General features: G+C 45.2%; 21 protein-coding genes, 4 long non-coding RNA genes and 3 other non-coding genes across 55 annotated transcripts, besides 1 other annotated feature; 15 read left to right on the top strand and 13 right to left on the bottom strand.

Annotated features, from left to right (window-relative positions):
* The first annotated feature begins 9,366 nt into the window (after positions 1-9,366).
* Positions 9,367-88,514, top strand: pros (prospero). Of its 6 annotated transcripts, none has more exons than NM_001260117.2 (8): positions 13,765-14,440; positions 20,545-20,593; positions 51,135-51,179; positions 52,200-56,725; positions 57,209-58,163; positions 58,894-59,076; positions 72,416-72,560; positions 72,805-88,514. In NM_001260117.2, exons 4-8 carry the CDS (start codon positions 53,077-53,079, stop codon positions 72,982-72,984), a joined length of 5,112 nt encoding a protein of 1,703 aa, NP_001247046.1. In that variant the 5' UTR covers positions 13,765-14,440; positions 20,545-20,593; positions 51,135-51,179; positions 52,200-53,076; the 3' UTR covers positions 72,985-88,514. The 6 variants fall into 6 exon arrangements, with proteins under 6 accessions (NP_001247045.1, NP_001247046.1, NP_001247044.1 ...); NM_001260115.2 differs by lacking the exon at positions 13,765-14,440 and adding an exon at positions 15,867-16,509 and having other exon boundaries at positions 57,209-58,104; positions 58,922-59,076; NM_001260116.2 differs by lacking the exon at positions 13,765-14,440 and adding an exon at positions 9,367-10,843 and having other exon boundaries at positions 52,200-58,104; positions 58,922-59,076.
* On the bottom strand, positions 16,438-17,194 carry lncRNA:CR46008 (long non-coding RNA:CR46008). Its single transcript, NR_133375.1, has one exon. It is a non-coding gene; the product is annotated as a long non-coding RNA:CR46008 (long non-coding RNA).
* KP78a lies at positions 27,181-34,018 on the bottom strand. The gene is made up of 2 exons (NM_141809.3): positions 33,900-34,018; positions 27,181-32,049 (listed from the first exon to the last, which is right to left on the bottom strand). The coding sequence occupies exon 2, from the start codon at positions 31,530-31,532 to the stop codon at positions 29,415-29,417; it is 2,118 nt and encodes a 705-aa protein (NP_650066.1). The 5' UTR covers positions 31,533-32,049; positions 33,900-34,018; the 3' UTR covers positions 27,181-29,414.
* Positions 27,181-34,018, bottom strand: KP78b. Of its 2 annotated transcripts, NM_001170116.2 has the most exons (2): positions 33,900-34,018; positions 27,181-32,049 (listed from the first exon to the last, which is right to left on the bottom strand). In NM_001170116.2, the coding sequence occupies exon 2, from the start codon at positions 29,223-29,225 to the stop codon at positions 27,411-27,413; it is 1,815 nt and encodes a 604-aa protein (NP_001163587.1). In that variant the 5' UTR covers positions 29,226-32,049; positions 33,900-34,018; the 3' UTR covers positions 27,181-27,410. The 2 variants fall into 2 exon arrangements, with proteins under 2 accessions (NP_001163587.1, NP_650065.1); NM_141808.4 differs by lacking the exon at positions 33,900-34,018 and having other exon boundaries at positions 27,245-29,310.
* lncRNA:CR46009 (long non-coding RNA:CR46009) lies at positions 35,235-36,010 on the top strand. The gene has a single exon (NR_133376.1). It is a non-coding gene; the product is annotated as a long non-coding RNA:CR46009 (long non-coding RNA).
* lncRNA:CR46010 (long non-coding RNA:CR46010) lies at positions 36,993-37,488 on the bottom strand. Its single transcript, NR_133377.1, has one exon. It is a non-coding gene; the product is annotated as a long non-coding RNA:CR46010 (long non-coding RNA).
* Positions 60,178-69,274: a mobile genetic element.
* Positions 88,515-88,804: 290 nt separating the features above from the next.
* mRpL40 (mitochondrial ribosomal protein L40) lies at positions 88,805-89,643 on the top strand. Its single transcript, NM_079594.5, has 3 exons — positions 88,805-88,903; positions 88,968-89,213; positions 89,273-89,643. Exons 1-3 carry the CDS (start codon positions 88,878-88,880, stop codon positions 89,589-89,591), a joined length of 591 nt encoding a protein of 196 aa, NP_524318.1. The 5' UTR covers positions 88,805-88,877; the 3' UTR covers positions 89,592-89,643.
* Positions 89,644-89,678: 35 nt separating this feature from the next.
* mgr (merry-go-round) lies at positions 89,679-90,762 on the bottom strand. Its single transcript, NM_141810.4, has 3 exons — positions 90,569-90,762; positions 90,097-90,491; positions 89,679-90,035 (listed from the first exon to the last, which is right to left on the bottom strand). The coding sequence occupies exons 1-3, from the start codon at positions 90,653-90,655 to the stop codon at positions 89,933-89,935; spliced, it is 585 nt and encodes a 194-aa protein (NP_650067.1). The 5' UTR covers positions 90,656-90,762; the 3' UTR covers positions 89,679-89,932.
* A 171-nt stretch (positions 90,763-90,933) lies between these two features.
* On the top strand, positions 90,934-93,327 carry Irbp (Inverted repeat-binding protein). Of its 2 annotated transcripts, NM_001275545.1 has the most exons (3): positions 90,934-91,697; positions 91,943-92,005; positions 92,107-93,327. In NM_001275545.1, exons 1-3 carry the CDS (start codon positions 91,025-91,027, stop codon positions 92,166-92,168), a joined length of 798 nt encoding a protein of 265 aa, NP_001262474.1. In that variant the 5' UTR covers positions 90,934-91,024; the 3' UTR covers positions 92,169-93,327. The 2 variants fall into 2 exon arrangements, with proteins under 2 accessions (NP_001262474.1, NP_536773.1); NM_080512.5 differs by having other exon boundaries at positions 91,943-93,327.
* On the top strand, positions 91,735-91,884 carry snoRNA:Irbp-a. The gene has a single exon (NR_048374.1). It is a non-coding gene; the product is annotated as a snoRNA:Irbp-a (small nucleolar RNA).
* An 81-nt stretch (positions 93,328-93,408) lies between the features above and the next one.
* Positions 93,409-97,029, top strand: Ipo9 (Importin 9). Of its 2 annotated transcripts, none has more exons than NM_141811.2 (6): positions 93,409-93,719; positions 93,802-94,446; positions 94,501-94,919; positions 94,978-95,529; positions 95,589-96,377; positions 96,435-97,029. In NM_141811.2, the coding sequence occupies exons 1-6, from the start codon at positions 93,581-93,583 to the stop codon at positions 96,945-96,947; spliced, it is 3,057 nt and encodes a 1,018-aa protein (NP_650068.1). In that variant the 5' UTR covers positions 93,409-93,580; the 3' UTR covers positions 96,948-97,029. The 2 variants fall into 2 exon arrangements, with proteins under 2 accessions (NP_650068.1, NP_001287284.1); NM_001300355.1 differs by having other exon boundaries at positions 93,477-93,719.
* A 75-nt stretch (positions 97,030-97,104) lies between these two features.
* bumpel (brother of rumpel) lies at positions 97,105-99,555 on the bottom strand. Its single transcript, NM_141812.3, has 8 exons — positions 99,110-99,555; positions 98,987-99,052; positions 98,597-98,871; positions 98,291-98,540; positions 97,854-98,234; positions 97,607-97,791; positions 97,367-97,550; positions 97,105-97,307 (listed from the first exon to the last, which is right to left on the bottom strand). The coding sequence occupies exons 1-8, from the start codon at positions 99,467-99,469 to the stop codon at positions 97,245-97,247; spliced, it is 1,764 nt and encodes a 587-aa protein (NP_650069.2). The 5' UTR covers positions 99,470-99,555; the 3' UTR covers positions 97,105-97,244.
* Positions 99,556-99,771: 216 nt separating this feature from the next.
* Positions 99,772-100,182, top strand: CG45676 (uncharacterized protein). Its single transcript, NM_001300356.1, has one exon. The coding sequence runs from the start codon at positions 99,976-99,978 to the stop codon at positions 100,177-100,179; it is 204 nt and encodes a 67-aa protein (NP_001287285.1). The 5' UTR covers positions 99,772-99,975; the 3' UTR covers positions 100,180-100,182.
* Positions 100,183-100,262: 80 nt separating this feature from the next.
* ninaG lies at positions 100,263-102,580 on the bottom strand. Of its 2 annotated transcripts, NM_001260118.1 has the most exons (7): positions 102,529-102,580; positions 102,342-102,476; positions 101,586-102,262; positions 100,986-101,537; positions 100,722-100,933; positions 100,626-100,666; positions 100,263-100,482 (listed from the first exon to the last, which is right to left on the bottom strand). In NM_001260118.1, the coding sequence occupies exons 1-7, from the start codon at positions 102,545-102,547 to the stop codon at positions 100,373-100,375; spliced, it is 1,746 nt and encodes a 581-aa protein (NP_001247047.1). In that variant the 5' UTR covers positions 102,548-102,580; the 3' UTR covers positions 100,263-100,372. The 2 variants fall into 2 exon arrangements, with proteins under 2 accessions (NP_001247047.1, NP_650070.1); NM_141813.2 differs by having other exon boundaries at positions 100,986-102,262.
* A 398-nt stretch (positions 102,581-102,978) lies between these two features.
* Positions 102,979-110,856, top strand: Sptz (Spastizin). Its single transcript, NM_169389.3, has 8 exons — positions 102,979-103,356; positions 103,411-105,198; positions 105,268-106,546; positions 106,604-108,306; positions 108,367-108,625; positions 108,681-109,750; positions 109,812-109,939; positions 109,997-110,856. The coding sequence occupies exons 1-8, from the start codon at positions 103,282-103,284 to the stop codon at positions 110,424-110,426; spliced, it is 6,732 nt and encodes a 2,243-aa protein (NP_731570.2). The 5' UTR covers positions 102,979-103,281; the 3' UTR covers positions 110,427-110,856.
* Positions 110,857-110,947: 91 nt separating this feature from the next.
* On the top strand, positions 110,948-111,649 carry Dtd (D-aminoacyl-tRNA deacylase). Of its 2 annotated transcripts, none has more exons than NM_001300357.1 (4): positions 110,948-111,011; positions 111,067-111,161; positions 111,226-111,458; positions 111,514-111,649. In NM_001300357.1, the coding sequence occupies exons 1-2, from the start codon at positions 110,969-110,971 to the stop codon at positions 111,159-111,161; spliced, it is 138 nt and encodes a 45-aa protein (NP_001287286.1). In that variant the 5' UTR covers positions 110,948-110,968; the 3' UTR covers positions 111,226-111,458; positions 111,514-111,649. The 2 variants fall into 2 exon arrangements, with proteins under 2 accessions (NP_001287286.1, NP_650072.2); NM_141815.2 differs by having other exon boundaries at positions 111,067-111,157.
* RpL24-like (Ribosomal protein L24-like) lies at positions 111,627-112,469 on the bottom strand. The gene is made up of 2 exons (NM_141816.4): positions 112,296-112,469; positions 111,627-112,225 (listed from the first exon to the last, which is right to left on the bottom strand). The coding sequence occupies exons 1-2, from the start codon at positions 112,374-112,376 to the stop codon at positions 111,731-111,733; spliced, it is 576 nt and encodes a 191-aa protein (NP_650073.1). The 5' UTR covers positions 112,377-112,469; the 3' UTR covers positions 111,627-111,730.
* A 155-nt stretch (positions 112,470-112,624) lies between these two features.
* Positions 112,625-114,430, top strand: CG5276 (uncharacterized protein). Of its 2 annotated transcripts, none has more exons than NM_141817.3 (2): positions 112,625-113,827; positions 113,882-114,430. In NM_141817.3, the coding sequence occupies exons 1-2, from the start codon at positions 112,866-112,868 to the stop codon at positions 114,177-114,179; spliced, it is 1,260 nt and encodes a 419-aa protein (NP_650074.1). In that variant the 5' UTR covers positions 112,625-112,865; the 3' UTR covers positions 114,180-114,430. The 2 variants fall into 2 exon arrangements, with proteins under 2 accessions (NP_650074.1, NP_001287287.1); NM_001300358.1 differs by having other exon boundaries at positions 112,769-113,827.
* Positions 114,375-116,590, bottom strand: Exd2 (Exonuclease 3'-5' domain-containing 2). Of its 2 annotated transcripts, none has more exons than NM_141818.2 (3): positions 116,249-116,590; positions 115,059-116,186; positions 114,375-114,851 (listed from the first exon to the last, which is right to left on the bottom strand). In NM_141818.2, exons 1-3 carry the CDS (start codon positions 116,461-116,463, stop codon positions 114,443-114,445), a joined length of 1,752 nt encoding a protein of 583 aa, NP_650075.1. In that variant the 5' UTR covers positions 116,464-116,590; the 3' UTR covers positions 114,375-114,442. The 2 variants fall into 2 exon arrangements, with proteins under 2 accessions (NP_650075.1, NP_001247048.1); NM_001260119.2 differs by having other exon boundaries at positions 116,249-116,494.
* A 146-nt stretch (positions 116,591-116,736) lies between these two features.
* Positions 116,737-118,410, top strand: CG5281 (uncharacterized protein). The gene is made up of 2 exons (NM_141819.2): positions 116,737-116,953; positions 117,015-118,410. The coding sequence occupies exon 2, from the start codon at positions 117,067-117,069 to the stop codon at positions 118,108-118,110; it is 1,044 nt and encodes a 347-aa protein (NP_650076.1). The 5' UTR covers positions 116,737-116,953; positions 117,015-117,066; the 3' UTR covers positions 118,111-118,410.
* Positions 118,411-118,433: 23 nt separating this feature from the next.
* sals (sarcomere length short) lies at positions 118,434-132,678 on the bottom strand. 8 transcript variants are annotated; one of them, NM_176460.1, is made up of 9 exons: positions 131,976-132,037; positions 128,006-129,249; positions 122,010-122,133; positions 121,783-121,872; positions 120,772-121,522; positions 119,667-119,774; positions 119,311-119,573; positions 119,030-119,252; positions 118,434-118,968 (listed from the first exon to the last, which is right to left on the bottom strand). In NM_176460.1, the coding sequence occupies exons 2-9, from the start codon at positions 129,051-129,053 to the stop codon at positions 118,768-118,770; spliced, it is 2,808 nt and encodes a 935-aa protein (NP_788637.1). In that variant the 5' UTR covers positions 129,054-129,249; positions 131,976-132,037; the 3' UTR covers positions 118,434-118,767. The 8 variants fall into 8 exon arrangements, with proteins under 8 accessions (NP_788637.1, NP_731573.1, NP_001287288.1 ...); NM_169390.2 differs by having other exon boundaries at positions 128,006-129,246; positions 131,954-132,037; NM_001300359.1 differs by lacking the exons at positions 128,006-129,249; positions 131,976-132,037 and adding an exon at positions 132,519-132,678.
* CG17230 (uncharacterized protein) lies at positions 118,672-148,259 on the top strand. 3 transcript variants are annotated; one of them, NM_141820.2, is made up of 2 exons: positions 118,672-118,986; positions 144,914-146,525. In NM_141820.2, exon 2 carries the CDS (start codon positions 144,949-144,951, stop codon positions 146,452-146,454), a length of 1,506 nt encoding a protein of 501 aa, NP_650077.1. In that variant the 5' UTR covers positions 118,672-118,986; positions 144,914-144,948; the 3' UTR covers positions 146,455-146,525. The 3 variants fall into 3 exon arrangements, with proteins under 3 accessions (NP_650077.1, NP_001287289.1, NP_731578.1); NM_001300360.1 differs by lacking the exon at positions 118,672-118,986 and adding an exon at positions 144,523-144,646 and having other exon boundaries at positions 144,914-148,259; NM_169394.2 differs by lacking the exon at positions 118,672-118,986 and adding an exon at positions 144,523-144,646.
* mir-4945 (mir-4945 stem loop) lies at positions 123,079-123,193 on the bottom strand. Its single transcript, NR_048375.1, has one exon. It is a non-coding gene; the product is annotated as a mir-4945 precursor RNA (primary transcript).
* On the bottom strand, positions 133,736-141,439 carry PGRP-LB (Peptidoglycan recognition protein LB; the record flags this gene model as incomplete). 6 transcript variants are annotated; one of them, NM_001260123.1, is made up of 3 exons in its annotated part: positions 133,736-134,186; positions 134,339-134,707; positions 141,334-141,439. In NM_001260123.1, 3 exons carry the CDS (start codon positions 141,437-141,439, stop codon positions 133,894-133,896), a joined length of 768 nt encoding a protein of 255 aa, NP_001247052.1. In that variant the 3' UTR covers positions 133,736-133,893. The 6 variants fall into 6 exon arrangements, with proteins under 6 accessions (NP_001247052.1, NP_731575.1, NP_001247053.1 ...); NM_169392.2 differs by lacking the exon at positions 141,334-141,439 and adding an exon at positions 138,473-138,907; NM_001260124.2 differs by lacking the exon at positions 141,334-141,439 and adding an exon at positions 135,112-135,216.
* A 19,415-nt stretch (positions 148,260-167,674) lies between the features above and the next one.
* lncRNA:CR45581 (long non-coding RNA:CR45581) lies at positions 167,675-168,114 on the top strand. Its single transcript, NR_125143.1, has one exon. It is a non-coding gene; the product is annotated as a long non-coding RNA:CR45581 (long non-coding RNA).
* A 12,756-nt stretch (positions 168,115-180,870) lies between these two features.
* On the top strand, positions 180,871-186,838 carry dpr5 (defective proboscis extension response 5). Of its 2 annotated transcripts, NM_141823.3 has the most exons (6): positions 180,871-181,315; positions 182,004-182,132; positions 184,299-184,667; positions 185,182-185,439; positions 186,161-186,413; positions 186,476-186,838. In NM_141823.3, exons 1-5 carry the CDS (start codon positions 181,240-181,242, stop codon positions 186,337-186,339), a joined length of 1,011 nt encoding a protein of 336 aa, NP_650080.3. In that variant the 5' UTR covers positions 180,871-181,239; the 3' UTR covers positions 186,340-186,413; positions 186,476-186,838. The 2 variants fall into 2 exon arrangements, with proteins under 2 accessions (NP_650080.3, NP_731580.1); NM_169395.2 differs by lacking the exon at positions 180,871-181,315 and having other exon boundaries at positions 181,957-182,132.
* Positions 186,839-214,369: 27,531 nt separating this feature from the next.
* On the bottom strand, positions 214,370-223,836 carry dpr4 (defective proboscis extension response 4). Its single transcript, NM_001014616.2, has 6 exons — positions 222,954-223,836; positions 220,794-220,988; positions 219,988-220,142; positions 216,856-217,066; positions 216,470-216,727; positions 214,370-215,661 (listed from the first exon to the last, which is right to left on the bottom strand). The coding sequence occupies exons 2-6, from the start codon at positions 220,864-220,866 to the stop codon at positions 215,387-215,389; spliced, it is 972 nt and encodes a 323-aa protein (NP_001014616.2). The 5' UTR covers positions 220,867-220,988; positions 222,954-223,836; the 3' UTR covers positions 214,370-215,386.
* Positions 216,382-217,160, top strand: asRNA:CR45056 (antisense RNA:CR45056). The gene has a single exon (NR_125144.1).
* Positions 223,837-228,859: the final 5,023 nt, after the last annotated feature.

Consider the following 228,859-nt stretch of genomic DNA (forward strand, 5'->3'; position numbering starts at 1 on the left):
CTTACGGCTCGCAAGTGGGTCGAAGAACTGGGGCTTGGCCAACTCTCTGTAGCTCACGTTTGCCTACTCACATGCTGGCTACATGTTGTCCTTTTCAGTTTATGGCCACAAAGTTTCGATAACTCAAAGGGATACCAGCGACCTTCATAAAGATCTCAATCTTAACGATGACAATGCGAAAGTTTTCGGGCACTACCCCCACAAGATCCCCCGGAAACTATTCCCGCTTTTCATACTTTTGCATACTCCGCCATTGTCTTCGCGTTAAGTGAGACAAAAGTTGACTTAAAATCCCAAAAACCGAAGGGAATAACTACATGCTGGCAGGCAGAGGCACACCTTTCAAAACCGGTTGCCTTATCGAAGCCCTTTGAATGCCTTTTGGGGGTTGTGAGATGCAGGAGCTGAGATAAGCCTAATATGCGTTCTCCTCGGCTGCTCATTACCAAAAGGACATTCGACTACAGTGAGGCTTCTAAACAGTTAAGTGCTTAAATTCTTATACTAATAAGAAGCGGCGATTCTTATTATAATTTTTATTATAAAAGGGGTTTAAATAATGATAGAGTAGTAATTGGGGTCCATCACTTTTAAGTTTTATGATCTACTGCTATCATATCTTTAGCTATGGCCGTGCGTTAGTTAACTTCATGATGTTTCACTGTATCACGACACTAAATTCATAAACACTTTGGATAGTTGTAATGACCTACCCTGCAAATAGGGAGGTCCACGGAACAACAGGACGCAGGCCGTTCATCCTTCTCGGCCGTTTCTTAATTTGCGCTACGTGTCGGAAAATAGAGAAACTAGTGGTTAAGGGGTTTCCCATTTGGGGGCCCTTTGTTTCCGAGACTCATTGTGTCTTCAAGATTAACATCGCATCGTTTTCTTGCTGAGTTATGGCGAAAGTTGCACTGGTTACTCGACACTTTCAGCCAGTCAATGAAATGACCTTACAACGATTTTCCGTTAATGGGGAAATCATGAATGAAATTGCGTAAAAGCGGTTGCCGAAAAAAAAAAAAACGAAAGAGCCGTGCCCCCATTGAAAGTGAAAACGTGTGGAAAAATAATAACAATAACGGAAAACGGCGAAAAAAAGCGCTGTGGAAAAATGAATTATTTTCGCATATTGGGTAATCAATTAAAATTAACCGAAAACAAAGTAAAATAAAATAAAATACGCAAACTACTCATACGGACGCACAATCGCCAGTACGTGTGTATGTGCGGAGTTTGAGGCAGGACATTGTTGCCAAAGGGGCCGCGGGGTGGTCACAGTGGGCGGTGGGCGGTGGGCGGTGGTCGATGTTGGCAGACAACCTCTGCCCGTGACCCCATTCCAATGGGGTGCGTGTTCATTAACCGGCATTCGCATACACTCACACACGTGCGTTTACGCATATAAGTATGTCCTTTGGCCCCACCGACCACCCACCACCCCCTCGCCATCCCTGCAGGTCATCGGACTGCGACAAGGACCTGTGCCGGCGTTTTTATTTCGTTTTTCCGCTCGCTCACACCATTACAACTTACCACTGCAGCATGTCATAATAACAACCAGCGGGCCAACGCAGGACCAACAAACAGCTGTAACCCAAGGCCGCTCAAGGTCAAACCATAATCGTTGATAATGAAAATTATTTGTTTCACATTTCGTTTTTTACCGATTCCGTTTGCGCCACTCTTTTTCGGTTTTTTACTGCGCTCTTTTTCGGTTTTTCATATATTTTTTTTTTGGCCAACCGCGTCCTTGCCGGGCATGCATTTTTGTCACTTGTTTTCTTTAATTTCCATTTAATGCAATTCACCCCTTCTGCCGTTGCATGCGCCCATTCATTGTGTAAATTATTGCCGAAAAAAATAAAAAGCCAAAAACGAGGAGGGAAAAAATCGCGTACGCCCGAAAGTATGCAACATAATTAAAAATCAATGGCATACAAACAGATAAAGGCCAGCGCCTGCATTTTGGTGGCAGTGGCGGCGTGGGGCGTGGCAAACAGCCTGATTTCCACATTAACAACCCACCCAACGAGGCTGACTGCAATTTATTTTTGATCGCTTTTTAATTTATTTTTTATTCGCATAAAAAGCGCAACAAAAAAATTATGAAAAAGCGCGCGAACGTGCAGCGAACAGCAGAAATCAACGAGGACGAAATGTGGGCAATAAACAAAAAAAAAAAAGAAATCAACAACAAAAAATGAAGGCAGCCGAAAAAAAGAGAGCACAACAAAAAGCAGGCCAAACAACGCCGGTCAGCGGCAGGACGAACAGGACGAGCCCACACGGATGTCCTGGCCGGCTCCCTGTGCACATTTTTGGCGGTGTGGCGGCCAATGAACAGTAAAACTGTTGCTGCGGTGTTGCAACGTCAGCAGAGAGCGCCCCAAATGGCCAAAAAAAAAAAAGAAAGGATAACCAAATGGCAAAGTGTCGAAAATATAAAAAGGCCAATGCGGAAGTGGAAATCGTAGCTGGGGCTTCCAAAATTGTGAAGGTGACTAGATCCTAACACTAAAGCACCATGGAAATCCCTTCAATGTTCCGAATAAATGCGTTTTGAAATTCCAGAGATGTGTGCGAATATAACCCATTCATATGTTATATGTTTTTGGGACCCCCACTCTGCTCACTTTTATATTTAATTCCCGTTGAGCTGCTGCTGTCCTTGCCACCTGTTCCGTGTACTGTGAGTTCAGGTGTAAGGCGACTTTTCTCGGGAAATCAGCTTAAACACCTCGTGGGACAGAGCGCATGCAACCATGTGTTGCATGCTCGCAACGAAAGGATGCGGCCTTTATCTTTCGTCCTCCAACTCAACATCTCATTCAGTTCGGTTCACGTATCCTTTTTCCATTTTTTTTTTGCTGCTCGGGTCCTGCAAGAGCGAGAATCCGCTCAACTCCCATTTGGTTGTAACTTGTAAAAATCACGAAAATATATTTATATTTATATTATATATTTTCCATAATTTTACTGACTTTTTTTATTGGAAATAAAAACAAACCAAGATACAGCATTCATTATCATACAAATATGATTTATATGATTGTACAACTACAATTTTATATCAGACAATTGGTAAACAAGCAATAAAAAAATTTTATAATAAATCACTTGAATTTGTTGATTTAAGTTTGGAAACATATTTACAATTTCTATTGAGATTTAAAGTTTGCGGTTAGTATCATAAGAACGCTTAGGATTCAAACTTGCAGTCTACTGCAAATTGCAGCAGTCAAATTGTCTATCGGGTATTTGGCTTAGTCCCCCATTGGACACTCCCCCACTTGGTAAATCAGGAAAATTACCACCAAGAATCACCGGGCTTTGTTTGTTTGCCATCAATGGAAGTTTTTAATTTGCTGCACAACCCTTGCCGACGACTTCGACCACCTTTGCCTTCGATTGAGCTCCCTTTTTGGGCGGCGAAACTGCAGTTTCGGCCTGCATAATATGCACTTTGCACCGTTTTTGGCCCAAGGGGTTGTTAGCCGACCTGCAACTTGTCTATTATCCACGTATCCTGCCACGTGAAACGCAATTACCCAAACAAAACACCATCAGTGCACCGGTTTCTTCAGCCGACATGTGTGCAAATTCATGCAACTTTGTTTTCGGCCTGCGTTATTTTGGCCAAAAGTTTTCTCGTAAATTGCATTCCGAAATTGCCTTTAAGATTAAAGTAATGCGAAAGAGTTGGAAATTAGTTTGCGATGTGAGGAGGGGGCGCCAGGTGGGCGAATCGTTCAGTCAGTCATGACGCCACTTCTTGACCCCGAATGTAAGTCATACCACGAGGGGTGCGCCCGGATGACTTAGGAGATACGAGTTACGAGCTGTGTATCTGTGTGTCCTGGCTGGCGACACTTGTAACCAAATTGACACTAAAACCGGGACTCACCAGCCACTTCCTCCTCGCCATCTCGCTCCCCGATGGGCCAGTCCCAAAGGCTTCGAAGACGGCGACGACAACTTTGGCCGCACCTTTGCTTACCCACATGTGGCCAGTCGGGTAAATAGTGCTTGACTCCATGTGTGTGTGTGTGTGTCCATGCAAAGTAAACAGTTTCAGTCGCAAGGATTTCATTATCCTTATCACATGACAAGCGGAATTTTTTCGCACCACACAAAAGCGCAATAGCGGCAAAAGATGTTACTGCTTCGTTGGCGACCCGAAGGCGATGAATGAATGAGCGTATGTAGCTTGGGACGCCAGGACGTCGCCGTCGTTGCTAGCGTGTAATGTCCTTTAAGTCCTGTTGGGTACAACTTTAATTACAGAGCACCACCTTTGGTGCTGGGTATTCGCTGGGCGTGCTGAAACTATGATGGGTTTGACTACGTTCAAACATTGGAATATTGAACTGAAAGTGAGCCAATAAATGATCCAACAATTTAGCCCGTTGATTTCGGAGGCATATAATTTTAAATATATATTTAAATAAACCTACTTTACAGGATATGAGACCTACAATTCCTGGCTTTAATTATAGAGTTGTTTATGCTAGCACTGTTGTTGCCTCGGTGGTTCCATTGTCTCTTGAGATACTCCCTTATGCGTGTGTGCGCCTGTGTGCTTGTGTGAGTGGCACTCCTGTGTGCTTATCCTTAACGGCGGTTGAGCAACTTAACTATTTGCATGTTTGTCCTTCGTTGTCGTCGCTGTGGTCTGTGCCTAGTTTCGAACCCGCGAAGATGACGTCGTCACGCTTGTCCTTCCAGGACCTGGTTGTTAATTAAGCCAGGACAAGAGCGCCTCCCGCGCTTAATTGATATTAAGTTCTGTTCCGCTAATGCCATTATAAAGTCTCCTTGAATGAAATCGGCAAAGAAAAGAAGAGAGCACTCGCCTTAAAACAGTTAAGTAGAGCAGAGTCAATACCAATTATTCGTCAATCAGCGTGCGGTAGTTCCAGTGGCCGGAGTGGGTGGCTTGGAGTGGTATGCAACGGAAACGAAGTTCGCTTGCAAATTGCGGCTAAAAGCAACTGCCTCCGTCACATAGACAACAACAGCAGCAACAACAATGGCAGAGGACAACAAATTGATATATATGGACAAGTCCGCGGATTGACAAAGCAGCTGCAGCGTAAAAACCCAGCCATGTTGCCTGTCCGTTAAAATCGCCCATTTCCACCAACCCTTCCACTCAGCTCCCCTCTTAACCACCCACCATTTCCTACGAAATGTAGCATTTGAGGCCGATGCTGCTGTTGTCGCGAAAAGTGCATTTTGCTGAACGTTGAACGGGGCGTATGAGCAACGCACCAAAGGAAAAATAGAAGGGGTGGTAAACGGTGGAACGCAGGGGGGGAAAGGGGGGTAAGAGAGAGTGGACACGGGGTCGTAAAGGAAGCACAGCGGCTTCGGCGACTGTCGCAGTTGCATTGAATTTTTGCCATTGCAACGCGATAGCTGACAGACGCCAACCGTCAGTCTCTCCACTCCCCCCATTCATCAGTACACACCACCCCACGGCCGCCCCCTTTGGTAGGCGGGGCATTTTTGTATTTTTTGCCCTTTGTTTTTCAAACGCAAGCGCGTATTTTTAATACAACAACAGCAGCAACAACGCAAAAAATGCAGGCCAGAGCGAGAGGGCAGAGAGCGAGCGAGAGGGCGATGCAAAATGCGAGTGAATCAGTTTTATCCGGGCTTAGTATTTTGTTTTTACCCCAAAACACCCATACCGATGATGCATTTCCATTTCTGCCAGTGGGATTGCAGTTAAAAATATTACACATCGAAAGTTCAAAGTTCGGTTGTAGGGCATCCGTTTGCATGTCCTTTGAGCTGGCCCTCAGTTCCGCTTGATTAATTAAAAGCAAAATATGTTTATGGCCAGCAACAGATCCTTGGGGGATAATAGGGATGCTGGCCGGGCGAAAAAAAAGTGTGCGTGTGTGCCCTGAATTATGCAGATCCTTTGCTTCGATTCTCGTTATTCACACTTCGCGCGGACAGAAGGCAACTGTACCGCTTGACACTTGGCAGGACCTTCGGCAGACAAAGGACTAAGCGGCAGACCCTTTCCGCTGCCAGCCTCTTCCTTTCACCGACATCGCTGATTGCATTTGCTGCAACATTTTTCGTTTGGTTTTGTTTGCCTTGCATCCCATTTGATGGGTGGGGGGGGAGGGGGTGTCCAGGGAAAGGATGCAACTGCTGCACTGGTGCAATCTCCTGGCATTCGAATGGACTTTTGTTGTCGTCGTCCAAAATGCAGCTGTCGCGATGCATGACCTCCCTGCCATCCTGCTACCCCTTCCCCTACCACCTCTGCCTCATGCTGCTGCTGCTGCTGCTCCTGTTGCGCCCGCTTGTTTAGTTTTTCGCGCAATTTTCCGCGCTGCTTTTGTCATTTTCGGGGGTTTTTTCCATCCTGCCAGCCCGCCAGCCTTTTAGGCGATATTTTCGTTATATAAAGAGCCCTGGACACGGACCCATGCTTTTAGCCAAAGGCCAGCGCATGCAAATGCAACTGCAACTGCAGCAGCATCAGCAGCAGCAGCATCACCATCGCTTTGGGGAATATGCAAATCAGCCATCAGCAGCAACTGCAGCTGCAGCAACAAAAGGCTCAAACTAGAAATGCTTTATGTGGGCATTCTGGTTGGGGGATTGCATCTCCCTCGCAGCCCCCACACTCTGCAATGGAAGGCGAGCGCATAATTGATGCTTTTCGGGCCGCGACCAGCTTTGCACGTCCATTAATTTGCTATCGAATTGCTCTCAACTAATTGAACGGCAGCATAATGCGAATTTAATGAAGATCGCAGTTGGTTTAGAAGTGGAAAGGGGGGATGGGGGGTAAGCTGATGACTGATTAGAAACCAGATAGTAACAATTTGATACAACAATTGTTTATGTTGGCAGGCTTATGTAATCATTCAAAAATGGGATGTGAATATTGTATGTTTAAATAAACCAATGTTGATGCATTCGATATGCTCATATGAACCTCAAAAAAGTATATATGCTTAATTAAAACCCATGCTGAGCGAAATACTTTTTCAGATCATATATATATCTGGTTATATGGATATGTTCTTTGCTGCATTAAAAGCGTAATTTTAAGTAGCAAGCCAAGCGAGCAATGCCTTAAGGGAATGCATATAATTTGATGTAACTTGCATATGTAGATCAGTTATTTAAATCGGTTGAAATCGAAATGCCCTAGGAATTCCAGGTCTATTCGACTTTTAATATGATTTCTGCGCATAGTCATCAGCTGCCTGCTGCGGTCCGCGAGCTCATTAATTAATGATGACAGGATGGACAGGACTGATGGCTCGTTGGGCAGGGAGTTGGAAACCGCAGCTGGTGGCAGTGGGCCTACTGCACGCCACCACCTTTGTATTTGTGCATAACAACTTATGAATCCATAAGCTATCTGGCAATCTCTTTATGAGCAGCATTCCCAATTTCTCTCTGATATCCTGCGAAGGCCAACCAAACCATACCGAACCATAGCAAACCAAACCAAAACCATATCGAGCCCGAAGCAAAAGCAGAACGGGCACAGTGGCAAAGTCAATAGCCAATGCCATCGATAAAGCCATAAACTTCATGTACTGGGTGGAGATTGTGGGTGCTGCTGTTCCTATCCGGCCTAAACTGCGCCATCCCAGACCTGTGCCCGCGTTCTATCCATTTCCGGGAATACGCGGCGTATGAGTAACGAGCGCGATGCGTAGGATTAAATGCAGGCGCTGCCTAGTTCCGATCTGTGCCTCCTCGTCTATATATCACTGATATACATATATATAATATATATATACATATATATATGTACATATATATGGACACATATATCTCTGAGCACGTACATAGAGAATTGCAGTGGCTGTCGCTGCACTCGCCCACCAATTTTTCTCCGCTTTTTTGATGCGCTTTCCCAGAACCCCCATGTGCATGAGTTAGTAGGAATTTATGCTGGCTCTATTATTGTTGCTCTTGTTGTCGCGGATCCTTTTTGGCGGGGTATGAGTGCGGACGACGCTCTACATTTTTTTCAGCTGCAGTTTTCTTTGCTGGATATTTTAATGCCAACTCTGACGATATACCAATACCAGTGCCAATAACCAACACCCATAAATGGCGGCAAAATAAAATAGGAAAAAAATGTGTGTTGCATTCGCGCAGGGGCAACATAGAAAACTTTTACGTTTCGCTTAGGGTTTTGCTTTATTTTTTGCTTTCAGGTTTCCCTCTTCTTTTTTTGCGATTTTCATTTTGTTGCTTTGGCATTGCAAATGAAAACGAAAAAATTGCATTTTCCCCGCATATGGATGTGTGTGAGAAGCACGAAATCAAAACAAAACATGGCCACATGGCGGGTCCTGTCGGCTGGTGGGTGTGCGGATGGGATGTATGGATGCATGGACGGATGGGGCACATGAACAGTGCACAGCCAGGAGCAACAGCTCCCACAGCTGCCACACTACCTCCCTGCAGATGTATCTGTATCTGCGAAATGGTATGGTCCATCTGGCGGGAAAAGGGGCTGGGTTTTAGGTACACTTAGGCTCGATAGCTGCAGTTTTTCGCCACCCAGTCAGCGAAACAGACCACCACGCAGTTGCCCAGTCCAAAAACCACCTCATCAGTCGTTTGGGGGTTTGGGTGTTCCATACTTTTTGGCGTTGTTTGATTTTTAGGCGCAGCAAAATGCGTTTTGCTCTTGATTGAAAGTGTGAAGAGTGTGGGGCAGCATGCCAGCGTGTGTGTGTGCGATATGTGCATTGTCCGTGTCCTTCTCGCAGTGTGCATGTATTGGCGAGGACGCCGCTGCCGCTGTCGTCGCGCTTTGTTTTGATTTTTCGCGACTGAGCGCGCGTTGCTGTCTGTTTCTCTCTGTGTTTTTGGATTTGTCCAGCAATGCATATGTGCGCCCACTGTTCTAGTGGGTGTGTGTGTGTGTTTGTGGTTGTGTGCGAGGTTTGCATGTATATGTACACTAGCAGCTAGGAGCGGCGCTGACGTCGCAGTCGCAGCAATTTTTTGCGCCAAAGCCAAACCAAAAAGGACGAGGACAATTCGGTTGGCGCTGCAGCTGCGACGTAGCCGCGGAATTTTTTTGCGCGTTTCGCGCCCGGCCAGCGGCCACTTTCATCCGTATCCACGTATCCAAGTATCCACATCCGCATCATCCTACTCCATCAGCGTTAGCATCAGCGGCCGAGGGGCTGGCGTCCCTCATAATCAACGCGCTGCAGCGACGACGCCATCGACATCGACAGCGGCTCTGGCTTTGGCTTTGGCTCTGTGACTCTGGGGCCCGTCATCGTTAGCAATTTTTGCCAGGACATTGCAACAGAAAACTGCTAAACGCGAAACAAGTTGCGGCGCTTTTTTCTGCTCCTCGGGTTCTCGCTGTCTCCCTGTCCTGGCCTGTCCTGAATCGAACTGAGCCGTGCTGCCAGGATCAGGCAGCAGCAGGCAGCAGACAGCAGGCAAGGCACATCAGTAGGCAGTGCAAGGCAGGCAGGCAGGCAGTCGGCAGGCAGGTCGCCACTTCTCGCAGACTTCTTCGCATCTGCATAAATCAAACCCAGAGGCAGTAGCAGAAGCAGTTAGCCACCCCAAGAAAAAACTCTACAACAGAAAAATACCGAAAAACAAAAGAAAAACAAACAAACAAATAGAAATAGAAAAGAGAGACATCGAAGCAGAGAAACGATAGGAGAACGAAAAAAAGTGCCAAGTGAATGTGAAAGTGAAAGTGTGTGCAAAATGACTTGAAGTGCAAGACTAGACACCTATGTACGTACCACCTACACCACCCAGCCTGGAACACACTACGTATACGCAATGCGGCCCAGGCGCTCATACGCCCCGTTGGCCCGCCAGCCCTTCGAACTAAGACTCGGGCTGGGGCTCGAACAGCCATCGCTCGCCATGCCGTCTTGAGTGCAAAAAATTACCCGCCAAAAACCCAAAAACACACACGGCCGGCTTGCGCCAAAGACAATGTAAGCGCCGGCACTAGAATGTAGAGCAGTTTTTTCTTCATTTCCCAAAACTAACTAACAAAACCAGCCAGCCAACAACAAATAACAAAATAGACAAAGTTACATTTTTACCAATATCGATAATATTAATCACTTGATAATCAGCGCCAGTCAAACGCAACATTTCGTTCGTAAACAACAACTACAACTAGCCACAACAAAGCAAGTCAAAGCCAAGAAGCAACCAAATAAGCAGGCAATACCAGTCAGTCCGTAACGTCAGCAGCAGAAACCAACGAAAAACCAAAATAATAAAGTAAAACGATTGAGTAACTCCAGTTTCAGTACCGCACCGATTCCGATTTGAGCAAAAATTCAAGCGTCTGAATTTGATTTCGATATCGTCTGGCCCGTTCCGTCTTCAAGTCTCGGCCAAAGGTTCGTCATCGTCCCGACACACTCTCAGTTTCTACAAATTCAGACGTAGATCCTTAGTTAATTCACCTTTTGTATTGTGCATTTCGGCAAGCAAATATTTTGGAAAGGATCCCCAGAGAACAAAAAAAAAAAAAGGCGAAGAAGAGCAGAAGTCAACACTCGAAATCGAAAACTACGAAATTACCTGAAAATTTTTAAACAACCAAAAAGTCTATGAATGCAACAAAAATTACACGCTAAATTTTACAAGTGCAAAATTTTCTTATAATAATTTATCAAAAAAATAAAAATAAATTTACAAAAAAAAAAAAAATTAAAAAAGAAGCATAAAAAAACGGAACTTAGTGAGAAAATTAATCAAAGTTTAGAGAGAACATTAAATGCAAACGGAATATCAAAAATTGTTGTGATGTGATATTTTTTCGATGTACTTTTATTTGAGGGTAAGTAAAGATCACTATCAAAAATTCATTTTTCAACCATTACTCCATTCTTTTCATCAATCATTGACTCATTGGGGTTTATTTATCTTTTCAGAATTATAGAATTTAGATAGAGAAATAAGGGAAATAAATACATTCGAAGCGTATATTTTAAGATCTAGGTAATTTAAAGATGTTCTGATTAAGAAAAGTATCTATTATGGGATGCTTGATCATAAGAAAATGATTAACAGTGAGCATTTAACTACTGATCATTTTTGGAAGAGAACGAGAAGAGAACGACATTTAAGACAAATAGTAAATGGATAATATGAGTGTGAAACATTGAGCAGTATTGATTTTCATTAGAAAAATTAGGAAAAGGTTCATTCTTTAATTATAATGTTATCATCTAAGTTAAAATCAATTCAAAGATATACTCTTTTTAAGGCACAAAATCTATTTCACCAACGAAAGAAAGCAGGGCAGTCAAATTTTAGTAACTTAGCTAAACAGCATGTTTATTTCAAAGCGCCAAAATAATAACCATATTAATTGCTACAAGTAAATATTTAAGAGGAAATGTCTCCTTTGGAGTTCCTTAGTTCAGTGGGTCTGAAGATCGCAGAAGTCTTTCTCCGCGATTGAGCTCGGCACTTCCTCCCAAAGTTCTTCGTGTCCTGTCGTCGGGTGACGGCGTTCAGCTGCAGCAGCAACATGCAACAGCATCGTGTTGCTGGTGTGCACGCGGCTCTCCCCAGCAGCAGCAGGTTTAGTTGTAGTTGTAGACTTTTTGCTTTTCTACATCCTCACACACATACAGGCACACAAACGCACACAGCAACAAACACGAGTGCAAGACGCGAAGTTTTGGAGGCATGCACATAATGTAAACAAGGACATGCGCAATGCACCGCGCTGGCTTTCCCCGCTTCCACAACAGGAGAAGTGCATTGCAGGCAATGCAATTGCCAACTAGAAGATAGCAGCAGCCAAAGGGGCAGTGGGTGGCTGGGCAGGATTTTGGTCGCTTTTGGGGGGGGGGGGGGTGTGGTATTGGCGATGGGGTGTTGCTGGGTGGCTGCTTCATTTACCAACGGCTGCACTAGTAAATAGCAGATGGCAGCGAAGTCGGCGTCGGCATCGCTGTCGACGCCAACTTGCCACAGTTTAGATGGGAAAAAAGGAAAACTCCAAAGAGCCAGAGAGAAAGACAGAGTGAGGGAGAGAGAGCGAGCGAGAGTGGGTGAGAAAGAGAGAGCGAGGGCTGCGCAACGAGAGTGGCGAGTGCAGCCGAAAGGATGCAATGCTGCAAGGCAATTGCACTCCAGGACTCTCACACACACACTTACGCACACAAACGCATCCGCAAGCAGCTAGACTGAGGCGGTTGCTTCTTTTTTGGTTGTGTTGTCTCTTTTCGGCTTATTTTTAGAAGTCCTTTGCCCCCTCGCCGGCGCACATCCCACCCCAGCCCCCTTGGCTGCATTTTATTTACTTGACCAGGCCTCGGAAATTTACATGGCCAGCCGTGGGAGGGGGTTGCAGTATCCACAGCAGTAGCAGCAGCTGTTCCTGGAGCCCCAGCACGTGCAGCAAGCAACTGCCCTTCAGCCGCCCAGCCGCCCAGCCACCCAGCCACCCAGCTGCCTGCGTGATTTGTGCGTTGCCAGGATGCTGATGCTGATGATGATGGCGATGGCGATGATGAGGCATCTCGTAATGATCTGGGGCCGGGAAAAAAGGGAGCAGGAGGCGGTGGTGCAGCTGCATTTCCTTGCCAGCAACGCCGTGCGTGGTTGGTCGGCTCGAAAAAGGGTCGGCGGCACTGATGGGGGTTGGGCTGTGATGGGCTGGCTGGATGGATCGAAGTGTGGGCGCGTAGACATTGCGTAGAGTTGGAGCCAATTTTTTTCTATTTCTTGATGGGCAACCTGGTCCGACCGCCTACATCACCCATTCCACCGCCCCCTTTTTGGACCGCGCTTCATTCGCACATCGAGTGGTCAAAGTACATAGATACCCCATGCCCATGTGTCATGTGTGTGTGTGTGTGCTTTTTGCGCGCGCGAACTTTGGCCAAAGGAAAAAAACTTAAACAGAGATGCTTTTACATACGGAGGGGGGGTTTTTTCGGATGGCTCGCTGCATTTTGCGCGTCTGTAGCTTTTTTTGGCGGCCGTCGATGATGGGGTGCGAAGGGTTGGGGCGCGTGGTGTGTTCCCCGGCCTGGTGGAGGCCATGTACGCGTCGTCGTTTGCTAAAGTCCGTGTCCGTGTCGCGATGACGGAACGCCGAACGAACTGAACGCAACGCAACGCAACGCATCGCATCGCATCTATCGGCATCGGAAGGCATCGGCCGGGCACCGCAGTTGGCATACGGCTTTTGGACGTCTTTTGAGTAGAACATTGCTTTTTTATATTCTCGGCTCGACGCACCGCACCGAGCAAAAGAAGTAACGCCAACGCCGCGTAACGATAGCTGCCGCTCCAGCGAGGAGCCGCAGAGTTGGTCCAAGTCGTCGACGGTTCGGTTCAGTTTCGGACTTGCTTATTTTCTAAAAAATCCAGCAACCAGCAACTAGCACACACACACGCCGTCGAGTGGAGTGGCGTGGAGTGAGGCCGCATTATTATATATAAAATATATATATTGCATATATATATACGGTATAGAATATAGATATATATATATAAATGGGTGCAAAGTGCGCGCGCGTTTGCCGCCCCCAAGTCAACCGCCCATGCCTCTCAATCCGCTGAGGGGCTGAGGTTCAGTTGCAGTTCGAGTGCCGTCAAATACTATTTATATACAATAAATGAAATAAAATATATACAAATATATATAAATATATATATATATATGTCTAAAAATATATGTATCCGGTCGCGAGTATCCTTTCGTGTGCGTTCGTGTGTGTGCGTGTGTGTGTGTGCGTCAGCGGGTGTGTGTTACAATAACAGCTTCGATTGAAAGCAAACAACGAAATTCTAATGCAATCATCTGATTTTTTTGACATATCCAATTGATTATTAAACACTCCGCCGCTGCCCCCATAAAGACCAAAATTTAAAACGCTCCATTAAACCAAAACGTTTTGCTGACATCTTGAACCCAAAGATCCAGCCTCGATTGAAACAGTCCAGTCAACGGCGTCCACTCGTCTGCGTCGTCGTCTGCTGGCATCTAACTTCAGAAAACCAAAATTCATAAGATGCTAGTCCCAAGAGAACTGAATCATCCCATGATCGAGATGCTATTTAACTATTAATATTTGCAACGGGAAACCCGCAAAAAGTCCACTGACTGACCTCTCATGTTTGCACACACTCTGATCCTGGTGCAATCCGACCGATACTGCAAGGCACTGCAACCGTTCGAAAAGCCGCCAGATTTTCATAGCGATCCTCTGGAGCGGCTGTCTCAGCTTTTCCGGCTGGACTTGTCGCACCGTTACGCGTTCCCGGCGACGGCGACGCAGACAACGATGCTAGAGTGGCCAACGAACTGCCCTACAGGACTCACCAGGATCCTTGGGATCAGCCAGGTCATAGCCGTGGACACGAGAGAAAATCTGAACACCGTCATGGATAAATAACATCAGTAAATTGTCCTGTACGTGATCGAAAATCGCACATGTCCCATGCTAAAAACCCCCAATGCACTTGACCATCATAATATCATATATCATTCATATGTAGTTAGTTCATAGTGTGATATTCATTTATATTTTCAATTAGACGCTGAGTATAACCAACATTTGAGATTATGTTATGAATTTGAATCCCCTCAAAACATAACAAACTTGTTGTGTATAAAAACGTTTTATTCTGAAGGACATTAAATTTAGTGTTATAAAATGTCAAAATTAAGGACATTCTTTTAAGCTCAAAATTATTTTATATTGGGTGTGGAAAATTTAAAAATGAAAATATTCTTCCATATTTTCTTAATAGATAGATTCAAGTTAGATATTCATATTCATTTCATAGCTTTAACTATTATTTTCATTTTCTCTCCCGTTCTCAACCGCTTTGTTCCCATAAGCTGAACTACTTGTTAGCTTCATTTGAGTATCTCTCTAGCTTTAGCACGTGTTAGCTCGCTTAAACATAAAAAGACTATATTAAAATGGGGGCAAATGTGTAGCAAGTCGAGTTATTAAATGACACAAGCTTAGAGTCCTTTCCCCAGCGAAAGTACCGACGGCAACTCTGAGTGGTTTCTTGTCAGCAATCTGAAAGTAGGGTTCAGATTTTCGAGTATCTTGTGGAATGCATTTTGAACATTGGGGAATCTTCAGTAGAGGAGAATGTTCTGAGAAAGTCATTTTAGACGTGTGGGAGGGATGCTCTTTTTGCCATTCTCCCCTCACTAACACCGGCCTAACCAGGCTCACACACACATTCACACAACACACCCCCTGCCCATTCTCCATTTTGTTAAGCTGCCCCAACTGGCAGCGACGTCGACGTTGGCAGCGCTGCTTGCCCCTCCATGAACGAGTATTTGAAATGCGCACTAGCTCTAGCTCAAATGGCTTATGTGTCTGTGTGGGCTCCCCTCCGTTGTGGCGTTGTGTGCGTGTGTGGGAGAGTATCCGGCTTCGGGTGGGTGGGCAATTCAGGAAGTCCTGGCAGCGCTGCCGCTGATTTTATTTGCAAAGCCCCACTGTGTGTGTTTTTGCCGTTGCCTTTGGCTTTGCAATGCCTCCCTGGGATATATCCTCCTCCCCCCGGACATTCGCGTATTTTTTCGCGGCTGCGGCGGGCAAACATTTTTTGCTGCCAATACACATACTAGCGCACTCACACCCATACACACACACACACACACACACACTGGCTGGGGCAGAGAGCCGCGGCAACGACAACGCAACGACAACGACACCGTCAGCGGTCGTCCTCGGCCTATTCGCGGCGAAATAATTTTTCGCATTTTTAGTACAAAGCTTCACATCAACGTCGTCGTACAAACAAATTTTTATTTTCGGATTTTTCAATTACGTTTTCATTTATTTTTAAGTATTAAGTTTGCGTGCACTCAAAAAAAAAAAAAAAAACCAAAAACAAAAAGCAACTAAATCAGCAACTAAAACTCGAACAAAATCATAAGGAAATTCATATCCAGAAAACAGTTGATAGATCGTGTGTCCAAACATCGAAATCAAAAGCAAAAAAGCAAAAAGGAAACTCATTCAGACCAAAAAGAATCGAACCACATTTACCGGCTTCCAAAAAACGATTCTCAAGTGTTTTTTCGCCGTATCTCCAAAAGTCTCGACTAAACTCTCAACCGGCAGGAACTCTCGACGATTCTCAGTTTGTTATATGTTTCAACTTGTTTGCCCTCCCACAACACAATATCATCAGTCCATTTTAGTTCTTTAAAATATCAAAAAACGAATAGCGAATGATATTTGAAAAGCAAAGATTACGAACAAAGTCGCGAACAAATTGAAAACAAAAAACAAAAAAACACTAGACGAACAAGGACACAAGTTACAAAATTCAAATGTAAAATCAAAAGTACAAAGCAAAAAGATTGTTGGCAACATTTTTATAAGTATATATACGTATTATTATGATTTGTATATATTTTTTATACGAACTCAAAACTACAGAGTCCAAAACTCAATTTTGATACGCAGAATTGCTCATGTGATGCTCCGAATCCTCCGACGGGTAAGCAAATAGTGTGCGTTATCTTCTCCCGATTAGAAGACGCTGGCGGCAGAGCGAAAGAGTAGGGGCGACAGAAAGAGAGGGAGAGAGAGTGAGAGAGAAGTGAAGAGAAAGGGGCTCTATTCTCGGACTTCTCCTTTCGAAAGTGTCTGAACCGGCAATACGAAGACTGCCAGCCGCAGGCTTCGGGTCTTCGTGCCTTCGTGTCTGATTTTCGGCTGCTTCGTGTCCTGCTGCTTTCTAATTGCGTTCTCTCTCTGCCGGCGTCTGTGTGCGTATGTCTGAGTGTGCCAGTGTGAGTGTGTGCGACTGTGAGTGCATTACATTATCCTGAGGCAGCGGCTACACCTACACCTACGCAGCAGCTTCGGCATCCGACTTCCGATTCCGAATCCGCTCCGATTGCGACTCGGCAAGGACCTCAGCTTGCTGCGGCCGCTGCCTGCCTGCTTCTTCTCTTCTAGTCCTTCTTAAGCTACGCGCGCGTACGGTCGTACCACCCGCCCGCCCGCCGCTCATCCCGCTCATCGTCCCGTTCGTGGCCGCTCGTTTTGGCCATCGGCTCCTCCTTGGAGCGCTTCTTCGTGCAGGTATGCGTGCGATTGTGTGTGTGAGCAGGCGCACACTTACTTGCACTTACTGCGTGTAGGAAATTATCTGCTCCCTCTGTCGCTGCCGGCGTCGCCTAATACATATATAAATAATATATATTATTATACGGGATATACATATATTTAAAAGCGACGACGCTCGTGTATATAGAAAAGGCAGCTCGTTATCGCAGATGCCTGGATAAGGGATGCCAGGGAGTAGGGAGAAGGACCGCCTGCTTGCAAGAAAGTGTAGCACACTTATGTGGGCAGGCGTTGACTGAAGCAGCAGCAATAGCAGCAATAGCAGCGGCGGCAGCTGAGACGGAAACGGAAACGGAGTCCGAATCCTCGACTTCGACTTCGACTGAGGCAGCGCCTTGGTCTTCTGCCACTTTACTTTCGCAGTCTAGAATACAAAATTCAGTACGTTTCCAGTCACGCGCGCTGGCAGAAGTTTTGCTTGCGTATGTCTTCTATCGACGACGTCGACGAACGCCGCCTCGAATTGTGTAAAAATTCCAATCGCTCCACATAAATTATTAAAATAAAATAATAATAAAATATTAACAAAACAAAAAAAAAACCAAAAAAAAAAAAAAGTGTAGCGTGCATTAGCTGTGTGTCTGAGTTGAAGCATCAATTCAAATCAGTTTCAAATCAATCAAATCTAATAAAATATATTTATTTTAAATAAAATAAATAATAAATTTAAATTAAATAAATAAATAAATTGCATTATCACATAAACTAGAAATAACTATTTAAAGCCTAGTTCAGCCAGCTCAATCGTCTCGCCCATCGAACCCAGTCACAGATCCTCCTCAATTAGCTCAGGTGTCGCTGTCTTGTGGTACGTGCAACTTGCGGCGCGTTTATTCGCTGCCTTCTTTCGCGATTAGCCAACCAAAGGGCCACACACACTCTCCACAGAATGTGTAAAAAAAAATCGAAAAAATACTAAACAAAAAAACCATCGAACACACCAACACACACGCAATGGGGCGCCACTTGCTGCTGTTGCTGCGGCATTGGTGGCCACATTGCGCATACGACATGTTAGCCCGCAATTATCCTGCCTGCGCATTGGCAGGCGTCGCGTCTTGGCTTTGATGGGGAAAAACTTGGCAGGAAATTATCTAAAGCTCCCAAGGCAGCCAGAGACTCAGATTCGCCGCAGCCCCGCTCAACTTAGTCAGCAACTCTTCACAGACACTCGCACTCACACACACATACCAACAAGCAGGAGGCTATACTTATACTTATATAGTTGAGATACAGCGAGTCGTGTCTAATTTTATATAAATACTCTCACACAGACGCTGGCACACTCGGAGCCGAATATAAAAGCATTGGGGCTTCGTTTCTTGAAAGACATTTGATCGTCTTGGCTGGCAGCGACTGCAGCGCAGCAAAAGCGGTCAGTTAGGAGGTGGTTTGTCCTTAGTCAGTTGGTCACTCAGCTGGGGAACAAGAACAGCGCAATCAGCATTAGTCAGTAATCAGTTATCAGTTACCAGTTACCAGTTCAAGTCCACACTTTGATGATGGTACGTGCCAGGTTGGGGGATGATGAGAGCCTCTCAGAAGGATGTTTTAAATAAATAACTCGCTAAAACCGTGACAAAGTGAGACGAAATTTTACGACTGTGAAAAAAAAAACACAAATATATCAACTCGGAAAATAAATGTTGTGAATTCAAACAGTGCTACAAATAATACCAATAAATGACTAAATATGAAATAAATCAATTAAACATGTTTTAAAATTAAATAGATATTTGTATTATCTTTATATTTAATTTTAAGTTGTTACTTTCAGTAATGATCTTTACTGTCTCTTAAATTGTTTTATGTCTGTATTATTTTATGATGTTATTTACTGTGTAAAGATTTCTATATGTACTTCTTTAATACCATTTAAAGAAAAAGAAAATTTCTGAGAATAATGGATTTTTATTCTATTATTTTTGTAATCTTCGAACTTAAATTTTAATAAATATATTATATTTCTTCATGAACAGAATATCGAAATTTAGCTAAAAATAAAAACAAAGCCATAAAACAAAACACAAAAAAAGTCTTACAAAATAAATAAGAAAGCAAAAATGATCGAAATTCTAAATTAAACTTGTAAAATCGAAAGCGCTGCGGCAACAAACCTTTGGAAAACCCTTTCGAAAGAAACGAATAAAATAACTAATATATGCGAAATAACTACAACCAAATAACCGGAAATGCTCTGAAACAGTGAAAAGTGTGGCATAGTTTTCGGTGTGCCGCGAAATGAAGTGACAACAAAAGTAGCCAGCCGTGTGGCGGTGCCTTAAAAATAAAATGATAAATGATTCCGTTAGCGACTAAAGAAAAGTTACAAAAATTAGTGACCCCCGATGACCCCACTCCCCACGGCCCCCGTTGACCGCAGCGCTAGAGTGAATTGTGTTCGCCTCTCCCCAAGTCCCAAACGAAATTTACCCCCTGAAAGCAAAAAGTCTGTGCACAGCGACTCGGCCAGAGATATGAGTCGTCCTCATCCGAATTCCGAAATGCATCACCAGCGACCGGAGCGGTCAGCGGCCAACTCCCGCCCGCTCCTGCTCCTGCTCCTGGCAGCGGTACAGTTCCGCTCATCGGGAGCGACTGGCGCTGCCGCCGCTCCTGCCGCCAGCTGCCAACGCTGAACACACGGCCGCCATGAAGCGGTGCGATCCTCTGAAGCGGCTCGATTCGCACTTGCCACTCGCCACTGGCCACTGGCATTGTAACTTAAATTAAGGGTAAAATATCGCAAATGGTATTGGTGCAAAAAAAAAAAAAAAACAAAACAAACCAAACAAACAATGAAAACAAACCAAAAATCTATGAACATTTCATCCCAACTCGAACCGAACATTCAAGAAAAGCTTATAGGTTGCGTTTATACAAATTAGTATAGTAAATTTAGGTAATTGAGGGCGCAGATAAAATATAGAGAAGCTGCAAGTTTTTACATATTTTAAATTCATTATTTATTTATAATTTAAGATAGAAATGGAATGGATTGTGATATATTTTTATAACAAATACTGACATATATGTTTAATGATGTGAATTATTTGTAATAATTCTGAAGCTAAAAGTAAAATATAGATTTTATTTTTTAATATTTGTTATTGTAGCTTTTATTATTTATTTTGTTTTCGCTTGCAGCTTGTGACTTGCAAACCCATTCAATTACTGATAAATAATATGATAAATATATAAAAAAAAAACGCCAAATAGCTCGCACTCCAGTTGAGTTAGCTTTTCGACAGAAAAAGAATTCTTAAGACATAGGGCTTGTGAATACCCCCATTGAAAATTCTTCACAACATTTTCAGCCTACCATCTGAATCAATTGACCAGATTACTAATCTCACATTTACGTTGCGCCCTGTGCCATCGTCTGCTTTTTTACTTGCAGGTTACACCATATCGAGAAGTTATCCAATGAGAAAGCCGCTTAAATTTTGGTAAGTCAACTCCAGTTCATCCTCTTACTTTAAGTCTGGGTCCAGTCTTCGTCTAATGAAACGCCTTTGTGCTCGAGTGGACTTCATTTTTTAATTAGAAAGTCAACACACACACACACACACACACTCGCACGGGGGTGGGGCGAAGTATCCTTAATCGAAAAGTGCTGCCATATGGAGAGGCGCCTTTGTGAGCTGCAGGACTCTGCAACCCCCGCCCGCTTGTTTGCCTTTGTTTATTTGTGTGCTACTTAAGATGAAATGGCAAAGAAAACTGACAGAGATGGTTGTTGGGCTACTAGAACTACAAGGATGAGGGTCGGGGCATCTGAATCCTGCATCTGCCCTGTGTCCGTTTCAATTTCTCCTACCAAGTCAGCTCTTCACGCAGACATTTTCTTTGACTTTCCACCCGCCAGAGCTGCTGGGAGAAAATAAAAAAGGAAAACAAACAGAGGCGTCTGGGCTAGAAGAAGAAGGAGAAGGCGAGTGTAGGGAGCGGTGTGCAGTGCAACAGCGGAAACGGAAATTGCTGAAGTTGCATGTGTGTGCCGTGTCCTTACCCTCCGCTCTCTCTCTCTCTCTCTCTCTCTCTCTCTCCCGTGTATATCGGTGGCTGTGTGCGTGTGTGTGTGTAATGAGGCACCGTGTTATCCTTTTGCTGACAGCAGACGCCGCTAGTTGCTGCGTTGTTGGATTTACAAGCAGGCTGCAATTATTTTCAGCTTAAGCGACAAAATAGAAGGAAGCAAGTCTTAAGCATTTACCATTTCCCAGTCTCGTTATTATCCAGCTCGATGCCGTGTAAATGAGTTTGCTGCAGTTTTTACTTGTTATTGCCAACTTCAGTGCTGCCTGTTCTGCTCTTATTTTTCTCGTTTTAAATCCACTCGGAGTCGGAAGTTTGGCCCTAAGGCTCGAGTTGCTCATGTGCAGCCATCGCAACCCCATCTGCCTGCCTGCCTGCCCGCCCGTCTTCTTTCTTGCGAGTGCATAAGTAAGTGCACCCAAGGCTACTTATGAAAAATGCTAAATTAAAGTTGACTTTTAGGCGCACAATGCCGTGGCATGCCACCAACTCATGCCCCTTATGTTTAGCTATCCAAGACCCTGCCAAGTTGCTTGTTTCACTTGTTTTATTCGCTGAGAAGAAAATGAAGTACATTGTACGAAACTCGGTAACTTTGGCCAGCATCCAGGTGGAAATGTCATGTAGAAAGTTTCGGGACTTCGAAACTTCGAAACCTTTCGCCATGCACGGCCAACTCCTCTGATGGTCGACCGGAAATCGTTTTAAGAACGGAAGTGAAAATTTCTACCATGCAGCTGAGCGCAACCATCTAAATATACATCTATACATGGCCCTCGAATAATCTCTTATTGAGACCGAACAATAAAAAAAAAGAGTGTATGTGCGGCGGGAATAGAAGGTGGCGCGGGGCAGGGGTTGGTCCGAAACGCAAATTCATTCAATTGCGAAAAGAAAATTACCCTAAAACGCGCCACAGAAGCCGAAAGAGACAGAGACAGAGAGTCGCAACAAGTCGCGATGATTATCTGGAATTAAATAAAGCACACACTCGCCGCATATAGTATAGATCCCTAGTCCGAGCAAAGTATCCAACTTGCGCCGGCCAATGGCAGCGCTCACTTGAGCGGCGACCAAGTTGCACGCCTCGCTGAGCAAATGTCGCGGCCCTCGCCGAAATGACCCCACAACCCGCTCCTCAACCAAACAACCAACCGCCCATCCACCCACTGACCACCTCCCGCCCAGTGGAAACTACAACTACATCAGTAGTGTACCGTCGGTTCCGTTCTATTCCGTTTCAAGCGCTGGAAATTAAGTCAGCAAATGACTTGTAGAATATCAACACATGTCCATGGTCCGTCCGTCCGGCTTTCTGTTAGTCTGCGATACTCTACGAAGGGGTATGTTGAATTGGGGTGTAACAAAAAATCATAGAAAAATCTACACAACTGCAGCACCCTGTAAAATGTAGTAGACCATAAATAACAACATATACATTAATTAATCATAACTGAACAGTAGATAAGATTGGGTGATAAAAGCAATTAGTGTATTTCTTATTTGTACTCGATGGTTGATGTTGATATAGATAACATATTGAAATTCAAGAATAATAATGAAAATACTATTTCATTTGCCAATGTAATATTTGTAATGAATCAGAATGAAAATCCATTTGCGTACGTACTACAAGTGTATCCAAATATCGCAGGGTTGTATTGAATAGATCTTTCTTGTTTTTTGTTCGCCTATTTCGGACATGGACAAACTATTGCAACAGATCAGCGGCCGAGCAGCAGCCAGGCGAGCAACAAGATAATCAAGTGTAATTTATTTCGTATTTGGTGCGCGCCATGCATGAGTTCGAGCACCACGACAAGTGCGAGTATGAGCATCTGTGCGATGCCATCTAGTTCGAGTATCTAGTATTTAGTATCTAGAGAGAAGCACCCACACACATACACACGAGACAGCCATTTAGTATAGACTTATATAAACTAGCAGGCGAATCAAGCCTCAGCCCAACCCCCAAAACTAGACCGGATGCACGAGCACTTGGCGTGAGGCGATCTGAGTCGATTTGGACTGGTGTCACGTCTCATATGGCGAAATCATTCAAGCATCCCATCCATTGCACTATGCTCTGGTCGGATCTAGCTTTATTCGGATTCGTAGCTATCTCGATCGCTCGACTGCAGTGCACTGGTCATGCCAAGGCTCTAAGCTACACTTGAAATATTGGGTTAATAGAAAACAATGCAATTAAAGTGTCATTATCATTTACATTCAGTTCATATATAGGCTTCAGTTCATATATTAAAATTCGCCAACAGCTTCCATTTCATATCCCATTTTATGTTTACTCTAGTATATTTGCGTTAGTTTAAGTCAACTTGACTACTTTTAATTATTTATTTGTTGTATAAGACAACAAGACTCGCATTGCCCGAAATTATTAACGATATTGTCAAGTGTAAGTCCAGGCGGAAGCTCAACGCTTTCCACTTTCCCACGTGCTCCGGTCCACAACAAGTGGTCGAGACACACCCTCTGTCCACTAACCCATCCCCTTTTCCCAACCACACCGCTCCATTTCCATTTCCACTGCCACATCCACTGCCCATTTCCCCTTGCCATGCAGCACGCACCAAAGTGGCCGAAAGCAGGGGAGAGCCAGCACAAATACGTATTAAAACGTTAATAATATGCGAGGGCCTGAAACTCATGACAGCTTCAGCTTCAGCTTCAGCTACAGCTACAGAGCCTCAGCCCGCGAAAGTTGCCGGTTGCGATGAAAAGCCGCAGACAGCGGAGCAACAGCCGGCCAGGTGAAGGTGCCTACCTGCCTGCCTGCCTGTCCGACGCAAATCTTTCAAGAGTAGTTCCGCTTTTTTGTTGTGTCCACAGTCACGGCGACACTTCCGCTGGTGGGTCATTTTAAAGGTGGTAGTGGTGGTGGTGTGTGGGTGTGGGTATGGAGTCGGTGGTGCCGGGGCATGTGTCACCAAGAACTGGCCACCTGAGCTGCAGTCTCTCCCCATCCACGCACTGATTTCGGCTCTCTGATTATCTTCATATTGTTTACAATTAAAACAATGACGGCTTTTCCAAGGGGCGGAGGCGTGAAATGTGCGGCACATACCAAGTTGAAGCCTCACTGGGCTCCCAACTTTCAACTACCGACCGACTGCCGACTTTTGGTAATTACTTTCGGGCCGGGCGGAAGTGCTCACCATTTTGATTGCTGTTTCCTCGACTTTATTTCTTACTGCGTATTGGCCAGTAATAATAATGCCCAAAGTTTCCGTGGGCTGGGTCCAAAGTTTCGTTCTGCCAGTTGAGCAGACTGAATGTTAGTTTGGATTGGTATAGCATGGTAGGCTACGATTGTTTCCTAAAGTGGTCGGGGTAGTGGGTGTATTTCTTTGCGCTTCCGTAAGCAGCAAAACGGTATTTTTCTATACTCTCTAGCCGGAGGGAGGCGGAGAATTGATTTCGCCGCGCTTCGCATTTGTTGACTTGACTCAGACTGCTTGATTTAGGTAGGGGAAGGGAAGAAGGCACCTCTATTATATCTTATGAAAAAAGCAGATAGACGAACGCCTATTGGTTGTCTTTTTGGGGAGAGAAAGACTGAAGAGGAACCTCCTCCAGCTAAAGGAAAATCGGAAAGTTGAGCGGGACGTCTGCGACCACAAAAAGTTTGACCAGGCCGAGCTCTAATCAATAAATCACTTCAAGGTTTTCTTAATTAAAACTTTTCCCTTGCACCCGACCACAAAAAGACTTGTCGAAACATACTTGTAGAGCAAAACTTTTTACACAATCCATGGGAAAAAAGGACATAAAAATTGATTAACTACCGGGCGACCACAAAAAACAAGGACGAGCGCGCAAGCAAAGTTTCCAACCCGTTCCAATAAGAAAAAGTTTCGACTTGAGCAAGAAAAGTGCAAGCCAAAGAAGACACACCAATAAGGATCGGACCAGGGATACGAAACTATGGCACATAAAAACTGAAAACTATTAAGCGCTTAAGTCAGCCGGAAAATGAGACAAAATAGTTGGCCAACTAAGCTCCGGCTGAGCCACCAAGTTGAGAAATAAGCGAGACATTAATTAAGGGTTGCGGCATAAGAAAGGAAATCATTATGGAATGGGTCGAAACGAAAAGAACACTCGAAATCGCATAGGACTAATTGGCAAGCGCGAAAAGAACAATGGTAAAGAAAAAACCGAGCAAAAAGTGAAAGATGAAAAGCCTGGAAAATGTTTCTTAAGCGACCGCAAAAGGGCCGGTGAAAGGAAAAATGTGAAAAATCAAAGGAAGCGACGGCCCCACTTGACATTTCAGCAGGTTAAGCTCGGCTACAGTTTCTTGTGGCACTTCTTGGGCCGTAAAATATTTACCCAGGGTAAACAATACAAACCGCTCTGGGGGCGGATGGCTATGGAAATGGGCGAACCTTTTGTCACTACCAAATCTCGGCTGGCCGGGAAAACTTGGCTATTGACATAATTGTGGGTGGCAGTGGCCCAGGACCAAGAACTCAGTACTCCGTACCCAAGTCACACTCAAGGCGTTGCCGGCAGACACTTGAAGGCGGTGCTGCGCTTCCCCCCGAAGAAACGAAGACGAATCCACCCTCAATTAGACGTGAAGAGCCTTGGCTTACACTTGGCCAATTTGGCACCCAGTCCACTGGATAAATGGGTTTAACTTGCAGTTACAGTTAAACTTCCATTTACACGCTCGTTACGAGTTGTTGCCGCAAATTAGCCCAGGCTCTTTGTTCTGCGAGACGTTGCTGATTAGTCCTAGATGGCTTTCTTATTGGCATTTCCGGGCGAAACTTTTACTGCATACTTTGAGGGCATTCCAATTGGAGTTGCGGCGTAAGGATGAGGATGGAGTGCTTGCATAGTCTGTGGAGTGGCTATCTTATCGGATTCAGTCCTTGATAAACCTCAACTGTCGCCGTCTATATCTAATCAATGACGCGCGCTTTTAGTTAAATTATTGACTCGACCTGTTTGCATAGGCACTTTTATATGCTTCAAGTACTATTTCGATTTATCAGCACCATCTATATGCATATATCTCTATCCATATCTATAAATGCGAGTGCGGTTTACCCTTAAAGCAAACAATCGAAGCTCTGCTCCGTTCTAGTCCCATGCAAATAGACCGCGAGTAGTTTTGTTTGCATTTCGGTTTCGAGCCCAATCTTATCAGTCGGAAGGATGGCGATTGGGATTGGAAGGGGGCGGCTAATTGTGGGATTGGTTTTCCAGGAGTGGGCATGCACATTAATGCACTAGCTGGCTGTCTAATTTATGTGCGACCTGTTACTTGCTTACAGTCACCTTCTTCCGCCAGTTAACAAATTAAACGCTCTGCTTCCGCTCTCAATGGGTCCAATCAGTCCAAAACCACCCTTTTAGCCAGGTAACCCACTCCTACCGCCATCCCTTTTCCAACTCGGTTCCCACCAAAAAATACATACATAGTCGTCGGCCCTCCTGCGGAATTTCCCGTTTATTGGTTTCTTTCCGGATATTGTTATGTTCGGCTGTGAACGCCTTTTCCTTCCGCCGCTCGACGCCTTCAAATTACCACCCCCAAACCCCGTTGACTAACCTGTAGTAGCGGGTCCTACGTAGTTCCTGTTGTTGCCTCGAAAAGTGCAAAATGATTGCGGTTTCGTGTTGCTCAGGGGTGCCCCTCCACCCTCGGCTATTTCCACTTGCAACCCCCACCCTAAGCTCTCTCGCCGCTCCATTTAATGTCGAAGCAACACGCAAGCTGAAATTGTTGCTGCTGCTTTGTGTGTGACCCTTTTAATGTTCCACACAATTGGTTAATGTTTCTTTCTTTTAGTGATCATAATAGAACAATTAAAAATCATGAGTAAACCGTTTTTATTTTTACGCTGTTCTTATGTTAACTAGCTAATGAGAAACAGTACCAAACTTTATACATATAAACGAATTTAAAATTTATTTATTTTATACTTCTATCGTAAAATGTAAAAATTATGAAGATAAAGCAATTGTTAAAATATTATTTTATTTGTTTTGACAGTCAAGTTTCAAGATCAGTTCAGAACGATCACCTTACATATGCCATCAACATTTATTTGTTATACTAAATTTAAGTCGTTTTAATTAAAATACCATTTAGACATAAGGTGGATCGATCGTCCATTCGGGAGGGCTGCTATATCACTTTCGATTATCTGTGCAGGAAAGAATCCTTTTGGGATGCGCTAAACTAACACCTTGCTATTTGGTAAGATTCCTGCCCTGTTCGCTGATGTCCTTTTCGCCCTTGTGGAGTGATCTTCTAACAAAGCGTGCGGACAGCTTAGAGAAGAAGCCAACTCGCGTGGGACGATTTGTGTTTTCGGTGGATGGTGGAGTCTGGCTGTTGGATGCCACCAATTTAAGAACCTTTAGGGGAGTGCTGGTCGAGTCCAGCATTTCGAAATGAGTCGGTGGTGTTCTGGTGCATTCTGAAGCTTGACTTGGCGACTGAGTAATGGGACTCCGAATTTGGTGTGATGCGCTTGTCAGCTTTTGGTTTACAGCCAACTTTCGTTGGGCACTCAGTAGAGTTGTCTTCACATCCACTGGTGAACCGACTCCTTTCTTGGGCATCGCAGATTGTGGAATGCTGGACGGCTCGGAACGTCTGGGATTGGCGGCTTTGCTAGCAGAGCAGCAGATGTATTTTTTGGGCGGTGGTGTCAATGGTAGCGGAGTGAGGGCATTTGCCAAGCGCGGAGCCATGGGACGTATGGAAGTGGCGGCAGGCCTATTCGGTGTACTCTTGTCCAGTGCAAAGGTCACCTGGCTTATAGTAACATTGGGAGCAGCTATAGGGACAGGAATCCGACTGCTGCCTGGCATAGCCGTAGGAGTTTCCCTAAACGAAGATCCCGATTTCTCGCTGCAGGCTGTTGAGCGCGGTTTAGCAACGTCCAGGAGCATATAGGTGCAATAGATGTCGTCGAACTTCTGGTTCTTCAGCGACTGCTCTACATCACGAGGTTTGTGACCCATGTTCGACAGCAAACTCAATCGATTTACATCATGCAGATCCATAGGTTTCTCTTGAAACGGTCTCAAACCGTTACCTTGTTCGTAGCCCATGTTGATCCAGCGATCCGCCATGACAGCCGATAAACTAGTACGTTGCGTTGGATTCAGAACGAGGAACTTCCTAATAAGACTCTCGCATTCAATGGAGACGTAATACGGAACACGATACTTGCCACGTAGAACACGGTCGCGGAGCTCCTTCAGATTGGTTCCATCAAAGGGTAAGGAACCACTCACCAAGGTGTACAGCACCACACCCAGTGACCATGAGTCCACCTCCGGTCCAGAGTACTTCTTTCCTCTGAACAGTTCTGGGGCGGCATACGGTGGACTTCCGCAGAACGTCTCCAGTGGCGCTTTTGGTTCAAACGTGGTGCTGAAACCAAAATCAGCGATCTTCAATTTCATTTGCTGGTCCAACAACAAGTTCTCTGCCTTTAGATCCCGATGCACAATGGACTTGCTGTGACAGTATTCAATAGCAGACACCAACTGGCGGAAGAGCACCCTGGCATCTCGCTCCCGCATCCTTCCGTTTTTGACCAGATAATTGAAGAGTTCTCCCCCGCTGACATACTCCATTACCAAGTAGAGAGTCCTTTCCGACTCGATAACTTGCAAGAGGCGCACAATATTCGGGTGGTTGAGCTTTTTCATTATATTTACCTCTCGGTACAACTTCTGCCGGGCAATCGTATTTAGCGCAGTTTTATCGATCAGCTTAATGGCCACTTCCCGACCGGTGGGCAGATGAATCGCCAACTTGACTTTCGCAAAGTTGCCCTTCCCAAGGGTCTTGATGATCTTGTACACTCCGTAGCCGTTGCCATTTACATAGGACTGAAACTTAGGGCTCGATCTGCCTCCACTGCTCCCAAAACATCCCCCCACATTCTGGGCAGCTGCAGAAGGGGGCGTGGCGGTAGTGGATATCGATGTATTGGGACCGGGATCGTTCTCCTTGTCGGTCGTTTTGTTTGTGTTTGCTGCCGTCATTTCTGGTAGGATTAATTTATCTAAATCCCAGCAAAGCGTTCGCCGCACACTTGTAAGACAAACTGATTTGCTGAGTTTTGACTTAATTTCGTTAGAATGCTCGGTCAGGGCCGACTGTATCACTTTCTTTATCACTCTATCATTCTATCTCTATCACCTTGACATTGCCCCAAACAACCCGACTTCTGGCTATTTGGTGAGGTTCTTGCGCTGCTCGGTGACATCCTTTTCGTTCAAGTGGATTACCCTTCGACCGAAACGTGCGGTCAGCTTGGAGAAGAAACCTACCCGCGAGGCGGGCTTGGTGTCGTCCGCGGATAAGGGTGGCGTCTGATAGCTGTCCTCCTCTCCGCCTGCGCCATTTCCTGATCCACCGCCCCGTTTGCCACTGCGCGCTTGGCCGAAATGAAAAGTGGCCCGTGCCACATTTTGTCGGGTGAAGGGCTTGTCGGAGGTCTTTTCCACTGCTCCACCTCCGGGAATCCGTTCTAGCAGTCGAGCACCCATGGCCGGCGACTTGGGCACCAGAAGTGGAGTGACTGCAGGTTCCGCTTTCTCGTACAGGGTCGTGGGCCGCCTGGAGGATCCCTGAGCTTGATTCGGAGTTTGGGCAACGGGGTACTGGAAGCGCGGAGGAGTGTTGGCCAGCTTTTGGGTCTGGGCCAATTGTCGCTGGGCACTCAGCAGCGTGGGCTTCACATCCATGTTGGCACTGGCTCTCTTTGACTGCGGAGTGTGCGGAAGACTCGAAGGCTCCGGACGTCCTTGGCCGCTCGTATGGTTGGTGGCCTTCCGGGCTGGTGTCCTGGCTGGAGTGCGTCTTGTGGGCTTGGCAGGCGGTCCCGTTGGTGGCGTTGAAGTCGGTGTATTGGGTGCATTTGCCAAACGTGGCGCAATGGGTCTACCCGATGCTGAGGAGGAGTGGATGGGCGGATTCTTGTCCAGCGCAAGCGTGACATGAGCTATGGTAACAGTGGGTGTGGTGATATTAGGAAGCGGGCTACTGACAGCTGGAGTAGTTAAATCCACTGTTGGTATAGCCTCCGGTTTCGTACTGCGGTTCGAGGAGCGCGGCTTGGCCACGCCCAGGAGCATGTATGTGCAATAGATGTCGTCGAACAGTTGCCCCTTTACAGACTGCTCCACATCACGGCGCTTGTGGCCCATGCTCATCAGTAAATCGAACCGGGCTGCATCCTGCAGCTCCATGGGCTTCTCGCGAAACGGACGCAATCGGTCGGATTCATCGTGGCCCAGATTTATCCACTTATCCGACATCACAGCAGAAAGCGAAGTGCGCTTGGCGGGATTCAGGACCAGGAACTTTCTCATTAGGTTTTCGCAGTCCATTGAGATGTAGTAGGGCACACGGTACTTGCCCCGCAGGACTCTTTCCCGCAACTCCTTTAGGGTGCCTCCATCAAAGGGCAGCGAACCGCTGACGAGAGTGTACAGCACCACTCCCAGCGACCAGGCGTCCACCTCCGGGCCGGCGTACTTCCTGCCCATGAAAAGTTCAGGGGCAGCATATGGTGGACTCCCGCAGAACGTTTCAAGCTGGGCGTTGGGATCGAAGGTATTGCCGAAGCCAAAGTCCGCTATTTTAATGTTCATGTGCTGGTCCAGCAACAGGTTCTCCGCCTTCAGATCCCGATGAACCACAAACTTGCTGTGGCAGTACTGAATGGCGGACACCAACTGTCGGAAGATCACCCTGGCATCCCGCTCCCGCATCCTCCCGTTCTTCACCAGGTGGTCGAATAGCTCGCCACGACTCGCGTACTCCATCACCAGGTAGAGTGTCCTCTCAGACTCGATGACTTGGAAGAGGCGCACGATGTTCGGGTGGTTCAGCAGTTTCATGATCTTCACCTCGCGGTACAGCTTCTGACGTGCACTCGTATTGAGCTGCGTCTTATCGATCACCTTGATGGCCACTTCACGACCGGTGGGCACATGAATCGCCAACTTGACCTTGGCAAAGTTTCCCTTACCGAGTGTCTTGATGATCTTGTACACACCATTGCCATTGCCATTTACGTACGATTGAAACTTGGAATCCGTATTTTTACTACTACATGCACCGTCACCCAAATCCTGGCCAGCTGCCACAGTAGGCGTGGCTGGTAGGGCGGTGGCATTTGAGGTAGTGGGCGTGGCTGGCTGAGCAGTGGCGCCTGTTGTGACGATAGTACCCGTGAAATGGGAATCCGGATCGTTCTCCTTGTTTGCTGCTGTCATTGCTGTTTTCTCACTCTCCTTACCCGAAGATAAGTCTAGAATTCCCAAGCTGTTGTCCACGGACATTATAATACTGGGAATTTTGGAGCTCCTAGTCTGAGGTCGATTCTGATTGCCCAGGCGAACGTTGCTCCTATTCAGTGGATCTGCAAGTGTGCCGAGCACGCGTCGTTGGATGGTAACTATCGCCTCCCCTCAAGCTGTAATTGCTGGGTTTCGTCGGTCATCCGTCATCGGGGCCGTTGTTTGCACATCTGCTCTATTTCGTCACCCTCCCGACAGTCTGAGCTTTAAGATAAGAACGCGTGTTTGCAACCCTCAGCCACCCCGAATCCCGTGCATGGCTGATAAGCGGCTCGTCCTGCTCCTTGCGGCAGGATCACTTTGTCTCGACGCACGACCGCATGAGTCGTTAGTTCTTTCAGGAGGCGCTATCAACAACCCCCTGCTTCATGTGGCACGAGCCCTTTGTGATCCTCCGGTGCGATCGTGTGCCCCTGTTGTTCTTGTTTGCGACTGGCGAGGATATATCCCAGCTGGTGGTATTCGGTTTCCTTCGTCAGCGAGGAGTAACAGCTGCCTTCTGGTGAATGGAGAGAAGAATGATTCGATTAGATGTTGGAAGTAATCGGAATCGGGAATTCAATGGTTGCTCTTTATAGAAACTCGGTATTAGGGTAATTTCGTTTCAAATGAATAAAACTAATAGTTAAATGTACATTTACAACCGAATTAGCAACCTTTTTTTTTTCAGTGAAAATTTGTTTATTTGACTAGTCCCAAATTATAAATTGTAAGGGAATGCCAAAAAAAAAACTATCAAAAATATGACTTATTTATTATACATACGAATTTTTGTTTGCGAGAGTATATATTTTTATCCGTATTTTTCTAATCACTAAGAAAGTTCACAGAAACATTTGAATATTGCATTACAGTTCGTATTTGCTCTTATCGACAAATTTTAAAACTTGACTTGTATTCATAATATAGTGACGATCTATCAAATTATTTCTATAGACCTTGCACCACTGTGCACTAAGTGATTTGCTCTCTCCCCTAACAACAGAATTTCAATCGACCTGAAAAACTAATCTCTTCCCTTGTGACAAAGTATTTTCTTCGCCTCTCTGTTCTTTCAATTTTATTTTTTGCATGTCCTGCCGATCCCTAGCTACACTCACACACGCACACACACACATGCACGTCATTACCTATGATGAAACTACCCTAATGGGTTTTACCTACCTATGGATGTATTGTAAAAAATAAAGTACTACAAAGGAACGGGTCCTTAATCTGCCTTTTCTTTTGGCCTACTCGTTCGCTTGCATTTCTCTCTTTTGCTTTGCGTTTGTGTAACGATTTCAGGTTTTCTCTGCCTGCTCCTTTGTGTGCGTGTGTGTGTGTGTGTGTGTAAGGGCCTGCGTGTCCTTGATCCTGCTGACTTGTTTTGCTTGCAACCTTTTCTCGTCATCCCTGCTTTGCCTTTTGTCTGGTCTCCTTTTCCTCCGGCTCTTCGCTTCCTTTTTCAGCTCCTTTGCGTATCCCTCTCTCACTTACGGTATTTGCGTATGTGTGTGTTTTTGAGTTTTTGTGAAATGTTGAAATTTTGAAAATGCAGCTGCTACTTTTGGGTCTTTGTATTTATTATTTTTGCCTGCTCTTCTTGTTTTGCTTCCCCTATCATCTTCTTTTCTCTTTTTCGCAATAACAACATCGCAGATCTGTGGAAATTTGCAATAACAACAACAGTAACAACAAGTACTTGGCTTGGCTTGGTTTTAATTCTGGGAACTGTGATCTCTTGTTGGGCTAGTGATCGCTCCCCTTTTGCCGCCAAGTTCAATGCACCCCACCTAGAGTTACCCCCACTTTTCCCACCCCACACCAGACCCCCCTCTCTCTCTCACACATTCTCTCGATTTTCCCAAGATACCAACACATGTCAACATGAACATGTGCGGGTCTCGGTCTCCCATCTCGTTTCCCCCTTTTTCGCCTTTGTTTTTCTGCCTGTCCATGGGATCTTTGGCTTGTTTTTTCCGAATGCGCCTCTCCTCTCCTTCCTTCTGGCTTCTTCTATTTTGATTCTGGTTCTCTGGCCGTTCTTCTTTGTTTTTTCCTTAACCACTGAGTCATCGGCGACTTTGGGGATCTTCAGGCGCCTCATTCTGTCTGGCACTCATTCGTTAACACACTTACTTCGCACAAAGCGATACAGATACATACAGTTGATCCATTAGCTGACCTTAATAAAACGCCTCTTGTATTGAGATCCAAAGAACGCCCCCCTTAAAGACACGCACAACGGACGCAAGATAAGGCATTCTGGTACCCAAGGGATACGATCGGACTTATCTGACAATGGATGCGAAACTCTGGAACTCACAGTGACCACCGCGTGCTTGCTTAATTACGCTCTTTACTTACGCATCGGTCCATTGGCGATCCCCCCTGGCGGCAATCAAAAACGAATTAGCGTTAATCCACTCCACAAGTGTACCATATCGTTTCGTATCCGTATCGTTGAGCGAGACCGAACTTTCAGATACAAGGCGCGCCGTAGTACTGAAACGCATTGAGCGGAATATCTGAAGACAGGTCTTGAACTGGAACTGAAACGTCTGAGACGGGCTGAGCAAAGAGAGAGCGAAGAGCGTCTTTGTGCTCTTCTTACGCTCAAAAAAATGGCCAACTGATTGCGATCGTGTGCTCGTGCAGCGGATTTGAAAAGAAACGCATTATTAAGATTTACGCCTGCTTCAACTTTTCTCTTTCGTCGTCTTTAAACATAAAATTTAAAAAGAGAAAATTAAAATTTTAAGCAGTTTGATTTTCTCTCTTTCTTTTCACTCAATTTTTGAATTATGTTGCTCTTCCTTCTCTCAATATCGTTTCCTTGAGCGTTTCTTGAGGTGTGACGTCACGGATGCGAAGGGGAGGCACTTCGGGTGTTTCGTGCTTCGTCTTTGTTCGTCTTTGCGGCGAATTTGGCCTTTGTCGTGGTCTTCGTCTTCGTTTGAGTTTCTTCATTGGTATGGGTTATCTTGCGGTGGTGGTGCTGGCGACTGCGATGGTGTATGTGTGCCATCAAGACTTCCCCATTCGTCGTCAACAGCTGTGTCGTCATCGTGTCATCGGTGTGGGAGTAGCCGATGGCCATATCTGTCTGAGCTGTCCGAGTGGTATTGGTGCACCAATAAGAATCGGCCAGTGGTTCCAGTGCTTCTTGAATAACAGCCCCATCCCCCGCGACCATCTCAACGCAATCCGTTGGAGCGCTCTGTTTTGGTAGGGAATGATTAAAAAGTCACCACAACAAATAACAATAATAATAATAAAATGCATTTCTTTTGGCCCGCAAAAATTTCTTTCATTTGGGCATCGCTTTGGCCGGCTGAAAGGAAAAATTATAATGACAAAGTAGGCGACAAGAAGGATTGGATGGGTGGGTGTTGGTTGGTCCGATTGTAGACGTAGACGATGATTATAATAACAGTTTTCTGTGATTTCTCCTCGATTCCCGATTCGTAGTCCCCTCCTTGAAGGCAGGGCTTAATTAAAAAGCTTTTGGCCATTCACTTGGAACAAAAATTAACCCTAACTTCAAGAACATTTCCATTCAAAGTGCATATCGTTTGAAGGCAAGAAAATGAGAACTTTTAATTCATCGCCATATTCAAGCACTTTCATTTCAAGAATTAAAAGTCAACTTAAAAAAGTGAACTTATTTGAAAGAAATTTTTGCTTGCCAGTTGGAAACTAACAATATTCTCTTGGCTTTGAGATTCGAAATTGAAGGTGTTTTGGGAATTTTGGTGGGGGAGAATTTGCATTTAGATGAACCGAAGAAGCCAAGACAAGTAGGCCACAGTGAAATGCTAATGAGAAAGCGGGTAATTCAGCATGCAGTCGATAAGGCGGCTGCCTTTGGCAAAAGTATCCGCCAGATACACGTGGCACGCACACCAGCTGACGCCCCAAAAAATAGGTGAACATAATGCGATCCGACCGACGAAATCACAGTTGGCCACCAGAGGACACGCGCCACCTGATCAGGATGCGATATCTTTCTTCGGCAATATTTGATCGTGCTGAATGCGGAAAAAGCAGATTGCAACTGCAGCTGACTTCGAATGTGGACAAAGGGATCTTCGGCAAACAAAGCAGCCACAGGATATGCGATACAGCCACTTTTGCACATTGCCCCGATGAGTTATGGACTCCAGATTGCGGACCCGAAAAGGGCAGCTTCTTGACAGACAAATGCGGGTGCATATCGATTTCGACTTCGGATCGGCCGGAACGATGACTCCTTGGGCCGTGATCTGCATTTTTGCGTCCTTCTTGCCGCATCGCGAAAGGTGCAAAACGAAGGACGAACGTGCCGCAAAATCTGTGCGGCGACTTAGGTATTTAATTGGGTTTTGCGTTTCACTGTCGATATTCAATAACAGCTGGCTCTCGGCTAAATACACAAATTAACCCATTCAAACAATGCCTTCTTGGAAAGTGTCAAATTCAACCTCCGATCAAGGACCAAACAATGGCCAACCAAATGAGGGAAACCAAAATGCATAGTATATACATTTATGCATCCCAGACAATAAACGAAGAATCACAATTTTCAGCTGTCAAAGGAGGGGGTAAAATCTCCCGATATTCATCAAGAAAACGTCTGATTTTCTCACCGTTTTCCCGGGGCATTTTCGTCAATCATTTGTCGACCACTTCAGCCCTTTGGTCGTGGCAAATCCTTTGCACTTACTTTGCATCGCAGTACTCTGTTCAGTTAGATCGTTCATTCATCCATTCATTCACCAATCCATCCATTCCCTCTACCTGCCATTGTCAAAGAGTTTTCCTTTCGATTTGGTCGCAGTTCCACTGCTTTCTAGCTTTTTGTTATATTTTTGCATAGTTTTGTCGGCTTTGTTCCTTACCGGGAACGGGGCGAAGACTGCTTAGGGATAAACAATATTAGCTGACTGAAGGATTTGCATTCGGCATCCCATTGTCCTGACGGCGACCCGAAGAATTGTCAATAATATTTTGCCCATGCGACAGTTTGCCCCCATCTCCGCCAAATGCAACACTTCTGCTTCTGCCCACATTCGGAATAGATAATGATGGAACTAATCCTTTGCCTCTCACCAGAATCGCGATGGCTTCGCTTGCCTTGGATTGGCCTAATTGAAAAGCGGCGGCAATAACAGGGACAGGCTCAGAATAAGAGGCAGGCACATAATGCATTTCGGCACAGCAATTCGGAAAACTGAAATCTGAAATCTGCATAATGCAAGTGCATCATCTCATCTGTAGCATGTGTGAGTGCACAGAGAGAAACCTTTTGAAATTCAGTAATTATCACAAGCAGAGCGAGAAAGTAAAGGCAGACTTATGTTGTTAAATTGACTTTTTATTTAGGATTTTTAGGATTGGTTATGCTTATTACAAATAATATGTAACTAATTAGAAAATATAAGATATATACTACTCAAGCCATTTTTTCCTTAACAGTTTCTAAGTTTTCTAAGTGTAGTTGTGGCCCATGTAGGAGGCGCCTGGGGACCAGCTTATTAGCGAAGATTGTCAGTCAGCCGCCGAACAACAACGGCAGCAACAACAGAAATTGATTACCAAATGTGCACGGCTTTCGAGTGGTTTTAGCCTGAAATGGGAGGCGGTTGGGTGAGAGGCGGTGAAGGGCGGATAGGCTGGCTAATAAGCACAAAAATCCACATAGAGCAGCAATTCCTTTTAATTGAAAATCTCTCTCTCGCGAGCTTCCCATTTTCCCAATTTACCACATTTTGTTGTTTTCATTTTCGCAATTTCTTTGCGGCTGCAGTGCGTTTAGTTGATAGGAGGGCGGGCAGAAGGGGCGTGGCTGCAGCTCCAAATGCATTCGATATTGCATTTTTTTCTCCGCCAACATGCAAGGATAATAAGGACTTTAGCCAGCTTGGGACTTTTTTGTTTTCGAGCTGTTTCACTTTTCTCTTTTTTTTTTTTGTTTTTTGACTGATTGACTTGCGAAGCGGACGCTTAACCATCGCCTACTGCTTCATTTCTCACACCATTCGGCGTTATCCTGGCGAAGTTGATTGCAGCAAGGACTTGCGTCTACATTGCGGCCCGAAAAATTGCATTGGATGCATTTGCTGGGCAAACAAACTGCCGAAACAAGAGTCATGAAAAAAGTTTAAGGGCCCCAAACTCGTGGTACTCCCGCTCCGCGTAAGACTCGCTGCATGTGCAATGCATATTAGCCGAGTTGTGTCCTGAGTCCTGCGACCTGCGTCCTGAATCCGGTGCCATCCTCGGCCTGTGCATTGTCCTTTTGGTCGAGCGCCTTTCCCGCCTCCCGCCTCCCTCCTCCCACGGTGTTGGGTTTTTTCTGCGGCTGCCTTTTGTTTGATTTGCGAAATTGCAATATGCTGGCTGTCTGGCTGAACTCGTCTCGTCCTGGTCCTTCGGAGACCCCACCCCACTCTGACCCCCTCTGCATACGCAGGATAACTGCAGTTAGACTGCAGTGGCAGTGCAACCGGCTTTTACCAGGACATTCCTATTTCGGGGTTAAAATCTATAAGCTTTGCTCACTCCCCTCTTTGTGCTTATTAATTAATTGCAATTGTATACACAATTTTTGTAAATTGTTTATAAATGCTTTTTAATCTGTACATTTATTTTTAAATGGTTGTCAGTTCAGTTCACTTGATTCTTATATCGGCCTTGTTGTTATTTTTTTATATACTAATTGTACAACTAACTAGACTTTTTAAACGCTTGACCTATTTTAAGGTTGATTCTTACGATATCAGACATCACGTTTGAAGCAATTGATTCCTTTAGCTATAATATATTTACCCCTTTCGTCAACTTTGCTGCTCACTAGCTTGTCGAAAATTCACTTGTTCAAATGACAGATTATCCCCATAAATATTTTAATTTGATTCATTTGCAACCACTCGTAGTTCAACCCCCCAAAGCGCTGCAGCTCCTTCCCCGATCAGGTTGATGTCCGGTCCCCGTTTCCAGCAAAATCTTTTAATTCGAGTGCGTTTTTCATCATCCAAGAGCGGTGGCCCCGCCACTCCGCTCCGCTCCATTCCTCAGTTCCCTGTCCCTTGGCCAGATTTCCGTTTAGGTTGTGGCGCACTGAAAGTCTTGAGGCTACGCCGGAGACCCTTCAACCGACTGCGCCAAAATGCACTGGACGTTGGTCACGACGCGGAGCAGAAATCAAACAATCAAACAAAATGAAATCGCCGGTCCGCCCCTTTTCGCTCCTCGTCTCTTGTATTTTTCTCCCCACTGCTGTAATATTTTTTTGGTTTTTTTTTTTTTTTTATTTTTCTGCTGCTCGCGAGTTTTTGTTGGCTTTGTTCTGCTGCTGCTTTTGTGCACACGCCCCCTCAAAGTCCAGTTTTGCAGTCATCAAGTTTTGCCAGCCCCCTTCTCCTCCTCGGTGGGGGTGGCAGCATATAATACCCCTCTGCCGGCGGGCTTCCGGCTGCCCATGCTTCTTTGGCATGTCTTCGCTTCCGTTGCATCCGTCCATCTTGCCCGTCGCCGCAGTGCTCCACTCCACTCCGCTGCAGTGGCTGCCAGACGAAGGAGCCACCCTTCGAGGACTTTTCCAACCCCCCAGAAGCAGCAGAAGCAGCGGCAGCAGCACCGAAAACTCCAACTCGCCCTCTATATATTTTATTTTTAATTAATTAATGCGAATGCAAAGTACAATTTCTACAAGGAAAACTTGTTTTGCAACTCGCTGACAAACCCTTTTGGGCTCAGGATCCACCCATCCGCCCTTAGCCACCCATAGACACCCAAGCCGCCCTTTACCACCCTACACCGCCACTCAGACCACCTGGCTGTGGCGCCTCCAAATATGCGGCGCAACAGCCGTGTGGCAGGCTGTGAAGAAATGCAGTTAATTTACTCAGAAGTAGCAGGGAATTGCAGTGGGAAAAGCGGCTCAAGTGGGCGGTGGGCTGAAGAAAATTGCTGCTGCAGAAAGTTGCTGCTGCAGTTTCTTTTGTTTTTGTGTGCACGCCGTAATGTATGCAACATAATTTTTGCGCTCTTAGCTGCCGCTGGATGAATTTTTGTTAGTACCCAGGTGGGGAAGGGGGAAAGAGGGGGAATCCATCCTGGGAAATGGAAGGAAAAGCGAGGAGTTGCCTGGCTGGATATGCAGTCACCTCCTTTCAGGCATAACGCGACGTGTGTGTGTGTGTGTGTGTGTTCGTGTGCGTGTGTATCTGTATGTGCGATTTTCTGAGGTAGTTGCAGCAGTTGAAAAACTTTGCTCCGCAAGGTGAGTGGGGTTCGAAAAAACCCTTACAGCACTCGTTCTGTAGGCCTCCTCAGTTTTTCCAGGTTTTTATACATACATTTTTTTCATATTTTTATTTCGGGGGCGCTGGAAAATGTTGCAAAAGTTATTTCTTCACGGGTTTGCCATGGCTCTTAATGAAATATCTGCATGGATGCGAGTGGGTGCAGTTGGCAGCAAAGTGGTCTCCACGGGTTACTTAATAGGCAACAGCCAGCTCACATGGCCGGGCAATAGACTTCATTCGTAGCTGCACAGACAAAAATATTTTACACATTTATCTTACCAAATATTTGTGACCTATTTCAGAAGGACGCGAATTCTTTAGCAAAGCAAAACAACGCAGAATGCAGAGTTCATCTTAGACAATTAAATGCCAATTGAATTCTCATTGATAGTATCAGAGTCAATCATACTTCTTTTCATTTTTTTGCGGTGTGGGCTTTAAGGCCGAATCAACTGTGGGGAATCGGGCTGAAAGAATCCTCCAGTTTGGGCGACAGTTCACCGACACGCTCAAAAGCCTCAAAAGGAGTGCGGGCACGTCTTTCAATCTGTGACTTTTGCGCCAGCACCAGCGCCACCCTATGCAAATAGACAGCCCTCCACCTTGAGCAAAGTAGGATAAAAAGAAAATGCAGCAAAAACGCAGCTGCAGGGCCGAAAGGGGGTGAATGGAGGGAGGGGGGGGGGGGGGGGGGGGGTTGGTCCGTTGCCGCTGCAGACACATTTTAATGATGCATGCAACAGTAAACTGCAATCAGATATGCGCACATCGTTAGTCTTCAGCATCAGCCGCCGTTTGTTGATTATCTTAGAATGGAGAGCACGGCAAGAAAGATAACTCATACGCCCCGTTGGCCGCACAACCTGTGCACTTTCCGCATTGCATGGAAATTTATTTGCCGAGCAAATAAACTGCAGTCTCCCGTTTGCAAGAAGTCGGTACCCGGATTCTTGGCCCCCACTTCCTTTTTATCCCGCTGGAAAGGATGGGAGGGAGCTGCAGAGGAAACCCCTAACGGAGGCACTTTTTTATGCAACTTCTTCAGCACGAGTGGTTTCCCAAGTTGACGTTTCAAATGTCAATTGTGTGCTTAACTGCATTCTTTTGACGACTCCGTCGTCGTCGTCGTCGTTGGCTTTCCTTATTTGCCCCGCGTGTGTGTGTGTGTGTGTGCTCGTAGTAGGGCAACCCGTCTCGGATCCAGATTCCTTCCCATTTCCATTCCCAGGCCCCTGTCCTTGTCTAATTTTGGTTTTTTTTGTTGCAAATTGCGGCCTAAGCGGCATTGGTTGGTAGAGATGGGGTAAGAAGCGGAAAGGTGAGCGAAGGTGGGCAGAGGTCCTCCTCCTGGATATCGCTTTCGCTGCTAGTTGGCAGCTGGCAGGCACTTGCAGGGAGCACAGGACTATCACAATTGATCGACTATATTATACTGTATCTTCATGTTCTCTTATAAGCAACTAATACGGGAATAATCCGAAAACAAAAGAAACTTCAAAACCAATCTATTTGCTAAGCTTATAGTTATTTTAATTAATTTACCTCTCTTTTAAGCATACTCTACTTTTGTGGTTTTTAGTTTAACCAACTAGTTGTAAACTAGGTAAATTCCCAAGATGCATTGGGTCTTATATACCCCACTTGATGCATCTGTGAATGGGCACGCGTAATTTCTTTTCTTTGGCTTTCACTTTGTTTGAGCAACGTTGCAGCGACTTTTGCCAAGTCGCTGGGAAAATATGCCGCATTCACACACACAGGCGCACTCGCACACACTCTCGCAAGGAACAGTGGCCCAGAGTCAGCGAGTCAGACTGCAATCTTGCCTTCAATTAAGCTTTGACAAGTGCATTGCACACAGGAGCAGGGAGGTTGGGGGAGAGCCCAGAACCGAGTAGTCTGGATTGGGGACTGGGGAATGGGGCCTGAGACATGGAGAAGAAGTCGCAGGAGCTACCAGCTGCCTTCCACAAAGCGCATAAATATGAATGAAGGCAGGACGATGGACTCCTTGCAGTGAACTGGCCAAAAAAAAAAAAAAAGAAGAGGAGAAAACAGAAGGCAACACACTGAAACCGGCCAAAGAGCCCGGAGTGAAGAACTGTAGAAGGAAACGCAAATAAATGAATTGCACTTTTCCTTTGCTCGAATTTTCTTCTGGCGCCCCGTTTCAATGGGCCGCGCCTCAATGGCAGTGGAAAAACTTTGCATATTGTGTTTATTCTATGCCCGCGGAGATAAAGAGCTCCAAGCTTCGAGCCAGGTGGAAGTCGCAGGCGGAGGCAGAGGCAGGCTTTAATTAAGCGGGTCCAAGTCGCAGTCCGTTGGCATTATGCCCAGATAATGGCAAGGCCGAGCTGGAAAAAAAAGGGGCCAACGAGGGGCGATGGGCGTAGATGTGGGCGGGGGAAGACAGATATGAAATGCAAATTATGCGGCGAATTGTGTGCTCATTAATTAAAATTGAACCAAACTGAGGCAAGAACTCGGCCTGAGAAAGAATGCTCAACCATCAAAGCACCAGCAGCATCATTAGAGCCCGTCCAGCTTAACCAGCCAAATCCTCCATCCTGAATACTCAATCCACCATCCTCAATCCTCCTGCCCAAGGATCTCTCTCTCACTGTCCACGCCACTGCACTTTGAGGTGAACACTCAAAAGTTTTTCCCGCCACGGATGGGGGGCGAAAATTTGAGAGAAATATTATACATATATTTATTACTTGTGGTCGGGGGTCTGAGTCAAAATGCAAATCTTGCAGATTTTTAATTTCTTTTCAACGAAAATTTTATTTTCTGTTTGCATTTCTTGTTGTTCGCCCAGGACGTTGGCAGGACCAACCCTTTTTTATTTGCCATCCTGCCAAGGATACTGATGCCCCCCCCCTCCTCACCACGCCCCCCTTTCGCCACTCCTCTCGAGATGGCGTGCTGCTTTTAAGCTTTATTATTATGTATTATAGATTCATTTTATGCACTTTTTAACTTTTTTTTCTGACGTCTCAGGGCTTGAGACTCTCCAGACCGACAGCCCAAAATGAAATGCGTTTTGCCTTAGCGGATAATGAGAATTGTGTTCTCAGCTTATCAGAAGTCATGTACACACTTTCTTAATAACTGTTTATAATAAGCAGAAAATTTCCTATTAAGTTATATATAAAGTGAATAATCTACATATACATTAATTGGCTAGATAATGAAAATAATTGATACTTTTCAAAATATTGAAAGTGACTAAGTGTAATGATATGCTCGATGCTCTTTAGCAGTTAGGGTATTCAATAACTTCTTGGACTGGGCAATGCTGCTGCAGCCAGACGTCGAATGTCCTTGGCAGAGCCACCCTTCTGTTCGCGAGATCCCGCAGTGTGGGTTGTCTTCTGGTTGCATTGCCACAAGTTGCTGCTCGAGATACCCACCCAGAAGGACACGGCTCCTTTCGATGCCGCCTCCTTGTTCTTGTGCAGTGCCTTTCAAGACTTTTTGCCAGCCTTTCTTGGCAACATTTGGGGGCGGCTTTTGGGGTTGCATCTCTGTGAGATACATTCGCGTAATGAATTCGGCCCGAGGGTGGCGACAATGAACTTGCCTGCATTCGCCGCACCACACCTCCCATCCGCCCCGCAAACATGTTAGGCCGTTGACATGTCAGGGCGAAGTATTCCGAATATTACTTGCAAGGCTCGCTGGTTAAAGGAAACCCTGAGCCAAAAAACGTAGGAGAACTTCACGCATTGCTTGCCAGGAAGCCAGGACATCGAGAGGGGGAGGAAAGCGGGTTCGTTTTCGGCCAGCTGGGAACCGAAACTGCCGATTCATGTAAAGCTATGCCGGAAAGCGCCTTGAAGCAGAACCAAAGGAAACTATAGGAAACAATTTCTATGCATTTGCATGCCGATCGCCAGAGCGCAGATCGCAGAGATCACGGAAAGCGGAGGAAAAGGCGAGGGTGCGCTTTTCACACGGTTCGCGCGGAGGAAAAGACCCAAGGGTCGGTCATAATTTTTAATAATTTCCTTTGCTTAAATAGTTTTTCCTTTGGCATAACAAATTCCCACCGCCGACGCAGCAGTGGGCAATTGAAGTGTTAGATGCAAAGATCCAATTGCCCGCAAGTGGCTGTAGAACAACACAGATACGCACAAGATAACTTGATTGCACTAATTTGACTGCTGCACCCGAAGAGCTCGCTATATATATGTACATATATGTATGCATTGTTCCCATGGCGGACTAGTTTCATAGTTCCGCATCGGACAGTTCCCAGTTCCTTCTTCGAAATGCAGCCCAAGTTGAGGTCTCAACTGGTCTGCTGGGGGTTGCTTCAATCAACTTCTGACAAGAAGTGTTAAATCTGCACTCGCTGCAATTGCAGCTGGAGGCCGCTTTATTAGAATATCCGGCAGCTTAGGCCGCAGACAGCCTGTCTGCAGCAGCAGCACCATTACCATTATCACTATCTGCCCTGGTCCACATTGTCATAATTCATAAATCAACTAATTCTGGAGTCGTTGGGCCAGCACAACGACAGAAACAAATAGCTTCCCCCCCACCCAAAAAAAATACAAAAAAAGTACACAAATCTGTGACGAAGACACTCGTTTTGAGTCGAAAAGTTCTCAGGCCTGGCGAAGTCAGGAAGACGAAACAATTAAAGGGTTTCGAGTTGCCTTAATGAACCGCAGCCAGACAAAAGGTCAAAGACAAGACCATCATCGTCAGCGCAAACAAAGGCCTAGATGGCCCAAAACCAAAGGCAAACAAAGGTGTGTCCCCACACACACACACACTAAAACAAAAGCGAAAGGGAGAAGACGTCACGGCGGTTGCCTGCACTTCCTGGCAAGGAACAGAAGGCAGAGGCTACAAGACGCCGCTGGGTTTCAATTACCAGGGTCCAAGGCCCAAGTCACAAGTCCCAAGATTTCTCCCCGCTCCAAGATGAGTGACCTCCCTTAATTGAGCGTGAAGGGCTGCAATACTTTGACACCTTTATGACACGGACATGGACTTCGACAGCGCCATCAACATTGCATTGACATCGAAATGGATATATGGACGGTAGACATGGACGACTATACGGACGATGGACGTTGGACAGTGGCAACCCCCTAAGACAGACGGAACCGAACTGGCCGGTGGACGACACTAATGAACATTAATGTTCGTATTGTGTAATGTCGCGACTTTAATGTAAAGTGCAATGAAGCAATGCAAGGCCAGGGGGTAGTGCATCCACCGGATGCACTCATTAAGTGCTGCAGCCTTTGACTTGCAGACCCGAAAGAACTGGACGCAAATGTGAGCTGAGTTATGATGCCAGCTGACGAGCTGTCAGAAGCGTCATCCACCGCGGAGGAGGTGGACTCAATGGGTTGGGCTGCGTTGGATTGCTGGCATGGGGGGTTACTGCCGACTGGCCGGCAAGTGGTTGTTAAGTCTGATTCACGGCTCGATTCGGAAATCAGCGGGCAGCACGTGTTCCCCTGCACTCTGCAGCCTGCTCTTACCCTTTGATCTGACCAGGGGACATTCGGCATGGTAGGGGCTTCTCTTGCCCCACCGATCCGTCCCAAGCCCCCACTTGATTTTCCTTCGCCCTGCGAAAACCATTTTCCACAAATTTAATTCCATTAATGTCGCAGCAGCGGCAGTGTCGTTAGCTCATCCTTTGGCCCTCCTTTCACTGCTCGCGCTCCTCCAGCGGCCCTTCAAAGGTTCTTCAAATGTCAAGCGGAGGCAGGCCAGGATTCTCCAGCAACTAAATTATCATAATGAATCTCGCAACTACTTGAGTTTTGTTTGCCCAAGCGGCAACTCAACTCGGTCCGAGGAGGGTTAAGCGATGGCTCTACTCCTAACGATTTTTTAATTGAAACTGTCACTTGTCGAGGAGCCAAGGATGGCCAGAATTCAACCAAAGAGGGTGGACAGTCGCAAGAACTCTGGCTCCTAACCTCTCCGCCTGAAGTAGTTTCCATTGCAATTACGAAGGAATTAAATGCTGCTGCAGGAAGATGAGACCGACCCACAAATCGCATCAAAAGTTTTCCAAGAATTTCATCTCCGATGCATAAATCAACTATTGTCCCTGCACCACAGACATGGCCATTGTTTGATTAAGAAAATCTTTTCCATTTAATCCAAACACAACGAGCTGGTTGAGAAGGAGGAGCCAGCTGGAACAATGGGAATTGAATTTTATGCTTTACAAGATTTTATTGCGACTTTTCGACTCGACGCCTCAGCTCGATTCCCAGCTCCCCAATCATGCACTTCGCTCTGAAAACGAAAGCGAAAACGAATCGCAGTCCGCCTTTATTAGCAGCAAATTTCATTATTCAAGTCAATTTGCCTCGGAGATGCCTCGAAAACTTGCTCGATAGTGACCCCCCACTTGGCTGGGCTCTTTGCATGGGTTCAATTGAATTAAATGCAATCAATTTGTTGATACGCAGATGAATTTAAACAAATTTAGCCCGAGAGTGTGCGGCGAGCGAGGCCAGCTGGATGACTCAGCCGCTTTCGTTGTCCGGAGCCCAGGGTCCCATGTCCCATCGGTTAGTCACTCCGGCGGGGCAAACGACACCCAAGTGCCGTCCAAGGCTCTGGACATGCAATCAGAGTTGCCCCAAGCCCCTTTCTGCTCCCTCGGATCCTCTGGTAACTACAAAAAAAAAAAAAAAAAAAAAAACGAAGCACAAGATAGACTAAAAGGGAGTCCTGTGTACAACCTCTAATTATCTCAAGCCATGACATGAAGTCATTTCTCCCATATACCCATGTATCCTATTAATGCCAGCGCTCACGCTGAAATTGAAACTTCAAATATTTGTGCGCGGCTCAAGGACTCGCCGTACTCGCCGGTAGGACTCGGCCATGTGTGTGTAATTTCCTTAATAACCGCCAGCCTATCGCATTAACATATCTCGCATTTGTCATAAAAATAAGTCAACCACCGGCACCACCCACCCACCAACGTATAACCACTCACAAAATGGCCCAGCTGGTCTCCGCGGAGGAGGCGTTTTGTCAAGGAAAACTATAACCCCCCTCCCCCCCACCACAACATCACGTGGGCGGAAGGTGGAATGCGAAGGAAGGAAGTGTTTATGCCTGCTCATGTGCGTCTCGTAATGACTCCCGGCTAAATGGACACATTACGCGGCGGACACACGAAAAATTGAATTATTTAAGCAAGTTTTTGGAGGCGTCCGCATTTGAAGCCAAACGATGTTGCGTGTCAAAGTTCATACCTTACTCTAATTCCCAAGCTCAGCTCCACACCCACTTCTTGAACGGGACTAAGAAATACGTTACAAAAGCCAGTGGCAGCCGGCCCAGAAAATAAGCTGGAAAAACCTAGATGGTGTGAGTGCAGCGAATGCCTTAAAGTTCCACTTGGTGACTTTTGAGACGCCGTTTACGCTCTATGCTCATACAGCACACGTCAGACCCAGGACACAGCCCAAAAACCCATACACCCATCGTAGTCACTGAAAAGGAAAAAACCCTGAACCCTAAGGAAATGTAACGGCCGACGATCGACGACAGTTGGTTTCCCAGAGCGTCTTCAAGACGATCGAGGGGGTGACTTATGCGGAAAAGGCACCCGACATCTGCCAGCTGGACGGGTAGGCAGCGGATCTACCTCTGATTGCAACGTTAATAATGCACCGACAGAGGGTTACTGCCACGCACCAAAGCGGATGTTAAGGGGGAAATCAGTGTGGGGAGGCACTGCTACGTGGAACTTTCATCGCTTGGCGGGACTGTACTCAAATTAGTTAGGGAGCGAGTGCAAAAAGCACTTACGATTAAGAGCCGGAGGAGCAGGAGCTGTGTGCGGGTGGAGATGGATGGGGCAAGTATCATTTGGCTAACGCTTGAAATTGGCTTCGTGACGCTTATCGCGATCAATAAATAATATACGAGCAGCTCTAGACAGAGACGGGTAGCAACGGATAGATAGATACACGAACGACATCGAGGCGGAAAACAAAAAGTATCTGCCAGATACATTTGAGTAATTTGCGTCGTTAGTGCCGGAAAGAGAGGCAAAATAATAATAATAAAAGAAAGTACGCTTGATTACAATGAAAATGTTTTTAATGCCCAAGCTCCTCTCTTCCCTCCTCACCACCCACTATACACCCACACACAGAGACAGAGAAAGATATCTGCATAGATAGGCGAAGCAAAAGGACACACGTTAGGCATGCATTTTTCCCCCATTTTCCTTTCTTTTTTGTCGATATCAAAAGCGCGATAAGCACTAGACACGAATGTGGGCAAGTGGGCTGGAGTGGCAGGGAGTGGGTGGCAGGTGCAGGTGCAGGCTTGCAGGTTGGACAAAAGCCCGACGGCGGGCGGCAGACGGATGTGGAAAAGCCTCAAAGTCGAACGCGACCAGCGACAACGACCACTGTCCAAACAAAAGTCGGAAAAATGAGCAATGGGAGCCGACTTGGCCACATATGGCCATTTTCTGGCCATTTCCATTGCGTGCCTGGTCGGAATACTAGTATACGTATCCGTATCTGTATCTCGCCGTGCTCGTGTCCATATCCGTAGTATCCTAGGCTGCAATGTACGGCAGTGTGTGCTATCTAATCAAGCGCCGAAAGACAATAAAAGCCAACAACGCAGCCACGACAAACAGCGACCACAAAATGTGCTTATGTCTGAAAATAACAGCAGGACAAGACCATCAAGTTTCGTGGAGACCAATAGGATACCCAGGAATATCTGGAGTTGTCCGTGAAATATGAACCCATATTTGAATTTGGTATGATTTGAGCTCTTTTTATGAATAAGTTTCAGAGTTTAGATTTGCCAAGTACAATTACCCAAATGGAACCATAATTTCAATATTTTTCGATTGCGACCAATTCATGTCCAACCACATCCTTAACCTAATTGAAAGTATCCCGTTTAACCAAAAATCACGGAGAATTCCGGGCAACCTACTTCTGTGCGGCTAAGTGCAGCGGGAAAACCTTGCCGGGCAGCACTCGAAAGTATCGCACGGATGTCGTATCTATGGACCGCCATATGGCGAGCAAACGGCGATATCTGTGAGAGTGTTTCCATGTACGAGTGACTGTATCTTATCTGGCAGTTGGGGTATTAGCCAAGAAGCGTGCACCCCATACTCCAGCTCTGGGCTTCGAAATCCAGCAGTGGCCATAACAATAACTGAGACTGGGCTGACATCATAATAATTCGAGTTAACTGCATCGCCATCCCGACCGAGAGACCTTTTGGCAAGTTCGGAGGAAACTTTTCGCATAAAATCCCTGTTGGAGACAGCGCACTGGAGAAGGCAGAGAAGGACATTTTCTTTTAGCACAATTCGCTTCACAAAGTTGCTGCCAATTCTGGTGGAAACTACTGCCAACAAACTTTGCAGCAACATAATTTTAATGGTCTTGTGGCTGGATTAGAGCTAGCAAGCTGCAACTGCATTGCCAATGAATGCCAAAACAAGTTGAAAGGTGTTCCTGAACTTTATTGATGTCGTCGGGCGACTTCGGGCGACTTCCGCACCACCCGTTAGACAAATGGGTAATGCTATCAGGTAAAAATCGGTTCCCGACTGGATGAATGTCAAATGCCACCACCACCAGCACGCCCCTCGGTTCCGTCTGCCTGGGCTCGCTTCTTCGCCTCCTCGATTCCTTCTGCCTCTGCCCCTGCTCCTCATCATCGTCCTCCGCCTCCTCCTCCACCTCCTCCCTTCAGCGATCCCCAGCGTGTGCGCACGCGCATTGAGGCATAGACGAGCGAGTCCAGGTGTGCTCTGATCATCGTCCGCCGCTCGTGGCTTCAAGTACGTGCCATAAACACAGTCCGCACACTCAAAAAAAAAAATTGTTGAAAATGTTGAAAGTCTCATCATTATGAAAAACCCATATCTAACCCGTCTGAAAATATAAAACTTCTGTGTAAACTTACATTAATTTACATTAATTTTAGGATATGCAGTAAATGAATATGTTAATCAAGCTTACTTTTTAAACTTTTTCATTTTTCAATAGTTGTATAACCCTTAAAATTAATAGTTGTAAAGAAAACCTTAGTAATTAATAACCAAAAACAACCCCCTAATTTCCTCAGTGTACCAAATCTCCCCTTGCTCTCGAGCTATATTTTGCGATCATCAGCTGTTGGCTGTGGCGATCGTTTCCTTCCGCATCCGTATTGGCATAGGGGCTGCAGATTTTTTCTCGATTTCGCGTTGCTCTTCGTGATTTCCCCCGCACCATTTGTCCATTTTCCGTTTCCAGCGAATCTCAGCTCGCCAGATTGCTTTTTAATCTCGCAGAATGGATCTTTGAAGCGGAATCGTAATGCCTAATTGCCACTAGTTCGTTTTTGGGACAGTTTTTTGTTTTAACGGATTTTAGGGTCACTTGACCGTAACACAATACCAAACTATACCCCACCCCCCGCAACACGACCAGTGGGCTCTTTATGAGCCAAAGCATATTTTAATGATGACACCCGACCACGAGAAGGATAGTATGTACGGAACACATGGCCGTGCCACACTTTGGTCGTTTGTGCGATGAGTACATTACCGTGTGCCGCGATCTGTGAAGGCACATTCCAAAGCACACTTTGAGATATATGCATGTATGTTTGTATATTCATACCCCGACACTGCCCCGTCTATGAAACCCAGGCGCCTCCCTCATTTCCAGCGCATGCAAAGTATCCGAAGTTAGCGTTTTCCATCCATCGGAGCATCGGAACATGAACGGAAAATGTGTTAAGGTCGTAATTATCTGCGCTGTCGTTTGTAGGTGGAAGTTCGCCTCAGCTGGCAACTTTCTTTGCTCCTCGTTCTCCTTTCTTCTCCTCGGCCAGCACCATATGGTGGCCCTCCATTTACTCCTTGCGGGGTTGAAGCTAGAGAAAGAAAGGCCCATTGATAACGCTCCTAGACCGAAGCAAGCCCATACCAAGGTGCATTGAACTTGGGATTGCCAACTGTTTCTATTGCAGGAATTGAAAAGTATCTTGGGAAAGCGCTCCTCGAGGAAAGGTGGTTAACATAACGAGGCAATTAGGTAGTTTTCTTCGACGTAAGTAAGTATGTTAGTATGCGGGCGCGTGTTCTCAATCTACATATAAGATTGTACAGCAATCTGAATTTGAATATTTTGAATTTGAATATTATACAAGAAGTGTTCTAGTACTCTATAGATATATTAGGTATATATACATAGGTAATTAGAGAGTACTTAAGTAATCTTTAGTTGCTTTTCCAACTAACTAACTAACTTAATGTATGTTTCTCTTACAGGAGGATCTATGATGGACGACAGAGAAAAATAGCGCTTTGTTTGTGGTAAATTTGTGTTATTTCCAATACCTCGATCTACTGTGCATAGGAATGCCCCTGCCCTCCTCTAGACCAAGCCCAACTTAATAAGTCCTGCATAGGGGTGGCTGTTTACCGATCCTGTCCCCTTGCCCGTTGCCTCTTTACCCTCTTTGCGTCTGTTCTTGTCCCTCCGGGTTGTCCTTGCAAGCTGCAGACTGGAGGAAGTACAGTTGCCCAAAAAAGGGATCGAAGAACGGAGGGGTGGCATCCGTTGACATTGACTTGAACCTACGGGCTGCATTCCATTGCACTCGCAATTGAAATCGAAGGGCCCAAAAAGTCGTAAACGCGGCCTGCCAAAGGGGAGGATTCTGTTTGGTGGTTCTTGGAAAATGCACATGGCCCCTAGACACTGACGACTCGTATCGTTAGCGAGGCATTTAAGATACACACACTAAGTGTGATCGATAGTCGATGCTTTGACGCATTTGGCGAGTTCCAAAGTCCCCGTATTGATTATTTCGAGTGCTTACGCATTCGACCCATGGCCATATGCAAAGTATCTACGTGTCTGTATCTGTATCTGTGGCAGAGAAAAGTAAGTCAAACTTGTTTATCAGCGAAAACGAAGTGACTTATCTTTATTTTGTACAAAAACAGAAAGGGGCGGGTAGACACACTGACTCACACTCATCCTCACACTCACACTCCCACCCCCACTCACACACACACACACACACATTTATATATATATATAAAGAGACGAACAGAGAATAAGCTCAAGTGGAGAAATTAGATAAAAACCTGTCTGGGGCGGGAGGGTTGATGGGCTGCGCTGAATTAAGGATACCACCCGGTGTAACCCACCCGCCACAGCCTCACAGGATCTAACAGCCATCCCCTGGACAGCCCCAAACCGAGCACCAATCAAGTGGCCACCCAAACCAGAAGCTTTTGGCCAGCCACTTTTACTTTCCATTTAAACACTCAGACCCATTTTTCCACAGCAGCTATTCCAACTTACGCCTTCCATTAATTTTACAGAAAGATTTTTTGAGCGCAAGCAAGGATTATTAAAACGAAAACCAAGCCAAACCAACTAAATACCCAAAACGACAAAAATCGACACAAAAAACGACGAAAAACGAATAAAAATCCCAAAATTCATTCGCAAGTTTTTCGGGCCAAGCATCGAAAACACACTTTTGAGATTCAAAAAATCAAAGCGAAAGAAACAAAAACAAACTGGAAAGGAGCAAAAAAGGACTGGAGAAGGAGAACGGGTGTAAAACGAAGGGAAATACAAATCAAATTTAAATAAAATTAAATGCAAAGGACATTCGCATGTGTGTGGTGGTGGAAAGAAAATTCAAAACAAAATTCACAATTAGAAAACGCAGGAAAAAACGTAGAAAACGCAGACACAAAATCAAGAGTGCCGGCAGCAACAGCAGCAACCAACTGTCAACAGCGGGAAGAATTTTGAACTGGAACATTTCGACCAAAAAGTTGGGCGACAGCAAAATTTCAACGTTTGGCGCACTACAAACACAGCAGCAAGGACATCGCGGCCAGGCAGCCAGGATTGCAGGAGCGAGCGGTTTTGAAAGCGCAGCACACATCGACAAACCCTTCTCACACGGACTAGTACTCAGAATCGGACCAGGATACCTTTTGGCTTAGAAAGCGGCCCACGGAAAAACCGCAGCCAGCAATTTAAGCTTGAAATCACGCATACGCCGCGGCGAACTCTCGCTCTCTTTGCCGGAACGAAGGGGTATTGCCAGAGAAAAAGCAGCCAATCCGAGGAAGCGGGTTGGCCGAGGGGCAAGGCAGAGAAAGCAGCGAAAGCAGGAGCGAAATCATCGAGAGCTGAGAAGCGCGAGGCGAGAGAGCTGCTGCTGCTGGTGGGCATCATCTTATGATGTCATCAGAGGAGTACGAGGCGGACTGTTTTGGTTTGTACAGCGATGAGAACAACGTGCTGCTGAAGGCAAACGAGCCGGAGACAACGGCCGCCACCAAGCAACAACATCAGCCACAGTTTCAGCAGCAACAGCAACAGCAACAGCAACAGCAACAGCACCATCATCAACACCAGCAACCACCGCCGAGCAGCAACGGTCACACGTCACCAATACCCTCACAAGTCAACGGCGACGGCAGCGCGGCGAATTGCGGCGAGAGCGGCAAGACTAATACCAATACAGGCAGCCACAGTCACAGCAACAGCGGCAACACCAACACAGACGCAGACAAGGAGCAAGAGCGAGAGAAGGCAAAGGAGAAAGCGAACGAAGAGGAGTCCGAGGATTCCGACGACGACGTCGTGGTTGTACTCGAAGGCTGCGAAGGCAACGCCAGCAGCAGCAGCAGCAGCAGCAACAGCAACAGCAACGCCAGCAGCAACAACCATAAGGCAGCGGCCACGACGACGACGACGGCGACGACGGCGAACCATTGTAATCGCAGTGGCGGCAGCAGTCGCAGTCATCGCAGCGCCCGCAGTAGTCGGCAAATCAGTCAGTCAACGGCCGTCGGCAAGACAACAACGTGCGCGGCTAAAAAACCAACAGCAGCACAGGCGACCACGACAACAGCCAAGAACTCGAACTCGAACTCGAACGTGAACGTGAACGTGAACGTGAATTCAAACGGTAGCGGAAACGGAAACGCGAACAGTAAAGTGAATCGTCGTTCGCGTCAAAGATCCTTGAGCAAAGACATTAACAATCAGCCAGCGAGCAGTAATAGCAATAGCAACAGTAGTAACAACAGCAGCAACAGCAACGGCGGAGCAACGGCAACCGCTGCTGGCTTCATGAGTAGCGCTGCCGCGGCTGCTGCGGGTGCCGCTGGTGGAGGAGCCCTGTTCCAACCACAATCGGTCAGCACGGCCAATAGCAGTAGTAGTAACAATAACAATTCAAGCACACCGGCTGCTCTTGCCACCCATTCGCCCACGAGCAACTCACCAGTTTCGGGCGCCAGTTCGGCATCGTCCTTGTTGACGGCCGCCTTTGGCAACCTGTTTGGTGGCTCCTCGGCCAAGATGCTGAACGAGCTGTTTGGCCGCCAGATGAAGCAGGCCCAGGACGCAACGAGTGGCCTGCCCCAGAGTTTGGACAACGCCATGCTGGCCGCCGCCATGGAGACGGCCACCAGTGCCGAGCTGTTGATCGGCAGCCTCAATTCCACGTCCAAGTTGCTGCAGCAGCAGCACAATAACAACAGCATTGCTCCCGCCAATAGCACGCCCATGAGCAATGGCACAAATGCATCGATCTCGCCGGGATCGGCCCACAGTTCCAGTCACTCGCATCAGGGAGTCTCGCCCAAAGGAAGTCGCAGGGTGTCGGCCTGCAGTGATCGCTCCTTGGAGGCGGCAGCTGCTGATGTTGCTGGTGGCTCGCCGCCACGAGCGGCATCGGTGAGCTCGCTGAACGGAGGAGCCAGCAGTGGGGAGCAGCACCAGTCTCAGTTGCAACACGACCTGGTGGCACATCACATGCTGCGCAATATACTGCAGGGCAAGAAGGAGCTGATGCAACTGGATCAGGAGCTGCGCACCGCCATGCAGCAGCAGCAACAGCAGCTGCAGGAGAAGGAGCAACTGCACTCCAAGCTTAACAATAATAATAACAACAATATTGCTGCCACCGCCAACAACAATAACAACACCACAATGGAGAGTATCAATCTGATCGACGATTCGGAAATGGCTGACATCAAGATCAAGAGTGAGCCCCAGACGGCTCCGCAGCCACAGCAATCGCCGCACGGAAGCAGCCACAGCAGCCGAAGTGGGAGCGGCAGTGGGAGCCACAGCAGCATGGCCAGCGATGGCAGCCTGCGACGCAAGTCCTCCGACTCCCTGGACAGCCACGGGGCGCAGGACGATGCGCAGGACGAGGAAGATGCTGCGCCCACTGGCCAGAGATCCGAGAGCAGGGCTCCGGAGGAGCCACAGCTGCCCACCAAAAAAGAATCCGTGGACGATATGCTTGACGAGGTGGAGCTCCTGGGTCTGCACTCCCGCGGATCCGATATGGATAGCCTGGCCTCGCCCAGTCACTCGGACATGATGCTGCTGGACAAGGACGATGTCCTGGACGAGGACGACGACGATGATTGCGTGGAGCAGAAAACATCCGGCAGCGGATGTCTCAAGAAACCCGGCATGGACTTGAAGCGCGCTCGCGTCGAGAACATCGTGTCGGGAATGCGATGCAGTCCATCCTCCGGATTAGCGCAGGCAGGACAACTGCAGGTAAATGGTTGTAAGAAGCGCAAGCTCTACCAGCCCCAGCAACACGCCATGGAGCGTTATGTGGCCGCCGCAGCTGGTCTGAATTTCGGCCTCAATCTGCAGAGCATGATGCTCGACCAGGAGGACAGTGAGTCCAATGAGCTGGAGTCCCCGCAAATCCAACAGAAGCGTGTGGAGAAAAATGCGCTCAAGTCCCAGCTGCGATCCATGCAGGAGCAGCTCGCGGAGATGCAGCAGAAATATGTGCAGCTGTGCTCGCGCATGGAGCAGGAATCCGAGTGCCAGGAACTTGACCAGGACCAGGATGTGGAACAAGAACAAGAGCCGGACAATGGCAGCAGTGATCATATCGAGCTGTCGCCCTCGCCCACTTTGACCGGAGATGGTGACGTTAGTCCCAACCACAAGGAGGAAACTGGGCAGGAACGACCTGGTTCCAGCTCACCCTCACCATCGCCCCTAAAACCCAAGACATCGCTGGGCGAGAGCAGCGACTCAGGCGCTAACATGCTATCCCAGATGATGAGCAAGATGATGTCCGGCAAGCTGCACAATCCACTGGTGGGTGTGGGTCATCCCGCCCTGCCTCAAGGATTTCCTCCACTGCTCCAGCACATGGGCGACATGTCGCACGCAGCCGCCATGTACCAGCAGTTCTTCTTCGAGCAGGAGGCGCGCATGGCCAAGGAAGCCGCCGAGCAGCAGCAGCAACAGCAGCAACAGCAACAACAGCAGCAGCAGCAACAGCAGCAGGAGCAACAGCGCCGCTTCGAGCAGGAGCAACAAGAGCAGCAGCGACGCAAGGAGGAGCAGCAACAGCAGATCCAGCGCCAGCAGCAGCATCTGCAACAGCTGCAGCAACAGCAAATGGAGCAGCAACATGTGGCCACTGCCGCCCCCAGGCCGCAGATGCACCACCCAGCGCCCGCCCGCCTGCCCACACGAATGGGCGGTGCTGCTGGCCACACGGCCCTCAAGTCCGAACTGTCGGAAAAGTTCCAAATGCTGCGCGCCAACAACAATAGCTCAATGATGCGCATGTCGGGCACGGACCTGGAGGGACTGGCCGATGTGCTCAAGTCCGAGATCACCACCTCGCTGTCCGCTCTGGTGGACACCATTGTGACCCGCTTCGTCCACCAACGGCGGCTGTTCAGCAAGCAAGCGGACTCCGTGACCGCGGCTGCCGAGCAGCTGAACAAGGACCTGCTGCTGGCTTCGCAGATCCTCGACCGGAAGTCACCGCGCACCAAGGTGGCGGACAGGCCCCAGAACGGACCCACGCCCGCAACACAATCAGGTAATAATGGTTCACTACTCCTAGCTAATAGTCAAATGCCCTCCCAAACGACCGCGAGCGGGTCGAGTGCGCAGCAGCAACAGCAACAGAATGCCCAGCAGCAGCATCAGGGCTCGCAGCAGCAGCAGCAACAGAATGTGGTGCAGCAGCAGAATGTGGCGCAGCAGCAGCATATGCAGCAGCAGCAGCAACAGCAGCAGTCGCATCCTTTACTGCCGCCCAACTGCCAACAGTTGATCTCCGCCCCTCGCCTGAATGGCAGCCAGTTATCCTTCGCTTCGCCCGCCGCTGCTGCAGCCGCTGCAATGGGTCTGCAGATGCACCATGCCGCCGCAGCAGCAGCAATGTCCGCCCAGCAGCAGCAGCAACAGTCCGGGGATCCCGGCGCGAATACTAACCCAAACAGCGGGCCAGCAAACCCCACTAACAGTAGCTTAAGTACCCTTAATATACCGCCACCTCACATACGTCCTTCGCCCACAGCGGCTGCCATGTTCCAGGCGCCCAAAACGCCACAGGGCATGAATCCGGTGGCCGCCGCCGCGCTCTACAACTCGATGACCGGACCCTTCTGCCTGCCGCCCGATCAGCAGCAGCAGCAACAGACCGCCCAGCAGCAACAGTCCGCCCAGCAGCAGCAGCAGAGCTCGCAGCAGACACAACAGCAGCTGGAGCAGAACGAGGCCCTCAGCCTGGTGGTGACACCAAAGAAGAAGCGCCATAAGGTGACCGATACGCGCATCACGCCGCGCACCGTCAGCCGCATTCTTGCCCAGGATGGCGTTGTGCCGCCCACCGGAGGCCCACCGTCAACCCCCCAGCAGCAGCAACAGCAGCAGCAACAGCAACAGCAGCAGCAACAACAGCAGCAGCAACAGGCGTCGAACGGCGGCAACAGCAATGCCACGCCCGCCCAGAGTCCGACGAGGAGCAGTGGAGGAGCCGCATACCATCCGCAACCACCGCCACCACCACCACCCATGATGCCCGTGTCCTTGCCCACCTCCGTGGCCATACCTAATCCCTCGCTGCACGAGTCCAAGGTCTTTTCACCGTACTCGCCGTTCTTCAATCCGCACGCAGCCGCTGGCCAGGCAACGGCGGCCCAGCTCCATCAGCACCACCAGCAGCACCACCCGCACCACCAGTCCATGCAGCTGTCCTCCAGTCCGCCGGGCAGCTTGGGCGCTCTGATGGACTCGCGCGACTCGCCGCCGCTGCCCCACCCGCCGTCGATGCTCCATCCCGCCTTGCTGGCCGCCGCCCATCACGGCGGATCGCCGGACTACAAGACCTGCCTGCGGGCCGTCATGGACGCCCAGGATCGCCAGTCCGAGTGCAACTCGGCCGACATGCAGTTTGACGGCATGGCTCCTACTATATCCTTTTACAAACAAATGCAACTTAAAACAGAACACCAGGAGTCGCTGATGGCCAAGTGAGTTTCCACCTAGTCCACCGTGTGCAGCAGAAACGAGACAGAGAGAGAGAGAGAGAGAGAGACGGGGAGAAAAGTAGAAGTAGTAGTAGTGGTAGAAAGGAAGGTGGAAAGGGGCCAGGTACTTAACCCGACCCCGGACCTCGCTTACAAAACGAAACCAATCAAGTGTCTTCTTCAGTTTATTTATTTCCCAACTAAATTCTTTTATAAAATGTAATCAAAACCTTATTTATTGCCCCGCCGCACACTTAAGCCCCCAAAGACCCTCAAGTCATCATCATCATCGACTTGGCCTGGCTTGAGTTGCATTTCGCAACAGCCACAGAAATGGAAAAAATCAATGACGAGCAGCCAATCGAAAGAGCTGCACTCGTTGGCCTCTTAGTAGACCCCATTCCCATACCCATACCTATACCCATTCTCAATCCCAATCCCCTTCCGATTCCGATTCTGACTCTGATTCACAGCCGAGCTCAGCTTTTTCAATCAGTGGGCTGAAAGAGGCGAAAGCGGGGGCTTGTGCGGTGGCACCCTTAGACATTCATTATTGGCACTCGAAAGTGCAGCCACGTTAGACATTGCCAATCCAATCGAATATCTACATCTATACCCCTCTCTCTCCCTCTGTGGCTCTGCCCCACACGGACATGGAAATTTGGAAAGACAATCGACCATCCATCCGACACACATATCTCATTCATATACCCTATATCTATAACGCCACCAGACATTGCGAATCCTTGACTCCTTTGCACTCTTCTACATTGACACCGATGCACCTGCGCAAGGCCAAGCTGATGTTCTTCTGGGTGCGCTATCCCAGCTCCGCGGTGCTCAAGATGTACTTCCCGGACATCAAGTTCAACAAGAACAACACAGCACAATTGGTGAAATGGTTCTCGAACTTCCGGTAAGTTGAGCAATTAACAATTCCAGACCTAGTTCTAGATCTAGACGTAAGACAATATGTATTAACCATTCAGCAGCAGCATTCATATTTATGATTTCGTTACGTCGCGCTTGAGTTTTTGAACTTTTAAGTTTTGTGGGCGTTAGTCGGGGGCTTTTGTTACAAATTGATTGCCCAAATTCGAGACTGCCACCTATCGAAACCCTCGACTTGCACTCAAGAAGTAGTCGCAGGACATGCAACACCATTCGGCTGTCATTCCGCGCCTCCAACTGTCAGTCCGTGAAATTGCGCAAGAAGTTGCCAAAAAGAGCAGAAAGACAACGACTACGGAAAAACGACAGCTGCCAGATAGTCCGTGGTGTGGGTAAATTCGGATATACGGTTATTCCGTGGAAGGAGTGGGCTGTTCTCAATGGAACAGAGCCAAAGTGAAGTGAGGTAGGCCCGCATGCAGTCGCCGTGATTTGCGCGCCAAATCCGGGCCGCATCTGTCCGCCCCGAAGTGAATACCATACCGAAGGAAAACAGAGAACCGAGCTGAAAACAGAGCGTGGCACAAGGTCTCACCTGGATTTATAACTTGCAACCCTCTTTCATCGTCGGCTTAGCAGCTGCCCGTCTCCGATTTGTCTAAGACATGCGCAACGTCTTAAGGAATTGTCCGCAAGACACCCTAAGAAATTCCCCTACCTGCGCACAAGCGAACAGCACAAAAGACAACAAATCAAGACCCGGCGGCGCGGGGTTTGTTCGGAATTTCTTATGGGGGTTGCTACCCTTGCGCGATGTGCCCTAACCCTACTTTGCATGGGAATCGGGGAGTTGGCATCTTGTCTTTGCCTTCGACGACTTCGGCGACTTCTTGGGCGAGAGGTTAAAATGGGTGGGAATATTTTCTGATTTCCTAACTGGTACTCGATTGTTTGTTTCCGTTTTTTTTTTTTTTTTTTTTTGCTTTTGGATCTTAGGGGTAGTTGGGATGTAACGGTTTTCTTTGCGTTTCTTTCTCATGCTGAGTTGCTAAGTTTGATTTTAGTTTTCATTGTTCTCGGGAAAATGCTTTTCCTCTTAATCGTTTTCCCCCTAAATTAACCTAGGTGTAAAATCCCAAATAAGAAGACTTTACTCGTTGAGTTTTTGTAAGAAACTGGTTTTATTTGGAAATATCTTCGGTTTAAATAGGTGACATGAGAATCGCATCTTAAAGTAAATGGCCTACGCAGAGGCCTACGTAAATAGTCCCCGCCTTATCGAGGTCCCACGCTCGGGCACATCTGCCTATCTTGAGCGGCGAGGACCTTATCTGTGGTCTCCCACTAAGGGACTATTTTAGGAGGCGGGGAACGATCTCAAGTGACTGACTCATGTAGTGTGCACTTAAATTACATGTTTTTGAGCAATGCACCCATGTCGCCTTAGATAACAAAATCCTAAATATAATTTATCGCTCTCGATTCATTTACATAAGATATGAACGGAGCCCAAAATTGTAAGTCTTTAAATATATTCGTGTTCATGTGTGAACATTCTGCCAAAGGGCCAGCAAAGCTGAGATGTACATTAGTATATTAGTTGCATTTATAACAGTAGTGGACTGTATTTATTTGATATATGTTCATTTATTTTGCAACTAAGATTTCAATGGGCCTAGTTTTTCTGGCTTTTAATTTTATTGGATTACAATTATGGTTTATATTATTTTTAATTCAACAATTTGTACTCAATTAACTTATTTTAAACATTTTGCTTTTTCTATGTAGAAGTACATTTTCTATTAGTGGACTGTATATTTTTATTTGTTATATTATTTTATTGTTTATTTACTATTGATATTTATAGTACTGGCAACGGACCTGCAAAGGTTATTGCTTGCATTCTTTGTTGCACAGCACATTTCCGTATGAAATATATTATTAATACTATCATTAGTATTAAAGCAATAATTAATCCAGCATGTCCGGAAATATGATGGAAATGTAAATCTTTCAATTTTTGATGGTTCTCTTTCATAAATTTAATTTCATTATTCAATCGTTCAAATTCCTCAGTATGATTTAATATTGATAGTTTCAGCGGATCCCAAATAATCTTCGGCACTCCACTAACTTCTCCTATATAAGGTGTTGATAATAATTCTTCACTTTCGGACTGAATGTTATGGTGGGCAACTAGAATTTTATCGTCGGTTCTTGCCGTACAATATGGCGCAATGCTTAAAACTCCTTGCTGAGGCAAATCAAACAATTCAATTTGAGAGCCAGTACATTGCAGACGGACTTTTGAATTCGCAGGAACCTTAAACAACCAACTACTTTTCTTTTCTAACTCTACCCAGTAACTTTTAGAGTCGACTACTGTTTTATAGATGCAGTTCGCCGCTTTATCTGGCTTTAGAGGCTGAATCTCACATGCATTATCATTCGCTGAATTCCAGGGCCAACTTCCTTTGCATATTCTCTTATTTAGTTGCCATTTCTGACATTGATTTAATGTGGCTTCCGTCATTATGTGATAGGAATCTATCTCAAAATTATAAATTAAATATTCGGACGTTGTATGCACCATTATTATCCGATCTTCATTTCGAATTGGCACCGGAATAAGCCTGAACAATTTGGATGGATGCCTGCTAAACAGAGGCACCTTTGCACTAATGATCAATTTATCGTCGATGAATAAACCCCTGGCTGTTAACAGTGTATACACCTCCTTAAGTTCCGTACCTGACCGTTTTCCTGGAATTACTAGGTTCTCTGAAAGACTCTGCTGAATTTTGGCAATTTCTTTTTTAAGCTGATTTGGCCTGAGAATATTTGTATTTAGCCTACCGTGATTAATATCAATCAACAGGCTTATAATGCCTGCTTGAATTTTTTCGCCTTCTTCAATCAATGAGTGTAGCTGTTTCGTAATCATAAAGAATTTTATTGATTCCTTATAAACATAATAATTTTCTTTAAGAACTTCTGTCATGTTCTCAATTCTTATTTGCATACTTCTAAAATTGGAGTTAACATCTTCTGTTGTTCTCTTTAATAGATTAGAAGTTGAATCAACCACAGATGTTTGTTTTTGAATTAGTTTATCAAGGTTGTTCTGGTTATCTAACAAATTCTTCATATTTTCTTCTAATTGCTCTCTATCATCTTCATCCATTATACCAAATAAAATATGATACAAGGAACCCATAAATTCGAAAGGAGCACGCTTGCTTCTAGATCTAGACTGCATCATAAACAATTTATTGTTTTCTTCAAGTTCCGATAACTGACTTTGCATATTATCTAAGACTAGACTACATTGCTCTTCAAAGCTATGAAGTCTTTCGCAAACTTTCCTCATACTTTGTATAAGCGCATTACCCTTTGTTAACATTTTAAAATATGGATCCATTTTATAATAGATAACCAAATTCCAAGAAGTACTCACAATCTCAACATCTCCTAGCGGGTCTAGATATATTGCTGAGGTTTTATTTATTTTGTCTATAGAATATCTTGGTGCTATATCTTTAGGTAATGCGCTAGAAACTTGACAACTTAACACAAACAACAACATTGCCATAATGATTCCGATCTTGGACATTCCCGATGTCGCTCTAGTTCGTCTTTTTGGCTCTTGGTCAGCCTCATTTTTGTCAACAGACTTTATTCCTTCCAAGGGACAAATTTTAGTAATGGGTCTAGTGATATATCCTTCCTGCATCTTTACTTTAGCCACTCGGACCTTATCATCATTCCCCTTATGCACCTTTTCCACCTTTCCTAAAGGCCATCTTGCAGGATGACAATTCTCATCCTTTAATAAAACTATTTGCCCTTCTTCTATATTAGGAATTTCCTTTTTCCATTTATTCCTTTGCTGGAGCGTATGCAAATATTCACTTTTCCACTTAACCCAGAAATCTTTCTTCATTTTTTGGATAAGTCTCCACCTATCCAAATTTCCGATTTTTTCATCTTCCATTGGTTCGACTATTTCTAAAGGTGGTCTTCCAATTAAAAAATGACCTGGTGTTAAAACTTCTTGTTGGTCCTTCTCACTAACTATAGTGTATAATGGCCTTGAATTTAAGCATGCTTCTATTTGACATAAAAGAGTTGACATTTCTTCATAAGTCAAAATAGTGTCGCCGATTATACGCTTTAAATGGTATTTCATTGACTTAACTCCAGCTTCCCAAATACCTCCGAAGTGAGGTCCTGCCGGGGGAATAAAATGCCAATCAATCCTGTCCTTTTCAAGCTGCGCTGCAATCGTTATATTTTCTTGTATTGCATTAAATAACTCTTGATCTAATTTTCTTGCAGCTCCTACAAAATTTGTTCCGTTGTCTGAATAGATATTGGAACATTTTCCCCGTCTAGCAATAAATCTTCTGAGTGCTGCTAAAAATGCGTCTGAAGTTAGATCGCTTACCATTTCTAAGTGTATGGCTTTGGTGGCCATGCAAACGAATACAGCAACGTATCCTTTAAATGTTTTTTGGCCACGATTTTTTGAACATTTAACATAATAAGGACCTGCGTAATCTATTCCAGTATTAAGAAACGGGAATGTCATCGTCACTCTATATTTTGGCAAGTTACCCATTATTTGCTGAGCTGTATTTTGTTTATACCTTGCACACGTTACACATTCTCTTAAATACTTTTTCAACGAATTTTTCAACCCGAAAATCCAATACTTTCTTTGGATATAGTTTCGCATTAGGTTTATCCCTCCATGCAATGTTTCCTTATGAGCATTTTTTATTAATAAGCTTGTTAGGTGGCATTTTTCTAAAATGATTGGATGTTTAACATTAAATTCTGCATTGGAATTTTGCAATCTTCCTCCAACTCTTAGAACCCCATCCTTGTCCAAAAATGGATTCAATGACAATATTTTATTATTTGTCTTGATTTCCTTTTTGATTTTAAGGCACTTTATCTCTTGCCTAAACTGGTATTCTTGTTGTTTCTTAATAACAACTGTTTCCGCTATTCTTATCTCCTTTACTGAAATAATTGATGAATAGGCTTTATTTCTTGTTTTCATCTGCACGAATCTATTTATGTATGCTATTATACGTATAAGTTTTTCTATACTGGAATACCTTTCTATTAATTCGTAAATAGGATCATCTATTTTGTCATTTAATACCGTATTTATTAAGACAGGTTCTTCTACAGACTGCTGCCGAGGCCAAAGTTCTTTTGGGTCTGCTAGCCATTTCGGACCTTTCCACCAAAAATCACAGTTGATCAACTGGTTAGAATCCACTCCCCTGGATGCTAAATCTGCTGGATTATCCTCTGACTTAACATGATTCCATTCAGTATTTTTTAATTTCCGAATGTCATCCGTTCTTCTTTTTATAAATTTGATCTTACTTTGACCACTGTTAATCCATGCTAAGGTAATCGTGGAATCACTCCAAGCATAGATCTCCATTATATTGTCAATTGATCCTTTTAGTCTTTGGATTAATTCACTAAGCAGGTGAGCTGCACACAGCTCGAGTTTGGGAATTGTCTTCCTATTTTTTATAGGGTTGACTCTACTTTTGCTAGCTATTATATTAACATGAGGTCCTACTTTAGCATAGACTACTGCAGCATATGCTTTTTCGGAGGCGTCCGCAAATCCGTGAATCTGAATGACTGAAGAACTGTTTGAATTAATCCACCTTGGGATTCGAATATTCTCTAACAATAATAAATTTTCTTTATATTTTTCCCAATAATTTTTATCTTCTATGGATAATTCCTGATCCCATTCACTTTTATTTATCCAAAGTTTTTGAATAAAAAGTTTTCCTGAAACCGTGACTGGTGCCAACCATCCTAACGGATCAAATATTTTTGCTAGCGTTGATAACACAACGCGCTTATTTATATTTTTTGATTCATCATTACAATTTACGCTGAACTTAAATAAATCCTTTTGAGGTTCCCATTTTAGTCCTAAAGTTTTAACACATTCATTTTCGATAATATTGAGAACCTTATTGTCCCCTGTGTCCTCCACAGTGGTTAATATTTTGGAATTGTTGGAAATCCATTTCCTTAAGTTGAATCCAACTTTCTGCAATTCATGGGGAATTAATGTTATTAATTTATTAGCTTCTTCTACCGAATCAGCTCCAGTCATTAGGTCATCCATATAGAAATCATTCCTAATTATTGCACTAATAACTTGGTTTTTACATTTATCTGCAATATCTACCAGAACCCTGGTAGCCAAATATGGTGCAGATGCAGTTCCGTAAGTGACTGTGGTTAATTTATATGTTTTAATTTTTTCTTTTGGAGAATTTCTCCATAAAATATATTGATATTTTTGATCATTATTATCTATTTTAATTTGTCGGTACATCTTTTCAATGTCTGCCGAAACAACAAATTCCCATTTTCTCCATTTAATAATAATGTCAAAAATATCTTTTTGAACTCGTGGCCCAACCCACATTATGTCGTTCAAACTTTTGTTATTCGTAGTTTTTGCTGAAGCATCAAAAACTACTCTCAATTTGGTCGTAAGGCTTGAATCTCTAATCACTGCCTGGTGCGGTAAAAAATATTTGCCTTCATCACTCACTTCAATCATGTGTCCTAAATCCATGTATTCATTCATGAATTTAGTGTAGTCAACCTTAAGTTTTTCATTTCTTTTTAGTTTTTTCTCCAGATTCATGTAACGAGCTATCGCTTGTTTCTTTGAATCTCCTAAGGTGACATCCTCCTTGAATGGAATTGACACAATGTATCGCCCATCTGAATCTTTTTTTGTCGTTTTGATAAATTTATTTTCACAGATTTCAGACTCGATATCATCTTTTTCTTCTTCTTCCACTTCCCAGTAGCGATCTAACTCTTTTATTTCTATTGTTGTGGCTACAATGGTTTCTTTTCCTTTGGATTTTTTACATCCAGAAACTATCCACCCGAAATCAGTTTTTTGCCCAAGGAGACCGTCTATTTTTATAACTCCATTTTGCAGAATGTGAGTATATACGTCTGCTCCAATGATTAAATCAATGCGACCCGGTTTATTAAAATCGGGGTCGGCTAATTTAAAGTTCTTCCATTTTTTCTGATCAACATTAATCGTGTTGACTGGAAGTGCCTTCATAAGTTTTGGGAGAATAATTGCTTCAATTTCTAAATTTTTCGGAGAATTTCTTATCGAAATAACCGCTTTGTGCTTGGAGATGCACGTTCCTGTGGAAGATACTCCACTTATTTCAGTATGAGACCGAAATTTTTTCAATTTTAGAATCTGTGCAGACTCTTCTGAAATAATTGTGCTTTGAGAGCCACTATCAATCAATGCTCTTAATTGTTCAAAGCCTCCATACCTCGACTTTACTTGAATCAAGGCCGTGGCCAACAAGGCTTGACCTGTTGTTCTACACGTATTCACTTTTTCTGGATTATGACCTGCAAAGTGAAGTAACGTGTGGTGAGGTTTACGACAAGTCGAACAAAGCTGCTCGCTTATACATTTTTTACCGAACGGATGCCTCAGACATCTTAGGCAAATCCCATTTTTTCTTACCCAGTCAGACCGTTCTGCTGGATTCATTATTTTAAATTTATGGCATTGAATTAAATAATGCCCTGGTAGTTTGCAATATGCACAATTGTCACTATAATTTTTATTCTTGTTATTATTAATCATTTTCTTTACAGGTTTTACTTCCTGTGAGAATGATGATATAGAATTGAGCCTTTGCTCTAAAAAGTCCATGACATCAGAAAGTGCCTGTATTTCTTTTGTCTTTTTAACATGGCTTTCATATAAATTGAGTGATTCTTTATTGAATTTCCGAAGAATTATGTGAGCGAAAATTGCATCCACATCTTCTGGTAATTGTGCCTTTAATTTTATAATATAAATTGACTCGTTAATCGTGTCAATAAATGTCTTTATTTGCTTATTGGATTCTAAATTTAAATTTGGCATATCCATAAGCCTATTCATATGATCTGAGAATATGTTTCTTTTATTCTCATATCGCTTGGTCAAAAACTCCCAAGTGGCTTCATAATTTTCTCCAGAGCCGAGCAGTAAATGAGTAACCACATTTCTGGCTTCTCCTTTTAATGCTGACTTTAGATAATTAAATTTGAGAGAAGGACTGAGATCCTCTCTCACATGTATGAGCTCTGTAAAGAGTTCATTAAAAAGATCCCATTCTTTGGAATCACCAAAGAAAGTGGGAATCTGTATTTTAGGCAGGGTTGGTAACTCCTCCGCCTTAACAACCGTCGACATTTCAGCTTTATTTATTGTGCCACTGAGTCGACTATTAATGGCTGTAAGAATATTTTGTTTGTCAAATTCAAGTTCGCTAATTTCTTCTTCGAATAGCGAACTCTCAAAATGACTATTCACCTGTTCAATCAGGTTATCTATTTTATGCCATAAAAATTCAATTTTATTTTTCCTTATTTTAAGGAAATCTGGACTACTGTCTATTAGTTTAGACGTATCTTCTAGATATACTCGAAATTGGCCAACATTATTACGAAATGCCTGCTCTACTTTTAAAGCGTTGTTTTGTGCTATACCCTCTTTTTCAGGGTGACCACGCATTTCAAGGTTTAATGTAGGGGGAGGGTTTGATTTAGGGACAGTGTTTGATTTAGGGAAAGTGTTTTCTACCGACTCGCCCTTAATTTTTTCATTTTTATTTTTAATTTTTTCTAACACCATCATTATTAAATCATACTGCTTCGCGTTAAAATATTCATGATCGACAACGCCGATCTTTAACAAATTGCTATGATTAGCAATGAAACATTTTTGAAGCTCATTTAATTTTAGAATTTCTACATCTGTTAATGTTGGTTTTACTTCCAACTTTCTAATTTCCAAAATAATTTCGGACTGCTTCTTAAGGAATTGAATAGTCTTTTCTGACATCATTTTGAAAATTTTTTGTAATTTCTTAATATATATAGTACGTGTATATGTATTTTATATGTATTTATATATATATGTGTGTTTGGATAAACAGAAAATTCTTGTTTTGACTTAGCTGATGTCGTTGTTGTTGCTGCTGCTGTTGCTGCTGTTGTTGCTGCTGTTGCTACTGCTGTTGCTGCTTCTGCTGCTGCTGTTGTTGCTGCTTCTGCTGCTGGTAGAGGCTCCTTTGAATTTGACTTCCTTCTCTTCTTTAAGGCTCCGTCGATGTTTAAAGATGATTTTTTTTTTTTTGCACGTTTTATTATTTTTGTAGTCCAGTCAGATTTTTTGTTTTTTAGCCATTTATTTTGGCATTTATGCTCTTTTGGCATATACACTGCACTCTCTTTATGAGCTGATTTAATGCTATTAGAGCATTTATAAGGCACTGTTTTCAGGCACTTTTTATTTAATTAATGCTCTTTTGGCATATACACTGCACTCTCTTTTTGAGCTGATTTAATGCTATTACAGCATTTATAAGGCACGTTATGCACTTTTTAATTTCACAATTGCTGATGTATGGCCTCAAGCACGCCTTACCACAATTTATAATGGTACACAAAGCAACCTTTAGCTATAGACTATAAGGTGCTTGTTTTAAAACATAAAAGATTCTTTTGTATCTTTTTGCTTTTTATATTTATACTCTGTTCCTTACCTTTGGTAGGGGGAAACAAGAGTCACTTATTTTTGCTACCTTTAGCTGCAAGATTAACTTAGCAATGCTTAAAGGAGCTGGCCTTTCTCTGAGTCCCTTACCTTTGGTAGGGGGAAACTGCAGAGTCGATTAAAGGCTCGATTGACCAAATGTAAAATCCCAAATAAGAAGACTTTACTCGTTGAGTTTTTGTAAGAAAACTGGTTTTATTTGGAAATATCTTCGGTTTAAATAGGTGACATGAGAATCGCATCTTAAAGTAAATGGCCTACGCAGAGGCCTACGTAAATAGTCCCCGCCTTATCGAGGTCCCACGCTCGGGCACATCTGCCTATCTTGAGCGGCGAGGACCTTATCTGTGGTCTCCCACTAAGGGACTATTTTAGGAGGCGGGGAACGATCTCAAGTGACTGACTCATGTAGTGTGCACTTAAATTACATGTTTTTGAGCAATGCACCCATGTCGCCTTAGATAACAAAATCCTAAATATAATTTATCGCTCTCGATTCATTTACATAAGATATGAACGGAGCCCAAAATTGTAAGTCTTTAAATATATTCGTGTTCATGTGTGAACACTAGGAAATGAATACTTGTAACCGCTTTCTGCTCTCTCTTAGCCACAAGTTAATATTATGAGTTTCCCACACTCACAGACACACAGAACCACATACACAGACACTGTGGGGCTGAGTGCTCTAATAACATGTTGCCTAAAGTGGCCACTTAAGAAAAACTCAAGGGGTTTGGTCCCCCGTTTAGGAAGCCGGTGAATATGAGCTGGAGAGTCCGCAGGATGAGCGCCACGATGATGAGCTGCCACTCGAGCTGGAGAGCCAAGTGTGAAAATAGCGGAGAGCGAGGCCAAGAAACTTGTGGCGCTGGCATATTAAAAAGTGTTGCCTCCTTAAGTGGGCCCCACCCATCCTTGCACACACACACCGAACACCCACACTCTGCGGGCCCTCGGCCCCATTTGTGTATGTGTGTGTGTGTGTTAGTTAATTAACAAAAGTGCCTTTTGTTCGAGGTCCTCAAGCAGGCCACTTATATAATTGCATTAGCTGCAGTAACTTCTTTTTGTGCTCGCCAAAATGCAAATAATGAAAAGAAAGCGGCAAAGGACATGCATTCAGACACACATTCACATACATATGCGACCACAGCCCCACCAACACTCAGACTCCTGGCGGGCTAATTAGTTTGTTTGCCAGGATACATTCAGTGGGTTTCTTTCGCCGCTTTTCATGGCGGCAGCTACTTGAGAGTCTCGAGCACAATGGCCAGGGCCCTACTGGCAAAAGGCGCTCAAGGATACGCCCACACACATGTTAGCCCACTCACTTACACCCGCTCACACATACGCCCACACACTCGCACATCTCACGCTGTTCTTTTTCCGTGTTTTGTTTCTCATCGAGCCGCTTTCCGTTTTTTTGAGGTTAAGTGTCCTTTTGGCGCTTAGAGCAGCTTCCCAGCCATTCCCCACCACCCTCCACCTTCGACGCGTGAAAAGATCTTGCTGACAACAACAACAAGAACAACAACAACAACAAGAACAACAGCAGCAGCAGTTACAATTATATAAATACACACACTCACACATGCTACATACCACATTCAGACACTCAGATACGATACACGCTCCATTCTGTATATGTATATAGACGTATATGACTTGTACAGATGCTTATATATAGATACAATGCAAAAGTGTTGCCAATTACTTCATTAATGTATGAGGTAGAGATGTCTGCATATGTGTGGGTGAGTATGTGTGAGCTTATTAATAACATTCTACTCGTTCGTATTCGTAACCGTAATCCGTGATACGTGATTTATTGCGGAGGAAGTGAAGAAGAAGAAGAAGGTGCAGCGAAGAAGGAGACACACGCACACACGAACAAAAAATACACACACACACAGAAAACACACGCACCCACACTGTCACGCACACATTCAAACGAAGTGAGAGTGAGTTAGAGGGGTGCGGCATGGGTGAGAGATGAATGCACTTGACAAAGCAACGCCTGCCTGCCTTTCAACAAGTGTTTTAGTGGTTTTTCTTCTCACTCTGCCACGCTCTCGCCTCACTCTCTCTCTCTCTCTCTCTTCGTGCGTGTGTGTGGGTGAAGGCCCAAATAAATAGGCTACGAAATATTATATGCAAACTAATTAGCACTTCCGTCGAGCCCCAACGCCATTGCATCTGCACATCTGCAGTTCCACTTGCACGGCTTATTATCTAAATTAAGTGGCGCATTTGAAACCGCCAAGCCAAGCTTCCTTTTCCTGCCACATATGGTTGCTTGCATAAGGATCGCCTCAAGCTCCTTTTCACGCCAGCCACAAAGCTAATTGCAATTCAAACCAAACCGAGCCCAACCGAAACGGGGCGGGGTTGAGATCCTGGCAATCCCTAATAACTATGGACACCCGGCACAATGAACTGTCACACAAAACTGTCACACAGCGATTCCTTTTCTTTCGGCCAGCCCAAGCCATCAGCCTCATTATGAAGCCATCCCAAAACCACCCACCCGATCCACATCCCCATTCCAACGCAGCACCTCCCTCCTGCTCTTCAAGTGCCAGCGCCTCCGGGGAGCCGCAAGGGGGGCGTGCCAATGGGCTGGGGGCCAGAAGGAAAAGATTTTCTATTTGCGCATTCTGCGCTTATTGTTTGGAAAATCAACACGAGCGCCGTAGCACAACATGAGAAATGCATTTGGCGCTGCTACTGGGAAATCTTGAAATTAGCGCGATTATCGGAGCGTTGTCAAGAGGGGTCGATGCGGGAGGGTTGGGGCGAGGGACTCCAAAGGATTCCCAGCGAAAAGACAACAATTAGTGCGCGGCAGACAATGCAGGAACTGCGAGAAGAGAGGAGAATCAAGGGGTTGGAGGAGGCGGAGCAGCAGCAGCAGCAGCAGCAGAGGCAGTCAGGCCGGAAGACAAGCAATCACTTACAGTTGCCAAGTTAAGCATATACCCCTAGTCCTATCCCCCTGCCACATCCTCGCCATATCCCCTTGCGAATGGCAGCTCACACACAAATCACTTGACTAAACAAGGCGACGCAGCAGCAGCACCAGTAGCAGCAACTGCGGCAGCATCGCGCTGCACTTGCTAATTAAATCCCCAACCCCCAAGGCAGTCCTGGGATAAAAAAAAAATAGGAAAGAAGGCAAAAACCGCAGCTAGAAGATGCCGCCCCGACTTGCAATTGTTATTGCACCACCACCAGCTGCTGCTGCACATTTGAGATTTATTAAAAATTCTTTACACACCCACACACACCCCCACACCCACAGCGACACCGACACCGACATATACACGACGCGCCTAAGAGTATGCAGCGAATTATTAATAATGTCATACTCAAACAGCTATCCAATATAATGCATTAGGGGACCCCTAGGCACAGAGTGAGCGAGATAGCGTGACTGAGCGAATGGGTGTGAAAGAGAGAGAGAGAGAAAGAGAGCGAGCGACCGAAGCATTAGCGATTTCCTTTGAATTTGGTTTACCACTTTACGACTGTCCTCCTTTGTTTTACCCACCTCTTGCCTTGTTTCAAACCTTGATTACTCTTTTATTTATGTTTACGATTTTGTAAATTTGAATGCTGAACTGAAAAATATAAATAGAATAGAATAAAAAAAAAAACCAAACAGAATACTGACCAAACCAAACATTCCTCATCTACGCATCTGCAGAGAATTCTACTACATACAAATGGAGAAATATGCACGACAAGCTGTCACCGAAGGCATCAAGACACCCGATGATCTGTTGATTGCTGGAGATAGTGAATTGTATCGCGTGCTCAATTTGCACTACAATCGCAATAACCACATTGAGGTATGCCAATAACCACACCCACACCCACTAAAACTCACACTAGCCCACTAACACTGACCACCCAAGACCCCCGACTCTACATGCACACACACTCCCAATTTCCGAAAAAAAAAGAAAAGAAAAAGAATGATTTTCAAAATGAATAACTAAAGTGTGTGTGGATGCGAGCGTTAGGACCACTAACCAGATGACCAGTGAAACCCCTATTCGGAGTCAGTCGCTAATCGAGAAAATCGGTCCACAGGTACCCCAGAATTTCCGCTTCGTGGTCGAATCGACTCTGCGGGAGTTCTTCCGTGCAATACAGGGTGGCAAAGACACCGAGCAGTCGTGGAAGAAGTCCATATACAAGATCATCTCGCGCATGGACGATCCCGTGCCCGAGTACTTCAAGTCGCCCAATTTTTTAGAGCAGCTGGAATAAGTGGAGGAGTTGGCGCTGCCGACGCTGCCATTGCCGCATCCACTGGGAATGCCACCGCCCATCAGTCCGGCCAGCACCTCCACCACCTGCAGCACCGCTACCACCACCAACTCCAGGCCCGGCAGCAGCCATCCGAAGGCGAAGCGCAGGCCAAAGCTAAAAGGCTAAACCTGCGCAGGAAACACGACTGGATATGACCAACTACCCAGCAAATAAAATCGAGGATAACCAATTCGACAAACAGTATCCACACACAGGGCAGAAACTTAGACATAGCTGAGAGATTTGCAATAGCACACGAGTCGAAAACGCGTTTAGAAAACACATTGAGCAAAATATTTTTTCAAAAATTTCCAAAAACTACACAACTAAACACACACACAAAAATACAATTTCAAAACACATGAACCTCAGCAAAAGAGCGACAAGAAAAAAGAAGCATGTGGGCCACGGATATACAAATCCAGTGGGCCGATTGAGCAAAACCAAAACTTAACATAGAGCAGCAAGTCTTAATCTAATAATGTGAAATAGTGCAAATTGAAAGAAAACCTGAGCCACACACCTGAGAACACCCACACACCGAGCGTAATTTACAGGCAGTGTAAACTGTACTCGCCGTTGGTTTGTTAGTTGAAATTTTTTTGAAAATATTTACAGCAGATTACGTATACGTATGAATATTTAACAAATAGTTGAGCCGTCTAATGATCTACCGAAAGTTGACACACATTCCACAAGGAAATACCTACACAATAACCACACGCATTCCACGCACACGCACACACACACACGCTCGCATCGGTACAAAGTGTGTGTTCATTTGAGAGAGAGAGAGAGAGAGAGAGAAAATCGCTCGGCCAAACAGGAAGTGGTTTTTATCGCACTGCTTGGCCGACCGACTTTCCGGTAAGCAGTTTCCACCGCCCGGTTGCACACTGCTTTACAAAAGCAGGCGCAGCTCTGACGGACGGAAATCGGGAATTAATCTTAAATGTTTAAAAGTCACCCGATCACTAAGGTTGCTACTTCCCTTTATCCCACATTTAAGCGCTAAGCATATATTCGATGTCTATTAAGCGAAACTAAAAGCAAAAACAAAAAAAAAAAAGTTAAGAAATTTGCAAAAACTATTTAGGTTTTTAATGAGAGAGCCAGAGTTATTTGTACGAACAGCGGGCGTTAGGGTAGTTAAATTTACCATCTTATCTCTTACATTACGTTATGCGAACCTTCGACCAAAGTTAATTGTTAACATGAATCCCTTAAATACGGTTTATTTTTAATCAATTCTTTTCCTTTAGTGCCCCACTTTGAGCACGCATCTTAATTTTATAGAATAATCGACATACACAATAAAACACACCACAAACACACACACACTAGTCTGTTATTTATGTAAATAATTTATACGTTTAGTTAAGTTAACGTTTAGTTTAATTAATTTACTTTACTTGGCCTTGAGTTGCAACAAAACAAAATATATACACAAAACACCAAAAATACCAATTAAAAAATATGTTTTTTTCTTTCTCCTGATTTTATGAACATATAAAAGTTTAAATCATAGGTCCCGATCTCTGGTTGGCTGAGATAGATCATGCACTTCTCACTCATTAGCACAGCAGACACAGCATGGAAAGTGGGCGGGTTTAGAGGGATATGTTTGCCTGCTCTCCGTCCGGCGAATTTTGGGGCTGGGGCGGGCAAACCCTGTTGTTCCTGCAGCTGCAATATCTCATCTTCGATTGCAGCTGCACAGCGACAACAGCAACAACATCATTAACTGCATGCAAAACATTTGATTATTTGGCACAGACAAAATCATATTCCTCGAACGAAACGAACGCAGCGAAATCGACCATTTTGGCCCAACAATTGCTCCGAGGAGCTCCATCAGCCAGCCAGCCAGTAGGTCAATCAGTCTGTCAGTTACAAAGTCAGTTAGCCAGTTACTAAGTTAGCTAGCCCCGAACCCTAGCGCCCTCTGGTGGGAGTTAAGATTAGATTGGATGGGAACACCGCTACAAGGAGCAGACGAGATCGCACCCCCAGCAAACCTTTCGGCCACAACAATGATCACGAAATTATTGAACAATAGTTGAATTTTAGCTAAAACTAAATTGAATCGAACTAAGCGAGTTTTTTTAGGCTTAACCAGAGTTCCCATGGGGAATGTGAGCAAAATTTGATTGCACTTTGGCGTAACTATGACAAAATTAGTCGCGTTTAAGACGGTGAGTTTCCTAATCCGAGAAGCGAGTTCGAGTGGAAGAAACTAAGGTTCTCTTCAAATCGAAATTGAAAGTGAAATTGAAGTTTGGAAAATTGAAAAATTAAAAAATGCATTTGCGAAATTAGTATTTAGGGAATCGTACAAAGCAGATGAGGCAGGCAGAGGCATTCGCTAATCGAACTGAAGTTTAAGTTTATCGCATTAAGTTGAGTTATCTTACCCCTGAGTTTCACCCATCTTCACAGCAGACAGAAGTCGAAATTCAAGCCCGATTTTGGAGCACCAGGAGTGACGCGTTGATTGTTAATGCCTTTACAAAATTTACGAAGGAAGCGGCTTTTGGCAATGGAGTTGAAATTTAAAAATGAAATATGAAAAGAAATTTGGAAATGAAATTGAAATTGATCTAAATACAATTGTAACTGATTTTGTGATAGAAAAGTAACTAACAACAAACTAAAAATCGAACTAACTTCATTATTGTTTCGGATAAAACCAATATGGAGGCTTTGCGCAGAAGTCTCCATACGAAATTATTGATTGATGTAAAAATAGTTAATTGACAATTGCGAGACGAGCGAAATTATGAGACGAAACCATTTAGGCAATTTAAGGCGAATTAACAATAAACGTTTGGCTAACAAAACTTTAGGCGAAATTTTATCTTTAAGCAAAATTCGAAAATAGCGAGAAGCATCCGTATCTAAACCGTCGAAATTCACAAAGTTAACAGTAATACCAAGCAAAAAAAAAAAAGTAATTACGAAAAATTAAGCACTCAAACTTTTCTGTTCTATTCAGTTTGAATCAGTTTTAGTCAGCGCTTTCTTTCTTTACCTCAAGGAAGGCGAATGAACCGATATACTTGCGTACCAACAAATGACACAGGAGCACACTAACACTTGCGTATATTTAATGCAACATACATATTTCATACATTTATACTAACATAAACATACATACTTAAACTTAAGTCAACAAATCAAAGGGGCGGACCACAAAAGGGTCCGTCTCGAACGATAATTGGTTAATAAAAGCGAAATTAATTGAAAAAACAGAAAACACAAATGACGGCGCTTGGATTTTTCTTTACCAAAATTAAACCCCCACCATTTTGGCCGCTTATAAACTACCCACATTTTTGGTTCAATTCTCCCCAACCAACCAACCAACCAACCAAACGACCAACCTCCGTCAGAAGAATTTTTGGCAATTGTCACCACAAAATTGGAACTGATTGGCAAGCACAACACGACCACCACCACCTTCACACATCTCACTAAACCACAGCCACGAAAACAAGTTCAACTAATCGGTGGAGCGCAGAGGCGAGAAGGGTAAGCGAAATTCATTAAAATTCATCTTATTCGAGCGACGCAAACCACGTGAAAGAGACACCTGGCGGACGCGGACAGCACTTGCGCCAGCCTTCAGCCACGCCCACCAAACTTCGGAATGCCCTTTCGAGAACCACTAGGAAAGCGAGTTTATTTCCTCCAGATCAATATTTCGGTGTTGGAAAAATTCCAAAATGAACTACAGATCAGCCATAGGCCAAAGCAAAGTTCCTTCCTCGTTTTTTGGCCAAGCTGCTGCCGCTGTTCGTTCGCCAGGTACAGTTTACACCAGGTACTAAGTTAGCATAAGCATTTAGATTAAGTACAGCAGCAGCAGGAAACCAGACGAGAACCGGAAATGGACGATGGACATCCATCCGGACGAAGCAACCAATCAGCGACCCGTGTGGCCAGTGCTGGTCAACAGACCAACATCGAGTTCACCGCACAGAAAATCCAAACTTAAACCATTAATGCACACTGCACGCAAACCGATAACGAAAACAAATCGATCAAATGATCGAGGCAGACGATGGGAAGCGAGATCGAGATGGAAGGCGAGATAAGTATATACCTACTACACGTAAACCAATTACCAAATATAAAAGCAGATGCAGCCATATGCAATTTTAACTAGATTTTAAAAGCATTAATACCGCAGAATACCAAGCAAACCAAAAGAAAATTACCCCAAAACATACCGATTACTGATTACTGAATGAAAAACAAAACCGATAACAGAAATTGATCAGATTTGTACATAGCGACATTTAAATACAACTACGTACACGTAATTAAAATATTACTACAGTCTAAGCATAAGCGACCCCCAAAGAACCCACTCAGAGCCCCTGAAAAGGACATTCTGGCCAAGGCCAGGACGATATTCACTCACAGCCTTACTGCATTGAAAATGCTCGCATTGCGATTACCATTAGGAGGGAAGAACGAAGGGAAGAAGGAGTAGGGGATTGAGATAGGAGATGTGCCAAAACCAAATCGGTATATATATCAAGCAGATCCCCTTTGGCAAGCCCACACACGCACAAAACACTGAAAAGAAAATCAGTCAAACTAAACACGTAGGGTACATACTCCATGGTAAATCAAAGCAAATCTATTCGTAACTTCAACTTCAGAGTAACCATAAGTTAATTAAACATCCTTGGTTTGGAAAACATCTGATCACAAGACAGAAAGGACGAAGTAAAATAAAATACACATAAATTTGCAGTTTTGGTATACATGAAAATGAAAAATGAAACGAAAAATCTTTTTAACGATGAAATATTTCCAAAAAAAAAAGGAAACAATTGCGTTTTTTTAGTAGCAAGCGCGATTCTCAAAATTCCCAATAACTTTTGGCCAAAAATCGAGTCACCGAACAATAAACAAAAACCGTTTGGATGTAACATTTTTATCACTTATTTGGCGTAGGAAGAATCAGAGAGAAGAGTGTAGAAGAGGAGTGTATGAAGATTAAGCCGTGGCGCATCCAAATGCACCACATCTTTCTTTAAAACAAACTGCAATAGAGCAGCACACAGTGCGTATACTTTCGGCATGCACTGTGTGCCTGCACCAATGGACTTAGTTAAACAATCAAAATTCCTGCAATCATTGCAACAGCAACCAGTATTACTAACATTTTTCAGTTGATCAATCAGGAATCAATTTACGCATCCTTATTTGTGAAGTTTATGAAGAAGAGGTTAAAACTTTTGGCTTATGACGTAAACCCAACTTTTCGGCCGCAATGAACATTGCCCATGGAAATTCTAAATTCGAATTGATATATATACAACAACATCAAAAAGCACATGAGAAAGTATAAAAATATAAAGAAAATGTTGCATAAACCCCTAAACAAAAACGATAACCAAATAAAAACAACGATAACGATAAACAAATACCTTAGTAACCGATAACAGTGAAGCAAGGGAGGATGAGAATTCGCAATTAAGTTTTAACAGCCAACAATAGCCAGGGAAACATACACAACTCGTATGTGATATTTTTATGTTAATCTCTCACAGTTTTCCACTACCACAATAAATATTTTTACTCAAATATACAAAGCGAAGAAGCCTAGAAATCCAAACAGAATTCGTAATATGAAGGACAACAACAAGCCCAATTAGAAGCGACAATACATAAAATAAAGATTGGTATTAACAACAGCACAAAGCACTTCCAGCAGCAACTTTTTTTGGGTTGCCTACACATATCAAAGATAAATACGCTATATATACAATATTGAGCGATAGGAGAGAGATATTTCTTTTTGTTGAGTCCTTAAGCCATCCTGAGTTCAAATTTTACACTGAATATAACTGAATATTTACCCATGATCGAATACAAATATAAATATATATACATATAAACCAATACCAAAACTAATCCATAAGTGTTTATAGTTGAATTTTGACAGAAGAACGAGGGAGGAGAATCAGATTTTATGCCACAGTTTCATTTGCAATAGTCGAGCGTGCCACGCACGAACCGGGATAATTTATAGTACAATACAATGCAACAAGCAGACAAACCAAACAAACAAACAAATAAACAATTAAGCAACAGCAACCAATAACTTTTTATAAAACGATTTATATTTTTATACTCAAACTAAAATCAATCAACAACAACCGCAGCAATAGCCAATTAGCCAAATAAGCCAAAACTTTTAGTTCGTTCACCGAGGTTTTCAGTTAGCAATTAACGACAACAGCAACAATTATGTTTTCATTTACGAATCAGCAATCGAGGCGATCTGAGTGTCCCATTAGAACCCATCCCAGTTGTTATATATCCGTTCACCGGTGGAGCCGAGCACGCCACACAAGAAATTGCCAATAGAATTGCAGTCCCATGTACTGTCACTACAAATATTTGAAGACGAAGCCCCGAAGAAGATGCCTGCCTGCTGAACCCGAGGGAAACGAGACCAGAGGAGTAGCCACAATCAAAACTTTATGCAAATCGTGCTTGGCCTGTCCGGGATTAGGATATATCTCAGCTGCCGGTGGTGGGTCAATCATCCAATCGGGGAGACCCACTCAGATCACGACTCACATAGGCAACAAGAATAAGTGATAAAAACCCTTTGTTTCACAATTCTCTTACGAGCAGGCCCAAACCAAAAAGGGCCAGATAACTTTGCGTGCGTTTAACTGGTACCGTTCCTGGTAACACGAAACTGAATCAAAAGTATATATGCATATATATATATATACATATATCTGGGGGGACGTGCAACGCGCTGCGAAACGAACTGCAAAACTCCTTTGGTTTACTCTCACACAATAAAGCAAACAGTTACAGATACAGATGCACTTGCAGATGCAGCAGCAATAAACAGGTGAAAATTGACAAATCGCAACTCGAGACGGGGGTCGGACATGGCCCCCAGACAATAGCCCAGCAATATTATTATTATTTCCCAATCGGCGTCCTTTGTAATCCTTCGAGGATTAAAGGTGCGCCACCAGCCGTCGTCAACTGAAGTACAACCAAAACGAAATCGCACCCATTGGCACCACCAAGAAGCAAGCAGCCGCTGCATTAGTCCCCAGAAAGGATAAACACAAGAACAAATATAAATATAAATATGATTACCAGGAAAGGGCCCAGACGTTTGTCAAAATTCTACACGAAATTTTATGTAAAACAACTGTAGGAGCAAACGAAAAACGCAATTCCAACGAGCCAGCGAAAGAGCTAAACCAATCGATTTTCAGTTTCAAGGTTTTCCTTCTCCGGCCATCGATCCAGGTTTCGATCGATCGCCCATCCTATAATTTAAACGAGATAAAGGCGTGCCACGGGACGTGGCATGTGTACAATATGTAAACTAATTAAAATGTAAACCATATAAACGAAGGCGATAAGCGAACAAATGAAACAACAATATTTATACAGAGACTGCAAACAAATGTGATCAGATATTTTATAATATATAAGTTTACAGAGCAATCGACAGGCAATATCGACTAGCTATAGCCAGCCGATGATGCTACCGATCAAATCAAAAGTCGAAGAACAGCGATAGCGAACAAACACAGCAACAGCAACCACAGTAGGCGTTAAGGTAACCGTTAGCTAACCGTAACCCTAAACGTAACGAAACGAGAGCCGTAAACGTAAGCAACCGATAAACAAAAAAAAGTATTTATAATGATATTTTTTACAATAGCATATACAACTAAATATATAGCAAAACGACAAACAAACCGAGCGGGAGCCGCAGCTGGCGAAAGTATCCACAATCAGCCCTTAACCCATATCCTGTAATCCCTTTGAACCGCTTGAACGCTTTTATCCCGAATGTCCCGAAGGTCGAAGCTGCGGCCTCCACGCGCAACAGTTGCCTTTCACAGAAACAATTTACCGATTAAGTTATCAATAGTGAAATAGACAAGCCAAAACGGCGACCGTGCCCTCTCCAGCAAAGGGGGCGTGGCGCCGCAGTTTTTCCAGCCAGTTTTCAGTTGAGCATTTCCTCAGTTCGTTCGAGTACAACAACAACAAAGGAAGAGGGTAGAGCAAAGTTTTTCAGTTCAAGGTTCATACAAAGATTATACTTAGTTTTCGGAAGGAGTGGAGGAAAGTAGAGGAATGAGGAGAAATGGAAGAGGAGACAGTGAAGCGTCGAATAAGAAGTCTTAGGATGGGGTAACCAGTAATACACAGCAAAACACATATATATATATAAAGCAATCATATATATGTGAACAATTTGTTTCGATTTAGTGAGTCGAGTTCTTCAGTTCGATCAACAAAGTTTGGCAGCATTTACAGCCTGATTTGAACGATGCAAGCGTTATGGGAAATTGAGCAATACTTGAGTTCTGAACAATAGTGCCGGTAACATTTATACTATAAGTGAAACTATATAAATAGACATATATATATAAAATACATACTCTAGACGTCGTAATCCGTATTTCAGCATAGCTAACAAATGTTCTAAATGTACACTGAGTAATGAAAATCCGGAACCCAAGCAACAAACCAAAAAACAAAAATGCAGATAAGTCAGTCAGGTGAGTGAAAGAAGATAGAGGGTATTCGCTTGTGCAGCATTTTTCGAGCGGTACATGCAGATCGAATATTACCTGGTATTGGCCGAGTGACCCAACAAAACCCCCAAGTAGCCCCGCCCCTCCCAGCACACGAACCACACACTCAACCACATTACGATCCACAACCTTATAAATATATATAACTTATTACTTATATAAGGACATAAACTCAAAGCAAGCAAAACAAAATTATAATAAAATACAAATACAAGATAATGGTAGTTGCTATTTTAAATATGTATTACAAAACCAAGAAAAATGCAAAAAAAAAATAACAAAGAAAACCAAACAAAACAAACTAAATTAAATCGAATGTCAGTCAAAATAAAATGATCTTCAGCGCAAGCAGCAAAAGTCTCTAGTAAATGTTAAGCAGGAACCAAAAGCCAACCTGAGCAACAACAACAGCAGCAGCAGAAACCGATTCAGAAGCAAAGCAAAAGCAAATCAGTCAGACACACCTATATATTACCTTAATATATATATAACGCAGTTTGTTCCAAGCCAAAATCAGTACATGAAACTATATGATATTTGTATGCTTTTTTACTCACACCATATAAGCCAAGTGGAAATTGGTACAGATCAGATCAGATCGGCAGGACCTATTCGCCAGGATACTCCGCCGCCTTTAGGTTTAATTTACGCACTCAGACACGCAGACACAGACACACTCGAAAAAAAAAACAAAATGAACAGAGATACTACGAAACTGAATGTCAGCATAGGTATAATCGTAACGAGAATCAACTAAAATTTATACTCATAGTTTAGCAGTCGCCGTAATTGATTTATATTTTGTCAGCCACACGAAGCAGAATCAAACCGACAGACGAGACGAACTCAACTAAGCTAGATACAGATACAGATACAGATACAAAGAATATCCAAAAGATACATTAAATATAACTCAACAACAGCCACCTAGAACAAGAGAACAACAACCACAGTAACTACAACAACTTAATGCCGTTCAGCCAACAACAACATCAACCAGAACAACAATCGAGCAGGATCAGTTCACAGATGCAGCAGCTTACTTATAGTTTTTTCAGGATAATAAAGATAAAGATACATACACCATCTAAGCATACTTATAGCCAAGCCCAGCCCAAAAACAAAAAACGGAACTCCAGACCACAATCAAAAGCAGAAACAGGTACAGATTTCAGAGCAGGATCAGAGAAGGAATGAGGAGGATGAGAAAACATTTCAATCAAGTGCTAGCATTTCGAAGAACGTTTTAACATTTCGGCTTAGAAATACGTAGAGAAAAATTACAACTTTCGGCTCAAAAGCAACGCGCTGCATTTTGCAAAAGAAACCCAACAAGAATGAGAACTCTTGCACACATGCAAGACTAAAACGAACACCTAAATGAAGTAAAACACTCTCGGCTAAGACTTTGGCGTGAATTTCGGAAAATAAATATAGAAAAAACTCAGACGAACGTTTTGATACAGACGATAATTCAGATTGCGACATCAGAACTATAATGAAACCAAATGTGACCAAAGACGCGGTGCAAGCGGCCCAGTAGTTTTCCAGATACTTTCAACACTCGCAGACCCACAAAAAAATCATGTTTAGGTATAAGTGTAAAATTATATACAATATAAACGTATTTCGGTAATGTTCCTAATAAACATATGACACACATTCGCTCACAGACAGACTTGTGCGCATATATGCATAGGCATATTCAAAAAGTATATATGTGCGAATAAATTGCAGTTTCGGCCACACAGTAAAAATTCAGCATTTAACCGTTTGGCAAAGTAAATTAGCGGGTATAACAAAAACTAGGAAACAAAAATTGGTCTGCGAGCTCGATTAAGCTGGAAAAATTGAAAACTGGACTGCTTGCAGAAAACATTAGAACATGTAAAATGAAATTAACTTAATTGTTTACAGGCAGCATTCTATGAGAAGATTACATTCAGATCGTTTAGATAATCTTATTTCCCGTTGAAAAGCAGACAAGATCAGTGCTTTTCAATCAATGACAACGCGTTTAAAAGCCCAAAAAAAAGGAAAAGAAAATCATGCAAGTACGAAACAAATCACGAAATGAACTAAATTAAAAACCTCTCGGCCATGTTTGGATAATTCTCTCTCGGTGTAAACATTCAGGACAAATTTACAAAAAAAAACCACAAAAAAAAAACAAAAACCAAAAAGAAAAGAAAACTTTAGGATTAAAAAAAAGGGAAAAATACGAATTCAAAATCCAAAAATTATACGCAAAATTACTGAATTTTGGAACACAAAATTACGTAACAAAAACTTAAGATGTAAGCGAAAGCAGCAAAGAGCTGCATTTCGGAAAGCAGTAGACGAAGCAGTGTAGTCGAAGCAGGGAAGTAAGCAGTAGAGAAAGCAGCCTAAAACCAGAACGGGAAAATGGAAAACGGAAAACTTTGAAAGAAATTTTGAAAACGTGTTGGAAAAATATCAGAAAAAGTACAAGCTTATTTTAAGCACCTTCGCGCCTTATCTTTAAGAACGTAAATAAATCGATGCAAAAATGAGAAAAAGTAACCGAAACAAAGCGATAACAAAACACAAACTTAAATTAAAATAAATTTAATACGAAAACATTGTACATTTAGAAAATACGAGCAAAATTGAGCAAAGTTTCGATACATCTCCGGGTAGTTAACCTTATCTAAGCTTAAGTTCGATTCGAACCGGTTAAATTCGGGCTCGGATACTGCAGAAAGCACCTTTAGTTTTCCCTCAGTTCGGGTTTTATGAAAAACTCAGTCCTAAATTGTATACACAAGCAAGGAAAGGATAATACGAAAAAGCAGTAGGTGAAAAAGCTGAAAAGAACATGACTAGTCGACAACCAAGGCAGTGGCAGGAACTAATTGGAAAAATCAGTTCCGGTCCCCGCTGACAATTGAAACCGAATAAACAACAAACAAAATTCCAAAACATTGCAGCAGCAGACTTCAAAATTATAAAGAGATAAATAAAAAAAAAGCCAACCAAATTAACAAAATTCATAACTGCGGTTCGGAGCACATAGGGAAAAGTGTATGAAAGGTATGATAAAAATATAAATCCAAAAAGCTAATGCGAAGATTGAAAGAAAAAGTAAACTTTTGTGTTCCCCAAATCTCTGTAAATGTTTAGATGTATGAAAGAAAACCAGTCGAGGACACTACTTGAGTTGAGTTAGGTTTTGGTGGGGCTGAGACCGACTTCAAAATAAGATGTGTATGTAAAAATCAAACTAAAATGAATACTATAAATGTAACGCTATGAATCCTAACCCCATTGCCCGAGATTTAGTTTTAAAACTTGATAAGTATCTATTACCTTGACCACTATCCACCAGCTTATATTCGTGTATGTAACCCCCATTTTATTGTTTTTTGAGATTTGCCAACGATCGATCAAGCGTGATTCCTTTTACGCTCTTGAGTTCCTTCCCCAAGAAACCACATCCAAAGAGATCCATTGGGATTTGTGCACCGGGCCAAGGAGTGGGCAGTTCTCAAGCCTCGAAAATAAACCCAAACTGCCCGGCCCAGTGGCCAGAACATCGGCATTGTTATGGGTCGGGCAACTCCAGGACATCCAGATCCGTTTCGCACCATAGCACTCAAGGCAATACAAACAACCGGCGGCTAGAGAGAAGCAAAATGAAAAGAAAAGCAGAAGACAAGGCAAAGGACAAGTTTCGAACCAAGGATTTCGGTAACATTTCGAACGCAACTTTCGGCAGAGTTTCGAACAACTTTGGATTAGGCTTTTGTTGTTAATTTGTTTTTTTGCGACCACGTCTCCATAGCACTCGAGCAACATGCAATATGCAACAGCAACATGCAACAGCAACACACAACACAAGCAGCAAGCAGCAAGCGGCAACGTGATACACGAGTTGAGCAAGTGAAAAGCAATTTTTGAAATGGGGCCACAACGTCCGATCTAAAGTGCCTTCAAGTAACAATGAAAACAAAAGAAAACAAAAAGAAAATACCAAAACTAAAAACTGTTAATTTTTTATGTAACTAAAACCAACGCGGAGGATGAAATTATAACACAAAAATTGTATAAAGAAATTAAACGTGTAAAAAGTATAAAAATTTAAACAAAAACTAAGCGATGACGATGGTGAACGCGAAAGCGGAAACGTAAACGTAGAGAAAGGGCTCCAAATAGACCGGAAATTAAGCAAAAACCATAACTGCTTCATTCTTTGGCCTGGTCACACCGTCTCTCCGAAGGAACTCACGCATATGGGCTAAAAATGCAAAGGAAAATCGATCGCAAATCTCTTAGAAGCCATCTTAAACATTTACTTTCGCATCCTTCCCTAGCAAAAAGTTGTAATTGACTACCTAATTAAGCGGAAAAAATATGTATGTATTTAGTTTTAGTATGTAAGCGAATGGAAATTCACATAAAACTCGATTTAGACGAACATAATGTATGGGAAAATTAATTATTTAGACTAGCGAAAGCAGCAACAAAGGTTTGGATATAGACACCCCGAGTATACCCCCTATACCCCATACCCCATACATACGCCTATAGCGCTGAGTTGCTCATCTATCAATGTACTTAAAACCACAAGAACACAGCCACACTGACACTTGCATGTACTATGCTACATTTAATTTAGATTTAGATGCGAATAACTAAGTATTCAACTCAAAGTTATTCGAAGAACGATACGAGATGAACTGCGAACGGCATACTGAAGAGGTGGCAATTAGATATAGAGCGAACTATATTTAAGGACTCGGAACTAGCGACTCTCAGAAAATGAAAATGAAACGCGAGTGCGCAGCGACACAGGATCGCAGATAAACTATAAGACTTTCCAGAAACGAAGGGGGAAACCTGTCGTTTCCCACTTTTGTGCTTTTTCCTACCCCTGACACACACACTGCAGACATACACCTACCGTAGATCTTGAGTTGGCAGCATCGTAATCGTTTTTTTAGTCGACGATGGGAAAGAACTAGCAAAAATTAGCAAAATTTAAAATTGATTATGTGACACACAACACACCTTCCACACACTCACACACACACAGATACTCCATGTATATAAGTATGTATATTCCTTTGAGCTGAACATTGTATAACCGAACGATTACGATACCACAAACAAACACAGCGACACAACGACCTTAGCCATCAGAATACAAGGACACACCGAGGTGTGTAAAGGGTTCTTTGCTTACAACTTTTCAAACGAATTAAACCGTTTCGGCCAACCTTTAGGATTGACAAAAGATCGACTTGAGGAACACAGCCCCGCCCACTCTGCTCCGAAATTCAATGAGCGGGGGGGCGGGAGAATGCATCGTTTCGGTTGATGGATGCAAACGATCAAAAATGTATTGGCCCCCCCAAGGGCCAAGTGAAACCAAATCGAGCCAAGAAATTGATTTATGTTCAATTAAGCAAGCAAAAACAACATGCGAACATTTGAAAATTGTGAAATATAGAAAAATGAAAACTTTCAGTTAAAAGACAACAATAGACCGGAATGATTTCCAAGCAATAGTACAAACAACTTTAGAGATAACTTTTATAATGTAATTGTAAGCTAAGTGGTGGAAGAAGAGCTCCGGAAAATGCAAAAATGCGGGGATAAATGCCAAACTCTAGTAATCCTCGAAAATCCGGAGCTATATGAGTAATAAATGGGAAAAAAAACCCCGCGTACGCATATACGATTTACCCTAATTTATACTAAGTTGAGATTTAAACACACATTGATTTCAAATTTGATTAGTGCGAAGTAAGCGAAATTGAAGGCCAGCACAAGACGTTGACATTTTCGAAATTCCAACTTGACATACTACCGCAGGACCTTCTCTTCCGCAGAAGCTGAAGGCCAAGTAAAACGATTGAATCAAGTCACTTCACACACACAGTTTAAATTTATAAGAATATGTACTAACAATAGGAAACGTATCCCAATTTTCCAATTTCCCGATTTACCAACACCCAATCCCCTGTATCCCCTTGCCCCACAAAAAAACTCACACATTACTATTTACCACAATACGAAAAGAAAGCAAAGTAATGAAAAGAAAACCAAAAGTAATGGAAAAATAAAATCAAGCAAAGCAAACATATATGAATGTAATACGCGGTGGAAACATACAAAGTTGGGAAACGAGAAAATTTCACAATCGACTATGTCGCGTATACACTTACGATAGTACGATATACTAACTTTATATGATTAACTAACTCATTTCGAATGAACCATAGCGATATATGTATAAGCCACGTTTTGGTTTCGGTTTCGATTTCGGTTCCGTTTTATAAACTTTGGTTTGGTTTACACTTTTGGAAACTTCGGAAACGCATTTCAGGCCAACAAATTGAAAATAAACTTAGACTTTTGGACCAGTTTTGTTCCCGCTAAATCGGATAAATCGATCAAAATTGTACATTTAGCGCAAACGAAAAATTGCAATTAAATGATTAAAAGTCCCGAAAAACGGAAAATCGAAATTTGGATTTACATTTAGAGAATGCATTTAGCGCAAAGCAAAAGCAATCGACACCACACCACACGACACCATCACCACACAAAAATGAATGAAAATATGTATGAGGTAAATTCAGTATTTCGGATATAAGCGAATATAATAACATACAAATTTATATTTATGCAAGCGACAAAATCGATAGACATCGTACTAAAAATGTGTAATGGAATGGAAATTGTAAAACAAGAGGAAAACACTAAACTACAATATGACATTTTTAATCGAAAAAAAACAAAACTTATTTTATTGAAAAATTATGTAAAATTTACTAAGAAAAAAATACAAAAAAACACACAATAAAACTATATTGTTTATTTTCATCTTTAAAAATAAAGTTTTAAAATCGTATAAAAATAGTAAATGCATTGTTTTATCTTGGCAAAGTGAGTGGTAAGTACTGAAACAATATGGGAATATGAATAGCAGGCCTAAAATGTTGAAAAGTAGAAAATCTGAGAAAGATTTCGTTGTGCAACATGTCGTATGCGTAATTTGTATGGATATTTTGAAAATAACGTACTCAGATATTCGGCGGTATTTTTTCAGTATTTCCATATTTGCCGTCCTGTTTTCTACATTTTACATTGGACTTATCGATTTTCCAATTAGACTGGTCAATCGAGATAGGTCCATCGCTAGGACATTGAACAGCAACAAAAACAGCTGTTCGTACATTACGCAAAGGTTTTTTCCACATTTGTTTATTAAAAATGTCGCTGCTGGGCGCCTTTGCCAGGTAAGTGAATGCACCTGGTCCCTGGTCACACAATCACTCACTCCCCACCTGCCTTCTGTCTCAGATTGAGTCTGCAGAGAAGTGGCGGCGTCGCCGGTGCCGCCTTTGCACGTTGCCTCCACACGACACCAGTTCTTTGTGCGGAGCCCCTGAAGAAAAAGAAGAAACTGGATCCGCAGATTGTCAAGCAGCGCGAGGATCGCAAGAAGAAGAAGATCGAAAAGCAGATTCGCCGGCTGGAGAAGAATGCCCGTCAGCTGAAGCCCGTGGATGAACTGGAGGTTCCACTGGAGCTCATCGACGAAAAGGAGTAGGTTCTCATACGGGTTTCCCTCATATGCTGAGATGTAATGCTATCCTATCGTTCAGCAAACGGCAGCGGAAGCTAGCTCCACTGACCATCGACCAGTTGGAGGAACGTGCTCTCCTCAAGAAGCAGTGGGCGCACTACAAGCACGACGAGCGCGTAGCAGACTTTCAGATCATCGACCGGCTGGTCCAGGCGCAAAACAAGGCGCTGGCGGAACTTCGGCGCGAGTCCGAGGAGCTCTACCAGGCGGCCATCGATATCGATCCCCAGCTGCTGCCCGTCGCCGTCAAAGGACCCGTTGCCACGCCCCCCATTAAGGATTACGTCAGTCCCGATGGCGACTACCTGCACCAATCCATGAAGTGGGAGGTCAAATGAGGCGTGTAAGTTCCGGATGTTAAAGATTTGAAATAAACTGAACCCTAATCCTATGATTTGTGAATTCGGCTTTACTCTCAATGAATTGCGTTCGCCGTTTATTCGGTTTACATGCAGTTAAATGCCCGTAGCCAAATTAAAATATTACATTCCTCCGGAATAGGCATCTCGTTTGGAGTCAGCTTGATGCGTTTGTGTGGCGGTTTTATTGCTATCAGTGGAGAACAAGAATAAGCCAGGTGGAATCGCCTGCCGAGCCCTTGCGGTGTACTGTCGAAATAAATAAGATGCGAGTGGCTGCTACCGATGTTGATCTTGGGATGGGATTTGGGTGGGTCTCCTTAGGATGGGGTAGTGGCGGTGGTCTTGGTAGCGGCCTGCCGCTTTTTCACGCCCCAGTTGTAGACCCGCGCCATGTTCACCTCCGTAGTTGTGATTTGATCCCTAAAATATACATTTATAATACAATAAAACAAGTAACTTGAATAACAGCACTCGAACTGACCTCAGAAAATCCTGATCGTGCTCCACGGACTTTAGGTTGCCCACGGCCGATGTGATGTTCTGGTTCAGCAGAGCCTCCGCCTCGTCTAGCGGATACTCCAGCATCACGCTGGCCCCCAGCCAGAGGTATACTGTTTTCGTGGGCGGCACCAGTGTCTTGATGAACACCTGGTCGCTGAGCAGGAATTGCGTCTCGCGCTCCTCGTCCTCCTTGCGAAGCACATTGACCATTTCCAGGGAGCGCTCCAGGTCCGGAATTTGAGACTTCAACTTGCGCCGCCGCGCCTCCAGATTGCAGGCCATGAATCGATACTTGCCGTGCTGCTCGTCCAGTCGCTGCAGCACCTTTTCGCAATTTTCGTTCTCCGGCTGCGACATGAAGGTGTCGATCTCCTCCTGCAAGGGCCCAAGAACCACGAATTAGCCTGCAGTGTCCAGCTGCAGGTGCACGCTTGTAGGTTAGGACCACTCACCAGGAACACTGCCTCCGGGATGCCGGCGAAGGTCTTCTGGTTTTCCGGTAATTTGGGCATTTCCACCGAGTCCATTATTCCTGTCATCCTGTTGCCTTCAGCCGTGCCGTCTACAAATGCAATTTAATTTTCAGGAGGTCAGCCTGCCGCTGTAAAAGTCGATGAGTCAAAATTGCGATGGAACAATCGATTGAATGGCTGTCATCGAAAGGTGGTGGTCAACTTCGTATAAAAATGTAAAACTAACTTATATTAAAATAATTATATAAATAAACGTTGGGATAATATAATATGTTAAAAACATTAAATAATGTCTAAATAAATTTAAATATATATCAATTCTCTTCGTGACTCTCATCCCTAGCTCAATCGATAACAACAGCGACGATAAGCGCGCCCGCCTTCTTGTGAAATTAGCGGAAAGTCAGATTTTTAGCAATCTAAAGAAGCCGCATAATGAGCACCTGGAATCCGGAGAACGATGTGGACCTGCTGTCTGGGTCCGAGGACGAGGAGGATGTGTCCATGAAGCGGGACTACCATGGGCGCGAGGCCATTCTGTTCGTGGTAGACGCCAATCTTCAGACAGCCGGCGTGGAGCGCCTGTTGGAGGCACTGAACATCATCCGGACGGCCTTTATATCCGGACTTCTGGTTAACGACAAGGACCTCATCGGACTCATCTTCGCCAACACCAAGCACAGTCCGCCGCCGCTGGAAGCCAGTGCATTGGACAACATCGTAATGCCGGATAACTGCGCAGTGTTCTTGCCCCTTCGCCAACTAACCAAACCCATTGTGGAGCACTATCTGGAATTCATGGGCGGGGTGGAGACGCAGTTCGCCGATGTGTATGGCCTGGCGGAACCCGATGGTCGCGGCAGGTTTGACCTTATGATCCGGCTCTGCATCGAGATGCTGGAAAAGTGCGGCAAGAAGCTAAACAACGCCAAGATCGCCTATGTCACGGACGTCAGGGAACCTCATCCATCGAACAGCAATCACTTCCAGGCTGCCCTGCAAAAGGCCAGCGATCTGGAGGGCAAGGAGTTCGAGTTTCATGTCATTCCCATGGTCGATGACTTTGACTACGAGCCGTTTTACAAGGAGTTCATCACGTTGTCAAGAGGTAAGTCCTTTAAGTCTGCTATTCATTTCTTATGGGTTTTAATGTGCGAAGTCTGTTCCCCTGTTTGGCGTTCAATTTTCGCCTGAAAGGTTTTAAGACTTCGTAGATCAAATATAAGCAATCATTCACCCGCATCCAAGTGAAGCTCAATTGGTTCGTGGTTTTGGATTGGCTTACAAGAATAATAAAATAAATATATAGCAATCCGTACACTAGATGATGTTTAATGAGGACCTTTTTTGCAGCTATCGAACTGGACGCCTTCCAGGTGCCAGATGCCCAGATGCTGCGCGAAATCCTGTCCGATCGTAAGTTGAAGCAGGATTTCCTTCGCCGATGCCTGGGCCACTTCAGTTTTTATCTGGGCCCCAACCTATCCATGTCCGTACAGTACTACAATTACTTTCAGCGACGCGCCTATCCGCGCAAAGTGCAAATCCTGCGCAGGGACAACAGTGTGGTGCGTACTAAGCGAGTGATTACGGTGCAAAAACAAAAGGACGATGGCTCGCAGGATATCGAGCACGAGTATCAGATTAAGGTGACGGGCGGTTGGTACACTTGCAACGTGGGCGAAAGGGATCTGCGCATCAGCATGGATCAGTTGAACAGGGTGCGCAATCTGCACAAGCCGCAAATGATGCTGCTGGGCTTCAAGCATCGATCCTCTCTTCCCGAAGTTAGCTACATCAAGCCAGCGAATTTCATGTACCCCGATGATCAGAGCATCATCGGATCGAAGCGCTTGTTCCGCGCATTGTGGGAACGATGCTTGGTGCGCGACAAGATTGCCATTTGCCTGTTCATGTGCAAGCGCAAGTCGATACCTCGCTATGTGGCACTTGTGCCAGTAGAGGCCCCAGATAATGGGGAAGATAAGAACTATCGCTCTCTGCTCTGCGGTGACGGATTCAAGATTGTCTACTTGCCGGAGGCCAAGCACATCCGCCACCTAGACTTGCAGGACTGGAACAATACGGAAAACACTGCTGACGAACAGAAAGTCGAGTTTTTCCAAAAGATCATCAAGAAGCTGCGCGTTGACTATCAGCCGAATCTCATCAACGATCCAAGTCTGGACGCCCTGCAGGCGAATCTTCTGGCCCTCTCCCTGGACTTTTCGACAGATACTAAAGGACTCGATAATCTGCTGGACACTTCGCAACAGGACAAGCGCATAGAAAAGCTGCTGCCGGACTATGAAATGTTCGCTCCGGAAGCAGAACCCCATAAGAAGCGAGCAGCCAAGTCCACCACAGCGGGAGCGAGCGGTCCCAAAATGGCCAAGATCGATGATGATCAACTCAAGGAATTCGAATTCGTAAAGAGCCTGAACAAGGATGAGGCTCTGACGAGTTGCACGGCCGCCCAGTTGCATTTTATTCTGCAGCATCACTTCGATGTTACAATGCCCAAGTCGTCAAAGAAGGCAAAACTGGTCGCCAAAATCGAGGAACTACATAAGTAATTAAAATATTCCATACTTTGAGTGATAAATCTGTACCAATCTAGCTTGTATTAACCATTGGTAAACTTAGGATTAGAAAATAATGTTTTGTTGTCCGAATTGTTAATTAAATACATACCAACACATAATTACTTGTAAAATAAATTATTAAAATGTTGTTTTAAAAAAAATGTATATTCCATTACACAATAACAGAAAAGAAAAAAACGTAAAAATTGTACTGAGCAGGCTTAACATAGTAGTCAAGAATCCTTTTTAAAAATCGATTACTATCCAATCGTAAGTTTGTCATCACTAGTTTCGCACGAAGCAGTCTTGCAAAACGCCCGTTGACTACATGTGATAGCGCCGCGCCGGCTTCTTTTGTGCGAATTTGGGCATTACGAATTAATTTATTTCGAACCACGGCCGAAGAATGTCGCTGCAATTCCAAAACGACTGCGGGGACTCCGTTAAGCAAGCCATCATCGAGGAGCTGCAGAACCTACTTAGCTCGGACACAGGAGTCCTGCAGCAGACAGAAAAGAGGATCAAGCAGCTGGAGTACACGGAAGGTGATTTGGCGGGCAGCTGGATTGGCGTGGCTTGGGCGCGGTTCACATGTAGCCCTATTTTAACCATCTCATTCATTTGCAGGCTATGGCGTCTACCTGTCCGAGATCATTATGAACCAGGCGCACGAGCTGCCACTCCGTCAAATCGCGATCGTGATGCTCACTCGTTACGTGGAGAACCACTGGACGGATGACGATGATGTTAAAAGGAAAGCCAACGGTTGTATGGCCAGCGAGCAGGCCAAGCGAACCATACGAAACATTCTGCCAAACGGACTGTATGATCCCAATTCAAAGATACGCTCCTCAGTCGCGCATACCATCTCCACCATAGCCGCCACGGATTACCCACATTGTTGGGCGGAGCTGTTCGACATCATTGTCAAATGCCTGGGCGGCAATGAGGATTCCATACACGGTGCCATGCAGGTGCTGCAGGATTTCAGCTACGACGTGGAGCAAATCAAGGAACTGGGTCCAGTAGTCATACCCGAAGTCTATCGCATCTTCGACTCCGAGCAAAATTACTCGATCAAAACAAGAGTTTCGGCCATTCGCATCTTGAAGCCACTTTTTGCATCCATTGCTGCACTGATCACCAACAAAGAAGAGCAGAGCACCATGATGAGCTCCATTTTGACAAACTTTATGGACAAGCTTATGCATTACCTGAGCATGAATAGCGGCGCCGTTTCCAGTTTCCTGCTTCGCACGGAAATTATCAAGGGTGGGTTTCATTTCGTCTTTGCTGGAAAGTAAACTAAACTTGATCTCACTTTAGTGTTTACCCATTTGGTCAATGAGATGCCAAAGTACATCAACCCCTTTATGGACCGTGTTCTGCCCATTGTCTGGCAGCTACTCACACAAATAGCCGAGACTTACGTGAAGGTGTCGGTGAATCAGACTGAGACAAGTCCGCTGGCCAGCGGCGACAGCGAGGAGGATGACGAGCAGACCAATTTCCAATCACTGATCATCCAGATCCTTGAGTTCATCAACTGCATACTGACATGCAACAAACTACGTGGCAGCATCAAAAATGTGCTGGCCGACCTCATATACATAACCATTGTTTACATTCAGCTGAGCGAGGAGCAGTTGGAGGACTGGCATGATGATCCGGAGAAGTTCGTGGATGATGAGGATGATGGCGGTGTGGAGCTCACGGTGCGCATGTGCGGCCGTGATGTTCTCCTGGTGAGCGAGAAAAGACTTTTCTGAAGAGCTTCATCACTGGCATAATATATTTTTGTAGGCTATTAACGACGAATTCGGAGCCAACGCAATTCAGCCATTGCAGGAGGCATTGGGCAGGCACTTTAGTGTGGCTGATGCAGAAAAAGCGGCCAACAATCCCAACTGGTGGAAGATCCAGGAGGCCTGCATGGATGCCGTGCATGCTTTCCGCGACGTCATCCTCGCCGGCGACTCTACGTTTGACCTCCTCAACTACTTGACCATAGTTCGGAATTTGCTTGTGCATCAAGAATCTCCACCTCTTGTTGGTCGTGCCCTTTGGACGTTGAGCATCTACTCCAAGTCGGACCTATACAATCCGCAGATGTTGACCGAGATTCTTGATGTCACGCTGTGCAGCCTGTCGCCGGAGAAGTCACACATCCTTAGAATCAGCGCAGTGCGCACCCTGAATGGATTCCTGCAGGCGAACGAAACAATCGATGGAGAGAAGCGAACTTTGTTGGTCTCAAAGCTGCCGGGTTTCCTAGACGGAATTATGGCTTTAGTGCCGGGATCCAAGGCAGCAGTCTTAGCACTGCTAATGGAAGCCCTAACTTTCATGGTTAAAGTAAGTGATTGAAAGGCATTTATTGTCTGCATATTTAAAGAAAATATCTTTACCTTCAGTTCGATGCTGAGTTTGCCTTTGCTAGCCAGGCAAAGATTACGCCGCTAGCCATCGCTGTATTCCTGAAATACACTGAAGATCCGTATGTGCTTGAAACAGTCCAGGATCTCATCAAAGCTCTGTGCCAGCGCAAGGAGTGCCTGGGACCGCTACAGGAGAAGTTTATTCCAACGATTGTTAGCATCCTGGGGCTGACAGGAGCTGCTTCCACGGAAAAGCAGGATATTGCCCTAGACGTCCTTAACACAATCGTGCGCTACACGGAGCCGCCGCTGAACAATTCCCTGTTAGAGACCGCTTTTCCCGCCATTATAAACTGCGTTCTACACACGGACGACCATGCTGTCATGGTAGCTGGGGGCGAGTGCCTGCGCAGCTTTATCAATGTCTCCCCGGAACAAATATGCAGCTACAAGAACGGCGAGGGCATCAACTGCATCATGCAAGTGGTGGCCACTGTTCTTCTGAATCCGATGAACAGCGAAATGACTGCGGCGGGCCAAATTGGACGTCTTGTTATCACTATTATCACCAAGATGGGAAGCATGCTCGGCCAGAATGTGGACATGCTGCTGAAGGCTGTGATAAGCAAAATGCAGAACCTCGAGTGCCTAAAAGTGATAATGAATCTTGTGTTGATCTTCGCCCATTTGTTCCTCACGCAAATGGACGCCGTACTCAACTTTCTGTCCACCGTTCCCGGACCCAACGGGGAGCCAGCGATGCAGTTTGTACTCACAAACTGGCTCTCCCGCCAGAACTCCTTTTTCGGAAACTATGAGCGAAAGGTGAGTGAAATTGAGTTTACAAACTTTGCATTTTAATATAAACTTTGGTTTTTACAGGTCACCACCATGGCTCTGTGCAAGCTGTTCGAGTATGGTGTTGCCACTCAGGACAACCGTTTGACCACAATAACATTCAAAGAACTGGTGGACGACCCCACCGACACGCGCAGACGTACTCGATCCGTGGCAGCTACAACCCAGAAGTGGGTAACAATTCCGGCTCTCGTCAAGATCTTCAAGGTTTTGATCTCCGAGTACCAGCACTTCCAGGAGGGCAAGAGCGACGAACCTCTTACGGACAGCGAAGAGGATGGCGATGATGAGGATGCGCCCGGAAATCCGGACAAGCCGCGTTACATATCCGATCTGTTCGAATCTGACGAGGATAACGCCGAGGACGAACAACTGTTGCAAGAGCTGCTGAAGGAAACCAACTACCAGGGCGACATAGCCGACAACCTGCAGAAGTTCCTTACCACCTTCACGCAGAACGAACACTTTCCCACTTTCTATGAACACCTCACCGAGGGTGAACGCCTCATCCTGCTCAGCAAGGTCCAGCAGAAGTAGGATAACCTCTCCTTATTCGTATTGTTCGTATTTATGTATTGTTGCTAACCCTTGAATTGAATATACATTTATATTTTTTATTAAGAAGTCAGCTATTAGTGGGTATAGTTTACGAGGCTTTTAGAATGCAAACCAGTAAAGAAATCATCAAGTGCTTGGTTATAAAAAATCAAAAATTTTAGTTATGTATTTTGAACTTTTAACATTGCAATACGGATGAAAATCGATTGGGTTGAAATGGAAACATTAACCCAGCTTTGGATTCAGGTGTAGCCAGTTACGATTCGGTTCGCTTGATCATAAGGCCACCTCGTCGTTACGGAGCTTGTGCTGCAGTGGAATGTCGGGCCTGAAGGCATCCTGTGGGATTTTATATATGTAAAATGATTAAACTACTCGCCAAGTTCCATTCCACTCACCATGTGCTTCTCTGAGCCAAAGGCAAAGAACTTTCGTATGCAGGGCGTGAGCAGCACGGGATCCACCTTGTTAGGATTGTTTTTGCCAAACACGAAGGTGCCTAGCAATGCCACGAAAATCGTAATGGAGGCACCGAACGTGGTGTACCACATGTACGAGATCCGATAGAGCGGAAAAATGTCCCTGTGGATTCGCAGTATATTAAGACGTGTTCTAGTATGTGAAGATTCGATTCTTACTCTGCAGATGCTCCCAGATGAGTTGTGTTGGCCAGACTGGTGGTCACATTAAAGCTGTAGTCGCACTGCTCCACGTTTAACGGCTTCGTTTTGTAGGTAATGGCTCCTGAGGCGATGGCCCACTGTGCATTGAGGCTCACCCAGGACATGGCTATTACTCCCATAACACCGCCCACCAAAGCGCTCTGAAAAAAAAAGAATGATATATTATAGATCTACCATATCTATTTTGGTTGTAAGAATTCACATTTCCATTGATCCAAGGCAGGAAAAGACCGATGGTAAAGATGCCAAAAAGTGGCCCGTTCGTGATCGCCTCCAGGCTCATGGTCAGCTGGAGAACAGTGCCCATGTGCTCCACTACGTAGACTAGGCACACGCAGAGAACTCCTACTCCGACGACCACCAGTCGCATGATCCAGTTAATTGCGGAGCTAGAGAGCGGCTTTTTCACGTACGGCTTGACGAAATCCTCCAGCACCACGGCGGACATGGAGTTGAGGCAGGTGGAGAGCGAACTCAGAGCGGCACTGAAGACGCCGGCAATGAAGAGTCCAGTCATGCCGGGAAGTTCACCCAGCGTCTTCATCACAAAGAGGGGCAGAAGCTGATCTCGGGCCTTTGCCAGCTGGAATCGAACGGTTACTCCATTAGGTAAGGAAAAGAACTGATGACTGAGCTTACCTTGGTGGTCAGGGGATCACAGTTCTGGTAGGTGGCGTATATCAGCAGACCATTGTAGCCACATAGCGCCATTAGGATGAGCACACCGACGCAGAAGATGCACAGCGCCTTCCGGGCATCGCCAAGCGACGGAAGTGACAGGTACCTTTGGATCATGTTTTGTGACACGGCGTTGGTCTGCGTCCAGTAGACGATCCCTCCGAAGAACAGGCACCAAAACGTGTGGCGCACAGTGGGATCGATGCTGAGGCTATGGCATACAAAAAAATTACAAAAGGATTCTCCACTTAAGGAATATGAACTTACTCTGGTGCCTCCAGGCGATCGCTGCTCCAAGCTCGCTCCAGCACCACTCCGGCCCCTCCAATGTCGCGTGTGCCTTTGATGGCCACCAGGCAAAGTGCACCCAGCATGGAGATGGCCTGCACCACGTCCGTCCAGACCACTGCCTTCAATCCACCCAGACTCGTGTAGAAGACGCAGATAATGCACACGATCGGCGTGATCGTGTGTACTCCGATTCCCGTCACCTGGTTGAAGGCCAATGCGGGAACATAGATTACGATGGGCAGATAGGCCACCTGTAGGATTAATCCGATCATCAGTGAAGGTTCCATCAATTTAGGTAAGTAATTTATCCGTGAACAAAAGAGCAGATAAGTGAATAATGACTCGCCATCTCTGGCATCTACTCACATTCATAATGGCAAACATCACGGATCCGTAAAGGCGTAACCTCCGATCAAACCGAACCTCCAGATACTATCCGGATAAAATCCATAAAATAACTAGGCAATAGTTTCTTCAAATGGAACTCACCTCGTACGTGGAGGTGATGTTTAGGTCGTGAAATACGGGTAGGTAGAAAACACCCATAACCACGCCCATGCCGATAACGCCGCAGGATACGTAGAGATATTGGATGCCATAGGAGTAGACCTCCGTGGGCAGGCCGAGCAGCGTGATGCCGGACACGAAGCTGGCCACCAACGAGAAGGCGATGGGTATGACCAACATCTTTCGCCCGCCCAGCATGTAATCGTCCTCGGACACGGACTTGTTCATGAATCCAAAGTATATGCCAATACCGATGCAGAGCAGGAACATCGAAACGAAGGCCACATAGTCCGGCCAGGCGAAGCGCTGCAGCTCGCCCAGCACCTCCTCGATATTCGACATGATGATCACTAGCTACGTTAGTGGTATGTAGCGGCCGCTGGTTGTGGGATGTGTCCGACTCTCTGGTCGGTCGGTGGCTCACTGAGCCCAGATTTGGGTGCCTCTGCTTAGGCGGCTGTGATTCAATTCAATTCCGCTCAATTATCAATTGTGGGCTAATTTAGTTCTTGCGGCGGCCAGGGGGATGCGACTATCTTTAGTTAGGCCGGCAGGCGGGAGAATTACTACACCTACGTCTCCAGTTCCGGGAACGTTCCATTGATCATCGCTCCACTTGGCGGCCGCTGGCACAATTCCCACTGCGTTGGTACCAGATCCCCTTGTAGACAATTATGTCACTGTCACCCAGTACGCAAACTGATCTTTCAAGCAAAAAATCGCCAAGAGCACCGGAGCACCTCAAACTGGGCTCCAATCACGGCCAAATCCCGGAGCTTGCCCACCGCCTGAACCGGAAGTGAAACGCCTTATTTTTACTGATGTTGCACAAGAACTGATTGGGAGCCATGCGCCCGCCCGAGGTTTACCACGTATATAGTCATTCACAGAACCACCTGGCAGAGCGCCAGGAGATCGGACGTGGGGTTCGGAGTGGGATCAAGTGCACGATCACCGGCAAATCGGTGGGAGCTATTATCGCAACACTACAAAAAACCGGAACATCCAAGAAAGTATTTCAAAACTATATTGATGACTTTATTGAACTCTAAAATAAAAATGAAGAAGCTATAAGTTACATAAAGCCATCAGATATATACAGATAACAATTTGAATTATATTTTTACATTTATTTGAAAAAGTACTTAGCTATTGTGATACATTTAATTGCTAACTCCTGGTTTTGTTCAGTGCGGTTGTCCCTCAACTTGAACGCATTTGCATCAATCTCGCAGAGAAATTCATTCATTTCGAATCACCGGCCTGCAGTTCGCTCTTCAGAATCCAAGAGGCGGCTCTCAACGCGATGGCCACCACCACCGAGTTGGGATTTCCCGAGATCGGACGGGGTAGTACTTTGAAAAATAGTCCACAAATATAATTAGTAATGCATCAAGAAACTAACTATGTTTCTATGATCCAACTATTTTTGATTACTTGTGAATTTTATAAACTTTTAATTCATAGTTCAAAAGAATTTAAAATAATGAGAACTTACCACTAGCATCTACCACCCGCACATTGGATACCCCTTTTAATCTGCAAACAAAGTGTATGCCAATCAACCTACATTTGAAATCGGGATCGCTTTTACCTTAATTGCGAGTCCACAACGCTGCCGAGGGCGCATGTTCCACCCGGATGATGGGATCCCAAGCCAACGTGCCGCATCAGACACTCCAGGTATTGATCCGATGGACGGTTGTCGAAGAAATCTCGCTCGAAGGGACCAAAGTTGGAGCACTCCTGCACGCGCGGCCAATGGATGCGGGGATGCAGTGCAGCAAAGGCAGTAGAGTTGACCAGCTACAAAGGAACTGAACTAAAAACGGCCTTATGGACATATTTAATAGCTTACCTCGACTGCACTTCGAATGGCGGAAATGGTGCAGGCCACGTCCTCTTCGCTGCTAAGATAGTTTGGATCTATTAGGGGATTCCTTCGCATGTGTCTGTTAAGGAGTCCCACAGATCCACGCGACTTTGGTTGCAGGCAGCTGGAGATGACCACGAATCCCTCCTGCGAGGAATTGTAATAGCGTGGAAAGAGCGCCCGGAATGCTGGACCTTTGAAATTTGATATGGACATCAGAGCAGACTCGTCGATGGCGCCGGCTCCAAAGAAGGTGATGCCGTAGGGCGGGGCTCCCAATCCTCCATAGCTGACTACATTTCCCAGCACTCCAAAGTTCCCCAAGGGTCCCGAACCAGAGCTCAGGTAGTTGATCAAGGTCATGGGATTCAAGAGAGTGTTCTGGTTTAGTGTGGGTCCAGTGACTCCCATCGATACGAAAAGCGGAAGATTAAAGTGGTCGTGCAGGTTGTGGCCCACCAAAGGCAAGCTATGCTGAGCGGGAATACCAAGTTTCTTCAGGGCGGACACGTCTCCAATTCCAGATGCCATCAGGAGCTGAGGAGTTTGGTAAGCGCCAGCGCAGAGGATTAGCTCTCTTCTTACCTCGATGCTAAATTCTTTCTCCCTGTTCTCCTCGTCCTTAATCCCCACGAGAATCGAGGTGGCTTGGAGGAACGGACTTGGGGCAAGTTGAATCCGTTTCACCAAAGCATCCGGCAGCAGGCGCAGATTGGAGTGATGTATGACCGGGTTAAGGAACTGCTGTACCACCGAATGACGCAAACCATTCCTAATATTATACAATGAGCGTCTAAAGATCCAATCCTTGTAGGCAAACTGCGCCTGCGCTTCCTCCAAAGCTTCAGTTAATTTGGAGTAGCGACGGGGAATTTCGAGCATGTCTGGGTTCTTGGGCTTGGCGGCAGCCATAAAAGATCTCATTTGGGCCCAGCTCCAATCGCTAAGATTGTGGTGATCCCGCCAGGAATCAAAATCCGGTCCATGACCATCGAAGTGCAGCATGTAGTTCAGATTGGCGGATCCACCCAGTCCTTTGCCCCTCGGGAGGCACTGCCTTCGTTCAATGAGACCTCTGGAGGAGTGTTTCTGTGGCACAGAAAGGAACGACCAGTCATTGATGCCCTTCTGCTGAAAGGTGGTCAGCAAGGGAATCCGACTCAGGAGGCCAAACTGACCACCTGCCTCGATGAGAAGAACACTCCCATTGCTGTTTTTGGCCAGTAGCGAGGTAAGTGTGCTGCCTCCAGTTCCACCACCCACTGGATGGTATCAGTTCATATAGTATAGTATATGTACATATATAGTAATGTTACTTCCTTATGCACATCAACCACTCACCAATCACGTAGTCAAATGCAAAGTGCCGCTCCACTGGTGCCAAGACATTGGGTACGGAGTTCTTAAGCAGCGTGCCGGCCAGGACAACGATGATGGAGAGGAATCCTATTACAATACCAGCCAAAACCAGGATCTCTGCAAGGAAAAACCCTCAAGATGCAGTTGTTTACAGCACCAGGAAGCTTACTTTGGAATTTCATGCCCATGCTGTTCCCTGCGATGACGAAATCGGACTAGTTAGCATATGAGAACCGACTACCGTGGACTTGGTCTAATCCAATTAAAGAATTCATGGGGTGAGATTTGGTTGGGCGCCAAGTTTGAATTTCAGTGCACGTCGGATAGAGATGAGCTGTTGGCGAAAGATGGGCGCTTAGTGATGCGTCACCTTGAATGGAAAAATTAGGAAAAAAAAATATTGATTTTATTTGTTTTTAATTTTGTTTTTAACATACTTACACGAAAACTTAATTTGTTAAGAGAAACTATTCAGCTATTCCACACCAGCTATTCTAGCTCTTTTCCCTCCAAATCGCATGAACTGCACTTCGACTTGCAGATTGCTATCGATTTGTTCTCATCACTGGCAAGGCAACCGTTCGCCACCTAAATTCTTTGTTTTTGCAGTCGGCTGCTCCGAAGATCGACGGAGTCGGATTATTTGATCGACTCCAAGCTCTGCGAGATAATATGTGGGCCTCCCTTATCACTCGCCAGTGGAAGCCGAAGCCTGAAGCCAGAACAGCTGCTAGTCGGTCAGCAGTGGAAACAAAAGGCGAGCTGTAACACAATAGATCCCGATAATCAGCAGTGGAAGATCACTTGGCGGAGAGCCCCAATTCAGAACAGAGCAGTCTGAACAATGAACTAGCATTAGTACCAGTGAATCAGCAGAGATTAGAAGAACGTTGCACTCCCGAGGAGCCACAGGTGTCCCACAATGGAGGACCAGCAGGAGGAGAATATGCAGCAGCTGCTAAACTTGTTGCCCAAGGATCAGCGGCAGATCTTTGAGGTAAGCTAAGGTAACCAACAAATATCCATATACTAAGATATGCATTTTTTACAGATCTTTATCCAGTGGCTCAATGGCAAGTCCTCCGGGCCCATTCAATTGCACCAGAACGCCCTGCTAACCGTGCTTCAGGCGTCGCCCTATCCCGCCCTGCAACTGCTACAGTTGCTCCACGAACGGTCCAAACTGCACATTGGACAAATAATTTCCACCTTGCTTCGACAGCTGCTAGATGGCGATGTCGCATCGCCGCGTTCCCTTTGTGTGCTGGCCAATTTTCCGGCAAGCGTTTTGGAGGCCTCTACACTTCGTCAGAAATTGATGACTCGTCTAGTGGTTGATTCCATAACCAGTGAACACTTAATGCTGACCATGTTGGCGCGCAGCGATGGACAACTCCTGGATGATCTGTTGCATGAGCAGCAACTGACCATGCGGGCGCAGTGTAGTGAGGCGGCGCCCACTAAACTTTTGGTCCTGTGGCTGGCTCTCAACGAAAGGGAGCACTTTGTAGCCAGCGTGTGCCAACATCTCAAGGACTTTAAGTGCTTTCAGGATGTCACGTTGAGGAATAACCTGCTTATCCTTCGACTCGCCAATGAGTTTGCTCTGGGCTCGCAAACTTTGGAAGAGCTGGGATGCCTGGAAAAATTGCTAGCGGAATTCGATGTCAGCGCTGTGCCTGAGAAATTGCAGGAAGTTCACGGGTTTTTCTATGCTGACTTTCAACGCCTGTCCACTTTGCTTAATTTCTTGCGTCCGCGGGAGATAAGCAAAACGCTAAGAGTTGATGCACTTCTGCGGGCGCCAGGCGTTCTGCCCTTGATCCATGAAAATGGTATTCATTTCAAGCACCAAGAGCTACACCGTTTGATTGAAGATACTTACAAATGGCAGCAGCTGACCCCTGCACTAAAGTGTCACCACCAGGAGGAGGTGGAGATTCTGAGCTACTACACCGCTCTCTGTCATGTGTACGATGTGGTCCTCGACCAAGGCGAACAAACGACGAAGACCAAGTTGGTACAGCTTTCCGTGCAGTTAAGGCAGCTGCATCAGCTGGGCGCCTTGTGCTCGCTGTTGGAGGACATCTTCCTCTTGGTTTTTCTTCGCTGGGAACAGCTTGAGCCCAACAGTCAGCGGAAAGGGGAAGATGGCGAGAATGACGAGGAAGATGATGAACAGTACGTCGATGATGACGTTGCCTCTCCACCACGTCCAACCGCTGTTCACAGCCAGCGCACGCGTTACGGATTCATCTGCCGCTCGGCCTCGCTGCACGCTCTGTTCACCTTCCTCAAGGCGTTTGTCACCAAAAAGATTCATTCACAAGACTACAAGAGCGCACCGGAGCAGCAAGGTAGATTTCAGCGCCTGGTGGATGCTATTAGCGAAGCTCTGTGGAAGCTGGGAGTTTTACAAAAGATAGAACAGTCACTGCTCAAATCGGCGCCATCGATCAGCTGCCTGCTAGAGCCTGATCAGCTGCTCCAGCTGGTTCAACTTCACAGCACAGCCAAGAAAAAGGCCTCCAGCGACGACGAAAGCCGGGAACGCAGCAACCATGCCTCCAGTCTCAACCGGCGGAAGGCTCGAAGGCAGCGACGGGCGGTCAGCTTTAGTGGAGGAGTAGCTGGAAAAGCATCCGCGGATGGAGGTCTCGCAATGGAGCAGCTGCGGGCACGAGCTCAATTACTTAGTGGCAGTGGCAGCAGGAAAAATTCTTCGGTAACCTCTCCATGTGAGCGGTCCATTATTCCCAAAATGCTTAGCACGCCAGAACAATTGGCCATCATGGCGCTCGCCCTAAAGAATTTTAACGATGTTAAGAAGATCATCGAGGTAATTAGATAGAAATTTTGTAATAACCGTCTTTTTTATACGTTAATGTTATAAAATGTTCCTTTCCAGACTTTTCACCTGGAGCACAGCCAATTAAACCGTGAGCTACATTTCATGGAGCAGCAGCAGCTGGTGAAGCAGAAACTGTCCGCCATTTACGCCAACTATCAGATTTTAGAGGGGCAGCAGGCCAACTCTGGCGAGACCACCGTGGAGCAAATTAAGGGCGTGGCAGCTAAGGGTTTTGAGTTGTCCAAGATCATCAGCGTTGTGGACAATTTTTCGCAGGCCCACCGTCTTCAGCAAAGCCCAGAACTAAAGGCGCTCATCCAGCGACACAATACTAGCGCACAACAGGGATTCCTACAACAGTTCGAGGAGCGCAATCTGAACGCCCTAATCATATGTGATCTTATAGTGAATCTGGGCTTCAATCGTGAAATCACAAGCAACCTTTTACTGGTCATTCGACGCCAACAGCAGCAGAAGAAGGGCGGCGACGAGGCGTCCAATACGCCTGGTTCGTCTGAGCTCGGAGCTATGAATCTCCTGCAGAATCTCTGTGAGTGCATGCGTTTGTTAGAGCGATCTGGTCAGCAGGCTGCACTGAATGAGTTGCTCTCTCTGAAGAGTTATCCATTGAGGCCGGCAGTCTTGGCTCTACAACTTCAACGGGAGGCTGCGTTTCAAACGCTCTACCAGAAGGAGCCATCCGAGTACTCGCATGGGCATGAGCTGCGCTCCAACGCCAATCAGTTCCAACAGCTGCGTTCGCGTCACAACTACTACGCCCGCTTCTGCACGTATGTCCAACAACTAGCCCGCCTCTTGCAGCTCAGGGATCCCAACCTGGAGTATCACACTACCCAGCTGCTTCGCAACGATCCCTACGAAGTTATTGGCGAACTGATCTACGAGTGTGGCATAACACCCTTGGAGATCGAGGCAAGTGTCGCTGCACTACACCTTAATCTCGTCCACGTCATTGCTCTCAACATTTGTCCCCAATTGAGCGAGGAACCCACCAAAAGATTGCCACGCGTTGTAGCTCCACAGAAGCAGGAATCCATTCACAACTATATTTCGCAACACAACCAGTTGTTGGCCCATATATTGCTGGCCATACAGCTAGGAAGTCTTCCCGACGGCGATGCAGATGTGGACTTTTCTTTTCTGGGTCACCTGGTTCATTTGTCTGAAGTGAATGTTCTGGCTTCCGTGTACGACGGCAACCGTGTGCTGGCCGCTTTAAATGCCTACAAGCTGGAAAGTGCGCGACTGGATCAGTTGGTGACGGATCAGGAACAATTATTGCAGATTCTTCTCCTTGGTATGAGTGGACAAACAGGTAGCTATAACCAAGGTATATTCACATTCCACCTCTAAAAGTTATCTATTCTTATAGATTCCCCCAATCGTCACAAGTCACGGATTGACCAACTTATTGGTGATCTTATTGAAAAGGATCCGCGTAATATACATCTTGTGGTCCACATGGGGAATCTGGGACAGCGAGCACAGCTGCTCAAGGAGCACTTCACGCGTATTCCCAGCAGCCAGCAGGCCAAGGAGCTAATAGAACGCACCTTGCACCATCGTTCGGCAGCTAAGTCAATTCCCACCGCCCTGCGCAGTGAACTGGAGCACACGCTGTCTGACATCACCATATACGCTAGAGTCTCGGCTCTGCTCAAATTCGAGAGCTGGCCACAGGCCTACGACTTTGGACGTCAGACGCCGAATGTGATCTTCGAGCAGTTGCTGCAGAGACGGCGATTTGGTCTGTGTTTGGAGTGGAGTCGGGTGGTTTACCTTGCTGGATCCGCGGGGCAGCAGCGGGTGTGCTTGCTCACCCTATTGGATGCTCTCTTGGAATTGAGGGATGGCGAGGAGCTGGATGAATCCCTTTTGGGCATTGTGGAGATGTTTCCACCCAATCCATTGGTGAATTTCCTGGATACACATAAGGATAAGTTTAGATCGCTGCCACTTCTGCAGTGGGTGATCGATTACCTGGAGGGTCACGCCCGTGATCCACGTCTATACAGGAACTATCAGCTATCCCTTGAATTCCTACGACAAATGGATACCAACGAGCGATCTCCGTTTTGGAAGCTAATCCGTCATCCTTTGCTCATCGTAGAGCAGTTAGTGATGAATGCTCGCTTTGAATTGCTGGGAAAGCTACTAGATGCGGCTCGTTCCAAGTTGCTAAAGGAGAGACCACTTGGACCATGTCCGTACTGTTTTGACAAAACGGGCCATGTCTATGATGTCCAGTCCAGTGCTGGTTTAGGAAGTGGAGCGGGAGAAACACCGGCAAAGATACGTTTTCAACTGGGACAAACAACATCCGAGGCTTTTATTCTGCTCAACTTCAATTCCTACCAGCAGGATCACTTTGTGGGTCAGGATTGTTTGGACCTATTACTGCGAATTTACGCCAGCAAAGCTCTGGACTACCATGTGGCGAATGTGCGTGCTGCTTCTGAGCCCAGTTCTCTTGGCACAGATGTACATAATTCACTGGACTCTCTTTGTGGTGCCTTCGTGATGCCCAAGCAAGCACCCAACCGACAGCAGTGGACGCGGGACGAGGAGGCCAGCCACTGCATGTGCTGTCGCCGAGCAGCATTCACTATGTTGATGCGGAGACATCATTGCCGTAGGTGCGGGCGGGTGGTATGCTACGCCTGCTCCACCCATCGAATACGCATCCCAGAGCTTTACGACGAGTTGGAGGTGCGGATCTGCAACGATTGTGCAGCGTGCAGCACGCCTGCCAAGGATCAAGGTGATGGCACTTCTAGTGAGCGGAGTGCTATCTCGGGACAAGTATCAAAATCTTCTGGACGGAGTGATTCCTGCAAATGGCAGTTGAGTGGGATTATTACACACGATAAACTGCTGCGCGAGGAGTTCTCCTATGAACACGCGCCCAGTGTGGCCCTCAGTTTGTCCATACTTCGCAATCATGTCGAGCAGCGCAGTTGCGTTGATTTGCTGCTCTTCCACTGTCGCAAACTGGAAAAGCTAATTGTGCCCAATCCAGAGGTGGACTACGGTTTGGTGGCCAAGATGATAAACTGTCTGGCTTTCGCCGCAAAAGTTGGTTGTCCATCTGAAACTAAAATGGAGTTGTAATAAAAATGTTCTTACTTATTCTAGGTTCGTGGCGCACCAGGAGAGCTGGAAAACATTCGTGAGCACTCGGAAATTATAATGGCAGTGGTTCAGCAGGGCTGTGAGTCGCTGATCCCAACTGGACCGCTCAATAACCACAATCTGCGCAAGCTGGCTGACGCTTTGGTGGAAGCGGAGCACTGGACTCTAGCTCTGGAAGTGCATCTGAAGTGTGGTTTCGCCACCACCGGCGTAATGGCGGCCCACGGACTAGCCTGCCTTCGTGCTGGTTGCTATGATGCAGGTATGCTCATTCCTTTACCCTCATAAAGCTCCAAATAAATTAATCTCTTTTTTAGCCCGAGAAAAGTTTGCGCACTGCATGACTCGCCTCTCAAGTGAGCAGCTCAATAGCAGCATCTGTAAGAACATTTTCGGAGTGGCTTCTACGGAGGCAGTGCTCTTGCCCAGAAAGCGACCACAGCGCGGACCGGCACTGCTTCAAGAAATCCTACAGTTGATAGCCGCCATTCCTCAAGTTCAAACCCAACCGGAGACCCTTCACCGAGCCTCACTTATTCGTAGTTCGAATACTTCTCTGGCCTCACTTTTCACACGACGTCGGGAGCCCTACGTTCAGCCACGTCCGCTCCAGGAACCGGCTTTGAACATCATGAACGCGCTGGCAGGACTCAAGAACCTAGCCAAGGGACAGTATGGTGGCCAAATGCCAACTAGCGAGGAAAGTCGCCGGCAGGAGCGTGGCTTCGAGGAATCACTGCACTATGTGCTTACCTATGGGAGTCACGCCGATATTCTCACCTTTCTGATGCGCCGCGAAGAGCTGCGGGCAGCACTTCGCTACTGGCAGCACCAGCAGTTGGACGCGGATCTCTTTATCCATCACATATTCTACCCGCAGCTGGCCAACGGCGGCCTAAACGTTTTGATGGACGAACTGCAGCAGCTGGACGACGCTCAATTCACTGCCTGGCGTCTGCCACTACTGCAGACCTGTCGACATCTGGAGCAGCAGCAGCAACTCAGTTCGCTGTACCAACTGCAGCTGCTGCTAAAGGATCCCATCCGGGCCAGCATGACGTGCGTGAAGTTCTACGCCTTGCAGTGCGAGAACTTTCAGAAGCTGCATGCCAACGCCCAGCACTTGCTGTCTGCCCTCAGGCATCTTCAGGGTGAACTGGATATGGCGGAATGGGAGCACCTGCAGCGGCAGCAGGCTCGCAGAAACAGCGTGAGTAGCACAGCAAGCGTTCGAGGTGCCTGCTTCGCCATGCAAATGGATGCCAGGGCTCTCAATGGACACATCAATACCATCCGGCGACAGTTGGAAGTGGCTAAGTTCTTGGACAAGTGTGAGCGAGAACAGCCGCCAGATGAGCCACTACGAACTATACAAACTCTGAAGCAGGTACTGTCTTGAATTGCGTTTATTCTTTCTTTAACTAATACCAAACTTAACCTCCGCAAAGATTCGACTAGAGTCCAGTCGAGGAACTCTACCTACTCTGTTCGAAGGCGCCGCAGATCGGATACAAATTTGCATTCTGATCCTCATGTGCGGTAAGAACATAGACGAAGGTTTTGGCCTGGCTTACGGGTAAGCAAAAAGATAAAATCAAGACGACAATGTCAGCTATAATTGTTTTATTTTTAGCATTATGCAGGACTTCAAGCTGGCTGCACTTAAGGTGTTTGGAGCCACTGCTAAGTACCTGTCGAGAAATCAGCGCTTGGGTGAGGTAGAGCGTCTGCTGGACTGCATAGGAAGCAACAACGGCGGAGACATTTCCACGGAGTCCGATGAAATACTCTCGATTGCCATTAATGCTGCTGTGCACAGCAGTGCGCCGGAGACGAAACAGATGCTGGATCGGTTGATCAAACGCATCGGCAGCGTGGAGCTACGAGTCTCCTCCTACATCTACATTGGGCAGCTTAAATCCGCCTATCTGCTGGCCAACAAGCACGATCGATTGGCGGATATCCGGCGAATCCTGCGGCAGGCGGAGCTTACCGGTCAGGTTCACATCAAGAAACTGTGCGATATGAAGCTCCAGCTAAGCGCCGCGCCAACGCCTCTGTGATATCCCAACCCTCGAGCAATAACACATTAGTAACCCCTTGTTTCTGGGATTTACTAGCTGTGAGAAATACCAAATGATGAATTTGTAGCTTTGAAAACTCCTGCATTCTAAAAGACAATAACATATCTAAGCAAATTCTCAATTTTGAGATTTAGATGAATATATATTATTCGGAATTGGAATTCATCTTTTGATTATTCACCTAGTGAAGGCCCAAGTTGTTTTGTAACTGAGCTAGCATAGATAATTTGTTTTTAGAATTTAACATATATGTAGATCAATTTTAATCTTTCCAAAGGGCCAGCAAGTATTCCACCCTCCAGCTCAAAAAGACTCTCCCAGCATGTAACCAAATTATATTATTGATTGTACTGTATTTTATATTTATTATGTTATTTTTATATTATACTGTTATATGTTTATTACCCAGAAAATGCGCGATATTTTTGAATTCTTGGGGCGACGGTCAACACTGCTCGTGTCAAGTTTACCAGCACTGACAAAGATCTAAATAAGTGGTAAATAAATAGAATAATTAAGAAATGCGTGCGGTTATACAAAGGGTTAAGGCTGCCAAAGTGACGGGTATGCAGGATCAAATAGTTACCATCTATCATATAATTTTATACTGCTCCCCTAGTGTTGGATGAGCTGGTGTCCTCCATTGGACCAGGCCTGTGCGTGCTGGTGGGAATCAAGGCCAGCGACACCGCCAAGGATGTTGAGTATCTGTAGGTAAATTCCACTCTGGTGATAACCACCTTAGGTTTAGACCACCTAACACAGCTTACCATTCAAGTGTCCGGAAAATCTTGGCTCTCCGTTTATTCGAGGAGGAGGGCAAGCGTTGGCAAAAGTCCGTGAAGGATCTGAACCTAGAACTGCTGTGCGTCTCGCAGTTTACACTGTATCACCGCCTTAAGGGCAACAAACCGGATTTTTTGGCTGCCATGAAGGGCGAGGAGGCGCAGGAGTTGTACAATCAATTTTTGGATCGCCTAGGTCAATCCTACGATAGCACCAAGATTAAAGGTGAGTGATAGGAACACTCCAGCTGGTCATGTTTTAATCTCACTTACTATAATAGATGGCAAATTTGGAGCATACATGCAAGTGCACATAGAAAACGATGGACCCGTAACCATTAATTTGGAGTCCCCCGAACAAAAGGATACTGACAGAGAAGTGGACAAATGATTTGAAAATATATAACAACCAAAGACAACATTTATGTACCACGGGGTTTTTATATAATGTATTTTTTAGCAGCAACTTAAACTAAGAAAAAATCAGCGTACTCGTCCTTAGGCTTCTAACATCTCGAGATCCTCGACCCCCATTCCCTCCTCCAGTTTCTTCTCGAGTTCGCGTGCATCCACGTAGGTGATCTTCTCCTCGGGCAGATCCTCCTCCATGAGGGCGGCCTCCTCTGCCGCCTCCTGGGCACGTCGTTGCTTCAGCCCTGCGGCTGGGGAGCGAATCAGGGACATGTTGCGCTGCACATCCTTGACGTCCATCTGAATCTCGACCTGGCGACCCTTGCGCAGTCGCTCCATGACAAAGTGGCTGGTGCGTTTCTCCTTAATCTCCGTCACCCGCTTGATGGCCTCCAGACCCTTCTGCCAGGTCTCGCGGCTGTATTTCATGGGCACGTTGCGGCGCTTCTCGAACTCGAAACTGGGATCGATGGCCAGCTCCTTGCCGGCGGCCTTGCGGTACGCCTTCGTCCATCCTACCTTGCGGGGATTCTTCTTGCGCTTAAAGGCCTTGTGACACTTGCCTCGGCAGAACTTGAAGACCTGCGACGGAATATGGCGAAGCAATATAAACATCGGAGCACATGTAAACAGGAAAGCAAATCGTTCTTACCTTGCAGTCATTTCGCACGAATTGCACCCCGTGGCCCGGGTATATTTTGCTAGAGCAAAAATAGCACGTTTGAATGCGCATTTTCGCAATTTACGACGGATAAATTACGAAAACAAAACAAATGCGCAAGCTGCTAGCACGTGTGCTGCTGAAGAAGAAGAAATATGAAAATGTATCGGCAGTCAGCAGTGCGACCAGTCACTGCTTATCGATAACACTGGCTAACATGGAAAATAGCTAGATGTAGACAAAAAATATCCAAGCAAGAAATACGTATAAATTGCAAGTGACTGCGATACCAGTTGACAGTTGTATTGTTTTGATAATTTCAATTACCTTCGGTCTTTGTCCAAATCATGTTTTTCCCAGTATGTTTACATTAACTTAAACTGAATTGTTGCACCTGTTTCTCGATAACATCGCATGCGCTCGCCAGTTTGCACCAGCTGTTGCGCCAGCTGATCGCCCGCTCATGCGCTGGTCACACCGCCAGCATCCAAACAAACAGAGCAGCAGACCAAGAAAATCGGACACATCACCGCGAACGAGATCTTGCTGACGTGCGACCAGATGCAGAGCCCTGCCTTCGCGTACCGGGAACACGCAGAACACTCGCCGCGCGCCATGTACATGCGCGACTGGCGATCGGCCCTGCGGACGCCCACGTACCGGATTGGGAATCGGACGGTGCGCTTTAACTATCACTTCGCCCTTCTGATTGTTTGCGCCTTCGTACTCGTCCTACTCTTCTACTTTGCGCGCCAGGGATCGCACTCCTCCTCCGACGGCTACTGGCTGCGCCGCAGTTACACGGATGCCCGGAGTCTGGACAATGGTGGTCCAGTGGTCCAGGCCTACAATGCCACATATCCGCTCACGTCACCCATGGTGCTGCGTGGCGGTGTGATAAACTACCGGATAGCCATGATTGCCGATCTGGACACCAGTTCCAAGGTGAGCAAGGGCGATGGGAGCAGCACGTGGCGTAGCTACCTGAAGAAGGGCTACCTTACCTACACGGTGGCCAGGTCAGAGATCCAGATTAGCTGGGATGACGGGGCGCCGATAGTCCTGGAATCAGCATTTGCCCTTAAGGGCCGCGGAATGGAGCTATCTGAGCTAGTCACCTTCAACGGGCGCCTGCTCACCTTCGACGACCGAACGGGTTTGATATACGAGATTGTGAATGACAAGCCCATTCCCTGGGTGATCCTGCTCGATGGAGACGGACACAGTGCCAAGGGCTTCAAGGCCGAATGGGCCACAGTGAAAGAGCAAACGCTGTATGTGGGCTCCATGGGCAAGGAGTGGACGACAAGTGCGGGTGATTTCGAGAACAATAACCCCATGTACGTAAAGGCCATCACTCCGTCCGGCGAGGTGAGGTCGCTCAACTGGGTGGACAATTTCAAGCAGTTGCGCCTGCAGTCGATGCAAATAACCTGGCCGGGCTACATGATCCACGAGAGTGGAACCTGGTCAGAGGAAAGGAATCGCTGGTTTTTCCTGCCTAGGCGGTGTTCGAAAGAGAAGTGAGTAAGCGTGTCAGCCTTTAAATCCTTAACTCATCGATCTATCTTTGAAAGATACAACGAAACCAAGGACGAGCACATGGGCTGCAATGTCCTGGTCTCCGCCGACGAAAGCTTCACCAACGTTGAGACTGTACGGCTCGATCCTGAAAATACAACGCCCACGCATGGTTTCTCTAGCTTTAAGTTCTTGCCCGGCACCGATGACTCAATAATCGTGGCTCTTAAGTCGGAGGAGTTGAATGGCAAGACGGCCACCTTCATCACAGCCTTCGATATTGCGGGCAAGACACTGCTGCCCGAAACGAGGATCGAGACGGACTACAAGTATGAGGGATTCGAGTTCATTTAGCTCGCCATTCCAAGCTACCGCACTCCACTCTACTTCGATCCAGGTGCTTCAGTTTTAAACGTGTACATATTGTATTATTGTCCCATACGGTAAGCTTTATATTTATAGTCACCTAGATTAGTCCAGAGATGCTCATCTGCCTCATGAACCGTGACTCCTTGTCCCGTCTTGTACCATAGCACAAAAAAAAATTTTAGTTTATTTTTATTAAAATTGAAATATAAAACGTACAAAGCCGGTGGCAAACTCAGAAAAGCCCTGCATCACGTTTCTTTAATCTTCGCATCCAATCCGGCCACCATAAGATCGGCTTTATCGATGCGACCCTCGCTGGCGCGAACTTCCAGTCGATCGGCATTGTGGTTGACATTCCAGAGTTCGGGCAAAAAGCGGGGCTGCATTGTGTGCAGAAAGTGCTGCCGCCATAAGCGCTCCAGCTCCACCAGGCCGCCGAAATGATCGCGATATTGCTGCACCACCCGCTCGCCATGCTGACAGTAGTCGGAGTTTTCTACGCGATATTCCACGCTGGCTGCTTGCCGCAGGAGATCTTCTGTGATGTCCGTTTGATCGGAGTAGTAATCGAGGAGAGTCTTTTCCATTTCGGCCTTCTTTGCAGCGGGTATTTTCGCGCCATGATGAAGTAGTGCCTTGCCAGCGGATTGGACTCGTCTGGAAATAATAAAATGCAATTCAGATTCATTGAGAACTCTATGGAGATTAATTTTATCATATATCAGGGTATGTTTTGGAAAGTTAGGTGATAAAAAAGAGGCAAAATATGTCTGGTAAGATAACTGATAAGGCAATCTACATTCCTCGCAATGTATAATTTACTTTTACTTTTAACTTAGTTCTGAAAATGTATGGCATACTTACTTGAGCTGCGGATCATCATGGTACTTGACAGATCCGTCTTCCTGCTTGAAAGGAGCTTCGCACTGCACGGCCAGTTTGCTGCGAACCCTTAGATCCGAGATGTTGCTTAGCTGGTGGCAGGTTGGGCACAGGAGCAGCACATCGTCGGAGGTGTGAGATTTCATGACCAATGGGAAATGCTTTCTGTATTCCCGCGGTACCACGTTCTTCCGAATGTACGCATCCCGGTCACCACACACCACGCACTGGTTTTTCTTGATTGTTTGATAGAAGCGCCCCACATCTCCGACCGCTCGACCCGCTGGCTCGAAGTTAAGGCGGACAGTGAAGGGCTCTTCGCTTATATGCGTGCCCAGATTTTGATTGAGATACCAGGACGCCTTGCGCCTGTCAATTGTACACAGGAGTTCGCCATCGGGCGCCTGCAGCAGGCAGTTATCGTAGAAGTCTTTGGTTCGGGTAGCTATTTGCCGGTACGGTTGCTTCTTGGGCACCCATTTATTGCTTTTGGATTGGGTGGAGCCCTTTGAACGAGTTACTCCGCTGCCGGACGGGTTGAGTGTGAAGCCTTTCGTGAAGTCCACGTCGAGAAAGGGTTCGAATTTGTTGTGCATGCTATTGTCGTCCAGTTGCCTTCGTTGCCAAAAGTGTTTTGGCTGCAGATCCCTGCACAATTTTTGATAAATGGCCACCGCCATAAGTGCGTCGTTGGCAGCGTAATCAAGCTGTTTTGGCTCCAAAGTCTTGGCCTCCCAGTTGGAGCAGGCCAGGCGCCAGTGCTTGTCCAGTGTATAGTTCAGGTGAGTTTTGGAGAGCTTTCCCAGTCCCTCAGGTTTGTGGCCTGCCATTACGCAGAGGAAGCGCAGATCCAGTGTGCTGGCCACGCCTACTCCATAGTCGTGCGAAAGTTTCATGGCATCCTCCTGGGGTGCCACGCCCACTTTGATCACGGAATCGTCCTCGAGAAGCTCCCGCAGATCCTGGGGTATTTGTTTCATATGGCACAGTCGGAATAAGGCACATAGACCCCGATGGGAGCTCAATTGGAGCAAGGCCACTGGCCTGCGGCTGCCGCCCACGGTGATCCACTCGCAATCGAATCCAAGGACTTTAAAAGTCTGGCAGTGACTAAGAGGCAGAATATATATATATATTTCCATTGTCGTGAAATTAAAGTGGTTTTTACTTACTTCTTCAGTTCATTCAAAACCCATTGCGTGGTCGGATCCTGGACGGAGTTGATCACTTCTATGCGTCGCTGGGGCACCAGGCTGCCGAAGGACCAGACGCGACGCAGTGGACACAGCAGTCGGTGCCTGTGCCGCACCAGGACGTATACCAAGCCAACTCCTGCGGCCAGAATCGCCCAATTTCTTTTGGTGGCGACTGCCGATTCCCGAGTCATTGTTCTCCTTTCGGAGTTCAGCAGCTGATTGGCTGGCCTGCCAACTTACGTTTTCACAAACCGTAAAAGCCGGTCTAAACAAGTTTCGGAATATTTATAACCGTAATTTGAATGTGCTATGCCAAAATAGTTTTACAGTTTTAATACATTTTAAGCAAAACTTGTTTCAAATCTTTTAAAAGTTCATAAAAATATATCGAAATAAAACCGTTAAACATGACGAGTCGTTTAAAAAGGTGGCATTGTTGGCTGGACTAAGATCTTCGGGGTGGCAATACTGGCCCACAGGGTTTTCCGGAATCTCCATTCGCGAAAAGAATTAAAAATGTTTAATTAAACGCAGTCGGAGCGTGCAAACAATGAATAAAACTCAGTGAAACTGGCGGCGGGGAAACGATGTGCCATTGAAAACGCAGAAAAGGCGGCAGCAGACAGTGACACAGCGCGTAAATAAGGAAGGCAATCGAAAGAAATCGATTTTTCAGGGCAGGTGGGCTACCATTAGACTCCCCACACTCATGCACACATATTGATGCAAATCCCATTTGCAGGATGCTGAAACTTTGAAGGAATCCAGAAACTGTAGAGAAGAAACCCCACAGAATGCCGGAAAACCTCGAGCTTCAGCAGTTCCAGGAGGGCGCCCCGCCCCCAGATCCCGCCCCCCGTTGGCTGGAGCGCTTGCAGCGACGATTGGGCGCCGATTGTCCCTACTTGGGTATCCTGCTGGCCACGCTCTCCTCGCTCTTCTTCTCCCTGTGCTCGGTGATTGTGAAGGGACTGGTGGACGTGAACCCCATGGAGCTGGCCTCGTTTCGATTCGTCGGAGTCCTGTTGCCGGCACTGCCCATCCTGATATACACGCGACAGCCGGTGTTTCCGGAGGGCAAGAGGGTGATACTGCTGCTGCGCTGCTTCATGGGCACAACGGGTCTGATGCTCAGCTTCTATGCCTTCCGACACATGCCCCTGGCCGATGCGAGTGTCATCATCTTCTCCACGCCCGTTTTCGTGGCCATATTTGCGCGTGCCTTCCTCAAGGAGCCGTGTACGCTGTTCAATGTCCTGACCATCAATATGACATTGCTCGGCGTGGTCCTCATCACGCGCCCACCCTTTGTGTTCGGTGACACGGCGGAGAGTGAGGATGTCGCTGGGAAGACGTACGACATCTGGGGACCAGTGGCCGCCATATCATCCACACTCTTCGGAGCCAATGTGTACATCCTGCTGCGGGCGCTCAAAAACCTGCACTTCTCCGTCATCATGACGAATTTCGGTACCATCGCTCTGGTCTACACACTGATCGTTTGCGCATCTATTGGAGCTGTGTGCTGGCCAAGCTGCGGACGGGATCGTTGGCTGGTCGTTGTACTGGGCGTATTCAGCTTCCTGGGCCAGATCCTGCTCACGCTATCGCTGCAGATCGAACAGGCCGGACCAGTGGCCATTGCTCGCTGCGCCGACATCGTCTTCGCCTTCGTCTGGCAGATGCTCTTCTTCGGAGAGACGCCCACCGCTTACTCGCTGGTGGGTGCGGTGATGGTGATGGGATCTGTGGTTCTGACGGCCCTGAAGAAATGGGCAGGCACCCTGCCACGCGAGTCGTCGCTGCGGAAGCGATTCAGGCTCATCCTGCTGGAATAGTGTGGTTCCAGAGCAACTAAAAGAGTTCGCGGTTTCTCCCTCGTCTTGTCACATCGTTCTCACCCAATCCCGGCAAGCATCAGTGGCCGGCAGCAAACCCGGTTCATTCATCGTAGACTCTACTTATATCAAGGCTCAGATCGTAGATTAATCAAAATATATAAGAAGGGACGCGTGATATCCACTCCACTCATAAGTAAATACTCGTAGTGCGTGTTTAGTTTAGCCAATTTCGCCGATTTGTTGTTTTGTACATTGTTATACATGCTTAAAATACGGTAATAAATACAACTTATGAATAAAATAAAAACAAGTTATAATTTGCATTTGAATTTCACGCTCTTCTACATGCAAATTTGCACTACATTTTTATATAATTCATTTAAATAGTTATAAATAAACAATAAAATTTCAAATCTACAGCGACACAACATTTTACATTACTTTGTAAAAATTCCGTTACATGTAGAATACAGACGGCGCGACATCGATACATACATCGACATCATACATCGATTGCAGAATTAATTTTACATCCACCTCTAGTTTTTCGTTTGTTTGTTTGTTTATTATTGTTTATGTTTATATTCTCGAAGCACACACACTCGAAAAAACAGAGCAAGGAACGGAAACAGAAACGGAAGACAAGCTGAGGGACTAGAAGCCCAAATCGGCAATAACCGCGTCCAGTTCGTCCTGCAGATTGGTGGCCCGCGATCGCACCTGCACAATTTGATCCTGCAAATTGTCGACGTTCGCCTGGAGCAGCACATTGCACTTCTTCATCGCCGCGAACCGGCTCTCGTGCTTCTTCACGCGCGGCTCCACATTCGCCTTCTTCGCGGAGTTGGGCGAGTCCTGCGGAATACGGTACAGGTGAGCTGGCTAAATAGTTTACGATTCTCTGGGGCTAACTCACCTCTGGCTCGGACTCGCTGCCCGTCTCCGCCTCACTTTCCTCCGATTCGGACTCCTCGGACTCGTCGTCGGATTCCTCCTCTTCTTCGCTGGCGTGCTCCTCCTCGGCCTCCTCTTCGTCCTCGTCCTTCTCCTCGCCGTCCACATCGTCTTCGTCTAGCTTCATGGAGGCAGCCATCTTCTGCACCTCCTTCTCCAGCTTCTTAAACTTCTTGTTCTCCTCCCTGTCATCCAGAGTTGTTTCCAGTTTAAGAACAATACTACATTACAATTTGTACTCACTTGAGGATACTCTGGTTCTTCTTCATGGCTTGCTTGAGGGCGTCCTTCTCCTTCTTGGCCGCCTCCTCTTTGACCTTCAGTTTGGTAAGCTTGCTACGCAGGATCTTGAGCTCCTTGCCAGAGCGACGCTCCCTGCGCTCCACCTTCTTCTCCTCCGGCTCGTCAGGATCGCTTTCGCTGACCTCAGGCTCCAGTTCCGGCGAGCTATCCCTTCCAAAGTTTGCATCGCTTGGTCGACGCGATCCGTCCAAGGATCCACCGCCCTGCAGCCGCAGTTAATGCAAAACGGAAAACGGGAAAGAAGGGATACACACATTGGATTAGTGAGGGCATCCTTGAGCGGGGCCTGATTTTACCTGATGCCGTGCTGCATGGTAGTGGTCGTAGTGGAAGCAATCGTCGTAGTCGTCGTCGTCGTAAGCAAAGCAATTACTAATGTGCGGTCTGTTAGTGCTTGGTGTCGCCTTTGCAAGAGAGCGTGAACGGGTTAATCGGTTAGTTGCCGCGGAGTGCAATAGCAAAGCTTTCAGGGGGATAGGAATCGGGACCGGACGTGTCCTAGACGGGTCATAACACCGCTTTGGTCTGGGCGGAAGCAGAATGCGGGTGGCGGGAGTCTTTCATGCAGCATGCGTCCGGCAGTTGGAGTTTAAGGTCGTCTACACACGAGATCTTCGGACATTGTTTATACCTCTCGTTTCGTTTTGATAAAGATTACATTTTTTAATGTCTACCATGGCATGGCCAGGTCCATTATTTGCTTAAAGAAAAATTCTGGAACCTTTTGAGCATTTCCCCAGAAACTTGATTTTGTTTTGTCTGGAATTGTGTGCAAGCAAACAGATAGCACAGGTAAGGGATGAAGGCACCTTACTTGAAAAGTATGGCTTCCGAAATTTAATACAAATTGAGCTTTGATAAAATATGGTCAGTTTTGAATTTCATTTTTCGCTTTCTCTTGATAATAATTTTACTATTCAACTTGTCTGATTCCTTCTCAACAGCAAGCTGTCTGCTGGCTTCAATCAGATTTCTGGTATTTTAAGTCTCGTGTGCAAACCGTTTTTAAGAAGGAAGAAAACAAGGTGTATCCACGGGTAATCCTTTCCCAGACCCATTCCACATTTGTGTCAAGTGTTGTCAGCTGATCTGTTTCTCTGGCTACAGTGGCTACTAGGGACAACTAACGAGGGATCTAAGGCGGAGTCTACGAATTGCGGTGGCTTCGTTAGCTGCTCCCGTCTACTTGCCGCCCTCAGCGGACGCAGCGAGGCGACGCCGGCGACACTAAAAACAAGAAAGAAGGACTAGCTTCGGAGTCCGATGCTTTGCATACCCTTGGAGATAGTTATGTTGTAAATGGTTGTAATCCAAAATCCTAATCTCAACTGACAACACTTTGAGCAGCATCCCATTACCTACATATACATATTACCGAACCCGTTCTGCAAAAGGAATTACCTGAAGAGCTGCTGCCAACTTGCGTTCGAGCAACTGAATCTGGCGGCGCTGCTCCTCGATCTCCGTCTTGGCCTCCACCAGCTGCTCGGCGGTGCTCTGATAGTTTTGCTCCACCTCCTTGGACACCTTCCGTGCGTCCTCTACCTCGCGCTTCAGGGAGTTGACGTAGGTCTGTTCGGCGGTGGGCGTAGGATCCATGGTGGCCACAATCACATTGGATCCGTACTCGAGATTCTTTTCGCGTGACTTCTCGCGTTCCAGTTCGGTCTCTAGGGTGCGGATTTTGGCCAGCAGCTTCTTGTTCTCGCGATCCTGCGCCTCACGGTTTCGCAACTCCAGTGCCAGCATTTGTTTGGTGCTCTGCAGATCGTCGCGGATCTTGTCGATGTCGTCCAGCTCGTCGGGGCTTTCCTCGTCGATGGACATAGCCGATACGATGCTGGGCCGGGATCCTCCGGCTCCCAAGGCCGTGGCACTGCCCGGTCCGAGTGCATGGCTGCTAGGCGCCTCGCTGAGCATGTTGATCTTCGACTGCGACTTCTGCAACTGCTCCTCGATGGTCATCTGTCGGCGGAACTTGCGCAGACCGTCCAGCACCGGCTTGCTGCGATCGTTGGTCTTCGTTGGCTTCAACTTGATGCCGCCCTGGATCTGCTTGAGCAGCTTGTTGTGCGAGTTGCCCTTCTCCGTCTCGTAGATGAACTTGTCGTCCAATTTGGTTATCGACTTGCACGTCAGGATGGGCTGAGATCTATTAGGATTTGAATTGTTATAAAAGAGATTTTTGAACATTTTCGTGCAGAGTTATCTATTATTTGGCTGCTGGTACTTCTGCACACTTAAAATTTAAGTAAAAGTCATTAACATTTGCCGGATAAAGTGGCGTAAACGCAGTAAGATGCTCTAGGTACTCTTTCCTGTGGCCTTAAATAACTTCAGTTTTCATTCCCTTTTTAATTATCGGGAGTATTGCAGTCGGTAATTACTGCACAGCATGCGGACACCACTCACCTATCGTTGCAGGCCACATGGCGCAGCTTCTTGCCGCTCTCCACCTCCTTCATCATCTCGGACCAGTCGGGGCGCCTTCGGGGTCGAGTCCTGCGAATCGAAGCGAATCGGAATTATGGCCATTCTGCGCCTTCAAGGTAAAAACTATCCCGATGCCAGGATATTCGGGTATGCAAGCACTGGCGGTGGTCAGGGTTCATGGGTCAGTCGTCGAGGTTTCCACTCACCTGAGCTTCTCGAGGGTCTCCTTCTGTGTGCTGCTGAGCACTCTCTTCTCACCGGGAGCTAGGGGCGGGGGCGGCGGTGGCGGGGCCTTGGGCACCAGCGAGGGCAGCGGCGGCGGGGCGGGAACTGCAACAATAAAACACGGAATGCACCCAAGTGGGCGGCGGTTATTCTCTGCCAAATGGTGGGTGGGGCACTCGCTGCAAGTGGTGCAAGTGGGCGCGAGGTTTGGTCGTTGGGCATTAGAGCAAATCGCCGGGCGCTGCGTGCACTCGCGGTTATTAAATATAATTTTAATTTAATGAGTTTGCAATTTGTTTCAGTTGTTTGTTGTTCTTTCGGCTCCCGGGGGGTTCCTTAGTCAACCCGCCAGAGGATTCGCCACCCCAGTATTTAGCTGTGCTTTGCGAGCAAAGTTGCACCATACATATCAATACAGGGCAAAGAGAATGGAATGGATGGCTTTACACTCCGAACATTAAGGGTTATTTATTCCTTTTCGGTTTTTGTTTTAAAAGGTTCTGACTCTATCAATTCCCCAATTGTATTAGTTTAAATCTATTTTCATCTTTTCAGCTAGTACATTTTAAATCACTTAAATGCCAATCTTAAGCATATCTAACATTTTCCTTACAAAACAGAGGACCCAAACTATTATGTCAGCTGGATTATACATTTTAGAGAATACATTTTGGGAATTGTCTAGTGTTTTGAAAAATGTCAGTTCATCATTTCGCCTTTTAGCCAAACACAATATGAATAGAAAAGGCTTATAGTCTGTTTATCTGAAGTTTCGCCTGGTGTATGGGGGGCTCCTAATAGAATGAGAGCCTAGACACATGGCTGTCTCTGTCGGAAGTTGCAGCAGAGATTGAAAAGTTAGTGCCTGCCTCCGTTGCGGCCTCCGCCTACGTTTCGTCCTCGTCCTCGTCCTGCTCCCCCGACACCGTCTTGTCGTGGAACGTGGACCTGGCTTTGATGGTGTTTTATTGCCTTAACACCATTCATTCGATTTCTTTGGGACTCATACACAGGCATGCATCAAGATGGGTTTCTTTCATAATTTTTTATCGAATACTTTGCATTCCTTCATGCTTTTTCCTTTCGGCTTGTTGTTCAAAAGTGTAAAAGTCAAACAACAAAAAGAAGAGAAAAACAATGAAGGCACCACCACCAGCACCATCACCATCACCATCACCAAGTGATGAAAAGCTGACAAATCTGTTAATTAGCTTTGTTTGAGTGAGTCCTGGCAGGAAGCAGGGGCAGGAGATTTGATGCCTTTTGGGTGGGACTGTGTTACCAAGGCCACAACCGCCAGGGCCTTATCCTTTGTCTGAGCTCCGGCTCCGGCTCCGGCTCCTTCTCCGTCTCCGGTTTAGTCTGCCTTCTCCTTTTTCGGTTTTCCAGTTTTTCGGTTTCTCGGTTGCGCCTGGCTGGATCTGCACTTAATCTTTAAGTGGTTGGCTGCCTTTTGCGGTGCATTAGTATCCGAAATACCTTCCGAAACCCCCTCGACCTGAGTGAAAAAGAGGTGGATAACTTGGCCAAACTGGAGAGGTAATGAAACTAATCCGAACTCGTGTTACTTTGCCGAATAAAATCAGAGCAAACGACCAACTTGATTATTGTCTAGAGCTGCTTCACCTCAAGCTACCGATCCTGCAGCTCCTCATGAATTTTCCCCCAATGTCTGCATGTTAATGAACTGCTTCCATGGGGGCAGAGAAGCTCTGATTAAAATACGTGGTCAACTTTTCGGACAGCCAATTGAGGACGCGTTTAGTGAGTTGCGCTCAATTCGGTTTAGTAATTTATGGACAAAAGCTCTCCCCCTAACCACTAAACCCGCCCTCGAATCCCTGGCAGTTATCCTAAATCAGTGGCAAACAAAAGTGGAAGCGGGCAAGAAACAAAAGAAAGCACAACAACATCACGCGAAGAGAAACGAGGCAAGGGTGCCGGGCAGATAAAAGTCTTCATTCATTCATGTCGACAAAATTATTTCTTATTTAAATAAAAAGCAAGCACTGCCACTGCCACGACTGAAGATGAAGAGCAGGAGCAGGTCCTGGTTCTCGGAGCTCCGAGTTGAGATGAGGCTACCCACTTAATATACCGCAAAGCCCGCACTTACGACGTCGCAGAATGAATAGCGGTGTATGTAAACATAAATTTTGCGAGCTCACTCTCGGTGAGGCATGGCACCCTCCTCATAAAGCCCCCTCCTGGCTCATTGTGTTATCATCAGCGGAATATTCTATGCATGCACAAATGTTGCCGTTGTCATTGAATCAACCCGGAGTGTGGAGTGTGGAGTGTCGGATCGGGTCTTCAAAAACTGGCGAACCCCAGGCAACTGGAGTGGGTGAGGGAAATCTGCTGCTGCTACAGGGTACTGGTTACTGCTTACTACTGGCTGGTTACTGGTTACTGGGAAGTGGAGTTCTGGTCATGGACTGCTGCCAGCCCAGCCGCCCGATGAGTGACTTCCCAGCTTCCAGGCTGTGCTCATTCATTGTCTGCCGGGGCATGATGAAGCACCGCTCAGCCAGCTCATATATTTCATGACACAGAATGGTAGGGAGTCGTTCCCCCAAAGCTCCTTTGTATGATTAGCGTTTCTGCCTTGGCCGGAACGCTGTGCGAAAGGGCTAACCAGGGATTACATGGGGCTTTTTGTAAACTATTTGGAACCCGATTAGCTCGGAAATGATGCTGTTGGTTTACCGCAAAATTCTAAGTATTTCTCTAGGATTTCACCTCGAAACCAAGTTCATTTTCCTCTCTATGAAGTGCAGCTTAAATTTATATATCTTTGGAAGCCGCTTTGGTATAAACGAATTCGGTAATGTTTTCCTTTCACAATCATTATTAACCCTAAAATAAATACAGCTCAAATTTCGAATTTAAAGCAAAGTTTTACATCTGAGGTTGTCCAATCCAACGATAATTCTGCTTTATATTGCAGCATTTGTGTAATATAAGCTGTAACGTTTTTATAAAATAAATTAGATATCATATTATTTTATTTGTTTATTTATTTTTGTTTACCGAATACTTTTGCTGTTTCCGCTGGACGGTAATCTTTATTTAATTTCCTTTGTGCCTCCGGAGACGAGCCTTAAGTCCAATTAGAAAATTCAATTTCAATTTGGATTTGTTGTGGCGTCGTTTGGGGGACACTAATCCAATTATGCAGTCAACCATTTCATTGTCGCCCAGTATAATTATGGCCAACAGCAATTGGCCAATATTAGCAAGTGTGTATATATATATATGTGTGTGTGTGCCACAGAACTTTGAACCATTTTCCTTTACGTCATTTTGACCACGCTACATCTAAATTTGAAAGAGCCTAATCATCTTTTATGCTTCACCGGGTAGGTCACACACAGAAAACCCAAAATGAAAATCACCCTCACCTATTGAAAGTCGACGTTTCTAATGACGGGCAGACCCTAGCCTTCACCACCACCAACACCACCCACCGCTTGACCCTGGAAACAAAAAAGAGCCAAGAGTTTCCCAAAAAAAGGAAGGAAATATGGGGCGCAGCCGTTACATGTCTCGCATCTACAGAGGGATACATAGAGATGAGGCTCATTTAAATAAAAGAAAATATTTTTCGTCCTGCCGCTGTTTGTCCTTTGAAGACATTCGAGCCTCTTAAGAGGGGAACTTGCGGCCAGCGCCGTCTTTTATTTCGTTTTGTTTTTTAGTGGCGGATATTTGAATATAAATGGCGCATTTAGTTAGACTCTATCAAGCTCATTCCCATATATCTTTGGCTGCTTTCGGCTCGGCCACATTCTCCCCCCCACGAGGATTCACTTCCAATTGGAGTCCGAGTTGCCTTTTATCATTCGATAGTTGCCAGTTTTTTCTTTTTTTTTTTTTTTGGGAATGAAACTTAAGAGACCAGGACGCTGGCCGGCCATGTCCTTGTGTCTCCTCACCATTGCTCATCTGGCTTTAAAACATTCTATTTTATGTTGTAGTTTTGACAGAATGAGCAATAATCATGAATTTTGTCTTAGACCATAAAAAAAGCCCACTCCACTGCGGACCCTTCCTCACAAGATTTCACCCGAACACATTAAATAAATGTTTCGCTCTCTTTTTTCCTAGTGTCCTTCTATGCTGCTCCCTTTTTTTGTTCGCTTCTGTTTGATAGGGTGACAGCTTTAAAACGGACGAACGATGCTCTGTTTTATTTTTGGCGGACATCGTTTTTTGGTCATTTTATTTAGTGACCTCTTTGGCCAGTCTCCGCCTCTTCGATCCTTTTGTTTGTCGGTCAAGATTAGGAGGCATTTGCGGTCACGTTATTGCCCACTGATTAGGTCGGGCACAAAAGGCAAGTTAACTGCCTCACACGTAGGCGTAGCGGTAGCGGTAGCCGTTGCCTTAGCCCTTTCACCCAAACCATTTGGCCAGATCCTAACGAGCTTTTCACTTCATTTTAGTTGACTGCCCCAGGGGAAAACTGGAGGCCTGGCCCACGGACACGGGCTTTCTGCAATTCAATTTTGAGGCCAGGTGACAGCATGCTTATGCAACATTTGGTTGCTTTGTTTTTTGAAAGTCTTGCCCCTGCCGACTTGCCGCCAATCGAGCCCAGCCTCGCGGCAGGAAAGTCCATTGCAGAATTACAACCTTCTTTAGTTGAGAGTGTGTGTCTGTGTGTGTGGCAATAAATACGGAATTAGAGAGGAACATTTGCTCCGGCATACCTTTGTGCTGTTATGTCGAACGCCCTTACCGACGAGCGGATGGATCCTCGCCGGAAAACGAGATGGTTGCCCAAATAAAACCCACTCGCAACTGCAGTCAGGCAGTGAAACACTTTGCGCCTCTTTCGGCTCAATGCACAACACCCACTAAAATTTAATAAATAAAAAATGATATTTATATTGCTTTATAGCCTTGTTTTTCCCACTGTTCGTTCCTTCGTTGTGCTCGTCCCTTGTCTGTGTGCGCTTTGTGGTTTTTGTTTGGGCGAAACATTTTGATGAAATATTTTTTACACATTCATTTCAAGTATATAAATTCCCATATTCCTCCCATACGAGTGTGTGCCTTCTGCATACAGACACTAGAATATCGTATATTTTCCTGCGTTTTTATAAATGAGCAGACAGCGATGGTTGTGAGCGACAGGTTACAGACATTGATGGCAGCGTGAAGCTGTATTGGCCGTTGGAAATTAAATCTTACAATGGAAATGGATATCTTGACCAAACTAGTTTCATATTTTTTGCTTAAATGCCCACTGGTTTTAATTGTTGTGTTTTTTATGGCGGAAGCATTAGCACGATAGCTATCCTTTTTAAAAGGCATCTCACATTCAGGAAATAACTGAATATTGCAGTGCGTCGGCTTTCATGGCGTATGAGTAATTTTTGTTAAAATGCATTAAACGGAATATATATTGAAAGCAATCACAATCTTTTGTGTAATTACAAAAGCACGTTTTTTAAAACAAATAAATATATATAAAATAAATATTATATAATAAAATATTACTCATACGCCCCGTACAACCCCTAAATGTTTGTTCAATCGTTAAGCTTATAAAAAATATTTACCAAAAATATCTTAACTGTGACACATCTAATCTTTTAAAAATATTCTCACGTTCCCATCCCAAATGCGAATTTTTTTTTGCACATATCGCTCATCCGCCATGGTGACGCATTATTTGTTTTGTTTGCTGCTCCCCTAGTGGTGGCCTTGCCTTTTGGCCAGGGCCGACGAAAATCGGAGAGGCAGAAAGCGTAAAAATATAAAATACATATCCCCACAGCCGCCCGCAACGTAAATTAAACATTTCTGGTTAGAAATTAGACATTAAAGAAGCAGGGGCAAAAATTTACAGCGCTTGTTGAGTCGATCCATTCGCAGAGGTTAATCGGGTTAATCCAGTCGGGCATCGGGTTAGGTTCCATCACTGGAGCTGGCTCCGGATCGGATCGATTTGGATCGGACAACTTACCGCTCTTGATGCTCGGCTCGCGCTTTATGGACGCTTTGCGTAGGGTCTTGGTCGTGAACTCGGGCTTTGGCTCCTCTTTCGGCTCCTTGAGGAGCTCATCGATCTTGGGTACCTTCTTGAGCACGGGCCGGATTTTGGCCAGGTCGTCGGTGCTCTTGCTGGGCAAAGGCTTCTCCTCGCGCTTGACATGCCGCAGCTTGGGCTTCTCTAATTTGAAACGTCGCCGCCGGTCGCGCTCCTCCTCCGTTTCGCCCTCCTCGGCCTCGTCGTCGTCTTCGGTGGCCATCTTTTTCAAGGACTTATCCCGCTTGACCACCACGCTGCGTAATTTGGGTTTCTCCATGGTAAAACGTTGGGTCAACTCACTTTCCGGTTCCGGCTTCTTGTTCACGGTGGTGGGTCGCAATTGGGCCGCCTTCTTCACGTGCTCGGGCACCTTCTCGTCCACGGTGGTGTCCTCTTCCTCGCTCTCCTCCTCTTCGGACTCGCTTTCCTCTTCGCTTTCCTCCTCCTCAGACTCGGTTTCCTCTTCGGTCTCTTCCTCCTCCTCGCTTTCTTCTTCCTCGGAGGAGGATTCGGGTGGTGGTGTCGGCTCCTTCTTCTTTTTGAGCGCTGAAGTGGTGGCTACTGGCTTCTTGGGCCCCACGGTGGGCGCCACTTTCTTGATTGGCTCCGGTGCTTTCTTGGTATTTACGGGTTCTGGTGTCTTCTTGGCCGCCGTTGTGCTTGTGGCCAGTGAAGATTTCTTTACAGGCTCTATCGTCTTCTTAGCCGGTTCAGGGGTCGAAGTCTTCCTCGCGGCTGCAGTCGTGGTAGCAGTTGCTTTTGGTTTGGCCACAGTCGGCTTTTCTCCATTTTCCTTTGTTGCCGGAGAGGCGGTCGTCGTCGTCGCTGTTTTCTTTGCCCACGGAGTGGCAGTGGGCTTTGTGGTACTGCTGGTGCCACTGGTGCCGCCGTCGTCCTTCACCCATGGCGGACGGAACGTGGTGCGTCCGCCGGGCGCACTGCTTGCACTGCTTGTCCCCGCACGGGGCGTCACAAACGGCATTTCGTAGTCGCTCGAACTGCTTGCGGTCCTCCGGACTATTCTAGACTATTCCCTCTGGTGGTTTATATTTTTTTCCAGTCTTATTGGTGTTAAATTCTCCAGGGCCCGATGTCGTCGCCCGTCTGTTCGCACACTCTTTTTAAATAATTTGCCGTGAATTCTTTGCTTGTTTTTCCCGCTTCTCTTGGCGTTGCTGCTGATGAAAACACAAAACTTTGCACATTAGCACCGTCGGGGGAAGTTGTCCGAAAAAGTTCTTTCATTCAGATTTTCCGTAATTTTTTTCGTTTATTTTTCTATTTGTTTTTTGATTTTTTTTGTGTATGTGCCTCGCCTTGATAATTCTATTTTACGCGTATTTCTTTTCTAATAGATTTTTATGTATTTTTTTCGTCGCGAATTTGTTGCTGGGAATTTTATTCGTGGTCCGTTGCCGACGATGAGCAACAGCTGTTTGAGATACTTTCAATCCGATTCAATTCATTTCATTTCGTGTATATTTGGGTATGTTTCATTTTGAATTTTATTTTTAACTGAATGCGCTCATTAGCTTTGCTGGCTGTTTTTCTTGTTTCTGTCGCTGTTTCTACTAAGAGACAGAATGTAGGCCTTTGTGTCATAGTCATGGACAGGGACATTCACAGATGCCGAATGTGATGGAAATAGGAATGTAGAGAGGATATGGGGATGATGGCGGTCGGCAATGGGGACCGGGACAAATGCATCAACAAATCCCAACTGAGTGGAATGCTTTTGCAGGCTCTCACAAAAACGCCTACAGTTGCAGCCAAATGTTTAAATTCCAGGATATTTATAGCAATCGATAAAATCGAGATCATCCTATCCGTCAAGATAACAAGGTTTTCTTATAAACTTTCAACTTGTCAAATAATTTAAATAATTTGAACGAAAACGATGAAATGAAAATGCTTTGGGAATGTTTACTTTTCAGAAAAGTATTATATGCCGAACTATTCAACAAACATATTGTGCCATTTGCTGGTGATTTCCAATATTTCTTTCATACGAAAACCAATTACGATAGAACGAAAAATGTTTACATATAAAATGAATTTTAAATCAATTACTCATGGTCGAGAAAAGTTATAGCTTGACTTAATGCTGATAAAGTAAAGTGCAGAAGATGGAAACTATTCGCTCTTGCTGAGTTTTCTTTGGCTCGCGATTTTCCTCTGCCGTTTTTCTATGTATTTTTAATGACCTCATTCCTGGGCAGATTGTAAACAACAATTTGCAACTTTTCCTGCTCTAATTGGGCAAAAGGATAGCGAAACATTCCTCTCGCTTGCAACTGCAACTTTCTGTGACCACTATTATGTTGGCCGCCACTGTGCTGTGAATGTGAATGTCCAGCTAAACGCCTGCGTATGTGTGTGTGTCCGTCCGTCCGTCCGTACATATGCACTCCAATAAACAGCACAAACAAAAAGAACAACAGCAACAACAGCGTCGGTGTATGGGAATAGAGCAACAAAAACAATAACAGAAACGATTTGCTCTGCCACTGGCTGCGATATGTAAAAGGCGAAAATATTTAATTTTAGGTTCTTTGTGCCCGCCGCTGAGAGTGGAAAAAGTGGAAAAAAGTGAAAGACACTGGCGGTGAAGAGAAGCACCCAATTGGGAGAGACAAAACGGAACCAAATCGAAAGAATAAAAGGAAACATACATATCTCTGGCGCTTTCGTCTTTCGCCTTTTTTTCCATTCACTTTGTTTTGTTTTTATTCAACTGGCTCGTTTCACAAAGTAGACAGAAAAACGTACACAAAACTGGTTGTACGGACGGAAAAAAAAGGCCAAAAATTTGTGATAGAAGGGGCGCTCTCGGGGGTCAGAATGAAATCCGAATTCGTTTCATTCCATTGCCATTCCATGGCCTGGTCCAAAACCATCCAACCCCCTTCGTCGAAGCCCATCCCTCCCCCACATTCACCATATTCATTTCCATTCCACTCGTTTTGGGGCGATTGCAAATTTTTTTTTGGCCGGAGCGACGAACACTTTCTCGGTCTTTCCTGCATGGAGGCGTTAATTAAACATGACATGCAAATAAAAATTATACTTAGAAATACAGTCAAACTTCCATTGCAAGAATAACCGACGAAAGTATCTTTTCCGACGTCTATTTGGTTGCCTATCTGTCAGTTCCAATTTGCTTTGAATGCATTCTAAGCTGTTTCCACTCCCAGCTTAAGCGATGCTTATCGATTACTAATTAATGGTTGGCAATTGAATCAGATTCGTAAATTAGATCCATTGACCATTTGACAGCACACGAAGCAAGGGAAGTTATATCGAAGTACGACTGTATTTCGAACATTGCAGAGGATTCCAGAAGATAGTTAAGGCGAGGACGAAACAAAAATGCAATTTCAATTAAAATTGTTAATGAGACTGGCTAATTTGACGCAAAAGTTTCGCGGATCTGTGCTCAGAATGGCAACTAACAGCTAATTCCCGGCCATATTTCATCCTAAGATTGCCTGTCAACAAAAGTGCTTAAAAAAAAAACAAATATATCGGACGGGATATTTTGGGAACTGGCCATTCATAACGCCCCTCCAGAGAGATTTATTAGATCGATTGGCCAGTGACAAGAGCTGCGCATATTGCCGCCCAAATGTACACGAATCTGTGTCTGTGGCTATATGCTATATTTTTGGATATTTCACGGATTTTTCAGATTTTTATTATGTGTATTAATTGGTTCATTCGCGCTCGCTGCAGTTTTCGTAGCACGTTCGCGTCGTTGTACTATATATTGCACAGATATATATTCATATATATATATATATGTTGTATATCTCTTTGAATTGTACGTGTGTGCTGGTTGGGTCAGACACCCGCACATCACCACAACCGCAGGCACACACACACCCGCACACACACAGCCACGAACTCTGGTAGTGAATTTTCAGCAGCGAAGGCAACAGCAGCGCCTATGACGGCGTTTCAAAAACTAAATTCATACATTTTCCAACGCCACGGCGATGGGTGAAAAATTTGAAAATTTTCCCGCTCGCTCTACGAATTCCTCTCTCGTGGGATTTCGCTCATTATCTCTTCGTCGTATTTCGGTGAGCACAAAATGAAGTGAAATGAAAATTTTGTTGACCGACAGAGGCATATTTTTAGCATCTTTTTTGATATGTGGGCACGGTCTGTGGGGGTTTGGGGGGATATGGGGCGGATCCGCGGCGGATCCAATTGACCTTATGGCAGGTGCAGTTCAATGGAATTATTAATAGCCGGCTATTGGCTATGTGGCCCGTGTGCCCCAAGGATACAACCCCCTCGATATCCGCTCATCATTAGGGGCCTCTTATCAGGCGCCTCGCATTCAATGGACCACAATTACGCAAGTTTCTCGGGCGGCGTGGGCGTCGCAGCTAATTTCAGGGGGAGTGGGTGGTTTGGTGGATGGGTGGTTGGTGCGTCTTACCCTGTGATAGAAACCACTCGTCTAGAAAGTCCAAACCCATTAGTGCTTCTGTTCGATGGTCAGTTCTGTCCCAATGCGTTCGTTCTCTCCGAATCGCTTTCAATATTTACATTGTCTACCAAGTGGTTGCTTCCCCGTTTCACTCGCGTGTGCTCCACATTTCGGTGGAGCGGTGCAATCGATCGATCGATCGTTTGATCAGTGCGTATCTGTATGCTGGGGACCCCTTTATCGATTGAACTATTGCTAGACTAATTGATTGGTGATGATACTAATGAACTGGTAATATAAGCTGAATCAGTGAGTAAGCCTCTTATCACCTTATCAACGTAACATAATGTATGCCATTTGCATATCGAGTTTCCACAGGAGTGTTCGATTGAACTAATTTAATTTTGATAGCATTTTCGAATCGTTTTCGATAAAAAGAGTTACTGAGTTACTTGCTGCCGCCGAAATCAATCCAATAGCTGCAACAGAGCGAAAACAAATGATTAAAGTCTATGCCACTGCCGCAAATATTTATTTAACGTGCAATGTAGGTTATCAATGGCATGTTTTCAAATATTTCGTTTTTTTATACACATCTGCGCGAAAGCACGCCACTAATTGTTTTGCCTTGTCAGCATCAGCCGAAAAGTATGCCAAATTGAACGGCAAACATTCCCGCGCACACAAAATAGCCGAGAAATTTCCGCTTAAACGGGCCATTGCTATTCTTTTTTTTTTTTTTGCTGTCCGTCCGTCCGTCTATCTAACAGCATTTCGGCAATATTAATTATATATTTATTCATTTGGCAAAATACAGCGCATATGTATTGGGGGGCTTTAAAAATAGGCTTAAAGGCAATTGCGCTGTGGGTTGGAATGCCAATATGATGCGACTTCCCCCGGGGTCTTATTAATTCATCAGTCCCAAAATGCTCCCAGAATGGTTTCGTCCGCATGTGAGGATTGGCGGGTACTTTTGGACCCCAAAACCACTACGCATCACCTCGCATGGCGAGCCAATGTCAAATGGCTGGAAAAACCTTTCGATGCGCCGGGGTCGCCGACATTTTCAGCGCCGCGTGTCGTCCAAAAACTTCTGCCATCGAAATCGAATTTGACACAAATTAATTGCTATTTGATTTGACAAGTGCGAACGCGGGCGGGGGGCGATGGGGCGGTGGGTCGATTGTGCGGACACAAAGAGCAACAGCGGGGGTTATGTTTAAGTGTTATCATCTAGAAATTGCTTTATTTGTGAAATGTTAGAAGAGACATCTAATGAATACTGAATGAACTCCTTGGCGTTGTGCGTGGAGCCGAGCTCGTTGTGGCTTCTCTTAAACTCGTAAGCTTTGCGAGGACGATGAGGGCCCTCCAATCCAGCCTAGACCTTGGGCGCAGCTGGCGGGGATTGGTGCGGCTTTTGTGGTGCTGCCGCCTGTGGATGGACGTGGGGCACGACGGGCGCCGTGGTGCTGCTGACGCCTTCGGTGTCGTTTATGTGGGTAAAGTGCGGCCAGCTGGAGATCTCGGCGAACAGGCGGCCGCCAGGACACTCGGTATCCCGCACCTGTCGGTGGCCCAGCAGCTTGTAGGCAGGGTCAATGTAGCCCTTGAAAACGCCAAAGGCGATCAGGTTCTTGGCCGCATCCAGCATCTGCTTGGGCGGCAGTTCGGCTAAAGGGAAAATAAGGAAAAGTAATTAGTACGGAGTTTAAGAAGAAAATGAAGAGAAGGAAGAAGGCTCATTAACAACCTAATGAGTTTCCATGACTCTTTAAACGGTATTAAAAAGAAATCTATCCTCTTAAAGTTAGGAGTTAACTTACTTCTCCAATCTCCGATCAGCACAATGCCCACGCTCTTGTCATTGTACTTGGGTGCATGAGCTCCGATGACATTGAATCCCCTGCCGGTGTAAATCATGCCATCGCCGCCGATGCCAAAGCTATAACCAATATCGTTCCATCCGCGCTCCAGCTGATGGAAGTCCTGCATGTCCCGCATGCTCTTCATGCAGTCCGGAGTGGAGTAGCACACGGCCGGCATGTACGAGTGATGGATGATGACGTAGGGCGCGGGACCCTGGAAGTGCTCCACGGACTTGGGCAGCCGGGCACCCCAGTCGGATCGGGACAGCAGGCGGGCGGTGGCCACACCGTCGCCCAGATTCGCCTGCTGCATGTGCTGACTATAGCCTGAAAACAAAGATGCAGTCATCTTGGATTAGTTGGGTTCTCACTCCATGGTTGTTTGTTACACAAAAACTATAATTTATTTGGCAAAAACACACAGTCACTCGGTCGATTCACTGTAATTTTGAGGAGTGTGCTCGGGTACATCCCACATGGAAAATTTGGTTTTTAAATTGTATTTTGCGTGCGAGCTGTTTGTTTACATTTATTTTCGTGAATTCCTTAGCGTGGCGCAAACAAGTTCAATTTTAACTTTTGCCATACTTTATATCTGGCCCCCAAAAACTCTTGCCACTTCCAAGACAGTCAGCATTTGTTGGCCCTAATTGCAAAAGGGGGGGCGTGTGTACTGCGGAGGGGCGGGAAGTCGTGTGGTCTGCGGCTCTGCTACCGTGTACATCGCTCACATTCCATTGATAAATGATAGTCGAACTGGGATGCGGATTCGGTTTCCCCACGGAGCGCAGCTGTCTGCGGATTTCAGCGGCGGCGGTGGCTGCGGTTCCGACGACCCACGATTTTCAACTGACGCTCGGCCGGCTCCACAAACTCCCCAACGCCGCTGAAAACCCCCGTTATGGGCTGAAAAACAAGTCGCCGATCGGATCGGCTCCGATTGCCAATAGCGATCGTCATCAGATGACGCTGAGCGCGAACCAAATATGCTAAATTGCTGTTGTGATAGGTGATTTTTATTTGATATGTATATTTGCTTGACATTCCCTGGTAAAAGTTGGGCATATCCGTTTTAAGTGGAACAAAAACCAATAAATATATACATTGGCTGTCAAAATAGTTGATATTTTACCTGTTTAAAAATAAATACTGTCGGAAAAGCGTACATATTATTAAAAAAAAAAAATTGTGGTAAATATATTCCAACGCTTTGGTAGCAAAAGTAAATATTTACATTGACTGTACGCTGCTGTGTTTGCTTACAAACGCGCTGATGATATGCAGATATATGAATGTGTCCATTTGACCGTAGGGCAAACTCGATTCGTTCTGGCCGGTGGCCGCATCACCGTGACTCAGCTTAAAGCGCTCAATGCGAAATGTTTAAAAGCCAAATGGCAGAGGAAGTGGCCAAGTCGCCGAATCGCAACAGGTGCTACAGGTCTACGGGTATCATCTATCAATGGCGTGAGCTTTTGGCCGTTGACACTGCGGAATGGAGCTGGGGTTCCGTTTGGCCCTGGTTCCCCTCCCGATTTGTCGTGAGTCATAAATGCAAATTCAGACTCCAATCCGAAAACTATTTTCATTCAAGTTTAAACTGCTTGCATGTATGTCTGTGTGCTGACTGAGCTGGCAAACATGGGGATTGCAAAGGGGAGCAAGGTTCGAGTGCTGCCATGTTTGCGGCGTCTGCCGAAACTTCTCCGGCCACGCCCACAGCGGCCATACGCCCACGGCATTTATATGCATACGGAAAACTTGGCGAAGAAAGTGGGCGAGTGGGTGTGGGCTACCCGTTGGAAAACGGCGGAAAAGCGAAGGCGACGGAAACAGGAGACGCAGCACTTGACTAAGTTAATAGCGGCAGTTTCTAATTAAAATTTACGGAGAGCGAAAGTTGCGTGGGCACACAGTTGTCGTCAACATAATAGCATCCGGTTGAATTACACAAATGGGTGTGTGACTAAAGGATGTGTTTAAGGATGTGTTTCAGGTTTCATTTTGCAACTAAGTCAGCCGTTTGTAGGTGGTTTGTTTTGAAGACTTAATCACAACAAAACAAAGTGTGTTGTATTAGCTTGGCATTTTAGAAACATAAAATGGGTTAATCAAATTCGCAAAGTGCTAATATATATAAAAATATGTGTAAGCATCCCAAAATAGCCATTGTTTTCCCAGGTGGCGCAGTGAATATTAATTAAAATAGCTAGCCAAAAATTTTCCTAGAAATGAGTTTATGGTTTGGAAAGACTATCAATTGGAATTTACATTTTTATAGCAACGATTGTAAAGATATCGAGTGCTGTTCTCAGAATGAGTGTGAGTGTCGCGCCCGCAGTTTGGCACCTATCCGAGTTCCTGGATCCAGGATGCTGAGTCCTGGGTCCTGAGTCCTGGACTTCATTGGCGGCACGTGCTTGAATAATAAACAGAGCAGCAGTACTGAAAGGGGGACGTGGGGGGGGGGGGGTACTTTCAAATCGTCGGCTGTTTAATTTATGCCGCTTAGTTTTTAGTGCGTGTATGTGTGTGGTTGCAACATGTTAATTACATTTATATTTACAGGCGAGCACGGAGAGCTCAAAATCAGCCCGCTCCCCTAATTGTTGTCCTAATTACGCGGCCTAATAAAGTAAACACACTAAACCCGTTGGCCTAATCAATGTTGCAAACTTTGTGGCACTATTTTGGGCCACATTCACACATTCACACCACCACCCCCCGCGAAAAAGGCCAAACTATCCGCCTCGAAAAGTAATTTCGCTGGCAGAGGCGCAAAGTTCTTTGATAATATTCGATTAATCCCAGGGCTCGTTGCGCTGCGCTGCTGATTAAATTCTCGCATAATTGAAGTATTTAAATTACCAGCGAATAATTAGAGTGTCAGGAATTACTCACACACTCACGCTGGCACTCACACTGGCACTCAAACTCGTACTCACACTCACACTCACACCGAGTGCTGGAATGCAGTGGTCCCTTGGGTAATTGTTTGTTTTTAATCAGGCAAAGCACATAATAGAGACATTTCAATATTATTATGTTGACGATGCCGAAGAGGCCGTCAGTCTGCCATTAAACAAATATCCGTGCATTGTACATTGTTTCGGGGAATGTGCGAAATTAAGTCACGCTCGATTACAACAAAATTGAAAAATGAAGAGGCAAAAAGCGACCGTACAACTTGAAAACAAAAAGTACCCGCCGGAGCAACAACAAAAAAATAAAAACAGAAAAAATTGCACAATAAAAACAGAAAAGAGCGAAAAAGCAACAAAACCAGAAAAGAAAGCGCATGTTCTGGCTCCAAAAGCCGAAGATTTAATTCCCTTTTAATTAATGTACTAAACATATGTTCTCTACATTTTTTGCAACCATTTTCATCTGATGAACTAAGTTCGAAATTTATTCTACTATTTTAAAGATTGAAATACGCAAGGAACACACGGATCTAAAGGATGCATTTAGAGTGGAATTGTTATTATATTATTATTTGATTAATCATGATTATTCTATTATTTTATTCACCAAAACATAGTGACGTATTTTCATTCACCTTCGTGAAATTAGAACATTACGTGCTTACATTTCGTTTTGGACTTGAAAACTCAGGGAACATTTTGGAATTTGTTTATTTCATTTTTTGAAATTGTTTATTATTATGTGCATGAAAGCTGACTTTTTGGCTAAATGAGCAACTCTCGTTCGCGGTTAGGGTGCGATTATAATTATGAATATTAAAATCAAAAACCATTTCACTCGCTCGCTGCCTGCCTGTCAGGCCGTAAATGACAATTTTGTTAAATGTCAGTAATTAATTGAAACAAAAAATCACATTTCTGACAGCATACGGCACATATACATATATACATACATATATGGAAACACCTATCACAGTTCGATGCATATATTATCTCTGGGCTATCAGTGCGCTCAGCTGACGCAGATTGCACTTGCTGGGCGCTCAGGAATTCAAAAAAAAAACCCGATCTTATAGCCCCACATTCCCATACCGGGTGCTATCTGCACAATTGGTAAGTTCTCAGGGGCATGGCGATAAGGAAAAGCACCCTAACACCCGGCACTTACCCATCATCGATAGCAGAACTAATCCCAGTGCTGTCATGTTGCTGCTTTTAGCTGCTGTTGCTGCGAAGTTGCTGCTGCTGTTGCGATGTTGCTGCTGTTGCCAAGTTGCTGCTGCTGTTGCGAAGTTAGTGCTGCTGCAATCCAACTGCTTAGGAACTGTGACTTGGATTTAGGAACTTTTGTATCGACTGCTAGTCGCTGTTTGTTTCTTGTCTTGTTTGTTTGTTTATTTTTGTGTTTGTTTGTTTCTTTGTTTGTTTGTTGGTTTGCTTGCAGCGTTGTTTGTTTGCTGGCTGACTGCTACCGTTTATTTTTTTTTTGCTTTGTGGCAAGAGTTGTGCAAAATTTCGACAGTGTGTGAAGGTCAGACTTTGGTGCGGCAGCGCTCACATAGCGGCGTTATGCTTCGTATCAAGCGTATAAAGCGCGAATGTTGGCCAGCATAAGGGCGGACCGGAGTTTATAGAAAAATTCACACACCGAATTCGCACTGCTGCTGCTGCCTCTGCTGCTGCTTCTGCCTCTGCTGGCGTCGCTGCTTCCGATTGCTGTTGCTGTGACCGCCGCCGCTGCCGTGGGAGCAATGCCAAACAAATGGCTAATCGCATCGAACTTATGGCCCCCCAACGCTCTCGCCGCTCGCTCTTTGATTTCGATTTCGCTCGGAGTGAGCTTTTGGCCGCCGCTGCCGCGCCTCGACGGTTACCGCCGCTGTCGCGGCTACCGCCGCTGCTTCTGCTGCTGCCGCTGCCGCCGTTGACGTCGCAGCCGAGTTTGATAAAGCTGTTATCAGGCGGCGAGTTGCGCTAAGGTCACGATGTCGCCCTTAGGGAAATTTAATACGATGATCGAACTAGCGCCTCGTTTGCGGTGAATTACCCATGCCGCCGCGAATTTATTGGCCCCATTCAACCGCATTTTACCTCCTCCGATCGCCGGTACTTTTTTTTTTTTGCCAATCCGAAGGGTTCTTTTTCAAGCGCTGCGGCTACGAGGGCTATCACACGTGTCACTCTGAATCGACATTCCAAATGACAGATACGCGTGCAGAGAAAGAAAATATTGGCACCAGACAATATTTGCTTTATTCAGCCAAACGTTTTCACTTAAACCAACTTGTTTGAAATTAGCTTTGATTATTTTGCATTGAGTGATTACTGTTCCACTGTTCATGTGTGAACCTATTTCAAAATCGTTACTTTTCTTCGCGTGCACGAAATGACTACACTTTGGCCCAACACTTAGATAACCAATTAGGGTTAATCACTGAAAACGTTGCATAGACTATAGGGCACGACTCACGCCCCGCAATAACAACTTCCGACAAGCGTGAGTGATTAACAATCCCAACTGTTTTGGCAAGTGACGATTAGATTACCGTGATACGGATCGCTGATCATACGGATCAGAATGACACTCATTCAACTAGTTCAATATCGGTCATTCTCGAAGGTCGCTGCTGATAAGAACCCTCTATCGAGGGCATAAATCAGCTATGGGGAACTTTTTTTTTTTTAACCAATTCTCAAGACTTTGGTTGTGCAAATAATCAGACAGCTGCGAACTGAACTTAGCATTTGCCAATGGCTAAGTTTACGTTATTTTTGAATCTCCCTGTGGCGATTTATTAATGTCACTGTTATTCGCCCAAAATGAAATCTATGAGTCATCCGTTGCTTTAACCATCTCTTTTTTAAATGGTAATATTGCGTTTTTGAGCTCACATCTGCGGTTTTACTTCTTGTGTTTTGATAAATGAACGAACAATTTCCATAGCTGGAGGTGACAGTTGAATTGTTGAATATTTTTTGCAGTCAGGAAATTCGGCTGATGCCATCTAAATACATAGTCACAGACTAGAGTTAAAACAAAGGTTGACAGCTCGCAGATGTGACATTTCTTCGTACGAAATTCCTTATTTAAAAATGTAAATTAACCATTTCAATGAAATCTTTATATTAACTTAGATACAGATTTTTAATTGAATTCATTTTTGAAATGTATTCTCATTTTTTATGTTCATAGTGGAAAGATTATTCTTTTAGTCTGAATCCTTTATAAGAACCAACTTGAATCGTTTCAATAGTTTGGGTTTACTTTGTTTTACACGTAAGGATACATGATATCTTATTTAAATTATATTCCTATAAAAGCTGATATTCTTTTCGCACGATTTCAGTTGTTTACGATTCCAAAACTCAAAACCGTGATTTTTTATGGCTGGTTGCTGTGACAGCATCACTGCCCCCGTCGTTCTCTGTGTCATTTGCTTTCTTTGACCACCGGCACCGGACATACTCTTTTATAATATGTATTCGTGTGATTTAATTTTTGTTTTTGTTGTATTTTCGAATCGGGGATGCCCCTTGGTGGGATCGCTTTGATTTTTTTGGGGGAATCCCGCTGCAAATGCGGCTGGTATTAAATTGCTTTAGTCGGAGTGCCGAGATCGGATGGCTAGACAAATTAACAGCGTTTTATTTTCCGTCGTCGATTTATGGCGAACAAGCACATTCCATCTTCATCTTCATCTCGCTCTTAATCTGAATTAGTTTTTTTTTCTTTGTGTGCACACAGGTTTTTCGAGTCGAAAATTTCGGGGGATAACCGCCAGATGCGTTCTGGCGCCTCGTCCAAAGGAAGTCCAAATCACCGGACTCATTTTCTCCTCCAACCTCTACTTGTCTTATTTTATTTGCTGTTTATACTTGTGGCAAGGTAAACACGCAGACCACACCGCCCCCCCCCCTTCGCCCAGCATTGGAATATTTATTACACTTCAAAAAGGGGAAATTTCTCTCAAACGCTCTTGGAAATTGTTGAATTGTTTTCAGCAGCAAAATAGTTGCGGCGCTACTTACCACAACTTGTGGCCAGCTGTTGCTGCTCCAATTGCTCCGAGTCCATGAGGATTGCCAAGGAAGTTGGGCCAGAAGTGGAGACGGATCCAGACACCTTGTCGCCCATGTTGTTTGCCAATGTCTTTGACGCTAACTGAAATGAAGTCCGAAGTCTTAGAGGCAGTTTTCTATGTTCGTTGGCAACAAGGGGACCGTTGATTAGGTCTTGTAATCTTGAGTTGCTCTTCTTTCTTCGAGAGGTCCACCACTTGGAAGTTCTTAAATCCGCAGGTTAAATGAAAAATAAATACGTTTAACAATTATTTTCGTGTGCATGGGGTCGTCAATTTGATGGGCCCAAGCAGGTGGATATACAATGCTAATAAATATATTTTAACGACCCAGGTGTGCAAATCAGATAAACACACAGCGAAAAATGTTTCGTATATATCTGTACTCATTAATACGAGATGTTTGTTTAGAAAATGCATTAAGTCCTACAAAAATCCCCCAAATAAATCGGGTATACAATTAATATGCGATAAAAATCAATTGAATTATCACCGATCGAAAATCCCCGGTTAGAGCATTGCGCATTCGACTTTTGGCAGCTGGAAGCGCTGACCATTGTGCTCATAACTTACCATTCGACTGGCTGCCCGCTAATCGCACATCTTATCAGGGTATTAAGTGCCGCTCACTAACTACGCCTTGGCACGCTCTCCCAGTAAAAAATTTCGAGGGGGGGCAAAAATCACACGCAAAATCACAGGCCTTCTTTTATAACCCCCCCCCCCCCAGCACCAGCTCCAGCTCCAGGTGGTGGTGGGGTATTCACCCAGGTAAACATTATCGAGCCAGAAGCTTTACACTCTCGCACATTAGACAAATAAACGGGTGTCTCTGCGTTGGTTGGTTGGTTGGGGTTGTGTGTATTACAATTAACAAAAGTAATTGCACTCGTCTGGGAATCCCCGGGGCCACAATGAAAACTCTTTGATGGCGTTGGCCATGCAAGTGGGAGAGTCTATCTATATCTATCTATAGCGCAAAGTGAAACACACTATAATTTCCACGCGGATACTGACTGGCCGTCCTATCTGTTTTCAATATTTCATTTTCCCTATCGGAATAATCGCAATCGTTATAAATGGCTCCCGAGAGCCAACTGTGAATATCAGGCAATAATGAGAAGTAGTAATTTAATGATACGAATTCAAGGGCCGGGTTTTTTTTTTTCTCTTCCCCGTCGGCTGAAAGATAACGTTGGGGGTTTTTTTTTCATTTTAAAGTAACTGACCTTATTTAATTTTGGCATCAGATTTGGACTTAATGGAGTGCTTTTCGATCGTGATAGTAAGTGATACATTAATTTTCTCTGCGTGCACATTCATTTAGATATATATACATATGTATATGCCAACACCCCCAATTGAAATCTTCGGCTGTGCGAACAATTCATCAGATGTCGCCATATCATTGCCTGTGCTGATTAGTTACGCCTTGCTGGTTGGTATCCCCTCAAAATTGAGCATGGGGGGATACCAGGCGGTGGCGAAGGATACTGCTGCTGGTATCCTTGTAGCGGCACGCACATGCCATATATTAGGACGCATAAAATGACAAACGACTCGCGAGGCGCGTAAATTGAAAACTCGCTGAGCCTGTGCGAGATTGCCAGCGCAAAGGATCCGCGGGGCGAAATTGTGTAAGGGGCTGGGTGGGGGGTATTGGTCCTGAAATGGGTGGCGGGGAATTTGGATTTCGGCGACTTTTTGGCTGTTTGTTATTGCTGCCTGAGCTGTCTCACTCGCTAGCTGGCTGTCGGCCAAAACTTTGCCAAAGTATTCAAATTAAAATTTCAATTAAGGAAGTGAATTTGTGTGTGCCGAAAGTGTATTAAGTCTATACAGCGGTGGCATCTTGGCATTTCACTGCTTCTGTATTCCACGTGTGCCTCTCTTGCCACGCCCCACCCCCTCCTCAACCGCCCACTTTTGTATGCCCGCACAGAAGGCTAAAACCGAAGTGAACTGAACTGAGCTGAGCTGAACCGCATTCAGCTGAAGCTGTACCGCCTACAAACAGCGCTCGTCGCCTGTTGTTTGATTTATTGCCAAAGTTTGTCGTCTGTCATATGACATAAGGAGTACTTTGTTGGAATATTTTACATTTTACGCGCCCCAAAATCCACAGCTTCCCCCAGCTGCCCCACGCACCTTGTCCGCTGACATTTTCGATTGAATTCGGAATGAGAACGAAAGAGGCTTTGATCGGCCCTCGGTGGGCATTATTAATAATGCAATCAATTTGTAAACAATTTGGCATATATCAATGCGCTTCGTGCTGGCCATAAATCTTTGGGAAATTAGCTCAGTCACTCTGCCCCTGCTGCCGCAAACTTTTGCACTTAAAAATATTGCAAGCTAGTAGAGTGTTTCGCGCAAATAAAGTTTAGTGGCTTTCGAGGTTGAGACATTTCGAAAGTGGCTATAAACTAATATATAGATGGTATAGATGGCAGGTAATTGCAATTTATACACTATACATATAGTATTAACTAGACCTTTTGAGCTTAAGTTTAATTCCTTGCCTATCGATTGTGGCAACATAACAAGTCCAAGTAGATTTCAAGATTTATAAAACTAAGCTTTATTGTGGCACATTCAATACAACTTGGGATCTATGTGGGCATAAAGTCAACCAGTTTTAAATTGTTATTTCATTCGCTATATTTTGAACCACATGAACCATATATTTCGCTTGGATTTCGCAAGTACATTTTGCGAGTGTGGTCATTTGCAATCCCGCCCCACTGACAGATTGCTGGGCCGCCCTCTTGATGGATTGGCGGCTGGTTCTGGCCTGGAAATATTCCGGTAGCGGGGTCATGGCTAGTTGGTAGTGTGGACAGGGGGCGGTTCCAACAGATTTTGCCATATTTCTGCGTTTTGGCTGCTCCAGTGGCTGCTGTTGCTGCTGCTGCTTTGGCAGTTAGTGACAGCTGCGGTGATGGCTGCAGTTTGCGGGGTGGTGTGGGGGAAAAAAACCCAGAAATGGAGAGCCGGGAAAACCATAACGCTTGTCCGGTTGGCAGCCATGCATTTCCCAGCAACGGGATGAGAATGGAGCAGCAGGCCTTTGACCAACCAAAGAATGGTATTTCTTTGGCGCTGTTTGCCGGAATATCTGATATCCCCAATGGTCCGAGTAGGCAGCGCACAAAAAATAGAAGTCAACAAAAAAGAGAAAATGCCACTCGTACAGTAAACTTCCAGCGTTCAGATCCCAGTATCTGCGGCGTGGTGGCAATACATATATCTGCTTTACAAAGGTAAGTTCAGAGTTGAACATCCTTCGGCTAATTGAATGAAGTTGTGTGCCCCCTGAAGTGTGTGTCCAGCTGAGATTCTTCCCTTGCGGAAGAGTAATCGCAAATGGATGCCAATCCCGTCCCTTCTTCCCTGTTCCCTGTTCCATTCTCATTGCCCGGCTTGCCTTGGCCCCAATTTAAAAGTTTATGAACTTGTCAGCCAACTGGCGCCTCCACTCAGTCGCTCATCCCTCTCTTTTTTCCGTTCTCTCTTTTGTGCTTCGACAGGAGGAAGGAGCAGGACCAAGGGCCAAGGACCAAGGATGTCGGGGCGCCTTAACCACCAGCACGCGGCGTATGCGCATCGCATGGAACAGGAACACAACCGGGTGCAGGCCACACAGGCAGTGAACAGCTACTACAGCCATTGGGGTAAGGTCACATCACGCTTCGAAAACTGGACCAACAAAGAGTACTATGAGAAGGCGGATCAACAGCTGCAATCCCGTCGCGATCAGCAGGAGAAGGAGGCAGCTCTTAATGAACGTCGGTCCAGACTTCGCCAGCTTCTGGCCTCGGAGAGCGAAGAGTACAACAACGAGATGGAGCGACGTCGCCGGCCTCGGGAACCCGGTGGTGGAGACCTCCAGATGCTTGATCGGGTTAACCAGTCGCTTAAGGAGCAAGAGCAACTGCGTCGCAAGCTCGAGATGGAAGCCAAGTTGTACGGCCGCTGGCGTCATGGCGTCGACGATGAAAAGCTGCTCTACCAGTCCAAGTCGGACAACGAAGTGCTGGCCAAGCTCAACTGGCTGGACCGCCAGATCGAGAGTCAGCAGCAGCGCGAGGAGCAGCAGGCCCTGGCCGCGGAGAGGCAGCTCCTGCTGCAGCAGGAAATCAGTCGCACGGAACAAGCTCAAAAGGAGCGCCAGCAGATCCGGGAGCAACAATTGCGCGAACTGCGTGCTCTGCAAGAATCCCACATGTCCGAGCTTCGTCTGCGACAGCAGGAGGCGGACAAGTTGAAGGAGGAGGAGCAGCACTTCCAGCTCTTCCTGGGCGAACTGGACAAAGAGCGGGAATTGCTGGAGGAGAGCAGTGCTCTGGTGCTCAAACAAGTCGATTCCGGACACGCCTTCAACCTCAAGAAGATTAAGGTCTTCATCCGGCAGCGTAGTGAGGCCAGTCGGAAGCAGATCTCCCTGTGCATCAACATGCTGCATCGCATGGCCAAGTATGTGGTCAAGACGGAGGAGCTAAAGACCCTGCTGGACAAGTACCGCTCCCAGTTGGAGAACGAGGAACTGGCCTGCGCCCAGATCGAAAGCATGTACGAGTCAGAGGCCAAGTACAACCTACAGCGCAGTGAGGAAAACTGGCGGGAACAGCACTTGCAGCGCTACGGAGAGCTAAGCAAGTTCATTGACCAGGAGAAGGATTGCCTGGGCGCCATGCTTCAGGAGAATGTGAGCCAGCAGCAGACATTGGTGGAGCTGAGGAGCCAACACCTGACTGGCATCGAGCAGGCCAACAAGCAGCTGGAGCAACTTAGCCAGGTGCAGGCGGACGAGGTGCCGGCACCATCGCAAAGTAATCTCAAGGAGGTCGAATCACAATCTTCAGTTTCCGAGACTTCCGTGGAGGAGAATCTGCTGCCCAAGGTGAGCGATTCGTTCTCCAATCTGAACCTGGATGTGTGGAAGGATCTGCCCCCAGCTCGCAGTGAAGTCGACATGCAGCGCCTAAACCAATCCCGATCCCTCAGTGTGGTCACCTCGCAGACAGCCGCTCCGCCGAAGTTCGCACGCAAGCGTGTGGCCTGGACCTAACATTTCAATTCCATATTATCGTCTTTGTTCCAGTTAAAATTTCAATGGTATTAATAGACATATTGCTAGTTAAGTCCCAGTTTAGCAATAGTTTAACTTCTTGTGCAACCCCTTCACACACTTTACCTACACTCCACTACATTTCAATGCACTCCAGCCCCATGAATACCACTCCACCCAAGCGAACACCACTATGTGCACTTGTAGTTGATAAGGCTGATAGATAGGCGCACCCCCCTACCCCCCGAAATGGGCGCAATAAATTACTCAATTTGTGGGCCAGCAGGATGTAAGGCTTTAATTATTGTCAAGCGGCTCAGTCAGCGGGTTACTGCCACATATCTGGTTTTGCATATACTTTGTTGACTCGAATAACAAATTTATCTGGTAAGTACAAATATTGTGGTTGAAAAGAACTAGCTGGGCATACAACAAGTCAGAATAGCAAGCCGCTTAGTGCAATTCGTCTGGGGAAGTGCATGTGATGGGCGTGTCAAGTGCAGAGTGTTTGGATTTCAAATTGTCCAATTATGGCATACACACAACTCCCTCGTTGCAGATGCGATTAGCATTCAATCGAAATTAATATTTGTAGACTCGAGGCAAGTCTCTGGACGGTTGCTGAAGTAATAAGGTTACACACACACACACACACATTATTTAATGCAGGTTATTCATCATCTATTTGAATAGATTGCCGACACTCGCCCAATCTTCATTCCATCAACCGTAAGCTGCTCCTAATGGCCAAAATGCTCGCAAATGATGATGAATACGTTTCAATTACTCCACTCGAACTCTCCATCATCAGAACCAGAATCGGAATCGAAAACAGTATCAAAATCGAAATCCGGATCTGCAACTAAATGGGAATCCGGGAGTGAGCATAATATTCTGGCGTATAACTAAAGTACGATATTTCGATATCATTTGATTGGTGCCTGGGCCAGTTCTCAAGGGGATCCGTCCGTTCGTTCATGAAATGTTGTTTATTGATATCTGCATTTGTTTCCGTCCAGAGTCGAGCCATCGAAAGACGCTCCACTCGCTCGATTTAATGGCAATAAAAGCCAGGTATAACAAGATATGCATGTGCTGTGATAAGGCCACGTGTATAAAGGGGTTTGCATGTGCACATGTATATATATGTAGATGGAGGGAAATATGCCAAGCGCATCGCAGCGCCTTTGATTAAATTTCTTTGAGTGTTTGGGGCACACAAAATGCAATTTCATTTGCACTAATGGCTGGCGTCGCTGCCTCTGTCGGCTGCACTTCCGCTGCCAGCCAGCAACAATGCAGCGTCGCTGCGGCGCAGCAGCGGAGGCAAACTGGGCAAAAAACTGCAAAGGAGAGCGAAAAAACAACAAAACGAGCGAAAAAAGATTGTTAAATTGAATTAAAACCAACAGCGCAGCGGGAGCGCTGGGTGGTGGTGGGTGATGCAGTGGATGGGTGGTGTTTGCCGCCAGCGCCGGCCAAGCGGAAGGTATATCATGATGCGAAGAATTGCATGCCGCTCCAAAGCAGAAGCAGCAAAAAGCCTTCACCCCGTCTACCGGCATTCGTCTTTAATGGTGTTACTGCCACGGTGGCCATTACCAACTCTTTGGGCCATCTGCACAAGGTTTGTTCAAGCAATAAACGGAATTTGAAGGCTTGTTCTGCCACCCACTTCATCCAGCAAGAAGCCCACAAAAGATTACAATGTTTGTCGGGCTGTAAAGAGAGCTGAAACTATTATTTTTCTCCAGAGCCCTTAAAAAAGAAGTAACAACAAAGTTCAAAATTCAATTGTATTATATATATGTAGGAAAAACAATCACTTTAAAGTTTATAAAAACAAGATTGCTATGTCGATGGGTGAATATTCATGCAATTACTACACAAATTTACGGGAATATGAAAAACCGCATAAGCTTTAAGTACCAATGTTGTATAATTATTGGTTGAATAATGAATTGGGAGTAATCCCTGTGGAATTATTAATTAAGGCCCAATTAAAATAAATACATCTTATGCAACATAAATATCATCTTTGTTCCAGCCAAATTTTAATTGTGTTACATACAGTTAGCTTTTACACTTAAATTTCCTACAAAATAAAGCTACTTGCGCCATTTAAAATAATTAGATGCTCATCCAAATAAAGAATGTCTGGAATTCGGAATACAAACATATGCTTTTAGCTAAAAATCAATTTTTTCTTTCTAAATATTGGATGACTAATTGAGTATTAATAATTAAATTCTTTACTATTTAATTTGTTTCATGTAAACTAAATGCGTTTCTCTCTTACGTGGTGAACTCATTGCAGCAATTATCATAACATAATAAACGAGACTTGGCCAGCATAAATAAATAAGCCCAAAATCCGGCATTTATTAATTTCATCACTCGCATTGTCAAACTATCAGTCAGTCAGTTAGTCCGTCAGTCAGTCATTCATTTGGGCTGTCAGTCAGGTTGTCATCCCAACAATATCTCAATTCGCACAATCAAGTTATTTGCTTTGGCAGCGGAGTGTATTTTGACTAGGCAACTCTGGGTGGCTTTTCAGCCAATGCCACACGTGGAAATGTGCGTGGCAATTCGGGGGAAATTTCCGCATCAAAGAGTTTGCGTGCGCTGGATTTCTGGCAACGTGTTGCCGTCAACGGATTACGGAATGATTACAACAGGTGCGGATTGACTGGGTATGGGTAACGTACATGCATGCCATCCTTCCTCTCTTCTTCTTGGGGGTGGCATAATCTGTCAGCCAACTGTCCCTTAAACAAGATTAACAGCGGATCCGAAAGCGGATGCGAGTGCGGATGCGGATGGGGATGACAAGGAGCAATTGGGTCGCAAAGAAGCAATAATGCGATGAAGTCGACTCGTGTTCACGTCTGACACACCCACATTAAGATCCACAGAAGCCGGCGACTCCGGATTCAGGACTCAGACAGAGAGACTCGGGCTCAGACGTACAGGTCCTTTTCATCCGGGCGACATTTACGTCAACAATTCAGCAAACAATTGGCAAATGTGGCCATAAAAGCATGACAGTTTTCACTGCCATAGTCGCTGTCCTTAACACCAAAATGCCGCCGCACACACCCTCGCAAGCCTCCTGCTGTTCTCGCTACTTTGAAATGCATAAAGCGGAAACGGAAGCGGATGCGGATGCGGAAATTCATGTATATACATGTGTGTGCATGCATGTGTGTGTTGTTGCTGGCGGTGCAACTCGTTGTAGTTGCTGCCTGCTGCCAGTCATTTGTCTGCCCGCCTGCCTGTCCATTTGTACCACTGTGCGAGTGATAGCTGGAGCCAAAAGCCAACATGTCGCCAACAGACTAAGCCTGGCCAGGCCACACATAATGTTGGCTAAGCCCTCAGTCAATTGCATTCAAATAAGCGACCGACACAGGGAGAGGAGGAAAACCTCGCTTGCAGTGTGAGAAAAACGTCGAATGGGTTGGGTTGGGTTGGCCTGCAGTGAGGTGGCTGGGGGAAAATGGTTGGAAAATGCGCTTTCCTGGCCCCCGTTTACATATGCAGAGCTTTTGGCTTTCAGCTCTCAGCTCTCAGGCGGCAGCTCAGGAACTCTGGAATGTTCAATTTCATCCATGACCAAGTCCCGGCATCGTTTCATGTATCACTTTATGGCAGTGGTTGGGGATTGCGTTTAAAGTTTAAACAACGTTTGTATTATCTGTTCGGCACTCGGTAGTCGGTAGTCGGATGCCGGTTGCCATGGCTGGCACACTTCAATGCCACTCCCGATCCCAACCGCCAACAGTTTGCTTCATTACTCTCAAACCCAAGCACACCCACTGCCCACTACCACTTCCCGACTATGGGTTTTCCCTGTTTTTAAGCATACAAAAAATGCTGCGTAAATATGCCAGCAAAAAATTAAAAACAAAAAAATTGAAGGGAAAGGAAAAACAACAGCAGCAGCCGCAACAATAGCAGCGGCAACGGCGGTGTTCGTGTGAACCGCAGCAGCAACAGCAATAGCAACACCAACTCAAATCGGATGTTTTTGCTCTTTATGGCGCTGGTGTTGGTGTAACAGGCTTGCCATTACACACATCTACATGTGTAATTCAGTTTCAGTTTCAGTTTCATAACTAAAAAACCATAAAACAAAATTGTGTACACACCGAACCGCTCCGCCTCGTCCCGCCCAAACTACGGAATCCCACAACTGAGTGAGCCACTGAGTGAGCGATCCCAAAACCAAAGCAATCCACGCGCCAACCACCCACGCACCCAGGCATAAAACCACCCATAAAACCACCCACTCAAACACACAGTGCAAAACATTTGGGCTGGAGCCCATGAATGTTGAATGCCAATTTCCACTCACTACAGTCACATACACATTCAAATGCTAGTGTTAAGTTCTATGGATTTGGTTAGGTTCTGTTTATAATAAAGCATAAATGTGATTGGACTAATTGGTATTCATAAATTTGGCTTATTGGCAAAACATATTTAGTTAGCATATAATTTCAGCTGAATATATATTGTGCACTTTTTGCGAGTGTAGGCAATATCTAAACAAATTATTAGCTTCCGAAACTACGTTACATTTTTTAGTTTTCGCCGTGTAGTCGAGCGCCCACAGCAAAACAAACAGAGGATGAAGAGGCAGCATGGCAAGGCTGGGATAATCAGAAGCGTCGACTGAGCGGCTACAGTGGAGATTAGCTAAATGAAAAGCCCTCCAAATGCAGCTCATGCGCGTGCAAAGAGGTCGCAAGTTTGTTCTGCGGCAAAACTTCCCCGCAGCCACAAAAGGCCAACGGGAGTGCAACACTAACAATGGCAACCTTTCGGTTTCGGCCATGACGATTCTTAAATTACCTACCAACTGTACTAACTATTTCTCTCAGTGAATACGAATGACTTATCCACTGGCAAAGAAGTCGCTCGCATTCGTATTAGTCACACGTGATTAGACACGAAGGGCGTTTAAATCATTTGTGAAAGTCCCTGGGAATCATGTGTAATGAAAATGAAAACCTAAATGTTGTAATCTTTATCGGTACTCAAATATTTAACAGCACAGGTATAATCTAGAACTCATTTGTTTAAAATCGAAGTACGAATAGAGACCTCAAAACCCCAAAAAAAAAAAAAATATATTTTCGCAAACAAAGTAATCTTTATTGACTGGTACACAAAACTATTGAGCTGAATTTAAATATTTATTTATGTAGATAAAATGCGCTTGGGCAAATGTGTGCATTTCCAAATTGAAGAACAATTAGTATGCATGATTTGTTTTGGGTAATGAAGCCGAAATTTAAATAATATCCACAGACTTCTACTCGCTAATTCACTTTTTGATGAAAGTGGATGCGGCATATAAATATATATACTTTTTTCCCCATCATGAATCCGAATTTTCAGGCAAATGGACAAGGTCCATTAACCAAGTGTAGTCATTTTGATTAAAATCCTGTTCACTGCTCACCGAGGGCGGCTTGCAAGTGGAGCCATTCGCCAGTTAGCACTAATCTGCGCGCTCATGGCTGAGTTTGCATTTAGGCTGGCTTCACTGTCGCCCCAGCACTACAGCTTTAAAGTTTGTGCAAAAAATTAGAATTCATTTGCAGGGACACACAGCACTCGAAATGGCCGGGAAAGTGGTGAGCAAACACACACAACCGAACTGTGACCATAAAGCACATAAAACTGCCCAGCAACAAATGCGACTGCAAACACAACAGCACAAACACACACACACCTACAGTCGCACACATACATACATATATATGGACCTCTCATTCGGTTATTTCGCATTCAGAAAATGGCACTAATTATACAGTTATACAGTTATATGCGGCTTGAAGCGCAGCTGGGTTGCCACATTTTTGGCCACGCTTCCTGCTTGCCATTATCTGCCACACGGCATCCTGCAGCCACGTCTATAGTGTCGCCATCACCATCGCCATCGCCATCGCCATCGCCCTCGCCATTCCATCTGAACCCGGTTGGAAACCTCTGGCGCCCCTGGAACCTCACCTGCAACGGTAATTAACGTTCTCGAACGGAACCGACGACTTGAAGCGTTGCCCTGACACAGGTGCCACTCCCCCACCCCCCACCCACCAACACCCAACACACCACCACTGCTCCGTGCCGCCCGCTTTTGGCCAAGTCAGAGTCGCAGTCCATTGGCAGTGGCACGCCAGTCGCAGCTGCAACACCTGCAGACAAACGACAGCGCCGAAGGACGCGGTGAACAGGACGTATACGTAACTTTTGTAATTAAAAGCATCGCACTGCAGCAGCAGCGGAGCGACAGAGCGGCGGCAGCGGCGCGACAGAGCTGTGGCGACAACAATGCACTCATGCAAAAAGCTGCAGCTGCAGCAGTGGCATGGCCGCGGCGGCAGCTGAATGGGCCAGCAGCTGCCTCTTAGTTACTCGCCAACAAAAGGACAGAGCACTAGGAGCAGGAGGAGCTGGCGGAAAACAAGGAGCAGGAGCAGCTGAAGGAGGAGGAGGGTCTGCCCCGAAGGGACTCCAGAAGGGGCAAACAAAGCTTGGAGGAGAGCACAATAGTTTTTTGGTCCTGGGGTCGCCGTTTGCCAAGTGGGTTGCGGCAGGTCGCACTCCGCACACTCAAAACTAAAACGTTCTTCAAGTGCTAGAAATTGCAGCAGGATAGCACAGATTCTCTTAAATGCAATTTATGCTTCTTACAAAACGTATAAACATTGTATTTGACTTTCCATGAGTTATGTTAATTACTGCACCATATGAGTAATGAATCAAATAACTCAGAAGATATTACTTTCGCTTTTACTTTATTACTTTACTATTGATTTTCCATTAGAAATCGGCTTTATTCATTTCGTTATCGATTTTCTTCGAGTGCAGCGCATTTTCTAATAGGCGCTGGAATGGTAGAAAGCGGATGAGATGGAAGTGGGCCCTAAATGCGGTTGCGGTTGCCAGTGACTCGCTATTCTTGGAGGCATCTTAGCGGGTTGGCCAGGCCGCAGTTGATGCATTCGCAGCAAAAGACGAGCCGGGAGACACACAGAAAGTAGAACAAGTAGAGCCAAAGCAGGATAAAATGGCAAAAGCAAAGAGCAGCTGGCATGCCATCTCTCATTTGCTAAATCAGAATCCTGGTCTCGGTGGCCCAATTTCACAGAGTGCCACCCAGGGAGCCAGCGGGCAGCAGCTGAACACCTGGTTACGGTGAGATGATGATCAGCTGCCCGGCCACTCTTGCCACTCCATTCGGAGATGCATATCTGGATGCGAAAGCCACATCTCCATGCGAGACATCCGGCTCGGTTCGCACAAGTTATGGCAGCATTTAGCCTGGGGTTTAACCCTGTGGCCGGATGGCCGGGGGAGCTCGAACTCTATCATTTAGTCGCATCTCTCGTCATTGTTTTTCATGGGCCTGGATAGTTGTCACTGGGCACGGCTTTGAGCTGGCAGGACTGTACAAGGATGGCCTGCGGGTGCGTGGTCCTGCATAAAAAATGGCCAAGTTTAATTGATAAAGTTTCTCGGTTGGTGCCATGACGCCGCATTAAGCCACGTTGTCCTTTTCGAGGTCGAGGGCCAAGGGGAAGGACCTCACAGCTGCGTTGGGAAAAAATCTGTTTGTTCAGCTTCAACTTTAAGCGTTTACGTGTGTATCCTGTCGCATGTCCTTTGCCCTGGACGCGTACTGATTCCCCCGGCGCTCGTTTGCTCAATCGCAGCCAACTACTTTCTGGGCCCATATTGCTGGGCATGCTGGGCGAAAATAAGCAGAAAATTATTTGATCTGCATAGATTTTCATAAGTAGTTGTACTAACTAATTTATGATTTTTTTTTAATGTAAGGACTGTCGGAATGGAACAGGAATTGTTATTTTATTGGGAATATATAATATTATTACTATATATTCTATATACTCTGTGTGGTTATAAAAACTTCTTAAGGTTTGTATTTCGTTAAATCATTCTGCTTACTATCTCAATATTATCTCACAAATTAAGTTGCAACTTATTTATTTGTATTCCCTCTCTTTTACGAGTATCTCCCGTTTCTCTGCGTGTCCTTATCCTGGAATCATGTCCTTCTGTCCCAATTCGTACGATTTTCCCCTTAACCGGACGAGGCAATCAATGCAAAACAAAAAATTTTATTCCATCACTTCATCGACGACACACAAATGTATAAATTGGCGCTCGGCTGCCCTGCGGCTCGCACACGTGGTGTCTTCGTCATCAGGTTGCTCCACGGAAGAAGTCCCGCGAGCCTGTCGTAGATGTGGATATGTGGATATTCATCCATGTGGATGCCTCGCCCGGTCACGTCCTGTTTGGCCGAGCTTTTATTAAAAACGCTATGCAGAGCACATTACAAGTTAATAATTCCCGTGCCGATCTGTCGTCATGTTCGCACACACGCATTCATGGCGGTGGGGCCACGACCAAGCTGGTGGCATATGCCACACATTCGTCCCGGTGCTGAAATATTTTGCCCCTTGGCCAGGCGCAACATGAAACGAATAATTTTTATTATTCCCACTCCCGCGGAAGGACAGTTTCCTCGTCCATCTGCTGGGCGAAACGGGCTTTCATCCATTCATCCGGGCATCCAGGCATCCCGGCATCCAGAATTCACCATACAAAATCGAGCAGCCAGAAACCCGCATCCGCATGGAATCCCTCTCGGAACGAACGAATAATGGTGTTTGTGTTCGAAAATACATTTATTTGAGGGCGTTGTCAGGGATTACGAGGGGCGGCCGTGGGCGTGGCAGCAAGTGTGGGAGTGGGTGTGGGCATTCGTATGCCCTTTTCTCTGCGGCTGTGACAGCGGCAGTTGACACAAATTGTCAGTTCATCAACGCCTACCGGGCGTATGCGTGATGTGGCCGTGAAAGAATTGAGGAAACGGCAGCAGCAGAAGCAGCAGAGGCAGCAGCAGCAGCCGCAGCCGCTGGCAAACGAGCTTCGTTAGCCAACTGGGCCAACGGGGCGGATGGTGCGTATAAATCCTGCACGTTTAACCATAACCGAATCGAAGCTAAACGAGCACTACTCCCGCCCCCCTTTAGCTCGGCCATGGCAAGTCCATTGTTGGCCATATCAGTTTGGTCGTTGCTTTTGTTGGCAATGTCATTGTTATTAACTTTTTATGGCTTATTACATAAGCAGCGCAAAGCCGTCTGACAACGCATACGTGACAAATCCCAACGAAGGGGCGCAAGTCTTGTGTAACACTAATTAAATATATAAAGCGAATGCTGGTCATAAATAAAACAATAAAAATCCAGCTGATTGCCCCGATAAATGCTAACCCCAAAGTGGGTACGAACCTTAGAAACGAAATCGAATCTCAACCTTTCGAACCCTTGACCTGGCCAAATCCCTATCAATCGGTCGGATTTGAATCCAATTCCCAGAACAATTAGTTCCGTCAGCTCCGAAAAGGAAAAACCCAAACCGGAAGAGGGATTTTCGCACGCCGAATCAATTGACAAAAGGTATTAAAAGTTTCGCAGCTGAGACGGAAAAACTTTCCGGCCGTGCCGAAATCACAGCAAATGCTAAACAGCAATTCAACACGACTTTGTGCCCCATTAAATGGCAAACCAATATGGAGCGCGGGGGCCAGACGGGAGTCTATATCGTAAATTGTGCGCGACGCAAAATGAGATACGTAGTTCGCATACCAAAGGATTTGTAAGTAAAACATTTCTGATTAGCTGCCTGCCGGGAGGTCCTTCTATTTGCCTGTGAGTCTGCGTGTGTGTGTGTGTCTCTATCTATGTGTTTGTTTCGATGCCCACTGGCTATTTTTATTTGATGTCCTGTGCGGTTTCTCGAAGGATCCCCTTCTATTTGCTGTGGCTCAGTCCGTTTTAGCCGACACTAGAAGTGCGCAAGCATAATAAAATCAAGATACAGATACGATTTTGTGGAGCGGAGGAAATCCAGAGAATCCAGAGTATCCGGAGATCCAGAGCAAACAGGATGGGGACTTGGTTTTCGCCTCTGTCTCTGCCACTGCCACTGCCACTAATTGAACTTGTGTGAACGTATTAAGGCTTATGTGTGCGCCAGTGTTTGTCTGGGTGAGCTTGAATCCTATGCAGCAACTTGGAACGCCTGGCAGTGCTTAGGATGAATAAAAATATTGTGTTAACTTTGGAACAACTCTCGGTTGATATAACAGCCTGAGGATGGGCGTGGCAAGTGCCATCCACCCCCTATAAGTGTATTTGTTTCATTTGCCCTGAATGCTAATGATGGGAAAATTTGCGAATTTGCGCCAGGCACTGAAGATGGCTGGCTGGCTGGCTGGCTTGCCGGCTGGATCGAAGTCAGCTTCGGAATACTAGAAGACTGTCACTGAGTCGCAGACTGAAATGCTAATGATGTAAAAAGCTTTGCCAAAGCTGAAACAAACGACAGCCGTTTTGAGGGGAAGCGCCGTCTCGAAATGAGGAAACTGACTTAACTTAATTGAAGTTGCTGATGGCTTGGCCCCCCAGCCCCCCAGCCCCCCAGCCCCTATACCCCATCCAGGACTCATCCTCATACTCATCCAAATACTGCCCTCCATTATACCCCTATTTAGTGGGGCCAGGGCAACTCCGATCGGAAGCTCGCTCGAAGTGATTTCGTAATTAATGAATTAGTGGGGCTCTGCGTTAGTGGTTATCCCTGGCCATGGCCAGAACACTTACCATGCCCGGAGTTACACAGTTCCCCGAGTTCCTGGGGTTGAACAAGTTTGTTGAACTGATTACAAACGAAACTTGCCTGGCTGGCTGGCTATTCCATTATCGCGCTAAGAGCTCATTGATGAGCTGCTCCTCCGCAGACGCTCGTTGAGAACACTTGCCGTCTGAGTTATGATTTCATTAGAATCTATCTTAATGCCCCACCCGCGGCACCTTGCATAATAACTCATTATGGCAGCTGCATTTAGCCGGCTTTAATCGGTTTTATCATCAGTTGCTTGGCTGCATTCCACTCTGTGGCTCTCCTCTGTCTGAGTATGGAATGTACAGCATTTCCGGCTCGTTAGCTTCACTGTACTGGTCTGCGCTGTGCTGTGCTGTTCTGTGCTTTGCTCTACTGTAGGTGTACGTGTACTTGCCATGCGGGCCTGTGCCTGTGGTCCTGTTCCGGATTCTTATTGCTTTATTGCTCCTGCTGGCTGCTGCCGCAGACAATGCTCCATTAGCATGCAGCATATTTTAATTAGCCAAATAAATTCACCATTCCTCCTGGCCAAGTTGACTAAAGCCAAAGCTCTCTTTCTGGCCCAGAATCTTCCTTGGCCAGGATTTATTGGAGCGAAGAAGCAGCATTAAAAGCTAAACCAGTCAGAGAGAAGTGCTTTGCGACTTGCAAATACCTATTTCAATACAATATTACTTTTATTGTTTAAATATTACAAAACATATAACATATTATAATATATATATTATATATTATATATATATATATATAACATATTATAAACACTTTTATAAAAATGCATATAATATCCTCACTAAAACCATTCGATCGAGCAATCATTCAGTTTTAGTTTGTTCATTGTAATGAGCACTTCAATTACCAAAATTTCGCCATTGGAAATGTAAAACACAATTGTTTTATTCATATCTGTAATATATTATGTTAATGTGACTGCCAGTTACATACATGCGCCATTATGAAAGCCATATAAAGCATATACCCATGGACACAGCTTGTAACGGGTATGAAAAGTATACAAAACACGTCGGACTCCCTGGCGCCTGTTTAATTTCACTTAACGTTTAACCTGCTGCCATTAATCGAGCGCAATTAACGCGCCTTTAATGGCAACTTTGGCCGGCATCGCAATCAGTTGGCTCACACACACACACACTTACTGGCTGACACACACTGTAAACACATCCGTACATACATGCATATTTAATTAGGAAAGTCAACGCTCAGTACTCAAAGAAGGTTAACTGGCAAAGGGACGCGTGGGTCGGTTGGCGGTGGTCAGGATAGGCACCAATGCGTCGCTTGATAAATAGCCAATAATTCTTACGCAGCCGTGGGTCCGGCACTCCTCGCTCAAAACCGCCCACTTCAGCCACTGAACTACCCAACCACTGAACCATCCAACTACCCACCCACTGAAGCTCTGGGCAAACGCTCGAGGCTCGTTGAGAACGAAATAAATTGCCGGCATGGCATCTAACCTTGAGCGTGTGTTGTGGCTATTATCATTCGTAATTTGCAGCAATTAGTTGGGGCTCAAAAATTCTAAAGCAAACTTTGTCGGAAGGCAAGAAGAAGAATAAAAACAACAACAGCCGCGAGGGCGAAACAGCAACTAGGATTGGAGCCGGCGGCCACGTGGTCCTGGCCAAGACCCAAAGTCCTGGCAGAAGGCAAAAAACAAACAGCAGCAAAAAAGAATTTATTGAGCTGGGACCAGCTTACATATTTATAAGGCACATTAAATTAATTTACGCATGTTTGTGCCTCTCCGGGCGGCACGGCCCAATTGGCCAGGTGGTCGGGACACGGAGCTCTGTTTACAATGACCAACGCCCCAAGGGGTGGGGGGAGGGGGTGGGTTGACAGTGGCCATCAGTGGTCATTGAGTGGGGTCTAATGCTCGCGGGACATCCGAGGCGGCTCACTGAACCTCATACACTCGAAGCGCCAAAGTGCAATTGAATCACTAATTACGGTGTGGATTGGTAACCAATGTTCTCACTTAGTTTTGAAATCTTTAATTCGCCAGTTGACGAAAACTGGTAATAGATGGAGTGGCAGCTGCTTTTCAATTTAAAAAGTGCGAAATTACTTTTCTCCTTTGAACGGCGGCAAGTATTAGCTGCCTTTAAGGGATGTCAAAGTAATCACGAGTCCAATTGCTGGTGCAACTGCAACTCGCCCATTCGAGTGTCGCCAACATATCGATTTAGCCAATCAGTAGCAGCCATCTTGTTTTCCATTCAAGATGATGTCAAGGGGATTTCCCCATTGCCAGGAGCTTTAATCTCTGCCAGAGTGCCTTTCGTATGGTATGGCGAATGCAGTGTATGTGTGCTTGCATAAAATCAATACAAGATGATAGCCTAATTCATGCATTCATGGCATTTTGTCGCTCATTCTCCCTCCCCCAGTGTCCTTCCTTTCAAGGACCTGTCTTGGAGTAAACACACACCCACACATGCATGGCATTTATAACAAACAGCCCGACCAACAACAATTAGTTCTATTGATGGAAGCGATGCCATAACACATATGTCCCAGCATAAATAATAGATTCGAAGCCGCCACCGCACCACACATTCACATTTTACCAATGTAGCCAACCCACTGGAGGCACAGATGTACACATGCAAACTTTTTCCTGCCCTCCGCATCCATTTCACACCAGCACACTAGCACAACCACCCACACAACCAAGCCGAAGGCAAATGGTGTGCGACTTATGCTGATCCGTATGCCACTTCCACTGCCACTTTTCCGGCAAACGGAGTGCGGGCTGCTCTTGGCCCGGTCCCCTTGTGTTAGATAAATTGCAGTTTAAACCTACTTACATGCATGTGCTGGCCCCACCCCCAAAAGGCCACCGACTGCAGAATGGGTGCAAACCCCGAAACTGAGACTGCGACTGTTTCCACGATTGCCATAAACATTTTGGGCGCAGTCAGCAAAAGGAATGTTTCCAGGGGCACGAAGTTCACTCACTGCACTCTGCAAAAAAAGCGGCAAAATCAATTTTTAATTCGCAAATTTGCCACGAACACGTTTGTTGCACCGGATTATGAAAAATGTACATATATATAGGCTTAATTGTGCTACCGTTTAAAATAGTGAAAATAATTATAAATACGCTGTTTTTCTAAACAAAATTAATTTGTGCACTTAATTGGTCTAAATCATTCTAAATAGCCAATATTCGATTTTGAGTAAATTGCTTAGATGTATATGCTCAATATAATTAATACAAAATGTGTTTATTTGATAAACGTTTAAGAGGCTTATGAAATCAAGCTTTTTAAGCCACAGCACAACCGGCCCAAATCCCTAAGCTAACAATTTTTTTTTGAAGCGTAGAGCCGGTTAAATGAAATGGGCTGCAAGCGCTGCCAATGTTGCATGCCACATGTGAATGCATTTCCCCACCTCTGTGCCATTTTTTTGACTGCCTGCCAAGCTAAAATTGGAATAGACTCCGGCTTAGTGTGCTGGCATTGTACGAGTAAGCGGCTCAATATATTTTTAATATACTTAGTTGGTTGGCGACATTGTGCCTTGTGGGTTGGGAAGACGGGGCACAAATCGGGGGCAGACAGTCAATTGGAGCTATAGCTACAGCGATGGCGGTAAAAGTTAATACGATTTAACCGGCTCAGAGGCCGCAGACAACGAGCAACTGAAATATGTAAAATATGCTCGAACTACGCCACTCTGAGTGGGCCCCAAAAATATGTATTAGGCCACTTGGCTGCGGCTGCCACTCGAGGGCGGGGCTCAGATTTGTTGAGCTCATTCGCTTCATGAATAATTTGCGCCACAGCGTCGGCATCCCGAGGGTCCTTTGCCCTGCACCCAGTACCCTCGACCCGAAAGGTCCCCATCCTCATCCGCAGCCACATCCTCCCGCCTAGCGGGCTAAACAATAAACAAATTGGCAAAAACATATGCAAAGAGTTTTCGCCTAGGAGCAGCGTATTCAAATAGAGTTGACAGACAGAGTGACAAGTGCTCGCGTGGGCGGGTGGCCGGGGCATCGATGGCGTCATCGGGCAGAGGGTCCTTGGAGTCCTTGGAGTCCTCGGCGTTCTCGCAGTTAGCAAGTCATCTAGTCATCTAGCCATCAGGCGCCTCCGAACAGCAAACAAATGGTCTCAGGTCGCAGCGCGATAAAAACGTGTGAAAAGGCATTTGGCAAAGGCCGTAATCTCATACCCATTCCCATTCCCCAGCCGCATCCGCATCCTCATCCTCATCCGAAGCCTCTCTCTCATCTCGGGACTGACATCCTGTGTCGTCCCGGTCCATCTCACTTCACCTTTTGGCAAATGATAGTTTTTATCGCTCTGACCCCGGGACTCGAGTGTTTTTCGGTGCGATGAGTTATGGTAGCTGCATCCAAAAGGATTTTGCTGGCGAAAAAAAGAAAAACAACAAGCGGCAAGGAGCTGCCGAGAAGGTGTATATGTGGCGTCCACACATGACCATCAACATCAGCATCGCAGCATCAGCAACGCCATCGCCATCGCCAGCCCCCAGTTTCACCATCAACATCCGTCTTTGGCTGCTCCACACAGCTTTGCCGCTCTTCGAGGGACAAACGTGGGCTCAATCCATCACTGGGCTGTCATTGCCGTCTTGGCCAGCATCCCGGTACTTGGTCTTCACTATCCGCCATCATCCGGCTTCCCAGGCAGCACAGCCAGCACAGCATCCCATCATCCATTCTGGCTGCAGATAATGTTTATTGGCCTGCTAGCTGGTTAATTTTAATGCCGCACACAGCCTGATTTATGGCCCAGCGCTGGACAATTGAAGGTCCATGCCAATGGCAATACAATAAACTGCACTTGCTGCTCCCGATCCCGCTGCCATCGTCTCATTAAGTGGGCTTCCCGCAGAAGGGCAACATAAAAAACTCGTTTACCTGCATTAAGCGAAACACTCAGCAGACGGTTCAGGCATAAAGGAAATGTGACAGCTTCTGTGGAGCAGCAATGGTTGATTCTTGGTCCTGGTGGCAGTGGGTGTGCTTGGTTGGGCTGGGCTGGGCATGGTGGTGCTTCTGTGGAATCCCAGACGGATGCCACAAGTGCCCTACTGCTAGCACGTGAAGAGGAAAAGCTGGCATCCTGGCAACGCCGAAGCAAAGCTTCTGTTCGCTGCCTTTGTGTCCTTTTCCACGCCCCCCTGCAGCGCAGCCGAAAATGCAAATCAGCTGTAAAGCGGGGCACGCTAAAGGCCGTAGGGTTGGGGGATGGGGTGTTCGCTTATACCCAAGTGGATCCATGCCACGCCACCCAGTAGGAAGCACCCACAGCCCCACAGCCTCCATGTAATTGCGCGCACTTGGCGGTTAATGGGGACGACAGGAGCAATCTCAAAAGAAATGTATGAAATTTGTATGGGCCAAGGCGGGCAAAAGTGCAGTCCCCCATAAAATAAAAGGAGCAGCACCATCGTCAGGGATGGAATTCTATTTATTCTTGGGCCTTCTGAATATCGCCCCTGCAAGGTGGATGCCATGGAAGCTCCTGAAAGTGTGCTATGATTTCGTAATTTTAATGAAGTAAATCTTTTTATGAATGAAAGTAACGAAGGTTAGTAAATGACAAGCTGTGTTTTCATTCTATTAGTTATGAAAATGAAAAGGCGTAACTTTACTACTTAATAATTATTACATATTTGAGGTATGGTTATGACTGATTATACATACCTAATCCTTTAAGGCCACTAAATATTTGGAAATTAATCCGCATAAAGGAAGGCAACACAATCTTTTAATGTAAATGAATGCCTCGGGCAAAGTCTTTCATTCGAGTCCAAATCGATTATCCGTTTTGGTCATTCTTGTTTTGGCCAAGGAAAAGCTTCCATTTCCACATCGTCTACTCCTTTTGTGGCCAAGTTTTCAGGAATCGGTGTACCTCCTGGATGCATTGTTTGCTGTGAATTTCCAGCCCTGGCTTTGTTTTTCCATCCAGTCGACTTAGCTCATCTCCAGTTGAGGCATCTCGTCACCTGCTCCGCTCGTTCGTTCACCACGGATGTGCTTCGGAATTATGCGTCAAATGCTCTACTTCAGCTTAGGCCGCCATGTCATCTCAACCAAACCCTTCCACACTCTGCCTGTCCTCCTCTTATCACTCCATCCCTCTGCCGTTCGGATGCTATTGTTATTGTTGCCGTTCGGTGCAGGTTAAACGTTGCGTATGCGTGATTTACATGCGCTTTGTTTGGTCTTCCCCTTTGCTGCGGTTCTTGTTATTGTTATCGTTTTCGCTCGGCCAAAGCCAAAGCCATATCCTTAGCTAAAGTCGGAGAACTGGAGCCTGTCAACTGTGAACTGTAACAAAAATTAGCAGTACACAAACACTGTGTTCGGCATGGCAACTATGCACGGAGCGAAAAACTTAATTGAAATAATGCGTTTGTTTCTGTAGTAAGATAAATATCTCTTTATTGTCTGTTTCCCTTTAAAAAACGTATTCAGCATAGAAAAGAAAACAATGAAAGCTTCAATATTAAACAATCGAATCAAACCCTTTTGCATAAAATATTTCGCTTATCAACGTTACTTTGCCTTCAAATGTTGAACAAAAGCCAACACTTAACATATCGATTACCCTCTATTCTAATTAAATCAATTCTCCATTTTAATTAAATCAGTCCGGGCTATATCTATACATTTATTTATGGCTTTTCAGCAATGCTTCACACATTTTCTGTGGTTCAAGTGCGGTCGATACAGAATTACCCCTATCAGACTCTTTTCCTATTTCCCAATTAAAAAACCAGCGTGTTTTTTTCTGTGCATGTGTATATGAGATGTACGATGTGTGCCAGTATGTGTGTGTGTGTGTGTGTGCCTCACATTAGCCAATTATGCAGACGACGCATTTAACGTGGCCAAAAGCCGGCAGTCAAGGCAACCAAGAGCAGTCAACCAACCAAGCGACTGACTGCGACTATACTGAGCCGCTTTATGCCTTTTGTTACCGTGTATCAACTCGGCAATTTGTAAGCAATTTACGTGGCTCGAGCTAATTAACTCGCCATATTTTCTATGCCTACAAAGTTTCAATGAGCCGGGCTAAGCCAGCGCCGCACCACCGAAAGCCATCATCATCAGACAACAACATCTTCGCCTGTTTTTGGGTGACCCACTGACTCGGTGACTCGGTGACAAAGTTCCCTGTTGGCCCAGTGACTTGGCTTGGCCCAAAGAGCGAAATATCGCGAGAGAGCTGGCTAAGAGAGCGTGCTAAGAGCGCGAGAGTCCTTTCACCGATGAGAGAGAAAGTGCCTGCAACATTGTAAGTAAGTTGGCAACATGTTGCCGGCACTTTCAATTATCTATGCGATAGAAAATTAAAATAATGAACAGTGGCTCACACAAACGCATACATGCATACATGCACACATGCACACACGGACCAGCACACACCCCACTGCACATGTGTGCGCGCCATTCAAATAGGTTAGGAAAATATGTAAATGCTGCTGGCATATCGTATATGGGAAATATATGGAATATGCGAGCATGCGACCACCTATCGTAAATGTATGGATGCGAGTGGCAAGTGGGCGAGAATAGAAAATTGCGGCATTTACGTGGGGCGGGCCAAGGACTCGTCGCTGTCTCTGCTTTTCCGCTTTTCTTCCAGTCACTCGTCTCGTCAACGCTCTGCTCAGCTCTTCTCGGTTTTTTGAAGTTTTCGCCTCATGGCTCATCGAGCACTCCCTCCCCCCCAACCGAGTGTGCCCATTCGAACTCATTTTCAGTCACACTCCCCCCCCCCCCTACGGCAAGGACACCCAAAATAAACATAATCCGAGCCGGGGTGTGTGCATGGAAATGCTAAAAGCGTCTGCCGGCAACAAAACCAAGAACAACGTGGCACATTATTTAATCAAGCGAAGAAATTGAATAGGCCCTTAAAACTTTTACCCGAGGCACTTAACCCCCAGTGAAAATGGGAATTGACGACATCGCCAGCCAGCCAGCCAACTTGAAGAATTCCAACCCAAAAAAGCCAATGTCAAAGCCCAACAAAATAAAAAGGGCACATCGAACAAGTTCAGGTCCCACCCGAAAGACGCATCCAAAAATGCCAAATCCGCCTGGCCAGACGAGCAGAAAAATGAGCTGATAAGAGAATTTCATGCAAAATTGGTAAGCCAACAACCTGATTACTTAATTGCCAGTTTTGCGGTCCCAACTTCTGTACGGTGTGTCTGGGAGTCATAAATTTTACAGCTCGAAGATGTCGCTGCAAATGGAGCATAGAGTGTTTGGGTGAGTTGTGACCTGATAGTCAGGAACGGAGGGGAGAGCCCTGATTTGTGGGCGGAAGATGATGGGTGAACTGCGTCAGGTCGAGACTTTGACAAGGGTCGTTGAGATCGTTAGACATCAGGAAACCAAACACGTAAGTAGTGTTAAACGATTGCCAAATGCGGGGGAAAAGCTCAGAAGCGTTGCTTTTAATTGCATTGAAATGCGTCGTATCTAAGAACCACTCAACTGAAATACTTGACATATTCAGTGGATTTTAATAGCCATTGCAATTATGGGATACATATATAAAACTGAAATATCGAGTTTTTGGCCGCAACCAATTGCCCAATTGAATTGCAATCTCATTTTCGGCACTCGCAAATGGGCCGATTGAATTTGTGGAAGCCTACTGGTTATGGATAGCTTTTCCCGGCTGCAAACTTAATTTTAATTCTCACGCTTTACCCAACTGCCATTACAGCGATGCCCCTTGTCAAAGGCCGGAGGTGCGGTCCGTGGGGAATGGAAAGTGGAAGTTTGCGAGTCCTGGGACATGAGAGGCACACCAACAGGGAAGGGGGCAGGAGTCCTGGCCCTTGGCTGACCATTTCCACGGCTTCCGTTCGACTCGCTGGCTCACTCGAATTGCTATTTGATTTCAGCATTGATTTATGAGCGTGTCCGGTTCACGTAGACTCCGTACATAGCCAGCGAAAGTCCGCATCTACATCCGCATGCCCATACTCTACACTCGCCCTTCATCCGCTCACATCCGCATTCGCATCCGCAGTTGTGTTCGTGTTCGTGTTGCGCTGCCTTTGGCAGATTTGCCTTCGCAGTACGCTCAGTTGAGCCGGCGACTGGCAGCTGATTGCCCAAAGTCAGTAAATTAAAGTTCATTCAGCAGCTCAAAAAGGTTCGAGGGATCGATTCCTGTTTGCTGGTTGCTGGCCCATGGTTCTGGCTTTGACGCACATCTGTAATTTATTCGCTGGCAAAAACCACAAAAGCAAAATAGATATTTATTAACATATAAATTATGCATGTGATTGGCCTCAACGGGCGACTCGATACGGATGGTGAGTTGAGGTGGTCACAAGGGTTGGGGTCTGGACTGCAGGTTCGATGATTAATCGACTGCTCGGTGGCGGCCGGCCTTTTAAAGGCAACTGCTAATTTCCGATTTTAAATTTTCCAGCTAACGTGTCTCTCCCCTCTTCTCCCCTTCCTTCGGTACAAAATTCCCTTTTATGTCCTTAAACTGTTCCATCGGAGCGCAGATAAAGTGAAGGCGAGGATAGTTCTGCCTGTCACATAAATCGGATCAATAAATGATGATATTATGCTACCGCAGGGACACATTCAGCTGCCACACTCGCACAAAGACATTTACACCGAGAAAAAATACTACCACTAAAAAACTAAGAGATTGGCTTAAGAATTAAGGGAGATTTAAATAAATATATTATTATATGGTATTTCACTTTAAATAAATGTCAATATATGCTTTTGAAGAAGTAAAATGTAAATATATTTTCTGTGAAACTTTGTATTGTCGTATACTTTTCTGAGTTCCCTTTAATCATTTCCCACATCATTTTTCCAGGTGCAGGGGATCCCGAGACTGCTGCCAAGTTGTAGGTGGCAACACATTAAGATAAAGTGACAACGCCTCCATGGAGCACAGTGGACGTCGAGGATGCGCGACGATGCCCCAGTGGATGCAGAAAAGGGGTAGCTAAGGGCGAGGGGCGGATCGAGATGAGGGTGGAGATGGTGATGGAGGTGCCTGTTGGGGGATGGGTGCTGCTCCGCTGTGCTGAAGGACAAACAGAAATCAGGCGGCAAACATCAAGAGTAGCGGCAATGGCTGGGGTACACAAATGAATTGTATACATGTCCCGCTTCGCGATGAAGCGCAAGTGTGTGAGTGCGAGTGTGTAAGTGTGTGCGTGTGCATGTGTGAGTGAGGCGGATAAGCTTTTATTTTCGCTTGGCATTTTATGCGCATCACGCATACGCACTGTTACACACAGTCGAACGTACTGAGATGCCAGCAGATAGCAGAAGATAGCATAGATGTGTGCTGCGAAAACACAGCGACATGCACAAACGCAAACAGTTCCTCGCTTCGCATCAAAGGACGTGGGAGTGGGGGCGGGGGCAAGGGTTCTGGCTATAATGACATTTAGCTTTTGAAACAATGTAAACAGCAGCAGCGGCGAAAACAACGTCGAAGTTCAAAGTTGGCTCTTGCTGTAGGCCGCCGAAAGTTGCCCTAAGTACCAAGGCACACACACATGCTCGCAAAACGAGAAGATGCAGGATGCGGGGGAGGATGTGGAGTCGGAGTCGGAGGCGGTGGAAGCTTCTATGGACTCATCCATGACAAAGGACCCTGAGTTGTGTGCCCTGGAATTTTGCATGAGCCGCCAGTCACCGCAAATAGTGAAGGGATACACACGCACCCACCATCACCACCATCTTCACCATCTCAACCTGCCCAACTGCCCAGGTAAACTGTCAACTTAAGCCCGGTGAGAGGCCATAAATTGCCTCCGGAGGTGGAGTTGGAACTAGTGAAACCGACAAGACGCTGACATTAACTAGGCCAGATATTGAGACAGCTCCGAAACGGATATGAGGCGCCCAAACCACGAGGCCATTCCTCACGCAATCGGACAACCACCTGCAAAGTGAACCCAGATCCCTGCACCAAGCTTCCAGCTACCAGAGCGGGTCAAGTTCCATTGCTGGCTTTGATTAAGTGCGGCGATACCAAGGAGAAATCGTTATCCCGGTAAAAGGCCGGCTATGATGCGGCGCACTCGGGGGCACTGGGCCGGAGTTATTGTTGGGCAAATTGATGCTTTCACGTGCAGATGGATGGCCGTAGCCGAGGCCTTTATGTATACTTATAGGGCTATATAGCTGGCACTCTCCATTGTTCGCGTCGAGTATTCAAATGACATATTATATAACATTGTGAAAACATTTACGCTCGCTTGTAAATATTTCAATTTATTTAATGCCACCCAGAACCACCGAGTGGGTATCTTTTATGTGCATCTAGTCTAGCTGGCCTGCACACCGCATGGAATAAAGAAGGCATAAAGAATGGCCCGCCATAATCATATGCCAATAAAAAGTCGGTTAACAGGGACTCAGTTTCGGTCTTAGCACGGTTTTTAGGGTTTCTGGTCCAGGTTGGGGATTGGGCATGGGGATTGCTACTGCGACTGGGAATGGGACACGTTATCATTATGCGCTACATCGCTTACACATGCGGCCATGCCAGAGTAAATGGATGGGCCAAGGCGGCGATGTGAGGGTTTGGGGCTTTATAATACATTCAATTCATGGCCAGAACAAATGATGTGGAAATGTAAAATAGATGCCCGTCCACGCAAGATGCCGCACAAACACACTCACGGCCAGACAAACTGGCGCAGCATGTGGCCAGCACTACACAGGAGAAAAAAACCAATAAAGTTTTTAGTACGAAATAAATATGCTTATTTCGAAATGCAACGTTTTGCAGCAGAGCTTGGCTATTACCAAAATATTTACGAATGGCTAATTGGAGATAAAATCGGATTGATATTTCTAGGAAACCTACCAGTTAAGGATAGTAAAATATAGTAAACAGCTGAAACACAATCAGTAGTAAAAATGCCCTTGAATAAAACAAATAAATTAGTTACACAGAATTGAATATTTTCTTTAATTTTCTTTTATGATTTTCTAGTGTCTACCAGACCAGTGGATATCAAAACTTTCTTGTCCTTACTTCTTTAGCATATACGAGCTGTAAACGCTTTGTTGGCCCCAAATCTTTATTGCAATCATTCCTTTTTTTGTCTGTAGCATTAAGCAGGAGCGATAGCCATACAACATAATGGTGGGATAATCGCCGCCGACACATTCACACTTGAAATGTCAGTGGATTGCCAATTGCCCAAACCCTGTCACGTTCCGAATGCCCGGAGTGTTGTCAACGTTGATGGCCAGCTGGATAGAATAGGATAGGATCGGATCGGATCGATTTGGAGCGGCAGTCGAGTGGAGTGGCAGGACTTCATTAGCTGCAACGGCAGCGTTTAATTTTTATGCTCATGTGCCTAAATGCAATCCAAAGCCGGGAGATCCAAGTTTGCCAGTACTCGCTTTTATGGCTTCGAAGCCCAAACGAGCTCTAATTGAACTGCGGGGGACAGTATCGAACGGGGGCCGGTTTGGTTGTGACTTTGAAAGCCAGTAGCTGTTGGCTGTGTAATTGGCTAACTGTTATTGTTAAATGGAAAATGCCGGGGAGCAGACGGCAGACCGAATTGTGTTGGAAAATCGAGCAAGGATGAACCAATTCCATGAAAAGAAAAAAATGACAGGCGCAAGGTGACTGGAAGAACCGAGCATCGGGTAATCAAAATTAAGTCAAAATAACCGAACATGACAGGCAGGAAAGATGTTTACCCGGCCGAACCGAGCAGCAGTTGCCTTTTGGCAGCATCACTCATACGCCGTGTGGCCCAGGAACTTACACGCATGTGTACACGTGTGTGGGCGTAGCAACTGTCATTAACTGCCTCCTGCTAATGAAACGAAATCTCCTTCACGACATAATCTCATTATACTTATATATATGTCCTCGCATATAAATAAATTTCCGCCCGATATGATGATGGCCACGGCAATGGCAATCAAAGAGGTGTGGGTCGAGCCACATGCTCCGTGCATTGTTATGACTGCTTGGGCTATTAATTGTGCTTAGTTCGGTGGTGTGCACTTAGTGTCCCGGCACTTTGTTAATCGCATGATGGAGAGCTGGCCAGATGGGAGCCAGGAGTAGTCCTGATAAGACAGACAGGATGTGGCCCGATGTGCGTATTTGCTCGGTGTCTTCATATTTCACATATTTCAGGCATTTATGGCCTGGTATTTGCCCGGCATTTGCCTGGTGCTAAACTCTTCCGGCTTCCCACCATGCACAACCCACTGCCCCATTCAGCTGACCTTTGAACTAGATTTCAATTAAAAGTGCAGACAGCGGGGTGCTAAAGATTGCTGGATGCAGGACATAGGGCCTGCTCGGCTTTTTGTGGCATTTACTTAGCATTTACTTTTGTTTAAAACTATAACATGCAAGCAAGTTTCATAAATCACGGCTCTAAGCCGGCCAGAAGTGAAAAATCGTAGCCCCAATTTTAATTAAAAGCGTGCAAAACACGATACCCTGCCTCATTCACACACACACACACACACACAGTAAAATACCCACACATACACACACACACACACCAAGTCGTATACAATGTTTTCCAAGGAAAGCCTGGCAAAGCCTTGCCTGAATAATGATTGAAAAACAAGGCAGCACTGAAGCTTCCTCCCCGCCATTCCACACCTCCTGGGCAACGAGTTGTATAAACGGAAGAATGAAGTTTGTTTAAAATAATTTGCAGGCTGTCCAGGCTTAGACCTCGTCTTGAACCCCATCCCCGAAAAACCAACGCCGCCGAGGAATCCTTTCCAGCGCAGGGCCAACGCCTCCGCATTGTTTACTTATTTGCAGAGCCCATTTGTTGCCGGGGTACGTGAGACCCGGCCGGGCTACCACCCCCCTGCCGATTCAACCCCCCTTCCTGTCGACGGCGGCGACAAAAGTCTTTAATTTCTGGCCAATACCAACGGCAGCAGCTACGGCAATGCCGACGATGCCAAAAGCTTTTCAAAGCCACCGAAACGGGGGCGTTAACAAGCGCCAGAGACAAAACTTGCCGTTTATTTCCAACTACAACACAGCTAGATAAAGACACACAGCCAGATGCACTGGAAAAAAAGAAGGCATGTGCTTCAAACAAAACCTTTCTACTGATAATATCATTTGTTATAGTTTCACTTAAGAAGATGAATGTTTTATAAATACATTCTAAAGATAATATATTTATAAATAATTATATAGGGCAAGCAATTTGTTCTCTCTGTGTATATATATTTGGATAAGAACAAGGGGGCGTGGATCATGGTGGGCGGTGGAAGTGGGCAAAACGCTTTGAATCCTCTGCAGCCGCAGGGTATCAAGGGATTAGTTCTTGCACTTGAGCAAATATGCAAGGATCCCAGGTTTGTATTCTCTTAATGAGTCGTCTCCAGTTGGACAATGGGATGGATGGATTCGGGGGCAGTGGAGCATGCTACTGAGTCCTGAAATTTGAAAGGCATTCCACCTGAAGGTGAGTTGCTATCCGACCAGTTTCTCATGTTGATTTAAATCAAACATTTGCAAACACGTTATGAACCAAATAATTACGAAAATAAGTTAATTGACTAAGAGCTAAGCTAGCTCTCACTGAATCTACTTTAGTGAATAGGATATGTGGCACGATAATTCGATGTGGTCTACTGGGTACTCCCCAAGTCGGGTGTATTCAAGGGACTTACCAGGCTTTGCGGTGCAGATAAGTATGCCTAAGCACAAGTTGATATCGAGGTATGCGTGCCGTCGTAGTCATGGCCTAATAGCGTTTTGATACCCGCACATAAACAACAATGGCGCAACGGCCGTGGAGCAACGGCAATGAGAGAGCAACGACAATAAAATGCAAAAGAGCCAGCCCACAAACGCAAACCCCCCATCCATCCAACAGACCAGCCACCACCCCCTTTGGCACCACTGAAGAGGTAATCCCAACCTGATGCTGTCTGTTTTGTAGTGTCTGCGCCTGTGGCCTTCATCAGTGCGAACGGAGCGGTGAGGAGCGGGTTAATAGCGAAAGATGGCAGGGGTAAGGGAGAGGGGGAGAGGGTTGGGCCAGAGGCTGGCGCAGTGGGGATTCCCGGGGATAAGGCCACCCACAGAAACAATACTTAACGCTTTCATTTCGCCGATTACTGGGGGAATTACTTTTCATTTGAGGCCTTGTTATCACATTTTGAGATACTTAATTGTTTTTTCCAGCATTTCTATAAAGCTATGTGCACAATAATTTCAATGGAAATACAGAATATTCTTCTTTTCGAAACAAGTTCTTTGTATATTTTGTATATTTGTACATTTAATATTGGATTGCTTTGCAGCAAGCCCATCTAAAAATACATCGAGTTCCGAACTTTTGCCATGAAATGAACTCAGAAATCCAGAGATCCTTTATTCGTATCACAATAATTACTTTGTTTTTCCAATGAAAACCCCCATTGAAATTGAATCATCCTTTGCCACTGAGGTGCGGGTAGAAGCCAAGCATTTTGGATTACGTAAAAGTAGGCACTTATTATGCTGGCAAGCACGAGCGAGTTGCGATTTATTGTTTGACGTTAGCAGCCGCGTGTTGCCGGCGCTTTGAGGTCACGGTTTCGGCTCCTACTCCTGCTTCTGCTCCTCGTCGATCCCCTCCAGCTCCGTTCGCTACTCCGCCGGGCTTAGCACAAATGTTGATCTAATCCAGAGACGGAGACGAAGGCGGAGACAGACAAACAACACATGACGTGACCGTGCCGGATGCGGATGTGGATGCGGATACGGGTGCGGATGTCGGGGCGGAGCCATGACTACGCCAAATGGCAAAACAAACTCGAACTGCGGCTCCGTTTCCGCATTTCGAGGTTGAGTTGCGGCCCTGACGAATTGCACCGCCTGCCTGCAGTCGGAAAAGACGGGGAAAGTCCGGGAAATGCCTGGGAAAGGTCGGGGAAAAACCGGAAAGAGGGGTCGCGGCGGTACACGCGCGTTAAGTGGTGCAGTCAGGCGTAGAAGTTTGCGAGCCAATCTGCGGAGCTCTGTTAACGCATTCGCACATCCATTCCCGTCTAGCCGCACTCCAATCCATTTTAACTGCGCTCCATGCCGGGTATCTGGCAGAGAAATCCATTTCATGGCATGCCATCTACTCCAGACCTCCGCTGAAACGCTGTGAGATATTACCCAAATGACCTTTCATCTGGTCCCTGAAATGGTATTTCAATCAATTCATAGACCCCACAAAATGGCTGAAAACAACAAGAACATGGGGTCTGTGATGCCGACCACTTAATGTCACAATAAAAATGTAACTAACCATGAAAATTACATGTTTCCCAGCAATTTGGCATTTTGACATCCTTCGTCTGACGTCTGCATATGACCTCCTGCCACCCCATCCTTGAAAACCCCATTTTCCACAACTCAAAACCCCAGCAGGAACCCATCGTTCCTCTGTGATGCTTGTCCTTTGAGTCGAGTTGAGTTCATGGGATGGTGTGTCCAGCGGATGGGGTCAGGTCAAATATGAAATGTGGCGGTGGGTGGATGGAATCGAGGATGTGGCACAACCAATATTTATCAACAACGTAACGTTCGTGTTCGGCTCACGGACAAACTTCTTAAAAGTGTTTTTTGCCGCTGCTCGGTTGCTTCAATTGCCGGTGCAGAATTATAGAAAAAATCAAAAAGAAATCGAATAAAACACAAATAAAGCGGAAAAACACGACAAAGTGTGATGGGAAAAGTAAAAATTTTGTGCTGGCAAAATCAACCGAAATTCCTAGCAATAAAATTGACTTTTTTATTTTGTTTGTTGGCAGCCAAAGTGAAAGTACTGCCGCTTATTCATACATGTCCCTATACATATATATATAATATATATATATATATATATATATTAGTATATATAGAGCGATGTGACCAATACCTAAACCATAGCCATCATATAACGTAGAAATGCGAAAGTTGTCAACGTTTACATTCTTGGGTTGCTTTTCTGCTCGCTCGCTTTGTGTGTGCTTTCTATTTTTATTTTTGCCCAGTTTTTCCAGCTACGTTTTTCACTTCAGCTTTGCATCGCAATTCGAGTGGAAAATTGACATATGTTTACTTTGTTGCTATTGCTGTCGCCGCTCCTGGTTTTCCCCTGTCCGGCTTGTTGTTGTTGCCAAAGTTTTCCAGCGCTCCTACAATCGCCCAGTTGCTGAAAGTCGAGCGTCATTAGATTGGTGCGCTGTTAGCATTCGAGACTGTGCAACGGAGTGGTACTTAAAACTGAATGTGCAGATCTCTCTGGCTGCCAATCACGGCCATTCGAATGCTCTAAACTTAAGTGATAATTATGGCCATTGAAATGGTCGAACCTCAAAATAGCCCCTAAACTTCTATAGGCAATTATTTTAAACATCTGTATTCATATAATAACTTTGTTTTTAACTTAAAGGTTACGCTCATATTGAATGAACTACTCGCAATCTTACATGGCTCACATTTTCCTGTTTTTCACTTTTATTAGGAAAAACTGCGAGCTTCTTTTTAGCTTTTCAATACCCTATATGCTCGCTGATTGATTGTGTTAAATTTGAGAGTATAATAACAAAAACCTATTTGTTTGGACAATTTCAGCAGCTTACGCATGCGAAGAAGCTTTTCATTTAATATCTGTTACTCTCAGATCTGGCATAAGCTTTGTGCTCAACGGCCTTTGTAGCTCCTCAAAGTGAATCATTGAATCCGCAGTCTCAACTCCACATCCATCTCAGGCTGCACTCCATCTGCTGCAGCTACAGCTCCGGGGTCAGGGTTAATGTTAATCCCTCTCCGGCCGGATTACGGCACATTCTGCATTCCCTTTCAGTGCGTGCTCAACGACGTCTTCATCCGCATCCGCATCTGTATCCGCAACTGCATCCGCAAGCGGATCCGCAGCCTCAGCACTGCTGTCTCGCAGTCTGAGCGGCTATAAAAAATTAAATTAAATTATTGAGGCATTTTATTACATGTTTGTGCTTTCTTCTGCCGCATTTCTCCGCCCTTTTGCCATTTCCTGCTGCTTTTGTACAGCCATTCCCTTTCACTGCTATCGCCTGAGCATATTTATTAAGCAGAAAAGTATTGAGAGAAGCCGATCAGGATAGTTGCTCCGCAACGGCGGAAAATGGAAGTAGAAAATGTCATAGGGGCTATGGAGGTTAGTATCAACAATTGGATATCTGTGTTTGTCGGCACAGGGTTAAATTGCCCATTGAAAGGCCGCCGAGGGCAAACAATCGTAGATGCATTTGCCGTAGTTGCAGTTGCAACTACTAAGGCCATCGAGTGCTGCAGTGTCAGCTCACCGATTACACTAGGCAACAAGGGAAAAGTGTGTGCTAATATCGAAAATGTATAGACTTAACAGCTAAATATTAATTATTAAATAATAAAAATATTGTTTTTGAATTTCATTCAATTATGCAGTTTATGAAACACACAATACGCATGAAAATTCATTTATTTATAGAATAGAAAATGTTTATAAACGTGTCAGGATACAAATTGCATTTGCACCGCACAAAATAACCTTTTAATGCAACAGATTTTATACTTTTTCACATATCAACACACACCAGAGAAATGATAACTGGTATAAAAAGTTATTGAAATCATTTTCTTTTTGATTGTGACATGCCTTCTTTCATTTGTCACGCAATTGGAATGCATATAAATGGTTGTAGATACGTACATATATGAAATATGAATAATATACAAATATGATGAGTCGCAAAAAAGGATTTTCCCGTTAGCCAGTGCTACTATTATCCAGTGGCTCTTTGGAAAGGGGGGTTGGGGTGGTGGTGTCGAACGGATGGCAGAAAGTTGCAAAGTTGCCGAAGGCTGAAAAACGAAAGGCCATAAATGATTAATGGCCAAAGTTGCATTCGCATTTTGATGGCCCAAACACTTTTCATAATTTCAAGCGTTCGAAATTAGTCAGCTCTTTTCGTTCGAGTTGCATCCGCATCCGCATCCGCATCCGCACCCGCGTTCGCAGCCTCTCCCGCATTTCAAATGCACATTAATGGCCATTTATAACAATTTTTGGCTGCCATCTTAGCTATCCAAACATTGCAACCAACTGCCATTGCAAATGAAGTGTAAAGGAGATAGTTGCCGGAAAGAAGGGGTTAGACTCGATTCGAATCTTGCTTTTCTGGACACCAAATTAGAATCGGTATGAATGCAATGCTACTGCTGCTGCTACCCAAGTTGCCAACCAGGAGCGACATGAGCCAATTTACATAACCCAGAACAACAAATAGTTACAAATTGAAAACTTTTGTCTGCCAAGATTGTAAGCGATTGTCTAGCTTCCCATATCCCCCCCGCTCGTGTCGCCAGATCCGCAATTCTTCGAGTTGCCATTGTTATAATCAAAGTAGTAGCTGAATAACAAGAAAAACAGCAACTGGGGCTGACAGCCACCGAATGAAAGAGATACGTTCGCCGAGATACGAAAGAGCAAGAGCAATGTGCTTGTACGATGAGATTGGATGATGGCAGCCAGAACGAAAAAGTATCGACAAGTTTGACGCTTTATGGCATTGTTTAGTGCCGCACATTTCGCCAAAAAACGTTTTTCAACTTTCACACAATTGCGCCATTTGTGCCGCGTCTTCGTGACGGTAGGGGGGGGGGGGGGGTAAATATCTATATAGATTTACCCAATGCTGAGCTATGTAGTAAGAATGGTATAGAATGGTATCAAAGGGGCGGGTGCGGAACAGTCGACACAAATCTGCTGACGGAAGCTCCGGTTGGCCCACAGTGCTTTTTATACGGAAAACGTGCAGAAAGTTTGAGTGCCAGCTTAGGAGCTGCTGGCAAAAAGTTATAAAACAGTAGATAATAAAATAATAAAATATATGTATTTGAATTGTAACCGACGCGTCCGCACACACACACTCACACCCACACCACCACTTACTCACACACACTCGCAAAGTTTTTCTTTCAGGCGATAAAATTACATGTCAAATTGAATGTAACCTGCTATTTGTGCGCATTATGGTGGCTATAATTAAACCCCCGATGGCTGAAGGCAAATCGCCACACGATGGCTGGTCAATCATGGGTTTATGTGATGGCTTAAACTTTCTGCAGTGAATCGGAATTGAAATTGGCATCGGATCTTGCCGGGGAAATGAGTTCCGGCGCCTGGCTGGATGACCTCAGTTTCAGAAAAGACGATACGGATATGGTTAAAACAGCCATTTTTATATATGGCCTAACCATCGAAGAGTCGGGAGCTGCTATCATGAGTTATGGGAGCATCGCTCCCCATCGCGCCAAATAATATTTAAATATTACTTTTCACCAAAGCGCGCCAAATCCTATAAATCAAACGAAAGTCACCGACTGAAAGAGATCTAGATAGAAAAGTTTCGAAGCGCGCAACTTTCGAGCGAAGAACAACAAGAGAGACGCCTCAAATAAATTCGCAAGAATTGAGCAAACTTTAGAGGATTTCGATTTGTTTTCCATGAAAATGGGCAAATGCTAAATGGAAAATGGAAAATTGAAAATGAGAACCTGGCTATGGGTAAAGTCACCTCGTTATGTCCTCCGCCAAACTGGCAGAATCCCTGCGATGCGTTGAGTGCTTGGCTAAGCCGAATCAATGCGATTTTTATGCTAATACAATCAATCGGTCTAATCGAATCAAACGTTTTGACAACCCAACGGCCTCAAATGGAGCGTTTTGGGGCTTGTCCTAGGTTTAGTCTTTTGTCTTCTGTCCCGACGAATAAACTATCTGGGGCACAGCAACAACAAGTACGCAATATGCATAAAACTTTATATGGCATTTAAATCGCTACCGTGCTGGGTTATCACCGCACATTCGCCACCCCTTTTTTTTCCCATAGCATCTGCTCCTCATCTCCATCTCCATCTCCAGCCCCATCCGCATCCCATCATATCCCATCCCATTTGGCTGCTTACTTCGCCTGTTAACTCAAGCGTCACAAATGCCGGAAATCGAATACAATTTGTAATTCTGATGAACAGTTGAGCAAAACTTAAGCATCGTCTGTCCCGCCTGCTGCTGTTATGTTGCTGTTGCTATTGCTATTGCTGTTGCCATTGTATTGTTACTCCCGTAACGCTTGTTACTCCTCCGATGAGTATGACCATGGCCATTGTTGATTCTACTGGTGATTCCGATTCTTATTGTCCTGGCTTTCCTCTTTCCTGCAACTACTTTTGGCATATTTAGCCGGCTTTCACCTTGCTTTCGCCCAGACATTCTTTATCCTCTTGCTACTCCTTAGCTCGAAGCTGAATTTCTATCTGTGTATTTGTATCTGTATCTGTAGCTCTTCGTTTGGCTTGGCTTCCATTTCGTTATCGAGTCCTTGGCAATCGCCATGTAATGCCAAATTGGGCGACATCGTTTAATGCTTTGTTTTTGGTTTCGGCAACGTGGACCAGGGAATGCGATGTGTCTACAGGTTCACTCATCAGTTGGCGCTCTGTTAAATTTCGCACACGTAGCAGCATAAAAATTGACACCGATAATTCGAGTCGCAGTGCCAGTGTGTGTAGTCAGCGGTACGTATTCGCGATATAAACACGCACACGCCCCGAAAACATACATCATGTTGGAAAATTTGTCGGTCTGGCATGGTGGAGGGAAGGGAGTGGGAATGGTAAAGGTGGAGGGGCACAGGATGCGGAATGGAGAGGAAACTCCCATGGAGGGCGATATGTCGCGTCGCTGTTTACACAAACAAAGTTATCAATTTTACACACGACAGTCGCCCCCCATCCACCATCCCGCACCACACATCCACATCCCCATCACCGTTTCCCCAGCACAGCACTTCCCAGCGGAAGGGCTTCCAAAGTGGTTGGGATAAGGCAGGGGAGGGGATGCAGAAGGAGCAGCCAGGTAGGAGCAGCGAATGGCAGCGTTTCCATCAATTCTGTATGCAATCAATGTCCAAATCGAAGACGCAAAGCGACGAAACCCCACAGTCATAACAAATACAGTAGGGATTCCCTATAGCGCACGCCCCTAGAGTGCAATTCAAGCACGAAAGTAGCGTTCTGTTGCATTTCATTTAAAGTTCCTGTCCTCTTAGAACTGGTTGTAAAGTTTGTTCAACACCAACTTCTTTTAGCAATGTTTAAAAACCCATTCGAAACTTTATAGTCTCAAAAAAAAAAAAAAAGAGAATGTCAAAGCAGCTGAGTTATCACTGTTTATCAAAAGAAGACTACACGGAATGGCACTTGTCGTTCCACTCGAGAAGTTTCAGCGAAAGTGATCCTTTCATCGGACTGCTTTGAAATATTGAACTTAACATATTAAAGCATACTTTTCTGGGCAACTGGCAGCGTATCAAAAGTTATCGTGGCCCACAACCGCACTTTAAGCGCCTTACATTCTTGCAACAATTTCTGGTGACTTTCCCCCCTATATATAGTAAACATTTTTCATAATTCTGCACCCCTATTCACCGACAGCCAGCGATGAAAACAGAATTCACTTAGGGCTAAAAGAGATGGATGAGGGGCTGGCAAAATGTCGCCGCTTGTTAAATTTAAGGAATGTTTGGCTTGTTAGTGTAAAATAATATGAGCGACGTGGGTGGTCTATCCCAACTGAGGCGCCCGCTCGTCCTGTTGTCTATTTGATTCGCCAGGATATGCTAAAACAGGAGTAGGTGAGGAAGTCGAAGCACACGACGCGACGAAGAAAGAATTCCACTCAAATTGCATTTATTGGAGAAATATTTATAATAACTTGGAAATTCAATTTCCAAAGAAAATATGCTAAACGGATTTCAGGGGGGTACTGCAGTCGACGAGGGTGTGGAAAAGGCAGAAGGACTTTCCGAGGTGAGGATGCCAGTCTGCATGTGTGTGTGTGTGTATTCCAGTGGCTTGTCTCGTGTCAATGGCTCGTGTGTGTCGCCTGTCTGTGTGCGTGCAGAGAGATATGTTAGAAAATTAAAATCGACCATATGTTGCCTCATCGATTTTGATAAGTCGCCCAACGGCAGCACAGCAACATGAGCAACATGGGGCGCGGCATGAGTAGGGAGCAGCAGTAGCAGCAGCAACAGCACCATGGCCGCTTCATATCCGTTTCCGCTTTGACACAATGGGCGCACAATGCGTGGCACTCGAGTGCTGTGCGAGTGTGTGTGTGGTTGTCTGTTGCTGCCACTGCCACTTTCAATTGCAAAAAGCTGGCTTAAAAAGGCGCCTTGTCATGCATGAGTTTTCCGCCTTCTATTATTGATGTTGTTTTGTGTTTTTGTGTATCATTATTGCTGGTGCTGGTGCTCGCTGCTCCATTGTTGCTCCTTTCTTGTCGCCGGCCGATCTGCTGCTGTCTGCCGTTTGCGTGACACAAATCAAACGTACCCTACTAAATATTTCATAAGCACATTCAGCCACGCACCTCCAATGAACTTTAAGGACATGCAGGAGCAGGTCTTAACCCTCCGACAACCCACCCACGCCTCCTAATATGATACGATGGCTTACCATTCAATTTGGCTTCAATAAATGTTGCCGCAACATGTTGCTGTTGCGCCGGCGCAAGGACACTGCTTCTCCTGGAGATTTGCATATTGTTGGAGGATTCGCTGGAGCAGCTCCGTTCAGTTGTTTACCGCGCCTCAAGCCACACACACGCAACGAGCGCTGACAAACCGGAAACTCGGGGAACTGTGTCCCGTGACCCGTGAACTGCTACCCGTGACTCTGGGAAATCGCTAGCCGTGACTCGTGTTCGGCCTGCTCGGCTGGCTTTCGTATCTCGTATCTCGTATCTGGCGTCTCAATCGGAATCGGAATTGGAATTGGAATCGCGTCATTGGAGTGACTGATTTTGCGAATTGGTGGTGCTGGTGATGGTGCTGGAGTGTGTCGGAGTGTGTGGATGAGTGCTCCTTACGTAGCGTAAGGGCTGTTACGTAAGCCAAGGACCTGCTCGCTCCGCGGAAAAGGACACAAACGCAACGCGCTCGAATGCGTTACGTTGCGCATGAGATGGCGGCACGCAGTTCGCGCTACATTTACTTCGACCACGGCCACCGAATCTAGTCCGCTCATAGGAAAAGGTAGCTCCTCATTTGCGCTAGTCCCTCAGTTCCTCCTCCTTCTTTTTAGCTCCACGTCCCTGTCGAATATAATTAAGTGTATTATCAGAACGTGACCAGAGCGAAATTGCTGCCTGCGGGCGAGGTAAATGCTCCTGCTTTTCCTCATCCGTTGGCCAGAAGCAATTGAATGGACAGCTTAGTGTGTAATGAAGAAATTACCAAAAGCTCGAATCCAACCACCAGCCCCCCTCCACTTCCAGGATCCTTCTAACGACCCAACGGAAGGCACCCCCCATCCCCCTGCCAAACACTCGCAAGGACATCTTCATCTCGTTCTTGTCCTGTGGGCGTCATGGTGATTGAAAACTCGACCGCACTGCGGTCTTGTCATCAGTTTAAATGAATGTGCTGCGGTTTCCGGAGCACCGATAAGACGGAGCCCAGAGCCTAATCCCTTTCAGTTATTGTTTCTGCACAATTGTGGGCTAAAAAGTGGGCGGGGCTGGTGGCGAGTATCCTTCATCTTTAGCTTCATCTTTTGTGTGTTGCCTTTCGAGTCGATTTGAGTCGCTTCGGTTCGGTTCGAGTTGAATTGAGTAGAGTCGAGTTCTCCGCGATTGCCATCATTTATTTTAATTACTTTTCTGTTGTCGCCCTACCCACTTTGCTCCTGCTCTTCGCTGGTGGTCCTTCGTCCTGGCTGCAGTTATAAGTAATTCGAGAGCCCCACAAATTGCGCATGAAATGTTGGTGGAATACTTTATGGCGCTGCTCGTGATCATGGGATTAACCGCTCCAGTCGACAAGCAGAGCCGGCGCAGCAGCCAATACTTCGGTGAGTACGGATTTAAATCTAATCAGACAACACTCAAAGGGTTAAGCCAACCGGGGACTGGGCAGTCGTATCAGAAATGGCATAATAAATGAGAATCGCAGAGCGAATGGTATTGGGAATCGGAATCGGAAGTGGGGAATCGGGAAGCGCGAAGCAATCTAATTAGATTGAGGGATATGGCGGGGATTACAAGGGGTCACTGATCTCGCAGTTGGGGCAGAGGACACACTTTAAATACTCAACTGCTTAAGCGGTTAATGAAATTAAAAAACTAAATTGCTAATACCTTAATTAAAATTACTTTTAGATAGATTAAAGGAGTTAAAGTTAAAGGAGTTCAGATTAAAGGAGTTAAACGAGCACAACGATTATGACTTGAATAAAAGAAATTAACTCTTTTTTTCGCCATATTTGATTTATATTTGATTTATAATTTTTTGTGCAACATAAGCTTAAACGTAAAAAGCATGTTTTATTAAATTTCATACAATTAGTACTTTGTGAATTTGTATTTCCATTTTTTCATATTTCTCAAATCCCTCAACACATATTTGCCTATTAAATTACACTTATGGAAAGTAACTTTTCCGGTTAGTTATTTTTTCACACAGATGTTTTTTTTTTTTTAAGTTGCATACATGGTTTATTCATTTAAATCCTGCAAACTTTTAATGTGGTTTAATGTGGTTCAACACAAAGTTAAATTCCGCTTCGCTTTTTGCAACGGAAGGGAGCAAGCTGCCTAATGGATAACTGATCTCTAAAAGGGGATCCGAATTAGGTAATCTGCACTCGCAGCTGTCAGGAATTGTTTATGATCCCATCTATTTCGCATCTCTCTGCTGCGAGTGAATTTGATGCGGGACCCAGGAGCAGCTGCAATTGCTCATTTGTAATTTATGGCACCTGAACTCAGTTTAGGGCCCGCTTGGGGAACTGCAGCTAGGGATGATGGGGATATGGTGATGAAGGAAGAGCCGGAGGTTGTGGATGTGGATGTTGAGGTCCTGCAGAAGCGTTAGCCATGGCCACTGAAGCTGCGGTTGCGGTTCGACCCGGCAATTTTCCAACTTACCACCCCGCACTTTGTATGTAAATACGCAACTTTTATTAAAAAATTTTATGTTGTTACATATTTCCTGCCGTTGTGCGGGAACGTGTGTGCGAGGGAGTTTTTTTTTTTTATTTTGTGGCCAGCATAAAAAGCAATTTCAGTTCAAGTGCCTTGGCCTGGCCAAAAGCAAAAGCAAAAGCAACAGCCATAGCGAAAGCTAAAGCATCGTCATAGTCATCGGCTGCGGATCAACAGTTTCAATTAAGTGTTAAACGTCATTTTATTGCCTGATATTTGATAGCTAAATTTGCTCAACCACACTCGCACACAATATGGATCCTGGCCTATAAATCAATATGTGTTTATCCACTCCACATCCACATATCCACATAACCAATCGAGTAGTACCCAGTCCCTTCTCCTTCACATCCCACGCACAGCTGTATTTGTGTTTGTATTTGTTTAGGCACTCATGGATTATTAGCGCATTAGTTGGCTAATACATCGCCATTTGGGCGGTGGAGCTGCAGCAACAATAGCGCCAATAGCACCACCACCCACATAAATCACTTGGCCGCCCAGCGATGGATCATAAACGCGGGAATGGCTCCAAAGGGGTGTAGGCTTAAGCTCCGGCATAAATTAAGCACAAATACTCGTTAATCAAATGAATGCTGATTGCCAGCTGAGGCATCCCCGCCAGCTGATTGAGCCAACCAATCGACCATCCATCTGTCCGTTTGTCCGTCCGTCTGTCTGTCCGTCTGCATATCTATCTATTCATCTATCTATCTGCCAGTCTAACTGTCTATCTATCCGACGCTTCCTGTGTTCATCTGCCTGCCTGCCTCCTGGGCTCAGGTCCTGAAATGCACTTGAATACGTTTAGATTGACGTTCAGATACAACTGGTGGAATGAACTACCCAGGGAATATTTAATGGGCAGCTTGAATATCTAGGCCCTTTATGTACTAACAATATATATTGGCATAGATTCTGTTTCCGCGGGGATAAATTTGACGTTTAGAGGGTTATTCATATCCTTGGGTTCTTAAAACTTATTCAACTTATTCAACCTTTTAAATAATTATAATCTGTTTACTGTTTTACAGGCCATCTGGCCGCCGCCGAGGAATTGTCCAACTTGATACCAGATAATTACGATGCCATCGATCCCGTGTTTGACAACACAACAGATCGGGAGGTTATTGCAGCTTTGGGCACCACCGCCCGTCTCCACTGCCGCGTTCGCCACCTGGGCGACAGGGCGGTGTCCTGGATACGACAACGGGATCTCCACATCCTGACCATCGGCATCATGACCTACACGAACGATCAGCGCTTTCTGGCGCGGCACATCGACAACTCCGACGAGTGGGTGCTCAAGATCGTTTCGGTGCAGCAGAGAGATGCGGGCGTCTACGAGTGCCAGGTGTCCACGGAGCCCAAGATCAGTCTGGCCTACAAGCTGGTCGTCGTGAGTAAGTATCTTTCACTAAGAAGAGCTATGAACAAGACACTTGTCACTTTTGAGCAAATGAATATATCCAAAACTATATTTACTGATAATATCCTTGTGTTCATAACGAATCGAAGGGCTTCAAATAATTCTCTGTTGGTATGTACATACCACTAAACATTCCAAATCCATTTGAATCCGCTTAAGTTTGTTCCGAACCCTTTCATGACCCATCATAATTATTCAATCGAAATTCAGCCCCAAGTTCCTGTTTTATTACTCCCATTGAATCTCAATCGATTGGCGGTCTTGTAAGACGTTGCTTACATCTCCGTTTAGACAGCAGCGCAAGGGCGCGAAGGGCTGGGATTACTTTGACAAATTAGTTTATCAAACACCCCAGTACATCACACGACAAACTAGGATGGGGCATGGGAATAGGGATTGAGAAGTTGAGGGGTTGAGGGCTATGGATCCACCCAATAGGCAACTTGTTGACATACCCATTAATCGAAAACGACGCCGCTCTTTGACAGCCTCCAAGGCTCAGATCCTGGCCAACCGCGAGCTGTTCATCCAGAGTGGCAGCGACATCAATCTGACGTGCATCGCACCCCAGGCTCCAGGACCCTACACGCACATGCTGTGGCACAAGGACACGGAGCTGGTAAGCGACTCGGCGCGGGGTGGCATCCGCGTAGAGTCCGAGCAGCAGATGAAGACCAGCAACCTGGTGATATCGCGAGTCCAGCACACGGACTCGGGCAACTACACCTGCTCCGCGGACAACTCGAGTGAGTCCTTTAGAAATGCATGAACTGTTAGATTAAGGACACTAGGTGAATACATATGCGATTAAGGTGTGTGTGTCGAAAATTTAATTTAAATCCAATTAGTCCAAGATGGAACTGACAGTTTTACAACGAAAGTTCGATTTCATTAAATACTTAATTACATTTGAAACACGCCACCAACTGACTCGTATAAAATATTTACACATGCACATGACTATCGAAAAGTAGTTGCACATATAAACATCGTAAATTAACCATCAAATACTGAAAATCAAATTAATTCAATTGCTTACTTATTTATGGGTGTAGTATACATTGTGATCAGTTACAATGTAAAATATACAGATTTCACTTTATCCATAGCTACAAGGCATTAAGTTAATGGTGGCTTATTGCATAAAATAATATTCTATAATTGAGTTTACATATTGAATGCATATAAACTCAATTATGAAATTTTATTCGAAAATAGCAGTGCACATTTATTATTGTTATTTATTCAAGGAGATACAGTTTTTAAAAAATAACTAATGTTATTACAATAGCTAATAATACTCTTGCTAAAGCAGCCATACATTATACATTCAAATAATTGTTTTCACTGCTTTTCGTACAGAGTATGCCAGCTTTAATATTTAAATTCAGCCCTTTAATAAGTAACGACCTAAAATATTTATTTTACAATTTTCTAACCCACCCTTTTGCCACCTTTTCCCAACAGATTCTGACAGCGTCTTTGTGCATATCATTAAAAGTGAGCAGCACGCGGCCATGCAGCACGAGCTGGGCTCGAGGCTGCTCCTGCCCCCTCTGCCCCTGTTGCTCCTGGCGGTCCTGCTGGTCGTCCTGCTGGGCCCCACCTCCAGCCTCCAGATTCGCACCCCGCTCTCAACCCGCTAAGCCGAGCCAAAGACGAGCGGCAACTTATGTTCGATGTCTGGAGCCATGGGAGCCCCGTTATTCCTGGTGGCCGGGTAAGTCGGTGATTTTTAATGCCACCATCAGCTCAGGAGTCGTAGTCATCATCTCGTTACAGGCCACGCCTCCACGTCACAGTAACCGCCCACATTGGAGGAGCCCGGTAGAAATTGCTGGATGCGGAGGTTAACGACGTCGATGTCGCGTTGTCTTGTAAATATGTAAATTGAGTTTTTGTTTACGTTTGTGTTTGTGTTTTGTGGCTCAGTCTCTAAGTATTTTTATACGTAATTAAGTAAATAGGTGGAGAGAGCATATGTGCTGGCTAGGCTATATATAGTCAATCTTGGCTATGTGGCAAATGGGACATATACATTTTGTTCACACACGATCGCATACCTAGAGATACTAAAAACGAGCAATCGAATCCGAATCGAATCGAATCCGTAACGAATGTAAATAAATGTTTAATCTTAATAATAGATAGACGAGATCTAGATTAATTATGATAAATCGGTTGCAATTTAATTTTCTCCACCAATGATTGATGGCGATATGAATGTGAACGAATTCAATTCCGCCTCTGACATCCTGCGACCCGGATTATGCCGCTTAATTGCCGGGGCGATGCGTTGAGGGTTCCAGCGGTAATTGAAATACGATAAGGTCAGGTCGGGTCATCAGTACATACTTTGCTTCACACACTCCGCCCCATTCCACCGGCAACGACATCAAAGACGGAACACTTTCACTTTTTTGGGTGGCGAAGGAAATTGTGAAGGGAAGTGCGACGACAGGTGTGCCTGGAGCAAGGTAATTGAAACATTTGAGGCGTGCATAATTCACACTCCACGCCGGCAATTACATCTGAAGTTCTCGGACAAAGTTTGTGGCCACAATGGGATATCTTGGCAATAAGTACCTGAATGCAGGGACTTCAGTGACAATTCCAAGTGCTTCAAAAGCGCCGACAACACAATGAGTAATGGCTGGGTAAGGAGAAGGACTCGCAAGGATGGAACACGCCGCATAACGCATCTCCTTAATGCCAAGTGTTCGCTGAATTTTGCATAAGGTGGTGGTAATTGAAATAAAAGACGTTCGCAGCCGCTAATGGGTCTGCACGCAAGGACTGCTGGTGGCTCCGGCGCGAAGATGGAACATCTTCGCAACCGCACAGCCTGGAGCCCCCAAAGTAGGCGAGCATCCATCACAATCCGGCGAAAAGGAGAGGGTTTAAAAACGGGGGCAACAGAAGGGTGGAGTAGCTGGGTACATGGGCGTAAGCATGTCGTGGTGTTCGCTTTTCTTTTCCCTCTTGGCATTTCGCAAATCTTTGGGGAATCTTACGCATCTAAAACACGCGCTGCCTGACAGTCACAGTCCCAGTGCTCAGCCCATTCCCTCCATTTGATTCCGGACCGGAACATGACCCCTTTGGAAGGACGCTACTCGGGTTGAGCCCAATGAATTCCAAGAGCTGAGCCCGGCCGAAGGAGGGATCTGGATCCTTGGGCCGGTTGTTGTGGTGCTGTTGTTGCTGCCGCTTCACCTTCACTCATAAATTGTACAACGGGAAATAAATCAAACCCAGCCTCGGACTCCGGGCGATGCTGCTGCTTCTGCTGCTTCTGCTGCTCCTGCTGCCTGAGACGCTGTCAGTAACAAATCATGCTCAGGGCTGCAGCCCAGTAGGAGCCACAGCCTCTGGCATGCCCGCAGTCGCTGGTTTCGGAGCCATATCCGTAGCCCTTGGCGCTGCCTTAACCGGAGTCATTGCTAGTAGACTTGTTTACGGGCTTAATACGCTGCGTTGGGCAACAACAGCAATGCCGGGCGAAAGGATGGCCGCAGGATAGTATTGCGACTACCGGATACCCAACTCCTGGTGTGGCACAACCTCTGGTTGAGTTGGCAAGGCGAATGCCTACAGAATGAACTTATTTTTCAATGCCACGTACAAGGTAAGCGTACAGAAAATCTTAAACAAATAGCACATATACTTTTCGCCTTTAAAAAAACAACATTTCGGATTGGTAAATAATGAGTTGAGCAGAAACTGGGACACCTTAAAATAACCTCTTTACTACTGAATCAATCATTGTAAAGGCATATACAATAAAAATACCTCGACAGTACTGAATCAATCAAAACCAGGACCTTGTCACCAGCTTGTCATACTAAAGACACAACACACATAGTTGTCACGTGATAAATTCCTTTTATTCATTGCTGCCCTTTCAGAGTACTGCCTTCAATTATTTTCTGAATCCAATTAGGCCAAAATGTATGGTTTCAGATGTTCTTGGAAGTTGGAAACTATGACCTTAGTAGCGTGGATCTAATTAGGTTGAAAGTATTTTTAGAGTTATCATGAAAAGTTTAATATAGAAAATCAATTGATCAATCATGATTAATTTCCGCTTCCGAGGCTGTAAATAATATATACTCTTCGAAAGGCGGAAAGCAGTAAGCCACCTTATGTGGCGATGTAGCAGGTTGTAAAAAGTGCGTATACGCCCTGTGTTCGCCTTGTCTGCCGTGGTGTTGGTATTCTTTCGTGCGTGTGTGTGTGTGTGTGTGTTTGTGTGTGAATGCGTCATCAGTAGCAGGAGCAATGAGGGTGAGGAAGACTGAGGGGCAGGCAGGAGGCTAGAATCAACAGCAGGAGCAGATTCGGAACCAGAATCGTCAGCGGGCGGAAGTGCGGAAGTGCTGCCTGTGCGAACACGACGACTACAACGACAACAGGGACAGGCTCAAAGGGCGCAGGAGGGAGCGAGAGAGCTACTGGTGAGAGCGATAAGGACAGAGTGTTGAGAAACTACGGGGCGTAGACGCGCCGGAAAACATTTAATTACTAATGAGTTTTCCATGCAGAAGCTCGCTTAGGAAAACTCTTTAAAAACGTGACAAAAAGTGGCACGGAACTAGGGATTTTTAATTTGCTAATTAGCTAAATAACAGCAGAGCCCGCAATTTGATTGATTGGACGGGGAAGAGAGGCGACAATCAATTATTTAGCCAGCATTTAGCAATTGATTATCAGGAATTAGAACCTGACAAGCCACATTGTTCTTGGCCCAAAGTATCCCCTTCCAGCTGGCATGCATAACTTATGACCAAGAGGAGAGCACACACTGCGAAGTTTGTCCAAAACAATGACATCTTTCGACAGCATTTAAAAGGCCTTAGTCATCGTTAGTCCGGACTTGGCATCTTCCCGGAATAAACAAGGAACAAGGACAAGGGGATAAAGTTTATCTTTCGATATTATTATTGGGGCATAACTCTGTCGGTCATAAATCAAATTAGAAGCCCGTTGACACTTGGAAACACATAAGAAATGCAAAAGATTCTATTAAATATTCAACCGATGGCTGGAGCCACACAGACAGAAGAAGAAGTGGCTAGAAGAAACTAGAGCAACAGCCATGTAATTGAATTATCAAATACCCAGCAGCCTGGCCGGTAACCAGCTGGCCCACCCAATCGATATACCCCTTTTGTGCAGCAAGTCGAGGGTATGCACTGGGGCCTAAGAAAACATTTATCATGCGATTTAAGTTGGCCACGACTTTTGCACAAGAGAGATTTAAGTGATTTGCTGACTAGCTTTAAAATCAAAGTGCGGATAATGAATGGCCCGGCTGGTCTCTCTTGGTGTTGGTCTTGGTCGAGTTCTAGCTACACTGGCCCGGCTCTATTTGATTTAGCCAGCCCCAAATGTTTGTTTTCGGCTCAATTTAAGTTCTGTGCTGTGGCAGTGCACAAAAGTGCAAAGTGCAAAGTGCCAGGCATTTTGCGGCAATTGCCATAGAATGGCATCGAATCACAGGGCCTAGGGCTGTCATTCCTTGCATGCGACACGCGATTGTTCCCGCTAACTGCTTTTCTGCTTTTCTGGTTCACGGGAGTTGGTTTCGGAGTAGCTGGTGTCGGACCATGTTGCTTAATCTGCAAACAAAATCGTTTGATCCATATCATCAAAGCGGATGGAGCAGTTTGCGCGGTGGGGCCAGATGGGTCAGATGAGGTGGAAACGTGGTGTAACTGACAAAGCGGGACCAAAAAGCAACTGCACGAAGAACTCGCTTCACACAATTGCCCCCCGGCAAGAGGTTAATTTCCCCCAGGAAGCGCCCCAGCTCAATGGCCTTAAAGCGGGAAAAGGAATAGCGCCGGCTAAGTAAACTCTCACATTAACACAAAGCCAATCCCGAAACCGAACTAAAAACCAGTTAGGACGCGGTTGAAACAGACCATCAGATACCCGGTACTTAACTTCGGAGGAGATTTCCATTTCACTTTTTTTTCACATCTCATTTAAAATTGGATGGCTCATCCACCATCCAAAAAACGGAAACTGCAAGAACCTAAATATATATATTATAAATTACCTCTAGTAGGAAGAGTATTAATTATGTGATTATTATATTCCAAGCTTAATTTACAATAAATTAAATTAAAGTAAATATGTTTTACATACTTAAACTTTGCTAGCTCTATTTTCTAATTATTTATGTATCTTATGATATAGATCCAAAGCAGTGAAGAATTTTCTAGTCGCACACCGTTTAGGCGTGAAATTGTCGATATGAAAGGCCCTTTCAAGCCGACCATTAGTAATCTTATTTACGATAGCGAGTCTACCCTCAAGATTTACGCATACTGGGTACAAAAAGGCGAAATTTGTGCGGGCCCACCTGCTTGGCAGGCCTCCAGTTGCCTCCAGTTGCAGCTTGTGCTCCGTGCGGCTGGCAAGCCGAACAATGTGAAATTACCGCCCTGAAATATGGACACCCGCTGAGATTTTATAGCAGTCAACTTTGAATTATTAAATATGTATTTCCAGCCACGCCAAAACCAGAGACTCAATCTCCATCACAGGCGGAAGTGAAAGAAGGACCCGCAGGAGCAGAAAATGGAGCAAAGAAGAACAGGGAGAAGTGCTAACGTGCGTTAAGTTCAAGTTTGAAGGGATTTTCTGGGACATTTGTTTTTTAGCTAGGGATGTTTTAGTACTGGGAAATAGAAAATGTCCTTCGGAGAGCTTAGCCATAAAAAGTTACCATAACTAAACAGAGCTTTGTGCAGCTTTAAGCTTGAAATGGAAAGCTCCGAAGCTCAGGATAAAGTCAAGTTTGGATTTAAATAATTTAGACCTTGACGGCTAATCAAAGCTCTGCGGGATGTCGCCGCATAATGAGTTCCAGTCAGCCGCTGTTGTGACATTCCTCCGCTGATGGAGCCCCATCCCATAAACCACCCAGGCAAATCCCCCCGCGCCCTCCAACTCCACATTTGCCGAGAGACAAATGACGGACCATTAGGCAGTTATTGCCCCACCGCCTGCCAGTCAAAGCGGCAAGCACATTAGCAGCTTCCTGTGCACAGCCTGCTAATAAATATACACCTCAACGTCACTACCCACCAGGCTTCTCTGTCTGCTGCTCTGCCTGGGGCTCTGCTTCTTGCCACCCACTTCCGCATCCTGTTTCTCGGCTCTTCCCCGCAATTCGCATGCATATTCATAAGCTCGGGGCGGATGGCGGCTGGGGTAAAAATATTTTCATAAACATAAATTCTCATTTCTGTTGCATTTCCTCGATCGCCTTTTGCCCTGTTTTGCACACTTTCGGCCCTTTTATCTCTTTCGCCTCTGCGTAATTTCTTTCGCTTGGCCTGGCCCAAAGCTGCACTGAGAGAAACACCCCCGTGTTCTGGTGTGGATTTCCCCTTAATTATCAGAATTACACATTGAATACGAGCTGGTTTATGCAAATATCCTTACCAAACACCACAATAGCTGTTGCTTTCGACTAATCTTTTTCCATTAGGTGCCTGTACTTGTGTGTGTGTGTGTGTGTGTGTGTGCTCCTAGGTTCTTAAACTCGTGTTTGGTTGATTGTATTTGTTTCGCATTTAAATTAAAATTGAATTTCCAGTATGCAAGTATGTATACGAGCACACATTCCACTCATATTTTTATGTACAGCTGGGCTCAGGCAAATAGTTTGCATGCAAAGTCGCCGTTTTGATCAATATTTAAATTGAATTTCAACGCAATTTTGTTAGCCCCGCATAATGGGTACAGTATTTTTAATCAATATTCCCATCTCTGTTATCTAGGAATAGAAAGCTTTATGCGTTATAAGCTTCAACATTCATGTGTTATATATTTAATAACAAAATGTTTGGCTTTTAGGCATATGCATACATTGCGTATACGCCATGTACGCCATCGAATGTTAAACTTAATGAGAATTGCAATGAATGATGATGAGCTATGTGAAAATCTAGGACAAATTATCATTTAAATGTTTTATGAGGCAATGACCCCTTTCAATTGAATAATATATTACTTTGATGAAGGCAACTTTAATGCAAAATACGGTAAATGGCAGGAATATCCTTTAAAATCCACTTGTTTTCCCAAAGTAATAAAAAAGATCTCCACGACTTGGCTCTTAACGGCTTATGGTAACCACGAAGTGATAATGGCCACTGTTTCATTTAACTACCATTGAGCTTTTCGGCACCTCATGTGCTAAAATTTTGACCGCACTTGTTTAAATACGAGTACGTGTCCGTGGTGTACAGCCACCTTTCGCTTCTCTTTTGTCCAGTGCATGTAAGCTTTGGCTTGGAAGTTGTTCCAGCTCCTCATGGTGTTGCTGTTGTTGCTGATTTTCCTGCTGCGGCTGCTGCTGCTGCTGTTGCTCCGATTCGCCGGCGCTTTTTCATTTGCAGCTCGGGCTTCTCCGGCTTTCTGCTTGTGCTCCTGCCGCTTTTCCTTCATCGTCGTGGCATTCATTTTTTTCTTCTTTTAAGTTTGTACAGTTTGCACGCATCGGTCCGTAAATTTATGCATTTGGCTAGGCGAGCGTAATAAACAAGACCTTCAACCGACGACGTCGACATCGTCCTTTCTGCTTTCTCTGCCGGCTCAATGTCCTTTTTCTACCGCTGCCCACTGTCCGTTACTTGGCGTTGCTACTGCTGTTGCTGCTGCTGCGTGTTGCTGCTGCTGCTGCTTCTGCTGTTACTGCGTCCGCTGTCATAGCTTCGTTTGGTCACTTTCATTGCCGGCTGCCAGACTTTTATTTTTATGCGTAGATATTAAATGTGTTTCCTGGCACTTTATTTCGCCTTTGCTGTTGTTGCTGCCGTATTGTGCCATTTTACACCAACGCAATGCCGGCACATTGGCGCAAATGTGCGGATATCGCTAGGAAAAAAAAAGAAAGGAGGAATACCAAATACGAAATACTGAATGGAAAACGGCATACATAGGCCGCAAAAAAGTGAGGCAAATCGCTTTATTTCCAAGCTCGGCGCGCATAAATAGGCAAAAGGCAAAGCCAACGACTTGGGAGCATTTTTCGGCAGCAAGTCATGGCCGCATTTCTATGTAAAAAGTGCGCACATAAAACTTTGCCAATTTCAATAACAACATTTCATTTTCAGTTCGCAGTTTTGCCGTTTTGCCGCTTTCATGCCAATCCCCCCCCCCCGCCGAGCTCCCTCTTGGACCAAAAAAAGCGAGAAACACTCACTGGGGAGCTGGGCTTTGAGAGAAGGCCTCGAGAAATGCGAACTGCGAACTGAGAACTGAGCTCTGAAAATCGAGAACTTGGCGCCAGTGTGCGTAGTGCTGCTGCTGGTGGCTCTTCCTCTTCCTGCTGCAGTGGCACGCCCCCATGAACATTGAGCCCACTCCGGCGAACTGCGTTTCGCTGCCTGGTTATTTCCCTCTTATTATATTCTCCTGCTTCTTTTTTTTATATATACATTTTTTGCCCGACACCACAATGCACGACTGGTGAAAGGAAATTCATAAAAATGTTAATTTTTCCGGCGGAAATATAATTTATGTAAAGCGCAGTGGGCAACCATGGGGGAATCCCCCCGCAGATTCCGATTCCGTTGCTGCAACAGCGACTGTGACTGCAAATGCAGGCGGCAATGATTGCGGTGTCGTGGATTGGATTGCGATTGGGTATGCAGTTTAATATGCCTGAAAGTACATATATCCGGTGGAAATTACAAAAACCGAATGAAATAACTCCAAATGGATGCAGGTCAGCAAGTGGTGGACAACACACAAAAAAAAAAAACGTGAAATCTGCTAAAGAACGCAAAACACAACAATCGCAAAGTGAAAAAGCCAGCTGTGTTTGTCCCTTTTCCCGCCAATTGGCAGAGGAGTGCCAGCAATTTGCATAATTCGACGTGTTTTTTGCAGCGGAGGCGCAAAAAAAAAAAAAAACAAAACACGCGCACACATACGCGTCTGCCGCGCCCACTGTGCATCTAATTAATGCCGTGCCGCCCTCATTTATCCCATGGCCATGGAATGGCTCGTGGCTCAAACAAAAAAGCAGTAAATGGAAATGAAAAAAGGTAAAATCCACGACTTAGCTGGGCTTCAAGCTGGGCCAGGAACCGAATCCTGGCCCGAATCCGAGCCAGGCTGTCATGTGTTGGGGTCATTGTTAGCATTGCGGCAGTATTTCCAAGTTTCTCCATGACCATTAATCTTGCCAAGAAGGTAATTGCTTAGCAATTACCCTTTGCAGCAGCCAGTCGCCCTACTCCCCAACTCGTTCCTAGGATCCCAACTCCTGACTGTCATCAAAATACAGAGAGACAAAATCCTTTCTAGGATTTATGAAATGAGCATTTTTGGGATACAACTCTTTCTTTTTTGAATTGCCACTCCAGAGTCCAATATTCAAATTTCATGTTCAATTAAAATATTGATACTGGTGCATTTCGTTGCAAGCATTTTTGTGGCTTGAACGTTGTCCACATGTTTTATTGCGGTCAATACAATGGCACTGTGCGTCGAGGATGTATGGATTAATTGGTTTTTTTGCTGCTTAAACGGATTATTTTATTAATTGGATATCGGATCGAAAATCTAAGGCAAATACGCCATACTTAATTTCTTGCATAAAGATATAATAAACATTCAGCTCATGAATCTGAAAAAATAAATGCAGTTGCAAGTTTAATATCCGTCTGGGGCTCTCGACTTTTTTTGTACTATAACTTTTGCTACTTTTTATAAACCTTTTGAAATCGCTCGACTTGAAAAGTGTTTTATATAAAAAGGTACTCATCGTGAGTCTTTAGTACCATCAGGTGGACTCAAACTTTGCACTTTTCTTTTCGGTGCACTTGCAAATTTATCTGAGTCCGTCCGCAGGGACTCCTTATATCTCCGGCATTTCCCCCAGCCCGCTTCCCGCTTTCCGCTCACCACTTCCCGCCATGCCCCTTGCCCTCGGGCTCTTGTTCTGTGGTTACATTTCAGCGGAAGTCCCACGCAACGCCACCGGCAACAGCTGCACTCTCACTTTGCCCCTGCCACCCACCACCCGCCACGTCCACCATCACCATTACATTAATACCCGGTAGTCGTGGAATGCAGGGGAGTATGTGTGCATGCCAATGAAGAATATGGAATATATATTCCTGGATAACAGCTGAATAAATTCCTGGATTTCAAAGTCTGGACAAGCAATAAAATGCTGAACAAAATTACTTGACTATCTAGCACTTGAAAGATGTTTAAAGCATTTTCGCTTACAAGCTGAACACCTGAAATAAAAACCTATTGATAGTAAACAGGAATAAGTAGTAAGTAAATACATAGATTCATATTTCATATACTAAAAGCTTGAATATGAGTGCAACAGTTGCTTCAAATGAATGTAGTCAGTATGCCCTCATAAGTAGGCAGCTCTTTTTGAAAGTTAGAAAACTGCGCACTAAGTAGCTGCAAGTCGGTAAACAAGGCTTTCGTCCTTCTGTTTGTGGCCTGCTGGTGTCATATTCTCTACGTACGACAATATCGGTACATAACACGACCCGCGTGCAGGATCCTGCCACTCCTGCTGCACTGCATCTCCTTTTGCCATTCCCGTCCACTGGCTACCGATTTCACTCGCAACTGCAACTCGCTGGCTGCAAGTATGCATGTGGATGTGAATCTGGATGAGTATGTGGATGTGGCTGTGTACGTGAATGTGGATGTGGATGTGGATGAGAATGTGGATGTGGATGTGGCCCCGAAACGTGGCCCCGTCATGCTGCGCCTGCATTGTGTTAATGCTTTTTGTTAAGCAACAAGAAGCAGCGGCAACAATGTGCGATGGGCGGGAAGGGCGGAAAGGGCGGAAAGGGCGACTGGAGCGGTGGGGGGATGGATGGAGCTTTATTGTGCAGTTTTGCAGCGTGTGTCGCTTTTTGCAAATGTTTGCCGCACACAAACACATACAAACGGCGCACACATATACACACAAAATCAGCAGCAGCAACAACAACAGCTACAACAACGACATTAGCGACAGTCAAGCGAAGGGGCAGCGTGAAAGGGGCGTGGCTGTAGGGACAGCACTTGAAGGATACTTTAAAATTAGGAGCAGCGTAAACGAAAATGCTGCAGCCTATGCATGCATTTGTCCCCTTTTCTACTTTTATTTCGTCCTGTGTCCTGTGCCACACGAAGGTGAATGAAGTGAATGAACTCTGAATAAACGAAACCGCAAATGGACCACTTCCACTGGGCAAACCGCCGAAAATTGCACCACTTTGCATGATCGCTCAACCACTGCAGGCGATTCAAGTCCACTTGCTCTTCAAGAAATTAAAAACCCTCGAATACGCAATGAAACACAATATATGCGAGTCAGCTAAGCCGCGACTCTTCATTAAGTATTTTAAATAAAAGATATCCATTACGGAAGAGGGAATTTATTTTTGAAGCAATTAAAAATAAACGAAAAAAGCTCCAACAAGCTTCATATTTATTTTTCTCATTTTACAGCTTAATGATAATTTTTATTTGGGATATATACAATATTTTAAATGCAAGAAAAATGAACGAAAATCACTCAGTTGTGGAAAAAATATGGCCAACAGTTAAAATGGGCAAAAAACGCAGGTGAATGTTAAGGATAACAAACTAAATGGCAACTTAAAAATCAATGCATCAATCGGATTGTCGATTCCGTTTAGCAAGAATAAATCAATGACATACTTAATATCTTTTGGCAAAACAAAGTACATAAATGCCCGTAGGCCTAATAAAATTTCTAATTAATATTATCAAGCTTCTTTGAGCATAGTTAATAAACTCAATAACTAGCTTTCTGTTTAAGCATCCTATTAAGTAGTTCACGAAACAGAACGTTTCACGGCACGTGAACGTGCCACGTCAGTGGCAACACGGCACTATTTGCATAATATGAAATCCCTCAAATATTTTCATTTATTAAACTTCCAAAACACTTCAATAAACAACAATGTAAATCAATCAGTGTGGAAGCTGCTTAGCTCAAGGAACCTGCATGTTTTGCCAATGGAATTAGGCCAATTAGCCCGTAAGCTGTAAAATATTTGGTAGCTTAGCTTAGAACTTTGACTAAAAATAGCCGCAGCTGCTGTGGCGATTAAAGTTTGCAATTAATGCGAGCGAAATAAAAAGCAAGTGCCTGGCCGATGGCCGCATAGATAAAGCCCACAAATGTGCGCTTTTTGTTGGCTCTGCGAAATGGCCGACATTTTGGCCTTCTTTGTTGGCAGATAGTTGCGGCGATAAAGGCTGGCTGTATCTGCCACTGCTGCCTGAATGGCCTCAAACACTCATTTCGCAGGGCCCCTAATGGAACTCCATCACATGGAGACAAACTCATAGAACGCAAACAGTTTGTTCAAACTTGAAACACAACTCAAATAAGAATCTGCAAGGTATTTACCTAAACTTCAACTCAAACTCCAACTCGATCTCCAACTGGAACTGGAACTGAAACTGAAGCTAGAGTTTAAGGTCCCCCAAAAACCATCCCATCACCAGCCTCCCCTGGGGAAAAGTTTGCTGCCACCTATGTGTATTCGGTCCATTGTTGTTGCTGCCGCCCAGCGACAACTTGCAATTTTCCAATAAGAGCCGAAGAGGCGAAGGTAACGCCGAAAAATTGTTCAAGCACAAACAACGCACGTTATAATATTATAAAACGGAAGGCAGCGGCAACTTACTCAAGCGATAAAGTCAGAATGCGAGGCGGGGGGCATCTCTGGAGGGGATTTCTCTGTTGGGGGTTCTGCGGACCCATCAAGAAGTAAAACAGCTGCTCTTTGGACACAATCCTGGTTCTGCTTTTGCTCCAGCTTCTGCTCCTGGCCTGGCAACAAATCGTTGAAATAAATGAAGCGCACTGGGCGAAATCAGCCAAAGTTTTCCACAATTTTTCTTCACTTTTGCAGTTCGTGAAGTCCTTGCCTCGTACATTCTGCCCCATGCCCCTTTGGCCGCAAGTCCTTTTCACAAGTTTTTCACTGCGACATTTTCGGCTTTTGGGCTAACGCTTAGGCCACTCCTGCACCCTCCCTGATTGCTTCTCTCACGCCCATTGTTGACTTACAAATTTAGGTTGCTGTGCGCCAAAAAGTTTGTTTTGAATTGTAAGTAATTTCTGATACCTCACCTCGAGATGTCCACGTGTGCGAATGGGAATAGATGGGGCGGCCTGCTTTTTGGAAACCAGGTTAAGTGTGTTTGTTTGTGTGTGTGTGAGTGAGTGTGTGTTTGTGTGAGGGCCACACTTAGATTCACTCAATTAAAGTCCGGGAAAACCACGGGGGAATCCCCGAAAGCACGATGCCCCATCTACCACACAACCGCCATTCTCAGCACTTTGTCTCATAAATTTGTGCATAACTGTCAAAAGCAATTGCCCTTAGCCTTTGCGGCAGTTTAAACTTGGATGATATATTTGTATATGAAGTAAATACATGCGACACACATCCACACCATTACGCCCACACACACACACACACAGCAGCGAGGGTGGATTGTGGAGTTGCAACAAGGTCCGGTTTGCCAATGAATATTTGATGCGTAGCCGGATGACCACAAACTAAATTTTCCCAATTTCCACGTGGTTTTTTGTTTGGCCATCGACATGCTTTGTTTGTCGTTTCCGCTGTTGCGAAAAAAGTTTCTACCTCCATTTGGCAAAATAGGGAATTTAATTTGCATCAATTTTTAAACGGTTTAGTCGAGCGCACACGCTGAAATTGGCATAAATTGATGGAAGTTCACTTCGCTGGACGAAAGTTGGCAAATAAATGTATTATTACTCAGCTGCAGAGTGGGTTGCTACAGGCTTACGCAGAATATTCCATTCAATTGATTATACATCGATTGAAAAAGGGGCAAGTGAAAAATTATGGGAATTTTGAATGTTTTTTCATTTACATATTTGTCAAATATATATATATGAAAATCCTGAAAATCCTATTTGGAATATAGCGTATGAAAGTAGATCAATTTTTTCATTTGGAGTGCATTCTATTCAATCACTCAACTCTCATTTGAAACTTAACTCCTTTTTCTTGCGTTTTCTCACGTATTAGCTTGTAACGACCTTGGCTGATATCCTTTCTGCTCGCAGGATATCCCGCAACTACTGTATCTCCCACCTCAGCTAGTAATGCAAATCGGCGTATTGTGCCCTGACAATAGCAGATGCCGTGACATTGTTGTCGCTCTCCGCTCGCTCTATTGTGCGGTTCGCCAGCAGGAATACTCTTGGAATGACAATGGCAATGGAATATGCAGTGGGTGGTGGGTGGTGGGTGGTGGGTCGTGAGTGGCGCCTACACTGAGGTGTGTGCGTGTGTCATTGGTGTCATGGTGTCATTGTCGCCGTGTGAGTGTGTATGTGTGTGTGTGAGTGGGGCCACTCAACACGCCAGTCAATTTATACTAATTGTAAGTGTCACATACATTTGTCAAATTTTAAGTTATGGTCTCTACTTTGGCCTGTGCTGCGGTCCTGCGGTTATCCTGCGGCTCCCTTTCTGGTTTTTGTTGTAAATTGCTGTCGATGTTGCTGTTGTTGTTGCTATTTCTGCCACTGCTGTTTCTGCCATGAAAAATTGTTTATTGTAATCTGTTGTCCAAGAATGTTTGACACTAGAGCAACGCCGAAATAGAAGTGGTCGCGCTGAAGTGTCGGAAAAATGAAATTTCCTTAAATGCTTCGCAGCTGTTATGCAGCGACAAACTTCGGCCAAACATTCGAGCCGAGAAAAGTGGCGCAAAAATTACAGTGGAAAACAAGTTCTGTAAGCTGCTTAGCTGCAAGTTGTGATTAGCACACAGAATTTCGCCTATTTCCCCCCCGCCTCACCGCCGTCACAGCTTGCGGCTTTCAAAGCGCGTCCTTCATTAGGGCAAAAAAGCAAACACCCCACTTTTTTCGGGGGGGTTATTCGAGCAAAAAAAATCACTCACTCCCGACAGCGAAAAAGCTAAGAAAATGAAATGAATTTGCGGAAAACCGAACAACACATGCACTGTGAATGGCTGAGGTTGGTGAAAAAATAAGATAGGGAATGATGGGTAGACAGGCAAAACAAATCGTCGAGATTCCTTATTGAACTGGAATTTCCCATGCTGTGCCACAGAAATATGTGGGTGTGGGTGTGTGTGTGAATGTAAGTGGGTTTGTGACAGAACAGAAGGCCAAATGAAATCTGAATATATATATATACATAGACGAGTATTAACAAATCAATAAAATATTTCGAATTCTTGTCCCAGTCAGCAGAACAAGATTTGCGTGCTGCCTGGCAGCGTTTTTGGCAGGGATTAAAAGCTTTTCCATATTAAATAGTTCACAGATATTCGGCATTCAATCCTTTTTAATTGAGTTCGTTTTCCGCCCGAATACGCCGTCAAATAGTTGGTAAAAGTTGGCAAATCAAATATTCGTCAGGTATCCGCAGCCGCAAAATCGATTTCATTTTGAAAATCCGAAATGAAAAACGGCGTGTTAAAAGTGGCTGAAATCGGATCCAGTCCCCCATATTGAAATTGAAATATCGGAAAATTGGCATAAGTTTTCAATATCAATCCGCTGGAGATATGATTTTATTTCATCTCGTTTTAAATCCTGTGAAAGTTGCATTGAAGGCATTGAATACAAATCGCTTGATTTAATTACAGCTAGATTGAATATATACGTGATCAATTTGCTAAAGAAATTCCGGACATCTTTTTATAAATAACTGAAATGCAAAAAAAAGTGTGCTTTTATTAAAAGCCAACAAGTTTATTCTGCTCTAACAAAGGGTATTATTATTTTAATCAGAGAATAGTAGGGTAGCAATTAAGCATTTTAGAACTTGAAGGCATGTACTGTTCTGTTAAAAATATTTATTCATTTGTTTTTAAGATTTTTTGTTAATTTACGTTATTAATGGCTCATGTTGTAGTTCAAATCAATATTCTCTTTGGTTATTAAAATGTAAAAGAGTAATAAATACTGCCTTCCATTAGTAAACGGTAGGAAAACACAACAATTATCTCTCTCATTATGTAAAATGTAATCATATGTGTTAAAGCCCTTTCCATTGTTTTAATTTATACACCTAACACCGTTAACTTCACTTGATTAATTAATTTTTCAACAAATTGATTATGCAAACAAGCTTAATCGCATTATGTGGGTGTACTCTTTCATTGCGAAACTTTTTCCCAAATGCTGTAAGTTTCAGTTTTACAAACTGATAACAGGTAATAAAATTTCAAAATCCCCTGCAGAATTATGTAAAATTCATAGTAGTTCTCATTATTAATTGTTTCAATATTTTGAGAAATCTTTTTAAATCTGTAGGTAGTATTTCCTAGAGCGTACAAAACCCAATCGTTGGTATCGAACTCGGACCGAAATCACCAGAGGATCGGATTGTCATTAATCTACTTTTCATTTTTGTCCAACTCCGGCTACTTTTCCCTGCGGCAGAGTATAAGCTTTACACATTTTTCCTATTTATTTTCCATTTTTTCGGTGGATGACTGGATGAGTGGGTCGCCTGATGGGCTGGTGGTCGGTGGGTGCAGTGGGTATTTGGGCGTTTAGCCTCAGCAACACCAACCAACCATCCCACCCCGCTGCCGTTGCCACTGCCCGGGCAAATTTAAATGTTTTTAGTTAAAGCGGATTAAAAGTTCGCTGCATGCCGCACATACATAACCCATGCCCAGTGGCAGCCATCCCAACCGGCCCCCAGAAACACCAGGACACCCCCGCCCACACCCACCGCCCCTGCTCATCCGCCCATCGCAGCATGCAGAGCCCCTCGTAACCATGTGGCCTACTTTGGCCCGAGCTCTGGCAGCTAACCCCATGCATAATTAACGTGGCGTGGCCCTGGTTGGCCTGCCACATCTCTTACAGCTTCTCCTCCGGCTCCTCCGGCTCCGGATCCTCTCGTGCCTCCAGTCAGTGGCTCATGCCTCATGCCGCATGCTTCATGCGGCATGAAAAGCGGGCAGAGCAAAGGATCTACGCACATCGAATTGAAATTTTTGGGACTAAAGCTGAGAAATTGATGGCCACTGCCGAGGCGTCTATTTTATTGGCATGGCATAAATTATGACACGAGAAAACTTGTAAGCCTGTGCCACAATTTTTGATTGTCTTCGCCGGATGAGCAGCGGGCAGAGCAAGTAGGTAGATTGCAAAGAACTTACCAAGAAGAGCCATAAATTGCTGGCCTTTCAATTGAAAATTAAATAGTGCCCGGGATTATGCATCCGGCTGGCAAGGACACTGGACCGCGCGGTTAAGGGGGAAATGCGAAAGCGACAGCGACAGGACAGCTGCCTGATTTAAAGGATATGCGCGTATAACTTGCATTTACAATTGATTTTAAAATCTCCAACAAAAGCCACTGTCAACAGTCGGCGCCACACATGCACTGCAAGAAAATATCCAAAGAAGACGTGATTTCCCGCGATATTTCAATATTTATTAATGCAGTGAATGCAGCCGAAATAGTTATTAGTTATTGACAACGAGGATAATCTTCTAAATAGGCCTATTATTTATTCATGCATTTTAAATGGATTATGTGGCCTTTGGAGGACTAAAACAGATTTGAATGGACTAAACGATAGCATATGCATCTGTATTGCCTATTTTGTGTTAATTCAATAATTGGTTTTACAGTAAATTAGAACGATTAGCATTTGTAAATCTTTTTTACAGTTGCATTTTCGCAACTTATTAAGTTGTAGCTGTACTAATGAAAGGAAAGTGGTTAAAAATATATCTTAGCAAACTATTTTTCAAAGAAAACCTTTTGATCGAGAACTTTTGTTGGGAATTCTATTATTTTTATCTGAAAGCGAATCCACTTTAAAGTGCGCCGTTTTATGGGTGTTCTCGATTTGCTGAGAATAGCGTTGATTTATTTATGGCATTTTTCGTAGTGTGGCTTCGCTGCCGGGCAGCATTGTCGCATTGTCATTTGGCAACGTATCTCCATCAGTTCCCCCCGCTCGCCCGCCCACCGCCTGTGCCACGCCCACTGCAATGAATGCACTCACACACGGGCCCTTGACTATGTGTGCTTGTGTGTGTGTGTGGATGTGACCAAACGAACACAGTGAAACCCATTCGAACACAAAGTGTGAAAGGCATTGCGGACCGGCGATGAAAGGGTGATAGTGGGCGTTGAATGGGGGGCATGGTTGCAACATGGGACGGGCGAGCTCAGGTTGGCTGCTAACGGTAACAGTTTTCAATAAATACTTTTGCCTACGTGTCCGTCCACTTTTCCTGTCTCCCTGACTATCCATGTGTGCCGGATTGCCGCGACTGTGTGAGTGTTAGTGTGAGTGTGAGCAATGCACAAAAGTTTTTGCTCACTTTGCCTGTTGTTATGCACCGCTTATACCCTGCCACCAAATCGGGGGATAGCGATCTGATCGAAAAAAAAAACCTATAGACTGATTCGATGTTCGGCATTAAAGTGATGGGAAAGTCACAAACAATGACAGAATGAGTTCAACGAGTTCAATCTGTGAGTGGCTAAAGTTTTAAATGCAGTAATATCTACAGTGAATTCTTATTTAAAACGCTATATACTTTCATTTCTTAATACATACAATTTTCTGAATATTGTTTAATTATACTACTACTCTACTATTGCTTGAATACACACACAAATGAACGAACATATGTATGCTACTTGGTACTTTAAACAGATATGTACTTCTCCCATACAATTACCATTAGACCCTCTAGTTAAATATTAATGAAGCCAACCCCGCCATTTCGGTGATTTATCCTTTATGTACGCGCTCGCTAGTCAACCTTCGCTAGAGATTAACTAATTGCCGGATAGACGATTAATTCTCAGCGAGCTTTTAGGGCATTAAGGCTTCGATTTAGCATCGAAATAAGTCCCCGCCATCAGCCACCCGCTTCATGCTGTTTTTTAGTTTTCTGCTTTTCCTCCGTCTTTTTTTTTCATTGTTTTTTTGACTGCTCATTTCCATGACGCGCAGTTGGCATTGTGTAGGGGCGTGGTCGATGGGGGCGGTAGATGGGCGGCAAGAAGGCACGGAGCGCGAGGCGTGGCGTGTGCTGAAAACTTTGCGCTTTGTAATTGTGTAATTATGGGAAATTAAAACTGTTGGCAAAACTTTCTGCACACGTGGGGCGGCTGAACGAGTGCGAGTTCCGGCAGAGTGGGCGGGGCTGGGCTGTGCGAAATACGAAATGGAAAATGGTAGGGGGTGAGTGGGGGTCGTAGGGGATGAACTGGGGAATCGGCGGCTTGACGGAGGTGGAGGCAAAAAGTGTGCATAGATAGTTACGCCGTGTGGCAATCGATAAATGTTTTGCATTGCAGTTGCAACTTCAGCTGATTCGGTTACTGATTCGGTTTCAGTTTCCGTTTCTGGTTTTCTTCTGGGGTTTGCCACCAACCCTTTCCCACCCCTTTGGGTTCAGTATTTATGCAACTGTTTTCAATGAGTGAGCGATTTATGTTAAGTACACATGTTCGCATTGGATTTTCCAGAGCCAAAGCCAGAGGGAAGCAGAAAAATGAAAAGGGGTGGTGGGGTGGTGAGGTGGGGATGGAAATGGAAAAGGAAAAGGAAGGATGGCTAGCAACACGCATACAGAGCCGCACATAAAAGACATCTGCAGAAAATGAGTGTCGCAAACACGCAAACAGATACAAGGACAGAGACGAACCCGGTGTGAGAGTTGGTGTGTGTGTGTGTCTGTATGTGTGTGTAAGCCCCATAACAATAAAAATTTATTTTCAACTTTTTATCTTGCCCCGCAACCCGTGTTCCTCATTTCTGGTCCTGTCCTGCACCTCCTCCTTTTCCATTTCCTTTTCCTTCTGCTTCTGCTTCAGCTTTTGCCACTGCCACTGCTTCTCTTTCTGTGTTCTGGCCATCGTTATGTGCATACGTATACGTATTATTATAACGCATTCGCCTAGGTGTACCAGCTAGCAAGCGGTGGAGATTCGTCGGTGGTGCGCAATTTGTGTGGACCGCCCAGCCATTCCGTTCACCACCCCTCGCCGCACCTCCTCACCTTCCACCCCTTTGGTTACCGCCTTGGCTAACTGTTTTCTGCTTGCTGCCTTGAACACGTACACGTACAATCGTGGATGCTTGTGTGTGTGTGTGTGTGTCGCTCGCACAGAAAGAAAAAAGGCCGGCAGACAATTGAATTCGATAGGAATTTATGGCCTACGATTTGTTAAACAAAGTACTTTGCGAAAAACCGAAAATCAATGCCTTTACCTGATGCCAATGAACATATTTTAAACAGGAGCAAACAGGATAGATAAAGGACGAGCTATAGAAACTTGAAAATGCGGAGGTCTATTTTTTACAATCCGATTGTCCTGTCAAATATTTTGGCATCATTCCTCATCAACTGGCACATTTACTTCAAGTCTCCAAGGCGTTTCTTGAGAAATTGGAATTACAACGAAGTTGTTTTGCAAATTGAAGAGGTTTTTACATATTAATAAAGTTCGACTTTAACATTACATTGGAAAATCTAAAGAGTACACTTCCCAAATCCCATTTTCCACGAATATACCATTCATTTGTTCGTCTAACTGTGTCATTTACGATAATTATACCCAATTAAACCCAATTACTTTAATTACTAGTTACTTGTAATACCGGCAAAATGCATAAGTAATGACAGCAGTTTAATGCAATTATCTAGTGGCTCTCTTTAAAGCGCTAGTGCACAGTTTTGAGTTAACGAACGTAAGCGTTTAATAAGTTCATCACGGTGGCAGACCCAAGACGCCCTAACTCGAACTTCCAATTCTTCCACCTCTTCCACCGAACAATTTCACTGCTGGTTGAATCTGAAGCTGTTTGCTGGAACTACAGAAAAGGTAGAAAACGCTTCGAATTTTTTCTGTGTGTTTGTGTATGACTCGCCTGCAGCCACAGGAGTGGCAAAAGCAGAGCATCAGGACATGGTCGAGATGGTATGGAAAGGTGGAACGAGCAGGACTATCAAATTGTATTTGTAGCCAATACAAATGAGCATACGGCAGGCCATTTACCAAAAAGCAGCCGCTCCCCCAAGCACACCCACCACCACCCACACCCCCCCCATTACTGCTCACTATCCTGGGGCCAAATTTTCGTCCCGAAATCATCTTGCTCCGCATTTCGATGCACTGGGGGCCAGAAACTGCCTGTCTTATGTGTCGAATGAAATGAAGCGATTCGTGCTGCCAGTTAACCCATTAACGACGACACCTCCAGCTCCACCTTCCACCAGCCCGCTGGGGTTAGTCACCACCCACCCACCAGGCACACACTCTAATGGAATAACTGTGATAATGCCCTGGTTACTGCCTCTCACACACACACACACACACAGAGACGTACTCATACACACGCACCCACAAGGAGTCGCCCGTAGGTAATATTCGGCTTTTTACACGCTCATCAGGAAATGAACAATGTGGAGGCGAAATGAAGCGAAGCGAAAATGAAGTCAGTAAACTAGCAGGCAACTCTACCTAGAAATTTGGCTCAAATATAGTGCCTTTTGATTCCTTCGTTTATTGAAATGGAACGTGGAAATGGTCGTCAGTTATGACTGGCACAACTGCCAGATGACGTCGTTAAAAGAGCATCAAAAATCTAGTTGATGGCAACCGCAAAAAAATGTTATGGAATCCCTTGTGTTGCCCAGTCAACACTCAATCTTCACAAAGGCACAAAGCTTAAGCCTTTTCCACAGAAATCGGCTACTTTAAAGCAATTCTACTTCCATTTAAAGTTATTTAATTAATCTTAAGCGAGGAGGATGCTCAAATGAAGTGATGTAAATAAAATGTAAACACATTGAATGCAAATATTTAAGTGCAATTTATAAGGTAAATTTCGATTGTACATATTTAAAATGCTCTTGTGTATATATGTACAAATATGGCCTCCAATTTTTCACAATTTGTGCAAATTTGATTGGTTCCAGTGCATAGTATATGCGAAATGTTGCTGATTTCATGGCGATTGCATAACTCGATTCTCTGCCCCCTTGTTCGTTCTTTTTTCTACATTGTTTTGTTTTTTTTTATATATATATATTTGGTAGATTCAAATGTCTATTCTCCGTATTCTTGTTTTCATTTGAATGTGCGGACGTTTTTATGTTTAACACACATATGTATGTATCTGTATATGTACATTCGTTCGAAGAACAGCTGGCGGGCAAGGATAATTAAATGGTTATGCTCCAAAAGGGTACTCGTAAAAGTTCCCAATTTATTTCATGTTCTATGCGTGTTCAACTGTGTGAAAACCTATGGCAAAAGCCAGAAAAGGATTTTCAAAATGGTCTAAAAAAATGTATAATTACAAAACTGTTTGTTTAAAGCGACTATTGAAGAATATATTTTCTATGAAAGGAATTGTGAAAAATAACTCCCACAACACAAGCTATTTTCCATTTAAAGCAATGAAGAAGTGTTGGCGGAATTTTGCCAAACGATTTAAAGTGGGCAATATCTTGGCCAAATGTGTGTGTAAAGCCCAGTCAAATTAATCGACTGAGTCGGTCTTGCCTTGATTGCACCACGTGCTCGTGCATATTCAAACGGAATTCGGCAATGCATTGCCAACTTGCAACATGCAACTCGCAACTTGCAGCTGGCAGCTAGCAGCTAGCCGGTTGCCATTCTTGAATAATTAACCGAATCCTGATGGTCCTCGAATGGGCAATCAGCTGCCATGGCATCTAATCCTGTTTGCGTCGGCATTAGGGGGTTAAGCCCCATAGTAGCAGATACAAAAATTCAATTGCTCACAGCGACGCAGTGCAATGCAACGCAATAGCAGCTGTCAAAGCTTTAAGCGACAACCTTCGTTATTTCCAGCATTCCACTCAATCTCTTGTTGAGTTTTCCCCCATTCCTAGTCGCCAGCTTTCGTCCCGCGAAAGTCGTCCTCTATTTTCCTTTGGGTTTTCATGCTTCTTTACTACGATTCGTCATCACAGTCGTCGTCATCGCATCTTTTGCGTTGGCACAGTAGTTCCGGAAAATTGCAGCAATGTTGCATGTCAGCTTACAAGAGCACTTTTTATTGTAATGTCGCATTATAACTACGCTGATGCCCCAGTCGCTGCACTTCGGTTCCTTTTGGAAGACAATTTGACATAGCTCTCTAATTGGCAGCTGCAGTGGATGCTCGGGATGATGGGGATGCTGCCAGGGGAGCACCAGGCAACGCCCAAATCAGCATCAAATCTGGCATCCGGTGAAATGGGTTGAATTTTAAAGACCCTCACAGTTTTGGGCCATAAATTTCTTGATGGCTTTTTAGCCGCTAACGCTAACGCTGCCATTGCCATTGCCGGTGGCCTATTATTATTATTATTATCGGTCCGGGCACCTGGCCATAGTCATAGCTGGGGTCTTTATGGTCTTGGACACTTTTCTGGCCGCACGGATTTCCCGCATACACACACAAACACACACCCATACACTTACAACCCGGAAAATTGGGTGGTCGCTGGGCGGCTGGGTGGCCAATACACGTAGACCGGCTTACGCATGCCGCAATAATCCATGGCATAAACATTGGCAAATCCGTTTGCGTTTTGTACAAACATGGCTAAAACGTATTGGCAACAAAATTGGTCCAAAGCCGAGGCACAATGAGCCGAGTCAACAGAAAGAGTCGGGCGATTATTTTGGCACGTGGATGCGTTTGTTAGCATTAAGTCATAAAAACGTGCTACCCCCGAAAAATGAGAGTAAAAGAGTCGGTACCAAGGAAAAGGGGTTCAGTGGGTTAGTAGAGTTGGCATGGGTGGATCTAGGTGGTTCCAGATTTGGGGCCTGCACATAAACGGCGACAATTTTTCGGTATGGAGCATCGAGTATTTTGTATGGAATTCCGTAAGCTGAAGGACCTTCTACAACTGCCATTGTCAGTCTGTTTATCGTTTTGAGCTGGAAAGTCTCTGGCTCTCGCTTTCTGTATCTATGCTGCACTGAAACAAAAGTATAGGTAGGTGGCTATATGAATCTGGCATGATACCTAAACTGGCGTACACAGGAGATGTAATCATTTTAAAGCAATTATGAAATTAATACGAGTAACATTCCTGTGCAATGTGAATGGTGTATTCGTATTGTTTAACAATTATCCTTTTGCTGAGTATCAAATATCGGGCACATCATGCAAGCCGCGTTGAAAGTGTCATATAACAATTGTTCCTAATTAAAATATAAATATTTTATAAACTGAAAGTTAAGAATTCTTCAACCAACTCACACAGGGCTTCCTGATTTGTACAACAAAATGTGTAATATTTACTCAACGTGTAGAAAGTTGTGAAGGGGTGGGGGGCGGGGGGTTTTGGAGCTCTTGGGGTAACATGAGCAGTCCAAAGCACTGAAAGAGGAGGGGAAAGGGGAAAATGGAGGGGACAGCATCTACACAATAGAACGCTTTGGGCCAATTGTAGGGACAAACAGACATTGCTTGCCATTCCACCTGCATTCCCTCAAACCCACTTTCCCCCCATCGGGGCGACCACCCCCCTCTCCACAAGTGGCTGCTTTGCTATGCTGGTCGAAAGACCTCCCCATTCACCCCCTTCCCACCCATCTCTTGTGTAGCCAGTGGTGCCTTTGTTTTGCTTTGAAAGTCTCAGCAATTTTGTGGTTCCTTTGTCTTGACTTTGGTCCATTCATTGACAGTTCCTAATGCAATCTCACCTCGTGCTTCAGCACTTTATAAAGTTATCCTTGGATCTCAATAGCAGTAGTGCCCAAAGGAGGGTAGGGGGGTGGATGGTGGATCCTTGGAGGTAGAGTAATACCTGCTTGTGGGCCAATTATTGGCTAAATATAATGGAGATAACCGATAAACCGATTGCCCCAAAGCGCCAGTCGAAACATTTTCCACTCGATTGATCTGCTGTCAGAAACAATATGGAAAGCCAACGGGATTATGTCGATATCGTATAACCGTTAACATCCGCCACACCCACTCACCCCGCACGCACACTCACCAACCCACCCGCCCACTTTAAGGTAAACAAATATTTGATTGGCCCCAAAAAGATGGGGGCCCGTGCTCCAGCATCTTTTGTTTACCTGAGCACAACGATAAATGTATCTATGCAAATGCGGATTTGGATCATAAATCATCCAAGTCTTAGACGGCATCGAAGGGAATCGAAGGGGTACTTGGATTTGGGGCTGAAATTGAGATATTATCCCCCAAAAAGTTTTATGCTTAATTCATTTGTAATTTCTCTGGGGAAGGGATTGGGATTATCTGATTGTGCTTGATTCGCTTAATCCGTTGCTAACTGCTGTGGCAACTTTCGGAACTTTTGGTTGCATCCTGTGCGTTCTTTCCATGCAATTGGCTGCAGCAATTTCACTTGGCTTTTATTCCCCCCCTTATAGGGTCCCTCCGACCAGCACCCCTCCCCAACCCCTTTAAATGCCATTTCCGACACTTCGGTCTCATTCCCGCCGCCGCCGCTGCCTCGCTCGCACACAAACACACACAAACACACACACATCCGATTAGCAATTTCCATGCACTTGAGAGATTTCATTAGCCACTGTCGTTGTTGTTTGTGCCGTTGTTGCTGTCGCTTTCCATTTGCCATGACGTGCCTGGCTGGTTTTCCTTCTTTGATTTTCCCAACTTACACAGCACAGGGAAAAATCAAATTTTTCAACAATTTAATTCCATCATTTTTCATCGCATTTCTGGTGCTTTTGTTTGGCAAATATAGTTCAGGGGTTGAAAAGTGTTCGGATTAGACTTAACCAAAAGAAGTGTTATGGTAAGCTAAAATTGTTAAGACTCTTACTTGGTATTTAGAAAATGTAACTTTTAATAATTGAAGTTATAAAAAATAAATAAATGTATAGATCACGTGATAAAATAGAGATATATTATCTTATGTATTCACTAGATACTTTTGACAGCCTCTCAGCTATGATAGCTCTGGTTTTTTTTTTTTTGTGTGGTGTTCCTGAGGTTTTTCACTACGCACTCTAGCTTCCTATCGCACTTGAGCACTTTCCATGCATTTTAACAATTTCCCTGGTATACTCCAATTTCTATTTTACAAATGTTTTTTCATCGCCCACCGCCCGCTGCGTCTTCAATGCGTTTGTTGTTGTCAAAAATGTTGATGAAAATTTCATAAATTTATTTGCTGTTTTTCTCCTAGTTCCTTTTGCTGTTGCCCCATTTGTTGTTGTTGTCGTTGTCGTTGTTATTGTTGTTGTTGTTGCCCTGCATTCGTTCGTGCTCTTCTGAGCCATTAACTACGCCACTCGTTCGCTTTTGAGCCAAGAGCACCCCGAATCGCTCCAAAGTGGTTGTGGAGGCGGATGCGGAGACGGATGCTGTGGGTAGGGGATGGGAGCTAGTCAAGTTGCACATATCGTAAAATATTTAACGCTTTTAAGGGTCCTTCGCAACTGGCCAGGTAAGTTGCTACGTTGCTCCCGGTGCGTAAGTCATTTTCATCCGCTTAGCAGACGGCTGGCCATTTGTCTACGTCTTTCCACTTGCTGCCTGCATTTCATATTGAATTTTTCACTGAACCCACTCTACTCTACACGTAGACAAAAATTGTGGTGGCTATTATGGCTATTACTTCCGATTGGAGTCATTTCAAGGTTTCACTTGATTGCTTATAACCTATAACTATAAGTGGCTAACATTCAAGTAGAGCGGGGACAAGATGATAACTTAAACAAGGTCGACACTTTATTGGAAGTGAAAAGAAATTATAAACGGGTAATTAATAACTTTTAAATTAGGTTTTAACTATGCTGTGCAAAGAATCTATAAGTGTGATTAGGGGATATGGATATGGCCCTACAGCTAAATATTAAGCAATATATTATTGGTTATTACCAATATTTGCAGGATTGATATTCCAAATAAGATTTATATGCCATAAATCAGTTTCTGAATTTCCAACACTTTTTCTCCGCATGCAATCCCCCTCCCTTCTCCCCCGTGCAGACTATAACATCAGGTGGGGTATCTGAAAATATCGATGTATGAATTTTCCGACCTTTCTCCAATAAATTCTCGTGGCAACGGAACGCAACGCATCGAATCGGACGTGATTTTAGCTTCACGCACGCACGCCGCACCTAAACAGGGGAGTTAGTTTCATTTAGAGGGGTGGATCAAAAAGGGGGCGTGGCCGAGGGATTGGTTACGATGTCCCAAAGACCCCACACACACACACACACCTCCCCCCCCCCCCCCTGCCTTCATGTATGGCCCCTTTGGCATTGCTGTTTTCTATGTCATGGCACGTATTTTGGATTTCTGCTACATTTGAACTTAATATTTTCCCCGTCTACTCTCTGCAAGTGTGTGTGTGTGTGAGTGTGGGTATGTGTGTGTTCGCTGGAAATTTGCTCGCTTTTTTGGCAACATCTCTGTTTTAGCCTGGGGAATTTCTTTGGCGTGTTAATGCCTTTTGGCTATCAATTGGCCATTATGTGCCCGGGGTTTGGGGGCCAAAAGTCCCGGCTTCCGAGACCCTGCTCTTCGTCTTCTTCTTCTTCATCTTCTTCCGCCACATAACCATTACCAGTTTGTAATTCCGTTGTGATTTGGGATTAGGTCTGCTCCTCCTGACCGAATGCCTGACTGGCTGGCTAGCTAGCTAGCTGGCCATGGCCAATATCAGTGAGCGGGTGTCCAGGCACATGAACACGCCATAAAAATATCTTAGCAAAAGGCAATTGAATAAATTGTGACCTTTACATTGATTCCACTGGCGCATCATCAACCTCATCCTTGGCTGCATTCCGTTCCCCCATCTTGTTTTTTGTTGTATCCCCGATTTTGGGACACTGTCTCTCAAGTAAATAAAAGCTGAAAAACCATTTATTTTCCTTTGACTTTTGCACCCCTTTTTCCCCCGCACCCTCAGCTTCAAAATCCCTGTCACGTAAGCTCCTGTACAGTGTTATAAGTCCATTTCGGTTGTATCTCCAGTGGCCATAGTTTGTAGATGTGTGCGTGTAGCTGGTGTCCTTGTTTGCGTAGGTTGCTTTTTTTTGCTATTTTTAAATCGAAATATAAATACTTGTTGGTTTAGCCAGTCGCTTGCTGGTTGCTAGTTGGGTTTTCAGTGCCACCTCGCTTTTTGTCGAACCAAACGCACACACACCCACACACACACATGACACCCATAGCGCACACACAATACCCATAACACATAGAACACATGGTGAACTGACCACAAGTCGGTCTATTAATACGCGCAAATAAGCCGCTTAATTAGTCTTTCATTTTCGGGGGCACATTGGCACTGCGGCGATGGCCATGGATTGTGGCTGCCACCGAATGTGGCCAGTAGCTGTCGGATTTGCGGGCCAACGTGGCGTATGCATAATGAAGATGATCGAAGCGATTCTGGCTACGCATACGGGCCACCAAATCGGACGTTAATTAAATGCTGCCATAATAGGATAAAAACTTGTACCAGCCCCGCACCACTTTCCGCTTCCTTCCCCATTATGTGGCTCGTTAAGCTGCCACATGACCCCATCTTAATGAAATGAGAAAACGCTCGATGCGCACATGCCACACTTTGGTTTTTCAATTTTTTGTTTTTTTTTTTTTGTAACCATAACTATATTTTCATTTATTATGGAGAAACATTGTTCGTTTATTTTTGCATTGTTTAAACAGAAAAACATACTTGACTCCGCTTAGGCTAGCTTCATTACCATTTTTCGTTAGTTTTAATAATTTCTGTAAGTTTTTCCTTTTTTTCGCTATTTGGTTTTGGGTTGAAACGCGATCGAATCGATCCGTTCGCACTTACTGCTTAAAAGTCTTATCAAGACCGCTTAAAACCGACCTCTAAATGTACAATTATCAATTATGAATATTTTACACAGTAACTAGATGATGGACTACGTAGAACAATTTTGCGGTTGACAACCAGATAAAAACTTATCCATATACACTGAATAACCATCTATATATATATATATATATATGTATATATAAATATAGAGGGGGCTAACCTCCCCATCTATTCACTTCATTCATTTCAGTTCCCAACGTGCAGGGTGTTTGATTTCGGTATGAATAAATAAACAATCGAGGGCCTAAATTATTTATGTTTGTGTATTGTATATATACAATCGGACATTTCTGCTTCAATAAACCCAAATGATACTGTAAACCGAAAGGTTCTCTATAATTGCTGACTTTTGGCCGGTTTTGCGGTGATTATAGCCCTGTGTGCAAAAGCGAAATGAATTTCAAATGATATACAATGAAAACACTGATTTTTGGGTTGAACAGCAGCTGCTGCGATTTTGTTACGTTATACTTTCTCATTAATTTTTCCAACTATGAGTATGAATAGTGCATGTGGCCTGGACTCTTTCTGTTGACTGTGGTTGATTAAAACTCCTTGCGTAATACTGCCTGCCTGCCTGCCAGCCTACCTGTCTTATAGATAATACTCGTTGAAGGACACACTGTATATGTACACTAGTTCGTAAGACTTCGCTCCACCGCCGCTCTCATTAAATGCACCTGGCGAGGAGTGGTTCAGTCCCAACTTGGCCGGGACTGTTGCTCAGCGTTTTCGATCTTCGACTGTCAATGCAACTGCCTTCCGGATCAGCTCCAGCTCCAGATGCCCACTAGACCGGCGGCCAGGTTGCTCCAATTCCATTTAGGGTTCCAGTGCCAGCGCCAGTCGGGGCTCCAGTTCCAGTTGATGTTGAGGTTAGAGTTCCAGGCGACAGACGCCACCGTCATCGACATCCAGGTGGCAAGGACGAAAGGCACGGACGTGGATGAAAGGGGGCGCAGGCAGGTGGCGCTGCTGTTGCCGTGCTGCATGGCGGCCGGATGTTCCCCGTTGATGACGTGCACCACCACGGAGGCAGAATCTGCAACGAATGGAAGTGGCGGGACGTGAATGTGGCGGTCACAAAGTCATATTAATTGCCCCGGTGGCACACTCGCCAAATTCAGTGCTCGAATCCTTTGAAAAGTGAGGAATTTATATATGACAAATTCCAAAAGAAACGTATAAAATTACTGCATTGATGTGCGGGTTAAAAGTTAAGTTACTTTTAATCGAATTTTAGCAAGGAACAGAACACGCTTTTGGCTTTTGACACGAAATAATTTATGAGTTTTATTAAGAGGCTCTATAATAACCTGATACTTGCCCAAGCAAACACCTGTGTTTAAAGTACGTGTAATTATTAGATTATTACAATAATAGAATGCAAACTTTGCACAGAAATAGAAGACCTAAAGGTTAATAGCTAGGCATGACAATAAATTTCACCCATTAGGAAATCCAACGCAGACAGCGAGTTATTTATAAAAGGTATCAATAACATTATACGCCCACCCGGAAAAGCTCAGCCTAATGAACAATCACTCATGTTTTCCATTTCACTTCCGAGTGGCTCAAAAAGTTCAGAAGACTTTCGTGAACAGATTGTTGCTATTTTTGGAGTACTCGTAAGTAATGCCTTGCCTTTTAAATTAAGAATTGAACGAGTTGCTAAGACTTTTACAACTTTGCTTAAATTAAAGATTAATCCCCACTGAAACTACTCGAAGTAGCTTTCAGTTACCTGTCTTCTTTGCACATTGTTTTTTTTTTTTTTTTTTTGGCAATTAAATTTTGCGAGTGTGGGTGGCAGCTTGGAATGTGGAGCTGGACGTGGAACTGGGACTCACCTGAGCTGCTCGGGGAGCACGTGTAGTTGCCCGAATCCGCCGGCGTGGCCTTGGCTATGAGCAGCTTGCTGGTCCGTGTGGAACGCTCCGTGATGACGTTGATGCCACCGCGCTGCGAGTAATTCATGACCCGCTTGCCCTTGTACCAGTAGATGAACGATGGCGGCACCGGCGACTGCATCGCCAGGCAGGTGAGATTGATGTCGCTGCCGCTCTTGATGAAGAGCTCCGCGTTGCCCAGGATCTTGGCCCGTGACACTGCCGTTGAGAGGTAATAAAAAGCCACACGGGGCAGGCCATTAATTAGCACACCGCCCACTTAATGGCCAGCGAACATCACTTCCCCCATCTCCCATCGGCCCATCTCCACCGGCTTCGATACTCACCCACAACGTTGAGGCGAAATCCTTGGCTGATCTTCGGCTCCGTGGACACCTGGCACTCGTAGGTGCCCGAATCCCGCGGCTGCGGCGATGAGATGCGCAGCGTCCACTCGTCGGATCCCTCGGAGTGCAGCGACTGGAAGCGCTGGTCGTTTGTGTACGTTAGTATTCCCACCGTCAGGATGTGCAGGTCGCGCTTCCTTATCCAGGACACCTGGCGGAGAAGGAAGTGGCCATTAAGTTCATAATGCGTTGAGCCCATAAGCCATTAGCTATGGCATTTTTTAGAGCATAAAGCCTATTTTATTAAAATTCCTACACTGAAAAACATTTTCTTTTCTCAAAGAAAAATGCATTATATGCAAGAATATTATCGCTTTTGGTATTTCCCCTTATCAAAAAAAAAAACAGAAGTGGCCATCTCGTTATTTTTATACACCACTGCCACTGCCTCAGTATTTTTCAATTGTACAACTGTGCTGGTTTTCGTAAACAAAAAATTAATTCAATCTAACTTTTGTTGCCACTTGGCACCAGCAAAAAGTTGACCTACATACACACTTGAAAACGTGTATATAAATTTAATAAAAGCCTTTTTCGGCTGCCTTTCTTGCACGAAAAAAATGCATGCAGCTGTCAAAGTTGCAGATGAAAAATTATTTCGTGCTCAAAAGGGGAGTGGCTCACTTTCGTAAAACATTATAATATGTTTCTATATTCGTGCTGTGATGTTTTATATATGATACACCAAATTGGATGCATATAATTGCATACTGCTGATGCCACTTAAATATCGACATAAACAAGATTATCTACTCTAAACTGCTAAAGTGAAACTAAATCGACTTGCCATCTAATATTTGCATCAAAATGTTTTCAACCCATTTTTTTCGATTTTTTTCAAAGCGAAAATTGCTCTATTTGTGTTACGGACTGAACTTTATGACATCTCTCTGGCAATAGAGAAATAAGCCAAAAGTTTTGTCGACGAAATAAAAAGTTTTCACTTAATATTCAGTGGGGCAAGTCGCAAATCGTTTCACATGGCTAATCCCCAAAATAATAACAGAATTGCTCTTTTATATGTTCGTATAATTAGCAGGATTTTTCTCGGCCAACAAAAGTGTGTGGCACGGCTTAAAAGGATTCCTGCCACTCGTTCTTTGTGCTCCTTGCCAGAAATTGTGGCACCTGAAGGATGCCTTAGCTCCGAAGCACCGAAGCACCAAAGCTCCGAAGCAAATTGAGCAACTTTAAATGGTTGCCCAAAGTTTTCCCATTTGTGGGCGGGAAAAACTAGAAATTCATTAATTGCCTGTTACGGCTTTGTCTGGACTCTAATTTATGGCTGCAATTGGGTTACTTAGTGTGGGCTCAGTCCCACAATAGTTTTATACACATTCCGGATTTCGTTTATAGGACTTCCATTCTGCCAAGAGGGAAAATGAAGCACTCGGTTTACTGCACTGCTTAATTTGCTCGTTTATTTGGGTTCAATTAATTATGGATTAGTGACTGGCAAGTCACGTCGTGCTCATAAAGAAGCTGCTTGATTTATATTTAAATTAAAATTAAAATACATACATTCATTAACCGGTCGGTTGCTAATTCACAATATTCAATTAAAATTAATTGCATTTCCCCAGTGCAAATAGTTTCAAGGCGAAACTTTGGTCAACACCGTGAATATTCGCTCAGAAAAGCCACAAAAAACAAAAAAAAAAAAGGAAAACCAAACAATTAACACATTCGTAATGAAATTTTCTATTATAAAAAAGGAGCTTTTTATAAGCCCGTTAATACGAAATGTATGATTGATTGATGCAAAAAGTTAAGTATATCTAACAATTTGCAACAAGCGACCATTGAAATGTTCGTTTTAAGCATATCAACTAAAGGGTTTTCAGTTTTCATAGTTGAGTTGAGTTGATATATGTTAATTAAAGTGCACAACATATTCGAAAACAATATGGAGCAGAAACTTTCTTCATAAATCAACAGCACAACAACAGAATGGCAAGTGAACTAGTTCACTTCACTTGAGCTACATTTTCGAATAGCGATTAAGCTTCGTTTAGTTTTCCTTCGGCTTTTCCTTTTGACTCTGCCCCCGCACCCCGCCGAAGTATGCAACGAAATGCGAAAAATTCCATTTAGAGGCAAATTTTCATGTCGTGCATATATTGCGACAATCAATTAGCACGAAAGTTGGACGAGGAGCACGTTGAATGACTGGAGAATGAATCCCTACGACTCGGGATTCGTGCAGCATGCAGCATGGAGCATAGAGCAGCGAGAATGTTGAATGCAACGTGCTGGAGACAACGCCAATTAGCCGCATATAAGGGGAGACAATGGCTCGGCTGGAGGATTAGGGACACCGAGCTGAGTTCAGAGCTGGGCTCCGCATGTTGGATCCTCCCCAGCTCCAAGCCCGGCGTTAATTACTCAATTCAACTGACTTGCTGAAAGTTGGGCGGGCGAACGAGCGTTGCTGACATCGTTGTCGCTTCCTGGCGGCGAATCGGGGTCTACGGGGTCTACGGCGTCTACGGTTGGATCTCCGGGGGATACGGGGCAAGACACGGACAACGTAAAATTTATTACACCGCATAATTGCACAGCCACAGAGCGCTTGCTTGGGACAAAAGGTTGAGCAGGCAGTTAGGTGGTGGTAGGGCGGGGCTGGCTTATGGGTCAGGGGTCAAAGGGCAGAGAGCTGAGGGCTGAGGGCTGAGGGCGGTTCGGGGCCCAGTGTTGTTGCATTGCTAACAAATCGCTCGTAGCGGAAGCGAAGCCGTGTTACAAATGTGCAAACCAGAGCGAGCCAAACACAAAGTGCTATTGGGCGTTGGGATGGGGCGCGTGGAGCGCATGAAGCGCATTCAACCCACAGACATTCGGGTATGGGTGTAGCCACCACCACCACAATGGTGGGTCTGTCGGGTCCAACCGCCAACTTTATGGCGTAATCTTTTAAAAGTAATCTACAAATCTGCCACACGACCGCCGCAGGTCTTTTGTTTTGCTGTATGCCTTATGCCTTATGCAAATATAATGCTGGGGAAACCTTTGGGGCGCATGGCGCATTAATTGCTAGCTGCTCCGCAGCCGTTCCTGACCCCCAACACTTACCGCTCGATCGCCCAGATTCCGGACGCGGCAGTGCAGCAGGGCCGCCTGGCCGACGGTTGCGGTGACCTCACGCCTCGAGGAGTTGTCGAAGTACGGCTGCGAGTACGGGGTTTCCCAGTAATGCGGCGGCACCTCGCCACCGACCATGCCGCAATCTGTGAATGAACAAACAGTGGATGCAGACCCATTAATACCTATCCATGTGTATGTGTATTTAAATGGGGCGGAGGGGTGTAAGAATATCACTTAAATTGCCCATCAATTATGCACGTTTGCTGGCGGAAGAAGGTCGTTTTTCATTTTTGAAACAAATAAAAGCTCTCCAACGAAACGTATTCTATTTGGGGCCTTAAATTACCTAGGCGAGATTTATGCGAGATGCGATTAAGAGGCTGCTGAAAGCGTCTTTTGGCTTAAATCAAGCCTATCATATCGGTTCTTGTCATCAGTGTCAATGGGCTTAATTAAAATAGATGTGCAATCGACCATTGACACATTGACAAATTCGAATGATCTTGAATGCTTAAATAGCATATTTAACTTTAATTTCCGCTTGCTGATATAAACTACTTTAGTTGTTAATAAACTTATAGGAACATAGTAATACCTCTTTTATTACAAAATGAATAGGACAGTGAAGAGCACTTAAAAGCCTGTACATTTTTAAACTAACTACATTCACTCTCAGCGATTTATGAGGCTATAAACCGTCTGCGGCTTTGATCCTTTTTCCTTTTGCATTGCCTATTACTGAACAGATTACACCTACATTTTTTCGCCGTGCAATTTCATGGAGGAATACCCACCGAGGAAGAGGAGCAGCCACAGCGGCACCAAGCAAATCGCTTTCAACGCTCTCGGGCAGTCCGTTGTCCACATGTTTTATGCTCTCCACTCGGACTGCTACTACGGCTGCTAGCTACTTCGATGAGGGCGATGAGGAATCCTCCGCTCCTGCCGGCTGTTGTATTTGCTCCGTTTACGGTTTAAGGTTTAATAATCTGCAAAGGAGGAAATATTATTACCAGGGCTCTTTTTTATGGTACCAGTGGCGAAGGACACGCCTGGAAAATAACTGGGGGAATGGCAAAGTAATTTGCCGGGCAAATGATGAAAGCCAGATATATATCCGGAATATGATGGGGGGCGGTTACTACTGGGCGGAGTGGGTCAAGTCAATATGGCATTCTCGTCGGCCGGAAAATTGCCTACCCATCACGGCAATTGTTTAGTACAGTGCGTTTCATTACTCCGAGATGGCCAAACGATTGAATAATAACAATAAACTTAATATATATATATATACATGTGCCACAATTTAGCCATAATACAGCGTTAAATATTAAATGAGCAATGAATAATAAAGTAAAATTCATGCAAATTATATGATTATTCGATATAATTCAAACAAAATTACAAAATTCAGTTGCTAGTTTTCCATTCAAAACCAACTATTAAGAATATTTTTCCCACAACTACGCACTGCAATTACGCACGGCAAAATATTCAATTAAAGCTGAAACAAAATTGGCTTGTTTATTGAAAAAAGTGCAACCATTCTATGGCTATCTAATTTAATTAATATAGAAACGAGTTGAAATTAGCTTTATAACTGGGTCAGCAAATTACTGGTTGCCTGGCAAATGGCAGCTGCGTTTTCCTATTGCCAAGAATATATAATTATATTATATATATTACGAGCCAAAATATCCCAAACAGATTCAATCGAACCAATTGCGCACACCATTATGCTGTGGATCTCTTCCAGAATCCAACAATTAAGCATAAATTATTGATTCAAGGCGACTTATGTGTGCATATTTATGGACCTCACTGCACCACAATTCCAATTAACAGAACAAGAGCCATCGCAGGCCAGTGTAATGGGAAATGGGAAACGGTTGTGCTGAATGTCGGGTTAATGAGGTTAATGCCGGATGTAGCCTGAGCTTTTGGTTTCGACTTGGTTGCCAGGGCAAGAAAATGCGTTTCAGATTCGCCACAGAAAATGCATTCATGGTCGTTGGTGGGGGGGGGGGGATTACTTTCCACGACCCAAAAGCAGGGAGTCAGTCATATTGCATTGCAATGTGGGTAAAGCAATTACAAGGGGAACTCAAAAGGATGGTGTGTGAGGGAGGTGGAGGGGGTATACCCCCGCACCGAATGGAAAACTAAGGCAAAAGTCGAAAACTTCGTGAAGGATGAAATTAAAAAGTTTCCCCAAGCTGAGCTCCTGGCTAAACGACCTTGTCAACTATATAGTTTTATCGGGATAAACTCGATATTGCTTTCACAGACTTCCTTTCCCAGTCGACTTCCCTTTGGCGAATTTGTCAGTCTGGTGCCAGGATACCCCCGAGTCCTCGTCGTGGGTGTCCCTCTCATTATTTATGACTCAAACTCGGTAATCAGTCAGCTCGTGGCGAAAGGGGGCAGTAAGGGTAGGGTCCTAGAGCGGTCTTTCATAATCCCGGTCATTACTCAAAAATATACATTTGTTGTCAGTCCAATTAGCTGCGTGACTCCAAGGGTCAGCAGTCCGCTCCTAGGACCAAGCCATTTGTTTTGGTCACTTTTGGCCTTTCGGCCGACGGCTTTTCGGTTGCCTGGTGCCTGGTTTTCCTTGTTTTTTTTTCCCGGGAATATAATAATAAAAGAGGTTGGCACGGCGGGCTTCATTTTTTCGCAGCTATTACAGCGGAATTATCGCCTAGCCGAACAGTTCCCCGTATGCCGGCGCCCTTTCGACTCTCCATGGAAATTAAACAAAAGTTTTTTGTTTTGCGTTGCCTGCCCGGGAACAACATTATTCTGTTGTTCTTTTGCCTAACTTTTCAGGCCTGTCAAACGGAAACGGCGGACAAAGGGCAACCGCAGTTTGGCCAGTCAGCCAGGACCCTATTTATTGTTTGTTTTTCCCCAGCTCGTCCTTGTGCCGCATTAAATTAAATTCCTTCACTTACGGGTCTCGGCAATGACTTCCAAATGACACCACCGTCATCCTCTGCGTAATCCAAACGGGCAAAATCCTTGAGCTCTGTGATTTTACAACTGCGTTACACTCGATCTTGGCTTTGACATTCGGTTGCGCAATGCGCAATAATTAGGCGGGCCTGCTGGCATGGCTCATTCAACAGTTGCACAATAACGATTGGCATTCAACAATGCCGCAACAATTCACCAACGTCACAGTTCACCAATCAATTCGGTTCAACAATGGTCAAAAAAGTGGCCCAATCGCAAACACAGGTTTATTTCTGGTCTGGCTTACTGGCTTACTTAATAGCGCGGATTTCGAAAATATATCCGTTCGGCGGAAGTGGACACATGGACACATGGATCCACGGACACGCACGCACACGATGACAGCGAGTTGAGCGACAAGGACGTGTGCTTTGTATTATTATATTCGTTTAGTCGGCAAAGTGCGTATGTGTATGTTGGCCACATTAGGTGCCAGCCAGAGCCCTATAGGTATGCACACTTACACTGAGACAGAGGGAAGCACACAGACACAGTCACAGTTACTGACGCACACACACACAAGTTCGAAGGATACGCGGAGAGAGGCATTTTGTGTATCCGTCTCAGAACGTGACCAACGATGGGTCCGTGGGATTTAGTTATTAAACGGCTTTTGGCTTCTGCCTTCACTTCATTCCTTCGTCTGTTTTCATTTTTAAATGTGGCACAATGCTATGTGGCGATGGTGTTGCTGCTCCTGCTGCTTCTGCTAGCACTTTCCCTTTTCCCGGTGCTTCCCTTCCCGTATGAGTGATTTATCCGACGGCAACAACGGAGCAGCGTTCACGGGCATCCTTGCATCAGGATTCGCGTGCTGGAACTGATTTCGATTCCATCTCGGCGAGCGCAAGGAACTTGCACCGCGACTCCGAATCGCGAGACTCCGAAAGGTGCTCTCCCACGCAGGCGCACGACAAAAAGGACCTCTGTGGATGCGAGAGGATTTCCCCGAAAGTCAGAGCATATCAAATATTAATTCGCCATCCATTTGATGTCGCTTTCTTTGCATGCCTGATGAGCGGTTTTATTTTAAGGCAAGGGTTTATTTTCTTTTCTTTATTTCGTCGCTTTCCGTTTTTCAACACGACTCGGTCGTACTTTGGTTTTCCAGCTAACCACCAAGCCGGATCGTTTTGCTCTCCATCCTTCCTCCGTCGCAGTCTCTCTTTCTCCCTCGCTCTCTCTCTCTCTCTCTCTCTTGGGCTTTCGCCATCTGTACTATCTGGGTTATTAGCACAACCTGCCTCAATGCGAGACCGACTGGTAACAGTCGTGCCGAATCGAAATCCGAGTGGTGGAAATCGTGGCCAGACGAACCTAATATGCTCCATAGTCACGTACAAATGAATATTCGTAGTAGAGACGCCTTCGTTTTGGCATATTAATATAGTCTACATTTCGGGGCACAGGCAACCCGCACTTTTTTGTGTCTTTCTCGCACATGAATGATTTACACCCGGGCCATGTAAATGTGATTTTTACCGCAATATATAGGTATTGGTTTAGCCATAGGTATAGCCATGGGAATCCTTTTAGTTTATACGCCATCGAACCGTACCGCACCCATCGCCCCCTCCATTCGCGCAAAAACAATTGAACAGACAGTTATAGGCCAATTTCAGTTTATGTCCATGCGTCGCACTCGAGAGAGATTTGTGTGGCTTCGTTAAGGGACTAGAAAACGTGGTATAGGCTGTAGGCTAAAAGCGCTATAAGGGCTATAAGAGGGTTTAAGGGGCTTATGGGGTCTATGGGTGTTTGGGGGTACGACCAACACCTGTACCTCGTCGTCGTTGCTGCGCCGACCATGTCAAATGTTGCGTGTTATGGCCACAAATGTGGCTGTCGAAAGCGTAGCCACCCCCCAACCTCCCTCTCAACCATCCTTCCCCAGTACACCCGCAAGTACACCCACTACCCCCGCAACCCATCCGTATTCAGAAAACTCGGAACGGGCATTTCAACGCATGCCTTACGAGCTCATAAATAAAATGCCCACCCAGTCGAAGGCCGATAAAGTCGAGTGTGCTTGACTGGGGAATGCCCTGTAGGCCTCAAAACATCGCAATGCAAATGAGCACGGCGCCGGCGAAAGAGACAGACGCACTCAAACGGACAGAGATAGGTGGCTGGCGAGCGAATGAGATAGCAATGTAGAGAAACAGCGAGCCAATGCAACAGAAAATTGACAGACAATGGCCCTGTAATTGACACGCCACCTAGCGGCCATTACGAATGATTAAAGTTGTTTTGACCCTCCCAATTGTGCGTGTGTGTGTGTGTGTGAGTGTGTGTTGCCACGAGTTGACATTTGATTATAGAATTCCATTACCAAACAATTGAAATGGGAATACATCGAGTTGACCAGAACGGAGGCAGAGCCGCACTAAGCAGTTTACAATTTCTATAATTAAGTTAGCACGCAATCAGGTCAAACGGAACACAGGAAGAAGCGATCTGGATAATTATAGAATTATGATTTAATATCAAATCTGATAATAATCAGTTGGATTAGGCGAACTCTTTGAGATACTATTACAAATTGAGTTTTTAAGGCGATTAAAAAAAGGCATCAAATCTTTGAATTTTATGGCCATGATCCTATAACTTACTGAAGATATTGCATAAGCATACCGCGATCAAATATAAGGAGTCTACAGTTCATTAAATCCTCACTCTACTCGGTAGCAGACTTATATTGACTCCAGTGCGATACTTAACGCTTGCTGGGCCATTCAAGAAATCAAATTAGTGGAGCAATCTATCCACCCCCTTGGATGCCCACACCCATGGCCTATGGCCATAGGCCCCACCCGCTGAGATCCTATCTGTTCACCTTTTCGCCAGCGAATTTATTGTTGCCAATTAATTTGTTAAAATTAGTGGAGCAGGCCTTGTCGTTGCCCGTGCATTGTGGTAGTTTCAATTGCCAGCTCCACGGGAGATGGGGTTTTTTCTTTCCAGGATTGGGAGAGGGATGGTGGGTAGGGGGTGTTAGAATGGAGCTATGTCTTCAACTGCTTATCGATAAGCGAAAGTGGGCATGGCCCCCAGACGTCGTCGCCCGTGAAATGTATGCCACGTACACGTATTTATCCATTGCTTAGCTCGCCGATGCCATTTATTGCTCACTGGGAAAAAGGGGAGAAGGGTGAAGACGGAAGGGGGGAGGAGCTGTCCCAGGGGCGGGGCCAATTGGGGTGCTGAAGGGGGGATTGCAGGGGCTTCCGCTGCCTTGAATGAATGCTAAATTAATTTCAAATGAATACAAATGGCTTTTCGCTTTTAAGACCAGACCCAAGCAGTGCCAAGAAGCGCAGAGCGCAGCAATAAACTCCCCCATCACACAGCCAAAAAAAAAATCGACGGCTTTCTGCTAAAAAGGACCCTTGGATTTTAAAAGTATATTCCGCTTGGCCATTTGAAAGTATTTTATTGCAGTCAAAGCGCTTTTATTAGTAAGTAAATCCCGGATTTCCAATTAGCCCCAAGAGCAACTATGCAAATGCATGAATGAAGGATTTCCAAATAATATATTTATTGTAGAAATATAGAAATATATATATGACTGGGCAAGTTCAAATAAATAAATACAAATAAATCAAATTCAAATTATTACCGTGTCAGAAGTGAAAAAAAAAAAACAGATCTGATGCCATTTTTGTTTACTTAGCAACTGAAATATGAGTGAAATATACAAGCATTTTTCAACGCCCGAGGAACAAACATTAAAATGTGTCAAAGGAAAAGCGAGATGGAATATATCAAAATTATTTAATTATTTGAAAAAGGATAAATTTATAGGAAAACAGCCTGGGCAAACCAATTAAATCTGTAAAATATAAGTAATCCTCTCAATCAGCACATTTCAAAATGGTCATAAATTGTCGAAAAGGAAGGTCCAATTCATATATGCACTTTTTTTCCCATTCATATCAATCATATTTAAATATGTGATATCATACATTTGTTATTTACGACTTCAGGTCGGAGTTATTTTGTTCAGTAAACTAAAATACATTTGACGTTCCATTGAAGCTGGTTTTATTTGAAATATCAAGCAAATGGCATGGAAATATGCAGGTAAATACGAAACACAATCAAGACAGGCAGATACATTTTGTAGCTACTCCTTTTCTTAAGGATATTTTGTATCAAAGAATTTATTGAAGGACTCACTACTATTTTCTCCCAGTGCCAAACTGAGTCGTTTTGTCTGTCCCTGTCTGCTTTACATTTCTTGTTTCGTTGAAATAACTCTACGTCTGGGTCTTCTGTTGGCCGTGTGGGTGCTGCCTCCTCCTCCTGGCCACCACTTCTCGCCCAGATCCTCCTCCGATGCCGATTCTGATTCGTCTACCGGGCAGAAACGTTCCGAGGGCCTCCATGTCGAGTTTATCAGATGCAGTGGTGGAAATTTACAACGCCACAGTCCGGACCAGACAACGTGGCCGTTAATTCAATTCAGCGTAAGCCTCTTGGAGCCCAGATACCCCGGAACCCCGGAACCCTGGAAGCCCGGAACCCCTTACTATACCTTACCACCGTTTGGGGCTATTATCCAATAACTAGAGAAAGCGGCTAATCGCGTGAATAGTTTGGGCGGCGTAATTGATGTTTACGGCAAAAACCCATGCCCACTCTCACTCCCAAACGCGCTGGTGGAAAATTTCCATTTCGTTGACTAGTTTTCGGAGTTGGGCCTGCACACCTGCTGGGCTCTTTCAACGATGCCTTGATTTAATGCATTTCATTGAGCAGCAACGACCACGCCCACCTAATGTGGGCACACCTCCCCCCACCCATCATTTTCGGGCCATTCATTTAACTAAACTCACCCCCATTCCCGGCCCCGCCGTCTAACTGGCCTCACAAATACTTACAGGCCGGCCACTTTGCATTCATTATTCAATTTGAGCCGCATTTAGATGCCAGCCTGATTAAGATCCCCATTGTGTCGGACTCGGAGAAAGCATTTTCCCAAGAGGTGTCCAACTAACAGTCGATCGGGCAGCTCCGCTGTAGAACCATACAGAATAGGTCACACCGATGCCTCTGGCCGAGCGCATAAATAAACGATGAGATTCCCTTTGAGATGCCACCACAAACTGTCAGCGCATCTGGCGGTTGCGACTGATGGATATCGGGGAAGGACAAGGATTCGGAAATGGAAATGGAGACGGATCCGACAGCGAATCGTACTGCGAATTGGGGGAATCCGCATTGATTGACTCGTTCTGGTTCAGGGCAGCGATTTGGATTCGGATTGGGAATTTGCGGATGCACAGGCAGGACAGACAGGAGCGGACAGGCGATGGAATGGTATTGATTAATGCAGTTAATGGGAAATCAGTTGCAGTTGAGCGTCTATTAACCAACGTCAACTTTCCACTTGCCGGCCAGAAAGGTCGCACAAAAACGCTGAGAGCTGTGATTTCTCGGTTGATTTGATCCTTAGAACTCAGCAATTCCGTTTGCAGTCATTCTTCTTGTTATTTATTTTGCTGCAAAAGTGACTCAATGAATTTTTTATTCAAACTTGAATTTGATTTGTACTCCAGCTATTTTCATTTTCATTTTTTAAGCCGACGCAGCAAAATTGAGAACGCATAGTGCAAGCACAAAAACTTAAATCAATATTAAACTTGCTTTAAAGCCAATGGATTGCAAATTGCTTATATCACGTATACGACTGGTGTTTGTCTGGCGTACAAAATTACAGCAGTTTTAATTTAAAACTTTTAATTTGTTCAACCAGTTATAATTGGTATACACCAGCTGAATTTCTAATCGTGGATCAATATTTTCCTACGGCCTAGAAAAACGCGGCTGAGTTTCACTTGCA

This window comes from Drosophila melanogaster, chromosome 3R (genome assembly GCF_000001215.4).
Source record: "Drosophila melanogaster chromosome 3R".
Lineage (NCBI taxonomy): Eukaryota > Metazoa > Arthropoda > Insecta > Diptera > Drosophilidae > Drosophila > Drosophila melanogaster.

Bases quoted from the DNA above. Each gene is read 5' to 3' on its own strand.
- dpr4 (NM_001014616.2), bottom strand. From the start codon at position 220,866: ATGTGGACAACGGACTGCCCGAGAGCGTTGAAAGCGATTTGCTTGGTG. The intron at 220,143-220,793 runs GTGGGTATTCCT...GTTCATTCACAG, and splicing joins GTGGCTGCTCCTCTTCCTCG to ATTGCGGCATGGTCGGTGGC. The intron at 215,662-216,469 runs GTGAGTCCCAGT...CATTCGTTGCAG, and splicing joins GTGCTCCCCGAGCAGCTCAG to ATTCTGCCTCCGTGGTGGTG.
- Exd2 (NM_141818.2), bottom strand. From the start codon at position 116,463: ATGACTCGGGAATCGGCAGTCGCCACCAAAAGAAATTGGGCGATTCTG. The intron at 116,187-116,248 runs GTAAGTAAAAAC...TCTGCCTCTTAG, and splicing joins GTTTTGAATGAACTGAAGAA to TCACTGCCAGACTTTTAAAG. The intron at 114,852-115,058 runs GTAAGTATGCCA...TATTATTTCCAG, and splicing joins CATGATGATCCGCAGCTCAA to ACGAGTCCAATCCGCTGGCA.
- Dtd (NM_141815.2), top strand. From the start codon at position 110,969: ATGCGTGCGGTTATACAAAGGGTTAAGGCTGCCAAAGTGACGG. The intron at 111,012-111,066 runs GTATGCAGGATC...CTGCTCCCCTAG, and splicing joins TAAGGCTGCCAAAGTGACGG to TGTTGGATGAGCTGGTGTCC. The intron at 111,459-111,513 runs GTGAGTGATAGG...TTACTATAATAG, and splicing joins CGATAGCACCAAGATTAAAG to ATGGCAAATTTGGAGCATAC.
- Irbp (NM_080512.5), top strand. From the start codon at position 91,025: ATGAGCACCTGGAATCCGGAGAACGATGTGGACCTGCTGTCTGGGTCC. The intron at 91,698-91,942 runs GTAAGTCCTTTA...CCTTTTTTGCAG, and splicing joins GTTCATCACGTTGTCAAGAG to CTATCGAACTGGACGCCTTC.
- CG5281 (NM_141819.2), top strand. From the start codon at position 117,067: ATGCCGGAAAACCTCGAGCTTCAGCAGTTCCAGGAGGGCGCCCCGCCC.
- CG5276 (NM_141817.3), top strand. From the start codon at position 112,866: ATGCAGAGCCCTGCCTTCGCGTACCGGGAACACGCAGAACACTCGCCG. The intron at 113,828-113,881 runs GTGAGTAAGCGT...TATCTTTGAAAG, and splicing joins AGGCGGTGTTCGAAAGAGAA to ATACAACGAAACCAAGGACG.
- Sptz (NM_169389.3), top strand. From the start codon at position 103,282: ATGGAGGACCAGCAGGAGGAGAATATGCAGCAGCTGCTAAACTTGTTG. The intron at 105,199-105,267 runs GTAATTAGATAG...GTTCCTTTCCAG, and splicing joins ATGTTAAGAAGATCATCGAG to ACTTTTCACCTGGAGCACAG. The intron at 106,547-106,603 runs GTAGCTATAACC...CTATTCTTATAG, and splicing joins TGGTATGAGTGGACAAACAG to ATTCCCCCAATCGTCACAAG.
- CG45676 (NM_001300356.1), top strand. From the start codon at position 99,976: ATGCGCCCGCCCGAGGTTTACCACGTATATAGTCATTCACAGAACCAC.
- dpr5 (NM_141823.3), top strand. From the start codon at position 181,240: ATGAGATGGCGGCACGCAGTTCGCGCTACATTTACTTCGACCACGGCC. The intron at 184,668-185,181 runs GTAAGTATCTTT...GCTCTTTGACAG, and splicing joins CTACAAGCTGGTCGTCGTGA to CCTCCAAGGCTCAGATCCTG. The intron at 185,440-186,160 runs GTGAGTCCTTTA...TTTTCCCAACAG, and splicing joins CTGCTCCGCGGACAACTCGA to ATTCTGACAGCGTCTTTGTG.
- mgr (NM_141810.4), bottom strand. From the start codon at position 90,655: ATGACAGGAATAATGGACTCGGTGGAAATGCCCAAATTACCGGAAAAC. The intron at 90,492-90,568 runs GTGAGTGGTCCT...GGGCCCTTGCAG, and splicing joins TCCCGGAGGCAGTGTTCCTG to GAGGAGATCGACACCTTCAT. The intron at 90,036-90,096 runs GTCAGTTCGAGT...TGTATATTTTAG, and splicing joins CACGATCAGGATTTTCTGAG to GGATCAAATCACAACTACGG.
- mRpL40 (NM_079594.5), top strand. From the start codon at position 88,878: ATGTCGCTGCTGGGCGCCTTTGCCAG. The intron at 88,904-88,967 runs GTAAGTGAATGC...CTTCTGTCTCAG, and splicing joins CTGCTGGGCGCCTTTGCCAG to ATTGAGTCTGCAGAGAAGTG. The intron at 89,214-89,272 runs GTAGGTTCTCAT...CCTATCGTTCAG, and splicing joins GAGCTCATCGACGAAAAGGA to CAAACGGCAGCGGAAGCTAG.
- sals (NM_176460.1), bottom strand. From the start codon at position 129,053: ATGCCGTTTGTGACGCCCCGTGCGGGGACAAGCAGTGCAAGCAGTGCG. The intron at 119,775-120,771 runs GTAATTCCTTTT...TCTCTTGCAAAG, and splicing joins AGTTGGCAGCAGCTCTTCAG to GCGACACCAAGCACTAACAG. The intron at 118,969-119,029 runs GTGAGTTAGCCC...CGTATTCCGCAG, and splicing joins GCAGCGAGTCCGAGCCAGAG to GACTCGCCCAACTCCGCGAA.
- ninaG (NM_141813.2), bottom strand. The intron at 100,934-100,985 runs GTAAGCTATTAA...GTTCCTTTGTAG, and splicing joins CCATTCGAAGTGCAGTCGAG to CTGGTCAACTCTACTGCCTT. The intron at 100,667-100,721 runs GTAAAAGCGATC...CTTTGTTTGCAG, and splicing joins GTTGTGGACTCGCAATTAAG to ATTAAAAGGGGTATCCAATG.
- Ipo9 (NM_141811.2), top strand. From the start codon at position 93,581: ATGTCGCTGCAATTCCAAAACGACTGCGGGGACTCCGTTAAGCAAGCC. The intron at 93,720-93,801 runs GTGATTTGGCGG...ATTCATTTGCAG, and splicing joins GCAGCTGGAGTACACGGAAG to GCTATGGCGTCTACCTGTCC. The intron at 94,920-94,977 runs GTGAGCGAGAAA...ATATTTTTGTAG, and splicing joins GCGGCCGTGATGTTCTCCTG to GCTATTAACGACGAATTCGG.
- RpL24-like (NM_141816.4), bottom strand. From the start codon at position 112,376: ATGCGCATTCAAACGTGCTATTTTTGCTCTAGCAAAATATACCCGGGC. The intron at 112,226-112,295 runs GTAAGAACGATT...ATTCCGTCGCAG, and splicing joins TCGTGCGAAATGACTGCAAG to GTCTTCAAGTTCTGCCGAGG.
- bumpel (NM_141812.3), bottom strand. From the start codon at position 99,469: ATGTCGAATATCGAGGAGGTGCTGGGCGAGCTGCAGCGCTTCGCCTGG. The intron at 98,541-98,596 runs GTAAGTTCATAT...TGTATGCCATAG, and splicing joins GATCGCCTGGAGGCACCAGA to CCTCAGCATCGATCCCACTG. The intron at 97,551-97,606 runs GTAAGAATCGAA...GCGAATCCACAG, and splicing joins CATCTGGGAGCATCTGCAGA to GGACATTTTTCCGCTCTATC.
- pros (NM_001260116.2), top strand. From the start codon at position 53,077: ATGATGTCATCAGAGGAGTACGAGGCGGACTGTTTTGGTTTGTACAGC. The intron at 59,077-72,415 runs GTAAGTTGAGCA...ACGCATCTGCAG, and splicing joins AAATGGTTCTCGAACTTCCG to AGAATTCTACTACATACAAA. The intron at 72,561-72,804 runs GTATGCCAATAA...ATCGGTCCACAG, and splicing joins ATCGCAATAACCACATTGAG to GTACCCCAGAATTTCCGCTT.
- CG17230 (NM_141820.2), top strand. From the start codon at position 144,949: ATGTCGGGGCGCCTTAACCACCAGCACGCGGCGTATGCGCATCGCATG.